The sequence below is a fragment of the Eumetopias jubatus genome, unplaced genomic scaffold (assembly GCF_037043125.1).
Source record: "Eumetopias jubatus isolate StellerSeaLion01/CBP00866 unplaced genomic scaffold, mEumJub1_p1.0 scaffold_15, whole genome shotgun sequence".
NCBI classification, from domain to species: Eukaryota; Metazoa; Chordata; class Mammalia; order Carnivora; family Otariidae; genus Eumetopias; species Eumetopias jubatus.
This window is the reverse complement of record NW_028274821.1, coordinates 61,251,627-61,495,419: the sequence shown is the minus strand read 5'-3', so window position 1 is coordinate 61,495,419 and position 243,793 is coordinate 61,251,627. Positions and strand designations below refer to the sequence as shown.

General features: G+C 45.2%; 4 protein-coding genes, 1 non-coding gene and 1 pseudogene across 12 annotated transcripts; 2 read left to right on the top strand and 4 right to left on the bottom strand.

Moving 5' to 3' along the window:
* Window positions 1–1,238: 1,238 nt before the first annotated feature.
* On the bottom strand, window positions 1,239–79,092 carry TDRD7 (tudor domain containing 7). Of its 5 annotated transcripts, none has more exons than XM_028108651.2 (17): window positions 79,012–79,092; window positions 65,358–65,567; window positions 62,913–63,054; window positions 61,729–61,942; window positions 53,522–53,595; window positions 51,027–51,244; window positions 38,743–39,329; window positions 35,103–35,289; window positions 30,732–30,843; window positions 28,982–29,184; window positions 27,841–27,975; window positions 25,989–26,075; window positions 15,166–15,300; window positions 11,391–11,501; window positions 9,026–9,528; window positions 4,954–5,114; window positions 1,239–1,702 (listed from the first exon to the last, which is right to left on the bottom strand). In XM_028108651.2, exons 2-17 carry the CDS (start codon window positions 65,559–65,561, stop codon window positions 1,482–1,484), a joined length of 3,294 nt encoding a protein of 1,097 aa, XP_027964452.1. In that variant the 5' UTR covers window positions 65,562–65,567; window positions 79,012–79,092; the 3' UTR covers window positions 1,239–1,481. The 5 variants fall into 5 exon arrangements, with proteins under 5 accessions (XP_027964452.1, XP_027964453.1, XP_027964455.1 ...); XM_028108652.2 differs by having other exon boundaries at window positions 78,978–79,050; XM_028108654.2 differs by lacking the exon at window positions 79,012–79,092 and adding an exon at window positions 63,620–63,780 and having other exon boundaries at window positions 65,358–65,445.
* A 3,349-nt stretch (window positions 79,093–82,441) lies between these two features.
* Window positions 82,442–82,871, bottom strand: LOC114213570 (large ribosomal subunit protein uL29 pseudogene; annotated as a pseudogene).
* Window positions 82,872–94,403: 11,532 nt separating this feature from the next.
* Window positions 94,404–156,495, bottom strand: CCDC180 (coiled-coil domain containing 180). 4 transcript variants are annotated; one of them, XM_088019248.1, is made up of 38 exons: window positions 156,412–156,495; window positions 155,039–155,229; window positions 152,205–152,293; window positions 150,924–151,036; window positions 149,978–150,106; window positions 149,768–149,878; window positions 149,556–149,651; window positions 147,440–147,603; window positions 145,808–145,927; window positions 141,052–141,131; window positions 138,704–138,792; window positions 137,023–137,145; window positions 135,749–135,922; window positions 134,788–134,903; window positions 133,068–133,194; window positions 131,394–131,433; window positions 130,893–131,266; window positions 130,740–130,799; window positions 129,279–129,508; window positions 124,579–124,754; window positions 123,182–123,362; window positions 122,112–122,258; window positions 121,310–121,454; window positions 121,020–121,136; window positions 116,270–116,368; window positions 114,145–114,264; window positions 112,415–112,587; window positions 112,074–112,129; window positions 111,873–111,951; window positions 109,079–109,189; window positions 103,854–103,920; window positions 102,903–103,044; window positions 99,592–99,752; window positions 98,912–99,049; window positions 98,278–98,389; window positions 96,543–96,648; window positions 95,397–95,532; window positions 94,404–94,570 (listed from the first exon to the last, which is right to left on the bottom strand). In XM_088019248.1, the coding sequence occupies exons 1-38, from the start codon at window positions 156,478–156,480 to the stop codon at window positions 94,439–94,441; spliced, it is 4,893 nt and encodes a 1,630-aa protein (XP_087875374.1). In that variant the 5' UTR covers window positions 156,481–156,495; the 3' UTR covers window positions 94,404–94,438. The 4 variants fall into 4 exon arrangements, with proteins under 4 accessions (XP_087875374.1, XP_087875373.1, XP_087875372.1 ...); XM_088019247.1 differs by having other exon boundaries at window positions 109,079–109,156; window positions 130,740–130,823; window positions 156,412–156,480; XM_088019246.1 differs by having other exon boundaries at window positions 112,068–112,129; window positions 130,740–131,266; window positions 156,412–156,480.
* An 11,605-nt stretch (window positions 156,496–168,100) lies between these two features.
* On the bottom strand, window positions 168,101–207,385 carry LOC114213592 (stimulated by retinoic acid gene 6 protein-like). The gene is made up of 19 exons (XM_088018815.1): window positions 207,320–207,385; window positions 204,024–204,112; window positions 203,353–203,428; window positions 201,494–201,594; window positions 198,701–198,831; window positions 193,473–193,593; window positions 191,860–191,905; window positions 188,866–188,994; window positions 188,477–188,547; window positions 187,001–187,112; window positions 181,709–181,862; window positions 176,864–176,939; window positions 173,345–173,426; window positions 172,984–173,032; window positions 172,409–172,526; window positions 171,222–171,341; window positions 169,827–169,990; window positions 168,930–169,076; window positions 168,101–168,255 (listed from the first exon to the last, which is right to left on the bottom strand). Exons 1-19 carry the CDS (start codon window positions 207,383–207,385, stop codon window positions 168,101–168,103), a joined length of 2,007 nt encoding a protein of 668 aa, XP_087874941.1.
* A 20,265-nt stretch (window positions 207,386–227,650) lies between these two features.
* IGFBPL1 (insulin like growth factor binding protein like 1) lies at window positions 227,651–239,464 on the top strand. Its single transcript, XM_028108831.2, has 4 exons — window positions 227,651–228,101; window positions 236,664–236,773; window positions 237,444–237,560; window positions 239,315–239,464. The coding sequence occupies exons 1-4, from the start codon at window positions 227,651–227,653 to the stop codon at window positions 239,462–239,464; spliced, it is 828 nt and encodes a 275-aa protein (XP_027964632.1).
* On the top strand, window positions 238,172–238,244 carry TRNAR-CCU (transfer RNA arginine (anticodon CCU)). The gene has a single exon. It is a non-coding gene; the product is annotated as a tRNA-Arg (tRNA).
* Window positions 239,465–243,793: the final 4,329 nt, after the last annotated feature.

Genomic DNA, 243,793 nt, shown 5'->3' with positions numbered 1-243,793 from the left:
TCATTTTTGGACCATTGCTTAGGAAGACCTCCAAACCGTCAGTCCACCCTGCTCATCAATTAGCAAGCACATAATGGGTGCCTGATGTGTTCAAGATATCATTCTGTCTGTTGTGGAAGACACAGACAGGGGTGTGTTCTGGAGTCCGTGCACAGGCTCATAAGACCTGCTTGGGGGGGCACCTGGGTGGCTCAGATGGTTAAGCGTCTGCCTTTGGCTCGGGTCATGATCCCAGGGTCCTGGGATCGAGCCCCACATCGGGCTCCCTGCTCAGCGGGGAGCCTGCTTCTCCCTCTCCCTCTACTGTTCCCCCTGCTTGTGCTCTCTCACTCTGTCAAATAAACAAATAAAATCTTTAAAAAAAAAAAAAAAAGACCTGCTTGGGTATGTCTTTTCCCAGCTCTATATTCAGTGATGTCACGTTAGCAGGAACTCAACAATGGTGGGAGTATTTACAACATGGGAATCATCAGATACTGGGAATCAAGGCTTACTCCCTGCCCACCCCCACCAGAACCAACTGTCAAACATTTACCAGTACACCATTAGAGAGATGACTAAGACCCCTCCCTCCTTCAAGGAGCTCACAATCTAGTTGGGGTGACTGGTGCACAGACAACTAGTTATACACTATTAAGCTCAGTGAAAGCTGGGCACCAGGAGAGGCATACTCAAAATGTAATAGAGTAGGAGGGGTGCCAGGGAAGGCTTCATGGTCAGCCTGGGATGTCAGGGAGGATCCTGGCAAACAAAAATGGTGGAGGGGGGAGAATGAGCAGCAGGCTGAAGAAACAGAATAAGCATGGTTTGGAGGGGAGCAAGGCTTGCTGTAGAATGTAGTCCTGGGTGCACATGCATGGGGTTCAGGACCCAGATAAAGGTCCAGTGTGGCTGGTTAGGGAGCGGTGGGCAATGGGGTTGGGTAGGGAGACTGTGGAAGGCGTAGGCTCTCGGGGCAATGAGGTGCCACTCAAGATTTGGGGTGAGGGGCATGCTTTGAGGTTCACCTGGGCGGCTTCTCTATAGCACCACCAGCAATGCTAATGTGCTAACAACTCAAGATAGTCCTCACACTGTTTGGTGACCACTTGCTTTGGGACGTACCACTACACCAGGGTTAAGTCATGAAGTTCTCACAATCTAACTGTAAAGGAACCCAGCACCACAAAGAAGACATGAATAGAAAGGGAAACCCTTTGTCTTAAGATCATAAAGCTCCAAAATGATAAGGCAGTCAGTTTTTACATTGATAAACATTTTTATTCTAATATTATAGTAATAATTCAAGTGCAATTTTCTTTGAAAAGTCAACTCTGTTAAAACAAAACTTGTTAAATATCTTTCATCAAACAGAAGCGTATTCTTTTCAATCCCCACAGCAGTCAGAGCTCTGTAGCAGAGATGAGGTTTCTTTTTTTAAAGCCTACATTTTGTTATTGCTAAAAAATCTGAATTATTTGTCACTATCTCAGAAGCAGTGATTAATTAACTTTTGAAAGCTCTACCAGATACTCTGACATAAAATCATGAATCCAGATATCTGTGTCTGGCAACGACGTGTCCACTAAATAGACCACTACTTTCCGGTCCCAAGGGTTAGCATTTTCTATAACCGTCTGCACCAATGCCACCAGAGGTTTCTTCTCCACATGATTTCGAAATACCATCGAAGCCTCCTCAGACCACTGGTTGCACTTCACCCCTAGGAGCAAGACAGGGAGTAAAAGGGTCAGTGAGGGGTCGGGTGAGCCTTTCTTCGATCCATAATAATGGAAAACTATTCAGTCAATTCCAAAGTAGCTGAAACACACCAGGTTAGACTTTCTAATTAAAGAAAAACCAACAACAAAAGAGCTGCTCAACAATCTTAAAACAGTCCAGCTTATAATAGTTTCCGTATTCTGAATGGGGTTACTTCTGTAAACCTTTACCTACAGACAGAAGTTTCACTGAGATTTATTGCTGTGTTATAAAATGAAGTTATAATAACTACTGCCCATTTCCCTATATAAAGTATATGCAGATTTAAACTGATAATGGGGATAACCAAGGGGAATAAAATATCAATAATATCTGTAACATTGTGTGTCAACTATACTCAACTAAAATAAAATATCAGTGATCTCAATGGCATGTCTCTTATTTATAGACTTTTTTTCCTGATGAACCAGATATAAGAAGGAGGAGAAAGAGAAGTCATATACTTAGAGCATACTACTTTTTCAAAATTATATACAATATCATGGCAAAAGCACTGGATTGAAAGTCTGGAGACCCAGTTACCATTCTCAGCTCTTCTATCATGTGGTATGATCTTGGGCAAATCAACTGGCTTCTCAGGCCTCAGTTTATTTATCATAAAATAAACCGGCTGGACCAGATTAATTGTAAACCCCATGTATTTCTAAATCCTTATGACTTTTAAGCTTGAGGACTCACGTTAGAGAATTCTAAGTTAGAATTCTAAATTAGGTTTTAAAACAAAATCCAGGTAAGAATATGTGCTTTTCAAAAAATATTAGTAAACGAACATGAATTAAGTCCACATATACTAGATTGCAGAAACTATAAATGACGTCCCATGGTGAGGAAGGCCTGGGAGTTTCACACATAATTTAACAGACCTGCTATCCATGTAGTGAGTGGTCTACGTTCTTTGAGAACAGAAGAAGCCTAGAGCAGCCTCTAAGCTGTTGTTTCCTGACCCGGGTAATAGCGATAAGAACAGTAGGTAACCCTCCTCGTGTGGGGGAGAAGTCAGTGAAACGGAGCGGCTGGTAGAGGCCTGGTGCACACAGTAAGTCCTGGTGACTGTTAGCCATGGTGCTGGCGATGGGGATGATGGTGCCCTGCACTTGTTCCTCACAGAGATGCCCTCTCTGGACAGTTGACTATCATGCTTAACAACACGTGTTGTTAGCAAAACCTAACATTCAAAACTCAAAATAAAAAAATGTGATCATTAAATCTGGAGAAACCCTTTAGAGGCCTGAATTCAAAGCAGGTCAGTGGTAGCCATGCTCATCTGCAAGATGCCACTTTTCGTTCATATCTAACTACCATGGGCATTTCCTCTGAAATCTAGCAGGAAGGACACACAAAGAAACTGAAAAATACTTCAGAATAACACTATATATAGCTATCGATATCTCCAATAAAAGCTGGCCAAAAATTAAAAAGAAAAAATCTATATACGTAATTTCTTTCATTTCCGAGATCAAATCACTTCTGCTACTGGGCTAAATGTGTGGGATGAGCCAGGGTAAGGAATCAGGGTGGCACCATGTGGTCACAACCCACCATTTCCCAGCACAACAGGACACAGAGAGCCCCAGATGGCTGGAGGTCTGCATCCCTCAGCCCTTCGGCTCCACACTCTATGCTAACGTCGATGGACTTCTGGGTGAAACTTCACCGAACTGTGCATGCCCCCCACCGGTGGAATGCACACAGACCGGCCACCAGCATTTGTACTGCTGTCACAAAAAACTAACTGGACAATTTAATTTAATTTTTTTTAAAGATTTTATTTATTTGACAGCGAGAGACACTGAGAGAGGAAACACAAGCAGGGGCAGTGGGAGAGGGAGAAGCAGGCTTCCCGTGGAGCAGGGAGCCCGATGCGGGGCTCGATCCCAGGACCCTCGGATCATGACCTGAGCTGAAGGCAGACGCTTAACAACTGAGTCACCCAGGCGCCCCATGGACAATATTTTAAATAAGTACCCCTGTACACCTACTAACTTACATCCTCAGATTTTTTATTTTTTAAAGATTTATTTATTTGAGAGAGACAGGGCATGCAAGCACAAGTGAGGGAGGGGCAGAAGGAGAGAATCTCAAGCAGACTCTCCGCTGAGTACGGAGCCCGAGTCAGGGCTTGATCTCACAACCCATGATCTGAGTCGAAATCACCAGTTGGACGCTCAACTGACTGAGCCACTCATGTGCCCCAACACCCTCAGATTTTAATAATAATAGTCAATATGCCATATGAATGTGGTGAAATTACATACTTGCATGCTGTTAATGGCAATGCAACTGGAGACTCACTTGGCCATAAAGATGGTCATATTCTGGGCGCCTGGGTGGCTCAGTTGGTTAAGCAACTGCCTTCGGCTCAGGTCATGATCCTGGAGTCCCTGGATTGAGTCCCGCATCAGGCTCCCTGCTCAGCAGGGAGTCTGCTTCTCCCTCTGACCCTCCCCCCTCTCATGTGCTCTAATTCTGTCTCAAATAAATAAATAAAATCTTTTAAAAAAAAAAGATGGCCATATTCTATGACCTAGGAATCTTTTCTAATTGTGGAAGCCTATTATGTATTTGTATTATAATTTATAAAACGTTATCACCTATGAAGTGAGCACTGTGCTCCTCTATTGGTTATTGAGGTTGTTTCGTTGTTTCTGTATTTGTTTTGGTTAGTATACTCAGGTGCAGGTGTTTTCATAATATTACAGTAAGAGTATAATGACCTAAAGGCTTAACAAAAGGGAAATACTGATTAGACAGAATCTTTTGCAGCTATTAAAAATCATTATCCAAACATAACAATAAAAAAATAAATAAAAATACTTCATGAAAAAAATCATTATCAAGACCATCAAACACACACTCAAAAAGTAGTTAGGACAAAAAAAAAAATGCTAAAAAAGAAGAAAGCAGCATGCAAGATCGTCCCTGTGCTAAGATGACAGCTTTACGAACACACCCTTATGTGAGACCACGGACAGAAAGGAATACGGAAGAACAGCAGATACGGTAGGAGGGTGTGACAGTGAGATGATTAAAAATTATTTCCAGTAGGGCCAGGAAGTTGTTTGCCAAAGGGAAAAAAAAGAAAAAGGAAAAGTTACGTCAATAGGGCCAGTAACTGTGTGCTCCCTGAGGGCCCAGGACGAAATGACACTATACGCCGTGTGGAGGCACAAGTTCGAATCCTGCAGAAATTACCTGCAAGTTGAGCTGTGACGGCTTGAAAAGGCAGCTTCCGGAACACGTCCACCAGGGGCTGCACCTTCCTTATGTTGACGAGTTCATGCTTGCCATAGTCCAGCTCATACACGGACACCAGCCCGTTGGTCAGGATTCCTTTTAAAAGCACCCGGTGCCACCTAGAGGTACATTGGATTAAAAAGGATGAAAAAATACACAAAGTCAACATCAGCTTTATGGGTAACAATGTATGATAAAAAGAAAAATTAATGTAAATGACGTTTATCGAACTATGGAACTGTACTGTCATCGAGGTTTTAAAAGAAATTGCTTCTTCTTACCCCAAAGGTTACTATTCTCTGCTTTGCCACTGGCTCATTTGATGGAGTCTGTTCACTCAACCCCTGTTTATAGGCATCGTGGAACTAGTGCAGGAGACCAAACACAGAAATCAGCAACCACCACTAAACAGACTCGAAACAGATGGAGGCTGATCGGGACAAGGCAGGGAGATCCCTCCTCTCTGACAGGGGGACAGAGATGGCCACAGGTCTGAGACAAGGGATGGACGTGTGTGGAAGACGGGCAGAGGGAGGTAAGCAGAACTGGCCAGGCTGAAGACACACATGAGAAGAAAAAGCACAGAAGATGCTACAGGGCATGGCAACTGGGAGTGGAGCAAATACCCCCGGAGAGCAAGGAGGAGGAACGTGCGAAGGAAGAGGAAATCAGAGCGTGTGGGAAGAGATTACAAAACATTCCGAATGTGAAGATGACAATTTTAGTCATGCCAAGTGAGGACACTGGAAAACAAAATAAAACAAAACACAAAGTCCAACCCACTGCCCAGAATAAAGAACCTGGACAGGATAGGGGAGTATGGGGGAAGAAGAACATGGTTTCAGATCTGCAGTTCGAGGCACCGGAAAGAAATTCACATGAACGTATTTTTCTCCTCTGGGCCTACATTCATCGTCATTACAATTAGAAAAGCTTAGACTTCAAAGTTAAAATATGAAGGGCCATCTTAAAGTCCTGTAGTCTTGAGTACATGATTGAAGAGTATTACTAAACTAAGGGAAGGAAGATTGTTTGTAACATCTAAAAGGTAAGCGTCTATGGAGGCAGCCTCCACTCCTGCATGGTGTGAGTTGGGCTCCGCCTTGGATGGCAGACCCAGCCACCCTCTGAAACAGGTTCATTAGTCATAAGCCCCAAGCCCAGGGCAACAGCAGGCCCTTCCCTGCAACACACTGTTGGGCTAGGGCTGGGGCTGGCCAGACTGGACTGATTCTCCAGCACCCTGGTGGAGAATGGGTCCAGGAAACCCCCAGAGCCGCTATAGGGTGAACTCTAGTAAGAAAACTACAAAGAGGCCAGTTTTGGACACTAGTGATTGGGGGCTTTGGGAGGAAACTCCAGAAACCTTCAGATAAGCCCACAGTGCAGCAAGCAATAATCCATGAGTCATAGAAAGTTGTCATAATAAGTATATGAACTTTGGGGGCCAACAGACTTGGGCTGGAGTCCCCCCGGGACCATGTTCCAACTGTGTCATCTTAGGCTCCTATTTAACCTTTCTGAGCCTCAGTTATCTCATGTGCAATATTTAATTTTAAGTCACTTGCAGGAGCCATATATATCAAGTGCCTAGCACATGACTAGGCACATCACCGGTGCTTGGCAAATGGTCGCCATCATCATCGTTATTATAATTATTACTAAAATGAAGATAAGCTGTGTAAATATAAGTACATCAGACTGTGTAAGTGCAAAAGGAGAAAAAAATATTTGGTTTCTACCTCTAGCATTGTCTTTAAATTGTACAAGGCAAATGCTGGTGGTCTGTACTTTTAGTGTGTAAATAAGAGGGACAGAGCAGCAAGGGGAGAGCGAGCGGAGGACTTATGTGTCGTGCTTCTCTGTAGCTTTTAATTTTCAACACTAATAGCTTAACTAAAGGCTTCTGTTTGCACTAGATTACTAATTTCAGTACAAGGCCCCTTGTGAATCATCTGAAGAGTTTGTGAAAAACACTGATTCTGGGGTTCCACCCCCCAGAGATTCTGATTTAGGATGTCTGGGGTGAGGAAGGAGAATTCTGGCTCTTCTTAGCCAAGGTGGATTTGGAAACCACTGCAATCAACAGTGTATCTGAAATTCCTAAGCCTTAATTTACCACAGTTGGGAACAGGGCTTAGTAAATAGTCCTGGGGTATAGGCAAGATAGAAACTCTTTATACTTTACACTGATGCACTTCATGAAGTTTAAGAAAATATCGGATAATCTGTTCTCATATATAAGATATCCTTGATGATCTAGATACAGATTAGCTGGTTAAAGTCCCAGAGCCTTGGAACAGGACTGTTGGACCCCTGTGGGAGGGGGTCGAGTCTGAAGCACTGCACTACGGGTCTCTGGTTTAGGGGTTCTCCTGCCCCACACGACCCTTGCCCCCAAGTAGGACCTCCCCACTGCTAATCACCATTAATCTGCCCCTCAGATAACAGTTAACATTAGTTTCGTTTTAACTGTGGTTAAATTATTCTGTGAGGAGTTCTGATGTAGGCAAATTGACACAAATGATGTTCCCGGGGGGGGGGGGGGATTAAACCCATGCACACTTACAGTTGTAAATAACATGACATCGTAAAAATGTTTTTTTTGAAGATGAAAAGCTTGTGACATAGAAGCTGAATGTTTTTAAAATGAGAGCTATGATACTTTTCACTCTTAAGAGTTAAAAATTGTTCTTTTTTTCCTCTCATGAAAATAACAAAACTTTTACAAATGCCTATGCTTGATGTCTTAGGAATGAACAAAAGCATTCTATAAAAAAAATAAAATAAAAGCAGTTTGAACTTCTAAACTGAGTTCTGGTGTGTGTGTGTGTGTGTGTGTGTGTGTGTGTGTGTGTGTGTGTGTGTGTGTGTGTGTGTGTGTGTACAGTTCTTTGTGTGTGGCATCATCAAATAAGTGTGTGTGTGTGTGTGTGTGTGTGTGTGTGTGTGTGTACAGTTCTTTGTGTGTGGCATCATCAAATAAGCTCGGTCAGTTCTCCTGAGAAAGTGGCAAAGGAGACAGGACATGGGTAGGTTGTTCCTTTGGCCAGGGCTTTTGTGACCTTGTAGTGCAGAGAGTGTAGCACTTGGGCTTCCCTGGGTTGGAACCCACACTTACTGGAGGGCTTCAGGAAAGGAGGATGTGGATCCGAATGTGAATTGTGAGAAAATGGACTATAGCGCTCTACAAATGAGGAACTGTGGTTCTCACTGTCCGAAGGCTGGAGCAGTGAACTACGCACTGTTGCACCTTATAAAAGGTGGTAAGCTCTCTAGGAGCAATGGACAACATTTATCAAGAATCATGTAATCTTTAAACAAGTGATTTCTCTTCTAGGAATCTACCCCAGAAATAAATAATCTGAGATGTGAACAAAGATTTATGTTCATTGTTATTTATAATAGTGAAACACCTGGGAGAAAAAAAGAACCTACATAAGAGAACGGTAAGTAAATTATGATTTCTCTAGACGACGGACTATTAAACATGTTTATGGAGAAATTTTATCGCGTGGAAAAATGTTCCCAGGATTATGTGAAGTGAAAAAAGTAGGTGTGGAATTATATACAGTATTACTTTGCCAATTGTATGAATATGTATAGAAAAGAACTAGAAGAAATAAATAAGTAGTTTAAAAAAGGTTATTATGTGTGGCTGATTTTCTTATACTTTTTTGTATTTTCTAAATTTTCTACAATAAGCATTTAGTTTTTAAAATGTAAAAGTCATTCTATTAAAAAAGTTATTTTCTGAATAAACAATATTTTGTCTAATAGAAAAGTAGAAAAAACATTTAAACCTTCATTTTAGATATAATTAGGTTTTAACAGGAATTTCATACATGGTCACTAGATTTTTAGATAAATGACATCATTTCAAATATTAAAAAAGGGCATAATTCATTAGTCTCATTTCACATTCAAAATTTCCATTTGTGCAGTTCAAAGTCCCTGTGCAGGGATTAAGGACTCTTGGTATCACTCTACACATTTTTCTTAGAATAAAATGCTTTGTCCAGGGACCTACTTATTTTCCACTTTTGCAGCATACACTTGGTCTTTTTCCACAGCTACGTGGCGCTCCTCAGACATACTGTAGTACAGAATCATCTCCTCCATCAGAACTTCCAGCTTGTGTATCTCCTGCCAGGGCTGGATGACAAAGTAGCCTGGGTGACAGGCCACTGGCACGTACACATCCATGTGCTCCCCTGGCTTCGACAGGTGGACAGGAGGTGGCAGTTCCACTGTGGAGAAGGAGCTGCTGTGGTCCACCACGGACTTCTTGATGGCATCTGTGAGGCTCTTTCTGAAATTCTCTCCAGTGTTGCCCGGAACGGGGGTGCCACCACTTTTGCTGTTGGGAGAGCTAGCTCCACTGGATACAGCACTCAAAAACACATCCTTCTGATGCTTCCACAAGTCTGCGTTCGTAATCTGCCGATTGATACTGCGGTGAGGATCGGGGAAGTTCTTGGGGGTAAATAAATAAACATGTGCAATGCCTCTGGTTTCGTCCACTTTTGTAACCTATGGAAAACACACAAGACATTTCTACAAGTCCAAGTTCACACTAAATTCCAAGAGGCAGTTATAATATTAACATTAAATATAAAACAGTATTTTGCACAAAACCCCAACTTGCTAAAATTAATTTTATTTAAGGTAAGATAAATTATCTATCACGGCTGTAGTAGTAAATAGGCTCATAAGTCCAAACAGTCTAGATGCCAGCAGCTGGCTTATGGAAATGAAAACCTCATTAACCTCTAAAAACTGAGGATCCCTTGTAAACCCACTAGAGGTCATTATCACTGAGATGGAGTCTACATATCATGATTAAAAGCTTTTTTTATTAATGACATTTAAAAACACTCACAGTAAAAAAAACAGTATGATGAACCCTCATGTGCTCATCTCCCAGCTTCAACAATAAAAACTAATCACAAGAATGGCAAGATGTTCCATGTGCTTTCCGCCTAGGCTGGCGCACCCTCAGACTGGGGAGCAAGGGATAAAGCTTTGACATTCACTATACCCTTGGGGACCTCTGGTCCAAATGCCTTGTTTGGTCTTAATATCTGCCCTCACCCTTTCTTTGCCCCCTTCCCCAGTAACATGAAGGGAGGGAACCTTTCATGGGAGGGAGAAAAAGAGGGAAAAAGCTACACTGAATAGGTCAAAATTACAGCTTTGCCCCCTTTGCCCAGGAGACCTTTGTCTACCCGGCTACTTCTTTCTGCCAGAGGGGTGAGTGTTGTACAGGAATCCTATAGACTGACAACTGGGATTGTACAGCTGTGTGTCCCAAAGGGCTGGGTGCCTGGTAATTTTTACCAGCTCCTCTGGCTTACCCTGGGAATGACAAAAATAAGATGCTTCCAGCCACATCGATCTCGTACCAAATAGGGCTGGGATTGAAAGGCAGGAACAGAGGTCTGAGACAGGGAGACAAAGCAAGCCATCTATAGTAATTTACTTAAAAATATTTCTCCTAGCAAAATGAATCTATTTAAATTAATTAGCACTTCAAGGTGGTATGAATGAATGACTGCTAATTTATTTTGACATTTATGATAGAGAAGTACCATTTCAAAAATCAATCATTAAAAAACATTTTTATTGAGTACCAAATACTCTGGCTTTAAGATCTTAAACCATAGCTGAGAAAACAATATTCCTTATCATGTGGCAATTGAAGAATATAAAATGGTAATTAAGTGTATAATTGCATAAACATAAGAAAATCCACGTGAGCTAGAAGAATTTAGAGATTTTCATGAAGATATTTCTCAAAGATATTTCATTGTTAAATGCTTATATAAAATAACATTGTTTTCATTAGTTAAAACAGAGAAATATCTTACATTTCTATTCTTGGAAATAAGAGCAATGTTTTTGATACAAAAGTGCAAAAGTACAAAAAAAGAAATAAGGGCTTTTAAATAAAACAGTTTAAACTTTTAAAGGCAGAAAACAGGATTATAAGCAAATGATTTGCTTATAAGCCATTCTACTTTAGAAAAAAAAAGAAATAGAAGACGATTTAAATGATCTTTAGAAACATTTATCAAGAGATAGATGGTCCCTCTGTTGGGAACTTAATTCTTTATCATGGAGCAAAATAGGAGCAGAGAACTATCTCTGATACCTTATTAATAGTGGAAAAATTATATAAAGGGTTTAAAAATAATATTGGAGATACAGGATAAATTCTTAAATAAAAATCAAACCATGAAATATCTTAGCACGCATGTAACCAATCTCTTAACCATGAAAATGTGTCAGATCTGAAAGCATCAGTTTATGGTAAGATAAAATTCTTTCACAGAGAAACAAATAAGCCCTTCTGGCTGACAGCTCTCTTTCCAAATGTTATCAAGAGAACTAACCTTAATGCTACAGTCGGAGCAATTCAAAACAGAATCTCTCAGCCAAAGCACAGCATCTGGTGTCCACATGCCAATAGACTGTGGAAGATCTGCTAAACAGCACTTGATAGCCTGGAAAGAAAGCATGATGGAAAAGCAAACACACCATCTTAAAATAGGTACCGATAAGAAACGTCAATGTTATTTTCCTATAAGTCAGATGTTGCTAAGATAGAAAGCAAGCACCAGCGATAGCTACTAATGATGATTGAACTCTTGGGCTGGACTGTCTGCTATGTTCCTGGCTCTGCTTATTTTTCCACTGCTGTCTTTACTCCTGTTGCTAGCCAGAGCTCACACCAGGCACTTCGCAGACTTATCCTACGATACTTCTGCATGATGGGTCAATGTTGTGACCCCACTTTACAGATGGTGAAATGGAATCAGAGAGTAACTTGCATCGGATCACAAAGTTGTGAAGACAGGTTTGGGACTTATATTTAGGTCTTCCCTCTAAGGACAACTGAAAAAATGAAGTGTCATTTGAATGAAATGACTCTGGTTGCAAAAATCTTTTCAGAGGCTGACATGCTTCGTTCAGCAGTTCCTGAGTGCCTGTGGATGCCAGGTCATGTTTGGAAGGAGGTTGTAATGAGAGTTAAGGAGGGTAAGAAAAACTGAAATTCATAGATACCTAGATGCCTCATTTTCCTCAATGCCTTTTACCTCCCACCACCACTGCACAAACTTCTGTAGAATGACTGCAGCGGGGAGTAAAAGGTGACCTTAGGGACTCCCTTCTGTCTCATGGAAGCCTTGAATTGTTTGAGGCAATTTTGTGAAGGGAAGAAACCTACTTCCAGGATTCCTGGATTCCTTATTTCCTCTCTGAGTCCCATTCTTCTTCGGGGGCTCCAGGTCTCTCACTGTATCCCCTGGATGAGGGATGTTTCTTGGTGGGGAGGAGGTCACTTAGAGCAGAGAGAGCACTCTCTTCATGCCTGCAGGGGCCAGGGGGCAAGATGGGCCAGATGGAACCAGCACACTGGAGAGCAGGGGCCGTGCAAAGCAGAATGCCACTTCCTAAGCTCCCACAGAGCACTGTCCCATTAAGGACAGTGTTCAATATAGCCGGATTTTCTAGTTTGTCAGGAGAAGCTGGAAGTCAGGATTTTTGTGTGAAATTTTCTAAGTTTTAAATCTTGGTAACCAATTCACAGTTTAAAACCCTATAACAGGGGCGCCTGGGTGGCTCAGTGGTTAAGCGTCTGCCTTTGGCTCAGGTCATGATCCCAGGGTCCTGGGATCGAGGCCTGGATCGGGCTCCCTGCTCAGCGGGAGGCCCGCTTCTCCCTCTCCCTCTCCCCCTGCTTGTGTTCCCTCTCTCGCTGTGTTCTCTCTCTGTCAAATAAATAAATGAAATCTTTAAAAAAATTAAAAAAAAAAATAAAACCCTATAACAGCCAAGAGCCCAAACCCAATATTTATAGATCAGCCTGGGCCAACAGGCCATCAGTTTGCTGTTCTGACTTAGACCTCCTGGGGAGATGCTGTCAGCCAGAGGCTTGGCCCCACAGGCTCTTAAGGTTCCCCCAATTTCATATCTATGAAATAACAAATCTAGGCAGGATTAATAGAAAAAATTTGGAGTGGCTTTTAACACTCTCGACAGTCGGAGGCAGAGGGACGGATGCCCTTTCCTCTCCAGCTGGGGAGACTTTTCCAGGTAAGGCTGGCCCCAGGTGGATGTTCCAACAAGGGGAACAGAGGCCAGAGCTGTTACCAAGTGAAAGTGGCATTTAACAAGTTTTAGTATTGTGGCTGAGCAGCAATAAAAGTGATTTTAAAAATTGGCTTCAACACAAGCTCAACAGCTTTTCTGTAAGAGTCATTTTAGAAAAGGCAGTGGTGACAGGAGAGAAGGTACAAAAGCCACGCTAATTGTGGTCAAGCACTTTTTATCCACGGAATTTTGATGGTATAAGGTATCTTCTGGCAAATATAAGTCAAGCAGTCTTTTGAAATGATAGAATGTTGGATAACTTTGTTCAAAAAACTACTAATTTCTGTACAAAATCCTCTATTTCTCCTAAGGGTAGGAAATAGTTCTTAATTTTAATGCAAAATAAAGCAAAATTCTTATTACCTGAATTTTTATTAATAGAGGAAGATTAGGCAGAAATTAATCTTTTTACTCAAATCTATGGGGGAAAGTCATATAAGAAAATGTTGAATATAGATTGCTTTTTTTTTTAAAGATTTTATTTATTTATTTGACAGAGAGAGACACACAGAGAGAGGGAACACAAGCAGGGGGAGTGGGAGAGGGAGAAACGGGCTTCCCGCGGAGCAGGGAGCCCGATGCGGGGCTTGATCCCAGCACCCTGGGATCATGACCTGAGCCGAAGGCTGACGCTTAACAACTGAGCCACCCAGGTGCCCCTGAATATAGATTTCTTAAGAGAATGGCCACTTAATTAAGCTAAGAACTCTGGAAGTAAGAATTTACTTATAAGATCTTTTTTTTTTTTTGAATGTGTACCAGTTTTTATTTATTTGTATCTGTAACATGTACCTGAGGAGTGTGTAGAGAGTCTCAGTGCCCGTGACATTTCCATATTTAAAGCTGATAGACTGTTTTTATTTGTGTACATGTGCATGCTGAATCACAGGTCTTATCCAATATCAAGTTTTCCCCATAATTTCTAGAACAGTTCCCATACACAAAGCTGGGGAAGTCCTGAAGCCATGGAACAATTTCCCAGACTCCTTCTGGATCTCACATTCTCTTTTAAAAAGGTTCCACTGTTGAAAAGTCACATAAGGCAGAATTTTGGTAAAAGAAAAACGTTGTTTTGTCCTCCAATTCCAAGAAACCCAGTATCACGGCCTGTGGAGCCAGGTAACTAGCTACTGTAGATTTCAAAATTCAGATGGGAACTCTGTAGGTGCCAGTAGCCAAGTGGAAAAGACACAGAAATGTTCATACAGATTTTATAAAAAGTTATTTAGAGATGTCATTTAAAATGCAAGAGCGGTGTGGCCCCGGTGCTCGGCCAGTGAGGAGGTGGCTTTATTAAACCCTCTAGCTAAATTTGGAGCCACAAATCCAAATTCATAAAAAGCCAAAACCTTTAACAAATTTTCAATATCTTGCAGCAGTAAAGGTAAAACTTCTTATCCTTTGTCCTCTGTCTCCCAGGCTGGTGCTTCCTGAACGATGATGCCAAGCTGCCTCTTTGCCTGATGGTCTTTCCACTGGATAGGCAGCCCGTTCTTTTTACAGCTTCCAGTAAGTGGACGCTTACTCTGTTCAGAGAGTCGTTGCTATTCTTTTCTTTGATCTCCTGTTGAGTTCGTAGGTGTTCAGAATGGTTTGATCCCTATTCAGCTGAATTCCTGAGACCAGACGAAATCCAGGTCTCCTACTCCTCCACCATCTTGCTCCGCCCCCAGAATTTACTTATAAGATCTTGAAGCTGTATAGAAGTCAGCACTGACATCCCATTAGTAAAATGGAATCTCTAACTGCACAACTTAGCCTAATGATGAGACATACTTGAAAACAAACATTTATCAAATGATATTCTGTAAGTTTGACTGGTCTTCTTGTCTAAGTCGGCTAAATTTTACATCTGAAAACCAGTGAACAACCACATCTGGACCATTTCCAATTTTGTTACCAACTTGGACTTCACTCATTATCAAGATCAAAACTGAGAGGGCATCTCACAACACAACTACAAATACAGCCAAATCTCTTCCAGCAAATCTCCCAGCTTGTAACATATAGTACCTGAGGTGGGATCACAATTATTTCTTGTAGAAACCGTGGCGGGATTTCCCTGAGTTCGGACACTTTCACAGATGTCACAGTACCAGAGTCCAGGAACTGAACATCAAGAGCTCGGCTGCTGTGAACGTTCGTGATCTGCAATGAGATAAATGTTGGTTAATTTATAAGCATATCCAAAAGGCCAAAACACTTCTGTGCAATTACATTTTGTATAACTCTAAAATGCATATAAGAAGCAACAAAGACTATCAGTGTTAAGTTTTCTTATTTTTTATTTTTAAATTTAAATTCAACTAATTAACATATAGTGTATTAGTGGTTTCAGAGGTAGAGGTCAGGGATTCATCAGTCTTATATAATACCCAGTGCTCATTATATCACCTGTCCTCCTTAATGTCCATCGCTCAGCCACCCCATCTTCCCACACCCCTCCCGTCCGGGGCGTTTCCTCTGATTAAGAGTCTCTTAACGGTTTGTCTCCCTCTCTGGTTTCATCTTGTTTTATTTTTTCCTCTCTTCCCCTATGATCCTCTGCCTTGTTTCTTAAATTCCACATATGAGTGAGATCATGTAATAACTTTCTCTGATTGTAAATTTTCTTATTTTAAAATGTACCTATTTACCTAATAGGTATTCTTTTAGAATATATTTGATTTTAACATTGAATTGTTAAATAATTTAATCAGTAGTAATCACTAAACTAATAATAAAATGCACAAATATGGTAATATTTACAATGTTTACAATTCTAGGACACTATTGATTATAAAACAACTTGATACATCATTATATATTGATTAAAGATGCAGTCTGTTCTCCAAAATATTAAAATATGAGAAAAAAAACTGTTGTGTCTTAGCAATGAGGAAATAAAGAATAGAGAGAACTCAGAGAAGTTTTCTTGTAATAGGTAAATACTATACATTTTTAAATAATAACAGATTTTGGCATTTTATAGCTTTGTCAAAAAGCCCATTGACAATTTTTATCATTTGTCCTAAGAAACTGAAACTCAGAAAGTCATAGAGAGGTAAAATAAGTCCAAATTAATAATTCAAAAATGGGAAAATTACATACTGAGTCAAAGCAATAATTACCTGTGATCAAATGGCAACATTACAATATAAGATTCTGGGTATACCTTTAAATGTCCAAACTTCCCTTAAAAAGCCTATGTGATATCCGCCATCATTGGATATATAGTTCGCATTTGCCAAATACAGCCCCATCAGGATGGTTATATGGGCAAGGACTTCGTACCTACAACTGCTCTCACTGCCACCTTAAGAATGGTGGTGCTTTCAGTATGTGAGTGTCACGAGCTGGACCACTCTTGGCATGGAAGTCAGACATACCAAAAGTAAAGCCTTTTTCTACTGCTCCAACAAAAATGCTTTATTAATATAATAGCATAACTTTTTAATCTCTTAAGATGATGATAAACACAAACAATATTAAAACAATATCTTAAAATGTATTTTTTATTCAAACATATATCCTGAACACATGTATTGGTATGGCTGGTGTATAATGAATGCTTCTTATATCCAGGCATAACTGGTCAGAGACATACACTTCCACATCTCAAAGAGTTGCTAGTCTCATGAGAGACGATGAAACAAATATATAATTAGAATATAATGGAGCAGGACAATAATAAAGCTAGGTACAAGGTGCTATGAGAACATAGAGAATGGGTACCTGACCCAGCGAGGAGGTAGATTTTAGGGCTAGTTTTCAGGAGGAGGGGATGCCTAGAATTGGTACCCTCCTTTACAATGTACTTTTTACTTCTTATATTAGTAAAATGCCTTTATCATAGAAAATTTAGATACTTAAAAGAATGATATGAAAATCACTTATAATCTGTGACAGATTACAATGATCCTCCTAGTCTTTTATCCATACATGTATAAAGAATTAGATTTATTAAAATTAGAACGTATTTGCATATACTATTTCATAATTGGCTACTTTTCACTAAATGTCTCAAAAATACTTCATGTCATTATCTTCTATATCATTTTAATATTACATAAGTCTCTCATACAGGTACATTGTGACTTGTCAAACAAACCTTTTGGCTGGATAACTTAAATTGTGTAAATTTTTGCTCTTTTGAGAAATAATCATACTAGACATTTGTATTTCCTTTTTCACAAATTAAAATTTCATAAATATCACAACTTCAGCTGGACTTTACATGAGGAATGGGAGTAAACTAGGTTGGTAAGAGTCTAGTTAGGGGCTAATCTGAACATTTCAAACACAGGGAAAAGGATGGGCAAGACATACATATTTCTTACGTGTGGGGGCTACAAGCATTTTGGTTATGCTGGAACGTAAAGTGAGAGGCAAGGCAAGGCAGGGAATGAGGCTGAGAGAAAGGTAAAGGCAAGGTCCTGGAGAGCCAGACATTATGTCTTAAAGAACCAGACTTTACCCCGTGGATGAGAAGAAGCCAATGCCATGTCTTTTTTTTTTTTTTTTTAAGATTTTATTTATTCATTTGAGAGAGAGAGAGAATGAGAGAGAGAGCATGAGAGGGGGGAGGGTCAGAGGGAGAAGCAGACTCGCCGCCGAACAGGGAGTCCGATGCGGGACTCGATCCCAGGACTTCAGGATCATGACCTGAGCCGAAGGCAGTGGCCTAACCGACTGAGCCACCCAGGCACCCCCAATGCCATGTCTTAAGGAGAAGAATGAGATGGTCGTCTTTATAAGAAGCCGCATATTGTTGGTGATAACACTGGGGGAGGGCTTTGGAATCTGATAGATTTGGTTTTAATCTCAGCTTGTACTTTCTAGCTGAATGACTTCCCTCATTAGTAAGAAGGGGATCATAGGGCTTTATGAAGATTAAGTGAAATCAGTCATATTTTAAAAAAAATTCTGTGTCTGGGAAATAACAAGTCTCATTAAAAGTTGGACGTATTATTATTTGCTATTATTTACATTTTGGGTGACTCACTCTAGTGGCATAGAGCTTGAATGGAGGAAGGTAAGAGTAAAGACAGAGTAAAGACATGGTATTCCAGCGATCTAGGCAAGAAATGACAAAGCTGTGAAAATGGCAGGGTTTGGTGATTAGTTACACTGGGGGCGGAGGAAAATGCAGGAATCCAAGATAACTCTTCCAGAGCAGGCTGAATGGTTGCATGAATGGAGGTACCACCAAAACACAGACATAGGAGGAAAAAAAGGATGGGAAAAGATAATTTTGGTTTTGGACATTCAGAGCTTGAGGAGTCTGCAAGATGGACAATTCGGCTGGCTTTTGCCTAAATCTAAAGCTCATCAAGGGCTGGAAAACAAACTGGGGAGTCATGAGGACCAAGACAGTAACTGAAGCAACGAGATGGCATTGCCTAGAAGGATGCAGAGGCTGAGAAGAACCGTGAGGCGGGACAGGAGTTGGGGGCACAACACTGACACTGCAGAGCGCAGGTGGGGGGCAGGTTTGAGTGAAAAATAGGAGAAGCAATCAGTTGAACATCCTCTGGAAAATTAGGAGGATTTGATACCATGATAGCCTAGTGAGGAGGGAATTACAAGTCTCAATACTATTAGTGCAGCCCAGAGGCCTGGTAAGAGAAGCCCTGAAAGACACTGGTTGAATTATGCAGCTAAGCTGCTGCTGCAAGAACAGGCTGTTGGAGAGCAGGCAGAAGTCAAGCAGCAGTGGCTGAGAGGTGGCCAGAAGGCGGCACAGGAAGTGAATGCAGACCACTTGGGATGGGTTTGGAGGAAAGAGGAAGAAGTGACGGCCACTGAATAGCATTGGCTGGATGACCAGAGTAAGTTCAGAAGGTGCAGGCACTAAATAAAGCTTAGGCAAGTTACAATGTCAAGAACAATTACATCATTTAAACACAGGATCTGCTTTTCATTAACCATTCTCCCTTCCCTAACTTTCTATGCATCACTAAGAGAATGAACACTTTTGCTACCTCCAAGGCAGATATTGCACAATTTGAGAGAAAAACAAAAATAATACTAGATATTTATCCAAAGTATTTGACATACACCCAAAAGGTATTTTGCCAAAAAGGCAGAACCTGATGCTACACGGGAAGAAACTCAAGCTGTCAGATGCTCTACAAAACGCTGCTACTCTAAAAAGAGAACTACTCTATGACACAGGATTGTATTACTTAGTATTTATTCAAAGGATACAAACATAGTGATCTGAAGGGGCACATGCACCCCAATGTTCATAGCAGCCATGTCCACAATAGCCAAAAAACAGAAAGAGCCCAGATGTCCATCGACAGATGAATGGATAAACAAGTTGTGGTATATATACAAAACGGAATATTACTCAGCCATCAAAAAGAATGAAATCTTGCCATTTGCAATGATGTGGATGAAACTAGAGTATAATACACTAAATGAATTAAGTCAGTCAGAGAAAGACAAATACCATATAATTTTACTCCTATGTGGAATTTAAGAAACAAAACAAACGAACATAGGGGAAGGGAAAGACAAATAAGATGAAAATTGAGAGGGAGGAAAACCATAAGAGACCCTGAATTCTAGGAAACAAACTGAGGGTTGCTGGAGGGGAAGAGTTTGGGGGGATGGGGTAACTGGTGTGATGGGTATTAAGGAGGACATCTGATGTGATCACTGGGTATTATATGCAACTGATGAATCACTAAATTCCACCTCTGAAACTCTTCAGAGTGTAGGGATAGAGGGTACATACCTCAATATCATAAAAGTCATCTATGAAAAACCCACAGCGAATATCATTCTCAATAGGGAGAAACTGAGAGTTTTCCCCCTAAGGTCAGGAACATGGCAGGGATGTCTACTATCACCACTGCTGTTCAACATAGTACTAGAAGTCCTAGCCACAGCAATCAGACAACAAAAAGAAATAAAAGGCATCTGAATCAGCAAAGAAGTCAAACTCTCACTCTTTGCAGATGATACAATACTTTATGTGGAAAACCCAAAAGGCTCCACCCCAAAACTGCTAGAACTCATACAGGAATTCAGTAAAGTGGCAGGCTATAAAATCAATGCACAGAAATCAGTGGCATTCCTATACACCAACAACAAGACAGAAGAAAGGGAAATTAAGGAGTCGATCCCATTTACAATTGCACCCAAAACCGTAAGATACCTAGGAATAAATCTAACCAAAGAGGCAAAGAATCTGTACTCAGAAAACTAGAAAATACTCATGAAAGAAATTGAGGAAGACACAAAGAAATGGAAAAATGTTCCATGCTCATGGATTGGAAGAACAAATATTGTGAAGATGTCAATGCTACCTAGAGCAATCTACACATTCAATGCAATCCCTATCAAAATACCATCAACTTTCTTCAAAGAAATGGAACAAATAATCCTAAAATTTGTATGGAACCAGAAAAGACCCCGAATAGCCCGAAGAATGTTGAAAAAGAAAAGCAAAGCTGGCGGCATCACAATTCCGGACTTCCAGCTCTATTACAAAGCTGTCATCATCAAGACAGTATGGTACTGGCAAAAAAACAGACACATAGATCAATGGAACAGAAGAGAGAGCCCAGAAATGGACCCTCAACTCTATGGTCAACTAAGCAGGAAACAATGTCGAATGGAAAAAAGTCTCTTCAACAAATGGTGTTGGGAAAATTGGACAGCCACATGCAGAAGAATGAAACTGGACCATTTCCTTACACCACACACAAAAATAGACTCCAAATGGTTGAAAGACCTAAACGTGAGACAGGAGTCCATCAAAATCCTAAAGAAGAACACAGGCAGCAGCCTCTTCGACCTCAGCCGCAGCAACTTCTTCCTAGACACATCACCAAAGGCAAGGGAAGCAAGGGCAAAAATGAACTATTGGGACTGCATCAAGATAAAAGGCTTTTGCACAGCAAAAGAAACAGTCCACAAAACCAGAAGATAACCGACAGAATGGGAGAAGATATTTGCAAATGACATATCAGATAAAGGGCTAGTATCCAAAATCTATAAAGAACTTATCAAACCCAACACCCAAAGAACAATGATCCAACCAAGAAATGGGCAGAAGACATGAACAGACATTTTTCCAAAGAAGACATCCAAATGGCCAACAGACACATGAAAAAGTGCTCAACATCGCTCAGCATCAGGGAAATCCAAATCAAAACCTCAATGAGATACCACCTCACACCAGTCAGAATGGCTAAAATTAACAAGTCAGGGAACGAAAGATGTTGGCGGGGATGTGGAGAATGGGGAACCCTTCTACACTGTTGGTGGGACTGCAAGCTGGTGCAACCACTCTGGGAAACAGTATGGAGGTTCCTCAAACAGTTGAAAATAGAGCTACCATACGACCCAGCAATTGCACTACTGGGTATTTACCCCAAAGATACAAATGTAGGAATCCAAAGGGGTATGTGCACCCCGATGTTTATAGCAGCAATGTCCACAATAGCCAAACTGTGGAAAGAGCCAAGATAAGATGTCCATCGACAAATGAATGGATAAAGAAGATGTGGTATATATACACAATGGAATATTATGCAGCCATCAAAAGGAATGAGATCTTGCGATTTGCAACAACGTGGATGGAACTGGAGGGTGTTAATGCTGAGTGAAATAAGTCAATCAGAGAAAGACATGTATCATATGATCTCACTGATATGAGGAATTCTTAATCTCAGGAAACAAACTGAGGGTTGCTGGAGTGGGGGTGGGGTGGGAGGGATGGGGTGGCTGGGTGATAGACATTGGGGAGGGTATGTGCTATAGTGAATTTTGCAAGAATGTTGAATCACAGTTCTGTACCTCTGAAACAAAGAATGCAATATATGTTAAGAAAAAAAAAAAGAAGATAGCAGGAGGGGAAGAATAAAGGGGGGGAAATCGGAGGGGGAGACGAACCATGAGAGACGATGGACTCTGAAAAACAAACTGAGGGTTCTAGAGGGGAGGGGAGTTGGGGGATGGGTTAGCCTGGTGATGGGTATTAAGGAGGGCACGTTCTGCGTGGAGCACTGGGTGTTATACACAAACAATGAATCATGGAACACTACATAAAAACTAATGATGTAATGTATGGTGATTAACATAACAATTAAAAAATTTAAAGAAAAAAAAACCTCAATGAGATACCACCTCACACCAGTCAGAATGGCTAAAATTAACAAGTCAGGAAATGACAGATATTGGTGGGGATGTGGAGAAAGGGGAACCCTCCTACACTGTTGGTGGGAATGCAAGCTGGTGCAATCACTCTGGAAAACAGTATGGAGGTCCCTCAAACAGTTGAAAATAGAGCTACCATATGATCCAGCAATTGCACTACTGGGTATTTACCACAAAGATACAAATGTAGGGATCCGAAGGGGTATGTGCACCCCAATGTTTATAGCACCAATGTCCACAATAGCCAAACTGTGGAAAGAGCCAAGATGTCCATCGACAGATGAATGGATAAAGAAGATGTGGTGTGTGTGTGTGTGTGTACACACACACACACACACACACACACACACACACACAGGAATATTATGCAGCCATCAAAAGGAATGAAATCTTGCCATTTGCAATGACGTGGATGGAACTGGAGGGTATTGTGCTGAGTGAAATAAGTCAATCAGATAAAGACGTATCATATGACCTCACTGACATGAGGAATTCTTAATCTCAGGAAACAAATTGAGGGTTGCTGGAGTGGTGGGGGGTGGGAGGGATTGGGCGGCTGAGTGATGGACATTGGGGAGGGTATGGGCTATGGTGAGTGCTGTGAATTGTGTAAGACTGTTGAATCACAGACCTGTACCTCTGAAACAAATAATGCAATATATGTTAAAAAAAAAAAAAGAAGATAGTAGGAAGGGAAAAATGAAGAGGGGGAAATTGGAGGGGGAGATGAACCATGAGAGACTATGGACTCTGAGAAACAAACTGAGGGTTCTAGAAGGGAGGGGGATGGGGGGATGGGTTAGCCTGGTGATGGGTATTAAAGAGAGCACGTATTGAATGGAGCACTGGGTGTTATACGCAAACAATGAACAATGGACCACTACATCAAAAACTAATGATGTAATGTATGGTGATTAACTTAACATGATAAAATAAAAAAAATGGAAAAAAAGAAAAAAAAGAACCTCTGTAACAAAGACAAAAAAGGAAAAAAGAATCAAACCCAAGTTTGCAATTTTAGCAATTGAACAAACCAGACAAAAATAGAAGGAAAGTTTCCAGCTCTATTACAAAGCTGTCATCATCAAGACAGTATGGTACTGGCACAAAAACAGACAAATAGATCAGTGGAACAGAATAGAGAGCCCAGAAATGGACCCTCAACTCTATGGTCAACTAATCTTTGACAAAGCAGGAAAGAATGTCCAATGGAAAAAAGACAGTCTCTTCAACAAATGGTGTTGGGAAAATTGGACAGCCACATGCAGAAGAAAGAAACTGGACCATTTCCTTACACCACACACAAAAATAGACTCCAAATGGTTGAAAGACCTAAATGTGAGACAGGAGTCCATCAAAATCCTAAAGAAGAACACAGGTAGCAACCTCTTCGATCTCAGCCGCAGCAACTTCTTCCTAGACACATCGCCAAAGGCAAGGGAAGCAAGGGCAGAAATGAACTATTGGGATTTCATCAAGATAAAAGGCTTTTGCACAGCAAAAGAAACAGTCCACAAAACCAAAAGACAACCGACAGAATGGGAGAATATATTTGCAAATGACATATCAGATAAAGGGCTAGTATCCAAAATCTATAAAGAACTTATCAAACTCAACACCCAAAGAATAATCCAATCAAGAAATGGGCAGAAGACATGAACAGACATTTTTCCAAAGAAGACATCCAAATGGCCAACAGACACATGAAAAAAGTGCTCAACATCACTTGGCATCAGGGAAATCCAAATCAAAACCTCAATGAGATACCACCTCACACCAGTCAGAATGGCTAAAATTAACAAGTCAGGAAACGACAGATGTTGGCGGGGATGCGGAGAAAGGGGAACCCTCCTACACTGTTGGTGGGACTGCAAGCTGGTGCAACCCCTCTGGAAAACAGTATGGAGGTTCCTCAAACAGTTGAAAATAGAGCTACCATACGATCCAGCAATTGCACTACTGGGTATTTACTCCAAAGATACAAATGTAGGGATCCGAAGGGGTACGTGCACCCCAATGTGTATAGCAGCAATGTCCACAATAGCCAAACTGTGGAAAGAGCCAAGATGTCCATCGACAAATGAATGGGTAAAGAAGATGTGGTATATATACACAATGGAATATTATGCAGCCATCAAAAGGAATGAGATCTTGCCATTTGCAACGACGTGGATGGAACTGGAGGGTGTTAATGCTGAGTGAAATAAGTCAATCAGAGAAAGACATGTATCATATGACCTCACTGATATGAGGAATTCTTAATCTCAGGAAACAAACTGAGGGTTGCTGGAGTGGTAGGGGGCGGGAGGGATGGGGTGGCTGGGTGATAGACATTGGGGAGGGTATGTGCTATGGTGAGCGCTGTGAATTGTACAAGACTGATGAATCACAGATCTGTACTTCTGAAACAAATAATGCAAGATATGTTAAGAAAAAAAAAGAAGAAGATAGCAGGAGGGGAAGAATGAAGGGGAGTAAGTCGGAAGGGGAGATGAACCATGAGAGACGATGGACTCTGAAAAACAAACTGAGGGTTCTAGAGGGGAGCGGGGTGGGGGGATGGGTTAGCCTGGTGATGGGTATTAAAGAGGGCACATTCTGCGTGGAGCACTGGGTGTTATGCACAAACAATGAATCATGGAACACTACATCAAAAACTAATGATGTAATGTATGGTGATTAACATAACAATAAAAAATTACTAAACAAAATAGAAGAAAGAAAAGAAATAGCAGCCACAAAAATCTAAAACCTGCCTTTGAAAAACATATAGAAATATGTGATAAAATATAACAGTCCTCTTTTCAAATTCATAACTGTGCTTGCAAGAAACTAAGACAATTATGAGGGACTAGAAATAGTAGAGGAGTATGTGAACACTGAAGCCAAAGCCATCCTGGGCAGGATGGAAGGAGGATCTGAGACCCCCTCCTCAGGAAGCCAGAACTCTCAAAGGGCTACGCCCCACCCCCAGTTAAAGGGTGACTCTAGAGAGCATTAGGCAATATCTCATGAAACTGAAGACATGCACTCTCTCTACCCAGAAGCTCGGTTCCTTCCTGGGTACCCTGGGAGACCTGCACGGGAAGGCTCCTGGCAGTGCCGTCCATAACAAAACTTTAGAAACAATCTGAATATCCATTGTCAGGAGAATGGGAGTAATCACATTGGCATCTTCATAGACTATTATTAATCAAACCGCGCAAAAACAAATGAACAAGAGCTGCACACACCAACATGGATGAATCTCACATATAATGAAGGAGCATGTGTCAGAAGAATCAATACGTTCTACTATTTACATGCATTTTATAAATGTTTATCTGTTCAGTTATATTTTATTAAGTCTTACTATAAATATTCTATACACATTTTCATTTCTGTATTTCCACTGTATCTATATAAAATATATAGATAGCAAAAATTTGTATGTATAAATACAAATATAGTGAATGTATAAAGAAATGAATGGGAATGAGAAACACCCCATTTGGCTGGCAGCTCCCCCAGGGTGGGAGTAGAAGAAGGGGATGCAGACACGGAGCCTCAACCATAATGGGCATGTTTTCTTTCTCCCATGGTGATGAGTACGTGGGTGCTTATTTCATTTTTCACAAAACTTGTTTGTATGTCTAAAATATTTCATAATAAGCTTAAAAAAGAAGTCAAGTAACTGATTTTACCTCTACTCGTAACCATTTTCCTTTGCAATGGAAGAGGCAGACTTTCCCACAGAAGGGTAACGAAACGAAGTACTGGGAGGTCATGTGCTACAAAACAGAAATGCAGGACACTTTTATTACTCTTAGTAAAGAGCGGATTGCTACACCGTTAGAAAAACATCGCTGTGGCTCAGGCCAACCAGCGCACGGGTACTTAGCCAGGCTCCCCGTGAGGAGTGCGCGGTGGTGCGTGTTTGAGGGTGATGGTCTGTCCTGTTTCTCAGACATTTGTTGATGGCACCGTCTACTCTCCCTCCTCACACACAGCTCATAAATCAGCCCTGTTAAAATGTCTACAAACGTTAGTGTGCAGGTCAGTATGATTCATCCAGGTACTAATGCCATCAGTCAAACATGAAGAGGGAGGATGAATCTGCCAAAAAGGAGAAGAGCCTGGATGAAAGTGAGGTTGGGCTAGCCATCCAGAAGGCTTCTTCTTTTCAACTTTTAAAACATTTAGATTCAAAGATGAGATTTTACTTCCAAAACAAATGTTATCCACACAAATAGGGATATCAGTGCCAGTGAAATGTCAACACATCACAGCCGTGGACCTCTGCACCCTCGTCTTTTGCTGTAGTTTGAAGCTGGGGACCTGCCATGGTCTCTCTTGTTCAGGGTGAATGTTTCTACTCTCCCCAGAGGCAATGTTTGCACTCAGGCTACCAGTGCACTAGGGACTATCAAGAGAGCTTTTCACCACCATAGGTAAGAAGCACATGCATGCAAATGAGTCACTGGAGTCAGCTTCTGGGGATGTCTCCGATTTCTCCAAGACAGATTAGCAAACTAAACTTCAGTAATGACCCTGAGATACAGCTGAGACATCTGGAATGCAGAGAGAGGTAAAGTTACAGATCTAATGCCTACGTTCTAGGCTGTTGTCTGAATACAAGTTTAACCTGATTCAGCAAATATTTTGGAATACCTATTCTGTGCATGACAGTAGATTAGATACTGTAGTACCTAAGTGAATTAGGTACTTAGCAGTACCTGGTAAAGCTCTGCCTCTGCCCTCCAGAAGCCTATACTTTGGGTAAGGCAAACAAATACCCAAATAGCTAAACTACCATGCTGCAGATGATGCCAAGAGGCACGTTCAGAGGTTAGAGGGAAGGGTTCACTTCTAGGGGCAAGGGGGTCAAGATTGAGGTGGTATTAGGGTTTACTCACTCAAAACCACAGCATATTCTGGATTACAACTATAAAGCCCTAATGGAGGTAAGAACATCACCTTAGAACCTTAAAACAAAACCTCTACAGACCCTGATTCAGAAAAGAATACTAGAATCAAAGGGTAAGGAGCTTATTAATAAATTTAAACACAGAACCACATTTACCAAGGTGGTAGGTTCTCAGGGACCAAAAAGAGCTTGGAGAGTGATGCCTAGAAGTTTTATTCTCCTCCTAAACTCCACGGTTTTGTCTTTGCCCGAGGAAGAGGACCCTGCTGGCTCTAGCAGACAAAGTCACAAGCAGCTGCACTGTAGCATCATCAGCTCTACCTTGTAAATCACAAGTCTGTCAGTTGCTGAGCACTTACTCTGTGCCAGGCACTGTGTTAAGCAGTCTTGCCACTAGTCTTCACATCAGTCCTACGGATGGATATACACTCTACTATTGTCCTCATTTCACAATGCAGAAACCAGTGGGGGTTTTTTTTCTTTTCAGTTCCGCAGTCTGGGCTCTTACCCACTATTCTACAGCTTCTACCTCAAACTATTCAAAAGTTACACACAATTATACTAGTTAGTGACCCCTCTTGTTTGCAATTTTAGGATTAATTTTAGAGGTGGATGATGCTCTGCCGTACCTTACAATGGAAGTAGTCCTCTATCTTATGCAGAAGATCGTTGAGCTTGTTCAGACCTTTACAAGGCACCTGGCAGTAGAGTGTGCCATCAGAGCAAATATTAGTCACTCTGACATTTGTGTACATAGCATCAATCTGGAACAAAGGACACACCAAGGATACTTGAGAATAGAGCGTAGCTCCTATCTACTTAAGGGGTATCTACCTCAATCATCTCATTTGTCTTTGCATTTTAAAACCTTTTAAGTAAGCTGGAGAGCAGATTCGATGACAGAATAATGTGAAAAACTCATTTGGATACCTCTCTTTCCAAAAGGAATATCTGATATCATTGGGTCAGGCACAAAGTAGACAGTTTGCATACATTAACTTATTACCGCATTTCATTACCTGAAAGGCTAAGAACATCTTAGCCTTTTGGTTTTGGTTTATTTTCTCCCCATTAATTTGGAGAAATCATTATTACATAAAACATATTTTTGCAACATTAACGGAAATGAAAATAAAAAACTCTCACAAAATCAATCCCATTATCAGCCTACTTTCTAACCTATGTTTATCGGCCACATGAGTTTTAGTAATTTTTAAGTTATAATCATAGTAAAGCCTTAATTTTGGCCATTTTTTAAGTCAAACCATAATATAAAGACAATTCACTGTTGTTCTACCTATTAAACAAATGTTTTCCCAGTGTTGCCACAAAGTCTTTACAATGACCATTTTTAACATCCTGTTCTTCAGAGTGGCTGTTCTATAATTTATTTAAAGACTTCCTTCTTTGAAGAAATTTGTGTTTTTCACAGTTTAAAACTGTAAAAGCTAACAGTTTAAAAAATATCTTCATGGATCTAATTTTCCCTTCTTTTGTATTATCCGCCCCTATTACCTTTGCAAAATAATTTCATATAAAATACAATTTTAGTGTAGAAACTGGAATATAAAATGAAAACCCAATTCTTAATAATGACTGCTTGTGTTTTGGCCTTATTTTCCCCCCTTCAACCACCCCCCTACCTTTTTTCCCTCCATACACAGGTGATCTGTTCCTATCTATTGCTAGCCTAAAATTTGTAACATTCTTTTCCAAAAACTTTCTTCCCCGCGTATGTGTAACAGATGACTACAGCAGTCACCATGCTACCTGAAGGTGAGCCTCCAGAGACTTGTCGCAGATCGCCTTTAAGCAGGTGGCATTAATATTGATGTCATCTTCTCCTGAGGTGTCGTATAGGACAACAAGCGGGATATCCGCTTTTTCAAGTATTTCCACTGCAAAGATCTTTCCACAAGTTAAAGATTCAACCACCTTTACTAAATCAGGATCATCACTTAAAACTTCCAACCCTAAAAAAGATGGAATATTTTAATTTCTACTTAATTAGCAGAATCATTTTAAGATGGAATGGGTTTGTTCTGGCCACTTATTATAATTGTGATGCTACTACAAAATTCTTAGAAAATTTTCTAGGGAAGTGTTGTTTTACAATCTTCTTCACATTACCCATCCTTAGGTCTTAAAATACATATTATAGTGTGAATGCCCTTTTAAATGATTACACAAAGGCAGGCAATCTTAAAACAAAAAGAAAAGTTGATGACCTATCAGAATTTGTACCTCAGGAGAATGGCCTTCACTTATTATATATAAACACATATTCAAACCAAAAAGACTAGTACATATAAGAAGCTATCAATCAGTTATGTCTGCCAGTCATGTATTTGTAATGTTTTTCCTAAAAATTTACCCTTGACCTTTTTCATTTTTTCTAATTAACTAGACAATTATTCATATAAAATGAACATGCATGCATTAGAAATTTATAAAATCACTTTTTTCCTTATTTTTTCTTAAGTACACCATGATGATTCTGAGTATACCGAAGAACTTTGTGATTTATCAAAGAAGGATTAAATCGTATTTAATATTTAACATAATATGGGTATTAGGTGAGTTTTACTGTAGTCTCATTACTCCTTAAATTCTTTGAAAATTGTAATTCTATGTAGCATATACATGATAACTCTAAGTTATTCTATTAAACTAATTAAAACTAGCTCATCATTTCCCCAATGGTGCTATAAGGTCCATTTCTGTATTCTTCCCCTTGAAATCCACAGCACAAGTTCACAGACTCCCTCTGGGCTACCTTTCTCTTGTTCTCATTCTGTTCTCTAGACACGTAACATTACAGCTTTTACCAAACCTCTCATTTCAGCATCCTAAATCTTGGCCTATGTTCTTGATATATTCTTTCAAAACTACCTCCCAGGGGTTTGTAACAGGCTCCTAACATTACTTCAGATTTATCTCACAGAGCCATACCCAGCTCGTCTGATAGATGCATCCTTGCTGAGAAGGAGGTATTTCTCTGTGGGCTAATTTTCATGAAAGAATGGCGGTCATTTGCTGAATCTAGCTCAGGCTCTCCTGGCATGATGCTTACACACTCCCATGTCTTTCCTCGTATGAACGTGGCCACCGCATCCTCCATGGTTGGAGGTTATCCCTACCATGTCACTTGCATACATGTGCCGGAGACGCACAAGGTGTGTTATTTGCTAATTAGCAGCACCCAGAGCCCACCTCAGTGGGAAAGAAGTGGAGAGTCCAGGTCAAACAACAGGATTCAGACTGATCAAACCCCATGATCCAGGGCCTCTAGCATTGTTGCTAGGGCAGTTAGAACAACAACAAAACCTTTAAGATGGCCAATACACATTTTTATAATAAAATATATATAATATAAAATAAAATAAAACATTATAACATATTTACAATGATCACATCTTATAAAGAGGACATTAAGGACATTTTAGGATTTAACTACCCAAAAGTACAGTGGTAATAATGTATCAAAGTGGAGAGAGCTTTAAAAAAAAGTTCCTCTTACCTGCTAGCTTACACTTTGTAGCTTGGAATGAGAGTGAACAGAACTTTGGGTTCAATTTGTATGCTTTGCTCTTTTCAATATTTTCACTAAAACCATAGTCAACATAGCATACCTGATGATAACAGAAACATCATTTAGGTTCAAATAAAAAAAAATTTTTTTAAAGATTTTGTTTATTTATTTGACAGAGACCATAGCAAGAGAGGGAACACAAGCAGGGGTACTGGCAGAGGGAGAAGCAGGCTTCCCGCGGAGCAGGGAGCCCGATGTGGGGCTCGATCCCAGGACCCTGGGATCATGACCTGAGCCGAAGGCAGATGCCCAATGACTGAGCCATCCAGGTGCCCCCAAATAAAATTTTTTTATCCTCACTTCTTAAAAAGCATCTGACACATTTAACTAGTTGCATTTATTTCATAATCAGCATGTTAAGTGGCACCAGACTACCTGGAAAATGCCAAGGGTGGTGCCCCTGACTTAGCCCAGAAGAGAAAGGCTAGGGCTGGGAGCAGGGAAGCCAGGCCTCCTGACTCCAGGCCCCACTCTGCCTGGCCAGTGGGAAGAACGAGGGAAGACTGCTGAACTCAGATTCCTTCATGCCAGCTTCTCAGCAGCACCACCGTCTGGTTCTGCCAGCCCTCACTGCCCCCGTCCTTTCGTTATAACATAAGGGGATGCCCGCCTCACCGTATTCTTTCTCGATTTACATACTTCCACTAAGGATGCGCATCCTTAGACAGCAGTACTTGTTTCTAGAGAGGGCATCACCCATAGAAGGGTACTGATCAGATTCGAAATCCCCAAAACAGCACTTGCGGTGGTCTACCCCCAGCAACCAAGCTTCAGGGGACCAAACTGCTTTCTGTCAATGACAACAGTGATGCCATGGCTAGATGACAGGGAATGTGACACTGTAAAAATAGGTACTTCTTGTTCGTTTCTTTTCAGTGCTGCAAAGCTGGGTTAGGCCTTCGGCTAGCTCAGCAAAAGACCCAAATCTGCTGGACAGAGTTCTGTGTTTGCAGAAACCTGCAGGACTCTTCCTTACCATTGGCACAGATCATTTACAGCCTGGATGTTACTTCTGGAGTATTAATAACACCTTAAATTGGAAAGGACTATATAAACAAAGCCTCTTTTTTTCGAGAAAAATAAAATCTAGAAACACAGAGCTGTGGTTTAAATGATAACTATAGGATGATAACTAAGAATCTGAGGGAAGGAGTTGAAAACCTAGTATGCTTCTCTAATTCAAACAGACATTATTAAAACAAAGCAACAACCGAAACCAGAGCAAAGGCATGCCTAAGAAATACTGAGTAGCACAGAGCCAGGTGCTTTCATGTCGTGTAGAAAAATGAAGTCCAGAGGCCAGCTTCTTAATACCTAGATTACGGTACTAAACATACAAAACAGAAATTCTCCCCAGCAGGGAATCAAAGGGAAAAAAGAAGAGATGCAAAGAAGGCGAACACCCTTCCAGACCACCTGATAACTGGGTGTGTGGGGCCTGTATGTCCCATGCTGGAGACAATCACCTCCCAGAATCTCTATCCTGATTCAATGCTCCCATAGGCTGAGATCTCTGGCGGGGCTCCCATAGCAGGTGGCCAGCCATTTAAATGTAGGGGCTCATTTCTCCAGTCCCTGATCAGCACCTCTGCTTTCTCCCCAGAGGCCTCAGGAGTCAGGAGCAGTCCTTTCCTTTAATAGCTATCACCACCTACAACTTGGACTCTGTTCTTCCCGGACCTAGAATGGAGATAACATGGTCTAACAACAGGACATAATATGTGAAATCATCATTCCTGGGAAATTCAGAATGTATTCCTAGCATCAAGAGACTAAAGAAAAAGTGCTCCAAAATCTTCAAAAGGTTTCTGTAATGTTTGGAGCTTGTTCTCTTGTCTTTCTTTCTTTCTGAATCAAATATCGTCTATTTATATGGTAGCTGCAGTTTACAAAACATCTGTTCAGGGACTGAGAGTTTGACACGCACCACACTCTGCCCTGTGTCCTTTGCTCTGTGAGGACTGAGTGGGATTTCTCTCCCCAGTGCCCTGGGATCAGCACAAGGAGGCTCACAGTCCTGGCATCCAGCCCCAGGCGATTCCTGGTGCTCTGGCACCATCAAGTGGCCGCAGATCTCCCCATGCCCCGTGAGAGAGAAGTGGCAGACCGTACCCACTTCAGGGCATGACTTCATCCTCCTGTTTTCCATTCTCACCAGGGATCTGACAAGTGGAAAGCAAGGAGGGAATTGTACTCGCTGTCGGGCATAGCACAGTTCGAGAGGAGTTAAGACTTGCTAAGTAGCTGGGGTTTCTCCAGATAAGGGGGGAACTGCATGTCTGTCTGCTTCACGGGGCTGTGGGGAGCCAGCTCAGGCCAGAATTGCTCCAACCACTGCTGTGTGAGAGCTTAGGACTGTACAGCATACTGAGGCACCCCTGTACCCCCAACACTCTCAGCAGCCACGCCACAGCGAGCACTCCCTCCCCATCAGACACTTGCTCCTTCTGGCTTTTACGACCCTGCCCTCCTGGTTTTTACTTTTTCTTTAGCCATTCTTAAGATTGTGTGAAAGGTTTTCTTTCCCAGAGGAGGTTCCAGTGAAGACAGGGTCTCTCGACTGGAGTGTTTTCACCCAGGGAAGGGCATCTGAGACACAGAGAAGGGAATGGAAGGACTTGAGCAAGGGCACAGGACATTCACAGGCAGAAATAGGACTAGGGCCCAAGCTGCTAATCACACTGTGGTCCCCACTGGTTCAGTTCCCTGCTTGGTCCTTAGCTTTTTCCAGATTTTTTTTTCAATTTTATCCACATATAATTTATATTGAATGAAAAATGCCCATTTAAAGTATACAGTTTGATGGATTTTGACAAATGTATGTACGTATATAATGACCACCCTAATCAAGATACAGATCACATTCACCACTCCAAAAAGCTCCCCCTTACCCCTTTCCAATTAAGCCCCCTCCACCTCCTGTCCCAGGCAACCACTGATCTGATTCCTATCACTACAGATGAATTTTACCTGTTCTTAGACATCATTTATTTAGAATCATACAGGATAACTCTTTTGTATCTGGCTTCTCTAACTTGCACAGTCTGTGGGTTTTATCCACGTGACTGTTTTCAGTAATTCATTCCTTTTTATTGTTGAATAGTATTCCATTATATGAATAAACTACAATTTGCTTATACATTCACCAACTGGTAAACATTTGGGTTGTTTCCAGTTGGGACTCTTAATAATAAAGCTGCTACAAACATGTGTACAAGCTTTTTGTGGACCTATGTTTTCACTTCTCTTGTGAAATACTTAGGGTCATGTGGTAAGTTTAACTTTATAAGAAACTGCCAAACTTCCAATTTTCAGATTTTTAAAGTCAGGTCAATTGCTCAAAAGTTGGAGGTTTGTAGATTTAGTTAAGGGATTTCCTAAATCTCTCTGTGAATGGCCAAGGATGGCTAGGTGGTTAGGGTGAGCTTGCCCCTGGAGAGGGTCAGGGCCTCTACTATGGAACCATCTGGGGAGGAACAGCAAGCATCCCTTTCTGACCCTCCTGACACTGATCTTGGGGCCAGGGGTTTCAGGGGAGAGTATCTGATGGACACAAAAAGGGTTATTTGCCAGGGACTGACATCACCACAATAAATACGTTTCAAATTATGGGACAGAGGCTGCAGAGATAGAAGTGTATTTCCCTGCTTGCAGAACCTAGACAAAATTGCGCCTTGAGAGTGAGCGAGTTCTCCTTCTCAGTTTGCACTGAGGGAAAGAAGAGGTCATGCGGCAGAGTCTGACCGCCATGAACATGGCCAAGCCTGGAAGTCTTGGAGCCTGCTGATGGAAGAGACTGGAGAAAGAATCCTCTGACCTCCCCAAGAGGACCATGAGGGCAACACTTGGACAGCTCTTGGGGCACGACCCGAGCCCTGTTCACGGTTCTCCTCCACTGGCTGCAGAAGAGGGGAGAGGAAGAATGTCATGTCCTCTGATCTGTATGCTTCCCTGACTCCAGAGTGCTGACCTGGATAGGAAGCCCATGAAGCTCTGATCACTGTTTATTATATATCTCCTGGGAATGGAAATAAAGGCCTTTTCCCGATTACATCACGGATTCTGAATACTACCATGGAGAAGACTTTTTTTTTTTTTTTTTTTTTACTAAAACTCTGAGATAATATGACTACCACTGACTTAAAACCTGACAGGGTTAATCTTTTACAGATATTATCTTGTCAACTTCTGGAAAAAACTAAATGCAGTTAGGAAGGACACAATATTAGAAGTAACACTTACATTTGAAAAATAATGTGTTTGCCTTCATAATGCTATGACAAAGTAAACAGTGCTTGCCTTTATTTTGTTCTCTTCCGTTGAGATGATTTGTGCCCGTAACCAAGCGTCCTCCTCTGCATTTACAGCCAGTAACTGCCCGACATGCACAGTCTGGACTGGAGTGACCTTAGGGTTCTTACTGTAATACTCCTTCATCTCATCTTCCATTAATTCCTGAGCAGCAGAATAGTCTTTGCCCACATACCTGAATTAATTAAAGGAAGAGAACACAGATGAAGCAACCCAGGAGGAGGGAAACCATAGGAGTTCATTCACGTTACTCTGTTTTTTTTTTTCCCATGGCCATCTTTGGTTCCAGTCTCAGACTTGGCTTATACCAACAGGTAAGAGAACATATATTTAGTAAACATTTCCGTCTTGATAAAGGAAAATGTAATATTGTGGAGCTCATGCAAAATAAGACCAGGTCAAACCCAGCAGAGCAAATGCTTGGCAACAGTCCAGACAGCTGGAGGATGTCACAGTAAGCAGTCAGGGAACTACAGGGGGGACGCGGCTGAGAAAAAATTCAAGGGAAGGGAAGAAAGGAGATACGGTGGAAAATGGAGATGCCAGTGCAGGCCAGATTAGCAAGAGTGGACTTAAGGTTTTGACTAAGGCTGCTGGAAGTCTTTGTAGATTACTGAGAAGAGAATCTAGTTGACAGGTTTGCCCTGAGGCTGGGTTTGAACAAGATTCAAGCTCTGAAAACAAATGAAATTTTAATAGAGAAAAACAAAGCCTTAAAAACACTAAACACGACTATGTGACAACCCATCCTCCCAGCTTACTGAACAAATTTGAACGAATTACCACAAAATGTTGAGTTTTGATACCCTTAAAGAGATGATATCTTCTAGTTAAATCTCTCTTAAATTATATGCTTTCCGAGAAGTCTTTTTCAGGATACGGCCTATCCCCTTCTACAATTTTCTGCTGTTGAAACTGGAGTCATCTTGTTCTAGTTTATGTTATCAAAACACACTATTTCCCTTTCTCCCACAAATAGGCTTTGTTTTTTTTTGCCCATCAGTGCTCAGGGACAATTCCATCAAAGCCCTCCTTCCAGGATGTAAACTCCAGCAAAACCAAGTTGGGCGCCTATAGCAGGAGCTGTCCAGGCCACAGGATGCAGCCTTTTTGGCTGGAAGCTATGCTGACCACGGAGATGGGGACGTGCCACAAACACACTGCCCTTTGCATTGTTCCAGCTTTTACCCAGGGCCCACGTGGTCCCATAGAGCTTTAAGAAACTATTCCTTTGGGAACGTTCTCATGCATTCTTAGTAACTATCAGCAGGACAGAACATACCCTATTCAACCTATTTGTTACTCGAGGAAAAAAGGCTTTAAAAAGTCCTACACAATACAGAAAGAATGCCTCTTTTGAGGCAATGGCTATTTTAAAACCAAATATGACATGGACATCATTTACTCTAGAAGCCGAAGAAGCCTTGTCACACTCTATGGGTTCCGCTGACTGAGCTCCACAAATGTGAAGGGTCCACCTGCAGTACAGCTGCACACTCGGCTCCGAAGTCCCCCGGGGGGGTCTGCAGCTCCACCTAAGGGCCCATTTCCTGTGACCTGGACTCTCCCAGGCCTCCTTTTAGTGCTGCTACAGCCCTCGGAGCCCGACGGGCCGAGGCCTGCTCAGCATGGGCCTCTGCTAGGGAGGAGGAGGAGAGGGGAGAGAAGCAGCATGAAATCTGCTCTCTATGGCAAGCAGTAGAGAAGAGTGGCCACACGGCTTTGGTGGGGATGATATTACGGTTGGTCTGATGGTGGGTGGTGGCAAGAATGAGCTCCTGCCTTGTCCCCAAATTGCCTGAGCAAGTGGGCAAAGAATGACATGTAGGCCAATTTGAGTATGCCATTAGTACAAAGCTTTTACAAAGTCAATTTCTGAAACCAGAGACAAGGGATTCCCATACTTGATCGGAGGATTCTGCTACGACACGTCCTCAGACCCTTTATGAGTCACCTGCCAGTTTCTAGAGCCTACTGCCTGCCTCGGTGAAGATGTAAACATAAGATAGGGCTCAGCCCAGCTGGAATCTACCAAGTCTCTGGGACTGGGTGGCGGGGTGGAAGGGGGAGAGGATGCCAATGACCTAGGGTCAACCTAACAGCACACATTACCCCTTGTGCTTGCTGGCTGCCAGCCACCGTGCTGAACAGGTAGAATACTGACTCTAGGGTTCAAATTTGTGCTGGAGAAAGGGATCTAAACAATCTGAGGGCCTGGATCTAATCATCCTGAAGTAGATTAGAACCTTTTTACTAAAGTCCTGGACCTGATCCAGATTCCTACCAATGCTTGGTAAGAACACCAGAAATCACATGATCTGTCTAGCCCAGTGCCGGGTGCTTGGTCTGACAACAGAACCAACAACTAATAGTAACAGACACCAAAAGATCCTGCCAAGGAAGCAGATTTAGATTCCTTTCTAATGCTAAATGGTAGAAGTCAGCAATGTGCTCCTCAGCATTCTTCCTCTACCTCAATTTATTAGTGAACCACAGTGGGATCCCTAACCCTCAACAACCCATTTACCTCTTCAGGCCATACCACATGTTAGAATAAAAGCTTTATTCATTTCCTCCCTCTGTACCAAACAAGACCTGTCCAAAGCTTCTGTATGTCCAAATGGAAGAACTTGATGTTTCTTGTCTGTTCTTTCACCGAAGGAATTTGATAATTTTTTGTGGTCTTTCTTTAGGCATCCCCAGTTTAGCTATGATTCTCTGGAGAAATAAGAGCCCAAACAATATGGATGTTTTGGTTGAAGAAGCCAGATACTATTCTGATTCAGCCTTTTTCTTTTCTGTCCACAAGCACACTCTAGGCAGATACCTCCAGAGATCCAACTATACTGCTTCCCATTCTTGATCCTGAGTCAGAAACTACAAATTATAGTCTTTTAATATCTTCTATGTATTCTATATTTTCTCCAAAAGTCCACAACAAGTGCCTGGACCTGGACCATTTTTTGTAATTCCAGGTATCACCAGCCACTTTGGCAATGACTGTTATCAAAAGGACCAAGTAACCAGAGTACTTTTGGCTCCAAGGGCTAATCTGTTGTATTATACTAGGTAAGCAGTGCTCAGCTATTCTGACTTTTATGAAATGCTACATTGTCCCACATTAAATAGTGTTACCTCCCTAGTGAGTGACTTACTTTTTCTATGGATTAGGTATTGCTTTTGACATAGTTATCATTATGCTTTCAACACAGATTTTGTTTCACATTCAGACCATACTATCATTCCAATTTTTAAAACAATTGGTTATCTTTTCTCACAAGAACAAATGTATAATTAAAAAATCTAACAAATATTAAGAATACATGCAGAGATTGATTTTTTAAGTACTTTGATTACAAGATGCTCACTCTCTACTGGGAGAGACAAATGTACATATACAATTATAATGTGGAAGAAATAAAAATTAATCTAAGAGATACAAACACAAAAAGTTCTGGCAGTTGAGAGAAATGTGCAAGATATGAAAACAAGAATTATTATTATACTTCATTACAATTCCACAGAACTAAGAATATACTATTCTTCCTCAACTCCCAACACCCGTGGGAAGAATAGACAAGTGACAACAGTACACCAGGGTCCTAAAGAATTAGAAAATAAAACCCACCTGATAACCACTTCATTTGTGTTGCTCAGTTCAACCACCAATACTGATGGGGACGCCTCAGTTGGAATGATTAACGGAGGAACAGTTGTATTCTCCACAAAGGTATCAGCACTTTTGGCAACGTTTTCTTCTATCTGCAGATACTCTTGTTCAATCATAGACTTGATATCAAAATCACCATGTGCTTGCCCTGCATCCTTCAGGATTTTGTCAGTGGGCAATGGAAGTTTAGCATAGAGAATGGCCTTCTGGGGATTTCCAGAAATGTAGTCTATGGTGCATACATCAGAAAGCGAGGCAAGATTTTTTAAGGCATCCTCAGGGAATTTCACTTTGTACGTGTCCTCAAAGGCTTTGGGGAGTGCACTGGCCCAAAGACCACTTGAGTATTTCGCCAGCAGCTCTGAAACTTTCTCTTTAAAGTCTCCTGGCATAACTGCTGGACACCCTTTTAATGGTGGTATTTGCTTTGGAGCAGGTAGTGGGGATGGAGGCACTTTTTCACCATCCAGTTCACTTCTCAAAAGCTGCTTTCTCTTAGCTGGATAAAGAAGTAAATCTTGACCACCACTGCAAGGTTTTTCCACCTGAAATTTTTAAATAAAGCAAATGACAGATATCTCAATGGCTATAAACAATCTGAAAACACATTAATGCATTTTTAAATGAGAACAACACTGTTTTCAAATTAATCAAGAGAACAAAAAAGTGTACATTTTACTCTTCTCAACTACTAAGACTTAATGCATTTCCTTCAACTACAAATAACATCATGAGCCACATTTCAGAAATAAACAGGGAAATAAAACAGCATTAATTTCCCTTATGGGGCATCTGGCCTCCAACAACCTTATGAAATCATGAGAGTTCCTGCCCTGTAAACCACACATCTCATTCGGTTCTGTCAAATCCAAAGCAACAGCTTACAAAAATCGACTGAATACAAAGTGGGATGAAGCTGTGAAAAGGTATCAGAACTGTCAGGAATAAACCACTGGGAAGAAAGCTAGGAAATATTTAGACAAAACTGAAGCCCTAGCTGTTCTTCTTCTTGCAGTATCCTGAGAAAACCCTTAACTTTCCATTACTTAGGAAAAGACCCTCCAGGGATAAGGTGCAGTTTTTACAACCACTAAAGTAGAAAGCTAAAAACTGCCCCTCCAAAGAACAAGGGATAAAAATGCAGAGGGGGAGACGAACCAGGAGAGATGATGGACTCTGAAAAACAAACTGAGGTTTCTGGAGGGGAGGAGGGTGGGGGGATGGGTTAGCCTGGTGATGGGTATTGAGGAGGGCACATTCTGCGTGGAGCACTGGGTGTTATGAACAAACAATGAATCATGGAACACTACACCAAAACAAATTATGTAATATATGGTGATTAACATAATAAAAAAATTTAAAAAAATGCCTGGCATTTGAATGTCATTCCAATCTCTAATTTTTATCTGTATAACATTTCTGAGAGGCATGGCTTGATGGCATCTCTTTGTGTAAGAGAAGAAAGAGAAATTGAGGTATGGCACCATTTTTTCCAAGTTTTAAGTCTTTATATTATTAGACCAGGGGTTAGCAAACTACAAGCTGCAGCCCAATGCAGCTCACCACCTGCTTTTGCCTTGCCTGTGAGCTAATATGACTTTTATATTTTTAAATGATTGAAAAAAATCAGAAGAATTATTTTGTGAGGTGAAGATGATATGAAATGCAGTGTACATGAAGATTTGTTGGGACACAGCCATGCCCATTTGTTTAGGCGTTGCGTTTGCCTGCTTTTGCCCTTCGAGAACAGAGTCAAGCAGTTGTGCCAGACGGTGGGTAACAATGACAGAGCTGTTGGCCCACAAAACCGAAAATATTTACTACCTGGCCCTTTATTTTAAAAAAAGTTTCTCAACTTTTGATTAGACTGAAGTTAGCATTCCCAACCCTCTAAAATGTTCCTTATTTGTAAGATCCTATTCAGCTATCCCTCAGTTGCAATTTAAGCCCTTGGAAGAGCATTCCAGACCACTAAGGTAATAATACTAGCTTGTAAGAAGTCCTCCCTCTCCTAAGAAGAATAGAATATTAAAGTACGCTTCAGTTTTGTCTAAAAATTTCCTAGCTTTCTTCCCAATGGTTTATTCCTGACAGCTCAGCTTTTTAGTAAAGAACATTGACTTCATTTATTCATTTTCTATATAGTGCTTAGGAAGAAAGAATCTAAATATGTATACATAAAGAAGATATTGTCTTGTTACCCAAGGAGAGCTTTAAAAAGTGAAGAGACATAGTCAATTTAATATTAAAATAGATCGCTGTTAATCTGACTATATATTCTAGATGATACATGAGGAAGATGAATATTAACACAAGTATAAAACATTAGGTTTTCCTCCTCACATTCTTCTGCCAAGGTGTATTTAAGTTTTGAGGACTGGGGGAAAAGTCCATGACAGAAAAACCTCAAGCATCAATGAAAGTAGAGGCAACCGAGTTCATGGTTAGCATCTGCTGGATTCCTAATCATCCTTGGTAAACTCCTGCTGACACCTTGTGACCCTCTGGATGGCACATTATATGATAGCCACAATTTATGTCCCTAATTTTAAACCATAGGGATATAAATATTTGGACAACTCCTCATCCTGCTCTCAGTGGTCTCGAGATTCATGTTTTTAAATCTGGAATCTTAAAATGCCAATCTTCACTGTGCTTTAAGACAATAAGATAAAAGAACACAGTATCCAGAGAAGGTTTAAGAAACATACGTTTGGAGTAAAGGGAGAAATAAAAGAGAATTCTATGTGAATTATTCACTTGTCATATAGAATCCCAATTCAGGTAATCTTAGATTTAGGCATGACTGTCCTCCACACCAAAAGCCAGCTGAGCCTTCTGGGCCCACCTTCATTCTTCGCCTATAGACCTCTTCTCAACCTTTTGCAACACCTTCTCTGAAGTGGGTGGTAGAAACTAATTGCAGTGGAATTTCTTATTTATCTAAAACAACTCTCACAAGCCCCATGCCCCAAATGTCCACAAGGCTTCTTCTAACTCAAAAGAGGGTAAGATGGATTCTTCAGCTTTATGATTATCTTCTATCCAGTGAGTGAACTGGAACATGAGATACGTCAATGTTTGTTTAACAGTCTCCCCCACTCCCAGCCCTGAAGCTTCCATTCCCACCTGTGCTTTAGATGTGATCAGGACCAATTACCTAACAATGCACTTTAACAAACCTCTAGACATGATCTCTAAATATGGCCAGCACATTGAATTCTTCTAACTAGGAATTACTATCTTAACAGAAGTTTATGAATATTAGGGCCACTTAGGGGAAACAGAATTCCCTTTCTTTTCTGATCTTTATTTCAGACTAATGCTAAGAGATCATCTGGAATTAGTAAGTTTCCAGGACTGTGTCTACAATAGTTAAGTCAAGCTTTTCCAGTCAGCCTATAGATTTTTGACCAATAAGTTTATCCAAATTCTAAACAACAGTCAAATAACTGGACAGATTTCTTTCCCCAGCAGTTTCATTTATTTTTTAAAGGTTTAAAAAGATTTTATTTGACAGCGAGTGAGTGAGAGAGAGAGAGAGAGAGCATGAGCAGGGTAAGGGGCAGAAGGAGAAGCAGACTCCCCACTGAGCAGGGAGCTCAATGTGGGGCTTGACCCTGGGACTCCGGGATCATGACCTGAGCTGAAGGGAATGCTCAACCGAATGAGCCACCCAGGTGCCCTAGCAGCAGTTTCATTTTACTGTTATTGTTTAAAGTAGATAGCCACCCCCTAACCCCAAATGACTAGTTCCTTGAACTGTAGGCACTTTCCAATGTGCTTCTTCCTTAATCTCAAGAGGGTTGGTTATAAATCTAAACTCCATTTTGTTCTCCAGTAATTTGGCCTCTTTAAATTCAAATCAGTATTTACTAAGATTAAACACAGGCCTGACTTTAGGAACTGAATCTGACACTAACCAGAGCTGAATGAGATGTCCTTCAACATGTAAGACAAATATTCATGGATATGCTTAGTGATATGGATAATGTCTGGTCCATATACTTTCTAAGCAATCTTTGGATACTGGCTGAAGGGTTACTGAATTCAAAGGGAAAAATAATGAAACTCATATTTTTCAAGTTAAAAAAACAGAAAACAAATTTTTTTCAACTGAAACTTTGTTTTAAAATTTTCACGAAAATTTGTTTTTCTCAGACATTCTACAGTGATTGCTACCTATCCTCCACAAAATGTGTCTTTGTCTCTCTTTAATTATCTGGTAAATAGGCTTACAAAAGATACCTACCACTCTATCCCCAGCTTACAACAATCTCCCCAAAGATAAGGAATTGCTATAATGTGGGTTACAGTGTGGTGTCCATTATTCACTGTGCCCTGGTGCATCTAACCAGATTGTCATGTGATCACCTGTTGCATCCCCCAAGTAGAAAGTTTTCTTCTAGCCTTCACAAATGACCAAGGTAAGTCAACAGCCACTTGAAATGTGGCTTTTGTTATATACTTAGTATGATAATCAGCAGCTCATCATTTCAGTTATCTCTTATAAGGGCGCTTTTCACCTTCTCTAGTCTACCTGATCCAGATACATACCTGAGGAGGGAGTCATGGGCCTTCTGTTCTGTAGGAGAAGATTCCAGATCATAATCCTACCCTTTCCCTCCATGTTTTCTTTGTTTTGTGGCTCTACATTTTTTTTTTTTTTTGGCTTCGAATATCCACTCAAAAAACTACCAGTCCAATGACCAGGAAGTGGCATGACCTGGAACTCCACATCTTCACTCACTCCTCTCACCCTCACCCCCAACAGGAAAGACAGGTAGGTGACATAGAAAATTAACTCCCTACACCATGGAGTTTAAACCACCACCTTTGGTACTCATCAGAAAATTCCGGTATCTAATATGCCTTAGACTTTTTATCCCAATAAGTTTATTATATTTAGTTTGATTTCTGCCTCATTTGGAATTACAGTGAAATACTTCTCTCTCACACCCCTCTGGGATTTCATAAGTTTAGAGTAGACATATTAGGTTTGGTATATGTGAGGCCCAAGGATTTCAAACATCAATTTTTTCAGAAGCCCAGTTTGTTCACACAAATGTCTTTATCCTACGCACCTACAAACTTTCTTCTTAATTCTAGAGGTCTTTACTTTTTCCTTTCTAATTTTACCTGTAAACTTAGATTCCTGAAGCCCAAATCCTTTGAGTCTATGGAAGGCTCATCCGCTAACTCCGCAGCATGAGCTACTGAGGTAAACTTATTGTCTCTCGTGGAATCAGAATTTTCTTTGGGATTCTCTAATAGAATTGGTATTGTCCAATTAAATTAAAAAGTTTTCTAAAACAGTTGTATAGGTCTCATCCAGTCACAGTTTTGTTTCCATTGTGGTTCCTTGTGTTGAAGCTTTAAGTTCTTCTTCTTCTGCTTTTTTCAGATTTCATTCATTTATTTGTGAGAGACAGAGAATGCAAGAGAGCACAAGCAATAGAGAGGGAGAAGCAGGCTTCCCGCTGAGCAGGGATCCTGACGTGGGGCTCGATCCCAGGACCCTGAGATCATGACCTGAGCCGAAGGCAGCCACTTGACCGACTGAACCACCCAGGTGCCCCTGAAGCTTTAAGTTCTAAATTTCATTTTATGTGGTCACCATCCAATACAAACCGGAGACAGTACAGTAAAATCACATTTACCTGGAGGCCTGCTTCTGAGCAATCCAAGCATTAGCAAGGTTTTGAACTCAAAAAGAAACCAATTTAAAAACTCAATTTCAGCAGTGAATAAAAGACCCCTAAGTACCTTGCAACAGTGAAAACATCAAAGAGTTACTGACCAGAAGCTAGTACTCTATGGTTAGCCAGTTCACAGAAAGAAAGATTGACTGGTTGATGACCTCCTTAAGAGCTCAGTCTTTTTGTACTAAAATTGAGAAGTGCTGGAAAAGTCAGACCACGGAGAGAGATGAGAAAATGGTGCCCAATGGCACCATTGGGCCACAGTGAAGACAAACTGATAGGTTGAGAGCTGAAGTCCATAAGGGCAGTGGGTGGGGCATATACTGCATGCAGGGAAATACAGAGATGAGCTAACCCACACACCTCAATGTTCCACACCACCTACAACTGCCACCCTATCGGCAGCAGTTTACCAATACTAGTGATGCTGAGCCCAAGATATTCAGAAACAGTTACAATTTTTAGTTGCTTCTGTTTAAGAAGTACAAATGTTTGTGGCATATTCCGCAGAGATTTAATCAAAGATAAAGGTAAAAAGTGCCTGTAGAGGGTAACCCCTGAGTGTTTACAAACCATCTGCCCAGAAGAACTCTCCACCATCTTGGATGAGCAGTTTTATAGACTGTATACAATTTAAGGCTCATACTCTCTTTTACCTCTCACCCCTTTATCCTAGTAAGGACTTTTTACTGATGCTGACTGCAACTATTTATATGAGGATAGACTTCAAGTCATTTTGCTTCAGTGTGTCCAAGGTCAGGCTCTTGCTCAGTTTCGTTCAGGAAGATGATGGCATCTGCTGGTTAAATGTGTGCACAGCTTTTGGGGATGATCTTCGCTGGTGGCTGTGGCTTTCACTGTGCCTTCTAGGCTAAGTAGGTACTCTAGGCATGCCCTCATTACCTTTGGTGGGGGCGGGGTGTGTGCCCCTAAGATAACAGAAACTCACCTCATCTTGGAGTTTCGATTCCTTTGACTTCAGTCATCTACTGCTCCTTATCTTTTTTCAATTTAAATTTTTATTCTTCCGTTAGCTTTTCCTCTATCTTCACTGAGATAAGTTCCTTTGTAGAGCTTGCTGGGCATGTCTCTGGTTTGCTGGTGGTTATAACCTGCTTTAATTTAAGCTGGGCTGCCCCTCAAAAAATAATGGCCTTTTTCCTAAATAGCTGCTATGTGTCTGATACTGCATGGCAGCTGCTTTTTATAGTTTGTCCCACTTCACTCAGCAACCCTATGTGATGGATAGAGCCACATTTTAGAACAGAGTGGGGGCCCTGAGAGGATGATTTGTACACTGAAAGTAATCTAGCTAAGAGATGGCAAGGCAAACACGGAACTCCAAAGCCCAAACTCTTCCCATCCTACTCGAGCGCCCTGTGGGCAGTTGCTCTGTTTCACGTCCCAGCACAGCAACATCATACACATCAACATCGCTGTTCTCATTTCGCCACAGTGCTAGTCTTTCTTCTATTCAGATGTTCACTGAAATTAAATTTAAAAACCATTTCAATGTGTTCACCACACATTATTTTTATTGGTGAATGATTAGAAAAGAAATTGGATTCCAATTAGATATTATGGCTATACTTTGACGCCCTTGGTTTATCTTTTCACTGCTGCTTCTGCTGGCGCTGCTATGTAGATGGTGGCCATCCTATTAAATCCGAGGACGCATCACTGCTGTTTGATTTATGTTCATTTCCTTAGAAATTCAAGTTGTTCGGTTTTAGCCCAGAAATAGCCAGGCTTTAAAAAAGGGAAGTTCAGAGTGTTACTGGAGTGGTTGGGGGGTGGGAGGGATGGGGTGGCTGGGTGATAGACATTGGGGAGGGTATGTGCTATGGTGAGCGCCGTGAATTGTGCAAGACTGTTGAATCACAGATCTGTACTTCTGAAACAAATAACGCAACATATTTTAAGAAAAAAGAAAAAGAAGAAGATAACAGGAGAGGAAGATGAAGGGGAGTAAGTCAGAGGGGGAGACGGACCATGAGAGATGATGGACTCTGAAAAACAAACTGAGGGTTCTAGAGGGGAGGAGGGTAGGGGGATGGGTTAGCCTGGTGATGGGTATTAAAGAGGGCACATTCTGCATGGAGCACTGGGTGTTATGAACAAACAATGAATCATGGAACACTACATCAAAAACTAATGATGTAATATATGGTGATTAACATAACAATAAAAAATTTTTTTAAAAAGGGCAGTTCATGTTGCATGGGCTAACAGGTGGCTTTATTATCTTATACAATTATTTACCACAATTAAAGAAAAATTCCTGAACACCCAAAAATAGAAAAACATATCTTTGTAAGTGGCAGAACTGCCGTCACCTCCTACGATATTATGGAGATTACTGTACTGATGCAATTCAGAACTTTAAGATTTTTTAGAGTCTGAGGTATTAGGGTACTCAACAATGTAAAGTGCGGTGATTTCTAAGGGGTAGGGAAATGACATTTAACAAAAATACAGATTAATAGTAAACAACTTTTTGTAAAAGCATGAATAATTAGTACAATGGGGCAGTTTTATCATCGCTCACATTTTATGTTCTAGAATTTCATGCCCTCATTCACAAAATGTTATATTCATAATTAAGGCCTGGTATGTCTCCAGCACAACTCAGAACATTGCCCCAGCTATCCCGAGGTGGCCCTGTGTTCTTCCTCTAGGTCTCTGAGGCGGGGCGGAAATTCTTCTCAGCTGAGCTCCTGTCCGGCTCTAAGATGAGCCCCGCAGCTCTCTGTGCAGCATCAGGTAAGGCATTAAATCAAGATACATATTCTGACTCACGTGGGAATGAGAGGTTTCTCCCTCTACCCATATTGCAGAGAGTGGGAAATGTCGACAAAATCTCTGGTATTCAACAGTCATTGTTATGAGATTTGGAATTTTACTAGAAATCAAAGTCTGCCAGAAGCTCTGGATCCTGGGTGACCTCCTGGTGTGGGGTACACGCTAAGTTCCCACCAGATGATGACTCTTTCATGAAGTGACCTCTAGCTTCTGTTTGCCTCTTGAGTTTCTTCTTGAGCCACTCTCTCCTTACCGAAATTCTTTCAGTTTCCTGAAAAAGTGTGCTTTTCTTTCCATCTCAGGGCTGTTACAGGCTGCCTCCTTTGCCTGCTTACTTCAGCTCACCTGTCAGGTTTCAGTGAGCAGCCACCTCCTCCAGGAAGTTTTTCTTGACTCATCATCCTAAGTTGTTTACACATTTCCTTAACACCGTGCACTTCTTCAGCACAGTCACAGGCTTATCATTACTTGTTCAATGTTTATTTTCTCCATTGGACAGTAAGTGCCATAAGGGCAAGGACCATGTCTGTCTTGTTTACAGTTATCCTTAGCACCCAGGGCAGTGTCTGGCTCACAGAAGCATTTTTTTAAAAATGTATTTATTTGACAGAGACCGAGCACAGGCAGGGGGAGCAGCGGCAGAGGGAGAAGCAGGCTCCCCACCGAGCAGGGAGCCTGATGTGGGACTTGATCCCGGGATTCCAGGATCATGACCCATGCCGAAGGCAGGCGCTTTAATGACTGGGCCACCCAGGCGCCCTCATAGAAGCATTTTATAAATCCTAGCTAAACACAGCAGTTAAGAAGAACATTAATAAGACCAGCATTCTAGAACAGCTAAGAGGTGTTACTGTCCTCCTCCTGGGACTAAGTGGGAATTCTTAGGCTCCAGTATCCTTGGGCTAGAGACCTACCATCTCAGGCTCTTTGCCTTTTCACGACAGCTTCTGCACTATTTCCACTTCCCTCACAAGTTGCCTAGGAACCCAATGCAATGGGTTCATCACTGTGAACATGACTATATGCTCTTTAGCTTTCAAAACTCAGTCCACACTTTGTTGTTGGAGAGATCCAAAGGTTAAGAACAACAGAGTCAAAGCATCCTTCCGCCTGCATCAAAAAGTAATCCAACACCCTTGTGAAGTGGCTTATAGCACAGAGCTGATTAGAACCTCTATGAAAGTAAAATTTCAGAGCTGCTCTTTGGCCCCAGAAGCTTATGTTGCCCATTCTGATATTCAAATGGAAATACCTGCAGGTGGCTATCTCTGAGTCTGTCAAGTACATATGATGTATCCATTGTATATAGGTATAAATGGGTGATTTTGCTTTCATAACTCTATTTTTCAATCTTTTTTATATAGAATGTTTTATATGACTGGGAGAGAGAGAGCATTTAAAAAAAAATAGGGAAATACGCCATACTTGGGTTTCTTCTTCAGTTTCACAACGAGCTGTATAGAGAGATACACACTACCAAATCTTCCTTACTTGGAATTTTCTATGCTGCATTTGAGAGTGTCCTCGCCTGTAATAGCATTGGCCCTGGGCATGCTATCAGCAGTTCTGCTTTTCAGTAAGGCGAAAAGCAAGAAGTCAGAAGAAAGGGAAAACAACTACGGTATAACTGTTTAAAACTGTCTAAAAATAACCATGGTGTAATTGTTTAAAACTGCATACCAGCAGGCTATTAAAAATATTCAGAGATTATAAGAAAACAGTTTTGAAAGATTAATAGACATCAATAAGACTGGCAGTTTTTGGCATCCTAGACACAAGGCTTTAACACTAAGCAAATTCTCATCCCTAATAATTTATAGTGATTGCATCTGAAACAGTCCTACTCAAAGCTGAGAGACACAGAATATAGATAAGAAAGGTATATTCTATGTCTGTTTCACGTTCTACCCTCACTGCCTGAACATTATTATGCAACAAAGATGAATTTGAACAACCAAAAAATAAAAAGTCAGTTGTTTCAACACCTGAAATTTAGTAAGAAACCCTTCATTTTAGGTAAAGTTTTAACATCAAAGATATACTCTCTCACTTACAATCCTAGCAAGAGAAATTTTGGAGTTTTGCAGACATATAGTTAGGAAAGATGAAAATTTCTCCCCAAAAGCCATAAATTAAGCTACACAGACACTAGTAGTTATCATGGAGTATAAAATAAAAACAACCAGAAACAATAATACATTAGGATCTGTGGAGTTAATTTTTAAAAATTTACTCCAAAGACAACTTTTTTTAATCAAAGCTTTAAAGTGAGTTATATGTGTATCCTGACAAAAAAGGGCTCTTAGTTCATTGAAGATATGTTATTAGTTTATGACTGTCTATAGATTTAAAAAATAAAAGAACCATAAGCATTCAGAAAGGGGCTCTAGGCCCTGCATCTCTAAATTGAGCAGCCTGGTGAAACATCCAAAGTCCCCTCAAGATGAGGGAAACCTGAGGGGGCACATCAATGCTGCTAAACCTGCAGCCAAGGAGAAAACTCTCCCTAGGAAGGAGTAAAAATGGAATGAAATGAACGGCAACCAACAGGAATTCCCATTATAAGAGCAAACCCTATATTCCACATAAATCAGGGGTAACATAGTCTGTAAACATTCCTGACTTTATAAATAAGGCAACAGCCTATTTCCAGAGTTTACTATGTCTCCCTGTTTTCCCACTTTCCACTGTGTAATCTGACACGTGACATGGCCCTAAGGCGTTCTTGGGATCTACAGCAGTGATCGGTACCTGCAGGTACATGGTAAATCGTGTATGAACAAATGGTCTGGATGAATGAAGGAATGACACTTGCCGGGAAAGTGGCTGGGACTCGAGTGGGTGTCAGTGACCTGAAGGAGAAAGTGGTTACAAAACTACATGCTGTCTTCAGGTCAGGTGTTCAGAAAAAGAGAGTGGCCTGTGCTTTACCCAACAAGGTCGGGGGCCAAAATATATATCAAATTAGATAAATGAAAGCCCTCTATCAAACAAAAAAAATACATACATAATTCTGCAAGCTTAGAAGCCCCAAGTAGCTGCTAATGCTGCCATTTAAAATAGTTACATCGTTGAATATATACTATGTAAAGGAAAACATTAAGACACATCTAATAGTTACTTTAGTTTAAGAATCTAATTGTCTCTAATGCTGGCTGAACTAGGACTTCTAATAAACTATTCTGATCCATCATTTTAGTATAATAATAGACTCTCAAGTAAAAACAGGTATAGAAATTGATGTCAGTTCACTTGTCAATTTTTTTCCTCCAAAGAAGTTTGTAAACATTTTAAATCACAACCCTGTATTAATTTAAAAATTAAAATAAGGTACTCTATAAATAGCCAAAATAATAAGCATGTAAAATTTGAAGCTAATAAAGTTTTATTACCAGTAAGTTCAACTTATGAAAACGGCAAAGTTAGCAGTATCTACTGGAAGCAGTTCAATACAAAATGATATACATATTATCACATATTAAATGCACATAAAAATAAAACAAAATATATAAAAACAGCAATCACAACGCACATAGGCCTCAATCTTGACATACTTCTATAAATAAGAACTGATATCTCTAAGGTTAATTGATGTTAACCTTAGAGATAAATATTAATGAAGCAATATTATGTCAAGTGCTTCATGCTCCCGGGGTAAAGGTGATATGACTAACAACTCAAAATCTGAAAGTGGGGCAGGGAGGAGGCATCAGAAGGAAGGAATAAGGAGAAACGTACCGTGCAAATATGAGGCCAGTGTTCAAATTGTTGTAAAATTCCTTGATTAAGTTCTTCTTTATATAACTCTTTGTAAAAATGTGGAAGCTTAGATATCCAAATGCCATTGTTATGCTTGTTTAGTATTTCCTTTATGCGGTTTTGAACCTCATCCATTTTATAAGTGTAAGAGGCAGGAGGCGTGACATTTGGTTTTTCAACAGTCTGATTTAAATTATCTTTAAATTAAAAAAATGATAGAATTAGCCAGAAGGCTTAACATTTAAGATTATCCCCATTACCTAGTATTTGTGTCATTAGGCTTTGTTATACTTCAGGCTTATGGGGGTCAAGGGACTTAGAAGCAAGCAGGATTAGGCCAAGCAGGACTATGGCAACTTCATTCTAAATTTTAACTCTGAAATAACCAGTAGGCTCAACAGTCACCCACAGAGGGAACCTGCTCCCTTTATGTTACGAGAATGATTCCTAATTTAATTTAAACATCAGGAGGATCTTGCCTCGTAAAGAATAATGAAATTTATTATTTAACCAATCATTTCCTAAGTAAAACTAAGAAAGGTTAAATTTTAGACAATACTGGTTTATATGAAATGCTTAAAGTTATATTCCACAAAGCATTAGGATAATGCCTTAATTGTAAGATCAAAGAATGTTTTATAGAAAATAAAAAATTGTCTAGGTTTTAAAATATAATTTTTTGCTTTATTAATGAGAAAAATAATTTAGCAATACACAGAAGTTCAAAAATTGATCCACCTACAGTAATCATCCTAGCCTCAGTTTATAAACTAAATAAAAGCTCTGGTACCCACAGATATCTACTAATTGCTTTTATTTCCTCAATCCAAATCATTTATCTTTTATAAGTGAATTTTTATAAAGTTGTAGCTAGCTCTCTTTACTCACACTTATTTTTTATTTAAAACTTAGAATGCCTGAGCCAACATCCTAAGACAATAAAGAAATTCGAGTGTCCACTATAGCTGATAGTTCTGGTATTTTAAAAACAACGAAATTCATTCCAAACCTCTTCTAAGTTTCCCTGGGACACAGATTAGAGTGTATTAAAGATTACCATCTACAAGCAAAATATGTTCATATTTTAATCAGACAGTATTTCTACTGGGATTCAGCAAATTTTGTTCTATTTTAAACTGGCAGGTAGAGAGATACACAGACTAGTTTGGGAACGCTGGCCTCTGAGGATGCCAGGAAGCCAAAGGGTGAGCGGTTCAAGGATGGCTAGATGCTGACTTTGCTTTATCAACCACAGGGCACAAGACTTAATTTGGCTCAGCAAACAAATGAGTCCACGATGTCCATATAAAGGCATTACTAATTTAGTTAGGTTCTTCCCAGATAATGATACAAAAGGACCAGGAATAAGGAAAAGATGAGCTTCTGAGAACTGGCCAGACCTCCCTTAAAGAGAGAATGTCAGAACTGATGCAAGATTGGAGTCTCTGCTAAATGCACCTCTTCTGTGGGGCCACTGGGAGTCCCCTAAACCTGTGTGCCTTTTGTTAAACAAATCAAGGAAGTAATCTGTTTTATAACAGGTAGGAGAGACTGTGTATAAGTGTGTACATATCAGCTGCCAGGTGAACTGCAGTCCTCCTGAAATAAGTCCTCATGGTTCTATAGAAAAAAGCTCATTCTAATTGAAAAGGATTTACAATCTCTAAAGGGTATACAACTTTACTGAGTAGCCATGTTTCAGAAAATGCCTGTGTAACAGTAATTGATATAAACAGAAATCATATTATTCAATTAATTTCCATAAGAAATACCAGAGATGTGTTCTTACGGAAAAAATTATTTTGACTCAGTAAGAATCACACTTAAAGCAGCAAATCATTTAAAATCACACTTAAATTTCTTGCAACATAAATACTGATTTTGAAACACTGTGTCCCTCAGGTGGGTCTATGAGCAGGGAATTTACACTTTGGTTGGAGAAGACAAGATAACAAGTGTGTGCATTTTTAATCTGCAGATTCTTTGACTTTATTATATTTCTTACAGTTTTAACAGCCCTTTTGGATTTTATAACCCAAGGAATCATTTATATTCATACTTAGATGTTCAGAGGTCCTTGCACACGGTTTAGGGTCCCAGGCTTTTAAATGGTGGAATATCTGAAACCACTTTATGAGTTGAAGTCCCATATTTTTATGTACCCTCTAATGAGTGAGAGCGTGACAAGTGACACAAGTATCTCTGCAGGTGACACACGGAAGTGAAACAGAATTGGTCTGATGTGAGGAAGGCCTATGTCAGAATAATGATATCTCTGGAGGTATTATTTTCTCTTTAGATCACCTCATGTCATGATTTAAAGAAATGAGGAAAGAGGGGAAGAGAAGAGAGATATATTCCAAGTAGGGTAAGGTGAGAGCAAATGTGAAAAACCACCGTCAGATATTTTTCTTAGGGGCTCTGAGGCTCCAGAAGCCAAAAAGTATCATGAAGATAATGTTTAGAAAACATACCACTCATTTCCTTAGCACAGGTTCTTGAGAGATGCATCTGAAAAGGTGGTGGAAGGGATGCCTTTGGGCTAAACCTAAGGTGTTAAAAAAAAAAAGGTAAATTAAAATTCTAATAGCAAAATCTACGCCAAGTTTTAAACACCACTTTTCATTTAAAGTCTCTGCAGCACTGAACAGCAAAACAAGTCAGAATATTTGAAAATGAGCAAAAATGAAAATGATACCTGGTATTAGCTTTCATGTTTCATATTCACCCAGGGAAAAATGTGTTAAAAGCTAAATTTATTTTTTAAAATTTTAATGTAGTTATGTTTACTAGTCTTTTTATTATGGTTTTACTTTTAGCATTTTTCTTTTTTTTAATCATGTTCAATTAGCCAACATATAATACATCAGTAGTTTTTGATGCAGTGTTCAACGATTCATTCGTTGTGTATAATACCCAGTGCTCATCACCACATGTGCCCTCCTTAATACCGGGTGATGGGTATTAAAAGCTAAATTTAAACTAGAACTTTAAAAGAACTTGGAAGTTAGATTTCCAAGTAATCACCTTTAAGGGACAGCTGTACAAAGTAAAAAAAAAAAAAATCATGCAGGGAATAAGCAGTTGAACATAAAGAAATATTTTGGAATGTTACTAAAAAATGAAGGACTTCCATCACCAGATACTGTAATGAGTTATAAAGTTACAACATTTATAATCTTCGAACAGATAAGTAAAATGATAGAGAGCTTAGAAACACTCAATTTACATTGTATCTGAGCATATGAGAAAAATGGCATTCCAAACCACAGAGGGGATTGTTCAAATAACAAGTTAGGAAAAAAGAAACATAGATTCCCCACATCTCATACCCTCCCCCAAATAATTTTTATATAAATTATATTGGATATATGTAGGAAGATTTTTCCAAATAGGAGGACAAAGAAACCACACACACACATACACACACACACACACACACACACACACACACCATTTGTGTTCATGTCAGTCTCCCTCACTAGACTCCAAGTGTCTTAATGACCTGTTTCCAGTGCCTAGGGCAGTGCTTGGTACAGGCAAGGGAGAGTGAATGTTCTAAGAGTGAATAAGATGACTGAATGAATCAATGGCTGCAAGTTGCCCAACAGTGGGTATGGGACTAGAGTGGGTGACAATGACACAGTACACGTATTTTCCAATTTTTGGATGGTATGGAATACTCTAAAAATTAGACCAATTCTTTGGAATGAAGCACATCTCATAATATTTTAATTCTATAATAAATTATTAAATGGTAGACTACCAATACAACTTACTTAATATATGATGGTATGCAACTATAAGAGCATCATATTTACGTATTAATGCATCTGTGTAATAACAGAAGATGCCAAAACATATCCAACTCCTACTTATGCAGAACTGGTAGGGAGACAGCACTCTTTTCCCTTGCACCAGAGCCATAAAAATGTAAATTGGAACCTTCCCCTGCTCTGAGTCTACTTTGAGGGCTCTAGTAGCAGGCAGAGATGTATGAGCAAAGAGAGAGCATAGAGAGATTATGGCAAGGAGAGCAATGGTTCAAGCATGCGTAGGTCTGATGGACAGGAAAGAAAACAGTTGACATAGCAAAAGAAAGTTTTCAAGGGAAACTGCAGGGACATACGAAAAACAAACATAATAAGATGAAAGAGGTCCAATCAATTTTATAACAGTAAGTATAAAACATTTATCATTTTGTTTCTTAAAAGACAAATAGTGGGGTGCCTGGGTGGCTCAGTGGGGTGGGCGTCCAACTCTTGACTTTGGCTCAGGTCATGATCTCAGGGTCATCAGATGAACCCTGAGGTTGGGCTCTGCACTGGGTGTGGAGCCTGCTTGGGATTCTCTCTCTCCCTCTCCCCCCACCCCACTCGCACTCAAAAGAAAAAAAAAAAAAGACAAATACTTAGACTGATCCAAAAAAAATCCCCCATCAAATCTAAACATATGCCACATATTAGAGACACATTCTTACCCCACAAACACTTGCTTAAGGACCTACTATGTGGGGGCATGGGGAGACAGTAATGATCTATGATTAAGCAAGAGAAACACACCCCTATCTCATGGACTATACATATAGTTGAGAAAACAGACTGTGGGAAGCAGTTATGACATGGCCCCCAGTGATTCTTGCCTTGGTATCCACAACTTTGTGCAATCTATTCCCCTTGAGTCACTTGCTTCTAACCAACAGAATATTTCAAGGTTGAGGGGATTACAAATGATTAGGTTACAAAAGATTCTAATTTCCCCCCCCCCACTAGCATAATCTCTCCCTTGCTGGCTTTGATGAAGCAAATGGACATATTGGGGAGGTCTATGTGGAAAGAAATTGAAGGTGGTCTTTGGCCAACAGCTAGGAACTCGGGCACTGAGAAAAAAAGGAAATGATTATGCCAACAACCATGTGCATCAGCCCAAAGGCAGATTCTTGCTCAGTTCACCCCAGCCATGGCCAGTACCTTCACTGCAGCCTCATAAGAGACTGAAGCAGAGGACCTAGCTAAGCAGTGTCAGATACCTGACCCACAGAAACTAGGAGATAATAAACATGCGTTATAAACTGCTAGATTTGTATAATCTCTTACATGAAAATAGATAATAATGCACTGACAAAATATATTTATAAAAACAAAACCTACTAAGTGCTATGATAGTGGCAATAGGTATCGTGAAAGCACATGATAGAAGCAAGAAGCCAAATCAGGAGGAGAGAAAGGAGGAAGTGGAGAGTAAAGGTTATTGACACATTATAGAGTTATAATAATTTGAATAGTTTGGCACAGCAAAAGAATAGGCAGATAATTAATGATTCTGAATGGAAAGCCCAGAAACTGAGTCATATATTTATAATAATTTATTATTAGTGAATACAACATTCGAAACCAGCATGGAAAGAAAAGATTATGCAATGACTGGTATTAGGACATCTGGCTTACAGGACTGCTAACGCTTATGCTATACAACCACATAAATTCTGGATTAAAGATTTAATGAGATCATAACATTCTAAAAGAAAACAGAAGACCTATTACATAATGTTGGAGTAGAAATGCTTTTCTAAGCCTAACACCTAAAGACAGCAGCCACAAGGAAACAGATTAATAGATGTAACTCTAGAAAATTTTAAAAGTTTTTGTATAATGAAAGTACCAAAATTAAATAAACTGAGGAAACATTGCCAACATATTACAAAGGGTCGATATCCTTAATTTATAAATTATTTTTACAAATGAGAAAAGAAAAAAACAGAAAAGTCGTGCAAAGGGCAAAGACATGTAATTCATAGAAGATCTACAAATGGTCGAATAAACATATGACAAAATTATAACCTCCTTAAGAATCAAAGTCAAAGAAATAGACATTAAAACACAGGTACATTTTTTCACCTTTTAAAGTATCAACTAAAAAAGTGATGCCTAGTGTTGACAGGGGTACAAAGAAACAATCACATCCACATGCTTCTAGAATATAATTGGTATAATCTGTGTAGAGCATAAATTAGTCATAGCCTTAGTATGTATACCCTCCGACCCAATTTTACCAATTTATTCTAAGGTACTAGTTATGAATATATGCAAGGACTGTTCTACAGAGATGTTCAGTAAGAATTGCTTACAATAATGGAAATCATTTACATTCAACAATAGGTGGTTGGACAACGGACTTCCCTGACATGAAAATGATAATGTAGGGGCACCTGGCTGGCTCAGTCAGAAGAGTATGAAACTCTTGATCTTGGGGTCATGAGTTCTACCCCACATTGGGTAGAGAGATTACTTTAAATAAACAAATAAACAAACAAACTTAAAAAAATTGGCAACGTAGAAGTATTCTTTTTTCCCCTCATTCATAAATACATGATTTTATTTGCTGTTTTCAGGGGAAACTTAGGCATTAAGATGTAAGCTGATAAAATACAGATACCTAAAAAAGTATAAAAGTACAAAAACCCCTTAGAATAAATTTTCGTGAACTAAATCTTAATATCTTTAAATTAAAAAACCACAAGCCTATCTATTATGTCAAGGTCATAAGTCAAAAGACACTACATGGCCAGCAGCACCCACAGGTATACCCCAAGGCCAACAAGGTATTTACCTTTTAAAACAGGTTATAAAACAGTAATACACAGCACAATCCCACTGGTATTTTTAAAAACATATACAAATAAATAAAATACATATATTTTTTTTAAGACTTATTTATTTTAGAGAGGGGGGAGGGAGAAGCAAAGGGAGAGGGAGAAAGAATCTCAAGCTGACTCCAAGATAAGCACAGAGCCTGATGTGGGGCCCAATCTCATGACCACAAGATCATGACCTGAGCTGAAAGCGAGAGTCAGGTGCTTAACCAACCAGGCGTCCCTAAAATAGATATATTTTTTAAAGATTTACTTATTTGAGGGGGGGAGGGGCAGGAGGAGAGGGCAAGAGAGAATCCTCAAGCAGACTTCCCACTGAGGGCAGAGCCCCATGCAGGGCTCTATCCTAGGATCCTGAGATCATGACCTGAGCCGAAATCAAGTCAGACGCTTAATCAACTGAGTTACCCAGGTGCCCCCAATAGACATTTTTTAAATGTTTACATTTATGTTTGGATTAGAGGCAATTTTTTTATTCCTTTTACTTCCTTATGCTTTGCAAATCTTCTATACCATACACATAGTGCTTTTGCAATCAGAACAAAGCAATAAAGGTATCTTAGAAAATGTTTCCTACAAATATTTAGGATGTACTAAACATACAATAGTCAAACATACAAAGACTCAGAAACTAACAATAAATTTATATTCACTTAGCTTAATTCTTGAAAGATGCCTTTATGATCATGGTGTCTGTTGGCTAATGCCAGACAGCCATTTATTCCTATCCAAAGTCCATGATCTTACTCACTATAAATATACACATAGCTATTTCTTCTCTCTTTCTGGGCCTAATGGGAACCTCGACCTTCAGCACTGTATTTATCTATGTTTTATGGATAAATATATTAAATACCTAATTTAGTAATTTTATCACCTTAATAAAAATACAATGGTCATGAATTACATTATTTTAGAGATAAACATTTCCTTCCCTCATATAAACCAGAGAAATCACAAATCAATCAGATATCCTTACACCTGACCCCTTTCTATTTTACTGGTGACACATGGTAAACTTACCTTGATACCTACAATGTCAGAAAATATCTGTCATGTTATTTTTCTAGAACCTTCCAGTTTGTTAACTGGTTAAGAACTGAGTTCTTAACCACAGATCCTGAAAAAGGGCTTCTGGGGGCCACGAATCTCCTGAATTAATATGCAAAGATGTGTGTATATGTGTACGCATTTATTTTTCTGGGAAGATCATTTATGCCTTTTATTAGCTTCTCAAAAGATTTGGTGAGTCCTCAGATTTTAAGTTAATAGTTTTTACTATTTAATATTACTCTCTCTTTAAAATAAATAAATAAATAAATCTTAAAAAACAAAACAAAACAAAACAAAACTGGTATGCCCCTATAGATGATGTGTCATTTCTCTCTCGCTGTTTTCAAGATTTTTTTCTTTGTCTTTAGTTTTTAGAAGTTTAATTATCATGTGTCTTCCATGTGAGTTTCAATGAATTTATCCTATTTAGGACTCTCCGAACTCTTGAATCTGTAGGTTTACGTCCTTAGCCAAATTTAAGAAGTTTTCAGCCATTATGCCTTCAAATACTCTTTCAGCCCCACTCTTTGTCTTCTCCTGAGTCTCTTCTGAGACTCTGATAATACACATGTTAGACCTTTTCTTATTATCCCCACAGGTCCCTAAGGCTCTTCTAGGTGTTTTATTTCCATAGGCCCCTCAGGCTCTACTAGGTGTTTTTTGTTTGTTTGTTTGTTTGTTTGTTTTACTTTGTTTTTGAAGGAAGTCTACTCTGTTTTTCATCTTGGGCCATTTCTATTGCTCTATCTTCAAGTTCACTGATTCTCTTCTCTGTCATATTCATCCTGTCATTGAGCTTACCCGGTGATTTTTTTATTCTGGTATTCCATTTTTTAATACTATAGTTTCCATTTGGTTCTTTTTTTTATATGTTCTATTTCTTTGGTGAATTTCCTATTTTTCCACTTTTTTCAAATTATTTGCAATTGTTCATTGAAGCATTTTTAGGAGAGCTGCTTTAAAATTCTTGTCAGATAATTTCAACATCTGATTCATCTTGGTGTTGGCATCTGTCAACTGTCTTTTCTCATTCAAGCTGTCATTATCCTGGTTCTTAATATAACAAATGATTTTTTTTATTGTATCCTGGACATTTGGACATATGTTAGGAGACTCTGAATTCTACCTAAAAGTCATATTTTAGACTACTTAGGTTTAGCACATAGCTCCTGGCCCACTTCTGTAGGTTGTAGTTCCAATGATAACTCATTTTTCAGTGCCCTTATGGTGCTATTCTGGTCTGGTACATTTATTTGTTGCTGTTGGGGCTCCTTCTTGATCTCTGCAGGTGCCACCCATCAGAGCAGAATGTACATCCCTGGGCCTAATGCTGCTAGGTGGAAGGGTGACAACACATTAGGCTGTAGGTCAGAAAGGACCATCATGGGCCTGCTCTTTGGGCTGCTTGGTGCTGGCACAGCCGCCACTCAATTACTGCTGGTACTACCTGGAGGAAGGGAAGGCACTTGCTTAGGTTGCCTATTGACACTAAGAGACAGGTAGGAGACACCAGACCATAGGATAGAGAATGCCCGCCTGAGACCACAATCCAGAATGTCTTGGTTTTGCTGTCATTTTATAGATTCAATTCAAAATGGATCTTGAAATTTAGACACACAACTAGAGGAGACGATGGTACCTTAATCACATATGGGACCCAACCTGTGCTTTGGGTAAAGATCCAAGTTTTAACTATGTATTTCCTAGACCTCATCAAAATTGTAATAACTAGCCATAACTAGCATTAAATATATACCACTATGAAAAATTTCACCTAACTTATTAAAAATAATTAATTCTTTCTAAATATTCTAGTATGGGGGACAGTGCTGGGATTTCTGAACACTGATTTAAGAGGATATGATACAACAAAATTTATTTTATAAAGACACAAAAAGAATGAAAGAATGTGATACTGATTCATCTATATCAGGAGTTGGTAAACTTTTTCTGTAAAGGGTCCACTAGTACACATTTTAGATTTTGCAGGCCATACTATCTCTGTACAACTACTCAACTCTGTGGTTGTGCAAAAGCAACCACAGACAATATATAAACAAAGGGATGTGGCTTTGTTTCAATAAAACTTTATTTACAAAAAAAACAGGCAATGGGCCAGGTTTGGCCCATGGGTCGTAGTTTGCTGACCTGAATTACATTATAAGATTTAAAGCCATGGGTGCCTGAGTGGCTCAGTTGGTTAAGCGACTGCCTTCGGCTCAGGTCATGATCCTGGAGTCCCTGGATCGAGTCCCACATCGGGCTCCCTGCTCAGCAGGGAGTCTGCCTCTCCCTCTGACCCTCCCCACCTCATGTGCTTTCTCTCTCTCATTCTCTCTCTCTCAAATAAATAAAATCTTAAAAAAAAAAAATTTAGAACCAGAAAGGAACTTTGAGATCACCTAGTTTAACCTTTTCATTAAATGAATGAGAAAACCACAGCCCAAAAGATGAAAGAATTTCACTTATTCACCTGGCTAGTAAATGGCAGCACCCAAACTATGACTTTAAGCTTGCCCTTATTCTGTCCAATATTCTGATACACGGATGTATGATGCTACTGTATAATTATAGATATGATTATTAGAGCATAGTGGAATGCACAAATCAGTAAGATTTTACCAAAAATTTACAAAAGTAATTATAAGAAAGGTTTTCAGAAAAAATTGTAAGTTATGCTGAAACAGCATCTTAGAATAACTCGTTAAGAGTTTTTTTTTCCTGTGAGAGCTTTCAATGTGAATTTTATAAGGAGAGATTACCAAAAACGCAGAGAAAATATAAAGATATTCAGACAATGACATTTAGGTAGCAGGGAAAGTGGCCTTGTAGTAATGATGCATTTCCCTTCCACATGTGAACTTACATTAGATATAACAGAGAGTATTTCCTTCTTATCCTGAACAAACATTTTTAACATTTATTATCCTACGTTCACCATACTTTTCTCCTTTTAGCCAGATAAAGCCCAAATACCTGTTGTTGGTAGACATGGTCACATGCCTCTGCACTGGAACGTCTTTGAATACTTCACTTCCAATAGTTGTGTGTAATGTGTAAGGCGGCATTTCAGCATCAGACTTAACTCCAAGAGAGTTTCCTCTGTCTCTTAACAGTGTTGGGTTAGGTTTTTTGCTGATAGAAAAATCTGAAGAAATTCCTGGTTGTCTGAGGGTTGCTTTTGGTTTTCCTAAGAAGTTAGGCATACATAATAAAATCAATTAGCTTCCCAAAAGTCTAGTTTTCACTCTGCCATTCCCCTGTCCAGATGTTTTCTGTGGGTCTCTAGTCTCAGAACAGTTTGAAAGAACACGAGGAAGTTGCCACTACAGGGTTTGTCAGTGGGGGAAGAATAGATTGGCATTTAGCAGGTGAGATTCTTTAAAATGTGGCTTCATATGTTAAACGAGCCAGTTATCATCTCTCTACTCAGCACTCAACCCTTCAGTGGCAGCCACCTCATGCTGCTACAAATGCAAAATACTCAGTCCTCCTATCTCTTCTCCATCAGTTTAAACTCTTCCCATCGTCTAAGGTCTGGGTCAAGTCCCCCTTCACTGTGAAGCCCTCCATTGCCAGTCTCACCTCAATTGCTCCCTTGTTGAAAATGCTCACTATGGCATTTAGGCATCTACTCTTTTCTATTACCATTGAACTATATCTTGAGAATTTAGTTTTAGAATGATTATAAGTTCTTTGAGATAAGTGTTCAGTAAACTCTGGCTGAGTTGCCTACAACACCTTTGTGTATTATATAATTCATGGTTTTTTTCCCTGAAAATAGAGGATTTTAGTATAAAAGTATAAAGACATGATTTGCTAAATAAGGCATTAAATCCCAGGTTCTTGGTTCATCCAACATTTTGGATTAGGCTTTACCCCAAATAACTTAAAAGAATAAAGCAATACTTGGCCACAATAAGCTTAATTAAAATCTATTCTGAGTTATTTCACGCTGTATAATAATTTAGTAAGTTATGCTCATCATCTGGTGATGGAAGTCAATTTCAAATGGAAATACTAACTTTAGGATTCCCCCCTTGACATGTGAATGTAACAAACAGAGGTGTTTATCATGAATACAAGCAATGCTTCCATAACTCCATAGGACAATGTATTCATACACAGGCTTAAAATTTTAGCATATGAAAAGAACTTACCTTCTAGAAAAAATGGCATGGTTTTCTTTACTCTCATCTGACAATTAACTTGCCGTCCGGTTTTCCTTTTAGAACTCCTCTGACGAGCCACAAGCTGAGCAATTCTTGCAGTTTCTGTGCAGGCCATGGCATAGCAGGTAATCTATTCACGAGAGGCAAGGTGAGAGGAGAAACATTTCTCAGATTCACTGGTGCCTAGAGGCTCATTTTTTAAAAGTGGATCTTAGCGAGTTTACACATCCCAAATCAAACTATATGCAAATATTCACGTCTCTCTCCTTGATACTGTAGAGCAGAATTACATATTCTACAAGAGAAACCATGAATAGTCTAGCACATTGAATAATCTTTCCTCAAATTGAAAATTGTATTTATTCCTTAAATAGGTATTCATTAAGCATCTACAATGTGCTAGGTACTATGGGATTAACAAATGAACCAGAAGAAATCTGTGTTCCAAATATTATCTCATATAACCCTCGAGATATATTTTATTTCCATTTTATACATGGGCAATGGAGGCTCAGGAAAGTTAAGCAAACTTCCTGTCACACAGCGAGGCTATCTCTCTGAATCCTAAGTACATACTCATAATTGCTATTCGTATTACCTCTCAAAGACCACCCAATCCTAATCTTGTCACTGAAGTGAATTAACTGGGTGACTTGGGAAAAATCAGTTTACCTCCCACATCTTAGTATTCTCACCTGTAAAGAGGGAGTGGGCTTAGATCTGGGGTTTTCAAGCTGTTCAATGGCAGCTCTGGGGCCTCACAGTGGCAGTGGCAGAGGGGTGAGGGCAAGGCAGGGCAAGCTGAGGCCCTGGACCCAGTGGCATCTGCTTAAAACACAGCAGCTCAGCTTTTCATCTTTTGAAAAAAAACGGTGTGATATATAGGAGATTTTTTTCAAGTATGTAGGTCTCTAAAAGCCCCATCATAGTGTTAAAAAGTCTCTGATTCTAAGCTGAAATCAAGAACAGGAAAGCAATGAGGCTTTACATAAGCCAAGGCATACTCTATTCTTTGGCCCAGTATTTCTATTCCTGAAAATATATTACAAGAATATGATTGAAAGGAAGAAAATTTTACATACCGAAAATGTGCAACAGGGGTTATTTTAATAATCAAAATTTGGAAATATTAAAAATGTTCATAATAGGACCACAGGGTTGAGTAAATCATAGCCTAGTAACCATATGAGGCATTATTAATATATTAATTAATTCATGAAGACATTTGATCATTCACACATTCAAACACATATTTATTAAGCACCAACTATTAGGGGTGAAAAAACAATCATTCATCCTCAAGAAACTTACCAAAAAAAAAAGACACAAAGAGACTAAATAGAAAACACTGTGTCAAGTGCTATCTTGGATGTATTACAGAGTGCCAAGTAGACAGAAGGGGGGCTTAAAGCTGTGTGGGAGAATCAGGGATGTTGAAACAAGTTTTATTATTAATATAATAGTTAATTAATTTATACATGCTCCTTATAAAAACTATTACAGATCAGGTGAGTCTTCCCTTTGATCACTCTCCTAATCCTGGTTCCCTTTTCTCTCCTCCACCGCCTTCCCTATGCCACCAAACAGAACAACAACTATTACAAGTTTTGGGGAGAAATAGCCCAGATCTCTTTTATCTATTTACACATGCAGAAATGTACCCAGAAGAATGTGCTGTTTGGGGAGGTGGGTGCTTTTTGTCTTTTGGACAATGGTTTGTCTATATCTTTCACACTGTGCATTGGGCAGACACCAAGAGGTGAAACTGCTGGGCCACAGGGTATGTGCAATAAAACATTTCATTACTACACCAAATTGCTATGTTATACATAAAATATTCTTCCAGAGAAACTAAAAAATTTAAATAACATGATCATAATGATGTGAAGGCCAGAACAGTCTAGAGAAAGAAGGGATTCAAGACAAGGAGAATGGTAGGGATAACCCTGTAATAATCAAAGTGCTGAATGATCCATTAGGGATTGAACGAGGGTCCAGAAAATAGGAACAGATAGGAATGAGGTAAAACAATGAGAATTTATAAGTATCTATTGGCTTTGGTAACTAGGAGGTCATTATGACCTGGGCAAAAACAGCTGTAGCAGGTTTATAATGCATGGGGTATGACACCTGGCAGTTAGGTCTCCAGTACACTTATTTTGCTTGAGCGCTGAAGACTGGGTAAACTTTAACTTTAAAATGTTTTATTTAATGTGATTAGAGTCTTATCTTTACAATGAAAAGAATTTGAGGGAAAAAGTAAGAGACCTCAGAATCTAGGTTGTGCTTTGGATGCTGTTCTATCACTACCAGTCTCAAACCACGTAGCTAGTACTTTTCACTTTGACTTCTATTCTAGTTAGGAGATGAGAAGTGCCAGGTAGGCAATTAAGATTGGTTTGACTCTTGTGACATGCACAATTACCTTCTTACCTCTCCAGATCTAGTCTCTATCCTCACAACTGCTGGCACACTTCTCAGATAGGCTTCTAGTGTAGGGTAACCTAACTGCTTAAAGGGGATCCAGTCTCCAGTCAAGGATCTGTACTCTCCTTGGAGCCGGGGTAATGCTATTCCGTTCTTATGAGACTGTAGGACAGCTCGTAGCATTTTTGAAACCAGATCTGCTTCCAGCATCTTCACCTATAAGAACATAATAGAAGGTTACTATAATAGGATTCATTAGTCTGTGGATTCAAATAGATTTTCAGAGTGTACACGTGTTAGATTATCCCATCAACTATTACAGAATATTTTCTGTGCTATTACAATACAGAGAAATAACTGCTATGGTAGAGAAAAGCACAGAATACTATGAGAAGACAGGGAAGTCAGATGGGCAAAAAGACTAGTCTGGGGAAGGAAGGGAATTCTTCCCAGATAAGGGGAGGCCTGAATGGAATCCTGAAGGACATGAAGGAATCAGCCAGGCAAGGAGGAAAAGGGTGTGTGGGGTAAAGATGGAGAGAGGTATCAACCTCAAGTAAAGGGAACAGGAAGTTCAAAAGGCACAGAGTTCAGAGAGAAGTACATGGTTGATTCTGAGGAATTCCAGGCAGTTAAGTGGCTGGACATAACTGAACAAAGACTCTAAAGTTATAAGCTGAGGACTGAAAGACGTGGAAAGAGGCAGATCCAGATGAGACCCCTATATTATGTTAATATGTGCATTTTGGCAAATATAATGTGGGACCTTAGAGATATTTTAAACAGGGGAATAAAGTGATCAACTCTGCATTTTAGAAAAGGTAACTATTCAGTAGTGGGGATGATAAATGAAAAGGAGAAAAACTAATGAGTTGTAAAGATACTTGGAAATGTGGAGGACTTGAAAACAGCACCCTGGGAATAAACAAAAACTCAATTTAAGAGGTGATTAGAAGGTAGAATCAACAGAAATTGATTAACTGGTTTGCATAATGAAGGAATTTCCCAAGTTTCTAGCTTAGAAACATGGTGGGAAGTAATGACCCACACTGAGATGAGGTAGAACAGGTTTGTAAGAGAGGAAGAGAATGAATTCCTTTGGGACATATGGAGGCTGGGATGCTTGTAGGTCAGCCGCACAGATATATTAACTAGGAATTCACGTTAGAGATCTGAGGTGGATTTAGAGTTGCTGGCCTTCAACATATATGTGGTACTTGGTATCCAGGGAGTCAAAAATAAGGTTAAGGATGGACCTCTATGGAAGTCTGTCATTAAAGCATGGGCAGAGAAAGAAGAACCTATAAAAGGCTGAGAAAAATTAACCAGAGAGACAGAAGTAGAAAAGGCAGAGCTGGTGTCATATAAACACAAAGAGGAAAGAACCAAGAAGAATGGTATGTTCAAAAGTGTCATACACAGCAGACAGGTCAAGCAAGAGAAAAAATGAATTTTCATTGGTCAGTAACTGGCATTTTTCAAGATTAACCACTCACATTCTCTTTGGACTAATAGTAAATGGAATGGTGATACAAGGACAGAATGACATTCAAGAAGCCAGGAGAAGTGGACTTAGGAAGGCAAGCCGTGGACAACTTGTTAAAAAGTGCTTCCTTCCACAGTGCTACCCAACAGAACTTTCTGCGCTGATGGAAATGTTTTATATCTGTGCTGTCCAATACATGTGGTGACTGAGCACTTGAAATGTGGCCAGCATGACTGAGGGACTGAATTTTTAATTTAATTGGAATTAAATGTGGCTAGTGGATACTATATTGGACAGCACAGAATTCTAGACAGTCTTATTCTTTCTCTGGTTTAGAAAACAAAAAGGAGGCATAGTATACAATGCTAGCATTTCCCTCCTTTGTCCATTTTGAAAAGGAGATATGATATCAGCTTATTTGTGAGTGCTCTTAATTATAAATATGATACTCAAATGAGAGCAAGGTTTACATGGCAAATAACCTAAATACTCATTATATACTTCCCTCTGCTAAACATTAACTCTGTTCAAATAGTCACCACCAGCACCAACATTTAATTAATACTATGTGTATATACACAATGTGTAGTATAATATTATTTGAAAGGGGAATGTGATAAAGACATATATTGTAAACCTTATGGCAACCACTAAAAATTTTTAAAGAAGCATAATTAATAAGCCAGTAGTAAAGATAAAGCAGGATAAAAAGTTAAACCAAAAAGCAATTAGATGTAGACCTGAAACTATATACTACTGTATGTAAACTATCCTGGAATTAAAAAAAAAAAATTAGGCAAAAAAGGGGGAGCAGAAACAACCACCACCACAAAGAACAGATAACACAAATAGAAGACATGTGGCAAAATGGTAGATTTAAAGCCAACCACAGCAATAATTACATCAAATGTAAATGTTGAAAATATCTCAATAAAAATTTAGGATTGGTGGAGCAGATATAAAAGACTTACCTACACACTATATACGAGAAACAACCTATACACTATATACGAGAAACAACATAGGTTCAGAGTAAAAAGATAGAAAAAGATATGCCATATTAATTAATACCAAAACAAGGAATATCACCCAGGATAAGGACAGACATTACATAATTAAGGAGTTAATTCATCAGAAAGATATAACAATCCCAATGTGACTGCACCAAATATCAGTGCTTCAAAACACACGAAGCAGAAACCAATAACTGAAAGGATAAATATCTTCACAATTATTTGGAAATTCAACACTTCTTTCTCAGTAATTGGCAGAACCAGTAAACAAAAAATCAGTAAGGATATAGAAGAGCTGATTAACAACATCAACCAAACTGACCTACTTGATATTTATAGAAGACTCTACCCCAATAATAGCAGAATACACATTCTTTTCAAGAGCCCGTGGGGCATTCACCAAAACAGAATATATTCTGGGACTTAAGACAATTCTTGACCAATTTAGAATAGCTGAAATTATACAAAGAGTATCCCATGACCAGAAAAAAATTAAATTAGGTATCAGTAACAGAAAGATATGTGGACAATCCCTATGTATTTGCAATTTAATGATGTTTCTAAAACACCAAGGGTCAGAAAGAAAGCCTCCTTCAGAACAAAAACATCAGAAAATATTTTTAAATAAATGAAAACACAATGTACAGAGATATTTGCTGGATGCCGTTGAAACAATATTTAAAGGGAATTTTGTAGCATTATATGCTTATGTTAGAAAAGAAGAAAGGTCCCAATTCAGTGATCTAATCTACTATCTTGAGAAAAGAGAGCAAATTATACCAAATATAAGTAAAAGGAAGGAAGTAATGAAAATGAGAGCAAAATTAATGTTGAACTGATGAAACACATCAGTAATGACATAGAAAAGTTAAAGAAAAAATCAAGAAACCAAAACTAGTTTTTTAAAAAAATCAATAAAGTTGATAAAGAAAAAAAGAGAGAAGACACAAATTATTAATGGGATTAAAGAACCCATCAATACAGGTCCTATAGACATTAAAAAGCAAATATAATGAACAACTTATGCCAATAAATTGGTCAGTTAGATGAAATGGAGTAAATTCATTGAAAGACACAAATTCTAAAGCTTATTCAAGAAGATAAAAATAACCTTAATATCCCTGTATCTGTTAGAGAAGTTGAATTTGTAGTTAAAAACTTTCACACAAGGAAAACTCAAACCCAGATGGTTTTATTGTCAATTCTACCAAAACTTCAAGAAAAAATAATACTACTTCTACACAAACTCTTCCAAAAAACACAGGGGAAGGGAAAACTTCTAAACTCATTTTATGAGGCCAGCATTATGCTGATACTGAAACCAGAAAAAAACATTATAAGAAAAGCACAAACTAACATCCCTCATTAACATAATTGCAAAAATTCCTAACAAAATATTAACAAACCAAATCTAACAATATGTAAGAAGGATAACACATTATGATCAACTATGGTTTACTCTAGAAATGGAAGACTGGTTCAACATTCATAAATCAACCAATGTAACTATATCAACAGACTAAAGGATAAAAACTACATGATATCAATAGGTGAAGAAAAGACATTTGACAAAGTTCAAAATCATTTACGATAAGGACTCTCAGAAAATAAGAATAGAAGGGGACCTCCTCAACCTGATAAAGAATATCTGTGAAAAACCCACAGCTAACATAATATGTAACAAAAGAATGAATGCTTTCTCCCTAAGATTGGTAAAAGGACAAGAATGTTCACTCTTCATTCCTATTCATTATCACAATGGAGGTCCTAGACAGTGCAAAAAGACTGATTTCAAGACTTACTATAAAAGTATATTAATCAAAGTAATGTATTGTCAAAAGGACTGTCACATCAATGGAACAGAATACATAATCCAGAAATAGACCAACATATATATAGTCAACTGATTTTTGACAGTTACCCAAAAAATTCAATGGACAAAGTTCAAGAGTGCTGTTTAGCTTGAAAAAGCTAAAACTGTAAAATGTCTAGAAAAAAAACAAAGGAGTAAATCTTTGCAATCTTGGGTTTGGCAAAGATTTTATTTTAGAACACAGAAGAAAAAATTGACAAATTGGATCTCATCAAAATTTTAAATTTCTGCTCTTTTAAATTTAAATTTCTGTTAGGAAAATTAAAAGACAAGCCACAGACTGAAAGAATATATTTTTATAACACAACTGATAAAAGACTGGTAACCAGTATATAAAAACAGCACTCAAAACTCAATAAGAAAACAAAAAGCCCAATTTAAAATGTGCAAAATATTTGAACACATACTAAAGTTTACTAAAGTAGAGATGTAGATGGCCAAAAAACACATTATTCTTTAGGGAAATGAAAAATTAAATCCGCAATGAGGCATCACTACCCATCCACTAGAATAGCTTAAACTTTAAAAAAACCAACAATATGAAGTGCTGATAAGAATGCAGAGCTACTAGAATTCTTGTACATGTCTGGTGGGCTTGCGAAACAGTACTTTGAAAAAAACAGCTTGGCAGTTTCTTATGAAGTAAGAAGCATATACTTATACAATCCAAAAATCTTACATGTATGTCATTACCCAAGAGAAACAATTACATATGTTAATACAAAAACCTGTAATTAAATGTTTATAGTAGCTTTATTCATAATTACCACCAAATTAGAAACAATCCAAATGTCTATCAGCAGGTCAATGAATCAACAAATATGGCACATCCATGTGGTGAAGTACTATTCAGTAATTAAAAGGAACAAACTATTGATACATAAAACTATATGGATGACTCTCACATGATGCTAAGTGGAAGAAGACAGACACAAAAGACTATATGCTATATGATTCTATTTATGTAACATTCTGGAAAAGGCAAAACTATATGCATAGAAATTAGATCAGTGGTTGCCAAGGGATGGAAGTTTAAGGAGGGGATGGACTACAGAGAAGGCACAGGGCAATCTGGGGGAGTGATGGAGATATTCTATATCTTGATTGACAAACTATGTAAGTTTGTCAAAATCCATAGTACTATAAACCAAAAAAAGGTGACTTTTATTATATGTGAAGTATGTATCAATAAGTCTGAGAGAAAGAAATTCTTTCAAGTTGTGCCACTTTGCAGGCAACTCTCACCTTCTCATATACACTGTCCTGGCTCCCGGCAACCACTAATCTGCTTTCTGTCAGGATAGATCACTTTTGCCTGGTGTTCTTGAGTTTCACCCATGTGTCCCCATTTATCAGCAAATACTTCTTATACTATGATAAGCAGTATTTCACTGTGTAGACATGCCACAATTTATTTATCCATCTCAATGTTGATAGACATTTGGGTTGCTTCCAATTTGGGGGTATTATAAATAAGGCTGCTTTGAATAGTATAAATCTTCGGGTAGACATATGTTTTTCTTTCTCTTGTGAGAATCCAAATTCTGAGATTTGGATTTTCTAAAAGTTTAATATACATAATAATTCTGGGAGGAAAGTATTCTTCATTCTATAGATGAGAAAACCAAAGCTCAGGGAAGTTAAATAACCAAGATATGACAAGGTATATGGAAGCCACTCACAGGGATGGTACAGATTCCAAGTCAGTGAGACAGACAGGCACTCTAAAGAGTAAACAGAAAATTCATGGCAGCAAAAGATGACAGCTGCAGAGTCTCAGAACCTCCATTCCCTTTGGAGGGACACTTCAAGTGTGTTGGGTAGCAGCTCAGAGAGGATGGCTTTGGGACCTATATTTCAAGGTTGCCGGAAGTTAAATCTAAACTGTAAATTCTGGCTCTTATATAGTACACTCCCAATGTAAGAGACTTTGATTTGTAATGGTTCCTGACTCAACAGTCAAAGATCACTGAACCTTTACCGCACAGTTATTTCTTCAAGTAGGAAAAACTATAATGGAGGCTGGCCAGGTTCTAATATGCAAGAGGAAAAACCAAAGGATAACCTACTAACCTCTCAGAGCAAAGCCTCCCCCACTTTTTACCCCCACCTTTCCCACCTTCTTTCCTTCAAAACTCTGTCCCTCCCACCTGTTCATCTAGAGCTCTTCTGAGTAAAGTTGGACTTTGCATCTCTGTGTATCTGCAAATGGGCCTTGACTATGAATTATGAACATGTGATGTGTAGATATGATGCCAGGTGGTCAGCACACATGTAGGCATACACCCACTTGGGTGTAAGCAGTATACCTGGATCTGTTTAGACTAGATGGTTTAGGACATTTGGCTCTTCTCCAGTCAAAAGTACTATAAATTCCTGCTGAGAGTTTCAGTATGAAGGACTTATCCTTCACCTTGAGAAGGAGTTTCTACTGCCTCCTCCTTCCCTTCTTTCTGGAAAGAGCATCTGTTCCATTACCACCTCTTCACTGTGGTCTACTTTTCCCCGGCTACATTAGTGGGTGGGCAGAAATCACTAATTTGTGGGAGTAAAAAAAAAAATTCTCATAAATGCATTCTACTCACTAATGGACATCCTATGACTAAAATATAATGGAACTCCAATATGATGCTGGCTTGAAAGGACAAGTCTAATCCCATCTTAGAAGCTAACCAGAGAGTGGTTCTATAGGCTGCCCTATATGAAAGCCTTCCACTCCTCCCACCCTTGGGAGAATCACTTCAGACCACTTTCTCTGAGAAATGTCCCCTCTACCTTCCTAAGTTCTGCTCTGAAAGAACTGCCTGCCAGCAAGGATCTCCCAAACATTAACAATTTGGGGGTGCTGCTAACTAGTAGTTGATATATTGATTTTGATTTGATTGTTGGGAGAGACGAGGGATTGTGTAAGGCTGTGCCCACGCCTCCTCTTGCTGGTGTCTCCAAGTTCAATATCACTGTGCAAAGAGCACTTATTTTCCTGGGACAAATCCTTTCTCCTGGGGCTCTGATCCCCTTCTCTGTAAAATGAAGCAACTCAGTATTAGTGGTTCTCAGTTCCTTACCACCATCACCACATGATACAAGAAGACGGATAGGCTGACATTCACAATTCCCCCACTCCTATCTCTGTAGTGATCACTCTAGTCCATGCCAACAACACCTCTTGCCTGGATTGGGGCAACTGCCTCCTAGCTGGTCTTAGCTTCCACTTCATCTCTTAGAATCTATTCTTCACACAGGAGCCACACCGCTCCCTGCCTCAGCTCCTTTGGGTATTTGCTCAAAAATTACCTTCTCAGCAAGGCCTTCCCTGGCCACCCTATCCAAAATCAGAACTGTTATGCTGGCTGTCCAGTGTTCCCTACACCCCTTCCCTTAACTTATTCCACTCCTTCGCACTTACCACCACACAGTACTCCTTATTTAATTATACCATCTGTTTCCCCAACTTGATTATGAGCTCCATGAAAGCTGGAATTTGTGAGGTTTTGTTCACTACTGAATCCCTAGTGCCTAGCCCACAACAAGAGCTCAATAAATACTGGATGAATGAATGAGAAATCCTCCATCTATCTAATACTCCTTTTCTACTTACTAAAATAGAGCATAATGCATGTGAGCTATTAAAGGAATCATCTTTAATTTACTTTATTTAAAAACGACTTCCAGGGGCGCCTGGGTGGCTCAGTCGTTAAGCGTCTGCCTTTGGCTCAGGTCATGATCCCAGGATCCTGGGATCGAGCCCCACATCGAGCTCCCTGCTCTGCGGGAAGCCTGCTTCTCCCTCTTCTACTCCCCGTTTGTGTTCCCTCTCTCTGTGTGTCTCTCTCTGTCAAATAAATAAAATCTTTAAAAAAAAAAGACTTCCAAATTTTAATGATTGTTATTAACTAACTGAGACAGCCACTTATGTCACCAATCTTTGGTTGAGAACCATCAGGTAGATTATTTCAAGGCCCTTTCACTCTGAGCTAGTGTTCTCAACGAGTAGGCCCAGGTCAGGGACACAGTGTTACCATAAGTTCACACATCCCGATGAGCTGTAGGCACTGCCTGTATACCGGTAAGCATCTCACACTTACATGTATTCCTGTTTTTCAAACAGTGTGCATATACTGTTGTGATTCACAAACAAATTGATACTGAATTCACAAGAGCTTTTAGTTGCCGTAAGTTTTTGGAGGGAAAGGTGGTCCCTTGGACTATGAGACTGAAGATCTCAAAGCTGGGGAGAAGCAGTTAAGCACAGTAAAGCCTGGGAGGGAAAATGTGACTATACATCTTGTTCAGATGTAGGCAGTATTCTCATGCTTGTCAATTTCTTCCAGTTGGATCTGTGATTCCTACATTAACATTATTACTTTGGGCAATGAACAAAAAGAAAGTTACAGCTAGAGCTTTAAAAAAATCATTATTTTCTAATTTATATTGCTTTAAAATGCTCTAAATTTTAATTCCTTGATTGTCATGGCATTTTTTGAGATTTTCTGAAGATGGCTATTACACTCAATAACTTTTGGAAAAAGCAGACAATACTTTCCTCTAACTATAAAAATGAAGTTTATTATGTTGGATGTCATCCATTAGAAGCACAAGAGAAAGTTTATGGGAACTGCAACTGTGTGTCTCAATGGCAAACCGTTAGCCATCCTCCCCCAAAAAATTAAGTTTGGAAGCTTCTCTAAAGTGGCTCCCCAAATCTTTAAAGTTGCCCTTTTGACCTTTCAACTCTCTTTCTCCTTTATTTCTACTTTCTGAAAGTGTTGTGAGAAATATTAATTCTGAATTTAAGAAAACTCAAATTACTTTTATTTTGAGAATGTTATGCAAGTCCTGGTGACCATAAGTTAGGCTAGGTTGAGAGAAATAAGGCTGGCTAGCTCTGTTTTAGACCACAGCTTCTCAGGTTAAAATTCTTAAGGGTTTCCTTAGACAATATAAGGTCTGCTTGAGCTGAATAAGAATCCTAAACAGCAAAGTAAAGTGGAAGGGGGTCTGGGGAATTATTTAATCAGAGTACTTTGACCTCAAAAACTGACCTTAGGGAGGAAGAAAATGGCCACAGCAAATTACACTTGACTTTCACTTCCTTTGTCTTGCTCTTTTTCCTCCTCCTTTCCTTGCCTCTCTTCTGAATGACAAGCATCAACAGTTATATGAGCTTAATAGGGTACTTGGCATTCAGTAGTTACTTGCATTTCCTGGAAGCCTGGTGTGGATGGGAAACTACCTATGAATATATGCATTAAATGTCTAAGAGCACAGTGAGGCATTGGTATACTGGAGACACATAGTACAGCATTAAATTTGAAGTATCAGAATTTTCCCAGATTTTCTTATTTGCCTCATTAATATACTTACGAACTGGAAAGCTTGGTAAGAAAGCCACTGGATCTCCTCCAAGATTTCTCACTTAATTAGTAGACAAAAAGTCACTTACTGCTTTGGCAAAGGCTCCGGGAGCCGAGATTCCATGCTAGACCACAATCCCACAATGTTCCTGCATCCTGCCCAGCTTAGGAGAATAGCACAGGATGGTGGGCCCAACCTCAGAGTAGAGAGCGGAGAGAAGCATGGAATACTGGTGGGCACCTTCAGTCCGTCTCCTCCAAGCCCTTCAGTTTAATAATGAGGAAACTGAGGCCCAGAGCAATTACTCAGGACTCATGTATTTTTACGGCCAGAACCGCAAGATCCCAGATCTTCTGGTTCCCAAACTTAGGACTTCCTTTTAGACAGCTGCTCCAAATGTCTAGAATTGGCTTCTGCAAGTAATTTGGACTTAGGGAACACTGACTTAGTGATCAGCCCTTAAAGTGGCATGAAACAGGGATCAACCACGTTCTGATTTAAGGGTATGTGCACCCAAATCCAAAAGAATCTTTAACTGTTGCAAATATTCAGTGGCGGCAACTGACATTTCCTTTTATCCTTTCACTGTCCTTTTTCTTTTTACTACACAATAAATCACAGAGCACTCCAAAGTGCTAATAATGTACAACAAGTGGGACAAGGAGTAGGGGAAAGTAATAACTTTTAAAAAAAGTGATATTTAAATGATTTAAATAGCCTAAAATAATTCTCACACTCAAAACTGTATTTTGGAAATTCACAGCTTTTCTCCTTAATATACCTGATAATCATCTTGAAAAAGTCTTATTCTGAAGAATGTGGTTTCATGTCCTCTAGGTACAGTCTTTACCACTGACTAAGCCTCCCTGACTCAGTCATTTACATGTTATGTGCTTCCCAGAGCCTGAGATTCCTATCAGCTAGCCCAGCTGGTCCAGCTCTCACCTGTGCTTTCTCTTCTCTACATTTCTCTTTTCTCACCTATTTCCAACTGTACTAGTTGGCTCATCTTCCTCAATGTCATAAATTTGAGTTGCAGAGTGGCACTAAACCCCAGAATAAATCTGAATAATTGTTAGGGTAAATTGAAATCACCGAGTAATCTCTCTTACCTTCTTTAGTCAGCTACACAATTTTTAGTACCTCCTTAGGGCAAATACTTGTGGTAATTGGCTGCCCTTTTACTTGAAGACACCATTTTAGCAACAAGCCAGGCCCTCAAAGTTCAGAATGTCTGTGCCAAAAAGACTTTAGATATTATCTAGTTTATCCCAAACCCCTCATTTTACAAATCAATAAACTGAGCCTAAGAGAGGGAAGGTTTTGGTCTAAGACCCTTCCAGGATGATTTCTCATCTTGCAACAGTTTAATATGTTCTTTTTTCCTTCCAATTACAGTATAGTCTACTTGTTACCACCTGAATTACTCCTTTACCAAATCTTTTTAAAAAGAAAGATAATAATTAACACCTTCAGGTGATGATATATTTCCATAGGGTATCTTTAGGGAGCATTTATTGTTGTTGTTGTTGTTGTTATTATTATTGTAATTTCAAGCTCTAAACTGTACATGCATTACTAACTACATACTATGAATAAGTAAGAGCTTTCCATAAATCTGCATATTAGAGAAAAAACTCTCAAGATAATAAAGTGGCTTAGTTAGGATTTGGGATATTAATCCTAGTTTTGCTACTAATTAGCTATGACTCTTTGAGCGAGGCACTTCGGGTCTCTTTTTTTCATATGGAAGATAGGAGGATGGACAAGGTCTGTGATTCTAAACTTTCCTCAGAGTCCTACAAGTCCTGAAGTGGGATCCAAAGATCTAATGGAAACCACAGGTTGGCTTCCTCCTGACAAAGCTACACAGCTATAATATTGAGTTTGCTTTGGAGTCATTACCTATCTTGTGCTGACCAGCAGTTCTAACTGGCATATATACACATCACAGCTAAAAATGACAAAATCGATTCCTTTTAAATAGTTTGAATGAAAAAATTAAAAAAAAAAAAACACATTTGGCCAAAGAATGAATCTTTCAAAAGTACAAAGACAGGAGTAGAGGGCAGAGAAAATAAGTTTTGCATAAAGAAAAACCAATTCACGTAAGTATGAAATTACATTTCACGCGAGTACCAAGGAACTTGGGTCCTTAACTGTATTCATCTGCTGATCCTGAAAGTGCCCAGATGCAAAGCACTCTGTCGAATCTCGGTTCTTGAAAACAGCACTTGATCGAACACAGAATAGGCACTTAGAGTTGGATTATAAAGTATTTTCCTTTAAATTCATATTAAGTCTCCAACTAGATTACCTTTCACAGAGAATTTAAAGAGAAGTCCTTCAAGAAGTTTAAATCTCTTGGTACAAAACACAGTTCATTCAGCCACATTCAACCAATACACTTAAAAGGGCATTAGCGGGGATTATGTTCCATCTCCAGTCTACAGGGACTGAAGTCCCAAGGCACTGTCAACTGCTGCCTCACAGTCTCACTGTGTTTAACTAGCAAAGAGGAAATCTGTATGCCACCAAAGGGCCCTGGGCTGGGGCACAGGAGATGTAGATTCTAATGCAGCTGGCTCAGGAGCAACCCAGCACAGTACTTTGCATGTAACCGATGCTCTGAAATGTCAATCAAGTGGAAATGGCAAAATCCCCACCACGTGCCACTTAATGTTATATTAGAGGACTCCAAGAAACGGAAATCCAATTATGTAAAATATGGGAAGCTTGGGGAAAGGAAAAGAGTTAACACTTCTTGGCCATTATAATAAACCAAAGGATTTACAGTAGTTACCTCACAAAAGCTGTGTGGAATTATGTTAAACATTTCCATCGGATACACAGAAAACCAGGCTCAAAAAAAGTAATTTATTCACGATCCACAATTAGTAAGAGGAGAAACCCAGATTTCCAACCCAGGTCTGCCAAGCCCACACTATTTGCAGTATGCAACACCCACACATCGAGGCAGCCGAGGATGACTTAGAAATTTGAGTCTAAGTTTCGCTTCTGCCATTAGGTTGTTGCATATCACTAGGCAGAACGCTTTACTGCAATTTTTCCACCTGCACGATGGGGGGTGGGTGGGGTTCACCCAGATCAGCAGTTTGTTTTGTTTTGTAGGGCGATTATCAGAATCCTTTTGGGCCAGGACTTTTTCTAATACAGGTATTTCCCTTTCTTGCTCTCTGAAACTATTTGGGACTGGTACTCTTTGGTTATAACAGGAAATATATTATACCCTGCAAGCGGAACGGAGCAGAAAAGTTGTGCGGGCTCCAAGCCCCCTTCCATTAACCTGAGGCTGAGCACCCGACCCTCTTAGATCTTGATCAAAGTTAAGAGACAACTCATTCATGAATTCATGTTTCCTTCCTAGCTGTGTACCCGCCTGGGGCTCACGGTTCGAGAGCCATGTATAGTATTTGTGCCCTGCATTACCTGAGCGGCCTGCATTGGCTGGTCCGCAGAGAGGCAGTGCCTTTGAGGGACTGAAAGCTCACAGTGTAAAATACCGAGCTCAGACAGCCGAGGGCTCTGATATGCCCTGCTCCGGGCGGGCGGCTGTGGAACCACTTCCTGGTCAGCCTCTCCCGCCCCTCGTCCACACCCCCACCGCTGCATTTCCCCCGTTGCACTGAGTGTCCCGGCGGCGGGAGGGTTTGTCAGGCTCCCCGGCGGACGCCCAGCCTGTCACCCAGCGGCCGGGGGAGGGGTCCCATCAGAGATTTAAAACACAACGCTCTGGAACTCCAACTCCCCCCGGGGCATCCCCTGCGGCTGCAGGGAAGAGGCCCCAGGCCCGTTCGAGTCCCGCCCGGGCCACTGTCCCCGCTAGTGATCCAGGTGCGCCGCGCCCGCCCGAAACCTCGTCCGACGTCGCCCCGCACCTGTCGCGCCCGCAGCAGCAAGACCTGCGCTCACCTCGTCCCGGGGGCCCACGGCCCGTCCCCGCGCCTCTGGGCCCAGCTCCCGTCGCCGTCTCAGCCAGGGCCACAACCGCGGCCACCGCCCACTTTCGGTTTCCCCGCACGGCCGGAGCAGCCGCCGCGGCTCGGGAATCACCTCAAGCCCCCGCCCCGCCCCGCTCCGCCCCGCCCCGCTCTGCCCCGCCCCGAGGGCACCCCGTCCTCGGCTCTGCGCACGCGCGGGCTCCCCGGCCGCGTCGGCCCACGCCGGCGTCCGCGCGTGGGAAAGGAAACCGACGCCGCCTAGCGGTTTCTGCGCGTGCCCACGCACGGGCCGACGGCGGAAGACGACTGCGGGGCGGGCTCAGGCGCGCCTCCTCGTGGACAACGCAAGTACGGGCGGGCTGCGAGGGCCCGAGACCCAGCGGGACCCCGCAAGACCTCGCCAGCACTTGTGCGCTCATATAGCCGCCTTCATTCGCTCGTCAGACATTTCATTCAACTCTTGCTCGTTCCTTTCGACAATTGCGGGGTAGTTACTTTTCGCTCTTCCAGACATCGACCTGGTCCGCTGTTTCCCTTAGGTTTTTTCGCAAGCGTCACCTTTTCAAGGAGGGTGCCACTTTCAAAAGTGTCAGTCCCCGATATTTTCTCTCTCCGCAGCTCTCTCTCTTAGCACCTATTGGGCACACTATATGTATTTTACAAATCTTTTTCATTGTCTACTGTCCTCAAATTAAAGTTCTATGAGCACAGGGATCTTTGTCATGCTCTCCAGTCTATTCCCAGAGCCTAGGATTTTGCCTGGCACATAAGGGTGACATAAATTTTGTCAAATTCATTCCTTCATTAATTATAAAATTTGAACACCTAATATTCACTTATTCCTTCTACACATTAATTCAACCAACATATATTTGGCATAGTGGTTTGTATTCCTTAAACCAACAGTGAACACTTCCCCACGTTTATTCTACATGCATTACTGGGGTCTGCTGTTTTTTCAAGCAGTATTTTTTTTACAGCTTTTTTGAGTGTAATTGGCATACTGTAAACTGCGCATTTAGAATGTATAATTTGATATTTTCACTATGTGTACAGCTGTGAAACTATCACTGCCATAAAAATAACGAACACATCCATCACCCCCAAAGAGTTTCCTCAAGTCACTTCTAATCCTCACTTCTTGTGCCTCTCTGTCCCTTGCCCCCTCAACTGCTGATCTGCTTTCTGTCACTATAGTTTCCTTTTTTTCCCAAGGATTTTATTTATCTATATTTACTTAGAGAGAGCAAGCGCGTGGGTGGGAGGAGGGTCAGAGGGAGAGGAAGAGAGAATCCTGAAGCAGACTCCACACGTTGAGCACAGAGCCCGAGGCAGGACTTGATTCCAGGACCCTGAGATCACAACCTGAACTGAAACCAAGACTCAGATACCGAGCCAACTGAGCCACCCCAGTGCCCCTGGTTTGCTTTTTCTAGAGTTTTATATAAATAGAATCATACAGTATATGTTGTCTTTTGGTGTGTGTTGGGGGGGTGTCCAGCTTTTTTCACTCAACATAAATATGCTGAGATTCATCCATGTTGTTGTGTGTACCAATAGCTCATATCTTTTTATTGCTGAGTAGTATCCCAGTGTATGGGTGTAATAAACTAACCATATGATCCAGCCATTCCATTCCCAGGATTTACCCAAGAGAAATGAGAGCAATGTCCACAGAAAGACGTGGAGGGGAATATTCATAGCAGCCTTGTTTATAATAGCCAAAAATAGAAACAACACAAATGCCTATCATTAGGTGAATGGACAATCAACTAGTACATATTGAACACCCACTATTATGTAACTTTTATGGAATGCCTACTATATTAAGGCATAAGCCTATGCTTGAGGAGCTTTTTTTTTTTAATTTTTAGTTTTTTTTTAAGTTAACTCTACATCCAACGTGGGGCTCAAACTTATGACCCCAAGATCAAGAGTCATGTGCTGTACCATCTGAGCCGGCCAGGCGCCCCTTGAGGGACTTTTGGTTCACTGAAAACAGATAGCAGGCAATGAAAAGGTAGACTGGAAGTAGACCACGGAATGCTAAGAGCCCACGCATGGGAGTTTGGGCTTCTCCCCAGAGGTGGTGAGGAACTATTCAAAATCTCCTTTGGATGCTGTTCTCTTTGATACTCCCACATCTAGTCTCTAACTAGATCTGCCCAAATGTCTCTCCTTGGCGCTTCTCTCCATCCCTGCTGCTGTATTTCAGTCTGTTTAGGATCTCTCTCCCTTCCAATCTGCTCCAAACACTGCAGTGGATGTAATAGACCTAAAATATAGCCAGACCCAGTTTGGACTCTCCAGTGCTAATAACCTCCTCTGGCTCTATCTTTAATATGGGAAAGATGTAAAAAGCATCTCTCCACTGAAAGAGTGCCAGTTAGAATAGAAAACTAGGAAAAACTCCAGAGTCCAATATACAAGGTAAATCATAAAAGCAATGTAATTTGACCTCAAGTCTGAGATTATTTATCTTTGCAAAGGAATTCTCTGTTTGGACTGTCCTATATCTAAAGAAAAATGATGCTAGTTTTTTTTTTTAAATCGGCTTTTTCAATGAATATTTTACATATATTTTAAATGTACAGTTTAATGAATTTTGACAACTGTATTCAATCACGTGTCCACCCCCACCGTCAAGATGTAGAACTATTTCATCATTCCAAAAAGATCCCCTGTGTCTCTTGGGGTGTCTGGGTGACTCAGTGGGTCTGACTCTTGATTTCAGCTCAGGCCATGATCTCAGAGTTGTGGGATGGAGCCCTGCGGCGGGCTCTGTGCTCAGCAGGGAGTCTGCTTCTCTCTCTCTCTCTCTCTCTCATTCCCTCTCCCTTTGTCCCACCCCCTGCTAGCGCTCTCTCTCTCAAATAAATAAATCTTTAAAAAAATTTCCCCTGTGCCTCTTTATAGTTAATTTCTTCCCCCTATCTCCAGCCCCAGGCAGGCATTGATCTGCTTTCTGTCACTCTACCTTTGCCTTCTCCAGAATATATATATATATATATATATATATATATATATGGAATCATACAGTATGTAGACAGTATGTAGTCTTTTGTGTCTGGCTTCCTTCACTCAGCATAATGTTTTTGAGAGTCACCCATGTTGTCACATATATCAGCAGTCTGTTCCTTCTTATTGCGTAGTAGCATACCATCACAGGTATGGATATGTCATGATTTGTTTATCCATTCACATTTGATACACATTTGTGTTATTTCCAGTTTGGGACTATTATGACCAAACTGCTATAAACAATCACACACAGGTCTTTGTGTGGTCACACATTTTTCTTGCATAAAGACTTCGGAGTCGAATTGCTGGTTGTAGAATAAGTGTATGTCTAACTCTATAAGAAAATGACAAACTGTTTTCTTTTTTTTCTTTTTTTTTTTTTTGCCAGTTTGTCTGCGTTTTATTGACGCCAGTGCTCAGGCTTTGACCGCGTACTTCCGCAGCGGGTACAGCCGCTCCTTCCCCTGCTGCTTCTTGGTCTTCAGGTTCTCCTCGTGCTTGTTCAGCCGGCGGCGCATGGCACGTGTCTTTTTGGGTCGCGGATCCAGGGGCTTGTACTTCTTACCCTTGTAGAATTTCCTGAGGTTCTCTTTCTGCGTCTGGTTGATGACTGTGAGAACACGGGCGATGGATTTGCGAAAAACTCGGATCTTGGAGAGCTTGAAAGCCGCTCCACCTGTCACTTTGGCGACACGCAGCTGGGACAGCTCCACCTTCAGGTCTTCCAGCTGTTTAAGCAGCTCCTCTTTCTTCTTGCTGCGAAGGTCTCGAGCCTTAATCTTGGCCATGTCTGCACAATCTGCTGCTGCCGCCGCCGGAAAGAAGCCAAGGAAAGAGCTGACAAATTGTTTTCTAAAGTAGCTGCATCATTTTGTTCTCCCTTCCTCCCACCTGCCAGCAATGTATGAGAGTTCCGGTTGCTCCAAATCTTTCCAGTCCTTGGAATTGTCAGTCACTTTAAGTTTAGCCATTTCAGTGGATGTATACAGATATCACATTGAGGTTTTTATTTTTTTATTAAAGATTTTATTTATTTATTTGAGAGAGAGAATGAGATAGAGAGAGAGAGCATGAGAGGGGGAGGGTCAGAGGGAGAAGCAGACTCCCTGCTGAGCAGGGAGCCCGATGCGGGACTCGATCCTGGGACTCCAGGATCATGACCTGAGCCGAAGGCAGTCGCTTAACCAACTGGGCCACCCAGGCGCCCACATTGAGGTTTTTAATTTGCATTTTCCCATGACTAACGATATTGAGCATCTTTTCATGTGTTCATTGGCCCTTCATATATGTTCCTGGATAGTGTCCATTCTGCAGGCAGATTTTTGGCTAAGACATATCAGGAGGTTCTCAGAAGTCCGTGGATAGCTAACATAGCAAGGAAAGGTTAGGAAGTTTGTTTACTTTCTTTGGAAATGGTCCAAGGCTCAGAGAGTTCAAGAATTAACTCCTAACTCTGATTTCAGGGGAATCAGAGATGACACAAACTGGTTGTTTTTCAGACACAGTGGTTCTTACCTTTTGTGGGAGAAGGAGGTCAGAATATGTGAAAGCAACACATGGATACAAAATTTGGCATATGATCTCAAAAATGGTTTGGGGGCACCTGAAGTCCCACTAGGAACCTGTGTTAAAAACTGTCTTATATGAAGGCGTATATCCTGAGGCCAAAAAGCAGAGTTTTCAGAATGAACGAGACTGAGGTGGAAGGTATTCTCTCTCAGCAAAAGCCTAAGCTCATCTTTGGATGACAGGAGTGGGGGCCAGGAGCATCTGTGGCTCTCCTTCGGGAGAGTCATGCACACCTCCCATCCCCAAGGGCTGTTGAGGGGTTGTGATCTGCTCAGGTGGCATTTGGATATAGGCGAGGTGGATAGGAGGGAGATCGGGAGCAGCGGGCCAGTGGGCGGCAGCCTGGCAGGTAATCTGTGCCCATCCAAATACCTCACAGAGAGAGAAAGAGGTTGTCATGGAAACAGAGTGCAAATCAAGGTCCAGGTGTGAGGAAGGAAGAAGGATTTGTGGCCGCCTTTTCCTAGGCTGAGAAAGGTGGGAATATTTTAAGTGTGAAATGTCTACCTAAAGCCCTTCATGCATTTTTGTCTACACCTGGGAAGCCCGCTTGTTTGGAGAGAGCCACGTTGGACACAAACACTGAAGTACCTGTACAAGGCAGACAAGACCAAAGCCATTGACTGAGGCGCATCTCTGTCCTTCCCTCCTTCCCTTCTCTCAGTCCTGCAAGCCACCATGTAGAAAGAAGGGGAGACAGCAACCATGCTCCAAGACCATGTCTATGGCTCACTTCATTTTTATCTCACCTGATGGAGTGTGTGGTGTGTGCGATACACTCTAAGGAAGAGACCCTCGTAACCCTCTTCTGAGTCTCTCTGACTTTACTCTGCCTAAGGCAGCTGAGCTCTTCCACTCTCCAAAATTTAGAGTTGCAATTTTAGAGACCTCTAGTTATTCTCATCTTACTTCCCATCTGAGCTCATCTGTTTCTTCTCTATATTGTCTCCAAAGGGAAAACCGAAACCAAAACTCTCATGTCTATCACCTTGCATACCACAAAATGAGCTATAGGGTTAATTCCTCTCCTGGGAAATCTTCCTTGTAGCCCCATCTGAAGGTGACTGCTCCATTGGTTGAGCTCAGAGAGCACCTTATTTGTGCCGCAAAAATGTTTCAGTAGGGGAGGATGTTCTATGTCTCACTATGTCTCATCTCCCTTATGAACAACTCGAAAAGACTTTAGATTGTATTCATCTTTTTTTTCTCTGAGTGATTAAATTGCAAATAATTTTAACAATAATAAAGTCCTTCTTAAAGTTAAACAACAACATATTCAACGTTATATATGTAGATTAATTAAGCCCAGCCTCACTGGTATTTTTTGCTTACATAAGGTCAGGAAAAATAGATTCATAACAAAAGGAATCTTTGGACAGATCTATGTTATTTCGATGAATCATTAACATCATGATCGCATCCTCTCCGGTCAGCTGTTGCCTCACAAACAAGTGCAGAGGAATTTCTAGACAATTGCATTTGTTTTAACTGAGTAAGGAGAAACAAAACAAAACACTGAAGGGAGAGATTGCTGGGGCCCTGGTAAACCTCAGCATGTGCTGATCAAGCGAAACTCCCTAATCTGCCCACAAAGGCCTCCAAGGTGAGTCAGCTGAAAGGGGCTAATCCCCAGAAGGGACTGATCCCTAAAGCTGTAAGAGGCCACACAGCCACCGAACACTGGAAAACAGGGGATAACAAGAGCTTAAAGCCATATTGTGTGGAGCAAGGTCATAGGACCCATGGGGGAGGGTCTTGGCTGTCTAAGAGATGGCTTCTGCCCTTCTGGAGCTGTGGCTCATTCACACAGCCCAGCCTTGGACATGGCCCAGGGAGAAGGAAGACCCCAAGGATGCAGATGTTAAGTTGTCATCAGGTTAAGGGCCCACATGGAGGTGGGGTAACTAATACTCTAAACAAGGCCAGCAACTATAGTGTTATGGATTCTGTAACAGTCAATAAACAGACTGGTACAAAAATTATGCTGCAGTAGATGCTAGGGATGAGGAAGGCAGGAGGCAATGAGAAGGAACCATGTAAGTATATAGGAGACACTCAGTATCGGTTAGCTGACTCTGAAATCAAAGCTGCAGACGGTATTAAAAAATGTGGGTTCGGGGGCAACCAACTGACTCAGTCAGTAGAACACGTGCCTCTTGATCTCGGGGTCATGAGTTAGAGTCCCATGCTGGGGGGAGAGATTACATAAAAATAAAATCCTTAAAAAAAATGTGGTTTCAGATTCAAAGTGTACTATTCTGGGAACATCATTGGCCCACTTAAATGTTTGACCTTAAACAAATCAAAGTCTTTTGTTGGATTAGGAGCCCTTTGGGCTCATTTTAGCCTCAGATTTGCATAAGTGGCAATGTTAACCCAGTAAGTAGCAAAAGGAGCCTTCATGAGGGACTGTTTGGTCAATTCCCATTCATCGATGGTTCTCCATGGGAGCAACATCTCCCCCCGCCTCCCCAGGGGCACTTTGGACATTCATGAGGTTATTTTAGGTTGTCCCGACGATGGGGGCTACCTCCTGGGATTTAGTGGTCTAGGCCGGATACTTGTTGTCCTGCTGCATAGGGAAGAGCTCCCCCATATCCGAGAAGTTCCCTTTGTCCCAACCAACATCTGAATGTCTTGCCAGTCATTCATGTAGATGAAAAACCTCTGCTTTATTTATAAACACAAATAACTTTTTCATGGTTTTACTATACAATGAATTTTAGATGTTATTTTATCTGTGGATTTCATTTCAGGAGAGTAAAAGGAGGGATTACAAAATATTCATTATAGAAGAGGGTGCTGGGTCAGATAGGGATTGAGTGCTGCTTCTAGAAATCCCCCAACAGCCAGTCCTACCCAAAGAGAAGCTGAACAAGATATTCTTGTTTACTCCAACAGACTTAGGGATGAATGCATGTATTTAGCTTTATTAGAGTTCTGCATCACCCCACTCCCAAATTACCTAATTCTCCCTAGCACTTACAACCAGCTGAGGAGATTAAAACACTGTTTTGAGGGTACTTCCTGGAGTTCATTTAGCCCATAAGTAGAAGAGATGGTCTTCCAATTCTCTCTTCATCCTTTTGCACTTAATCTTTTCCATTTAAAACTGGAGCCCCTGCTCTCAGCAGCAACTTCCTTAAAACAGGGTGTTTTATATTTGCAACTAGAAAATTATGACACTTGGAGGCTAGCTATTGGCTAAGAAAGGAGCTAGCAAGCTGTTGGCCAGAGTAAGCCACTAAAGGAGATTTTTCTCTAGGTAAGTGGTTCTTAATCTGAGAGCAACACAGTTTGTCAGCACTGACAGAGCATTTCAACCTCTTTTTGTGCAGTACATGTCCCCAAAAAGGGGTTTGAAGGTTGATGATAGATGATAGATAGATAGATGATAGATAGATAGATAGATAGATAGATAGATAGATAGATAGATATATTCCCTAATCATGGTGATTGCAGTGTTCTAGTGCTTGGCACATACAGGTTTACAATAAATATTTATTCAATGTATGAATAAATAGGGAAGGATTTAAGTCCATCCTCTTTCTATAATGCTATGCTGCCTCTATGTGTACCTGATGAATGAAATAAGGGACTGTAGAAGTAAGCAAAGGAAAATGCATAAAAAGTATAAGGACAAAGTAAACTTTTTTCCCTTAAAATCTCTAAGGGAAGCCATAGACCTGTATAATAGAGGTTAACAAATAGCTTGCACCAAATCCAGGTATCACTTTATGGGCTGACAATTGTTCAGAAAAAGACTTGATCTTTACTTTGCCATTCTAGATCTACAGAATTTTTCTTTTCATGTCTCCAAACGGTTCCAATCATTTCTTCCGATTTTCTTCTCTACACCCTTTTCCTTCCTGGGAAGGCACTATGTTCACCTCCAAGCCAGCCTGGTGGATCCTGGATGGCAAAGTGGAGAACAGGTTGGAGGAGCATAACCTGATACTTCTCCAGATGCTTGTTGACATCAATGTGACTGTCAACTAGACAGACTGCCCTAATGAACCATTTCAAAACATTGTTCCTCTGCATGGACCACTTCTATATCAGTGGGGAACTTCCCCTTGTGTATGAGCCCTGTCTTTATTGGGCAGGCGGCTCTGGAGGTCAAAATGCCATTTTAATCTAAAAACTCTCTCTATAGAGTGTCCACTCATGAGCTTTAGTGTTACCTATTGGCCAAAGAGAAAGAATGGAATCCTCCCTACAGAGGGGAGCTTGTTTGATATTTGGAGAAGGCTATCACAACCTTCCTAATGTCTTCTCTTGGTTAAATGTCACACTTACCTCCTCTAAGCAAGCTTCACTTAATCCGATTTCTTGAAAGTGGTACCCAGAACAAAGTCCTAAATTCCAGTTGGTCATTTCCTTGCAAATAAGCAAGACCCATTTAGAAGGTATTTATAACTCAGATAATGACCAGATGTTCTCAATAGCAGAATTTGTAACTGTTTTGTCAGAATTTTTCCTTGGGTTATTTGGAGCCTATACTGCTAACGTTGAGAAAAGCATTGCTCTGGATGATTCCAAGTCTCAATTGTGATCTTGTAATTTGTCTGGGAAGGTCAAGTGGTCTTTGTTTGAAATTCCAAGACTTGTGGCTAGGGATTATGACATGTTGCATAAATCCTATTGCTGGAAAGCTGATTTTATAACTTGTGTGCAATGTTTGCAACATCATCAGCAACCTATTTAGGACTGTGGTGCTGACAAGATAGAAGTGGAGTCTAGGCCAATGTTGTGTAAACTTGTGTCCTTGGACTTATTCTTGGGGGTCTGAGAGTTCTCAATAAGAATGTAAAATATTTGCATTTTCACTTGAATGATTATCTAAATAAATACAACCACATTTTGCATCTTCTTGATGACTAGAACAAAGCATTGCCGTGCTTAGAGATATGTATAAGATCTTTACAGGAAAACTATAACTCTGATGAAAGGGACCAAAGAATTGCTAAGTGGAGAGATAGTCCATGTTCATGGATAGGAAGACCCAATATTGTCAAGATGTCAGTTTTTCCCAACTTGATCTATAGAGACAATGTAATCCCAATCAAAATCCCAGCAAGTCATTTTATGGACATTGACAAATTGATTCTACAATTTACATGGAAAGGTTAAAAAAAAATAGGACAGCTAACACAGTATTGAAAGAAAAGAACAAAATTGGAGGACTGGCACTACCAGACTTCAAGACTTATTATAAAATAAAGCTACAATAATCAAGATATGTGGTAAAGGGGTGTCTGGGTGGTTCAGTTGGTTAAGTGTCCAACTAAGTTTGGCTCAATATCTCGGGGTCTTGATATTAAGGTCAATATCTCGGTCAATATCTCGGGGTCTTGATATTAAGCACCTGCATCTGGCTCCCTGCTCAGTGGGGAGTCTGCTTCCCCTCTCCCTCTTCCCCTCCCCTCTGCCCACACATGCACTCTCTCTCTCTAAATTAAATAAATCTCGAAAAAAAATAGTGTGGTATGGATGAAAAAACAGATTAGTAGAACAGAATAAAGAACCCAGAAATAGACCCACACAAATATAGTCAACTGGTCTTTCACAAGGGATGAAAAGCAATTCAATGGAGAAATGATAGTTTTTACAACAAATGGTTTTGGAACAACTGGACATCCACATGCAAAAAAAAAATGAACCTTGATAACTGTCACAAAAATTAACTCAGAATGTTCTGATGTAGATTATAAAACTCCTAGAAGATAACATAGGAGTAAATCTAGGTGACCTTGGATTTGTCAATAACTTTTTAGATAAAATACCAAAAGTTTGATCCATGAAACAAAACATTGATAAGTTGACCTTCATTGAAATTAAAACTTCTACTCTGCAAAAGACATTGCTAAGAGAATAAAAAGGCCACAGACCAGGAGAAAATATTTATAAAACACATTATCTGATAAAGGACTGATATCCAAAATGCATAAAGAACTTTTCAAACTCAACAGGAAGAAAACAAACAATTATCTAATTTAAAGATGGGCAAACGATCTGAACAGACACCTCAGCAAAGAAGATATAAAGATGGCAAATAGGCATGTCCAAAATACACAAGGAACTTCTAAAACTCAACAATATCTCAACTTGTAAACAAAATCTCAGAAACAAACAAACTCATTAACTCAAGAAAAAATACCTCAAACCATTAAAAAAATGGGCAATAAAAAAAAGTATGGGCAATAGATCTGAACAGATATCTCATCAAAGAATTTAAGCAGATGGAAATAAGCATATAGAAAGATGTTCAACATCATATATCATTAGGGAGCTGCAAATTAAAGCCACAATGAGATACTACCAAACACCCATTAGAAGGGCTAAATGCAAAACACCCCTGATCATATCAAATGCTGACAATAGTGTGGAACAACATTCCTGGAGGGAATGCAAAATAGTACAAGCACTTGGGAAGACAATTTGGCAGTTTCTTAAAAAACTAAACATAGTCCTACCATATGATCCAGCAATCACGCTCCTAGATATTTACCCAACAAGAGCTGAAAACATGTCTACACAAAAACCTGCACACAAATATTGAACAATTACCAATAACTGCCCCAAACTGGAAGGAACTGAGAGGTCCTTCAATAGGTAAATGGATAAACACTGTGGTACATCCAGATGATGGGTATTATTCAGCAGTATAAAGAAAAGTTCTATCCAGCCGCAAAAAGACATGGAGGAACTCTAAATACATATTGCTAAATGAAAGAAGCCAGTCTAAAAGGCTACATATTTTTGATTCCAACTCTTTGACATTTTGGAAAGGGCAAAACTATAGAGAGGGCAAAAAGATCAGTAGTTGTCAGTATTTGGGGGAGGAAGAGAGGAAAAGAAGAGGTGGAACATGGGATCTGAGCCTTGTACAACTATTCTGCTTGATACTATAACGGTGGATACATGGCACTCTGCATTTGTCAACACTCATAAATTGTATAACAGAAAGAGTGAGACCTACTATAAACTATGGACTTTAGTTGTTAATAATGTACCAGTATCGGTCCATAAACTTTAACAAATGAACCACACTATCACAAGATGTTAAAAATAGAGTAAACTATGGGAGAAGGGGGTGAGATATACAGTATTTGGTGCTACTTGCTCAATTTTTCAATAAACCTAAAACTGCTCTAAAATATGAGGTCTAGTAAATATTAAAAAGTGAGACAACATTTGAGAAAAAACATACAGTACAGAAAGTCAATTGTAGCTTATCTACTTTTATCATTACTTCACTGCAACTATTTATATCAGGATCCATTATTTTTTTTATGTATATTGGTTTTTGGCCCAGATCATAATTTACTGACTACAGATTCTGCTATTATAAATTTTAGGGATTATTATTTTTACCAGTCATTTTTCTGGGGTGAAATTATGCATATCAAAATGTTTTTCAAATATATTTTTTCCTCCATTAATTTTTAGTCAGTGATAATTAATCTTCACCATGAGGAGTTTTAAACCACTATTTAGTTTTATTCTGTGTGTATTATTTTTACTAGTATATTCACCATGAGGGTCAAACATGGTGGGGTCAACAGATTCTAGTCTTTGATTTACAGAGATATAATTTTGACTCAGCTTTTTAGGTACATGTTTCTTGCTTAAAAGACTTCACCAGCCCACCTCTACCCACCCCATTTATGAAATAGGAAAGGTTTTTCTCAGATCTTGTAAGGGACAAGCAGATGAACACCAACACAGTGGTTCCCATCATTCTGCTGGAACCCAAAGCAGAGGTCCCACTCACACACTGTGGCTTAGAACCGAGACTCTGTTCTCTCTGTGAACGAGTGAACATCAAGGAAGGAGAGGCTGCGGATGCCCTATGCACCTGAAAATAATCGCCTCTCCTCCTCTTCATCTTGGAGTTCAGGGTAGCAAAGAGCACTGGTAGTTTCCACAGTTTTCATTCTTCCTTTGCTTAAAAACAGACAGTTTTAATTTAGGCAGCAATTCAACAAATGAAGAGACTAAAGTGCCTAACCTCTGTGGCAGCTAAGCGTGACCAGACAAAGTTCAGGCCAATGACGTATGATCGGAGTTTGGTGTGGGACTTCAAGGAGGCTGGCCAGATGGCACAGACACAGCTGGGAGGCACAGACACCTCTTTTGCCCTCCTCCTCTCTCTTGCCTGCTGTCTCAAGTGCAGATGGGGTGGCTGGTCCAGGCTGGAGCTCCAGCAGCCACCCTGGACCAGGGACAGACTTGATGAGGGAAACCACATGCTAAGATGCTGGAGAAGGACAGATGAGCTGGAGTCCTCCATGATGAGCAGTCCAGGATCAGTAAGGATTGCCTGCCTCCAGAGTTTTGGGGGGGCTTGGGCATTTGTTTTGGTTTTTGTTTTGTTGGCAAATGTCCTCTACCACAGGGGATGTGGGCAAGTTTTATGAATACAGAAAAGGGCAGGTTGGCGAGGACAGCCCATCTCCCTGAACATAGGCCATGTTCTCTGCTTATTGTCAGTAAGTTACAAATAAGTCAGTGCCCATTGTCCATCTGCTGGGGGTGGGGGTGGGTCACTGGAGTTGTCCCACAAGAGAAAAAGACTTCTTTTATATGAGAAAGATATAAATCTCTTTCTTGTTTATGCCATATTATTTTGGGTTTTATACTATATATAGGCAAATCCAAGCCTAACCAAAATATGAGCTTTGCCACTGAATCACTGTGTGATCTTGGACAAGACAGGTCCCTTCTCTGGGGACAGCCCCTTGTAGTGGCAGAGACAGGTCAGAGGCAGCTTGCATGATTCTGAGACTTGGGGTGCTTTTGCCTGGCTGACACCCATGTCCTCTTCCGTTGGGAACAGTACATCAGTATTTCTTTGGGGAACTGCCCCTTCCCCACCCTCCGTCCTGGTTAAGTGAGGCTGACACCCCTCCCTTGGGTCCAGTGGAGCACATGTGACCCAGGCCCCAGCAGCTGTGGGATGCACAGAACTGGCTGAAGGAGACCAACCTCATGTGTGGATCCACTGTTGCAATGCCCAGGTGTACACATCAATTTGAGGGCTCGCGTGTATGCACTCTTCTCGGGTCTTCCCCAGGGCCCCTTGTGTGTGCCTGGCTATGGACACAAAGCCTGGCTGCCGTGTACTGCGTTCCTTTCTGTACCCATGCTACTCCACCTTCACACCCCAACCAGCTTTGATGGGGCCTGACCTCACTGAGCATCCATGTATGTGGCTCTGTATCTGGTCTCTCATTGCACAATTAGGAAACTGAGGCCCAGAGTGAGTCAGGGACTGGTCTGGGGCTCAGGAGGTGGGCAGAGTCTAAAGGAAAAGGAAGAGCTTTAGGCCAGGGCTCAAAACCTCCCGAAGGGGTTTACTTGATGTTAAGAGCCTCTAAGATCCTAGGGGGACCCCTGTCTATCCCCTTGCCATACAGGGCCATTTTCTTCTCCACATCCTCACATGTGCACAGACATACTCACTCACATTGACTTCTCAGGTGGGGACCATGGAGGTGTGGTCAAGAAAGAGCAGACACAGGGGAACTTACAAGAGGGAGAGTTAGAAAGAGGTTGGAGGCAGCTCTGTCATGAGGCAGGGACATCCATTTTCCTAACGACCTGCTCAATAGGGGAATACCTAAGGTCCCAAGGATAGCTTTGAGGGGACAGGACTGGGGTTTTGCAGTCCACCTCTGTGGGCACCTGGAACCACAATGAGCCCACAGCCCCTAGTGTGGACAGTAGCTACAGAAGAACAGGTCAGGAGACAGATCCGCAGCAGACCAGGGGACAGGCGATGCAGGGTGGGGGACAGGTGAGGAGGACAGGATGTGCCTGGTGTGGGGGGTGGAAGGAGCTGGGAGCAAGGCCAAGGCTCCCTCCAGGCTCCCCTTCCCCAGGACCTCACTTGTGCTTCTTGGGATCATCTCCAAAACAAATGACTTGTCCCCAAGTCCTTGTCCACATTTGGGGAACCAAAAACTATGCTGAGATTCTCTACAGGCTGTGTGCCTTTGAGCAGGTTGTCTCAGCCTTTTGGACTTGAGCTTCCACACCTGTAAAACAGGGACAAAATCCTACCTCATCAAGACATTAGAAGAGGTTAAAGCATGGGAAAACCCAAACTGATGCAAAATCAAAATGCAAACCAGGTAAAAGAAATAGGAGTTGATGAAGTCAGGGAAGGAAGGTACGCAGGCCGTCCAGGTGCCACAGAAAGCTACTGGTCAATGAGACTCGGCATGGTTAGGCCACCTAATCCAGGAAGATGAACTCAACAAGGAAGATGGCACAATGGAGCTTTCCAGAGAGAAGGATCTGAGTCTCACAAGATTAAAGAGGCCCGCAGGAAAACTAAGGAGGCCTGGAAAATTTTCCTCAAAATGCTTTAATTTGGTCAGGCAAATTGCCAAATACCCAGTCAAGACTGGATTAATTCTCTGTTGGTTGCATGGTTGCAATTATTTTACACTGTTAAATGTAAAATGTATTCATGCCCATACATTTTAATCATTTCGTTTTCCAAGACGAAGGGTCAAGTGTGCCTATTGGAATCATGTCCTCTGAAGTACTGGTCTTTATTTTAAGTGGCCCACTCCTGTGACCCACCATTGCTGCTAACCACGTGGAACTCCCCTTTTCACCTCCACGCTCCTCATTGGAAGTGATCTCCACATGGGCAGAGACCACACCATGTCCTGGTCACCGATGAGGCTACAGCGCTGGGTATAGAGCAGGGATGGATGGGTGGACAGATGGACAGAAGGAGAGAGAAGGGTGTCCATTAAAAATGAGCCTTTATGTGGGGTGGGGTGAGGGTGTCACAAGTACAGGCCCTGGATCGTATGCACGGAGCGCTTCCAGCTGTCCTTCCAGCTCTGAGCCTCCTTCACCTGCACCATGTTGTCATTCTGGATCTTCTTCAACTCCTCTTCAAATAGTGCTAGATATTTCTGGGAGCAAAGCAGCAGGGGGAGGCCAGATGAGGAGGGACTTCTGGACTCTGGGCCCTAACGGAATGTTGTAACCCACTGGCAGGTAGCTTTTAACCTACTCCAGGCACTGGCAAGAACTCCACAAATCATCCCGCATGTAATCTGCCCAACCACCCATCAGGCAGGTCCGGTTGTTCCCTCATTTTATAGATGTGGAAACTGAGGCTCAAAACCTTGCCTGGGGTCACCCAGCTAGAAAGAACACTTGTTCCTAACTGCCATCCAGCGTGGTGGCCTCCCTGGAGCTCAGGGCTCTCAGCTTCCTTGGAAGGCTGATCCCTCCAGACCTTGAGCACTTACTGAACTCAGCAGAGTGGTCCCCTTCTCCCTGGAGCTTGGCGTGGTGGCCAGGGAAGGGCCTGGGCTCTCCCAGCATGGGGATCAGCCTATCTTGTCCATGTCCACCCAGTGCCGCCTACTGCTACCGGGGCTTCTGTGCCTCTGACTAGTCTGGCCCCTCGCTCTAACTCAACCGTTCCTCTGGAAGGTCCTCCTTCATCCTCCAGTCTGGGTGGGGTGTCCCTCAGCACTGGGGCTCATATGCCACAAGAGCCACACTATCACTGGGATTGGACATGACCTGCAGATCTCATCCTTGGGCCTGAGAACATTAACTGTCTTGAGTGTTGACACCACCTCTGGGGCACCCTGATGTGGGTCATCTGCTCCACGGGCCAAACCCCAGGGCTCCCTGTGATGGGAAGCTCCCTTCTTCCCAAGGCAGCCAAACAGCTGCCCTGCGCTCCCTGGGGCCTGCCCAGCACCCCCTGGTCTCTCCACTCACCAGGTAGACGGCATCTCGGGCTTCCACGGCTGCCAGGTGGCCCAGGGTCGTTTTGGTGGTGGTGATGGATGATGTTTTCCGGAGGAGAATCTTATTTTGGATGGTGACTTCAGTGGGTTTGATTCCTGGCCACTTCCTACAAATAAATATGCATGTCAAAGGCGGACAGGCTTGTCATCATCATCGGTCACAGCGCACCTTCCAATCCCGGTGGAAGAGTTTAGCAGATCTTTTTTTTTTAAAAAAAAAAAAAAAGATCACATCTGAAACATCTTCATTAAAAGGAAAACCCTACTGAGCATTTAACATTAAGCTTCTTCAAGTTCTTTTTTGTACTTTCACGCTGTTTAAATCCGTGTGCGTAGACGGTCTTGGCTTCTGCGTGGGGCGGGGGGTGCGGGGGGAGGAATGCCACACCTCTGGTTGTCTCCCTTTGCCAGGCCTGTTTCCTCAGCAGGGGGCCGGCCAGGAGGCAGGCACCCATTCCTAGCCCATTTTTCCTACTGGGCTGGGCAAATCACTACCTTACTTCTTCCAGAGCCACATTCTTGGAGCCCACGGAACAAGCACTTTGACAGCTCACATGCAGTGGTTCACAGTGCCACTGGCAACTCGAGAATGTGCCCCATACTGGGATGGGCCTCCCTTTCTTTGCAGGCCCACCTTTGTGGGTCCTTAGCAAGGGAACTAATAGCTGCTGAGCCCTTGTTATGTGCCAGGAGCACTCTAAGGAAGACCTCGTTAAACTTTCTCTTTATAATACCATGGAAGTTGGGCTGCCATGCCCATTTCACAGGTGAGGAAACTGAGGCTTAGAACATAATGCCTTTCCGGGATACCTGGGTGGCTCAGCCATTAAGTGTCTGCCTTCGGCTCAGGTCATGATCCCAGCGTCCTGGGATCAAGCCCCGCATCGGGCTCCCTGCCTCGTGGGAGGCCTGCTTCTCCCTCTCCCACTCCCCCTGCTTTTGTTCCCTCTCTCACTGTCTCTCTTTCTGCCAAATAAATAAATAAATAAAATCTTAAAAAAAAAAAAAAACAACATAATGCCTTTCCAAGGCTTCCAGGTGCCCCTAACCATTCCACTGCCCTGTGCTCCAGGAAACACGGCCATGGATGATACCCCTCAGTGCTCTCGGCTCTTACCTGCTCCCCCGTTCAATCAGGGGCTTTTCACTTTCTTCCTTCAGGGAAAGTCTAGCGAGTTTCCTCCGTATGAGGATTGATGTTTTCTGTTTGGGGGACTCCATCCCTGACAGGCAAAAGATAGGTTATCACCATGGCCTCACGCACAGTCTAAGATTGAGGGGATTTCCCCCTGACCTTACGTTTGGAGGGATGAGGACTTGCTCCCCTCCTCCCCACTTGGGAGTCTCCAGAGGGACACGGAGCCCAGTCCCACAGAGAAGCTGAAAGCACCAGATCTGTAGGCCTGGGATGGAGGGGTGGCGGCCAGTGGCGGCGGGCAGGGGGCCTGGCTGAGCGATGGGAGGTATGGTTTAGGTGTTCTTCCCAGCTCCAAAGCCCAGGGCATGATGCTTTGACCTTCGCACAGCTTCCATGAGCCTCCAGATAAGCTTTGGTGTAGACTAGCCCAGATGGGTTCTGAACGAAGAACTACCCCTGGGGCAAACACATTCAAAGTCCCTCTGATGTCTGGCTCACTGACCTGTCCTTTGATGTGCTTTCCTATGGGGTGAAAGCCAGCAGGGAAGGGCAGCCCTGATCTGCCAGGGAGGGCAGGGCCAGGCCACTTGGCTCCGAAGCCTGAGTTACAGCAGGAAAGGCCTCCTTGGGGGCTGATAGAGGGGGCCTCCCCAGCTCCACGGTTCCTTCCAAGGTACCAGGAGTACCTTCCCTGCTGGCTGCTCTGCCCATTCTCCCTAATCTCTAGCCCCGCTTCCCAAACAAGGCTCACACTGGCTGGAGAGACCTCCAGTACGGGAAAATAACCAGTGCCTCAACATCCATATACATGTTGACCCAAAAAGTCCACTTCTAGGAACCTATAGCCCCAGAATAGAGATATAAGGACGCAGATGCTCCCTTCAGCACAAGCACAGGAGTGAAAAACTGAAAATGGCCTAATGTTCAACAGCAGGAGACTAATTAATAAAGTATGACACATAGCAAGAGAAAATGCTCAAGAAGATGACTGACTTGGCCAACGTCCACCTGAGGGTGAATTAAGTTATAAAAGAGCACACACCCTATAACACCCCCCCGACACACATACTCAGGCCTGTGCCCAAAAGGAAAGGACTGGAAGGATGAACAGCAAATAGTAAGGGCACTCTATTCTGGGTGGAAAGACTGTGTTCTTTACTTCCTTTGTAACTGATAGTGAGTTTTTAATTTTATTATAAAAAAATGTAGTGTCCTTGTAATGAAAGCTTTTTAAAATAAAAATATTTTAATTATTCACTAAGTTAGTGATAAATTGATAACATTTAATACATGATTCACATCTTTATATAGTAGCTTGTTAGGAATATCTGTCCAGTTTGTGGTTTGTCTTTCAATTTTTCGACATTTTTCTTTGTTTTTATTTTGGCCACAGAGGAGTGTCAGCCATTTCCTTAATGGCTTCTGGCTCTCATCTCATACTTAGGAAAGCTGCCTTTACCAAGATTATGAAAATATTTACTATTAGGGTTTTATTTTTTTACATATAATTTTTGACCCATTTGGGGATTTGCTTTTTTAATTAAAAAAAAAAAAAACACCTTATTTTTAATGAAAACAAAAATCCATCAGTCCTGTCAGTGGAGAATCTATTTTCATTCTGGTGGAATTGGGGGAAAAGCAGATGCCCGTGGCCCATCACCCTCCACCTCACCGACCCCTGGGGCCCAGGCAGAAGGCCGGTGGTACGACTTACTTGCAACCTGGACATCGTCGATGGTGACCACTTCATCCAACTGCAGCAGGAACTTCTCGGTGAAGGTGGCCAAGCTGGCTATGAAAAACCGGCCGTACTTCCTGGTGAATTCCTGGGGGAAACATGGGCAACCTGGTGTTGCAGGGAGAGGAGTCTGCCTCCAAAGGCAGGCTGAGGGAGGACTTGGGGAGCTAGTAGGTGAGATGAGACCAAAGTCACGTGTCGGCTATGTATGTCCAAGGTAAGTGGCATCTGGTCCTCAGCCAAGAGGCCTCTCCCAAGAGCTGACTGGGCTTGAAGATAGGAAATGATTCAGAAGTGGCAAAGGGATGCCCACAAACAATTCACTAAAGAGAAATAAATAGACATGGATCTCGAAAAAAGAAGTTCGCATTAGTAATTTTAGAGTAATTCATTTAGAAATCAAAAGATGCATGTTAAACCAGCCAATAATGATGAACCAACCCTATAACACCTGCCGACTTTCATGCCCCTCTTCGGCCAGGGCGCCAGGTAGGGGCCATGCTCAGCACTGTTGCTGGACTGTCAGTCGGGGGTGGGGGCGAAGGAGAGGCCTCTCTGGGGGCAGTGCAGCCCTCAGCACCCAGACCTGGGAGTCCATGGCACCACTGACCTCGAGCTTCTCTTTGTTTGCCACAATCACAGTGTCTAAATCATCCTGCCTTTTCTCTTCCACTTGACACAGAGACTCCATTTCTTGGAAATGTGTGGGATGTCCAAGATTCAGATGGAGCTTCTGGGCATTTTCATCCTTCAATCGAACAATCCAGAAATCAGTGGGGGTTTTGACCTGGTCTCTAGGTCAGGACCAAAATGTCATTGGCCCATGCCCTCTGCTAATAAAGGCCAGGGCCAGAATGATGTGTGCTCTGACCCAGGTGTGTGAAGGGCCATGGATGGGCAGAGGAGAGGCAGAGGAGACAAGATAGGGGCAAGGCTGGAGCTGACGCTGAGAGCTAGGGAATGGGAGAGCCAAGCAGCTGCCTCAGCACAACCAGGGCCTTAGTCCAATAAAATTGATGGCATCCATGTCCCATGCCTCCAAGGACCAGGTAGACCATCATTGTTGATGTCAATGACCACACTCGCACAGAAACAGCAAACCCACCAAGTAAATCCAAAAAGAAACTTATTGAACACCTTCTATGAAGAAGGTATTTCTCCAACGCCCCATGCCCCTCGGACCCTGTCCAACAGTCCCAACCTGGCCAGTTCTGCCTATGCCTTGCCTCCATTTCTGAGCTCCCAGGGCCCTTGGTCCTGGAGAGGAAGGGCTAGTCTTGGGGCTCCCACCTTCCTTTCCTCCAGCTTCTCCTGATAATTCCGGAACCGTCCCCGGATCTCTTCGGCAGAGGCACAGAATCTTTTCCAGTGGTTTTCCTTGAAGTTCTCCATCACCAGCCAGCACACCTGGGGCAGCAGCTCCTCAAATCTCCTCAGCTGGGCCCGTAATTCTATAGGAATTGGAGGTGGGGGAGCCAGGGGAGGGGACAGAACAAAGCCAAGGTGCTGCAGTGATCGCTCCCACAAAGTCCCAAAGCAGTGTCCCAAAGAGAAAGACCTGGTCTACAACGTGGCAACAGCTATCTCATCAGAAGGGGTCGGGCAGTCAGAGCAGTATAGAAAATACTGGATTAAGCAAATTCAAAGTCAAAGGGCTTCCCTTGAACACTCTGCAGGACTTCCCAGCTCATGAAAAGTTCAGTGAGTCTTGAAGAGTCTGTCCCATCTGTTACCCCTTCAAAGACTGCCTTGATTCTAGTCCCCTTCTGTCCCTCCGGACCCCTAAGTAGCTCTATGTTAGGCTTACCTTCTCATCCATATCCCTTTACCTCTCTCCCAGATTGTCATCGCTTTGTTTTCATGCTTTGTATTTTGGATATTTTCTTGATAGTAAAGCCATTCATAATTTTAAATCTTCAACTATTTATTTTTCCAATTTAGAAGTTCTATGTGGTTCTCTTTCCTACCTACTTGGTCATTTTAATAGCCTCTCACTCCTTACTCATGTTTCCAGTATCCTTTTCTAATTAATTCTATTAAATACATGATTTTATATTCTGTGTCTGATATGTTCAATATCCAAAGTCTTTACTGATCTCATTCTGCTGTCTCACGCTTAAGGGGCCCATTTCCCTTGAGTATGTGTGTGTGTGTGTGTGTTGTTTGTCCGTTTTTTACTGTGAGCTTTTATTTTGGGCATTTGATTTGTGAGAATCCTTAGAGGTCTGAACTGAAGGCGGGTTTTTTGTAGAGAGGATTTATAGTGTCTCCATTGATAAGCAGCTGGGCACCACTAACTCAAGATCATTTTAAGCTAAATTATCAGCTGGAAGTCTTTTGGATGATCCACAAAAACAAAGTCAAATTCAAGCGCAAAGCCTGTTTTATAGTTATGGATTCTTTTATTTTTTAAGATAAATTTTATGTATTTATTTGCCAGAGAGAGAGAGAGTGCACAAGCAGGGGTGAAGGGCAGAGGGAGACCCTGGACTCAATCCCGGAACCCTGGGATCACGACCTGAACCAGAGGCAGCTGCTTAACCAACTGAGCCACCCAGGTGTTCCAATAGTTGTGGATTCCTGTTGGAGTTTTCCTTCTGCTTTCCCTAGTAGCAGGGTTTTTAATAAGACCATTTCCTTCTAGTCGCTGGTGGTGGTAGTGGTGCAGGAGCAGGGAGAGGGACTTGGTTGCTGTCCCATTCGTCCTACTCTGCAGCTGGAGCCCTGTGGGGTCCCAGTTTTCTGTGGCTGTGTCCTTCCAGACTTTCTACCTTGGGTGGTCTGGGGCTTTGTCTCCTGTTCCCAAGGCCCTGGAGGCCATGAAAAGAAAGGCTCACCTGGGAGTCAGCAAAGGCCTTGGGGCAATGTGTTACTGTTCAGTTTCTCTCTTGGAGTTCCTATTTTCACCCAATTTGGGGCCTTTGTGTGTTTCTTACTTTACAGCTAGCTCATCAATACATTCAAAAGACTTTATCACAAAAATATTATATCCGATACTTTTAAATGTTTTCAGTGGGAAGGTTGGTCAGGATACTGGACTCCCACACTGTAGGAAATGGAAGTCTCCATTTAATGGGAGCTGTGACTCTTACGGAGAAGAACATAATCTGCAGCATTTCCCAAACCCATGTGACCACAGAACATTTCTTTTGAGGAAGGTCATAAAGGATGGGATCCCAGAGTTCATGTGGGGAAATTCTGAGCTAGAGAAACAGTTTGAAGTCCAGTCGCTCTACTGTAACAGCAGTGAGACCCACTATGGGTGATTTTCCCTGGATGTGGCAGGTCTCTGTGACTGGCTGAATCCTCAGAAAAGCCTTATATGGTGAGTGTTGTCTTAATCTCCAGTGTACACACAAGGAAACTGAGGCTCACAGAAGTGAGGTGACTTGGTCAAGGTCATAAGGTGGGGAGATGGCAGCGCTGGGTCTTGACCCTAGGTCTGGGTGTCCCCTGATCCTCTCCCTCTTCTACCCATGCTTCCCCTCAACCAACAAACAGGACTGTGATGGGCCCTCAGGCGTCCTGCCTTAGAAGCAGGAATAATTAGGACTTACAACTGCATACAACATGCATGGCTATAAACAAAGATGCAGAGGAATGTGGAGAGATGGGCAAAGGTGGGAGCTGGGTGTGTTTTCACAGCTTCTTTAAGGTCATTACAATAAGTGTGAATGGCACAATGTATCCTACCTGCCTGTTTTCGTGTCCCTACTTTCCAGGAGGCTGTGCCTATCGGGGTCATCAGAGGCCAGCACAGGCCAGGCATACAGTAGGCACTTAACAAATACCCATGGAAAGTTTTCTTCAAACGGTCAAATACAGAGTTACCACATGACCCACTCCTAGTTATGTACATCCAAGAGAAATGAAAGTGTACATCCACAACAAAACTCGTGTGTGAATGTGTGTAGCAGCACTATTCACAGTAGCCAAAGGTGGAAACCACCGAAGGAATGGATAGACAAACTGTGGTACGTGCACACAATGGAATGAGAATCGGCCATAAAGAGGAATGAAACAGGTGTCACCTGATACAACATGGATGAACCATGAAAACATTATGCAAAATGAAAGAAGCCAGTCACAAAAGACGACACGGTACATGGTTCCATTCATATGCAAGCCTGGAATAGGAAAATCTACAGAGGGAGAAAGTAGCTGAGTGGTGCTGAGGGCTGGGGCAGTGACAGAGGGACAGGGGTTCCACACCTGACAGTGGTGATCATTGCCCAGGTCCGCGAGTATACTAAAATCCACTGAATTGTACACTTTACATGGGCAAATAGTATGGCATGTGAGTGTCTCGATAAAGCTCTCAAAAGTCATCTGGGCAATGAACAAAACATTCTTAATGATGCATATCACCAGATTTCTCAAGAAAAGTGATCTTTTTCAGCATTGTTATTTCTCCCAGTTAAATCCGATCAATGCTTTTACCTCATGCTAAGATGTCCGCTTTTCACAGGGAGGCTCCTGTGCCTCCCCTGGTGACCTCCAGGTCAGGAAGGCGTCCTCTGGGCTTTGAGGTCCAGGCTCTGCTCAGGTGGTGGCACGTGCCATGCCCCTGACCTGCCCGCCCGCCTGCCGCCCGCACCCACCTATGAGGCAGGAGTTATGGTACTCGTCTGTCTGCATGTGGTACTCCAGGATCTTCTTGCAGATGTTCTCGGCACACTGGTCAAAGTTTTCGTACATGCAGTCAGGCCTGGTGATGGTGCGCTTCTCTCTGTGGTAGAACTCCTGCAGGAGAGGCTGACCATCACCACGGGGCTCTGGAGCATCACCATGGTCCTACAACCTCCACCCTGTTCTCCACGCTGCCTAGCCCTTTCTCCTGATGGCCCCTCTGCCAGCCACACTCTTCCTACCCAACTGCCCTTTTCACCACTGTCATTATCCCAGTCACGAGGCATATGTGACCAAATGGCAAAACTCTATTGGTCCTTCAAGACCCAAATGGAATCTTATTTCAATGACGGGGTTGAGAACTTTCTATGATGCTTTCTATTAAGTGCCAAGCCAGGTACTAGGTAGGCCAAGGGCCACAGATATGGAAGACTTAGAGCCCCTGTTCTGAAGGATTTGCAGCCCAGTGGGAGGCTGACAGGAACATGCACAGACAGCCCTGTGTGGGGTGTGCTGGAACTGGGCACTGGGTAGCTCCCATTGGAGGCCCCCCAGGTGCCTGCTCCAGCAGCCTCACCCAGCTCCCTGTGGGGCCACCATGTCTGTTGCCCGTCTGCAGGATGCTGGCCTCCCAGCGACAGAGACTGGGCTTGTTGCTCTTGGCTCACCCAGTATCTGACCCACAGTGTCCAAGAGATGTGTGGTGGCTCAATAAATGGATAAATGAATGAATGAGGTTTAATTTTTAGGAAAACAGCACATGAGGTGACAGAAGCTAGGTAGCCGTGTTCGTGGGAGCTGGAATTCCTCAATTTCACCCATAAGGCCATTATCAGCAGAACATAAGAGGCAGAGGCAGCTGCCGATGTGTGGCCAGCAGCCGGTCAAGGGACAGGCAGAGGTCTGTGGCTAGCGGCCCTCACCTCTACAACGTTCAACAGATGCTCATTGCTCTCCCAGAGGAGGGTCAGGATGATCCCTTTAAAATCCCTGCAACACACAAAAGACAGATCCCTAAGGGGCCTTATCTAATCACATGAAATGGTGTGGACAAAACCAAATGGACAGAACATTCTGAGTGCACAGTGGCCCAGCCAGAATTGGACAGTTCCTGTGATGCCCAGGTGTATTCTCATCCGATATTTCTATTTGTCTAGTTTAATGCCTCTCCTATGTGACAATCTGGGTTTGGCCCCTTCCAAGAGTCTATTCTTTCTTGGCCTCATCACTCCTTGTAGCTACTTGCTCCTGCCCCAGGACCTTTGCACATACTGATTCCTCCCCCCAAGAACACTGCTAACTTTCCTGTTGGTCACATTTTCTACTGCTCTTCCTCAGATCCCAGCTTGGTGGCAATTCTCGACCATCCCATTCCCATGCTTTCAGAGTGGTTCTCAGCCCTACAACACTCCCCACAGGGGGATTTGGGATTGACTTGTGTGACTGGCTGATTAACCTCTATCTCTCCCAGAAAAAAATGGTAAAGTTCACCTGGACACAGACTGTTGTATCTATTTTTGCTTACCATGGAACCACCAGTCCCACTGCAGCATCTGCACTTGTCAGTGCCTCGGGATCAGTTGAAAGAAGAAAGAACAATTTCTTATAAATGTTAATCAGATGAGCAAGCAGACTTCCTGTAGGACCAAACATCCTCCTTCTGGCACCTCTGGCCAGTAGGCTGACTGTGTGCACACCAGGGCTCTATTGAACAAATCTGCACAGATGCACTGGCTATTCCTGTCCAGCTAGGTCAACCTTCTCTATAGTAGGAATGAAATAAGGGACAGGTGTCTTAGAACTGCATGTAGCTGTGGGACACTTAATTTTGCACAATTTCTGTTAAGTGATGCAGCGACTGCTGTACACACACGTTGTTGGCCAATTTCTAAGATATATGCATATCGGTCACTTGATGTTTCATTTGAAAATGCACTCATCATAATTAAAGAAAATTAGAAATAGACTGAAGAGCAAAGGAAAAAAATGAAGGCTAACATTTTATGATATTTCCTTCTGCTGCTTTTAAAATCAGTTTGGAATTAGGTTCATGTATATTTTACATTCTGTTCACTTGCTAAGTGTTCCCCCACATTAAGATATCTTTTTAAATGGCTGTGTAACATCACTGACTATATAAGCACCATGGTTTGCAATCTCCTATTTTTGGAATGTTAGGTTTTCCCATTTTTAACCAGGATAAAAAGTATTGCATGGCGTAGCTTTGTGCGAGTTCTCTCTTCTCGATAGGATGGTTTCCTCGGGAGAAACACCTAAGGTGGTGCACGACAGGCATAATTGTATGCCCTTTACTACCTTCCCAAACTGCTTTCTGGAAAGATCTTTTGCTGTTGGCCATGACAAAAACTCTTTTTGGCCAGCATTAGACAGACTCCTTTGTATGTTTTCACTATCCCTTCCTAAACAGTCCGCTGTGTGATTCATGCCACTGGCATGATTTGACTAAGGATAATGTGGAACCTCAGTGGCTTCTCTGGGAAACTTCACGTCTCCCCAGACTGGCCCATCTAAGTCCTCTGCCTTCCCCTCACCTCTGCTCCTTGACTTCCTCCTCTCCCCACCTCCATCTCCCCTTCAATTTCCTGGTACCCTTCGACACAACCCCCTGCAAAGCCCCACCTCTGTCCACCCTGCAGGACATTTCTCTTCCCATTCCCGCCCTCACCTCCCACAATCCCTTGAACTCTAGGCCTCCCATCCCTCTCGGGGCTCTCAGGGGACCGGGGAACCCTAAAAACAAATGCCTGAGACTGAAAAGGAAAAAGGGCTAGTTGGAAATAGGTTGAGCATTTTAGCCACTCATATACACCCCAGAATTCAAAAACTCTTATCGAGTATACCTGTTTTCATGGCAATACAACTATTCACAGGAGTTCAGTAAGAATCCATCTTCCTTATAATGGGACATAACTGGAAGTGCTGCTACATAAGCAAGGCTTTGACTGGAATATCATATGGAGAAGGACACATAGAATCAGATGTGACCAGACAATTTTAAGGAACTAAGGTCAACTGCATGGAGTCAATGCTTTTTACAAAGCCCTCTTGGAAAAAGCAGCCTGTACTTGGCTTACAGTGTTCCCAGCCTTACGGATGAGGAAGGAAGACCCCTTTCTGGCAAGCCCAGGAGCCTAGGATACTGTGGGGCCCTCAAGAAGAGAGGGTTTCACCTAAATCTAGAGGGAGTGCAGGTGAACTCTGGCCTGGCTTCCTAGCCTCAAGGGGCTTTTGAAAGTCTAATCTGAAATTCTTTATGAGGAGTTCCAGCAACACAAACTTAAAGAGATCTTTGCGGTCAATTACCATTCTTACTGCACCTACATAAAGAATCAGGTCAAATCTAAAGAGATCAGGCTTGTTTTGTAGCAAGCATCAGAAAGAGGGGTGATAGAAGTTTTATGCCTCAGTGGAAAACCACAACACACTCTTGTGGGTTAGAAGATTCTAGTCCTGTTCACTGTCTTTGAGATTTCATTACCTACCTGTAAACTGGACTGGGATCTTGCCATCTTGCACAGTTTGTCAGTCCTTACCAAACTCTCAGTTCTTCTAGTTTCCTTCAATATCTGGCTACAACTCCCCCAGTTAATGTTTCCAAATTCTCTCCCACCCTGCTGACTCGAAGCCACTGAGAACTAAGCCTGGCTGCCTGGATCCTTATTGGGACTTTCTGTTGTTTATAGCTGGCTTTCCCTCCAAAATCTAATGAAGTCCAGCAAGCTGATGCTGGACAAAGGGCCACCATAATGCCTGGAGCTGCTCCTATGTGGGCCACTCAGGATGCTTCAAGTCCAACATCTAGAAAGCTTGACCAGCTACCCTACTACTGAGTCTCAACGGATGGTTCAGCTGGTCTTTAAGGAACAAAAGTTGACTGAATGAGAAATGAACTTATACTGGTCAAAGGAAAGAAGAATGTCTCTTCTTTCCTTGAATAAGAGGAGGGACTGACCATGACTCTCTGCTTGACCAAACTTTAGAGAGGCTCTTCTGAGCCTACTTCTTGACTGGGCCTCATCCTTGGGCACGGTCTTTGGCCTGCTGGGTCCTACATGAACAAGATACTGTTAATTCAGTTTAGACACAACCTTCCACCCTCATGTTGGATCACCTTCACAATCCGATCACCATGGCCTGCCTGCAGCAAAAATCCTGCTAAGTAGGTTTAGCAAGAATCCTACTACCCTTGAATTTTCCATCCACTGACTTCCTCACTCTGCACATTAGCTATAGATCTTCTCTTGTCCTGAATGTATTCTGAGTTGAGTCCCACCCCTCCCCAGCTGGAACAGTCTTGACACCTATTGCAATGGTCCTGCATGAAGTCCTCCTCACTGTTTTAACAAGGATCAGAATAATTTTTCCCTTAACACCTCATACTGGCAGTGCTGGGAGGGACCATCTGCACCCTCCCATGATAAACTGGGAACTTCCTCTAAAGTCTATTTACATATTGGTTAATCTCAGGCAAAATATGTAATGGATTTCTTCCCCTTTCATTTGTTTGCATTCTAGTGAGAATTCGTGTTTTCTCCAAATGTTTGTTCCTAATTTTATTTCCTCCTTGCGTGTGGTCTCTTCCAATTCTCCCCTTACCCTAATGAGTGCTGGAAAGTTCCTTAACAATTTGCTGGGGGAAGGCGGGGAGGGAGAGGAGCCAAATTTTGCTTTGTTGGCCTTATTTACCACTATTGTGTCTTTGCTGATTGTTACTAACTTTTAATTGCAGTTTATCTCAGAGGAGTTTAAAAATTTATTTGCCAAAATTTTCCATCTTTTTCCTTGTGATTTCATCTAGTGTTTCTTGGGGTGACAATCCTGTATACTCAAGGGAGGCCTGTGGGTTTCTTGCTGGCTCCTCCCCACAGCTCCAAGAAGAGGATCCTCTTCTCCCCACAGTGCACAGAGAAGATGAAGGCTTGAGGGGAAGTCACTTAGCCAGAGTCCCATCGTGGGGGGCAAAACATCATCAGTCTGATTCCATTTTCTGACCAATTCACCACTGAGGTAGGCCAGGAAAGTCTCTCCCCTTTCAGAGATTTCATAAATGCTCGATCTATTTATTATTTTTTCTGTTAAGCCTGTGATTTTTTTTCACCACAAAAATACCATGATGCATCCATATGGTGGCTAACTATTTAGCAGTACAAAGGGATGAACTATTGATACGTGCAACAACTGGGGTGGATCTCAAGGGCATTATGTTGAGTGCAAAACGCCATTCTGAAAAGGTCATACACTGTAAAAGACCATTTATATGACATTCTTGAAGTGACAGAATGTTAGAGATGGAAAATGGATTAGTGGCTGCTCAGGGTTAGGGATGGTGAGGGAGGCGGGTAGGTATGGCTATGAAAGGATAGCATGAGTGACTGAACGGTTGGTGGTGATGGCACAGTTCTGTTTCTTGATTAGGGTGATGGTTATGTGAATATACACATGTGATAAAATGACAGAACTATACCAAATGAAAGAGACAGTCAAGGTTTTAATGATAAGGAATGTCTTTTTGTGTGGGGGACAAGGGAGCATCTAGCTGCTGACTTAGACCCAACTTCTAGGCGACCTGAAGTAAAAGCCACCCTTTTTTTGCAAAGTTCACAAAACCCCAGAGATAAGACCAGTGGAGCAAAAAAGACTGATAAGTAGGGGTGCTGTGATGGTGAGTTCCCTGATTAAGGGGGGGTGTGTGCATCCATTGTAGATTTTGACTTTCTCTGAGGGCCCCCAATTTTCTGAAGTTGAAATCTTGCTTGTTTGCTTGAAATGTAGCCATATTAAGTGGAACAGAGTTTGTTTGAATCAATGAAATAAAGGAAAAGCGGAATGGGGGAGATGAAGCATTAAAAAATTGAAAAAAAATACCAACACCCACAGAAAAAAACCCCCAACCTAAAAGGGGTATGCTGCCCAACTACCCCAAAAAGCTTAGCTTGGAAAATGAGAAATTTTGGTGAAAATGTCTTGCAGTGAATTTAGGTGAACTGGGATGAGACACATTGACCTTGACCCTTACCTATTCCCCAAACCCACCTCTCCTTATTTTCCCTCCAGCTGTGTCTGGTTCAGGCACCTGCTAACTGAGACAGTGGGTTAAAATAGAGTTAAAGGATAAGGTACCACTTACTCAGCTGGAGGCGGTGGCTTCTCCCCGAGCACCTGGTACTTTCTGTCCATTCGGTTGGGCTTGGAGTATCGTGTGATGCTGTGAGACACAGGCAAGTCAGTGCTCTGGAGGCTGGGGTGAGCGCACAGCTCTCCTGTGGCTGGAGGCTCCAGGCCTGCCTGTGGGACACTGTGACTCCCGTGTCTGGGGCAGAATCCTTCAAGATACTTCCCTACTCCCCATCTGCTATGGAGACAACCTTATTGTGGGGGTGAAGTCCTTATCCCTAAAACCCACCCCAGGACCCTGAGAGGGAGGGAAGGGCCAGAAATTGTGCATCCTTGCTTCCCTGTGGTGAGGACCCAAAGAAAAACAGGTTGAGGTGCTTTTCAAATAAAAGGACACTATGCCCACACCCAAAGAACAAATAATCCAATCAAGAAATGGGCAGAAAACATGAACAGACATTTTTCCAAAGAAGACATCCAAATGGCCAACAGGCACATGAAAAAGTGCTCAACATCGCTCGGCATCAGGGAAATCCAAATCAAAACCTCAGTGAGATACCACCTCACACCAGTCAGAATGGCTAATATTAACAAGTCAGGGAACGACAGATGTTGGTGGGGATGTGGAGAAAGGGGAACCCTCCTACACTGTTGGTGGGAATGCAAGCTGGTGCAACCACTCTGGAAAACAGTATGGAGGTTCCTCAAACAGTTGAAATTAGAGCTACCATTCGATCCAGCAATTGCACTACTGGGTATTTACCCCAAAGATACAAATGTAGGGACCCGAAGGGGTACATGCACCCCAATGTTTATAGCAGCAATGTCCACAATAGCCAAACTGTGGAAAGAGCCAAGATGTCCATCGACAGATGAATGGATAAAGAAGATGTGGTATATATACACAATGGAATATTATGCAGCCATCAAAAGGAATGAGATCTTACCATTTGCAACGACGTGGATGGAACTGGAGGGTGTTATGCTTAGTGAAATAAGTCAATCAGAGAAAGACATGTATCATATGACCTCAGTGATATGAGGAATTCTTAATCTCAGGAACAAACTGAGTGTTACTGGAGTGGTTGGGGGTGGGAGGGATGGGGTGGCTGGGTGATAGACATTGGGGAGGGTATGTGTTACGGTGAGTGCTGTGAATTGTGCAAGACTGTTGAATCACAGATCTGTACTTCTGAAACAAATAACGCAACATATTTTAAGAAAAAAGAAAAAGAAGAAGATAGCAGGAGAGGAAGAATGAAGGGGAGTAAGTCAGAGGGGGAGACGAACCAGGAGAGATGATAGACTCTGAAAAACAAACTGAGGGTTCTAGAGGGGAGGAGGGTAGGGGGATGGGTTAGCCTGGTGATGGGTATTAAAGAGGGCACATTCTGCATGGAGCACTGGGTGTTATGAACAAACAATTAATCGTGGAACACTACACCAAAACAAATGATGTAATATATGGTGATTAACATAACAATAAAAAATTTTAAAAAAAGGACACTATGCCCAGTTAAACTTGAATTTCATCAAGCAGTGAATAATGTTTAGTGTAAGCATGTCCCATGCAACATCAGACAACCCTAAGCAACATCGACTACATTTTGTAACCACTGAGAGACTGACTATACAAATGGACAAGAGCTGGACTCTACATAAAAAAAGAACTCTGACCCAGACCCTGCAGCAACCTGCCCAGGAAACCAACTCCTCATCTACCGTAAACAATTCAGGAAGCCAGCGTCATACAGGTCAGACTTGCAGGAAGCCATATTGTTACCTCTTGTGGCAATCCAAAATGCTAAACAATAACTCCTGTAACAATAACTCCAGCTCCACAAGGCTAGAACTTGATTACTAACTGACAGCTTCCCTAAATTTTATCCCTGCTTCCAACTTAGGACCAACCAGAGAAAGCCAAATACACAGCCCTAAGTGATCACATCGAATGCCTGCCGCTAGCTGGTCTACCTCCAGCTTCCCCATGTCAACAGCTTCCGTAAAGCCACATCTAAAGCCCTCCCTTTCTCCACCATACAGCCTTTTCACTCCCTTGCCTGACTTTGAGTCTCTGCTAAAACCTAAGTGATGATGGCTGACCCCCTTCCTGTACCACGCTCCGAATAAATAGGCTTTGCTTTTCTCATTTGGTTGGTCTTAGGTTTATTTCCACATTGCAGATGGCATTCATGTTCAAAAGGACCTCTCAGAGGTATGCAAAGCAGGAATTTCCTCACTACCACTTCCTCAGAACCAGGAATTAAACCATATAAATGACGGCTCACAGAGAATCCAGAAGTCAGTTTAGCCACTGGCTCTGTTACCCACCTTCTATAAAGTCAGTGTCAGGGGAAGTGGGGCCCACACTCACTGAGCCATGAGTCTAATGACCCCAATGGGAGCATGGTGGACAGAGTGCATGGCCAGGATGCAGAGGTCTAGGATTCCTCCTGCAAGGGAAGCCATCTCCAATGTCCCTCTATTTTTACCAGGATGATGGGTATGGGAGGAGGCCTGAGATCCAGCAGCTGTCACCATGGAAAGCCACAGAACATCCAGATGGGTTCTCAAGTTGGGAGGCCCATGTGAGCCGCGTCACTCAGCAGGAAAGTGCGCAGACCTGACTAAAGCCAGCTTTAGAACCAACCTCTCACTGGATCCCTTGGGGTCTCAGAGCTGTGAGCACAGGTGGTACATTCTGAGGACAGTGTGGTGAAGCAACAGGGTGGTCTCTGGCCTAATGTCTGGGGGGGTGAGGGAAGGCATCTGGGAAGGGGAGATCCTGGGCAGCCCGGCCTCCCTACCTTCCTGTTGAAGTGGCACTGGCACTGGACAAGGCTTTCCTCATGAAATGTTCCCCCCGGTTCTGGTGTCGCTTCAGGCCTTTGGGTGATGAGTGAATGCCCAGGACAAGAACAGAGGATCCGAGGTGAGGATGGGCCAGGTGGTAACACCAGCGCCCCCACCACCAGTGCCCTGAGACCCACAGGCTGCTGTGCCTCTACCTGTCTGGGAGCGGTCTTTGTCACACTGCTGGGTTGAGCATTTTTCGTCAGGAAGCCTGAAACCAAAGGAAAGGAGATGAGCTTTCCCCCCGTGACCATGAGGACAGCTCAGGCCAGGCACTGGGTACCATCCCAGTTAGCCCACAATACCATGTGTATCAGTCCCATTAGAGCCCCATCGCAGAGGAGGAAACTGAGGCTCAAGAGGAAAAGCCCCTATACAAAGTCACAGGCTGTCAGGGGTGGGAACCTCATGTGTGGGACCCCACACATGGTCCCTGAAGGCTCAGGGCCATAAACTATGGTGGCAGGGCCCTGTTGTACACCCCATGGCCACTCACTTCAGGATCTTCTTGACCACTTCCACAGCTGGGTCTTCAATCATGGGCTTCCCCATGCGGCTTGGCTGGGCGAAGGACTCGGGGGTGACCAAGTCTATCTTGGCCTCCTCTTCAAGGGCTTCTGAAGACATCATGATGTCACTCTCTACCTCTAGGTCGGTCATGACATTGTCCTACAGGCCCAAGAGAAGGACCTGAGTGGGTGGGCCCAGCCTCAGTGCCAGGGATGCAGGCAGCCTGGGTTCATGTTCCCAGGGCCTGCTGCTGGAGGCCAGCTGCCTGATTCTCTGAGCCTCGATTTTCCTTTTAAAAAATGGTAATGGTCATATCTCCTTCAAAGTGTCATTCATGCATGCATGCATGCATTTTAGTGTGCATGTTGGCTTTCAAAATGTTTCCCGAGTACCTGCATTCAGCAAGGCGCTGGGACACAGTGTAGAGAGGTAACATGTGACCCTTGTCTTTACGGGGTGTACAGTCTGGTCAGAGAGACAAACATTTAATATGCGTTTCTACAAATAAATATTTGGTCAAGACAGGGACCAGTGCTGTGAAGAAATTCCAGAGTCATGGACTTATAAGGCCATGTAGATATGTCCAGGCACTGTTCTTGAAAGGGAGGAGTGAATGAAAGTGCCCACAAGTGAGTGGCCCAACAACCCCCACAAGTTGGATCTTAGAGAAAGGGTAGGAGCGGTGGCCCACAGTGAGTGCTTAGTTAGGCTGATTCCTGTCTTACTGAGTCTCGTCTCAGCAGGGGGCTGTAAGAGGGCAGGACCCCAGCTGGACTCCCGACTTCTGTCTGGAAGGGCGCAGTACCGGTGGTGTGATGGAGGCTTAGTATTGGTGGCGAAGAGACTCCCCGTAGAAGGAAGCACTGGTGGCAGTAAGGTGGCCAGAACAGAACTTGCGGGGGGTCCACTTATGCCCACACTGGGTCTATGACACTCCCCCCGTGGAAGTTGGTTGGGTGCCTCAGGCATTCAAAGCCTGGTGTGAGAGGCTGAGTATGGGGTGAGGGTGACACAAGCTCTGCCCTTTTGGGGCACAGAGTCCAGAGGGACAGCCCCTACAATGGAGACCTCACTCTGGGGTCTGTGAGAGAAGGCTCAGGGGTAAGCCATGTCTTTGGGGTGGGAGTGAGGGTGAGAAATGAAGAGGCCATGGAGGGCAGACTGAGGAGGCTGCTGTAAAGGCCCAGTCTAAGGGTCTGGATTTCACCCTGAAGGCAGAAGAGTGACACAGTCAGACTGACCTTCTCCAATGTTTGGTCTGGCTGCAGCTCAGGGAGTAGATCATGAGGGGCAGTGAGAGGGAAAGGGCCCACAGGTGGGCAAGGAGAGGGGGTGAGGGTGGGGTGGGGAGAAGCCAGTGGTTGCTCATGGGTGTGGGTAGGAAGGAAGAGGCTGGAAGGTAAGGTTGCCTGAGAGCCAGCTGGTGGGGTAAGCTGAAGGTCCTGGTGGAGATGAGGAGGTGGTGTCAAGAAGTGAGGGGTCTTCTAAAGAGACCAAGGTGAGGAAGTGGCCTATCTGGGATTTGAACCCAGATCTGACTGCATAGCCTATAGTCTTTCCAAAGCATCCTAGTAGGCCTGGTGTCTAATAGGAGCCTGGGAGTCTCCTATTCCCTTAGGCTCTGCTGAGCCCTGTGGGTCTCCTAGGAGCTTAGACCTGATGGCTCCCCCACCGTCCCCCACTGCCCAGTCCCTTCCTTTACTGTCCGTTACTTACAGTAAAGACCACTTGAGTCACAGACACTGTGTCCAGCCTACAATTGAGGTAGTGAATCCTCTGGCCCAGTTTTTCTTTCCACGTCTGGACGAAGCCAAGGAGGTCTTCCGAGGTCACCGTCTAGGGGAAGAAAGCCACAGGAAATAGGCTGAAGGACGGCCAGTTGCCTCCATCTGAACTGCAGACCTCTTGGTTCTGTGGAGGCCCCTCACTTTCACGGAGGGCTCTGAGAGAGTGGGAGATGCTGGCCAGCTCTTCTGGGCAGTTGCACTGGGGCAGCAAATCCTTCAATGATGGGGCATCAGGAATTCTAGTCCTGGTTTTATGGGTTCCTTCTGGGCAAATGATTTAAATTTGCTCAACTTGGTTTCCTCATCTGTATGGTGGGGACCCAGAATGCTCCCTGGGATCTCTTGTAGCTCTGACACTCTTAGAAGGAAATGTTTGGCCCAAGATGGCCAGGTTGTGTCGGAGTGAAATGACCACAGCCTTTCTGGAAGATGACCTAATAAGGTCAGATACACATCCCCCTCTAGCAGCAATCCCCCACCCATGCCCTGAGGTGTGCAGGGAAGCACCTGTAAGGATGTTCAGCTTCACCGTGCATCCCACATATCACTTGGCAGTCCTCACACTTGGTCCCCTGAATCGTTCACTGACCTACGTAGACAACCCAGGCCAGGAGGTGCCTTGGCCTCTTCTGCTTCCTTCACTTCCAGTGCACTCTGAGTCCTAACCATTCCCCTGCCACTCAACTCTGGAATCAGATGTCTCTGCTGGCAACCTGGCCAGGCCACTATTCTCTCTGCCTCAGTCATGACACCCTGCCTCGCTCCTCCTTCCTTCCCTGCCTTTCTGCACACAGCAGCCAGGAGGCCCTCTTCGTGCGTGGCAGTGAGCATGTGACCCTAGCCACAACCATCCCTGGTCCCCACTGCCTTCACCACGCATCCCATTGTTCCTGTCTCCTGATCACTGCTTTGCAGAAATAGCCAACCAGTCTCCTCCATCAACCCACGATTGCCTGCCCAGCCAAGTTCATGCTCCCCTGCCCTGGCCAGGAGGTTCTGCAAGCCCCAGGCACCCTGTCCAACACCCTGACACCACCAGGAGGGGACAGTGAGGGGGTTGGGGAGGTGAGGAAATGTGGAAGGGCAAATGTTTCTGCTCTGGAAGAGGCAGAGCTGTCCCTAGAGGGTCTGTTGAAGGGGTCACTTCAGATTAACCTACTTTCCCCGTGTTCCCCAGGGATGTGCTGAAATTACTGCAAGAAAATACAGAGGTCACTGGGGGCCCTGCAAAAAATGAGAATAAGATGAGGGACATGTATTCACTCTGTGCTTTGTGGATGTTTGAACTTTCTTCAAGAAGCATGTGTTACTATGCAAGAAAAAGTAATAAAGATAGAAACTAAATGTCCTCTCAGTGTTGACAAAAATAAAACCTCAACTCAGTCACTGAAATGGAAGAGAAAAGACTTGGTGAGGAAGGAACATCCCACTCAAGAAACCTCCAGCTGAGACATCTGGTTCTCAAGTGCCTGGTTGAGCTGCTGAGAAAACACTGCTCAGAGAGGCCAGGACAAATGTTGAACAGGACACAGAGAAGTGTGCTCATGGGGGAAAACAAGCAAGGAAACAACATAAACATGCAGAGACCTGCTATGCTGATCCACATTGCTTTCATTTGGACTCTTCACAGTTTATACGTAGAAAACAGAAGTCACCAGTGTATGTGCAATGATCAAAACACCAAACAAATGAAAAATCAAACAAAAAAGTGGTTGTTCAGAGGGTAGAGTCCCACTTCTATTTTTCATCTAGGGCTGAGTTCCAATTACAGGGAAGGATGCCTGGTGACATCAGAAGGGGAATGAGGTCAGACGGAAACCCCACACTCACTGCACTCTACAAGCCTGCCTAGGAGGGGCTGGGGGCTGGAGGAGGTGGCTGTGTTTTCTTTTCTTCCTTAATTTCATTGAATAAAGCAGGGGTTAAGTGGGAAGGCTCAGAGGCCTCTCTGGAGCTGGAGAAATCTTGATGAAAAATGTAAGTTTACTTCCAGTTTATAATTCTTGTGTAATGCACCTTTACTATTCATAGCTTAGTAAATACCAAATACTTACTTTTTTATCTCCCTTTGAGTTTCGACACATTTCTACTTTCCTTTGGAGCTGTTCCAGAGAAGAATTTAATCCATCTGTTTGCAAATTGGATTTTGCGACCTAGAAAAACCAGAGGTTCCATGATTTGTTTCTAGTTTCTATTTTGATCAGGAAAATGTTCAGCAAAATATATTATCTGACAGATGAAGTCAGTATTGAAAAAATGAAATGGGGGGGAATGCACAATGTTATCAGAAACTAGATCAATGCAAATGTAAAAGCATTTTTTGTTTTGTTTTGTTTTTTACTCTCAAACAGATAAGGTTTAAAAACAAAATCAACAGGGCGCCTGGGTGGCTCAGTCGTTAAGCGTCTGCCTTCGGCTCAGGTCATGATCCCAGGGTCCTGGGATCGAGTCCCGCATCGGGCTCCCTGCTCAGCAGGAAGCCTGCTTCTCCCTCTCCCACTCCCCCTGCTTGTGTTCCTGCTCTCGCTGTCTCTCTCTGTCCAATAAAAAATAAAATCTTTAAAAAAAAACAAAAAACAAAATCAACAACCCACAGTAGTGGTTGAGAGCACTGTCCCACTGGTGAGTGTTGTCTGCATAAGCCACCTGGAAAACATGAGAAGCCCTAAAACATTCATGCTCTGCCCTAGTAATTTCAGCTCTGGGAGATACCCTATGGACATAATCAGAGTTTCCTGTGCAAGGGTGTTTGGTATAATAATAAGTGAAATCCACCAAATTTTCCTCCAAAAAGGAATGGCTAAGTAAAAATAGCAACACATTCAGGAGAGAGAAGCAATCATAGTAGTGTTTTTGAAAGAATCTTTAAAGATTTTATAACTCAAAAAATTGTATAAATAGCAAGAAGCCAGTTTTGTTCTTTGTGCATATATACATATATGTATTATATATTATATATGCACACATATATACTATATATGAACTCTTTCCATATGTGGAAAAAAGGCTTAAAAATAAGTCAGAATCATTCCTGGCTTTATTGAGATATTATTGACATATAACATTATGTAAGTTTAAGGTATACAAATGTGTTGATTTGATACACTTATATATTGCAAAATAATTATCACCATAACGTTAACTGATACCTCCACCACATCAAATAATTACCATTTTTTTTGGTGATGAAAACATTTAAGATCTACTCTCTTTGCAGATTTCAAGCATATAACGTAGTATTATTAACTATAATGCCATGCTGCACATTAGATCCCCAGAACATATTTGTCTTATAACTGAGTTTTTACCCACTGACCCTCAGCTCCGCATTTCCCATACCCCTCAGTCCGCATTTCCCATAACCCTCAGTCACCATTCTACTCTCTGTTTCTATGAGTTTGGCTTTTTTAGATTCCACAAAAAAGTGAGATCGTACAGTATTTGTCTTTCTCTCTCTGACTTATTTCACTATGCATAATGCCCTCAGGGTCCATACATGTTGTCACAAATGGTAGGATTTCCTTCCTTTTCATGGTCAAATAGTGTTCCATTGTGTGTGTGTGTGTATATATATATATATATACACGTCTTCTTTATCCATTTGTTGGTTTAGAGACACTCTGCCTGTTTCCACACCTCAGCTATTGTGAATAATGCTGCAATGAACATGGAAGTGCAGATATCTCTTCAAGTCCATATTTTCCTTTCCTTTGGATATATACCCCACAAAATGGGATTGATGGATCATATGGTGGTTCCATCTTTAGTTTTTTGAGGAAACTCCATACTGTTTTCCACAGTGGCTGCACCAGTTTGCATTCCCCCAAACAGTGCACAAGGGTTCTTTTTTCTCCACACCCTTGCCATCAGTTATTATCTCTTGTCTTTTTGATGATAGCCATTCTAACAAGTGTGAGTTGATACCTCATTGTCATTGGGATTTGTCTTTCCCTGATGATGAGTGATTTTGAGCACCTTTTCACTTACCTGTTGGCCATTCGTATGTCTTTTTTTGGAAAATGTCTATTCAGTTCCTCTGACCATTTTTAAATCATATTGTTTGCTTCTTTTGCTATTGAGTTATATGAGTTCTTTATATATTTTGGATATTAACCTCTTATCAGATATATTATTTGCAAATATTTTCTCCTATTCCATAGGTTATCTTTTCATTTTGTTCTTTCTTTTTTTTAAAGATTTTATTTATTTATTTGACAGAGAGAGACATGGCGAGAGAGGGAACACAAGCAGGGGGAGTGGGAGAGGGAGAAGCAGGCTTCCCGCCAAGCAGGGAGCCCAATGCGGGGCTTGATCTGAGGACCCTGAGATCATGACCTGAGCTGAAGGCAAATGCTGGATGACAGAGCCACCCAGGTGCCCTTATTTTTGTTCTTTCTTTTGCTGTGCAGAAGCTATTCAGTGTGATGCAGCCCCACTAGTTAATTTTTGCTTTTGTTGCTTGTGGTTTTGGTGTCACATCCACAAAATCATTGCCAAGACTAATTAATATCAAGCAGTTTTTCCCCATGTTTTCTTCCCAGAGTTTTAAGGTTTTGGGCCTTACGTTTAGGACTTTAATCCATCTTGAGTTAATTTTTGTGTGTGGTTTAAGACAGGGGTTCAATTTCATTCTTCTGCATGTGGTGATGCAGTTTTCCCAACACCATTTATTCAAGAGACTATCCTTTCTCCCATTGAGTACTCTTAACTTCCTTGTCAAATATTAGTTGACTGTATATGTGAGAGTTTATTTCTGAACTTTTGATTTTGTTTCATTGGTCTAGATGTCTATTTTTATACCTGTACCATACATTTTGGTTATTATAGCTTTGTAGTATTGTTTGAAATAAGGAATTGTGATGCTTTGCTCTTCGTTTTCAGGATTGCTTTGGCTATTCATAATCTATTGCAGTTCCATAGAAGTTTTAGGATGGATTTTCCTATTCCTGTGAAAAATTCCAATGGGATTTTGATAGGGATTGCACTGAATCTATAGATAGACTTGGGTAGTATGGACATTTTAACAATATTAATTCTTCTGATCCATGAACATGGGATATCTTTCCTTTTGTTTGTGTCTTCTTCAATTTCTTTCAACAGATTCTCATAGTTTTCAGTGTATAGAACTTTCATCCCCTTTGTTAAATTTATTCCTAAGTGTTTTATTGTTTTTGATGCTAATGTGAATGAGATTGTTTTATTTCTTTTTTAGATGTTTTGCTGTTAGTATATGCAAATACAACTAATTTCTTGATGTTGATTTTGTATCCTACAACTTTACTGAATTTGTTGATCAGTTCGACCAGTTTTTTTGATGGATTTTCTATATATAAGATCATATGTTCTGTAAACAAAGATGATCTTACTTATTCCTTTTCTTTTGAATGCCTTTTATTTCTTTTTCTTGCCTGATCATTCAGGCTAGGATTTCCAGTACTATGTTGAATAGGTGTGGTGAGAGGGGGCACCCTTGTCTTGTTCCTGATCTTAGATAAAACACTTCCAAACATTCATTGTTGAGTATGATATTAGCTGTGGGCTTGTCACATATGGCCTTTATTATACTTATGTATGTTCCTCCTTTATGTACTTTATTTAACAAATTTATCAAGAAAAGATGTTGTACATCGTCAAATGCTTTTTTTGCATCACTTGTGATGATTAAATGATTTTTATCTTTTATTCTATTAATATGGTGTGACATTGATTGATTTGTATATATAGAACCATCCTTGCATCCCAGAGATAAATGACACTTGATCATAGTATATAACGTGCTGTTGAATTTGGTGTGCTAATATTTTGTTGAGGATTTTTGCATCTATATCCATCAGGGATATTGGTCTGTAGTTTTCTTATAGTGTTCTTATCTGTCTTTGGTATCAGGGTGATGCTGACTTTGTAAAATGAATTTGGGAGTATTCCCTCCTATACTATTTTTTTGGAAGAGTTTGAGAAGAATTGGTGCTAAATTTTCTTTAAATGTTTGGTAGAATTCACCCATGAAATCATAAGGTCCTGAGTTTTCTTTTTTGGGAGGTTTTTGATTACTGATTCAATCTCCTTATTCATTATTGGTCTCTTCAGATTTCCCATTTGTTCATGATTCAGTCTTGGTAGCTTTGTTTCTAGAACTTCTTCCATTTCTTCTAGGTTATCCAATTTGTTGGCATATAATTAGTCATAGTAGTCCTAAGATTCTTGTATTTCCGCAGTATCGGTTGCACTGTCTTCTCTTTCATTTCTGATTTTATTCGAGTCTTGTCTCTTTTTTCTTAGTCTAGCTAAAGGTTAGTTGATTTTGTTTATCGTTGAAAACCATCTCTAGTTTTACTGATCCTTTCTATTGTTTTCTGATCTCTATTTCATTTATTTCTGATCTGATTTTTGTGATTTCCTTCATTCTGCTAACTTTGGGTAATTTTTTTTCCTAGTTCCTTGAGGTATACAGTTAGGTTATTTATTTAAGATCATTGACTTCAGTTCACATTTTGGTTTCACATTCAAGAGTTCTGTGCTCTTGTCTAAGTCACTTAATTACTCTCTGCCTCAGTTTCTTTTCTCTAAAACAGGGGAAAAAACAATACTTGCTTCATACAGTTCTTGGGAGGACTAACACAGCTGATCAAAATAAGTCAGTTAGCAGGATATATGGTGCATAATAACACAATGAATCCTAGAGGCTATTATGTTAATATCTGTCTCCCTGGCTGGAGTTCAAGTCCCATGGGGCAGAGCCCACAGTCGTATCCCCAGCACTTGGGACAGTGTCTAGCATGCAGGTGAGGAATGAATCTGTCCCACCTCACACTTGATGTTCACTTGCAGATTTGTCAGCAACCGCTGGATTTTCTCTATGAAAATAAGGTCCACAGACAGGTTATGGAATTTGCTTTCAAACTTGTTGATGACATCATTGGCCTGTAAAGATATATAAAAAGTAAAGGAGGGGGGTTTAATTTGGAACTTACAGACTTTGGAAGCAGAGGGGGACAGGCTCAATTTTTTGGAAAAGGGGGCTTGGCAGACCCATCAGGCAATGAGCAAGGGTGACCTGGGAGCCTGGCTGGAGGTCAGGGGCAGGACTCCCTGACCTGGTCCAGGTATTCACTCTCCATCTTCTCCATGTTGATCATGATTAAACTTTCAACAAACTCTATTCGGGAAGCTTCCTTCTCCAGTCGATGACACAGTAAGTCAATTTCTTCAGAAGAAAAGTTGCCTCCCTCAGAAAACAATCTGAAAATAGTTTGAGAGAAATACAAACCACTGATCAGACCTGAAACTTCCCACTCATTCCAAAACCTGTGGTTGACAAAGCTTTAGAAACTATAAGATCACAGAAAAATGAATACAGGTGATTCAAAGATGGAAGCAGTGAAATAACCCAAATGTCCTTCAAGGGAGGAACAGAGAAACAATATGTGGTGTTTACACACAATGGAGTAGTACCCAGCCTTAAGGAGGAATGACATTCTGACATATGCCAAATGATGACTCTTGAAGATACTATGTTAAGTGAAATAAGCCAGACACACAAAAGGACAAACACTGTATGATTTCACTTATATAAAGCACCTATGGTAGTCAAATTCACAGATACAAAAAATGGAATTACAACTGTCAGGGGCGGGGGGAGGAGAGTGGGAGTTAGTATTTAATGCATTCAGAGTTTCAGTTTATGAAGATGAAAAATTTTGGAGATGGATAGTGGTGATGGTTGCACAACAATGTGAATGTACTTAATGCTACTGAACTAACTGTCCACCTGAAAAATGGTTAAAATGCAGAGTTTTATGTCATATATTTTGTCACAATAAAAAAGTAAGGAAAACAAGACCACTTCTCGAGAGAGAAAGCCCAGTGCCCACAGAGGCCCTGGATGTGGGCTCCCACCTGCAGTGCTTGATGAACTCAATGTTGGTTAAGCGAAGCTTGCCCAGGCTCTCCTCCAAGTACTGGCGGAAGCTGCGCAGGGACACCTGGATGACATCAACATAGCTAAGCAGCTCCCGGTGCAGCGTGCTGCTGAGACTAACCAGCCTGTGGGACACAGGAGGGCAGGGTGGTGACCCGGGTATGGAAGGGCAGCCTGGGGGCTGCTTGAGCTCCACTGCTGTGCCCAGCTGTGGGGTCACAGAACCACAGCCATGTTCCTCTGGGTAGAAAAAGAGGCTAAAAGGAAATTCAAAATGCCAGTGTGTGCAGGACAGTGTGGAACTCTCCATGTGCTGTAGCAGAGGACATCCCTCTCCTCTCTCTAGCCCTCGCCATCAAATTACTAAAGGAATCCCCAGGTCCCACTGGATCTTCAGCCTCCCTGCAGTGATCTGTCTTTCTCTAACTCCCAGCAATGTGGCTCCTGGGGCTGGTGCTCCCCTGAAGGAGCACCCTGCAAGTTTCCTCTTTACCTTTAAGTCCACCCTAACCAGCAGCCTCTTGTGTACCAGACGCCTGTGAGGGCTCCTCACCTGTTACCTGAATGAGGACTCCATGAGCACGTAAGAGCCTCCATCTCAAATCCCTGAATGGCCTCCTTGGAAGCGCTCACTCTGACGTGAGCACATCCTCACCTCAAGCTGGGCCAGTGCTGCTTCCTAAGGGGAAAATTCTGTCTCCTCTTTATCTTCCTCCAGCCCAGGCCGGGGGGCGGGGGGGGGTTCCTGCAGGAAGCTCTTCCTGATTCCCCTTGATGGAAGTGGGCTTACCCCGCATGGACATTTCAGGGCAGGTTGGTAGCATCCCTGCATCCTGACCATGTGTGACCTTTTTTCTCTCCCTGGCTGCTCACCCAGCCCCCAGCCCCCAGCCCCCCACCAGACAGTTCACACAGTTAGACTCTGACTTGTGTGAAGAGGTGAGCTGAAAAGAGAAGGTTGCTGTGGGGCCTGGAAAACTGACTCGTGTCCACCAGGATAGAGCAGCCAAAGGCTGGCATCTCTTGTCTGGGATTCCAGGCACCTCACCTCTGGCTCTTTGTGGCATTCAAGAAGATGTGCTCCATGTCGTAAATCTTGCGGCGGAAGTTTTTGCTCTTTATGTTTTGCTCTTCTTGGAACTGGCAGAACATCAGCCTCTGCTTCCTTAGCGTCTCGGTCACCCCAGCACAGTGGCTGTCCAGCCGCTCTTGATGAAGCAAGAGCTCAGCTGAAAAAGGACGAGGGGGAGCTGAGACCCTCTGGGATCCTCTCCTGGATGTGACAGCCACCCTCACCAGGGCCTGGCTTGGGAATGGGTGCAGATCTGAGAGAGGCCAATCTGAGAGACTGCCCCAGGGTCTCTATGGAGAGGAGGCTGTCCAGGCTGTGAGCGGGGGGGGGGGGGGGGGGGGGGGGGGCTTCTAGGGTGGAGTAAACGGAATGAGGATTTGGCTTCAAGGGCTCCATCAGAGGCCTTTAGAGCTGGCAGATAGCCCCATCTTCCTACTGCCTGTAGGTGAAAGTGCAGTCATCCCAGCTCTGCCAAAATGAGTGCAGGGACTCTGGGACCTTGTTTCTCTGACCTCAATCTCCCCATCGTGCACTGGGGCGGGGAGCCAGGGAAGGGGCAGGAAATCAGCCTTCATAGAGCATCTCAATTTATATTTACATTTAATGCACACATTTTCCAGATGAACACAATGAGGTTCCAAACCCAAGCAGGGTTCCCCAGGCCGCAAGCACAGGGACTCCAGGCCAGGCTGTCTGATTCCATAATTCCGTCACTGTTCCAGGCAGGGGGAGTTTGGTTGGGACCATGTGGGGTCACTCGGGGAGCTCAAAAGGTCTATAAAAATGTTTGAAGTGTGACCCAACTGAAAACTCAACAGGGTCATCGAGGATCCAAGTAAAAGTACGCCACCTTCTAATGGAGCCCTCTGCCTAAGAGAGAAATGGCACCTCTTTTTAAGTTATAAATTGTAAGCTTAAATTAATGGGTACCACTTGTTCATGATTCCCACTGTACCCTTTCAGGGAGAGTTAATTACCACCAACAATATCCCCTTCTGCAAGTAAGGGAGGGATCAGAGAGGTCAGGTAACATGTCCAGAGTCACACAGCCAGAGAGGCTGATCCTAATAGCTCTGATTCCTGAACTACAAGCTTGCCTCTAGAACACCTGCTATGCAGGTATGTATCTGATAGGTGTGTGAGCAGATCTGGCATTCACACAGCTAAAACAGGACAATACTCTTCATTCTAGTATCTAAAGTCCTGTTTAAAAAAAATTTTTTTTTAATTTCAAATGTGGGTTCTGAGTACTGCCTTGTCTGCCAGCCTGAGGGGTGGAACCCTCACACAGGGGCACCTAATGAATGTAGAACCTCGGTGGCACAGACTCCAGCTGTGTGGGGCAGGGCGGCCTTCTCAAGCGGGGTCTGTACCTGCCCTGACATTATGGATGTCCTTTTCAATGCGCTTGGCTCTTGGCTCATGCAGATGCTGACGCAGCTCCAATTCTGAATCCAGCTCATCAATCTTGGTGGTCACCATGACCCGGGTTTTGAGGACACATTGGTCAAACCACTTCTCTAGGTGGTCAAAAAAGCCAGCTCGAAGTCTGAGGGAGAGACCAATGAGGGTCAGCTCTGCCAGCGGCAGTGACCAGGGAGAGAGCTTTCCATATCGATACAGAAAGTTCTTCCCCCTTTCACTTCTTCCTTATTTTATTTCCCAACTATATTATATTCCTTTGTCTGGATGGACCACCATGAATTTAACCAGACTCCTGCTGGAGGACACTGGATGGTTTCCAACCATTTGTTCTTCAAAAAAGCCTGCAACGTCAAGTGTAAAATTTCTATAGGATACATTTCCTGAACTGGAATTGTTGAATCAAAGGCTAGAATACATGTGTGGATCTTGAAGATATGACTTATCTCCTTTCATGGCAAGGCAACCGGAACTGCCATCTGCAATAACAGTTCCCATTTCTCCACAGCCTCAGAGCAGATTGCCAAGCTTTTGAATTTATCAATTTCATCATGGTTTGACTGAAACTGAGCATACTGGCATGTGTTTAAGACTATTTAATTTCTTTTTCTACATACAATCCATTAATATCTTTTGCCCATTTCTCCATTGTGTAGATGCTGTTTTTCTTATCAATTTCTTTATATGGGCACTCCTTATATATTGGGAACATAAGGTCACTTGATTGTGATGTGAGCTGCAAATAGTTTTCCCAACTCATCACTTCTTCCTTATCAAAATTTATGTATTGTTAAGATGGCTATGTATTGTGAAAGTGTTGGTTTTCCCCCAAATTTATTGATAGATTCAATTCAATAAAATTTATCTATAGATTCAATGCAATCAGGACACCTGGGTGGCTCAATTGGTAGAATCTGACTCTTGGTTTTGGCTCAGATCATGACCTCATGGGTCATGAGATCAAACCCCACGTCGGGCTCCAAGCTCAGTGGGGAGTCTACTTGAAAATTCTCTCCCTCTGCCCCTCCCCACCTTGCGTGCACACACACTGTCTAAAATAAATGAGTAAATCATTTTTAAAAAAATAAATAAAAATAAAAAGCTCAGCAGATGTCTTCTTCCAGAAACTGATAAGCTGATCTCAAGTTTATGCAGAAATGCAAATGGCCAAGGATAGTTAAGGAGAAGGCTGAAGTTGGAGAAGTTACACTACCAGTTATTAAGATTTACTATAAAGCTACAGTAATCAGGCAGGGTGAGGTAGTAATGCAAGGATAGAGACACAGAGAAACAGAAAGGAAGTGCGGCAGAGCGGTGGGGAGAGGAGAGTCTTCTGGGGTCAAGTGGTTATCCATTTAGAAAGAAATGAATCTGACTCCTATCTCACACATAAACAAAATTAATTCCAGGTGGATTTTACATCTATATGTGGAAATTTAAAACAATAACATTTGTAGCAAATACCATAGGAGGATACTTTCATGACCTTAGGGCAAGCAAAGATTTCTTAGATAAGACAGAAAGCACCCTAACCCTAATGAAAAAATGTTGATGAATAGGACCTTATTACAAATAAGAATTTCTTTTCATCAGAAGATGCCTTCAGGTGAGTTAAAAAAAAAAAAAAAGGCAAGCACAGAGAGGGATAAACATTTGCCACGTATTTACCTAACAACAACCTCATATCTAGGATAGGTAACTTACTCACATAAATTAATAAGAAAAAAGACTGACAATCCACCAGGAAAAAATGAGCAAAAGATTTGACTAGGCATTTCAGAAAAGATAACCAAATGGTCAACAAGTATATGAAAAGGTACACATCATTACTCTTCAGGAAAATGCAAATTAAAATCACAATGAAAGACCACTACACGTACACTGGAATGGCTAAAACAAAACTGTTGGCCATACCAAGTGCTGATGAAGATGTGGAACAAATGGAACTCTCACACACTGTTGGAAACTGTTAAAACAAAATCACTTTTGAAAACTCTTTGGTAGTATCTTTTGGTTGTATCTTCTCAAGAGGGAGATACATATAACCCTAAGTCCCAACAATTCCACTCTCAGTTATATATCTAACAGAAATGGAGACATATGTTCACCAAAAGACTTGTACAAGAATATTTAACCCATGGAATGGGAGAAGATATTTGCAAATGACATATCAGATAAAGGGCTGGTATCCAAGATCTATAAAGAACTCATCAAATTCAACACCCAAAAAACAAATAAACCAGTCAAGAAATGGGCAGAAGATATGAACAGACAAGTTCTCCAAAGACAACATAAAAATGGCTAACAGACGCATGAAAAAATACTCATTACTAGCCACCAGGGAAATACAAATCAAAACCACAATGAAATACCACCTTACACCAGTAAGAATGGCTAAAATTAACAAGACAGGGAACAACAAATGTTGGCGAGGATGTGGAGAAAAGGGAACCCTCTTGCACTGTTGGTGGGCATGCAAACTGGTACAGCCACTCTGGAAAACAGTATAGAGGTTCCTCAAGACATTAAAAATAGAGCTACCCTATGACCCAGCAATTGCACTACTGGGTATTTACCCCAAAGATACAGATGTAGTGAAAAGAAGGGGCACATGCATCCCAATGTTCATAGCAGCAATATTCACAATAGCCAAACTGGAAGGAGCCAACATGTGCTTCATCTGATGAATGGATAAAGAAGATGTGGTTCATATATACAATGGAATATTACTCAGCCAACAGAAAGGATGGATACCTATCATTTGCATTGACATGGATGGAACTGGAGCGTATTATGCTAAGTGAAATAAGTCAAGCAGAGAAAGACAATTATCATATGGTTTCACTCACATGTGGAACATAAGAAATAGCACAGAGGACTATAGGGGAAGGGAGGGAAAACTGAATGGGAAGAAATCAGTGAGGGAAACAAACCACGGGAGACTCTGGACTCCAGTTAACAACTGAGGGTTGCAGAAGGGAAGGGGGTTGGGGGAATGGGGTAACCAAGTGATGGGTATTAAGAAGGGCACATGATGTGATGAGCACTGGGTGTAACACACAACTTATGAATCACTGAACACTACATCAGAAACTAATGACATATTATACGTTGGCCGATTGAACTTAAAAAAAAGAAGAAGAAGAATGTTCAGGGTGGCATTGTTCCATTCCCGAATAAAAAACAACCCAAATGTGCCTCAGTAGTAGAATCGATAAAGAAAATGGGTTATGTATTTTTATAATGGAATACCATACAGAAATAAAAATGAGCTGAAACCACATTCAAAAATACATACGAATCTCACAAACATAATGAAAGAATTCCAACATAAAAGACTACATTTTCTATGATTCCATTTAAATAAAGTTCAAAAACAAGCAAAAGAAGTTAGAATATTTGCTATCCTTAAGGAAGAGAGGGCGGTGCCTGGAGATGAATACACGAAGGGGCTCCTGGAGAGTTGGTCATGTTCTATTTGGGGGAGGGGTACTGGTTACCAGATGTGTTCCCTTTGGATGATTCATTCATTCATGATTTCTGTACTTTTCAGTATTGTATGCTTCAACATGCAAATCCAATTAGTTTAACACAGAACTTATTCTGGTTAATTCCAAGGCCAGATGGCATAGTGTTTGGTTCAAGACTCTGGAATCACATGGTCTAGATTCATATCCTAGATCCAACTACTTCCTAGCTCAGAGACCTTATCCAAATTAGTAACTCCCTGAGCTTCAGTTTCTTTGTAACATAGGCTAATTATAGTACCTCTTTCATAGTTATTGAGAGCATTAAATCTCAATAAATATTAGCTCTTGTGGCGGTCCTTGCTTTTCTTCTTTAAGGAGAAGACAGACAATGGCCTGTGACAGGGGAAGGAGAAAGGATGAGTTTCAAGTCAAGAGACATTTTCAAGGTAAGATGATGCTGAGGTCAAAGAGAAGAGTCCAAAAGCCTGACTTAACTCCTTCTACTCCCTGTGCCTGTCTGCACATAGGAGGTAGACTAATCAGGTGATCTCTAGCTGGTTAGTCCTGGCTATGACATTGTAATGTCAGGAGTGCAGTGGAAATGCTATCCTAAAGCCAATTGTAAATTTCCACACTGGGTCCAAATTCAAACACAGAGGCCCAGAAACTTGGGAGTTAGGGGAGATAAATTCTCAGTGGTAGAATTATGGGTCATTTTTATATTCTTCGTTGTACTTTTTTCCATTTTCCAATTTTTGGCAATTAATGTGTCATATAACCAGAGCCAAACACTATGCTGATATAAACTCATACCTAGGGTCTATAGCTACATAATTTAAAAAAAAAAAAGGAAGGAAGGAAAGAAGAAAGGGAAACTGCAAGATTCCACATGTGCCAGGGGTTCTAAAATCTTGCAGGGAAAACACTATTTCTTACGTACAAGGTCCAGGCCAGCAAGGCATCCTGGGACAGGCGGAGGGGGTTACTCTCACAGAAGATATTTGTGACTACAAATAATTCCTGGAAATTTACTATTTTTGTTTATTGTTTCTCATCTCAACCCTCAGTTGCCTACACATTTTCTTTTTCCAGCCGAAACTAGTCCAATCTTTTGTTATAATACCTCACCTTGTTAATAAACTTAGGACAGGAGAATGAGAATAAAAGGGGTTTCTACTCACTGTTTCTTAATTTGTAAAACTAGTCTGGATGGAATGATCACTTGTTCTAGGAAGTTGGCACTGGAAATGTCATTGATGAGAATGGTAGAAAGGTTGGAATGGGGCTTCTTGCAACTCTTTTCTTGTTGTTCCAGGGTTAGGAAGACAAAATAAGTGTGTCCACTGGAGGTTGTGAAGGACTCCATGTCCTCGTCGGAGATCTCCCCCAGACTCTCTTCCTGGGCTTCAGCCTATGCAGAAGAAGAGACTTTAGACTTGACATCATCAGACAGACCTGGGGATCCAACCACAGGATCCTTGATATCAAGGTTGTAAACCTGTGGGCTGAATCTTGCCTGTAATTATTTTTTGCCCAACATAGTGCTTTCAAAATCGGGAAATTCTACAAAGAATTTGGATTTTGGATTTCTCTTAAAAATCAGAAAATCTGGCAATTCTGAGTCTCCATTCCCACATGGCATTATTGGCTGGAGCTGAGTAATGACTGCACAGGTGCCTTAGACTAAATGGTAGGTGCTCTCCAAAATTCATATCCCCAGTGTGTTGCTATTTGGAGGTGGGCTTTTAGGAGGTGATTAGGTCAGGAGGGAAGAGCCCTCATGAATGGCGTTAGTGCCCTTATAAAAGAGTTGGCTCTTTCCACCATATGAAGACACAGTGAGAATATGGCTGTCTATGAACCAGGAAGTGGGACCTCACCACACACCAAATCTGCCAGCACCCTGATCTTGGGCTTCCCAGCCTCCAGAACAGTGAGAAATAAATTTCTATTGTTTATAAGCTACCCAGTCTATGGTATTCTGTTATAGCAGCCCCAACAGACTAAGACAATCATCTTCACCACCTGTCACTATTTTACACTTGGTCTCCAGACCTCTTTTCTATTACATCGCTGTGGGCATTTGAATTTGGGATCCCTGCTCAAAGACAAGTCTCCTGAGCCAATTCTTCTAGAGCAATGTAGGAAGAGAGTCTTGCAATTTCATGATTACGGAATTCAAGTTACTGGTCTATGAGTTGGAATGTGTTTTGAGGACAAATTTATTAATATGAGAGTAAATTCCCTGCACTCCAAGGAGAGCTCTGTCTGCCAACTTGGATATGGGTCTTTTCTGCTACACAAGAGCATGGGAAGAGAGAGGGAATGGAGAGACTAGGTTGGTCTATACAGGAAAGAAGAGCTGGGAAAGAGATGACCAGGGAAGGACAAGGAAAGCCATACAGTTAAGGGGTGACTTCAGAGTAAGTTGCAGTATAAGATGTTAGGAGAAAAAAGTGAATTTTAAAAAGCATTGTTGTGAGATAAGAATTGGATTCCTGTTGACAAAATAAAAGACGTGCATACATTTGTAAATCCCAATGGATACTGCACCACTGGGCACCCCAGCTTGTATTAGGGATACGCAGAGTGAGCCTAGCACGCTCTCCCCATACCCAAGAATGGATCCATTGCTGGCCTACCTCATCCATAAATAAACTCTCATGTTCCTCCTCCTCCCCTTGCTTCTCTTCCTCTTCGTGCTCCTCCGCTTCCTCCTCCTCCTCCTCCTCCTCCTCCTCCTCCTCCTCCTTCTTCTTCTTCTTCCTCTTCTCTTTCTCCTCACTCTCCTCCACCTTTGCCTTCTCTTCCTCCTCCTCCGCCTTTTTCTCCTCCTCCATCTCCTCTTCTTGAACCATCACATTTTCCCGGTTCAGGGATGATTTTAAGGAGCTGTCTCTCTCAACCTGCATTTTTTCTGATTCCTGAACAGATTCCTCACCGGACTCATCCATCTCGTCACTCAGTACAGACTGCTCCTGCTGGCTCACTGCCGTCTCCTCGGTTAAGGAAGACTCAGATTCGTGGTCATCTTCTTCTGCCTCTTCTGCCGGCCTGGAGGGACTTGTCCCGCTACTTTCACCTTCCTCACTTGTGCTCATTTCCACTTTAGCCCTCTGCTTGCTTCTCCATTTCCTCATACTCTCCTGGAAGTGCTTTTCGTGTGCTTCTGTTGATGACCAACCCCAAGGCACAAGGAAAAACAGGTTACCAAGGTAGCCTGGATTGGGCCCATCCAACCCACAAATATACAAGAGTGAAGTCAGAGAGGATTAGACTTGAATTATAATAGTTACCTGGTTCCCTGAATTTGAAAATGACTTCCCCATCCAAGGTCTACAAAGAAAAACCACAGGGCACTGAGTGAGCTGCACCGCCTTTCTCCAGAGTACCACGTCTAAGGGCATCTCTTCACATTTAAGTAGAAGCACCCACCCCTCCCCTTCAACATCTGATATGGGCCTTGACTACTTATTTTCCTGGGGTAATCAGAGTGTTCCCAAACCAGGGAATCAGTTTTCCTTAATCCCAAGCAGGCTAGCAAATCTTTCTATCACATAATAGGCATGAGTAAATAAACTCTCATCCTCACATTTTTGTAGTGATCCAGGGCAAAGAGCAAGAAAGTATAAATTGAAGGATGCAGACAAAGGGGCAGAAATCTGCTGCTCCAGTGCTGAATGTGAACATAGTGCCTGGGAGCCCCTTCATTAACCCTATAAATTCCCTGTTTCACAGACTCTAGATGTAGTCATGAATATACTGTGCCATGGATAACAGTGTGGGCTGTAGAGTTTGCAGGTCTGGATTTGAATCCCAGCTCCTTTCAAGCTGTGCGACCTTGGCCAAGCTCCTTAAGCCCTATGGGGCTCAATGTCCTCCCTTGTGCCATGGAGATCATAATAGCACCTCAACTTGAACCCAGGTAACCAGACTGATCTCAAAGTGCAGATGGTGAGCTCCCCCTCCTATAGCTTGAGCGCCACCTCAACTTAGGTGCCAGAGGAAAAATTACCAAAAATGAAACAGAGATCCCTCCTCTCTGGGGGGATTCTCTGAGGAGCTGGGGACCCCCATATACATGAGAAAGCCTCAGCGAGGTTCAGTGATAACTGCAAGCAGTGTCAGGTCTGGCCACGCAGGACCCTGGCTGGCTGTGTGGGAAAGAGACAAACTCTAGGAGGGTCAGACCAGGACATTCCAGGTAGTCGTGCATTTACCCAGGGAGCATTCACTGTGTCTGAACCACGTGCAAGACACTGTGTGAAGCTTAAGTGAAGCTGAATCAAAATTAGTGAGACAACCTGTCCTTCAGGAAACACCTACTCTGGATGTTCGGCACTCCTGTCTTTGCCGGTAAACCAACATACAAGCACACCCAGAGAGAGGAGAGTGGACAGGCGGTGAGGAACGTGAGTGGCTGGGACACTTGTCCCTGGTAGTGGAAGGGTGGCAGGCTCTGGGAGGTGTGGAGACAGAAGGCTGCCAGCAGAGGAGCAGGCTGAGGAAGGCCAGGGGCAAGGTGGGAACCAGACGTGGGGGCCGCTGTGGTCATCTAGGACTGTGAGTTGGATTTGGCAGGGGCGGCAGGGTTGGCGGGGCAGTGGGGGGTGGGGAGGGGCGGCTACTTCTGAGCCAGAGAGAAGGCAGGTCTGAGCGGTATTTTAGGAGGGTTATGTGGCAGTGGTGGGGAGGATGAACGGAACTCAGAGTCCTAGAAAAGAGTCTTTTCATCCTAATTCCATACAAGCCTGAGGCCTGAATTCGGAGCCCTTCAACCTCTTTTAATCTAAGAAGGAGATGGTCTCTTTTAGAAACGCCTTCAGCTTCTTACCCCTTGCTGTTCTGACAGAGTCTAACTCAGCAGGGGTTCGTGAAGGCTTATGAAGTGAAGGCAGATCAGAGCTAGAAGGTATCTTTTCCCCTTTGCTTCCCGGGGAGTGGCTGGGTGTTTGCACTGCTTTCCATACCTGTTCAAAGATCTCACGAACGTAGAAGTGTCGGCTGAGGGTGGAGCTGTAGGAGTTCAGTTCTTTCAGTATGATCACGGGGTACTCCATCACCTCCTTTGTCAGGAGCTTGTGGAAGCACTCATACCTGGGGGGGGTGGGTAGGCGAGACCACTGTCTAAGGGGGGGGCCACTCCACCGAGTGTGGGAGACCCCGACCAAGAGCCCTGCCCCAGGCCGCTGGGAGATGGGCTGGGGGCCACAGTTCTCTCCACACAGAGCCACTGTCTGTGTTTCCTTTCACTCTGGCAATCCTTGGTTTGTTTTGCTCTTTTTCGGATCCTACAAGGAATACACACTCTTTGTAGAATATTTGGAAAACATACACCAGGAGAGTTCTCTGTTGGAACATGGGTTCCCATTTCCTGTCCACAGTCTTAACCCTGTCCTTGAACTTTACCTACATCATCCCACCAAACACTCCAATGCCCCAGGGATCAGACCTTTATCTGTTTCCCAGGTAAGGAGACAAGCCTGGGTGGGGCGGGTAGGGGGTGACTTATTTGCCTCAAGATGCACTTCTGAAACTAAGTACTGAAGCTAAGTATTGCAATCATTTGGCAGCACAATTTCATTTCTATGAATGGTCCCTATGGAATTAGTTGTACAAAGGCACAAAGATACAAGACAGTTCACAGAGTACTGTTTTTAACATTGAGGAATTGGAACCAATCTTAAAAAGCTCATCAACTGGGAGATGGTTAGACCATTATGAAGCACCCATATTGATGAATTCTGCATGGTCATTAGAAAACGGACATCTATCTGCAGTTAGAGATCTACTTGCATTGCATTGTATGATCCAACCTTTATTTAAAAAACACTGTATATGTGTTTATATCCACATAAATAAAGGTACATGCCCATGAAAAGGAAGAGGTGGACAGGAGTGAGGGGGAAGTTTCTACATGTTTGGATTGGTTAACTTTTTTTTCTTTAACAAAGAGCACCTGTGTTTTAAAATCTGAAAAGGTAGTGGGAGGGCCCATGCTCTTGACCTTTAAACTACAAGGCCCTTGGGGAAGGTATGTGCAATGGTGAGTGCTGTGAATTGTGCAAGACTGTTGAATCACAGATCTGTACCTCTGAAACAAATAATGCAATATATGTTAAGGAAAAAAAAAAAGATAGCAGGAGGGGAAGAATGAAGGGCGGGAAATCGGAGGGGGAGACAAACCATGAGAGAGGATGGACTCTGAAAAACAAACTGAGGGTTCTAGAGGGGAGGGGCATGGGGGGATGGGTTAGCCTGGTGATGGGTATTAAAGAGGGCATGTTCTGCATGGAGCACCGGGTGTTATACACAAACAATGAATCATGGAACACTACATCAAAAACTAATGATGTAATATGTGGTGATTAACATAACAATAAAAAAATTTTTTAAGTCAATTAAAAAAAAAAAAGATAGAGGTACCTCCTCTCCTCCCCCAAAAATAAAATAAACTACAAGGCCTTGAAATCTCCCTCCATAAACTTTTTAGATCAAAGTTCTTCTGGAAGCTTCTGTGTTGGCTGAGAGCAGAGCTGCAAAGGATCACTAGGAATTCTCCAAAGCTACAGGAGACATTTTAATCTTGAGCTTGCTGAGCACACCTTGGGCTCCTAAGCAGGCAACCTCTGATCTTGAATATGAATTTCAGGCCATTCCCTTCTGTCTTTTGGGATCTGGTCTGCCTACCTGTATTTCATATTCTTCAGGAAATCTTTGGCCTTTTCCAGGTGAATCTTCAGTGTTTCCTCGTGGCTTTGCTGCCTCAGCTGGTCCAAGAGCTTATCAAGGTGGGCCTCCTGGGCCTGGCAGCCACACCCAAAATAGGAGGAAGCCGATGTGAGTTACCAAACTCAAAACTCGCAGAGTGCCTGTGAGTGACATGCAGAGACCCCACCACCAGAACGGAGGGGCAGGTACCTCAGAGCAAACGCAGGACTTTTTCCTACAAAAAGGGGCACCAAATGTGCCGCCACACTTACCCTCAATGCCCTGGGCTCTTCTCTCTGTTGATAATGTTCTTCTCTGTCTACTTTACATCCCTGGAGACCCAGCTCAGATGGGACTCCTCAGGGACATGTCCCTTATACCCACCCCACCTGGGCAGGCCCCAGCTACACCTGCCCAAGGCGCCTGTCCTTTGCTCTCCTTGACACCAGTTGTATTTAAAATCACATGCTGGGTGTGCCCCTCCACTCCCTAGACTGTGTGAAGGCAGGTGGGGTGGGGGCCCAGCTCATTTCCTGTGGGCACGGCTTGACTGCCATAAGTAGATGCTCTGCACCGCCCCTCCCCCCCACCTAGTCTGTCTGTCTCTCATGCACACTCTCTTACAGACACATTTGGGTCCAAGCACCCATCACTAGCCCAGACCTGACAGGCATATTTCTTCCACTCCCATCCACCCCATGACCAAGGTGAGCCTTGATTTCTCCATCTGTGTAAGTTTTATAGCTGGAGGTTTTACATTTCAGTCTAAGATAAGTTTGTCATTAATTTTTATTTATGATACCATAAATATGGTGGGATTTTTTTTTTTTTAATCTGCATGCCGGCTGAGGTTATAGGCCACCCCGCAGAGCAACTGACCATCTGGGCGTAGCCCTCTCTCCCGTCCCTGCAGGGGCTCCTTGGGGCCCTGGGGCCGCACCTGCTCCTCCGGGCTGTGCCTGTGCCGCTGTTGCTCCAGCCTCTTCTCCAGCCCCAGATCCTGCACCGACAGCAGGCTCTGATGTGTCTCCCACAGCTGCACGGCCTCTTGGAAGTAGCTGAAGAGATCCGAGCTCTGCCATTCTGTCTGCTTTGCCAGGCCCTCAAAGGATTTCTGCAGCAGCAGAACCCAGAGAAGGGGCTTTAAAGGCCAACTGGCCCAGGGTGAGGGGAAGGCCCCCCCCTCACAGGGCTCCCTCACCAGCCAGTAGAGGGCCCACCTCTCCAAGGACTGGCCGTCGCTGCCTGGGCACCATCCCTCGGGGTCATCTTCCTGGGTCACACTTTGGCTCATGGCCCTCCCTCCTCTGGGACAGCTTCTGGTCTGCCCAAAGCTACGCCCTCAGTCTGGCTGACCCCGAAGGCCCATCTCTAGACCTGTCCCATATCCACTGAAGTCACTCGTGGGAGGAAGGAGAAGTGTGGAGCCTCAAAGAAAGCAGGAGCCACCAGACACCAGTTCCAAAGAACTCCTTCTTTGGAGTTCCCTGATTCTTAGCATCTGAGCCAAACACCACACTCTGCTGTTAAATCCTCACCTCTCCCCATTTTATGGATGTATTTTATGCTCTCATTGGGGCCAGGGGTCAACAAACTTAGCCTAGGAACTAAATTTGGCCCTCTACCTTTTTTTGTGGCCTGAGAGCTAAGCAGAGATTTTACATGTCTTAACGGCTGAAAAAAAAAAAAAATCCACGAAGGTACTGAATTATATGAAATACAAATTTCAGTGTTCACAAATAAAATTGTCTTGAAGTGCAGCCACACCCATTTGTTCCGGCGTTGCCCACCGTGGCTTTTGTGTGACAAGAGCAGAGCGCGAAGTCGCTACAGAGACCTGACGGCCCACAGAGGAATGCAACATTTACTCTCTGGCGCCTAGCAGAAAATGTTTCTCCACCCAGCTCCAGATTCTAAGCGTCTTGGGGCAGGGGCTGATTGCTCCTTGCGGCCCTTGGACGCACAGGCTCAGCAAGGACTCCGAGGAGCACCGCTACCCCAGCCCCAGGGAGGCATGGCCATTGGCGGGCAGCTGGGGGGTTGCGGGGCAGCCCGGGGCACTCAGTGCGGAGAACCGCCCCAGGGGGGCGGCCAGGACCAGGGAAATGGACTCACTGGTGACAGGAAAGCTGGGGGCCCCCAGACTCCAGTCTTCTCATAGCCTGGCACTCTAGGTGGCCCCCCACCCGGCTGCGCAGGTCCCCAGCTACGCACATCCCAGAGCTCCAGCTTCTCCTCCACCTCGCTCTGCAGCACTCCCACCATCTGGAAGAAGTACGGGCTCACCAGGCTCTCAGCCTCCTCCTCGGTGAAGGCTTTCCAGTCCAGCAGCTGCTTCTGGAGGGGAACAGGGCAGAGACTGGCTTAGGACCGGGGAGCGCTTCACCTCGGGGCCCGGCCCTGCCTCCCTGAGGTCTGCCTCTCACCCAGCCTCAGGGGAAACCCTCACAGCGGTGGAGATGGTCCATCTTTTCGGTCCGCCCACTGAGTCCAGGCACTGTGTACTATCCCTGCTGTCTCACTGAATCCCCTGAAGGCATTCTCATTAGCCCCATTTGACAGATGAGGAAACCAAGGCTCAGAGAAGTGGAGGAACTTGCTGGAGGCCACACATTTGGCAAGTGGGGGTGCTGGGATCTGAACTCAGAACTGTCGTCCTGCAGACCCCAGAGACATAATCAGCCATGCTATGGCCTCAGTGTGGCTGCAAGTCAGACGGTGCTCCTACTTCCTATAACTGAATTCCTATTATGCCAACTGGAAAGCAGGCTCTTCATATTAATAAAGCCTTGGTTTATGCACAAACTCTAGTATCTCCCACAAATAAAAAGTGTCTATAGTTGTGTACTTCCAATGCTGCTAAATAGGAATACCAAGCGCCCTTCCTCTGTCAGGCCTAAGATGCTCTTGGGGCATGTGCTGACTTCAACTTATTCCACTGCTGTGCCTGGCAAAGGGAAGTGAGAATGGGCACGAGGGTCAGCACTGAGGGCCCCTGGCTCTCGGGAGGTCTTAGGCTGCCCCCCTGGATGAGGGGAGGAAACTGTCAGGGGCATGGTGCTGGAAAGGCTCTCCTCGGGCAAAGGTTTCCCTCCCACCTCTCCCTCCAGGCTTTAGTTCTGAGGCTTGACACCCTGAAACAGCTGACTGAGAGGCACGTGGCTGGCCCGAAGGCCACAGGGCAAACGGGCAGCCCCTGGGCCTTTTGCAAACTTGGTCTTCTCATCGTCAGACAGGGCTGGTGACACCCACCCTGCAGGACCTCATGGATTCAAGGTGAGCCTGTGCAAGCAGGTGGCGCAGCCCCCAGGGACGCAGCACTGGACCCTGCACGGCACCGTGAAGCACTCTGCTCCCCGTGAATTCTGCTCACCTCACAGTCTCGGTGGCAGAACAAAAGCTCTACAGACTCATGAGGGGGAGGAGGAGCAGGAACTTGTTGGAGCCCGGAGGCAGGGAGAGGGCATTTTGATCAAATATCTCCTTGTACCCCAGAAAAGCAGGCACTGTCATTGAAGTGCTTTGTGAGGGACCCACGGTCTCACCGTCTGACAGGGGCCAGCGGGGTGGACAGAAGGGCTGGGTGTGACAGCAGTGGCCGCACTACCTTACAAAAGCGAAGCCCTGGAAATAATCCCCCTGATCCGATCTGCCCTGGATCAATAATGTCAAGTGCTATAAGGGGTACAGACAGTCAAGGCTGAAGCCTGACGTGATCAGAGAGTGTATCACTTCATCTTGGGGTCAGGGAAGTCTTCCTGGAGAAGGTCAGGCTGGGCTCCACCTTGAGTGACAGGTGGGAAGAGCTGGGGAGGAGGGGTCTGGGCGGAGTGAGGAAGGAAAGTGGGGGATCCAGGCTGGAGGGGGGCAGGGGTGGGCCAGGAGGGGTGCCCACCTTGCACTTCTGCACATGGGCCAGGCACTCCTGCCACGTCTTCTCGTACTGCAGGCGGATCCGCATCATGCAGTCCATGTGGTAGGTATCTCCGTGGGCAGAAAGAAAACATGTCAGCTGCTCTTCCAGAAGGAAGAGAGATTAGTAAGAGTTTCCCGTCCACAAGGGAGGCAGCTTCTCTCTTTAGCGAAGATAACTGAGGTGAGATCCATGGTCCTGATTCCAAGCAAGGGCTGGGATCTCCTTCCTCACAAAGTCCCCAAACACCCCAAGGTAAGGGCCTTGAATGAGGAGTTGCCTTTATCTGTTCTGAATCTATTCTAACCCTGATTCTTGACTCCATTTCAAGACTAATGGAATTCCAGATGGTTGCACCGAATCATAAAACAATAACAAGGGTGCAAATTAACGAGAGTTTACTGATCAGTCTGTGCTTAGTTCCTTAAGAAGTGAACAGGCCAGCAGAACACTCAGAAGCTGGCCGATTGGTTTTCTCTCCTCCCCGTCTACTGTTTCCCACTTTCTAATAAACTCAGTGTGACTCTTGGTGTCTAGGACAAGCAGCTGAAGTTTAATGTCCCTGGCAGTTCTAGAAACTGAAAGACAGCACGAAGATTCTGCGACAGTCGTTTCTGGGTGAGGCCTGAGGAGGAAGGCAGGGTGCATGGAAGCTGGGTAGATGGAGGACATGGGCGGGGGGGCGCGGGGAAGATAATGCGGTGGAACTGATGAGCAGCAGCTCTGAAGCTGGTTTCTCCAGCCCCAGGGCGGCTTCCTAGGCCAGCACATCCCCACCCATCCCATGAAGTCACTGTGATCTGGGCTTCCACTCCTGTACCCCTCTGATCGCTTCCCACTCTGACCTCCTCACTCCCTGCTCAGAACTTTGCCCTGGGTTCCCGCTCCCACCGGAGAAAGCCCAGCCTCCTGCATATGGCCACACGGCCAGCACAGTCTGGCTCCCCGGCATCTTCCAGCCTCCCCCACCATGTTTTCCTTTCCCCAAAGGCCCCAGCTCTGTCTTGCCCCTGAGCCTCCTCACATGCTATTCTTCCTGCCAGAAAAGCTCCCGTCAGCCCTGGGTTTGGCTAACTCTTGCCTTGCAGTTCTTGACTGGATGAACACTTCCTTGGCAAGGTCTCATATGACCCTTAACCAAGTTGTGTCCCCAGAAACATGCTGGTCACCTGTCTGCTCTTTGCTGTAACATCCTGCATGGCCTGACTTTTGCCCTGGATGGGAAATACCCAAGGAACAATCACCCTGCTGGGTACCAGGGCCCTGCCCCGCACCCGTCCCCAAGAGGTGCCTGGTAAATGGCAGTTATTGCTATTATTTAGGGTCTTGGAGCTCTTACCCTTGGTATTATAATTATAATACCTTTGTGGTTTTAAACCTGAGAGCCCTGGGAGCAATGATGGATACTCTTAACCAAAGTACCCAGGTCAAGTGCAGGTGTGACTTCATTAGCTGTGTGACCATGGGCGTATAGGATACCTCTCCTCTCTATGCCTCTGAGTCCTTCTCTATCACAGGGGGACAATGACACTACTGACCTTAGCAGGTTGCTGTAAGCCTCAAAGGAGATGGAAATATCCTGTATCTTCTAGAGCAAGGCTTGGTAAACATTTTCTATAAAAAGCTAGACAGTAGATATTGCCAGCTTTGCCAGCCATAAAGTCTCTGTTGCAACTACTCTTTTAAAAAAAATTATTTATTTGAGAGAGAGAACAAGAGCATAAGCAGGGGAGGGGCAGAAGCAGGCTCCCCGCTGGGCAGAGAGTCGCCGTGGGGCTCGATCCCAGGACCCTGGGATCAGCCAAAGGCAGACACTTAACAACTGAGCCTCCTTTATTATTCCTCTTAGGATCCCTATTTTATTGAGGAGCAGTTTGAGGCCAAGAGAAGTCATGCCTTCCCCAAGGCCACACAGTTCGGACAGCACAGAGCTGGGGGTCAAACCCACATCTCTCTGACTATAAGACCACCTGCTTGGCATCTCCTACGCCCAGTACCTGGCCCCCAACCTGTCCCCACAGGAGTTCATCAGAGCCATCCCTCTGGCTCCTTGCTGGGGTCAAGGTTCAGAGATCAGAGTATGTGGCTGGCATGGCTGCCAGCTGGGCAGTGACCAGGAAGCTGTGGGAGGGAGGAAAAGGGCTCTACCAGGCAAGGTATGGGGAGATCCTATATGAACCCTCAGAGCTCACTCTTCCATCTGCATTCCCTCCCTCCTCCAGGGGGACATGCCCCACTCCTAAGTTTATAACAGACTCACATAAATGACTGGCTACTACATGAACAGGGTACTGAAGAGACCTGAGTGGCATCCCATAAACCTCACTTACCAAGGTGCTTATTTAGGGAGTTGAGAGAAGACTGCCATTCAGTCAGCTGAGCTTTGCTGTAATTGGGGGGCAGAAGGTCACTGGGGAAGGAAAATATGACAAGTAAGCCATGCTTGAATAAAATATTCACTTACCAGAACAGGCAGTATCTTTAAGGCACATAGCCCCAGAGTATAGTATCTATGTAAATATCAAAGAAACGGTTGACTTGCTGGGGATTTCCTGGTGCCAAAAATATAACTCATAAGAGGTCTATTACCCAAAGATACAAATGTAGGGATCCAAAGGGGTACGTGCACCCCGATGTTTATAGCAGCAATGTCCACAATAGCCAAACTGTGGAAAGAGCCAAGATGTCCATCGACAGATGAATGGATAAAGAAGATGTGGTGTATACACACACACACACACACACACACACACACACACACACACACACACACACAATGGAATATTATGCAGCCATCAAAAGGAATGAAATCTTGCCATTTGCAATGACGTGGATGGAACTGGAGGGTGTTATGCTGAGCAAAATAAGTCAATCAGAGAAAGACATGTATCATATGACCTCACTGATATGAGGAATTCTTAATCTCAGGAAACAAACTGAGGGTTGCTGGAGTGGTGGGGGGTGGAAGGGACGGGGTGGCTGGGTGATAGACATTGGGGAGGGTATGTGCTATGGTGAGTGCTGTGAATTGTGCAAGACTGTTGAATCACAGATCTGTACCTCTGAAACAATACCTTATATGTTAAAAAGAAGAAGAAGAAGAAGGAGAAGGAGAAGGAGAAGATAGCAGGAGGGGAAGAATGAAGGGGGAAAATTGGAGGGGAGATGAACCATGAGAGAGGATGGACTCTGAAAAACAAACTGAGGGTTCTAGAGGGGAGGGGGGGTGGGGGGATGGGTTAGCCTGGTGATATGGGTATTAAAGAGGGCACGTTCTGCGTGGAGCACTGGGTGTTATATGCAAATAATGCATCATGGAACACTACATCAAAAACTAATGATGTAATGTATGGTGATTAACATAACATAATAATTTAAAAAAAAGGTCTATTAATATTAACAAGCCTGTTACTTAGAAAATAATACCGAGAACACCTGGGTGGCTCAGTCGGTTAAGTCTCTAACTCTTGATTTCACCTCAGGTCATGGTCTCAGGGTGGTGAGATGGAGCTGGCCTGGAGTGGGCTTACTATTCTCTCTCTTCCTCTCCCCCCCTCCACTCCCCGGCCTTACATGCATGTGCTCTCTTTCTCTCTAAAAAAAGAAAAAGAAAAAAAGAAAAGAAAACTGAATTTCCGTAATGGAAAAAAACAAATGGTTCATATCACTTGACAAAGGAAGACTACTTGCCTCCTTCTAGGAACCGAATCTGAGATAATAATATAAATGGATACAAAGTTTACGCATTAAGACAGATGCTTAATAGTAGTGTTTATAAGCACTCAAAAAATCATAAACAAACTTCATATCCAACTATAGGGTTCTGTCTAAATAAAGTACAGTGAATTCTCTTCTGAAGTCACTACAGATAGTGCCACAGATTGAAAAACCGGCCAATGTCCTTAGGGGCTCCCCTCAGTCTATCTCTCCACCCCTGAGCTGGGCCGGGCCACGTGATTTGCTTTAGCCAATGAGACGTTAGCAAACGAGACCGTGTGTTGGAAAGGCTTGTGTGCCCTCCTTGTCCGCCCTTGGTGCTGGGAGCTTTGCCTACCCACCAGAGAAGCCCCAGCTGTCCCAGCCCAGGCTCCAGGCATGGGAGTGAGGCCAATCTAGACCATCTAGCCTCAGCCTGACCAGCCCAGACCAAGGGAAACACCCTGTGGGAAACAACCCACAGAATCCTGAGAAACAAGAAATGCTTGTTGTTTTAAGCCACTAAATTTTGGGTGGTGTTTAATGGTTTGGAAAGATGCATATGGTGAGGAGGACCATATAACTTATTGTCCAAACCAGGACATTTTTGACAATGAAGAGAGGGATTCTATTAATGATTATACCAGGACAAGAGTTGTAACCCAGGATGGTCTTGGGCAGCCTACTTATGGTGGGGCCGTAAATAGCAAAAGATAACTACAAGACTGCGCACAGCATAATCTCCAGTCTAAACATTATACTAAGTGCAATATTGTGTCCTGGATTGGGTCCTGGGACAGAAAAAGGGCAATGTAGAAAAACTGGTGAAATCTGAAAATGTCTGGTGTCTAGGTAATGGGAATGCATGAAAGTTAAATTTCTTCGTTTTGTATGTAAGATAACGATATTAGGGGAAAGTGGGTAAGGGGTGTACAGGAATTCTGTGTGCTATCGTAAGTTTTCTGTAAATCTAACGTTACTCCAAAATAAAAATTGAATTTAAAAATTATTTTAAAATCATATGCATATATGTTTATTGGATCCAAGAAAATCCATGGGAATTCTCCCAGGACTTTGGAAAACTCTCTCTTGGGGGCCTTAGGAATCTTTTCTTTTTTTTTTTTAAGATTGTATTTATTTGGGAAAGAGAGAACAACAGTACGCAGGGGAGGGGCAGAAGCAGGCTCTCCGCTGAGCAGGAAGTCCAACACAGGGCTGGATCCCCGGACCCTGGGATCATGACCTGAGCCGAAGGCAGGCACTTAACCCACTGAACTACCCGGGTGCCCTGCAACTTCCTCGTTTCTGCTGCTGTAGAGCAGAAGCAGCCTTAGACAATATGTGAACAAATGAGCACAGCTGTGTTCCAATGAAACTTACTTGCAAACAAGCCGGGGCCCAAGGGTGGGAGTTTGAGGACCCTTGATATCTCTATATGAGAGACAGAGAAGCAAAGTCCGGGGCTCTGGGGTTTCAGGAGTAAGGCCTGGAGCTCTGGGTCAGGTTGGGGTATGGAACCCCATGTGAGGCAGTTCCCTGGGACAGCTCGTTGGGCTTGATTATAAGGCTCCCTGGCTCCTTCACAGGTTAAGAAGACACAGGTGGGTGTCTACACCGTGTGCTCTGTGAGTGCTGCCAAGACAAACCACAAACGCAAACCTTCACTCTTGATGTTCACTGGAATTCTATGCTCAAGGCTTTGCAACTTTAAGTTGCACATTCAAACTTGTGTTTGCAGTACACACTTCAGACACAGATCATGTCCTGGCTTCCCCTCTTTCTATGCTCTCACTGCAAAGGAGCTGCTGGGTCCTGTACCCGCACACTCTTGCCTCTGATTTCAGAGTTGCCCCCAACTTCCTCAGCTCAGGTCAAGTCACCCACCAGCTCCATGCTCTGCCCGCAGACAATCTGCCATTACATAGTGTTTCCCAGCAAGGGCCACAAGCGCCAGGGAATGCACTTTCCTGTCTTTGGCCGTGTCACTCCCCTTTACTCAGGCAGGTAGCGAGCCAGCGCAGTGTTCACAGCTGGTGTGAGGGATGTGGCAGGGTAGAAAAGAGAGCAGCCTAGAAATCTGGATTTTGTTCTCAAAATCTAAGTTTTCAGGAGAGCCTAGAGCACTGGGGAGGGGAAGCCTTGGCGGGAGTGGGCCAGGAGCCCGGGGGAGGGGAGCTGGGCTGGCAGCTGAGAGTGGAGGACCAGGGCTCTCTCCTCACCCAACAGAAGGGAGCTGGGGGCAGGGGCGGACAGAGAGGACTGCGGTCGCCTGGCAGTGGCAGCCTGGGTCCTCCTTGCTGGTCGAAGGCCCGGAGTGGGGTGGGGGTGCAGGTGTAAGACCCAGGTACCCAGAGCAAAACAGCTGCCTGGGTGTGAGGCCACAGGGGTGCAGAGTAGCCTCCTCAAGATTCCTGCAGCAGCTGCCCCAGGGCATGTGGGTGGATCAAATACAGAGGAACAGACCCCTTCAAGGGGCCTGTGATGGATGGGGATTCACGGCTTCACCTCAATGGATACAACCCCAAGAAAGACCGAGTTTGGCCCAGTTTAGTAAACAGGGACTCAGTCGGAAAAAGTGGAGTTATAGAAAACAAGAAAAGCACTTTACCTTATGCCGAGATTTTTATCCACCTTGTTAATTTTGCACCTGCATGAAAAAGTGCCTGCCCTGGGGGAGACTGTGTGGGGTTCTAATTGTCATTGATATCCTAGGAGAACTTAGGCTCTGTGGTGGGGAGACAAGCAGGTAAGCCTGGGTTACCAGGGTTAGGGGTGGGAGGAACCAAGGTACACCGGAAAAGGTGGAGCATCTCCCAGCCTGTGAACCTTCTCCACTTTCAGGACCACGCAGGCTCCGTCCTGCTGCTCAGAGTGGATGCTATAGGATCCCCAGGCAGTGGGCTTCCAGGGTCTAGGATATTCACTGTACGCCTCACCAAACAGCTTACTATGGTATCAGAGCTGGGTGAGCCCAGGGCTGAGGGGAGCGTGCACAGCCTCTAACAGGTTCCCTGATGGCAGCAGCCCCCTCACTGACCTCCAGGCTCCAGCCTCCGACCCTCCAGCTCGCCTTCCAAACTGCAAGGCTGATGGAGCCACTCTGCTCCCCACCAGCTCTCAGGAAAAAGTCCAACCCCTGAACCCGGCCCCTCCTCCCCTGCTCACCCTGCCCCCCTTTGCCAATGCCTCCTTCCAAGTTTTTTGGCACAGTTATGTTCTTTGTTGTCACTGGGGCTGGAATGCCCCAGAACATGGGCCTAGGTGGATGGCACAGGACTAGGGAACAAGGAGCTGGCCTGGCCTGGAGGATGCCCCAGGAGAATGGTCAATGCTGAGGACTGTGCCTGCCTCCCCCATAGCATCCCTCGCTGGAGCCCCCTCCCAGCATACCAGATGGTACAGAGATGCTCAAGCCGCTTTTGCTGCAGGGCTTTCTGGTTCTTCAGCATGCTCTCCATCTCCTTCTTCACAGCTGGAGGAGTCCGGATCCTCTCACTGGCCATGAACTCACTGGGTATCCAGATGCGTTGGCACCACGGAGAGGAGAGGAGGGGCAGGGCAGGTGGGAGAGAGGGGATGAGACTCGTGGTAAGAACATTCAGAACCTAAGTACCCTTACACCACTCCAGCTGCTTCCTCCCCATCGGGGGCCACTGGGACAATGATGAGAGGAGGGAGGGTGGGAGGCGGGAGAGAAGAACCAGAGGGCTGCCAGTGAGGCTCTGGCACTAAGAGCATGGGACCAACAGGCACAGATCTAGGTGTGGGTCCCGACTCCTGCCTGCCAACTCTATGACCTTGGGCAAGTCACTCCCCTTCTGTGAATCTGTTTCCTTGTCTGTAATTGAGCTAATGAAGAGTACCTTCCTTACCTGGTACCTATAAGGACCCAGTAAGATACTGCAAGCAAAGCCCCTAGCACCAAGGCTGGCTCAGGGGACATGCCCCGTAAGTGTCAGCTCCTGACGTCACTGTTGGTGATTATTGACATTTGTAACAACCTCCAGGCCCAGGCCCTGACCTGTCACTTTCCATATAGCATCTTGATCATCACTGAAACCCTAATGCTGGCCCATCATCGTGCCTGCTTTGCATAAGGAAAGAAAAGCTCTACTACGTTCAAGTGCTTGATCAAGGTCACAGGGAAAGTACAGGTGGAGCCAGATCTCAGTACACTTCTCTTCTATCCCTGGTGTCAGACTCTGGTGTTCTCCATCTGGAAATTCAGGTGTACAGATGGGCCTCCCATCCACAGACCCATAGCACAGACGGACAGACCTTCTTTGGCATCCTCAGACATCATCCCCATCATCCCCATCATCTAGCACTACTGCACTGCACATGGTAAGCTGAGACAGGGCCCAGGCGTGCTCGTAAAATACATCAGTGCTCAAACCAGGGACGCTGTGCTGGTTTGGTTTATGACCTGTGGTACAGGCAGAGATGTCTTGTGTCAGTATTAACCAAAGGGCCACCTGGCGGAGGCAGCACGGAGATGGGCCCTCTCCCTCCCTCCCTGAGGTGAACCTCGATACCAGAGGGCAGGAGGTATCAAAGCCTGAGGGACTCCCATTCTCCTTGGTCCAGTGACACAAGGTTATGTGTAGCAGTAGAGTGGAAACTGGGCAGATAATCAGCCTGATGTTTTCAAACAATTTGTACTGGGCTCAGAAAATGCTTATGTGATAATGTTTATGAAGAAAATTAAGATACAAAGCGACATATGCAGTGTGGGTCTAAAAAAGCTTGGGAGGAAATATACCAAAATATCAGCTGTGCTTCTCCCTGTGGCGAGAGATTAGTGGTGATTTTAAATTTCTTCTTTATACTTTGATCTACTGCAACTTGAAAAAAAAAAAAAAAGAAGAAGAAGTAGAAGAAGAAGCATGTATTTTTACCCCTAGAAGAAGAGCAGCACTCCGGAGTCCCGACAAAAAGGGAGGGCGGGGCCCACCAGCCTGCTGAGCCAGCCTCCCAGGTGGGGCTGGGGAAGAGCTGCGGGCAGAGCGGGCAGCCACGGACCTGAAACTCTGCACCAGGGCCTGCTTCTTGAGAGCCTTCCAGGCGTCCACCAGGCCTTGCCAATGGCGGTGGCTCTCCAGCTCCTGCTGCAGCGTGGCCTCCATGAGGTTGGTGAACAGCTGGGCGATGGCCCTCCGGTTGCCCAGTAGGGCTTGGTTTATGACCTGTGGTACAGGCAGGCAGGCTCTACACGAGGCGGGGGCTCTCCAAGCTCAGAAGAAGGCTCAGCTGGAGAGGGATAGTGGGAAGGGGGGCCAGATGAGGTGCAGGCAGAGGGCCTGGGGCCCAGCGGGGCCGAGTAGGGCAGTGGCAGCATCTGAGGGGCTCTGAGGGGTCACTGGGCACTCAACGAAGTTGCCTGGGGCTGAGCGGGCATGGACAGTGACAGGGGTCTTTCCTGAAGGCTTACCTATGACCCCTGACTTAACCATGGACCTTCAACCCAGTCCCAAGACCATATCAGATCGTTAAAGTAGCTGATTTTAATTCACTGGAGATAAGCACTCTCGTGGGCTCTCACTGTTTAACTGTTTTTTTGTTTTTTTTTTTTAATAAATTTGCTCCAAAAGCAAAGTGCTCATGCCATCAGGGATCAGTTACATATGGTTGTGATGAGAAGACCCAATTACCAAATGAGGCCAGCGCTAGAACATTCTTCCTCGGTCCTCCCAGTGACCCTCCCCTGGGCATCCTTGGCAGGGCAGTAGGGACAATTCTTCATTGTGTGGCACTGTTCTGCTACTTGGTAGCCTGCCCCCTTTATGACAGCAGTCTCTCCCATGCCCCCGAGGCGTGCAACAGCCAAACATCTCCATAGCTGCCCAAAGCCCTTGAGGCGCCACCCTGGAGCAAGGGTGAGAACAAAGCTCAACTAGTAGAAATTCCAGTAACAATTTTCACTGGAACCTGAGGTGTGTCGCCAGCTATACTTCCTAGCTGGGGGGGCACCGGCAGGTTTTTCCTAAACCTCCAATTCTGCAGCCATAATACGAAGATAATGTTATTGGCAGCCTAGGGATTTTGTGAAATTAAATGAGATAAATGCACATGGAGTAAGGAGCAAGTGCCAATTGTTATAATGAGTATAATAAGGGTGTGGAAGTCAAACAATGAAATATCCCCAGGTCGCTGCTATCTCTGACCCCTCCGCCCCCAATAGAGCAAATGGATAAAAGTTAGGGACTCTTGCTTGTCTCAAACAACTGCGGGCACTGCTGAGCCGTCTTTTACCCCACTCCCCCCAATAAGTATTGGTGTTTAAGGATCGTGATCCCCATTTTATGGACAAGGAGTTCCAGGTGCCGGAGCGGAGTGATGTCGGGAGCTTGTGTGTCTGGGCAGTGGAGGGGGAGGTCTGTGTCCGCTCCCTGCCTGTGCTTTGTCCAGGACTCCAAGGGGCAGAACCTTGAATTTCTTGTTTCCTACACCCAAAGAAAGCAGCTGGGCAGGGGTGGGGTGTGGACAGGGAAGCAGTGGGGAAGAGCCAGGAGAAAGGGCGTGCTTTAACAACAGACACTGGCAGCCAGCAGGAAGGCAGACAAGAACCACTAGAAAAACAGAGCAGGCTGGGGTCACTTAGGAGGGTACAAAGCACCCTGAGAGCAGGACAGCCCCATCATCTAGCACTACTGCACTGCACATGGTAAGCTGAGACAGGGCCCAGGCGTGCTCGTAAAATACATCAGTGCTCAAACCAGGGACGGTGTGCTGGTTTGGCTTATGACCTGTGGTACAGGCAGGCAGGCTCTACACAAGGCGGGGGCTCTCCAAGCTCAGAACAAGGCTCAGCTGGAGAGGAATAGTGGGAAGGGGGGCCAGGTGAGGTGCAGGCAGAGGGCCTGGGGCCCAGCGGGGCCGAGTAGGGCAGTGGCAGCATCTGAGGGGCTCTGACCAGGTCACTGGGATTAAGACAGCAGGGATGGGTGCCATGTAATTTAGAAAGATTTCTATTGAAAATACTTAACAAAAACTCTGGTTCAGAACCCAAGTGACCAACCTGAGTTACCTGGAAATGTGACCCATGAGAAAACATTGGTTCCTGAGACACCAGGCTCTGGGGCATCCTCAGGTCCTGCTCTACCTGTAGGCTGATCCCCTGCACATGCAAACGACTCACCATGGCTTCCTTATTTATCAGCCTGTACACTTCGGGCTGCATGAGGTAGGAAGTTTTCTCTATGATTTCCACATATTTCTTCAACACGCCTTTGAGCTAGAAACAAGTTGCCATTGTTAGCGACTCTTTTCCTGGAGACCTAAAAGGACAGACGATGCCTCACAAATCCCACAGGTGAAAATCACCACAAGCCCACATGCAGGCCAACTCACTTTATCTGCCCGGGAGAACTCAGCCTCGTACAGGGCCTCATCCAGCTCCTTGATCCCCTGCTTCTGAAACTGGAACTTCTCAGCCACCTGATCCCACAGCTCCAGCAGGGTCTATGCCAAGAAGCTTGGGTCAGGCTGGAAGGACAGATGGGCTGCGAGGGAAGGAGCAGGACCCAGGTGGGGCAGGCCTGGTCACAAGGGAACCCCTACTTGGATGGTGTAGTCTTTGAGGTTGGTGTCGCTTTCCACCTTTTTGAAGAGCCGGTCGATGTCTTCATCCGACTCAGCCAGCTTTTTTAAAAGAAGAGTTCCTGGCTCCAAGATAAAAGGTTCCATTTCCTAAAACGGGCCAGTAGGGCAACAGCCATGGTATCAACACCACCAGAGCGCCTGGCCCTTCCTCCCACCCCGGGCCTGTGATGGGGAAGTGCCTGCTGTCGTCCTGCCTTGAAACTGATCATCATTCCCTAGAACTAAGGAGCTAGGAGTCACGAATTCGTTCACAGCCAGAGCACAAGGGCAGGCACCATTCCATCGGTCACGGGCCACGTCCTGGGCTCTGCGCTCCGGGCTGAGCCCTCGTCCTCAGACTCTCTTGGTCTGGAGTAGGTGCTGACCTCGGGCCTGGTCCCTGGTTGGGGCTCAGCAAATATTCATTAAAGAAGTGCCCAGTGAAAGAATTCCAAGTTTACTTCCGATGAGGAAACTGAGGCTCAGTTATGCTGCATGACCAAAGCCACAGAGCCATGGGCGAAAGTAGAGCTCATGTACACATGGGACAGATGAGTGAGGTGACGACTGGCAGGGGGTGGGAAGACCAGCACCCCCAGCAGGACTGAGCAGGGAGCTCAAGGTCTGGGCTTTGGCATCAGCCCTGGAGTCTGGTTCCCACCTGGCCCCTTACGTGCCAAGTCAGGCAAGACTTTCTGGGCCTCACCTGCAGAGTAGGAGTAATAATGGTGCCCGACTTAGACAGCTGTGCCCATCTCGAGCACTCATAGTGAGACACTCAAACATGGCTACTCTGATTCCATCTACACCACTGGTGAGCCACTCAGGACCTCTGAGCCGGGGTGGGGGGGTGGGGGTGGGTGCAGTGACAAGCCCGGCTTGGGAATGGCCCAGGAACAGAAGGGGAGAGAGGGAGGACTCTCACCATCCCAATCTGAGCAATCTCCTCCTTAAAGCTCCCCAGAGCACTCTCGTAGCCCCGCCTCTTGGAGTCCATTCCCGTGGTGCCCAGGGTGGCGGTGCAGGGCCTCTGGGGAACTGAGGGAGAACAACAGAGGTGGGGAGGCTGTCCTCAGAGCTTCGAAGCAAGGGGAGAGCACCCAGAAAAAGTCAGCAAGGCAGAAAGTGCCTTGGCTCAGGAGATGGACCCCAAAACCAGGCCACAGTGTCAGAGACTTAAGGAAAAAGAGAAAAGACAGAGGTGACCCCTAAGTGCTATAAGGAATGAAGTCTTGCATCTACAGTTAAATGCCAGAAAGTATCCAAATGGGACATATAGAATGGGACCAGTTATGTTTTTAAAAAAGTTTTTTTTAAAGATTTTATTTATTTATTTGAGAGAGAGAGAATGAGAGTACGAGAAGGAAGAGGGTCAGAGGGGGAAGCAGACTCCCCGCTGAGCAGGGAGCCCGATGTGGGACTCGATCCCGGGACTCCAGGATCATGACCCGAGCCGAAGGCAGTCACCCAACCAACTGAGCCACCCAGGTGCCCCTAAAATAGAAGCACATATATATACAAATAAGAATAACCAACACGTATATAGCGCTTACCATGTACCAGGCATTGTTCTAACTCAATCACCACTCCTGAAGAGGCCGAGAGGCAGGTTCTATTCGATCAGCCCCATTTTACAAGTGAGGACGCTCAGGCATGGGCTGAGCAGGGGTTTGGATGTGGGCCGTCTGCTCTAGGGTCCGCGTTCCTGCCCTGTGCTCTGCTGTCCCCTAAATCTATGTGGGAACCTAGGTATCGTATGCCCCATGTGGTTTCGTGTTGGGGGCCATTCTCGGGAGGAGGCAGTGCTATTGTGAAGGGATACTTTTTACTTTCTGCTTATCTCCTTCGTTTTTCCACAGTAAGTGTATATTGGGGGTGCCTGTTGTAAGTTTGAACCCCATGTTCGTGTAGGGATTACTTAGAGTGAGCATGTATTATTTTTTTAATCATGAAGAAAAAGAGCCTTCCTCCACGGTATGAAGGAAGACAATGTAGATTGAAATCCTCTTGTGAAACTGCAGTAAAAAAACATCTGTTCCCAACTGATTTTCATCAGTAAATGCCGAGTGTACAGAGCCCCTTGCCTCCCACCCAGCTCCCTGTATTGAGGAGAAGGCCCAGGGGAGGAGGCTCAGGGGAGGAGGCTGAGGGAAGGAGGCCAAGGGGAGAGAGCCAGGCCTGCCCTCACGGTTGAACAGAGGCTCACCGATGGTGTCCATGAGGCCCCGGACCTCTCGGGCGGCAATGGTGCTCTCACTTTCTTGAGATTTTTTCTTCTTGATTATTTCCTTTTCCCTGAGGCACAAGCAGAAGAAACAGTAAACCCCCAGCCCCCTCCCCCACACGAAGGCAGCTCTGGCACACAAGGGAGTCCTCAGCGGGACCCTGGGTATTGTTGATAACCCAGGCCCACCCCATCCCAGACTGCCCCAAGGCCATGCCAGTCTCCCAACAGCCATCCGCTGCCGGCAGGCACCATGGTCCCTAGACAAGGAATCAGAGTCTGCTTCTGCTCTGGCTGCAAACCACATGTGGGTAGCAGGCAAGAGCCACTTCCACATGGGGACACTGAGGACCAGAAGGGGCATTACCAGCCTGGGAAAGCCAGGCCAGTGCTAAGCACTCAGCATTTACTCCTTCAGCAACCTATCCTGTGAGGCATTTGGGGTAACCCCACTGTCCAGGAAGGGGGAAGGGGCCTACAGAAGTCACTGTACAAAGCAGAGCTGAGACTCCCAGACCCACATGTGTGAGGCCAAGGTCCATGGTCCATGGAGTTTGGGGGTGGGAGGAGAAAGCTGAAACCCCAGGACAAACTATCTCAGCAGGAGGAGCAGGGTGGGTGAGCATGACCTTAGCTTTGGAATAAAAATCCCTGAATGCACTGTCCACAGGACAAAGCAGCACAGAAATGCAACAGGTCTCAATGACACCTGCCATTCCTCAGGGCCCCCACACGTGAGGTGCTTTCTAGTCATTTCTCATGCAATCCTCACTGCAGCCTTACCAGCCTGGGCTGACCCTCCAGAGGTGGGTCTTTCAACCTTGTCAATCAGATGCCCATGGGAGTCCGGGTGTTCTGACTACAGGAATGCCGACGGCTTGGCCACTTGACCCAAGGACTTGGTTTACACTGGTGCTGATCTATCCCTACCTTGGGCTCCTCTTCCACTCACCCAGAGGCCCTGCCCTGGCTGAAGGAACACACAAATTGACTGGCTTTGGCTGGCTGAATTTTCAAGAAGGGGACAAGGCCCTCTAGAGAGACGCCAATGCTGAGTTAGTGACCCTAGTCATCTGAGGGTGGCAGAGCTTAGCAGGTTGTCCTCTGGATCTCTGTCCAGGGCAGACCTGGCTTTGTCTGTCTGTCCCAGGAAGCAAGCACAGCACAAGGCCAGCACCCTCCATGAGAAGTGCCTTTCCTAAAACACTGTCCTGTAGGGGCTAAGAGCTCCTGACTGATCTGGTTATCGAGATAGTGGGTGGTCCTAGGCTAAACCCTGGGGAAGAGGGGACCCTTGGGAGGCACAAGTGACTCTCAGGTCAGCTGAGAGGGGGCTTAGACCCTGCTGCAGGACCATCCTCCTGGGAAGTGGGGGTAGCATCGACCGGCCCCTGCCATCTGTGCCTCTGGACCCCTGCACTGGGCATCAGCACAGGGGCTAGAGAACACTGACCTCCAGTCTGGGCTTGGGTGGCCAGTGGCTTTACCCCTCTGGAGGCAGTTAAGGGTGCTGAGGGTCAGAAGCCTCAGGGGAGGGGTGCCTGAGTGGCTCGGTCGGTTTGGCTTCTGTCTTCGGCTCAGGTCATGATCCCGGGTCCTGGGATCAAGCCCCGCGTTGGGCTCCCTGCTCCGCGGGAAGCCTGTTTTCCCTCTCCCTCTGTTGTTCCCCCTGCTCGTGCGCCCTCTCTCTCTCTTTCTCTCAAATAAAATCGAAAGAAAGAAAGAAAGAAAGAAAGAAAGAAAGAAAGAAAGAAAGAAAGAAAGAAAGAAAGAAAGAAAGAAAGAAAGAAAGAAAGAAAGAAAGAAAGAAAGAAAGAAAGAAAGAAAAGAAAAGAAAAGAAAAGAAAAGAAAAGAAAAGAAAAGAAAAGAAAAGAAAAGAAAAGAAAAGAAAAGAAAAGAAAAGAAAAGAAAAGAAAAGAAAAAAGAGAAAAGAAAAGAAAAGCCTCAGGGGAGATTTCCCTTGGAAAAGTCAAAGGTAGGTTGGGGCGGAGCCTTTACCCAGCATTGGGTCAATCTCTGCCCGAAAGCAGGTGAAAGGGAAAACAAACCTTTAGAGTCCCAGCCCAGAGAAGGGTTTGTGGCTCCTGTTGAGCTTGCAGAGCCAAGGGGGACGCTCAGCTCCTGCTACGCTCTCCCCAGCGCCCCGGTGAGGTAGATGCAGCCTCTCTTTGTCCCTTTCTTTCCTTTTTCCCTGCCTGAGGAGTCTGAGCTCAGGGAGCTGAAATGGCATACTCCCCACATTCCGCACACAGCAGCCAGAAGGCCTTCAAAAGGCAAATCAGTTGCTCACTTCAGTAGTCCAAAATCCTGACTGTGGTCAGCAGGCCTCTCCTAGCCTCATCTCCTGCCCCTCTCCCCCAGGCCCACTGACTTCTTCGGCCTTCTGGAGGGGACCAAGCCCTTCCTGCCTCAGAGCCTTGCCCCATGCCCCCCTCCCCTCATCCTCTGGGCTCAGCTGCGGCCCCTCCTCTGGGGCTTTCCTGACCTCTGCACCACTGCTCATTCTCTGGGTCAGAGTCTTCCCACCTTTGGGGGGACTTGCTTATTTATTTACTCTCAAGGCTTCAAGTTCTGGGAGGGTGGGATCCCAAACCCAGTACCTGGCCCTAGGCACTCAATCAATCATTACTGGGGGAGTGGGGGGGAAGGAAGGGAGGGAGCAGCACAGAGTCCTGCAAAGTACCTCTTTCAGAGGAGGTACCTGGGACTTCATTCCTACCTGGCACTCATTTTGTGTGAGATCTGTCTGAGTTTTTGAAGACTCCGACATACCATGCCCAGTCTGTGGCGGTGTGGTGGGGACCGCAAGACCTACCTGTAGAGAACAGGGTTTTCTGTGACCCAGTCATTGGGTAGGCTGTGTGCCCACTTCTGCTGCCGGGCAGACATCATCTCTCCTTCAGGAATATCCGTCTTCTTCATCAAGGGCTTCCTGCCATTCTTGGGGGTCATAGACCTGTCCAAGGCACGCTGCCTGGAGGCTGCCAGAGAGCGGACCAGCTGTGCCTGAATCCACAAAAGATCCCAGTGGGGTGTCAGAGCTGCAGGCTCCCCAGCACCCTGGCCTGACCCTGCAGTCTTATAAGGTCACAGGGGAACTTGCCAGCAGGAAGGCACGTTGCAGGGAGGCCTTAAACTCCAGGGTACGAACCGTGCACTCCCCCAAAATATTCAGCCATCTAGAAACTATCTCTTAAGAAATTTTGATGAGGGCCAAGATGCTTATCCCAGCATCTTTTGTAATCACAAGGAATTAGAAAAATGGGCCTGTCCAATTATAGAGGACTGGTTGAGTAAATTCGGCATGTCCCTTCAATGGAATGTTAGGCACTTATTAAGAATGAGACTTACAAAGGATTTTTTATGACACGGGGAAATGCTTATGATAGACCATAAACATATCAATTAAAAGCATAAATTAAAAATTACAACCAAAATTATACAATAGGATCTCAAAATTTTAAACTCATAGAAAAATGACCCGGAGAAAGTGTGCTAACTGTTGAGAATGGTGTGTTGCTTCCAGGCAGCCGGATCATGTGAGTCATTTGTTTCTTTGGTTTCCTTCTACTTGTATAATTTCCAAGACTTCTACAGAGAGCATTATTCAGAGCTCAAAGTAGGAATGAAAATCCCTTTTAAATAAGCAGTACAGTAAGATATTGTTCTTGTCTGTGCAGTTTTTTATAGACATCAAGGCAATTCCAGCAACTTATATGGTTGTCAAGAGGGTATTACTTCAATACATGATGGGAAGTCCGAGATTAACAACTAGGCAGTACATGAATGCCCCTTGACATGGGGAAGGTCCGTGTGATACCATTAACAGGGAAAAAGCAGGTTTCAAGACACTGGTATAGAATCAAGCCCATTTTTAAATTGAAAATATTAGAAATCCCTTTGCGCATAGAAAAAGGTCCCAAGACATCCATTGGTTAATTCTGGCTATTTCTGAATAATTTAAGTTTAAATTAAATTTAATTAAATTAAAATATTAATGTAAAATTTTTATTTTTTAAGAATAGACATTCCCATTTTGTATTCCTATGTTTTAAGAACCAATAAGAATTATTTTTAAAATCGAAGGAGTTTCAAAGCCTTATTTCATTGGATTCCCAGCAAAAAAGCCTTCAGAGGGAGGGAAGTTTGGGGAGGAGAGGGAAGGGGGTGACAGAGGGACAGACCTACCTCAGCGTCGAAGATCTGCTGGTAGAGTTTCCCGCTGGGAACCTGGGTCACCTTCCCCACTGAGGACATCTTGGCTTGACCGCTGGCTGAATGACCCTGTTGGGAATTCACTGTCCAGGAATCCTGTCTGGGGTTTGGTCTCCATTCCCACCGAGGTTGAGAAACTGACGCCTGCACCCCCAGGACAAGTCCTCCGCCTAGGACAAGGCCCACCCAGGCAACCCCCACCCCCACCCTACTGCTCTGAGAGAAAGCATGGGGCTCCTTTGTTTTCATTTTAAACAAAAAAGAGGAGAGGGGCAAAGAAGCAAGAAGGAAACAAACCTCAGGCGAGAACAGAACTCACGGAGAAGGCTGGCTCTTCCAGCCAAGCAGAGTGCAAATCCAAAAGGGACTTGAGGGGGTAAAGAATAATAATAAATGGTTATTGTTTTGTGTTTCACGCTCCCAAGCTCTCCTGGGAAAGTCAACGTGCCCAAGGTGTCAGTTTGGATTTCAAGCTGGCCTTGAACCCCCAAACTGGAGCTGAACATGGTTCAAGGACCCCTGACTCCCCACTCCGCTACTCCCCGCCACGAGTGGACAGAGAGGGGGTAGTGGAGGGAGGGAGCAGGCTGACTCTGGCCATGCTAATTAGGCACCCACTGTATGCTGAGAAGGCCCAGCAGGCTCCTCTCGTGCCACCGGCCCCGCCAGCCAACAGAGGAGAGGGTGGTGGGGGCGGTCCCCGGCCCTCCCCTCTAAGCCCGGGCGATGGAGGGAGGCCCAGCGCCCCACCTGCAAGAAGGCACCACCACTCAAGTCAGCGAGGGCCCTTCCAGGCTCAACTGCAGCGGGACGCACTTGGTCTCCAGGGCAACGCGGAGGGGCGGGAGCCCCGCTAGCCCCGCCCTCACTTCCTTTCGGAGGTGGGAGGAGATGGCCCCTAGCAACCGGAGCGCCCCACCCGCAGCAGTGAAACTGTTAGGAACCCACTCCTTCCCTGCCCTTGCAAGGGGGCGCCTCAGGGCTGTCGGGCTGTCAGGAGCGTCCAGAGCAGCGCATTAACTGTTCCGAAAACTGAAGGAGACAGATGTAACTCCGAGCCATGGTAGTCGAGAAAATCCATCCCCTCTGCTTGGTTAAAACCATCCTCTGCGGGCAATATCTACACAGTGCTTGGCTCTAAGTAGGAAGTTGAACGCGTCTCTAAACAAGACCATCTCTTTCTCAGATTACATGGTTGAAGGGCTCCGAATTCAGGCCTCAGGCTTGTATGGAATTAGGATGAAAAGACTATTTTCTAGGACTCTGAGTTCCATTCATCCTCCCCACCACTGCCACATAACCCTTCTAAAATACCGCTCAGACCTGCCCTCTCTCCGGCTTAGAAGTACCCCCAGCCCCCAACTCTGCCGCCCCTGCCAAATCCCAACTCACAGTCCTAGATGACCACAGAGGCCCCCACGTCTGATTCCCACCTTACCCCTCCCTGCTTCAGCAAGCTCTCCACTCTTCCTGCCTATGCCCCCTGCCCCCTCAGCCTGCTCCTCTGTCTTCACACCTCCCAGAGCCTGCCACCCTTCCACTACCAGGGACAAGTGTCCCAGCCACTCACGTTCCTCACCGCCTGTCCACTCTCCTCTCTCTGGGTGTGCTTGTATGTTGGTTTACCGGCAAAGACAGGAGTGCCGAACATCCAGAGTAGGTGTTTCCTGAAGGACAGGTATGTCTCACTAATTTTGATTCAGCTTCACTTGACCTTCACACAGTGTCTTGCACGTGGTTCAGACACAGTGAATGCTCCCTGGGTAAATGCACGACTACCTGGAATGTCCTGGTCTGACCCTCCTAGAGTTTGTCTCTTTCCCACACTGCCAGCCAGGGTCCTGCCTGGCCAGACCTGTGACTGAGGTTATCACTGAACCTGACTTGAGGGTTTCCTATATTTTGTGAGGTACCCAACTCCCCAGAAAATCCCTCCCCTCCACAGAGATCTCTGTTCCAATTGCTAGTAAATGCACCCTAGGACAACTTCCTACAACAAGTGATCATTCCATTCAGACTAGTTTCAGAAGTTAAGAAACAGAGAATAGAAAACCCTTTTATTCCCCCCTTCTTTGGCACTGGGTTTTATTAACAAGGTGAAATATTGTAACAGAAGGTTGGACTAATTTTAGCAGGAAAGAGAAAAAAGTATAGATAACCGAGGGAAGGGGTGAAAAACACAGTAAAAACTAGGAAATGTGGGAGCATCTGCGTGGCTCAGTCAGTTAAGCATCCGACTCTTGATTTCGGCTGGGGTCATGATCTCAGGGTCATGGAATGGAGCCCCGTGTTGGGCTCCGAGATGGGCATGGAGCCTGCTTAGGATTCTCTCTCTCCCTCTCCCCCCCCACCCACCCCTCCCTAAAATAGGAAATGTGCAGGAATGATTTGCAGTCATCTATACTCTGTCTTGTCCCAGGACCCCCTGCTGGCTTGGCCTTTGCACATCAGAAGCAGTGTTTTCCCTGTCCAGATGTTGTCTAGATTCTAGTTTCTGGCACATCTATAATCTGGGGGTTCATTTTTTTACATATATGGATATAAATATGTAGGCATGGATATATCATGTACAGTATTTTGTTCTGAGTAAACAACACACTTGTTGTAGAAAATAGAAAAATATTCCAGGGAGAACATAAAAATAACCCATAGTATTACCACTGAGAATTTGCCTCCCTTAACTCCCGAGTCTGGGGCTTTCAGTTTGAGTTTGGATTAAACATGGGAATTTGTGTTTGGCTTTTGGATGCCATTTGCATTGCCCTTCCAACTCTGCAATGTGATATCCAGAAGATTAACCAGCCAGAGGTCACCTGGTTAGTCCCTGTCCCATGTTAGAGGTGGGCAGGAGGCGAGAGACAGGGAATGGTCCTTAGTGGAGCCAAGTCTTTGGACTCTATTTCTGTACCTCACCATCATATCTTCCTCCTCGGTCTTCACCTTGAAAATATCTTTCTTTTTTTTTAAGATTGTATTTTTAAACAATCTCTATACCCAACATGGGGCTCAAACTCACAACCCTGAGATCAAGAGTCACACACTCTACCGACTGATTCAGCCATGCACCCCGAAAATGTCTCTTGAGTAGAGTCTCATCTTTTTCTTCCTCTTCCACGGCTCATTGTCCATCTTCTCCACAGTCCACAGAATGAAGACCAACAAGGACCAACAAGAGCTAATATTTATGGAGAGGATTTAATTCCCTTAATAACTATACTCAGGGTAGCATAATAAGCCTATTTTACAGATGAAGAAACTGAAGCTCAGAGAGTGAATAACTTGGCCAAGATCTCCAAGATAGGAAGTGGCTAGATCCAGGATATGAATAGAGATCATGTAATTCCAGAGTCTTGAATCAAATGCTATGCCACCTGGCCTTGGTACTAACCAGAAAAAATTCTGGATCAAACTGATTGGATTTGCATGTGGAAGCATAGCATACATACCAAAAAGTATAAGGGTATACAGTTTAATAAATTACCCAAAGGAACACACCTGGTAACCAGTACCCCCAAGAAATAGAACATTACCAACTCTCCAGGAGCCCCTTCATCTACCCATCCCAAGTCACTGCCCTCTCTTCCCCAAGGATAACAAATATTCTAAATTCTGAATTAGTTTTGCCTGTTTTTGAACTTCATTTAAATGGAATCATACAGAACATACTCTTTTATGTCAGACTTCTTTCATTATGTTTGTAAAGTTTCAAACATTTTTGGATGTGGCTGTAAGTTCATTTTTATTTCTGTATAGCATCCTGTCATTTAAAAAATGCCCCATTTTATTTATCTTTTCTATTATTGATGCACATTTGGGTTGTTTCTAGTTTAGAAAATTACAAATCAGGATGCACTGACCATTCTTTAGCATGGTGAACATATGTAGGCATTTCTACTGGGTATTTACCAGACAGTGGAATTTTGGGTCAAAGAATATGTGTAAGTCCATCTTTAGCAGACACTACCACAGTTTTTGAAAGTGGTTGTGTGCGTTTACACCTCAGCAGTGTATAAAGTTCCAGTTGCTCCACATCCTCATTGACATTTGGCCTTGTCAGTGTTTTTTATTTTAGCCATTCTGGTGTACGTGTGGCAGTGTTTCATTGTGGTTTTAATTTGAATTTTCCTGGTGAGTAATGATGTCGTGTAACCTTTTATATAATTTTTGGCCATTTGGTTGTATTTCTGTGAAATATCTGGTCAAATCTTCTGCCCATTTTTTCTGGTGGATTTTGTCTTCTTAATTCATAGGAGTCAATTCATATCCTATCTGATGCTTTTTCCCAGATAAATATATGACAAGTGCTTATTCCCATTCTGTTCTAGCCTTCTAACTCTCTGGAAGGTAAAGAGAAATTCTTAATCAGGTCCAATTTATTAATTTTTGTCTTTATAGTTAGTGTAGTTTATGTCCTAAGAAATCTTTGCCTGCCCCCAGGTCATGACAATATTCTCCTAAATTATCTACTACAAATGTTATTGTTTTAAGCTTATACATTCAGATTTAAAACCCACCTGGAATTGGTTTTGTTTATGATGGGGGGAGGGTAGGAGTCAAGATTAATTTTGCTCCCATATGGATAACCAGTGACCCTGGGCCATTTACTGAGAAGACCATCTTCTCTCCATTGTTCTGTGTGTTTCTTTTGTCATACACAAAATGTTCTAAGTACGGGTCTCGCCGGACTCTGTCTATTGTTCCTTGCACTATTAGAGTGCACTGCCCTGATTACTGTTGCTGTATACTAAGGCTTACCATCTGGTAGTGTAAGCCCTCCAAGTTGGATCTTCTTTAAGACTGTCTAGACTATTCTTGGCCACTTGTATTTCTATGGAAAATTGGAAAGCATATAGTTAATGTCCACCAGATATCTGCTGACATACCTTTACTGTGGCTGTATGAATCTATACATCAGTTTGGGGAGAAATGACATCTTAACCAACTGAGCCACCCAGGCACCCGGGGAGAAATGACATCTTAATGATATGTAGCAAAACAAGCAAACACACACCAAAAAAACAAAAACAAAAACAAAAACAAAAACAAAAACACCACCAAACTGACCAAAAAAATCCTAATGAAAGAGAAAGAAATGATAAACTGGGAATAAATATTTGCAATTCATATTACAAAGGGGCTCACATCCCTCATACCTAAAGAGTTCCTAGAAATCGATAAGAAAAAGAACAGACACACTATGGGAAATTTGGCAAAAGACATGAATCCACAGTTTATAGAAAAAGAAATATAAACAGCCTTAAATATATGAAAATAGGCTCAGGCTTAGTCAAAATTGTGAAGTTTAAAAATTTGACAATACATTCTAAAGCTAAAGGGGGAAAATAGAAAAGTAATTCTTTCCTCCCCAGGGTCTCCAGGCCCACAAGGTCCAGCACACTGTGGACCCACCTGATTGCATAGGGGGCGCCCATGGGGCCCCAGAGGACTTGGGGAGCTCAGAGGGGGCAGGTGGAGGGATTACAAAGAACTCACCTGAGCAGAGCTATTGGTCCAGTGAGCAGGTGTGCACAGTGAGGCAGACTCAGCTAGAGAAAGCAGAGCTTCCCCTCACAGCTCATTCTCCCCGCTTTTGCAGGAGAGCTGGATCCTCAGGAACTTCTCACTGCATGCCATTCGCTGTCTGAAGAAGACATGGGGAGAAGTTTCCAGGTGGGGGGCCTCTCTCCATAGGAGCAGGGTGGATGAGGACTCTCCCACAGAGCTGGCATTGCCCCTTCTTTCAACTGGGACCTTCTGGGAGGCAGCCAACCTTGGGGACAGGGATTGAGCTGGAGTGGAGCCTCTAAGCCTCCCTGGAAACTTAGGCCACCAGTTCTGCTTCAGGAATCTGTTCCGTTCAATGTCAGAGATTGGGCTGAGCCAAACTGGACATTTTCGAGTGTTCACTTTATAGCAACAAAGTCTATGTCCAATTGGAACCAAAACCAGTCAAAAATAATGCTGCTCGGAAGAAATGAGAATGGAGTCCCAGCATGAAGACCAGTATGAAGGCTCCCCTCCCCAGGCCCATGGAGCCTTTTGAGCTCAGGGGAAACCAGTTTTGGTGTTTTGGGTTCTCAAATAAAAATCATTGACACTCACACCCTTGCCATCTTTCCCCCAATTTTCCCTTCTTTTCTTTCTCTTCCCCTCAGGAAGAGCTCCCAAAAATTTCAAAAGCTTTGTGGCAAAGACAACTCACTGGGCAGGTGGAGTGGAGGCTGGAGGTCTGGAATGAGAGAAGGTGGTGGGGAGGGGGACCAGGCAGGGTGTGGTTTTATTTCTCACTTAAAGTATCTGAAAAATTCCAGTCTTGTCTACATTAACAGAAAGAAGGAGCTATTTGGTCTAGAGCAGGTGGGAGGCACTCTGCAGGGCAGAAGGCCCTGGTCATGGGACAGAGTGGGGGCAGCTGAGCTGTTCCAGGAGGGGTTGCTGAGCTGGCAGAATTAGCAGGTGTGTCTGGCGTCCATGCTGGTCCATCCTGCTGGCACTTGGCTTCCTCCAGGCTGTTGGGGATCGGTGGGGTTTCTTTCTTCCCTAAATAAGCCCAGCCTGTCCTCAGGGAGCCAGGCCCCTGTTGCTCCTCCAGGATTCACTCCCTCTCCAAGAGGAGGGCACCCTACCTGTGCCAGGGTGGGAGCTGCTGGGGAATGCCATGGGCCAGGTGCTCAAATGGCTGCCTAGGCTTGGGTGCAGATGGCCGGACCAGGGACAGAGAGGTGTGCATTCTGTGACTTCCTACTTTGCCCCTCAAGCATCACTGCCAATCAGTCACAGTCAGGAGTCTCATCTGGGTGTCCAGTTGACCATGACATATGTCCCTGATACCTTCGAAGAGTCTGGGGGGACTGACGGCTTCTTAGTGGATCCTTCCTGAATGGAAGTCAGAAGCTTCAAAAAGAGGAAGCAAGGTGTTCCGACCCTGTGCCCTGGTCACCCCCTCCTCTGTCAGTCAGAGATGGCACCTCAGCAGGCCCCTCCTGAGTGGATGAAGGAAGACTGCTGTGCAGGACAATGTCCTGAGGGGTACCCTGGAGAGGTGAAGACTTTGGCATGGCCACAGGCCCAGCCTGGGTGGCAGAAACTCTGGTGGGCTGGGGCAGGCAGGGGCCACTCAGCCAGGCTCCCAAGACCCCTGTCCCTCTTCATCCATGGCTCGGCCAGGCTGGGGGCCTGGACTCACATTGAGAGCCCAGAAGACAGGACTCTGGTCAGTGGTGGGGCCGGGCTGGGGTAAGGGCAGCTAGGGCGCGGCCTCTTCTCTGTAGGCCTCTGAGCAAATCACTGCCTCTCTTTGGGGCTCTGTCTCCTCATCTGGAAAATGGAAGGTGATGATCCTATGGGGCAGGCCTCACAGGCCAGGGTGGTGATAAGGTTGAAGGGAGGAAAGGAATGTGCTAGGGTGTGAGAGGAGAACAATGATGATAGTAATATGATACTGAGTCCTCGGAGACCCTGTGAGGTAGGTGGAGTTCTCCTCACATTCTTCAGATGAGGAAACAGGCCCAGGGAGGCCAGGCCACAGACCCAAGGACACATACTGGGTGAGTATTGGAGCCAGGATTGTTCTAGAATCAGAGCACGCTAGAAGACCGAATAGCACTGGTAGCAACGGACTTAGGTCAGTTGTCCAGGGTGTGAGGTTAGGGAACCTTGGGAGAAATGGGGTGAGGGGACAATGGCCTCACTGACCTTGTCCTTGACCCTGGCAGGAGAGGATCTCCAAGTTGGCCACCTTGGAGATGACCCCCCAGGAAGTCCAGAAGAGGCAGCGGCAGGTGAGGATGCCTGTGGGGAAGGGGCCCCAGGGTCAGCGGAGAGGGGGCTCTTCCCTCCTAAACAAAGGTCTCCACACCAAGCGGGGAGGGGCTTTCCCCCTGCAGCTCTGCCCCCCGTTGCCACAGTGCCAGAAATCCCCCATTAGAAGTGACCGGGACCTGGGGCCACATACCCTGGGACTGTCAGAAGCAGGCGCTGGGAGGTGATTAGCAGGAGTCTGGTGTTCTTGGAGGGCGACAGGAGAAGAACTGAGGGAAATGCACATGGGCACCCTGGGGTGGAGGCTGAGGGTGAGGAGTTTTCAGGGGACGGCCCCTGAAGGCACCTGAGAGCCAGAGCTCATCCCCACTCCCACCCCAATGGCACAGGGTGTGTTCTTCGCCTTCCTTGGCATGTTCCTCAACTGCCCTGGGGATGCCGGACCCTGCGATGCAGGATTATCTGGAGGTAAGAGAAACCTGGGGCAGGGCAGTAGGGTTTGGGAGAAGAGAGCCTCTTACTGAGTCCTGAGGTCACGGCACCTGGCAGGCCTCTCCGGAGTTGGGGTGTCATGCTCCTCTTAGGGATGACTGAATGGAGGCACCACATAAGCTGCATGTCCTGGTTCCCCAAGCTGCATGACTACAAAGCGGCAGGAGTGGGACTCAGCCTGTCCTTCAGGAGATGCCCAAGGAGGGGAGAGAGATGTCGGGTTCCTCCAAGTCAGGCAACACAGAAGTGGCTGGGCAGTCACTTCCTGCCTGAGACCTTAGTCTCCCTGTCTGTCATCAGAGCGGGTTGTGCTAGCCTGTCCCTGAGCTTTAGCTCTCGAGTCCCCCGTTCTCTGGAGCCCAGAGCCTGGCCTGGGTCCCAGTCCTGTTTTCTGTGCATGCTCTGCCCCCTGGAGGGTCTCGGCGGTAGTACAACAGGAGAAGGGGTGGAGAAGGGAGGCTAGTTATGGGCTGGGGGCCTCTTTCTGATGGACCCTGGCTGTCTGCCTCCCAGGGGAATCCCAGATCAACCTCCGGAAAAGGAATGGGGTGAACATCTGTGGCACTCACTGCAGGAGGAGCATTGCGGGGGGTGGGGAATCAGAGCCCCCCTGCCCCAGGCAGGACACACCCGGGAGTTAAATAACAGAGAAGTGGGAGACCCATCAATTTGGTGGGTGGGATAAGTCCAACTTTCTGAGGAGGAGCTATTTACACCCATCTCTGAGAATAGGCAGGACCTGGAGGGAATTGGAGGGTTTCCATGTGTACAAAGACCCAGGACCGGCCTCCTAGCTCTCCCCCCCCCCCCCAATGCCCTACTCAGGCCCTGTCTGCATCTGTCCTTCCCTCTGGCCCCAGGAATACAAAGTAATGAGGGGGGATCCAGCTGCTCCACATGGCTGCAAATCATCACGACCTTGAGCCCGAGGAGCAGGCTGAGGCCGGGTTCCAGGATACGGAGTGGCTCAGGGAGGATGAGAGGCGAGCCCAGGGAGTAGTTGAGCAAGACCGGATATAGACTCTCCCTGGTGGCTGGTCCAGAGAGTCTTTGGACATGACTGTCCAGCTAACCCCAACCTCATTGCATGGTGACCGCTGGGACAACTGGACCCCAGCTGCTGGGCAGGCACTGGGAGGGACACCGGAGGTGTGGCTCCTGATGGGCTCCTGGGTGCCACTCCATCCTGTAGCTATGCTTTGTCCTGCCGTGGGAGCTCCAGTCCTGTTTGGCCAGCAGAACATTCAAGGCCAAAAAGAACTGACCATCAAGAAGCTCAGGGCTGAGTGCGTGTCCAGGCTTGGCAGTAGCTGAACCCTCGGGCCTGACTAAGCATGGTCCTGGGGAGTGAAATTCCAGCTCCGCCACTGACCAGTCCTGCATCTGGGACTTGCAGTTGCATCAGCACTAAGTAAAGGAATAAATGTCAAGAGATCAAACCTTGCACGTGGGAAGGACAAGACCAGAGGAAGATAATTTGCAAATGGACGAAGTCCCAGGACTTTCCAGCCGCAGTCTCCTTCTAGGGGCTCTGTGTGTCCTCTTGACCTACATTAGAATCCTCCTGGGAGCCTTGCCCATGACCTCCGTGCTCCTTTTCCTACTTGCTTCTTGTGCAGGGCAAAGATTTGTGAGGTCCCTTTCAAGATGACAGCTGGGCCTCGTTCCAAAAACATTTACGCTACCTATGCGCTAGGATCTCCAGCATTCCTGCATCGCATTATCCAATTCTTTTTAAGACAGACATTCCCTAGAGGCCCCAGCCTGATAGATCACAGATGGCTTCTGCTTTGCCAGGCTTAGGGTCCATACACTTAGCCATGGGCAGACCCCTACACTCTCCCCTGCTGGCCAAGATGACTTCTGGGGCAGAGTCTACTAGTAGGTCTAGAAGCAAATAGGGCCGGTGAGTGTAGGTCCTGAGGAAAATCAGCCATTATTTGCGAGGCAACTAGCTGAGGGGAGACCATCCTTGGCTCCTTTCTCCCAGCTGAGAGCATCCTGAGAGGTAAACAGACATTAATCACATCACCACAAAGTATCAACATTGCAAATAACAATAACTGATATTTATTGAGTGTAGGATGTAGCAGGCACTAGCTTAGGAGTGTGTGTGTATTAAATGCTCATTTTATCCTCAAAATAATTTGGGGTGTTGTAGGCATTACCCTTTTTATTTGTAAGGAAAAAAACAGCACAGAAAGACAGAGTCATTTAGCTGGTGTCACAGAGCTGAAAGTGGTAGTGCGGGGATCCCAACACTCTATCCAGTTGTCTCGGTTTCTGAAGGCCGAATGACAAAGCTTGGAGGTTGCAAAGGTTAAATTAAAAGAGATAAGTCTGGCAAACATATCCAGCCACAGGACTAGGTTTACAGTAGATGCTCAATAATGATTACTGAATTTCAGTGGCTCTGGGATTTGTGAAGTGGATGGGGAATTTCCTCACCCTGTGGGTAGGTCCTCCTGGCACTGCACAGGTTTCACGAGTGACTCTGGTCACTTTGCACGAGTCCCGGGCCATCAGGGACCTTATGCGTGGGTGTGAAGACTCTGGGTAAGTACTGGGCTCTCCGCACAAAGAGAAATGTCCAGGCTTCCCAGCCTGGCATCTGGGCCTCCGTGGGTGGTCTAACCAGCCCCCAATACCCTGCCCCGCAAATACCAGAGGCCTCCCCTCCTCAAACATGCCTGAGGCTCTCCTGCTCCCACACCTTTGCTCTTGGCCCCCAACTAGAATGCCTGCCCACTCCCATCTCTGCCTCCACAGACAGGCAGCCTTCCCAGGGGATACCCTCCTTGTCAGATCTGTAGATCTTCTTTGTGACCAAGGCCCAGGTCAGTTCTGATCTGCCCCTCATCCCAGTGGCTATGGTAGGGACAGCCCAACCAGTAGGGTGTGCCTGCTCACCCTACTAGATTAGAGGCTGGGGACATGGATTTCCTTCTCTCCCACCACCAGAAGGCCTGGAAAGGGAGAAGCAACAAGGATCCTGTTGGATTAAAGCCATACTTTCTTCCAGAGAAAAACTGTGTCTAACAATTAAGCTCTTCTGGTGTACATTTTACCACCTTCTTCAGTGACATGAAGTTCTATCCTGTGGTCAAACTAAGTGCTTGTCCACACGGAACTCCCCAGTGCTACCTCCTAAACATGGATAGTGGAAATCATTGTTGAGAAAAGACTGTTCAACAGAAATTCTCTTTAGTTCTTGATCTTTTTACCAAGGGAGTGGATTATTAGACCTGAGACTTCATGGTTCAGCCCAAGTGCCATCCCACGAGCGCCCGGTGCTGTGTGCAGTAGACAGGGACTGCATCCCCTCACACTGCAGGGGACAGCAGCCGGGTAGCCTGGGTCTTGTCACAGGGGCAGTAGTCCTGGAATGGCCTTGCAGCTGTGTTGGAGGTTACCGTCCGCTGTCTGAGCATGCCAACAGGATCTGGGTAAAGTCCCGGGAGCCATGACCTGATCTTGATTTTCTGAGCATGGCTAGTCTGGGATTGTTGACCAGGGTCTGTAACAGGCGCCACCTCGTCCTGGACCTGGTTGAGATTCGGGGACCTAGAAGTGAACCAGAGCAGACAGACTTGGGGGATGGGGCAGCTTGTCTCTAACCTCAGAAGCTCTAGGAGAAGCCGACTGGTAGGTGTGAGGTGCAGGAGAAGGAGCTGAACCAGGACTTCTGGGGACATGAGGGCGGCTGGAGGGATGTGAGTCTGTCCCAGAGCCAGATGTCTGCAGTTGGGAACAGTGGTGAACATAGTCCAGACTGGTGCTCACAAGACATGGCTAATTGGTGGGCTTCCCAGCAGAAGGCAGAGCAGAGTCATAAGGGTGGGAGGGGTGGAGTAGACAGTACAGATCCTTGAGGGGGCAGAAGATGGTAGCCAGAGGAGCTTGTGGTAAGCAAAACCAAGCCCCATCTGGCCTGAAGCCTGGGATATGGGTGGGGTCTCAAACAAAGGGACTGGAGGACTTAGATAGCAGAACTAGAGCTCATTTCTGGGAACACGGGGGGAGCCCATTTGGAAGGACAAGGACACCACGCCTCAGGGGTCCCCTGGCCAGGTTGGCTGTGGGCTAAGCCTCCTGCTTTCCTTGGTAGAAGGTTCCCCAGGGCACAGAATATGGAGGAAGGGGGGCAGGGAAGGGGGAAGCTGGGACATCTCGGGGCTCCCAGAGAAGTTAGGGTCCTTGTTGTCCAAGCCCAGCATAGGTTCAGACAGGAGGCTTACCTGCTGACTGATTTAGGCACCAGTATTTGATGGCCCGCTGCAGCCTCCTCTCCCTGTGCCCTGTGATCAGGATGTTACAAAAGCTGACGAGCACAGGGTTGGTATGATAATGATCCACATAGAGCATGCCAATCCAGGCACTGAACCCTGAAATGCAGAAGGCAAGTCAGGCCAGGCAGCATGCCCTCCGTCCCATGACGCTTGAGCCTGTGCTTTTGATGACGTAACTGTTGTGCCACTTTGTTCCTAAATGGTGCCCCTGTTTTCACTGGGAATCTAGAAAATTGGGTATGAAGAGCAAGAAGGTTCTCAAGATGGCGCTCTCATCCATCCCTTTTGCGGAGAGCTTGAAGCTGAAAGCGGGAGGAGCGGGGTGCTCAGACAGAGGCTGCCAGGCATACAAGGAATGGCTGAGTGAATGAATGGACACAGGTCAGAAAGAAAACCAAAACGATTTTTGCTCTACAGAAACGGCTTGATTTGGGAGTCTTTCTTAACTGAACAGACCATTTTCTTAACTAAGTTTCCAGCTAATGACACCACTAATTCTGAGACGTGTTCTTTCTCAACATTTTCAGAGCTGTGCATTCATAAATTAATTACCTTCTAACTGTTCAGATGGAATTCTAGTACTTCTTACTGCTCTCCACGATACCTCAAAGGTCTGTCAAATATGCAGCCATTTACTAGCCTGAATTCTCTTCTGACCACTAGGCTGAATGTTTTTTTTCTGCTCAGCGTTATAGCCTCCATGAGAAGCTGAGCTCTGAGCAGAAGGAGGAGTGTGAAGTCCAAGCCTCTGGTACTCGACCGGCAGGCAGCTTCCCGAAAGCTGCCAGACCAGCCCCAGCCCCCACCCCCGACTCAAAGCGCAGCCACCGGGGACCAGCCACTCACCCATGTCCGCCCCCTCATAGCCATTCTGCATGATGGTCCTGTCGATGCGCGCGATCAGCCACGTGCCCAGGATGCAGCTGATGAGCAGCCTGGAGAGACAGGCGCCCAGGCCCAGCAGCACGTTGTAGAAGAACAGAAAGTAGTTGAAGTTGTGGAACACTTTCCTGCAAACAGAAGCAGGCAGAGGGCCAGCACCCTTTCAGGAGGAGGAGGTGGCTAGGCAGGGTGGCTCAGGGCCCCATCCTGCAGCTCCCATCTCCTAGCCCTGTGACCTTGACGGTCCCCACCACACAGCAGCAGTATGGGGACCGGCTCAGATACAGCGCAGAAGGTGCTGAACCCAGCGCAGCGGGATTGTCTGCGGTGGCTGTGATGTTTCATGGGATCCCTGGGTTTTGAGGTTTCCTGTACAAGAAATCTCATGTGGCTACAGCTGGCTTTGGGGTTATAGCAGAGGTTGTGGCTTTCCCACTGTCTGTTGTCACAGTGACCTGCCCCCCGCTGGAACTGCTCCAAGTCTCCCAAAGGAAACTTCTCAGATGGCCACTGGATTGTGTGGTTTCCTGTTGCCTATGGGTGGGATGAGGCCCAAACTCAGCATCCTGGATTTCTGGGCCATCCTTGAGAGGGGCCTTTCTGGGGCCGTCACTCTGTGCCCCCTCCCTGCCCCTCACCATCCAAGGCCACTGCATGGCCACCATATTGGATTCTCACTGTTCTCTCAAGACATCTTGCCCTTTCGCCACTGCCTGCCTCCATCTGTGCCCTGAGGGCTGACAACCACACTGTCTCCTCAGCAAGACCTGCAGGAACTCACCAGCCTACCGAGCTCAGCTCAAACGTCCCACCTGCCGCTGAATGAACCATTCCTGCCTCTTTCTCCATTACCTGCGTTGCTCTTGTGAGGCTGTTACCCCCTCTGGAGTTGACTGTCGCCATGTGTCTACTGGCCCCTGTGGACCGTGAGCTGCCGCAAGCAGGTCACGTAGGGATAGCTGTGTATCCTTAATGCCCGCGTTGTTGCCTCCCTGAGTGAAGGGCTTTGAGTGAGTGAACTACAAAAGAAAACCTTGGACCAGGCACTATTGTTCTAAGTTCATATTTTAACACATTTTATGCTCCGAATACCTCTCTGAGGTGCGCAATTATTTGTAAAATGAGGAAACTGCAGTTCGTGGGTGTTCAGGAATGTCACATATGGTCCCATAGCCCACAAGGGGTGGAGCCAGGATCTGGACCCAGGCAGTTCGGTTCCAGAGCCCACTCCTGGACCACGGCCCCTCTCCCTCTCAGGGAGGGTATGGTCCTCCCAGGAACCTGCCAAGGGGGAAGAGGAAGGGACAAGGGGCTGCTGAAGCCAAAGCCTCTAATCCCCATTCTCTTCATTACCCTCACCTGTTGTTGAGAGCCAAGGGTTTCTGCCTGTCAGCCGCACTCATCTTTGGCTGTAGGAAGAAGGTGGCAGCGATCCACACCTGCAGGATCACGAGACCCAGGACGATGGATATGGTGAGGCTGAAACACAGGGCGAGACGGTCCTGAGGTGGCCTTGTCCAGGCCCTTCTCCAATGCCCAGTGACAGAGAGGACAGAGACGGGACAGCCCGCTGGGGCAACAGTAGCTCTGGCTCTGTGCTTTATGCCTCCAGAGTATTCTCACACCCGCTGTTTGATGAGAAAATGGAGGCTCACGAAGGGCAGATGACTTTCTCAAAGCCACACAATCAAGTTTTTTGACTCCAGACCAGAACTCCAGGATTTAATTATATGTGGCAGCTGGGCTGCGTGTTTAACAGCATGGAAATCAAAGAAAAGCATGGAGTTTTTCAAGAGTTCATGAAGGCCCTGAGAGTGGACGGGCAGGCTCCACCCAGCCTCCCACGTGGCTCTAGGGGAGGATGGAACCAAGGAGCTCAGAGCAGGGAGTTCCCAGAGAGGGCCACATGCTGGGTTTGCATCCCCCGAGCGGCCATGTGGGGCGGCATTTAAATGGGGCCTTGGCTTCCGATTGCTAGCTCCCAACCCTGCCTCTTCCCCTCCTTGGACAAACTGGTGAGCCCTCGGGTGCCTCTGTTTCCTTGTCTGAAAAACGGACCTTAATATGAGACCCAACCTTCCAAGGGTTCGCAAGAGAAAAGATGCATAGTGAATTCTCAGTAATGTCGGCCTTCACTTTTATCTTCCATATGGGTAAACTGAGGCTCCGAGAAGCTATTTACCCAAGGTCACACAGCTTCTCTAGAACCCAAGCTCAGATTTCCTTTCTCCTTCTACTATACTGCCCTGACTCCCATGTCACCTCCCCAGACTTCAATCTTCCCAGCTATAAAATGGACACATGTGTATCCCCCACAGACACAACTGTGAGCACCCCACTGAACAGCAAGAATGGAAACATTTTGTGAACTGTAAGGTTCCCACTGTGGTGAGTTGCTCTTTTGGCCCATCCTTGGGTCAGAACTGAGAGCGTGGGTCCAGGAATTAGTGAGATCCCAACAGGAAAGGGGCATTTTGAACAGCAGCTTTGAGGGTCTGCCAGCTCCTAGGCCCCGGGCAATGACAGGGAGCCCACCCAGCACTTACATCCCGATGCCCAGTCCTTGGAGCATCTCCAGGCCCTGGTTGTGGATGACAGGCAGCACCAGACTGTACATGATCCCCATGCCACACAGGCTCTGCACCACGTGGATGATGAGGTAGCCTGTGGGCCAAGGGAACCCAGGGTCAGTCGAGGCCCTTCATGACCCGGTCATACATGTCCCTCCCTGAAGTCCCCCCTCTAACCTCCTCCCACCAAAGGTCCTGGCATTTTTGCTTGTCCTGTTTCTTCTGCCTGGCATGACCATCCGCCTGCTGCCTTCTGCTCGCCCTGCCAGATACGGCTCAAACGTCAACTCCACTAGAAAGCATTCGTGTCCTGCCCTGGGTGTGGAGAGTCACTTCCTCTTCTCCGTCACCACTGCCTTTAGCATTTCCAGCCCACGGGCTTAGGACAGGAAGTAACGATAGCTATGTGAGTGTGGGATTCTCCCTCTCTCCTGAAGGAGAGAGAACAAGGGCTGCTTTGCCTCGCCTCTCATCTCTCTACACACAGCCAGGACTCCGCGGGCGCCCGAGGAATGGGTGTTGAATTGAATAGGTCACGTGAGGACACTTACCCCACAGAATATAGGCTATCTGCCAGCCAGAGTACCTTGCAATGGCCACCTGAGATTTAAAAATAAAAAGGGGTCTCAGAGGGGAGAAAACACCGATCACCTCTAACACATGGGTCCAGCATCCCTGCCTCATCTGAGGTTCACCCAACACACCAAGGGGGGGGTTATGATTGTCATCATTTCACAGATGAGGAAACCAAGGGCCAGATGGGTCACCCAGCAGCAGAGCATACTAGAAGTGAGGCCTATGGACTCCCCATCCAAGGCTCTTCCCCAGGCTGCTACCCTGTCCCAGCTGCAAGAGAGCAGGATTCGGCCAATCACTTAGTCTCAGAGCAGAGAGAGGTCTCAGAGGACTTACCACACTCTCTGCCGACGAAGGATTATGGAACTTCAAAGGGAGAAAGTGTTTATTTCCCGCCCACAACCTCTTCATGTGCTTTCTAGAGAAAAAGTGGGAAATTAGGAATGTTCATAACCACAGCTCCTTATGTACTTAGAGCTCAATAGATATAGACAGAAAAGCCTGTGGAGGGAGATGGTGGCTGGCTCGGCTTCCCTATATTGACCACAGCTCGTGGGATGGTTCTCATTAGTCTTAAAAATATTTTCAAAATACTTTTAAATTGAGATATAATTGACACATAACATTATGTTAGTTTCAGGCATACAACATAATGATTTGATATATATGTATATTGCAAAAACAGTCACCACAATGAGTCTGGTTAACATCCATCATCTTGCACAGTTACAAGCTTTTTTTTTCTTGTGATGAGAGCTTTTAAGATCTACACTCCCCAACTTTTAAATATGCAGTTTGGTTCTATTGCAAGATTCACCATGCTATATATTACATCCCCATGACATTTATTTTATAACTGGAAGCTTATGCCTTTTGACTCTCTTCACCCACACCTGCCTCCGACAACCTCAAATCTGTTCTTTGTATCCATTAGCTTGTTTTTTTTGTTTTTAGATTCCACATATAAGTGAGATCATACAGTATTTGTCTTTCTCTGTTGGACTTACTTCACTAAGCATAACACCTTTTAAGGTCCATCCATGTTCTGCAAATGGCAAGATTTCATTTGTTTTTATGGCTGAATAGTATTTCACTGTGTGTGTGTGTGTTTGTGTGTGTGTGTGTGTGTGTGTGTGTGTGTGTGTGTGTGTGTATGTGTATCACATCTTCTTTGCCCCTTCATCCATCAATGGACTCGTAGGTTATTTTCTTATCTTGAATATCGTAAATAACATGGCAATAAACATGGGGGTGCAAATATTTTTTTGAAATAGTGTTTTTGTTTTCTTCTCATAAATACCCAGAAATGAAGTTGCTGGATCATAGGATAGTCCTATTTTTACTTTTTTGAGTAAGTTCCATACTGTTTTCCACAGTGGCTGCACAATTTACAGCCCCAGCAACAGTGCATGAAGGTTTCTTCTTCTCCACATCCTCGCCCACACTGGTTACTTCTTGTGGTTTGGGTACTACTAGTCATTCAAACAGATGTGAGGTGATGCCTCATTGTGGCATGGTCATACATTTAACATGGTCATACATTTCCCTGATGATTTAAAAATCTTAATATAGTTTGAAAAAGTAATATGTAGTTACCTAGTCTTGATGGGTGAATGTGATAGTTGAGACTCTGCATGTGGCTTTTATTTTCTTCAGTTTGCTTTATTTTCTTATTTGTTCTGTGATGAATATGTATTACTTATGTAATATTTCAAAACAGGTAATAATGGAAACCCATTTTTAATGATAGATCCACCTTATTACAACATAAACGAAACTGAAAAAGGGACCACAGCCCCTCATGCTCCCAGCACCTGCACAAACCTCTGCATGCCTTCCCCATGTGCTGGTCTCGGCCTGGCCCTTTGCATAAACATTAGGTCAGCGATGGTTATGTTCGTGGTCCACATTCACATGTGTCTTGCTTTTCCCCCCACATCCTATCTCCAGCATTTTCCAGGATGTTTTGCAATTTTATGACCACTAAATTGGGAAGACTTAGTATGAAATAAAGAATGTAAATATCCCACTGATAGCTTATATATTTATTATATGATGAAATGATGGTTTGAGGTTATGTTGGGCTAAATAAAATATATTATTAAATTATTCTCACCTCCTTCTTTAACTTTTTACTAGTGTCTATTAGAAAATGCAAAATTGCGTCTGTGATTTTCACTGTTTCAGCTCGGCAGCACTGGAATAGAGCATGTGCCACCAGGAATACAAACACACAAACACACATATATGTGCACGAGGCATAGATAATTTCTGGGAGGACACAGGAAGTGAATAATGTTTAGCTCTGGGGCAACAAGCAGGGATCTGAATGGCAGAAAGACTTTACACCTAATATTTTTATAACTTTTTTTTTAAAAGAGGCTGCATACAGATAGGAATAATTCTAAGAAAAATAAAAACACTAGCACAGTGCTAGCGCTATCCAGTTGTAGGGGTTTCTTATCCACTATTTCCTTCGCCCCATGGTCCTGTAAAGCAGACAGGGCAGGGATCATCAGTCCTCAGCCACAGGGATGGGAGGGAGGAGCCAGCCTGGACAAGAATAAGGCCTCCCTGCCACAGGTGCCTTCCCTTCCCTGTGCCCTCCACCCATGTCAGTGCAGCCACCTCTGAAAGGTGGTTGTTACTGGTTGTGGTCCAATGTCTCACTGATCATCTCCCAGGCACTTGCAGTCCACTGAAGGAAGGAGCAGGTATATCCCCACATCAAGGGGGGGCAGGGGAGAGCAGTGGTGTCTAGTCCACCCAGAGGGTCCAGGGACAAGAAAGCAGAGAGAAGGAGCAAGCTAGGTCTGTGAAGGAGAGCTGGGGCCTCTTTGTGCCAGGAGAGTCCTTACTTGGATGCCCTCTGCAAGAGACCCACCCTTTGCGCAGCCAGATGGGGAGGGGGTAAAGGCAGGATGCTTCGGAGGGGTAGGAGGTGGCCCTGGGCCTCCTGTGACTGCATGTGAGTTAGAGACTGAGGTGGGGGGAAGGAAGAGCTGAGAGACAGAGAGAGACTGAGAGACAGACAGAGAGAGGAGGGAGGGCAGACACCTAAAATTCAACTGCTATCTGCAGGGAAATGCTCACTACATATTGAAGGCCATCCCTTCCTCCTGCTCTGCTCTTCTAGAGACTGATGCACCCGGTGCCCTTGACCCGGTCTCTTTTGATAACCCCTAGAGCCGGATGTACCTGCTGGGAACCCAGTGTGGTTAGTCCTGGGGAGCAGGGCAGGTCTGACCCCTAACAGAGATGCTGAGCGTACGAGAAGCAATAAGGCCTCTTGGGGTAGAAGACATGGCCAACTGCTAATGGCGTGGGTGAGTTATTTTGTTAAGTCTCAGCCTTCTCAGCTGTAAAAACAGAGATGAAAGTGCCTCTCAGGGTTGTGGTGAAAATCAAAAGATTCTTTTTTAAAAAATATTTATTTATTTATTTATTTATTTATTTATTTATTTATTTATTTGAGAGAGAGAGAGAGCATGCGTGCCAGGGGAGGGGCAGAGGGAGAGGGAGGAGGAGAGAAGCAGACTGCCCGCTGAGCAGGGCTCAATCCCAGGACCCTGAGATCATGACCTGGGCCAAAACCAAGAGGTGGCTCCTTAATCAACTGAGATCCCCAGGCTCCCCTAAAAATCAAAAGATTCTAAGCATAATGGTAAGCTTATAGTAGAAGCTCAAATCAATTAGTTTTTTGGTTTGGGGTTTTCTGTTTTACAACCAATAGATGTGGCTGTTCCTGGATAGCATACACATTCACGGTTCCAATCTGGGCACTGCTGTCACCACTCAGGAATTTTTAGAAAATCCTGGCTGAAGACAAACAAATGGCTCCCAGAGCTCTCTTACCTGTAACAGGCCAATATGTGGAACAGATAGCTCACACACGTGAGGGAGGCGGGCAAGATGGTCACCAGCCAGACTCCTGAAATAGAAGAAGTCACAGGAGAGGCCTGAGAAGATGAGCCAGAAACAGTATTTTCAAATTGCGGATGCTCACATCAGAAAGGGCTGGGCAAACACATTTTACTTCCTTTAACATATTTCTTGTGTACATAAAGTTTTGCTTCTATTTCTGTCTCATTTCAGACACACACATCCTTGCTATACTTTACTTCTTGCACAAGCCTCTCCCTGGACATTAAGATTTTCCATTTACAGTGAGTAAGGGAAGAGAAAATGAGGGAGTATACACAGGTAGTTACCTTCCATCCTCGTAAAACGATTACTTTGCCACCCCCAGTAAAGAACAACCATGCGCAAGGATAACTGGAATCAAGACGTCTTGACTATTCTTTCATCCCTCTTTTGGCAAGTTTTTAATATGTTGTGTCTAATCTGCTTTCACGTGATCCTGTGTGCTTGTGAGAAAGGAAGGGAGAAACAGGAAGGGGTATGATGTGTACGTATAAAAGCTTCTGGACAAGCTGTTTATCAGTTGGTCCACAAAAACCATTTAAAAAAATCCAACACCTCTTCATAATTAAAAACACTCCATAGTGTAGAAACAGAAGAAAACTTCCTCCACCTGGTAAAAAGCATCTGCAAAAAACCCACAGCTAACATCATGCTTAACAGCAAAAGACTGAATGCTTTCCCCCTAAATTCAGGAATAAGGAAATCAAGGTCCACTCTTGCCAATTCTATCCAACATTGTACTGGAGGGTCTAGCCAGGGAAATTAGGCAAGAAAATGCAGCCTGGCTGCAAAGGAAGAAATAAAACTACCTCTGTTCATCAGTGACATGTTCTTATATTTAAAAATTTCTAAGGAACGACAACAACAAAAAAGAAACAAACAAACAAAAAGATTCAAACTCATTAATAAATGAGTTCAGCAAGCTTGCAGGATACAAGACAAATATATAAAAATTAACTGTATTTCTGGACACTGGCAATGAACAATCTGAAAATGAAGAAAACAACTGCGTTTGCATTAGTATAAAAAAGAATAAAATACTTAAGAATAAACGGAAGAAGTATGCAACTCGTACACTGAAAACTACAAAAGATTGTTGAAAGAAAGTTAAAGATTTAGATTAATGGAAAGACATGCTATATTCATGTATAGGATGTTCTTTGTTAACATGGCAATACTCCCTAAATTGATCTAAAAATTCAACCCAATCCCGATCAAAATTCCAATGCCATTTTTGCATAAATTGACAAGCTAATCCTAAAAGTCATATGAAAATGAAGGGACCTAGAACAGACAATACAATCTTGAAAAGGAAGAAGAAAATTGCAGGACTCACATTTCTTGATTTCCAATTTACTACAAAGCTACAGTAATGAAGATAGTGTGGTACTGCCATAAGGATAGATAAATAGATCAATGTAATAAATTGAGAATCCAGAAGTAAATCCTCATCATCAGTGTATTTTCAACAAGGATTAAAAAGACAATTCGATGGGGAAAGAATATGCTTTCAACAAATGGCACTGGGGTAACTGATATTCACATGCAAAACAATGAAGTTAGAACCTTACCTCACAGCATGTACAAAAATTGACTCAGAAAGGGATCATAGATTTAAATGTAAAAGCTAAAATTATAGAAGTCTCAGAAGGAAATATGAGAATAAATCTTTGTGACCTCAAGTTAGGCAATGTTTTCTTAGACACACATGTGATAAAAGAAAAATTAATATGCTGGACTCCAACAAAGTTAAAAACATCTGTGTTTCAAAGGACACCATCAAAAAAGTGAAAAACCAACCAACAGAATGGGAGAAAATATTTGCAAATTATCTCTCTTGAGGGATTTATATTAATTAATATAAAGAATTCTTACAGCTCAATAATTTAAAAATAGGCAAAGAATCTCCATGGACATTATTCACAGGAGATGTACAAATAGCCAATAAGGACATGAAAAGATTCTCAACATCATTAGACATCAGGGAAATGAAAATCAAAACCACAATAAGCTGCCATTTCACACTTACTAGATAGCTATTATTAAAAAACAAAAAACATACCAACATGTGTTGGTGAAGATATGGAGAAATTGGACCCCTGATACATTGCTGGTGGGAATACACAGTGATGCAGTTGCTTTTGAAAACAGTCTGGCAACTCCTTGACAGGTTAAATATAGTTACCATATGATACCGAATTCCACTCCTAGGTATACGCCCAAGATATATGAAAATATATGAAAAACTTGGAGATGAATGTTCATAGCAGTATTACTCATAATAGCCAGAAAGTTGAAACAACCCAGATTTCCATCAACTGATGAGTGGATAAATACAATGTGGTATATTCATACAACGGAATAAATTCCAGCAATAAAAAATAATGAAGTTCAGTCACATGCTATGACATAGATAAACTTTGTAAACATTTGCTACGTGAGAGAAGCCAATCAAAAAAGACCGCGTATTGTGTGATTCCATTTATATAAGGAGTCCAGAAGAGCCAAATCCATACTGCCAGAAAACAGTGGTAATCTAGGGCTGGAAATGTTGAGGGGAAATGGGGATTGACTGCAAATGATTATGATTTCTTTTAAAGGTAATGAAAATGTTCCAAATTTGATTGTGGTGATGGTGATTGTTGAGAATATACTAAAACCACTGAATTGTTCTTTAAGTGGATGAATTTTAAGGTATGTGAATTGTATCTTTGAAAAGTTGTCTCAGGGGCGCCTGGGTGGCTCAGTCGTTAAACGTCTGCCTTCGGCTCAGGTCATGGTCCCAAGGTCCTGGGATCAAGCCCCGCATCGGGCTCCCTGCTCGGCGGGAAGCCTGCTTCTCCCTCTCCCACTCCCCCTGCTTGTGTTCCCTCTCTCACTATGTCTCTATACGTCAAATAAATAAAATCTTTAAAAAAAAAAAAAAGAAAAAAGTTGTTTTAACGAGAAGGAAAAAGAAAAGTGATCTCCATTCCTTCCAAATTTTGTATGTGTCTCTGTCCCAGCATCAACAGGATTAGGCAATTACTATATCCCAAACCTCAACCATCACAAAGGATGCAGGTAAACCACCATAAATCTCACCCCTGGGGGCACGGGGAGCCTTGAAAGAAAGGAGGGGAGGAGTCTGGCCACAAGCAGAGTGAGCGCAGACTGACACCAGCCAGTAGCAAGAGCATGACTGACTGCACACTTTTAATTTAATGCCTTTATCTTCCCAAAGATGAAGCATGTTCAGCTTAAAAGTCTCTCTTGGCCAGAGGGCAGCCGTGTTAAAGCTGAAAAAGATCAAGATGGAGTGAAAATTTTATGTTTTGACTCTCAAAATATCTAAACATGCGAGAAATACATGGAAGAGGGGTTAAAACATAAGTGAATACAGTGACATATTTACTCCGGTTCACCCAGAGCAAGTAACTGAGGTTGGCATTAAAAACTTGCCTAGAAGAGGGGGGAAATGTAAACTTTAAAAACTATGGCTTAAAATTAGTATGATTGAACTTAAAGATCAGACTATGCTTGCTGAGTGTTGTACTCAGGGACTTGTCGGGCTAAGCATAAACCTACATTAGAGATGAATACGAATGTTCAAGGGCAACAATAAAGTATGTTTGTATGGAGGCGGTGCCCCAGTGCTCACATAAGAGTAACTTTCCATGTCATGTGTATGAAAGAGAATTTCCCTCAAATAATTCACAGGAGATCTATTTCCTTCTGGTTGCAGTACTCTACCAGATTATGAGTCTTAAGTAAAAATATCATTTGCAACACCTGTTTCATGACTTATGGACCATTTGGTAATTTATGGCCATTAAATGTTGGTGCTACAAAGGCTGTTGGAAACCACTTCACACCCCATTCCAAGCCCTCATTTAAAGATGAGGAAGCCGAGAACAAGAAAGAGGAAGGACCTGACTTGTCTGACGACAGAGTTTACCTGACATCTAGTCCACGGCTTTTCGAAGCAGGAAAGAGGGAAGAACTCTCCTCCTTCCATGGGCAATAGACACAGAATTAGAATGTCGTTTTCAAAGAAAGCTGGTATCTTAAGGTAAAGTGACTGCTATGGACAGATTCATATGTCGAAACCCTAACCCCCAGCATGATGGTATTTAGAGATGTGGCTTTTGGGATTAGTGCCATTATAAGAAGAGACAGGAGACAGACAGCCTGCTTCCTCTCCCTACTCTCTAGCACTGAGGATACAAAGAAATGACCGTCTGGAAATCAGGAAGCGGGATCTCACCAGACACCAGATCTGCCCGCACCTTGAACTCCCCAGTCTCCAGAACTGGGGAATAAGTAAGTGTTCGTTGTTTCTACTACCCAGTCTATGGCAATTTGTTATAGCAGCCCGAACTAAGCAGAAATTAAATTTGAACAGCATAAAAAATTTTTCCATAAACCTAAAGAAAAGCCATGACTTGCTGTTTTATTTTTTCCAAAGTGGCAAAGAGATGATGATTTTAGTTGTTTCCACTGGCATCAAAACAAAATAGGCTATTTAAAATGAGAGAATTCTCAGGGCATGTTCAATTCAGCCCCAAACGGATTTTAACAAAATGGCCCGGATCCCGACCCCATTGGCCTTCTAGTCACCCAGGGAGGCATATATCAGTTGTAACCCACTTGTCTCCCAAACCAGGTACCTCATGCAGATAATGGCAATGCTACAGCAATAATTATCCCAGGTGTGTACCTGTCACCAGTTATAAATTATAAGTCCTTCTCCCAGTTTCCCACGCTTTCCCAACAAAGGTGGAGGAATGGTTGTACCTTTGGTGACACTCATCAGCTCTTTCACCTGCAGGATGACTGGAGTCAGGGTTCCTGTCTGGTTCACGGAGGTGATGTAGCTCTCCAGCTCCCCTTCAAACACATCCAGCTCGTCTCTCACATACACGAACACGCAGAACTCAATGATAATGAACTGATACAAAGAGCAAACATTTCAACGTCACACCTGAGTCCAGCCTAGTAGGTGAATAGCATACGGATCACTCTTTGGTTTTGAGATCAAAACTCTTTGAAGTTCCAAACAAATCTGAAATAGACTCTGGACAGTGGCTATCACAAGATGAGTGGGATTGTGACTTCTTTGAAGACTTTTTTGGAGTCACTTCAAACTCTTTTCTTCACCCAATAGCATACAAGACTAGGTCCTACGAGGGCTCAAGGAACTCTTCATTAATTACATCTAAGTGAAATGACTGCCTAACTATGACTAAGGAGTGCCCTTGGGGACAATTCCAGCCGTATCTCTCACCGCTGTCCATCTGGCGTCTTGGTTTTAACCACGTTAGAGAAGGTGCTGTTTCCTGTATGCATGTCACATGTGCTCACTCCCATCATCCTGTCATCATGGCTCCATGCCTCCCAGCATCACGCCAAAGCTTCTAGAGTTCCTATTACCATTTTACTTCATCAACCAAATTTTGTTTGTCTTTGAATGTGCAGCTCCAAATGTCACCATCTTCAGGCAGTGTCTCAATCTAGGATAATCACTAAACTTTCAGAGCACTTTCACCTTTTTTCTCTCTTTACACAGCAGGTACTTCATACCACATCATATCCCCTTCTCTTAGGCCATGGGTCTCTTCCAGGCCAAGACTCTGCTGAACCAGCTGTCTTCTCTCTTCCATGTCTTAGCATGGTGCTTGGCATTCAGTAGATAACCACCCAAGACTTAAGGAACACAATAACTCCAAGTCAGTTATTTATATTGCAGAGAACTCCAGTTGTCCATTAAAATCCATTCTCCCCTTCTTTGGGCACAAACCTGGACTACCTTTCCCAGCCTCCCTTGAGTTAGATGTGGCCACATGACATGGTTCTTGCCCATGGAAGAGGAGTGGAAGGAATGTGTGCTATTCCACACGGGCCTTTGAAAACCTTCCACATGCATTTCTCCATGCACCTCCCCCTTCTGCTGACTGGATGCAGAGGGTGAGGGTTCTTAGAGATAATGAGGCACATGATGAAAGAATCTGGGTTATGGAGTAACACGCAGAGGACTGCTGCCCCCAAAACCTGAACACCCACTCGAAATTGTTACATGGCAAAAATATATACAGTGTTAAGTCACTGAAATTTAGGGGTTTATTCAGCATTACTTAACTAATACATTCGTTTAAAACAATCACGGGATTAATTTACATAGGTATCATCCAGAAGACAATTTGGTCTTACCATTTCTATCTCTCCATGTTGACCCCACTTTTGACTCAGACATTTTACCCCAGGAAACTTTGACCACATGAAATGTTTTGATCCCATGCTTAATAAAATATTAAAGTCAGAATTATGCCAACAGTAAAATTTTTTTTTTGTTGAGAAAACAAACTTAAATAATGCACCTATGCTGAAACATGATTATCACCCAAAACTCCATAGATCCCACTAGGGTACACTCTTGGTGTTGCACATTCTATGGATTTGGACAAACATATAATGACATGTATCTACCATAAGAGTATCATACAAAGTATTTTCACTGCCCCAGAAATCTTCTGTGTTCTGCCTATTCATCCCTCCCTCTTCCTAACCCCTGGAAACCACTGATCTTTTACTGTCTCCATAATTTTGCCTTTCAAAATATCACACAGTTGGAATCATACATTGTGTGACCTTTTCAAATTGGCATCTCTCACTTACTAATATGCATCTAAGTTTCTTCCATGTCTTTTCATGGCTTGATAGTTCATTTCATTTTAGTGCTGAGTTGTATCCCATTGTCTGTATGTACCAGATTATTTATCCATTCACCTACTGAAGGGCTCTTGGTCACTTCCATATTTTAGCAATTATGTATAAAGCTGCTATAAACATCCACGTGCAGGTTTTTATGTGGACATAGTTTTTAGGGCATGTGGGTAAATACCAAGGAAGGTGATTGCTGGATCACATGGTAAGAGTACATTTAGTTTTGTCAGAACCCACCCAAGTATCTTGCAAAGTGGCCGTACCATTTCCATTTCCACCAGCAATGAATGAGAGTTCCTGTTGCTCCACATCCTTATCTGCATTTGATGTTCTCAGTGTCCTGAATTTTGGCATTCTAACAGGTGTGTAGTGGTATCTCATTTTTGTTTTAACTTGCATTTTCCTGATGACATATGCTGTAGAGCATGTTTTTGGGTTTTATTTTATTTTATTATGTTATGTTAATCACCAGATATTACATCATTAGTTTTTGATGTAGTGTTCCATAATTCATTGCTTGCGTATAACACCCAGTGCTCCATGTAATACGTGCCCTCCTTGATAGCCATCACTGGGCTAACCCATCCCCCCACCACCTCCCCTCTAAAACACTCAGTTTGTTTCTCAGAATCCACAGTCTCTGATGGTTCGTCTCCCCCTCCGATTTCCCCCCTTCATTTTTCCCTTCCTACTATCTTTTTTTTTAACATATAATGTATTATTTGTTTCAGAGGTACAGGTCTGTGATTTATCAGTCTCACACAATTCACAGCGCTCACCATAGCACATGCCCTTCCCAATGTCCATCACCCAGCCACCCCATCCCTCCCACCCCCCACCACTCCAGCAATCCTCAGTTTGTTTCCTGAGATTAAGAGTCTCTTATGATTTATCTCCCTCTCTGGTTTCATTTTTCTGTAGAGCATGTTTTTAAAAGCTTATTTGCCATCTATCTTCTCTGTGAGGTGACTATTAAGGTCTTTGGTCCATTTTTCAATCCGGTTATTTATTTTCTTCTTATTGAATTTTAAGCACTCTTTGTATATTTTGAATAACAGACTTTATCAGATGTGTCTTTTGCAAATATTTTCTCCCAACGTGGCTTGTCTTTTTGTTCCCTTGACATGGTCTTTTGCAGAAGAAAATGTTTTATTTTAATATGAAGCCCAGCTTATCAGTCTTTCATGGATTGTGTCTTTGGTGTCATATCTAAAAAATCATCACCACTTCAATGTAGAGAACAAACTGATGGTTACCAGAGGGGAGGCAGGTGGAGGGATGGGTGAAGTAGGTGAAGGGGAATAAGGAGTGCACTTGTTGTGATGAGCACTGGGTGATGTATAGAATAGGTGAATCACTATACCGTACACCTGAAATAATATGTTAACTATACTGGAATTAATAAAAACACATACATAAATACATAAATTATTCACACTTACCAGCCCCTTAAATAAACGCTTGATAATGCCAAAAACAGTAACAATAATAAATTTAATTTAATTAAAAAAAATTAAAAGTCATCACCAAACCCCCAAAGTCACTTAAATTTTCACCTATTTTACCTTCTAGGAGTTTTATAGTTTTGCATTTGATGTTTAGGTCTGTGATCCATTTTAAGTTAATATTTATGAAGGTCTGTGTCCAGATTAATTTTTTTTTGCATGTGGCTGTCCAGTTGCTCCAGCATCATTTATTAAAAAGAAAATCTTAACTCCATTGTATTGCCTTTGCCCTTTTGTGAAAGATAAGCTGACTATATTTATGTTGGTCTATTTCTTAGATCTCTATTCTGTCCATTGATTCATTTGTCTATTCTTTTGCCAACACCACACTGTCATGATTAGTGCAGCTTTGCAGTAAGTCTTGAAATCGAGTAGTGTCAGTCCTTCAACTTTCTTCTTCTCCTTTAAAATTGTGTTGTCTATTATGAGTCTTTTGCCTCTCCCTGAAAACTTTAGAACCAGTTTGTCAATATCCACAAAGTAACTCCCTGGGATTTTGATTGAGATTTCATTGAATTCCAATATAGATTCAATCCCAATATATGTAAATCAAGTTGGGCAGTACTGATATCTTGACAATATTGAGTCTTTCCATCCACGAATATAGGATATTTCTCCATGTATTTAGTTGATTTGATTCCTCTCAACACAGGTTTGTAATTTTCCCCATATAGATCTTATACATATTTTATTAGATTTACACTTAAGTATTCCTTTTGGGGGGATGCTAATGTAAATGATATTATATTTTTAATTTCAAATTCCCCTTGTTCAATGCTAATATATAAAAGAGCAATCGACTTTTGTATGCTAACCTTGTACCCTGCAACCTTGCTATAACTGCTTATTAGTTCCAGAAGTCGGGGTTTTTTTAAGACTTTAAGTAATCTCTGCACCCAACATGGGGCTCGAACTTACAACCCTGAGATCAAGAGTCTACTGACTGAGCCAACCAGGCACCCCTTCAGGAGTTTTTTCATTGATTCTTTTGGATTTTCTACATACACAATCCTGTCATCTGTGAACGAAGACATTTTTACTTCTTCCTTCTCAATCAGTATACCTTTTATTTCCTTTTCTTATTACTTAGCTAGGATTTCCTAAGTAAATGTTGAGCGGTGAGAGGGAACAGTCTTGCCTTCTTCCTGATCTTAGTGGGAAAGCTTCTAATTTCTCACCATAAAGGATGATGTTAGCTGTAGATTTTTTTGTTGATATTCTTTATCAGATTGAAAAAGTTCCCCTCTATGCCTCGGTTGCTGAAAAATTTTTTCATGAACTCGTGTTGGATTTTGTTAAATGTTTTTCCTGCATCTACTGATATGATCATGTGATTTTTCTTCTTTCAGTTACTGATGTGATTGATTACATTAATTTTTTAATATTGTACCAGGCTTGCATATCTGAGATAAATTCCACTTGGTTGTGGTGTATAATTCCTTTCATATATTGCTAGATTTTATTTGTTCCATTCCATTATAGTTCTCCTAACCACCTGTCTGTCTCCAATTTTAGGGGCAATAGTTTGCACCATGACTTCTCTTTTCTTATGCATCTAAGAAGAACTGTTGATTTTTCAGTTTGTTTGGATTTTTACTAGTTGTTAGGATGGAGTAGCTTCTTGCAAGCTGTTTACATAGAATTGATTTAACTGGAAGTCTCCATAAATAATCCAATTTTATTTACTAGTAATACTCGCCATGTGGGTGAAAGTGTCCTTGGAGTAAAAATGATAGGGGTCAAAAAATTGTACTTCTTTGATTTACAGAGATTCAGTTTTGACCTAGCTTTTAAAGAACAAGCCCTGTCTTAACCCCACCCCATTTATGAAATAGAAAAGGATTTGTTCCAATCTACTTACAAGGTACAGGCATATGAAAGCCAACACAGTGGTTCCAATCATTCTGCTTGGGAACTGAAAGCAGGGATCCCACTCATAGATTCTGGTTTGGAACCAGGACTTTTTAATCTCCCTGTGAATGAATAAACAACAAGAAAAGAGAGGCTGTGGTTGGTAAACAAATGTCTGATTCTTCTGAAAATAAACTCATTGCCTCTGCTTCATCTTAGAATGCAGTGAAGAGAAAGAATACTGGTAGATTCGTTTTCATTTTCCCCTCATTCTTAAGAACAGAGACTCAGTTTTACTCAATACAGCAATTCAGCAAACTAAAGGGCTATCACTCCTTTCTGACAGCTAAGAGTGAAAGACTAAGCACAGGCCAGTCAGATGTAACCACAGCGTGGTACGGCACTTTGGGGGAAGGAGCTGAGGTAGAATTGACACAGCTGGGAGGTCCACTGCCCTTCCTTCTTTTCTCCTGCCCGCTGTCTAAAATGACGACACGGTGGCTGGTCCAACTTGGAGCCCACTCAGCATCTATCTTGGACGTGGACAGCCTTCATGATGACACTCACTAAGAATGGCAGCAGAAAGATGATCAGCAAATTTCCATGGTGGGCAGTCCAGGGTCAGTATGAACTGCCTGCCTCCAGAATTCTTCTACATGAGAAAGGAAGAAATCTCCCTCTTGGTGTGTCCCACTGTCATTTTGCCTTTTCAGCTACACGTAAGCAAATGTAGTTCTAACCAAAGTATGAGTTTTGCCTCTGTATGACCTTGGACTAGCCACGTCCCTTCTCTGGGGCATATTCCCTTCGTACACCGTGGCAGTGGCAGGAATAGGTCACTGAAGACCAGTGCTTTTGTTTGGCCATGAGCTATGCCCTCTTGTATTGGTAACAGCACAACAGTCTTTCTCTGGGAACCTGCTCCCTCTCATCAGTCCTAGCGGTTAAGTGAGGCTGAACTACTTCCTAGTTCCAACGGCGAATATGTGACAGGCTTAATAATCCATTTACTCTAATCGTCTCGCCACAGTAATTGGCTTTGGGAAGACATGTGGTCCAATGTGATCCAATGAATCACAATGGGAGTTTGGTTTGAATTATTAGAAAAGAAAATTTCTTTTTCCTGTGAGCTTAAACCAGGAGGGTATAAGCTTAGAGATTCCGGGGGCCACCACAGGGAGGAAGCCCACCTCACTACAAGGCTAACACACATCAAAGCAGAGCTAAGAGAAAATGAGGGAACTCGCCCTGATTCTGTTATCATATCAGTGAAGCCCCCAGATCCATCTGCTTCTGAGCTGACCACCTCTGGACTTTCTAGTTAAGGAAGGCCAACACATTTCCTTGTTCTCTTTATTCTAGTTTGAGTTGAGTTTCTGTCATTAGCCAACAAGAGTCCTGACTACTCTGCGCCTTTCCAGTTGTCTCAGGGCTCGTCCACATGGGTGCAAACACGGAGGGGTGAACGAGGCACCCCGGGGCTTACTGCAAGGGGGGCTTCCTCAGGAGCCGTTTGACATGCTGTGCCTGGTGAACTTCCAGGAAAGGCTTTTCTTCCTGTGAGAAAAGAGACAGGTGTATGCTGGGGCTCACAAATCCTTGTGACAGGCTCTTGTCACAGAGGCCAGGAATTTGGGGAAAGCCGCTCTTCTGGATGGGGCAGAGGTTAAGAGAGAGCCTCAACAACCGAGCTCTCTGGTTGCAGTTCCCACTCTGCTCCAGACCAGCGACGTGACCTTAGGCGATACAACCCACCTCCCCGGGGCCATGTTTCCTCACGTGGAATGGGAGCAGTAAATGTAGTGCCTCCCTCCCAGGGCGGCTGCGCAGACCAGCCCCGCGGGGCCTCGCACAGGGCTCCCACTCGGGACTCACCATCTGCAGCTCCCAGCCCAGGTGGACCCTCAGAGCCTTGACAAACATATGCAGGAAGCGGCCCAGCAGGAAGGCCAGGCACAGCAGTGAGGGCCAGTAGAACAGGACCGTCTCGTACCTCCCCAGAAACTGCAACCGAAGCAGAGCATGGGGTGCGGGCTGTTGCTGGGCCAGGGCTGGGCCACCGGTGAAGCTGTGGATGTGGATCAGCCTGCCCCGGCCCACTCCCAGAGCTGGGCGGCCAGGGGTCCATCTCAGCTCCCCCAGCCCCACACCATGGGACGGGCCGTGGCCCACGGTCCAGCAGCCCTGGGTGTGAATCCTAGCACCCCCATTTTATTTTATACAAAGGGCTTTCATGGCTTCATCTGATCAGGGATTAAATACTGCTACTTTTGGAAAATACACACAACAGAGAGGGAGACAGAAAGAGGGGTAAGGAGAGGAAACAGGGAGGGGAGCACCGGAGAGGAGAAAGAGGGAGAGAGGAGAGAGAGAAGGAAGAAAAAAAGAAGGAAAGAAGGAAGAAGGGGGGGAGGGGAGGTTGGCAGCAACACGTGTCCAAAAGCACAAGTCTCTTGAGATGGTGCTCATAGTTTTTCTGTGATTTTAGTTTCATATTAATGAAAAAAAAAAAACCACATACACACACAAAGAACTTTTGTCACTGTTTTAGGACAAATAATATTGTGACTTATCTTTCATAATTTAGTGGTGTGGTTGGTTTTGTGGGATTTATTTTTTTAAGATTTATTTATTTATTAAAAACTAATGATGTAATGTATGGTGATTAACATAACAGAATTTAAACAAAGATTTATTTATTTATTTCAGAGACAGAGAGAGTGTGTGTGTGAGCAGGGGGAGGGGCAGAGAGAGAGGGAGAGAATCCCAAGCAGACTCCCTGCCCAGTGCAGAGCCAGACGCGGGGCTCCATCCCACGACCCCAAGATCACGACCTGAGCCAAAATCAAGAGTCAGACGCTCAACCGACTGAACCACCCAGGTGCCCCGATTTCATGTTTTTTTTTATTTCCAGAGCAATTGCCCCCATGGGGAGTCGGGTTTTGATGTTGTGCTGTTCCAGTGCAGGACAGAAGCAAGCTGAGATGCAGGGGCTCGTCTCCCCTTCATCCTCCTCTCCGATGTCTACTCACCACTTAGACATCAGACATCACCACTGCCAATATTCCAGTGTCTTTCCTCTCTATCTATCCTTACATGTATATCTATTATAGATTTTTAGATATTATACCAAACACATAGGTCTGTACACATCATAATCAACTCCCCACATGCTTACAAATTTTTTAAATGTTTATTTATTCATGAAAGTCAGAGAGAGAGAGAGAGAGAGAGAGAGGCAGAGGCAGAGGGGGAAGCAGGCTCCCAAGGAGCAGGGAGCCCGATGTGGGACTCGATCCCAGGACTCTGGGATCATGACCTGAGCCGAAGGCAGACGCTTAACCATCTGAGCCACCCGGGCGCCCCCCGACATGCTTACAAATTATGTGCATATGTCACTCTTAATGCTGAATAGTACATTGTTTAGATGAACCAATTGTGGGCGCCTGGGTGGCTCAGTCAGTTAAGTGACTGCCTTCGGCTCAGGTCATGATCCTGGAGTCCCTGGATCGAGTCCCGCGTCAGGCTCCCTGCTCGGCGGGGAGTCTGCTTCTCCCTCTGACCCTCCCCCCCTCATGTGCTTTCTCTCTCTCTTTCTCTCTCTCTCAAATAAATAAATAAAATCTTTAAAAAATATATTAAAAAATATAGATGAACCAATTTTATTTCAAGTTTCTCCAATACTTGACATTTTAGACTCTTCCAATGTCTCATTTTTATGTTTCCATGAACACATTTGAGAACATGAGATGAAATCTTTATAATTACCTTAGTCTGAATTTCAGTCCCTTGGTTTTTAACTTATAAGTCCCATTAGTCCCTGAGCCTCACTTTCTTGTCAGTGAACTGGGGACAGCACTAACAGCCTTCAAAGGGCCTTGAAGCACCCTGAACTATGCAATGGTTAATCTGGGGGGCTGAGCCTCAAACAACACCTAGTACATAGCAGTTCTTAACGTTAGTGATTCTGAGCATAGAGGTGAGACCCTGCCCTCTTCCTTAATTAACCATGAATATTTCAAATTTCAGAAGAACCTCAGGAAGACTGGAAGCTCTCCAAGGTACCAAAGAAAACGCCTGTGAGCTGGAATCTCCGGCACTATGAGCAGAGTGGAGGGCATCTTTCTGGGCAGAGGTATGCTAGAATGTTCTTAATCTCAGCATAGAGATGCAGAGGGAAAGCCCAGCCCCCAAACTCATTTTCCAATCCAGCTCCCCCAGACTCTCTTCATCACACCCTATAGTCTCCACAGTGAGTGAAACCCAGGGGAGACTTTGGCAAGGCTCCCATCAGCTCCTAACCCCAGTGGCCCGCTGGTGCTCCCCCCACCTGCCTAGTAACTCTTCTAGATGCAGTGTGACATGCTCTTTCATCTTGCTCCTTTTCCTCACGTACAAGGCCAAAGAGATGAACCAACCCCCCAGTTCCAAGAAGGACAATGCACGGCAAACCTGGAGGGTTCATCCAGCCCTAGTCTCCCATTGTATAGACAGAGAAAGTAAGGCTACGTGAAGGAATGGGAAGAAATGAGCTTTGGAGTCAGCCAGACCTGGTCTCAACTCTCGAATCTGCTACTTCTGAAGAGTTAATACACTTGGCCTCCATTTCCTCACCTGTGAAATAGGTCTGCTGAGAGGCTCCCCACCTTGAGGGACTGCTGTGAACAGCAGCTGAGGGAACATATGTCTGTGAATGAGCACCTTGATGAACACAAGGTGCTGTACAAATGGAATCATGAATGGCTCCAACTCTCCTTCTGTTCACAGAACTGAGGCCCAGAGAGTGGCAGGGGCTTGTCCAATGTCACACAGCAAATTGGTCATGGTGACAGGACTGAATACTCTACACATAGATCAGCGGGGACTCACCTGCCCATGGGGACACTCTGTGATGTAAAGGACGGTGACAGCAAACCTGCAGGACAAAAACAGGGTTTGGGGTACTGTGGCCGCTCCTAGCATGGTCCCTGAAAAGAAGCCCAGATCCCATCAGCCTGGAGCTACCTCCCCTTTCCTTCCTCCTCCGGAGGGCTGGTGCCCAGGACTCCATGTACGTACGTCCCTCCCAGATCAGACACCCTGCTTATGCTAAAGTACATGCACCAAATTCATCTCACATGCCCTCAGATAGGACACAAACCCGGGATCCACACAGCAGAGCACAAGTCCGTGAGGGAGCTCCTTCTCCCTGCCAGGGGCACAAGCTGAAGCCTGCAGAGGTAAAGGAATCTGTCCAGAGTCACACCTGGAGCCAGGACCGAGGCCCAGGTCTCCCAACTCTGGTGTCCATGCTCCTTCTGCCCAGCCTGGCCTTGTCTGGAAACGGTGCCCCGAGGAACAAGTCTCAAGGCTTTAGCCTCCCAACACACGGTCCTGGTCACCTTCCAGCCCGATTCATCTCCCAGGGAGTGCGAGCCGCTGAGTGAGTCCCCCCACCCTCTCCTCCCCAGGGCAAAGGTTTGTCAGAGGCCAACAAGATGGTACTATTACTCCACGTCTAACCCTGGACACACTCTCTTTTCATTTTATAAAGCGAGCCATCTACAGACTTAGGAATTGTAGTCACTGGGGCGTCAGCTGCTTATGAGCCCCTGCAGTGGCCTGCACACGGGCCTAAGGACCCCCTGCGTCACAGAAGTGCTGCAGGGGGGAAGCCGGCTCAGTGAGGGGGACAGAGGCGCGAAAGCAGAATGCCCGTGGGATTATTCAGGCAGCAAAGACTCCTGGGGCCAGTCCTGTGCCAGTGCTGAGGGCACAGAAATCAACAGGAGGGTCAAGAAGTTCTCCATCTGTGGGGTCGACAATCTATGAAGGATGAGCCTGTATCTACCACCGGATCGAGTTGGGGAAGATAATCCACAGGGGAAACAGCAAAATATAGACAAAGAGACCAGAAAGCATGACCCACAGGGGTTATCTTGTTATCTAGCGTGTTCCCTGGCTCAGAGTGAGGAGATAATAGCATGTTTGCCGAGTAAGTGGGTGGATGAAGGAACGCAGGAGTCTGGTGTGACCGGAGGGTGTGTGCTGGACACTGTGGGAGATAGAGAGATAGGAGATGCCAGACTGCAGTGGCCCTGAACGTCAAGCTGAGGTGCATGGACTTCCCCTGGGCTCCTGGGGGAGACATGCCAGCACAGAAGAGAAGCATCCAAATGGGACTCCTGCATCCCCCCACTGGGACCCTGGGCAGTTTACAGAAATGAAGTTTGCTACATCGCTGACTTCGGGGAATATTCTAATCACAAGTGGGCTGTGAAGCAGAAAGCATGCTGGCCTGACCTTCTGCAGCCTAAAGTGCGGTCCCACAGAGAGGCCACAGTGGAACCCGGGACCAGTCACCCCACCTGCCCATCATGAGCCTCAGGTCTGGGCAAAGAAGCCCTCCCCAGGGAGCTGAGAGGTCACCCCAAGCCCTTTGTCCAGAGGTCAGCCACGGCCAAAGGAGTCACAGGAAGGCAGGCAGGCAGCGTCCGTCTTACCAGATCAGAGAGTAGCCGAAGCCGAGGATGGAGCTGAGCAGCCGGAACTCCGACGAGAGGCAGGCAAAGAAGGGGAAGTGGGACAGGCCGACTTCCATGCCTCCGATCAGCAGCACAAAGGCTGGGAGAGACAGGGCCAGAGATGCCATGAATCTTTTTCCACGGGCTCCGGGCATCCCAAGGAAGCTATGGGGCTTTACACCGACTTCCAGTCGCAGGCCTCAGGACCCAAGGAGATGAGAGGACAAGCCCCAGCTCAGCAAGGAGGAATGCGGGAATGCCTTTTACTCTTGCAACGGACCCTTCCTGGGACCTCTTCCATGCCAGGCACTGGCTAAGTATTGGGATGAAGAAGACCTGGTCCCTGCCTTTGGGCAGCTCACACTATGAGGTGCAGGCAAACCACATACCTGAACAAACAGCAACCACCAAGAGTACAGCACGGCGAGAGCACCATGGCAACACAAAGTGTAGTGATGTGTGTGCACAAAACCTCCTGTCCTTTCTACACAAGCAAATGATAATAGTCATTCTGCCACTGACTAGCTCTTAGAGAATCTAACAGGCTCCAGGAAAATCTAATCGTGCAAGACGACCTTCACAAAGTATCTGCTTTGAGCTGGCTCCAGAGCCAGACACTAAGGCTACAGGAAGAATGAGCAAGCTTCTTGCTTTGAGATGCTTGCAGTCCAATAGAGAAGACAGGGAGGAAGGTGAGTGGTGTGTTAACGGAGGCACAGTCGATCTGCTATGGGGACAAGAAGGGGAAGCCACCGGCTTCACCTAGGGTCTGGATCAGGGAAGGCTTTCTGGAGGTGGTGACATTTAGCAAGGCCAGGAAATACAAGCAGGGGTTTGTAAGAGGGAGAGAAGGGAAGGAAGGGCATTCCTCCCTCAGATGGGAGGTGGTCAGCTGCGGCTGGTCCGTATTTACATGCATGTGAACGGCAGGCGGCCGGCAGGACAGGGCCCTCCATACAAGGAAGAATTTCTGTGAGGATAGAAGCCACAAGAGCATAATTTTGCAATCTCCCTGTCATAGAAGCAGACAGAGTAACTAAGATGGCAAAACCAAACCCACAGACAACATCTACCAGAAATCTAGGTCTCGAGACCATTTGGTTTCGACATCTGATTAAGAGGAAGCAGAGGAAGGCAGCGGGATGTCCGAAGGCCTGAGAAAAGAAGAACCTCAACCTGCCAGCAGACACAAGACACTGAAGCTGAAATCCCAGCTGAAAGTGGGCAAGGTGCTGAAGACCGTGAGTCACGGGTGAGAAAAAGCCGGCGGCCGTGACCTCAGCCTGCTGACTACCTCAGGCCCCTCCCACGACACAGCCCCCCACGGAGGCGGCCTGCAGACCCGTCAGACTCCAAAGTGAGAGGGAAAGGAACATCAGGAGCTGGGAAACAGTGGGTCCAGATGCCAGTGGGGGGAAGAGGCTGACTGGGAAAGGCTGAGGGTGTTAGGGGGATACACCTCTATAATCACGTTGTGAAAACAGAAGAGAGGAATTTCGAGCCACAAAGCAAGAAATGATGTTCTGACCCTGCCAGGTGCCCCACAGCGCTGGTCTTCAGGGACCTGCAAATCCAGACAGCAATTAGATACTACTTCACACGTGCTCAGATGGCTGCCATTGTTTTAAAAATAGAAAATACTATTGGGGAGGATGTGGAGAGATTGGAGCCCTCGTAGGCTGCAGATCAATGGAACAGAGCAGAGTCCAGAAACAGACCCATACATATATAGCCAATTGTTGCTGACAAAGGTCCAAAGGCAATTTTGTGGGCAAAGGACAGGTTTTTGAAATACAAAGTATTGGAAAAAATGGATCACCAAAGGCAAAAAAAAAAAAATGAACTTCAATCTGTACCTTACACTATATGCAAAACATTAACTCAAAATGTATCATAGACCTAAATGCGAAATATCATGACTATAAAGCTTCCAGAAAAAACACAGGAGAAAGTCTAAATGACCTTAGATTAGGTAAAGATCCCTTTTCTGACACCATAAGCATGATCCATAAAAGAAAATGAATATATTAGATTTCATCAAAATTTTAAGACAGCTTTTCAAAAGAAATTGTTGGTAGAATGAAAACAAAAGCCACAGACTAGGAGCAAATGTAATTCAGACATCTGATAAAGGACTTATATACAGAACTAGATATAGAACTATCAAAACTCAATATGAAGAACACAAAAACCCTAATTTTTATAAATAAGGAAAGCGATTTGGACCCTTCACCAAAGAAGCTATAGGGATAGTAAATAAGCACATGAAAATATGCTCAACATCATCAGTCATTATGAAAATGCAAATTAAAACCACAATAAGACAGCATTACATGCTTAGAATGGCTAAAATTAAAAAGACTTTGTTTATTCATTTGTTTTTTAGATTCTACATATGAGTAAAATCATATGGTATTTATCTCAGTCTGACTTGCTTCACTTAGCATTATACCCCCTAGATCCATCCATGTTGTTGCAAATGGCAAAGATCTCATCCTTTTTATGGCTGAGTAATATTCCTCTGTGTGTGTGTGTGTGTATGTGTGTGTACCACATCTTCTTTATTCATTTATCGATGGGCACTTAGGTTGCTTCCATATCTTGGCTATTGTAAATAATGCTGCAATAAACATAGGGTGCTTATATCCTTTCAACTTAGTGTTGTCATTTTCTTTGGGTAAATACCCAGTAGTGGAATTACTGGATCATAGAGTAATTCTATTTTTAATTTTCTAGGACTCTCCATACTGTTTTCCACAGTAGCTGTACCAATTTACATTCCCACCAACAGTGCGTGAAGGTTCTTTTTTCTCTACATCCTCACCAACACTTGTTATTTCATAAACAAACAAACAAAAAGCAGAATCAGATCTATATTTATGGAGAACAAACTGATGGTTGCCAGAGAGGGGGTGCAAAATGGGTGAAGGGGACTTAGAGGTTGCCAGTTATGAAATGAGTAAGTCACAGGAAGAAAAGCAGCCAAGGGAATACAGTCAATGATATTATAATAGTGTTGTATGGTGACAGATGGTAGCTGTATTTGCAGTGAGCAGAGTATAACATACAGAGATGTTGAATCATTATGTTGTACACCTGAAACTAACGCAATTAAATTAAAAATTTTTTTGAGAGAGACAGTGCATGCATGAATGGGGGTGGGAGAGAGGGGCAGAGGAGGGAGAGAGAGAATCTTTTTTTTTAAGATTTATTTATTTATTTGAGAGAGAGAGTAGGGTGGTATGGTGGGGAGGGGCAGAGAAAGATTCTTTTTAAGATTTAATTTTTTATATTTGTCAAAGAGAAAGAGAGACAGAGATAGCGAGGGAGAGCACAAACGGGGAGTGGCAGAGGGAGAAGCAGGCTCCCTGCTGAGCAGGAGCCCAATGAGGGACTCGATTCCAGGACCCTGGGATCATGACCTGAGCTAAAATCAAGAGTCAGGCACTTAGCCGACTGAGCCACCTAGGTGCCCCCAAAATTATTTTAAAAAGAGATTGACTCCAGGAAACAAACTGAGGGTTACAGAAGGGAGCAGGGTGGGGGGTTGGGGTAACCGAGTGATGGGTATTAAGGAGGGCACGACTGGTGATGAGCACTGGGTGTTATACACAACTAATGAATCACCGAACACTACATCAAAAACTAATGATGTACTATATGTTGGCTAGTTGAACATAATAAATTAAAAAATAAAATAAAATAAAATAAAATAAAAACTGAGAAAGAAGGGGAAAAATAAAAAGAGACTGACAAGAACAGTATAAATAAAAAACAAAAAGACTGACCATGTGCTGCCAAGGATATAGAGAAACTGGAAGTCTCACATACTGATGGTGGTAATCTAAAATGGAACAATCACTTTGAAAAACAGTTTGACAATTTCTTTAAAAAGTATGATCTACTACAGGAAGTGTATGATCCAGCCATTCCACTCACAGGTATTTACCTAGGAAAAATGGAAGCAGAGGTACACACAAAGATCTGTACACAAATGTTCATAGCGGCCTGATTTGTAATAGCTAAAGATGCAAATAAATCAAATGTCCATCAAGAGGTGAATGGGCGGGCACCTGGGTGGTGTGGCGGGTTACAAGGCTGACTTTCGGTTTCGGTTCAGGTCATGGTCTCAGGGTCATGGAACTGAGCCCCAGGTTGGGTTCCACACTTAGCGCGGAGGCAGCTTGAGCGTCTCCCCCCTCTCCTTCTCCCACCGCTACCCCACCCCCACCCCAGGGGCACGCTCACTCTCTCTCATGAATAAATAAATCTTGTAAAGAAAAAAAAAAAAGGTGAGTGGGTACACAAACTGTTTTCTCCATATAATGGAACACCACCTGGCAATAATAAGGAATGAATTTCTGGCACATGTTAAATGTATATGAATCTCAAAATAACTATGCTATGTGAAAGAAGCCACACCAAAAATAAAAAGTACATTCTGTATAATTCCATTTATATAAAATTCTGGAAAAAGATCAGTGATGAGGGAGGTGACGGAATAAGGTGGGAAGGAGAGATTACAAAAGGCGACAAGGAAATTATGGAATTCATTGTCTTGATTGTGGTCATGATTTCATGGACGTAAACATTTGTCAAAACTTATCAGACTGTACACCTCAAAGAGATGTGTGGTGGTATATCATGTCAGTTTTAATTTGCATTTCCCTAAAGACTAATGAGATGCCGGTGGGCATTTGCTCTTACAGGCCTGGAGGCCCTGAGAGAGAACTGGGCTGGACAGAGAGGTTTGGAGTCATTGTATTGGAATGGCTGAATACGTAAATTAGAGTTGATCCTTCAGGGAGAACGTGAGGCATGGGGAAAGAAGAGGCCTCAGACCAATGGCCAAAGAAATAAGCATTGCTCTGTGAGGAGGAATCCCAGGGCTTGCTGATATCAAGAAGGCAGAGATGGCTAGGACTCAGGACTCAAATTTTTGGGGTAGGTGATGGTGAACCTACTTTTTGAGCCTTTGTTCTATGTCTATAGGAGCTCAGAATCTCCCTGAGAGAAAGCCCCACAAACAAGCTTTGACCTGGCAGGCAAGGCATTTTTCTTGGGCAAGTTACAGGCAGCGAAGAAGCGGACTACTCATATAACATTTATTTTTTTTATCCCCTGATCCCAGGGAACCCCTGCCACGCAATCTCTGAGAGCAAGACTTGCCATCGCAAAATTCCCAGCGGGTACGAGGCAGTCCTTACCTTGGGCCCACTGCGGGATCTGCAAGGGCTGGTAGCCTTCCGAGAACAAGAACATGACCTTATTGGCTGTGGCCCCAAAGGCGATTCCATAGGACCATCGGTTACTAAAGGTGCCCACCAAGTCCAGAGGTCTGTGAACAAGAGAAACAGCTCATGAGGCCAGACCGTGGCTCATTCCCACAGTTCACCTCCAAAGTATCAATCCTACCCTGAGGAGGGATTATGGGGTGGTGAATTATTCACTTCAACTGACATTTTCTGAGGCCCTCAGGGCTAATTCTGGGGGTAAGCATGGATTCAGGGTACTGAAGTGAGGAAGACCAAAATCTTTGCCCTTGAGGAGCTCCAAGGCTTGGGGGAGGGGAGTGGGGGGAGGGACACAAGCAAGGACACTAATAACCATGACAACAAACAAAAATGGATGAGTTTCATCTATGAGAGACACAGGCAGTATGACTCAGGAGACCGTAACAAGGAGCATGTACTCGACAGGCTTGGGGGAGGCTGCCCTGTGCCCAGCCACTAGGAGAGCCCCAACATCCCTGGGAGGGTCTGGGTAGCATTTGGCCATGCTGGTTCCACGCCAGCATACCTTCCCAGCCACAGCTGATTGGACCAGGGGGTGACCACTTGACTCTGGATGGGCCAATCAGATGCCTGGTCTTGGATTTTGGCTTTCTGACCTGAGGACATGAGGCAGTCAGCTGTTAAAATTCTCTTCTGGAAAGTCATGCCAAGTTGGGATCAGAGTTGGTGCTAGAGGCAAGTGGAAGTTTTAGGGAAGCAAAGATCCTAAATCAGATGATAAAGTCAGACAGCAGAGAGGACACTAGTAAAATGGTGCTGAGGGGCTCCTGTGATGCAGGGAGGCAGGAATAGAATTAGTCTCCCAACAATGCCCATCTCAAGAGACCCAGTGGCCATGAGGCCAGCCTTGCCAGTTCCTGTGAAATCTCTGTAACTTTATAAAAATCCTTTCTTTTCCTTTTACAAAAACAAGCTTTACAGGATATCTGTTTCTTCTAACCAAAATGGCTCTGTCTAGATCAAAGTAAAAAACCACATCTGGAAAAAAGAGAAGACTTTCCCATCAAAGTGGCATCTGAAGCGACTTTGGTGAAAACTCTGGGGGCAAGGGGAGCAATGCATGGAGGCAGGGACCTGGGGCCAGGATCTGGATCTCACCTCCTGCCCCCTTAGTCTTTCTCAGCTTCCCCTTCAAGTCTCAGCTCAAGGAGCACCTCTTCCAGGAAGCCACCATCACCCCGACCACTCCCTGCAGGCCCACCCAGTTGCTGCCTTGTCTGTGTCCCCTCAGCCCTAAGGGCATGTCCGTGTCGCAGCACACCTCTCTGCATTATTGTTTGTCTAGGAAACGATACACTCCAAGGAGTGAGTACCTAGCACAGGATCTTGAAAAGAGTAGGTGCTCACTGCACATTCACCAACACGCATTTTGTGGACATGAACCGAATTCAGTCAGTCCCACCCATGGTACCTCAGAGATATGTGAGACTGTTTGCATATCTTTCAGACAGATGGCAGCCCCCACTCTGCTCATGTCAGAGACACCATGGGCGGCAAATGAAGAACTGCTTGACAAACTGTGGTGTGCCACGCACATGTGAGGGGCTTCTGATGCGTGAAGATGGTGGGCCAGAGCTCCTCAGAAAAGCAGGGGTTTTGATGGGAAAGTGGCCAGGGAGCAAGCAAGGTGTGCTGTTACCAATCAAATTCAAAGCAGTTCCACATGACCCATACAGAGCTCCTACTTCTTAAAAAGTCCCGCACGAGGCCCTGCATGTCAGATGCCCAGAGCAGAGTCTGCCTCTGCGCCCCAACCAGCGTAGCTCAGGCCTGGCAGTTTGGGAGTGGCTGACCCTTCCAATGGGGGCTATCCAGAATGAGTCTGCTCCTCAGAACTGGTACAGGGGCTCCCTTTGTCACCCTGAATCCCTAGGTCACCGCTAGTCTTGGTCTCGACACCCTGGCTTCCTCTCCCTTCTCCAGAATCCAAGGTGGAGACCTTAGCATGTTTACATACTTGAGACTGCTTAGGCTATGATGTCGGGGGGAATCAGAGCAAATATCAACCAGACCTCGGTGAAAGCTCTTGTCACTTGTTAGCTGTGTGGACTTGGGCAAGTCACTTAACCTCTCTGAGCCTGAGTTTACTCATCCATTACATGAGGATAAGAACCTCCAGCATGCTAGGCCAGCAAGAGGGTTAGTCCAAGTAATGTTAGGCAAAGCAAATGGTTCAGTGCCTGGGTCACGGTCACTGTGCAGTAACTGTTATCTGCTTCATTATCATTATTATGAATTATTAAAGGGTGATGCGGCAGAGATATAAACGATTAGAGCTTAAGGAAAAACGTGCTAAGGGGTGCAGAGACTCAGAATGGCAGAGCCAGCAAAGGCTCTCCTGGTGCGTGACTCATGGCGCCTCCCAGCATAGATGCTTGCTGCTGCCTGTGGCCGACTGAGAACCCTCTTCCTCCTGCTTCCCGAAGCTGCCATAGTGCTGGGTGTGGGAAGGCTTTTCCCATAGTGAGCGGAGTCTCCTTGAGACGTTTTCATCACACCTGGGCAGCCCTGGGTGCTGAGGCCGCCCTGGCTTGGAGGCCAATTCTGAACTCCCGGAGCTGGGCTGGGGTGGGGCAGGGAGGGGAAGGGGGTTGGTGAGGAGGCAAGGCTGGAGAGCTAATGGGGAGTTGTCCTGGCCTTACAGCAGGTATTGACCCCAAACACAGGCTTCCCCAAGCTGTAGCGATCAGCCCTAGCTCCACTCACATGATGATTTCAAAGTGGTTCCCCAGGAGGTGAGAAGTATCATCTCTCTGTTTACGGCGCTCTCGCCTTTGGAGAACGGACAAGACCAAAATGATGAAAAGCTACGGGAAGAGAAGATGAGAGTGTCAGTGGGAACATTCATCCCCAGTGTGGCCCTGGAGCCTTCCCTGGAAGAGAAGGTGAGGGTGAGCAGAGGGCGCAGAGTGTCTGTGACCCCACCCCCAAGTCCGGGAGATGGGGCATGCACCCTTGAGATTCCAGAAAGCTCAGTTTTGTACCGAGCTTTCCTCTCTGTTGCCCTGAACAGGTTCAAATCTCGTCTCCCCCACAGACTGACAGGAAGAGAGACCTAACTTCCCTGAATCTCCATTTCCTCAGCTGTAAAAAGGGGATAATACCTGTCAGGTTGCAAATCCTTCTTTGCTCGCTCCCCACCCCCACCCCTCACCCCCGCCACTGTGGATTCAATCATATTCCCAATCCTTGATGCCCTTTGTCTCTCCCCTGTTACTAGAAACCTCTTGACAACTATCTACTCTCACAGTCTTCATTTCCTCACCTCCCACTTGCTCTTCAACCCCCTAACCTGGCTTGACCCCCATCCATGGAAAGAGCTCTGGCCAAAGTCGCAAATTACCAAATTACCAAATCCAGTGGAAACTTGAGGCCCAAATCTGGCTTGATCTGTCAGCTGCGTTCCACAGTGTTGACCACTTCCTCCTCTTAGAAACACCCTCTTCCCTAGGCTTCCATCAGCTGTGCTTTTCAGGGTGTTCATTACCTCTCAGCTTCCTCTGCTGGATTATTCTTTCCTCAACCACTAAAGTCGGGAGCTCCTCATAGTTCAGTCCAAGGACCCCTCCTCTTATTACTGGATTCTCTCACCCACATCCATGCTGTCAATGGCCACCAACACCCAGAAGACTCACACACTTGACTCTTCAGCCCAGACCTTATCCATGAGCTCCATAACTGTTCACTGAACTACAGAGTTGGCATTTCTTTTTGACGTATTGAAAGCTTCTTAAATTCAGTATGTCTTCAACGAAATTCATGATTTGCCTCCCTGCCCTGTTCCTTCAACCACCCCAAACCCTGATCTCTTCTGATTCTCCTTAACCAGTGAATGGCAGATACCACCATTCTTCTGGCTGTGCAAGCTACGAAAACCATGTCACCCTCAAATCTTCCTCTCCTTAACTTCTCTATCCTACGCATTACCCAGTCCTACTGCCTTACCTCCCAAACATCTTGAGCTGACCACCACGATCCAGGATGAGCTAAAATCTGCAACCATCTCCTCTCGGGCCCACCTTCAACCTGATCCCCACAATGTGACCAGAAAGTTCATTTCAAAACAGAAATCTGATCACACCAGCCTCGCACTGGAAACACTCCAGTTACTTCCCACTGCACTTAGAATGCGGACACCACTCCTTCACACAGAGCTCCGCAGGGCTCCGCCTGACCCAGGCCCAGATACCTCCACCTCAGCTCCCCACTCCAGTCATACCAGCCCTCTCAGCTCCTCACACTCTCCATTCCCCTCCTCCACAGGGCCTTTGCATGTGCTCTCCCCCCTGCTTGAGAGGCTCTTTACCACATCTTCCAACAGACCTCGGCTGTCACTGCTTCCTTAGAAGAGCCTTTTTTAATTCCCCTAAAAACCAGTGTCCTTGACTCATTGACCCTTAAAAGCCTTCTTCTGCCTGCTTTTTTAGTGCATAATGCAAGAGAGCAAGTCGAGGAAATTCAGCTGATATCTCTGCTGACCTATTCAGACCTTTTTGGGAGTCTGTGTATGGGAGTGACCCAATTCCCCTCCCCTCTGCTCCATGCTTTCCCCTGCCTTTACTTACTGATGGGATGAGGGAGTAATGGAGAAAGAGCTCCAAGTCCACCGAGCTGACACAGGTGTCATTCAGCTGCCTGGTTCTGAAAAACAGCCAAAACCACATTCACACCATCAGTCACTACTGTAATCACTGACCCGTTAGCCTTGAGCATCACTGGCAGGAGCTTGGCTTGTACCCCACTAAGATCATCTGATCTTTTTTAACTTTGCTTCCTCAGGGCCAGTGCTGCCTACCTGCAATGTATCTTCCCTACATGAATTCATCTTCATCCATATTTCTTTCTCCAGCCTGATTATCTACCCAACTGTCCTGCTAACTCCAGATCTAACTCTTTCCTTCCTTTTTTTTAAATTAATTAATTTATTTTTTAAGTAATCTCTACACCCAGCATGGGGCTTAAACTCACGACCCCAAGACGAGGAGTTGTACGCTCCACTGAGCTAGCCAGGTGCCCCTAGCTCCTTCCTTTCTTGATGACGCAGCTGGAGACAGACTCAGGCTCTGTGAGGCCCAAAGCTTATCTAATTTGGACATCCTTTTCAAATAAAACTATGAAATCCTCTTACTTTTCATATTTTCAGGAAAACATACTGCCATGTGAACACTAAGGTGCCCACCCCTCCCCGCTGAGCCTTGGAAGGGCCTCCCTGCAGGGAGGTTGGAGCCTCACTAACTTCGCAGGAATGCCACGGGCATCTGGACCACCGGCGGTGGACCATGTCCTCTCCCCAGGCTGCAGGAGCGGGATGCTGGCACCTCGAGTCTAAAACATAACACGACAGTTCCACGGCTTCTCTTGACAGAGACCCTCTCCATTCTGGGCTCCCGCATACTTTGCTCTTGCTGCTCGGACTTCACTCCACGCCCTCTGTGCCCTCATGGCCACTCGCAGATCTGCATGGACTCTGTCTCCCCCCACCTCGACTCCAGGCTTCCTTCCCCCCCAACTCCTGCCCTTCCCTCAGAAGTCTCAGGAGAGACCACTCCTCGGGGAAACCCGTGAGCAGGGCGCCTTCCCCTGTAGTTCTTGAAAACCCCGATGTTCCACAGGTATGTGTAGCCACAGGTCTGAAAGATCCTAGAAGTGGTGGGGAAGGTGCGGGAACCCAGGAATGTGATAGAACCGTAAAGATCACACTTCTGCTCTCAGGAAGGCACACAGAGCATGTACATCAGTCTGCCCATCCCACACGAAACCCTCAAAATGACAAAGATGTCATTTTTTTAAAAAAAGAAAGAAAGAAAACGGATATTTGAAAGCAAGAAGGAGATCAGGGACAGAAACTACTAGAAGACCCTGAATGATAGAGAGGAATTAGGATTATAGCAAAGATGGCTGCCTGGGTGGTTCAGTCAGTCAGTTAAGTGTCTGCTTTCAGCTCAGGTCATGATCCCAGGGTCCTGGGATTGAGCCCCATGTCAAGCTCCCTGCTCCACAGGAAGCCTGCTTCTCCCCCTCTCCCTCTGCCACTCCCCCTGCTTGTGCGCGTGCGCTCTCGCTCTCTCTCTCTCTCTCTCTCTCTCTCTCTGTCAAATCAATAATAGCGAAGAGAAAAAGCATGAGCCAACAAGGCTACACACTGTGGGGCCACACAAAGGGCTCTACGCCCATAGTGCAAGAGGGCAAGCGGGACAGGGTTGCCAGCAGCCCACCGAATGGTGAACTGGGGTCTCACAGAGGCCCAGCTGTCCTCCTCTCTCTGCCGACAGCCAGGGGCAAGGGGGGTGGTCCCTGGGAGTAGTGTGTCTGGGTCACGGAGAGAAAGAGATGCAGTGCTCTGGGTCACAGGGACCAGGAGCTTCACCTCGGGGTGAATGGCCAGCCCCGGAGGTACTCCACCTAGCAGTGCCCCCCCCCACTAGCCACCTTCCAGAAAGCGGGCACCCCAGTGGCCACTCAGTCACAAAGACGAGCACACAATCAAGAGCCATCAAACATGTGAGGGAAGATCACACCACAAAAGGGAGCCAAAAACTTAAGAAGGGGCAACTTGCTCTTAAGGAGACAAAGTTAAGTCAGAATCTCTCTGAGCTCATTACTACAGGAAATCCTTTATAAGAAGCATAAATCTAGGAGGAAGTAGAGGGGCTCAAAGAGGAACAGCAGGCAAAAAAAAAAAAAAAAAATTGGCAGAATTTACTGTTAACCTCCAGCATAGGATTTTAAGAAAATATACATTTAAATAAATAAATATATAATATATATAAGATATTTATAAAGATATCTCTATCAAGACCTGTCTGTGGATATATCTTTACATATAGATAACATTCTTAGAAACACAAGGTTGCAAAAACAGTCTGGAAAAAAAAGTGGAAGAAATTCTCAAGAAATAAGAAAGAGGATTCTAGGAAGAAGCAACACCTAACAGAGAAATGAGTAAAATATATTGTTAAATATCAGGGCTCCTGGGTGGCTCAGTCGGTTAAGCATCCAACTCTTGATTTTGGCTCAGGTCATGATCTCAGGGTTGTAGGATCGAGTCCCATGTCCAGCTCTGAGCTCAGCACAGTCTGTTGGGGATTGTCTCCCTCTCCCTCTGCTGCCTAACCCCCCACCCCCCGCTCATGCTTTCTCTAAATAAATAAATATCTCGGTGAGTAGTTACTGTGACACATAATGCGTGAAATGCCGAATTGGAGGTAAAATACCAGGTGATATCCCACAGGGGGTAGGGGCGGGGTGGGAACAAGTGTGGACACAGAGGGGAGAACAGCACCATCACATTCTCTTGCTTAGCAGAATGATGGAGAAAACTGTTTTCTCTTTCTGGGCATTATAAGAAAAATGAAGTTCTAAGTAAGTTGTTAAAAATTCATAGATAATGGCCAGAAGAATACAAATACAGTGTAAACCTGTATATTAAAAAATATCTATGGAAGAAAGAAAATTCAATCACTCCAACAAACTACAGGAAAAGAAAAAAATCAAATCAAGATTAGAAGAGAAATTAAGATAAAATCCTATCTTACCTATTAAATTGGGAATTATTGAAAATACTACCCAGTATTACTGAAGGTTAAGACAAGTTAGTATCCATTTACTGGTAGTAAGAGTGTTAACTGGTATAAACATTCTGTGAATTAATTTTGCAATATATACACCAAGAACCTTCCAAATACAGCAATTCCACTTCTAGGAATTCTACTTCTGAAAAATATAAGCTAAGGAAATACTCAAAAAGGTGCCTAAAGATAGGCTCAGATTCTCTCTCTGTCTCTCTATCCCTCACTCTGTCAATCTCTCTCTCTCGCATGTATGTAACATTTGAAATGTAATATATGCTCATTGCAAAACACTCAAAATATGTACAAATGTATAAAGTAATAAATAAAAGTCCTTTCTCCTTCCATAACTATGCATATTTATAACCTCTATAGCGTTAAGCAAAAAATGGGATCTGACGAAACTTGATTTCTTCATTTAACCAGGAAAGAAAATACATTTACTAAGGAAAGGAAATTTCTCGTGTCAATATATACAGACCCATCAGACTCTTCTGGATGGGTGGCTGCCCACACAGATTCACCAGCAGGCCTGTCTCCTGCTCGAGGGGCTGAGCTGAGAGCTGGTCTGGCAGTAGCTGGAAACAGGTGAGCTCAGGGAGGGTGGACAGAGCAGCTGTCTAGCTAACGGGTCCACAGCTGTGGCGTCTGGTCCCCCTGGGCTCCATACCCTCTCTAGCAGCCACCGCCATGAACATGTGATGCCTACTGCAGGCAACCCAAGCTCAAAAGCCGCTGAGACCTCTTCCCGGCAGGCCCAGGGCTGGTGGGGCAGGTGTGCTGAAGGCCGACCGTCCACAGGGCCACAGCAAAACAACAGCCCCAAATGTAGAAGACCCACTCTCCACAGATGATGCCTTGGAAATGTGTGGATGATAGACTGTTAAGTGAAAGAAAATTCCTGCTTGATCCCAAGTTGTGAAGAGTGGTCATCTCTGGGTAGTGGGATTTGAGGTCATTCTACTGCCTTCTTGTGACTTTTTTCCGAATTGCGGTACCCAGAGATACGCCGCTTGACAGCTGTGTCCATCTATCCGAGTGCTAAGCACAGTGTCTGCACAAAGCAGAGGCAATAAACACGTGTTGAATGAAGGAATGGGTTGCTCTGTGATCAGGGAAAAAACTAACGGTTGTCCCTAAGCCATACAACATCATTCTGAAGTGAAGATGTGTGTGAAATCAGCATAAAGGCAAAACATGCAAGGTTTGTGGTGGCACAAATTACAAATCTTTCATTAACTAAACAATTCTTAATAAAATGCCATGAGGGCCACTATGAGGCGTGCTATATAGCTGGTGCATCTAGAGCATGGGTCATCCCAATGCCCAGCTCCTTTCTCCAACACCCCCACCCCTGTTGATCCCCTGTCAGTGGGAGGTGGGGTCTCTGTGCTCCCATAGTCCTTGGCCCTAACATTATCACAATAGAAATAAGTTACGGTATGATATATAACAACTTTCCTTAATGGATGTGTCACTTAATTATGTGTCACTATGGCCTCGGCATTCTGCTATTTTGGATTATCTAATCTTTGCAGGAATCTTGGTGGGGGCAGGCTGTGTTATCTCCTTTTAAAAGTGAGGAACTGAAGCCAGGAGAGGCTTCACACCCCACCCAGAAGGCTGGGTGGGGCTGGGTGAGGCTGCACGTCACCATCCTCCCAGCCCCAGCTGCCAGCTCATGGGGCTCCTTGGAGCTGCTAGAGGTGCCTGGCCTCCCAGCCTGTGGCAGACTCAGCCCTGATTCCCGCGGTCAGCCCAGCTCCCGGCACAGAGAGGCTCAGCAATGTCTGTTAACTTTAAGAAACAAAACAGAGGGGGCGCCTGGGTGGCTCAGATGGTTGAGCGTCTGCCTTCGGCTCAGGTCATGATCCCAGGGTCCTGGGATCGAGTCCCGCATCGGGCTCCCTGCTCCTTGGGATCCTGCTTCTCCCTCTGCTTCTCCCTCTCTCTCTCTCTCCTCCTCTGTCTCTCATGAATAAATAAAAAAAGAAAAAAAAAGAAACAAAACAGAGGATCATAGGGGAAGGGAGGGAAAAATAAAACAAGATGAAATCAGAGAGGGAGACAAACCATAAGAGACTCTTAACCACAGGAAACAAACCGAGGGTTGCTGGAGTGGAGGGGGGTGGGGGGGTAGCTGGTGGACATTAAAGAGGGCACGTGATGTAATGAGCACTGGGTACAAGACTGATGAATCTCTACCTCTGAAACCAATAATATACTATATGCTAATTGAATTTAAATTAAAAAAATAAAATAAATATGAAGAAAAAAAAGAACTGTCACGGGGGAATGCTGGGTCTATGCATTTGGTTGAGGTCAACTCGCTCTGAGCTGGTTAAGCAGAAGAGTGCCTTCTTCATGTTCCAACTATCAAGTTTTCAAGAATAAGTAAATACTTTAGAGAAAAAAAAGAATCCAAGGGAACTTCTCTCGGGAATCTGAGGCCCAGAACGGGCCAGTGAGCAGACAAAGCCAGGATGCCCAGGACTATCTGAGGCATACTCAGTGAGTTCCGGCACTGGCCTCCTCGTGGGTGGGCAGCAGCAGATCTGCTCAGTGCAGAGAAGGATTAGGGAAGGAGAAAGACGTGTGTGTGTGTGTGTGTGTGTGTGTGTGTGTGTGTGTGTGTGCAAGCACGTGTGCATGTATCTATGTGTGCGCAGGTGCCTGCCTGTCCACGTGATGCCTCCAGCAATGTAGCAGTCTGTGTGTTGGGGTGTCTGATTCTGGGCCAGCCCCGACCCACCTCCGTGAACCCATCAATCCCCTCACGCACAGCCTCCCTGCGATCCTGCCAGAGTTCGCGGCAGATGTAATAGTGTGCTCAGGCTGGCTTGTACCAGCTTGGGACGCTCACATTATCAGGAATTTTGCCAACCAGTTGTTCAACACCACCACTGTTAAAAAATAAATTATATAAACTTATCATTAAATAAGTTGTATTAAAAAGAAAGGTAAGACTCAAAACCCATCGCTTTCTAATTATGTTACTGTCATCTATGTTGTTGAGGTTATTTACATCTATTGTATCCGCATGATGGAAACTATGTGATGGCGAGCCACTGATCATCTCTTCCCACGCTCAAAGTTCACCAACATCAAGTTGGGAATACTTATATCATGTTGGGAATATTTATACCATGGAAATTGGCAAACCTACAAATCAGGGCTTGCTTTACTGTCTTGTAGAGTGTCTATAAAGCGTCAGAGAAATGTTAATAATGCAGATTACATTTAAACATGTTTGTAGGCATGACACTGTGAATAGCAAAAAAAAAAAAAAAAAAAGAGGAAATATTCTTCCAGAATTCAAAAACTCTTATCCTATTCATCTTAGAGAAATAGTTTCCATCAATTGATGAACAAGTGAAGTTCTGACCTAACCCTTGTCTTCACGGTTTCACAGTTGTCTCACTCATTAATGTAAATAAAACGATCAAATAACATTCATGTCGAAACGACGCTTATTCATCAATTGCAGGTTGGCTACAAATAAAAGAGTTCAGCAAAAATCAATGAAAGCATTCCATGAGAATTAATTGGCTGTATGGAATCTGTAATAAAAAGCATTATATATTTCATTATTTGTAAGTTGTTTGATACATCTGTTATGTCAGTACAACTTATGTTAAACATATCTATTTTTCTTCCAGAGAGCCAGTTGTTACACATTCCCTGGCCCACCACTGGGCAGATGGGGCCCTGGCTCTGGCCATGGGCAAGAATAATGAGGATGTTCAGGGTGCCTGGGTGGCTCAGTCGTTGGGCGTCTGCCTTCAGCTTAGGTCATGATCCCATATCGGGCTCCCTGCTCAGTGGAAGCCTGCTTCTCCCTCCCCCACTCCCCCTGCTTGTGTTCCCTCTCTAGCTGTCTCTTTCTCTCTCTCTGTCAAATAAATAAACGAAATCTTAAAAAAAAAAAAAAGAATAATGAGGATGTTCGGGTTTGGAAACTGATGTCAATATAAATTATGCTTTGGGAGAAAGAGAAGTTTAGAGGAAAAAACACAGGAGGGGGCCAGAGCCCAAACCTAACTTCTTCTCCCATGAGGAGAAAATGAGGAGATTGGATCAGTTCAGTGTTTTTAAGTTTTTTGACTACAAGTCATAGTCGTGGTAAAGTACACACTATAGCCATGACCCAGTTCACACGTGTGTGTATGCATGTGTGCCCACGTGAAACAAATTTTCACAACACAATACCCTTCATATGCACAGTGTCCTCTAGTATTTTTAATCTGATTTAATTCTCTTCATTTTATTCTGGCCCATTCTATTTTGTAAAATGCGGGTTATAACCACTAAATTAATTTTACAGCCCATTAATGGTTCTCAATCAGTTGCTTGGAAAAAAAAAAACCCTGACCAGGAGGTGATCTCCAGGGCAGGGGGCCCCCCATCCCTGAAGGCCTCTGACTCATGGCACCCTCCACAAGCATTTGTCCTTGCACCGAGGGGTTCCCAAACACCAGGCCTTGCAGGTGAGATCATCTGGAAACTCTAGCTCAGGCCCTTATCAGCCTGCCCTTCGGGACACTGAACCAGCCTCCTGGCCCTGGCTCATCTCCCTGGTGCCAGAGTCCGTCCCTCAGCGCTCCCCTGGGAAGGACTCCCTGCAGGTCCTCAGCCACAGGGCTCCCTGGCACTCATTACCTCCTGTTGCAGGTGCCTTCTTCAGGCCTGAGCTCTCACTCTTAGCCCGGGCCTTTCCAAAGCAAGAAACGTTTCACTCAGCTTTAAACTCCAACTCTCTCCCATCTCAGCCCTACCTCTACCTAGCCTCTGACTTGGGACAGGTACATAACAAATCCAAGTGGGTGCTGAACGAATGAATGAAAAAGGAAGGAAGGAAGGGGTAGGAGGGGAGAGGGAGAATGAGAAACACGCAGCACTGGGTGTGGTGGGCTTGCATGTGGCACAGCTGTGTCCTGTCCACCCCAAGGGAAAATGCTCTCATCCACTCAGTCATGGAATCACAGACTCCTGCCCAGTCACCAGAAGGCTCTGGAATCCAACCCCTTCAGATGCTTGAATACCTTCTAGGACCCTCCCCGCCACACCCATACCCAGGCAGCCAAGATGTCTCCTTTGGGCACTTCCAGCGGGGGCATCCTCTCCCCCACAAAGCCCACCCTTCCATCTCACCGAGTCAGCAGGGTCTGGAGGGAACTGAAGCCAGACAGACCTGAGAGCCAGCCCAGCCCCACCGCTCAGCCGCCGTGTGACCATGGGTAAGCCATGCTTTCTCTGGGCCTTACTCCTCCTCATCCTGAAAGTGGGTCTAATGCCTTCCTTCCAGGCTATCCTGACGATTAGACACAGTGAGTCAAGTGCCCACCTCATGCTCAGTGAGAACTGATGTTCTTTTCCATCCTGTTCCCGCTTCTGCACAGCTCTGACCAAAGAAAAGGGATCTTCCTGCTGCTGGGCTGAAAAAGTCCTCTTGCTGGCTATGTTTCCACCTCCTCAGACCCCAGACCCTGTCTGCTCCTCTGTCCTTGGAGTGTCTGTCTTTGAGCCCTTCTCAATCCACTGCACGGCACAGCCTGGCATCCCTGGCCACCTGTTAGGCAGGGGTAGCAAAGAAGCCCCTGCCCTTGGCCCCCTGACCATGCAGTGGATTGAAGTCCTTCACCTGGTTAACCAGTAGCCACAGCGGCCGCCCACACTTGGCCCCGTGAACTGCCTCCCACTTCCATGCTGCTAGCAGGGGGGCCCAAGCACAGCACCTGGGCCCAGAAGAGCCCCACTGCCCTCCAGAGCCGCCAGCTTCTGAGACCCTCACATAAAGAGGACTGGCCAGAAATGACTGCTTCGAGGCCACCCAGCTCTGCTGCTGAGTGCCGTGGCTCCTCAGGCCCAGAGGACCCACACGTCTCAGTCTGGTCACTCGTGAATCGAGAAGGCTGAACTGTTTGGGGTACAGCCCACTGTCATCGAAGCCAGCCCACTGCTGGGAAGTGTCTCCTCCTGGGTCCGCATACCCGCTGGATGGGGAGCTCCCTGGGGGCTGAGACCTTTCATGTTTATTCATGTCTATGAGCCCGGCTCCTGGCCCAGCATGTGGCCCCAGTAGGCGCTCACTAACGTTCCCTCAGTGGGTGGAGGGACGGCTGACATTTCTCAAGGGCCCACTGTGCACCAAGCTATGCTTTTAGGGCTGTACATTTATTAGCGAACTTCGTCCTCATGACAGCCCTGTGACAGAGGCACCATTCACCCCATTTCTCAGATGAGGAAACAGAGGCACTGAAAGGTCCGGAAGCTTGTCCAAGCCTCCCCAGCTAGTAAGTGGTGGAGCCAGCAGGACTCAAACCCTGGCAATGTGGACCGTCACTTAAGAAGTTTCTGTCAGGCAGAAGACATGAACAGACATTTCTCCAAAGAAGACATCCAAATGGCCAACAGACACATGAAAAAATGCTCAACATCCCTCGGCATCAGGGAAATCCAAATCAAAACCTCAATGAGATAGCACCTCACACCAGTCAGAATGGCTAAAATTAACAAGTCAGGAAACGACACACGTTGGCGAGGATTCAGAGAAAGGGGAACCCTCCTACGCTGTTGGTAGGAATGCAAGCTGGTGTGACCACTCTGGAAAACAGTATGAAGGTTCCTCAAAAAGTTGAAAATAGAGCTACCCTACAACCCAGCAATTGCACTACTGGGTATTTACCCCAAAGATACAAATGTAGCGATCTGAAGGGGTATGTGCACCCCAATGTTTATAGCAGCAATGTCCACAATAGCCAAACTGTGGAAAGAGCCAAGATGTCCATCAACAGATGAATGGATAAAGAAGATGTGGTCCATATATACAATGGAATATTACGCAGCCATCAGAAAGGATGAATACTCAACTTTTACATCAACATGGATGGGACTGGAGGAGATGATGCTAAGTGAAATAAGTCAAGCAGAGAAAGTCAATTATCATATGGTTTCACTTATTTGTGGAACATAAGGAATGGCATGGAGGACATTAGGAGAAGGAAAGGAAAAATGAAGGTGGGGAAATCGGAGGGGGAGATGAACCATGAAAGACTATGGACTCTGAGAAACAAACTGAGGGTTTTAGAGGGGAGGGAGGTGGAGGGATGGGTTAGCCTGGTGATGGGTATTAAGGAGGGCATGTGCTGCATGGAGCACTGGGTGTTATCTGCAAACAATGAATCGTGGAACACTACATCAAAATCTAATGATGTAATGTATGGTGACTAATATAACATAATAAAAACTTTTAAAAAAAAGAACTTTCTGTCACATTTTAGGACTCCTCAATGTCATATTCCGCGCCTGTGGCCATGGCAGTCTGAAACCTCTCGGACGAAGACTGGAGACACACAGGGGCTTGTGAATCTTTGACCTTGTGTGCCAGGTCATTCCTGCACAGCTTTAAGAGTTCCATGGGGGGAAGCAAACTTCCTTCACACCTGAGATGCATGACGAAATGATAGGCTGTCTGGAGCGGGGGAGGAGGTGGGGGTGCCCACGAAACCAGACTGGCTGTGGGATTCGGTGATGGGAATAAGCAGGTTCGATATACTATTCCCTCTTCTTCTGTATAAATGTGTACACTTCCAATTTTAAGACTTTAAATTGTTTAAGCAAAATAAAATTAAATCCATGACTATCATAAAACCCACATAGGTAGCCCCAGGGCTTCTATCTTCTCTGTGTCCAAATCCATTTCCTTCTCTTTTGCCTTGACTACTCCCATTCATTTTGCCCTTGCTTTTCAGCTAGAAATGGTCAGCTCTGATCGGTAACCTCCCTTAGAGCGCGTGTATGGAGTGTTTTCATGCTCATGTAGGACCTCAGATATGTCTGGAGGGAAGAGTCTGGGATATGGAGTCAAACAGCTTGCAACCTGGGGTCAATCATTGCTCCTCCTGCAGCCTCGGTTGCCTGTCTGTGGAATGGGTTGAATGCCAGCAATTGGCTAGAGCGTTAAAGAATGGGTCTGGATGCTTTGTTAACTGAGGCCTGCGTCCCCCTTCCCTACAGCTGCCTCCCTCAGATGCTGTTCCATGAGCTGCAGATGGATTCCAAGCTGCAGCCTGGCCCCCAGGGGGCCCTGGGGGTGCTCTCCTGGGGTGGCACCAGCATTATCGAGAGACACAGGACCCATTGTTACCAACAAGCTGGACATCCTGGTTAGGTGCCCCGGCTGCATCAGTGTCTCAGAGAAACATCTAGACTCAGCTCAGCCAGGTGGGGAACAGAGCTCTCCACTGGGGCACAGGAAGCACGGGATCTTCACTGCGTGCCCAGCTACGGGGGCCCTGGGAAAGAACGGTGCTTTACAGCTCACACAGCATTCCCACCCCCAGGGTCTCGCTGGGTCCTTAGCGAGGTTCAGAGAGAGGCTGTCACTTGTCCACAGGGGGACTCTGACACAGGCACGAACCTTAAGGTCTGAGGATCAGAGATGAGGTGTTAATAGGCCTTTCATGTCTTTATTCCATTTTCTCCCCTCCACGTGTCTAGGTCTTTACTCTCTTTATTCTCCTCTGCTTTCTACCTCACCCATTCCTTTGAGCTTTCTGCACAGCTAGGAATGGCCAGCCCGGATGGGTATGTATGGGGGTGTTTTCACCCATGTCTGGAAAGTTCAGAGAGGGTTACCACGAAAAAAATTGGTGACTGAAGAAGACAGAAGCCCGTTTTTCTACTCCCAACCATTCCTAACTGTCCAATAAAGCAATGTACATTTTCATTTCTTCTCACCTAATAAAACAACAATAATAATAGGTAGCATTTGTTGAAGGTTTGTCATGTGCTAGACTTCGGGCTGCAGGCTTTAAAGTTATTATCTTACTGAATCTTTCATAACCTGTGCGGCATGGACTCCTGTTCCCACTTCATGGATGGGAAAACTGAGGCTTTGGAGAGATGAAGTAAATGCCCAAAGCCACTCAGCTAGTGAGCGGTAGAGCTGGAATGGGAACCCTTCTTCTATTTTCTAAACAGGAAACAGACTCACACATTAAAATTACACTAAGGGGACGCCTGGGTGGCTCAGTCATAAGCATCTGCCTTCAGCTCAGGTCATGATCCCAGGGTCCTGGGGTCGAGCCCCATGTCGGGCTCCCTGCTCAGCAGAGAGCCTGCTTTCTCCCTCTGCCTGCTACTCCCCCTGCTTGTGCTCTCTCTCTCTCTCTCTCTCTCTGACAAATAAATAAATAAAATCTTTAAAATTACACTAAGACATTGATAATGGCTACGCATCAGGGGTCCTCAGAGAAAACAGTGACCCCCATTCTTCACTGTCAGGGAAATCTGAACAACACGCTCAGGCCTGAGCCCTGCCCTGTGCGAAGGGCCTGACTAGCCAGCCTGGGTGTGGGCCATGACCACGATAAAGAGGAGGTCCTGGGAGGGGCACCTGGAGGCCATGGGGGGCACGGGGCTGACTTCAAAAGAATGTCAGGGGCCCAGAGGGCACAAAAGCCTCATGGGGAGAGTCACGTTCTCTGGGTGCAGTCCAGACTTTTATTCTGAGTCCAGACCATACAGCCAATTGCCTCAGCCTCCTGGTCATCTCATTTTGGATATCCCACAACACTCCAATCCTGCGTGTCCCGACCGAACACTCCCGCCAACCTGCTCCTCCTCAGGGGTCCTCATGTCAGGAATGGCAGCGCCGTCCCTGCATTCGGCCAAGCCAGAGATCCAGAGGCACGCTCCCCAATACACCCCCGGATCAAGCCCAGTCAGGTGGACTCTCCAATCCCTGCTGAATCCAGACACGTCTCTGCGCCCCCAGCCTCAGTCTACGCTACCCTCTCCCTCACCCTCACGGGGATTCAGGGTAGAATTCCCACCACATCTCACGCCTCCTGCACTGCCCCCCACCCCGTCCGTCCTCTACCCTGTGACCAGGGGGACCTTCCTGGAGTCCACCTCCAACCACACCCCCCTGCTCCCTCTCAGCCCAAGGAGCCCAGCAGGAGAGAGGAGAAAGAGACGGGCGCCCTCCGGCTTCCTGGTTCCCGTCCCCCAGCACTCCGCTGACTCCCCTGTCTGTGCCCCTGTCCTCCAGGCCACCCTCTAGTCTGTTTCCTGCCCCACGTCCTTCCCCACCCCCTGCCCTCAGGCTCCCGCCCTCACTCCCCATGCCTGGGGCTCCAGGGACAGCTACGCCCCCGCTTTTCCAAAGGTCACCTTACACCACTTCCCTTTTACAGAAGCCCTACATGAGTCCCTGGTTCCAACAGCCAAAAGAAATCCACAGGGGAGTTTCCCCTTTACGAAAAAAGGCCAAAAGCAAAAATGGTGTCCAGCGTTTGTTTCACAGCAAGCCGGGAGAGAAGCAGCAGGGACCCCGGGAGTGAGAGGGACCCCCGCCACGCCCCTTCCCCAGGAGACACCCCAGGAGACACATCTCCATCAAGCCACCAGCGCTTCAAACTGCGTCCATGAGCCCTGGTGCTTTATCTCCATTTAGTTTGTGCATCTGTTAGCAAGATGTGTCTTAGGGTAACAGAAAAGCCTAAGAGCAGTTATTTTTGGGTCTGGGAGCATTCAAAAGTTCTTCCACATAATGGCTTTACAGCATTCTGGCTTCTGAAAGGTTTCACAGCGGACAGCGGGGAAACCTGTATGTGCTTTCCCAAGTGACCCCCGGCATGTCTGTCTGTCCACGACTCCTCTCCTGCCTCTCACCCTCCACAGCACTCTCTCGACAACCTAACCAAACACACTAGGACACCAGAAAGTAACAGTTCTACTTTCTGTCATATTTTGGGCTAGTCTTTTCCATTCTTAGATCATTTAAAATGAAATATTTAAGTTCCAATGATTTTGAGTGAGAATTCTTAATGGCTGGCATTTGGACCGGACTGTCAGATCTCAAAGTCCCTTCACATTCTCTCCTCGTGTGATCTTCCCGAAGCTGGGGGTTAGGTGGGTCAGGGTTATTACACCTGATTTATAAATGAGGAAACTGAGGCACTCAGATTTTCCAGAAACTAAAGGGCCAGGGGTCCAACCCAGCTCCTCCAACACATACCTGGGCTCTTCCAATTCCACTCTGGCTCCGAACTGGAGATAAACAGAAATCTGTTCACTGACCCAGGAACCCATCCATGGTTCCTGTCCACCTGCCAGCCTACCTACAAGTCAGCTAACCCGATGCCTTTCTGCCAGTTTCCACGAGTCGCCACATCAAAGAAGACAGTTGCCAAGAACATGCGGTTGTCCAGCAGGCCTGTCTTCAGTCTGACCCCAATAACTCACCTTGAGGTTGTGGAAAGCATCTCAGCGGGGAAGCGGTGCATGCCGCCCAGTGCACAATCTGCTTCTCTGGGCTGTGCTTCGAGCTTCTCCAGCCTCTTGGTTATTGACTGCTTCTGATATTCTGGTGTTCTGCCCAGTTCTCTTCACAGCACCCAAAAACCCCAGAGAAAAGGCAAACATCCAGTCAAATATTTACCAGAGAATCAAAAGCGGGCAGGTAGCCATGTTCCTTGTTTCAGAAGACAACTGGCTATTTTTCTGCTCTCCTTCCCGTTCTGCTTTCTCATTTGCAAAGCAGGAACTCCCTCCTCGTTCCTCTCTCCTCGATACTTGCTATCTCTGTTAGCCCCCTTGGGGTACGCACGGGGCCCCCTGAGCTATCAGAACTTTGCCCGGCAGCTAAGCCCTCTTGGGCTAGCTCTAAAAATTATTATAGGCAATAAAGTAGGACTCTGCCTCGAGGCAATAAACTAGGAAACTAAGACCACTGGCCTCAAGATTCTTTTTGGAGAAGGCCACCCATTGCCAGGAGAAGAGCTGGAGACAAGTTCCAAAACTGAACTCCACCCACGGAGCAGAACCGGCTAGCTATCCACCAGGATTCCTGATCCCTTTCCATAAAGTGAGGATACTGCTCAGAAAGACCAGGCGCTGGCCTCTAGGAACAGACTTGGGGCTGAGGCTCACCAATGAATGTGAGCAGAGGTGACAGTGGTTACTTCTGGGCCAAGACAGTTAAGAAGCAAGTGTGTCTTTTCCACCTTCCCCTTCCCCATCTGCTGGCTTAGGACTCCAAGGCCCTAAAGAAATGGGATGGGAGGAGCCTGGGTCCCTGAATCACTCTGTAGGGGAATCTATTCTCTGCACCAACTGTCCTCTCACACACTAGTCTGTGAGCAAGAAATAAAGTTCTGTCCTAACCCAGTCAAGTGCGGGCCTCTTGTTACAGAGAATGTTGCCCCAGCGGACCAAATGCCTGGCCCAAGACAGCCGGTCCTAAACTACGTCAACCCATTATCTGGATGGACACTCTGCCCCGCAGACCACCTATCTCGGAAGTCTGGCCTCGAGACACAGAGCAAGAGCCAAGCGCTCGTCAGCGGAGAACCAAATAACACACAGACACAGGGACCAGAGGAGTGGTCGCGTCCTGATCAGGCCCGAACATTCCTCTCTTGCTGCTGAGAACCAGTTAAGATTTCCCGGGCACCACCGTGGCCACGGATTCCAAATGGTCTTCCGGGCCAAACGGGAACGAGACTCCAGGCGTCCCTGTCGGGTCACCGCCCGCCTCAGCAGCTTGGCGGGTCGAAGGCAGCACCACGCTCCCCTCCCCCGCTCTCACTCCATTTGCTCTGCCACCGGCCCTTCTCACGCACCCCTTCACCTGTGTGTGGGGGCTCTCGCTTCCTGCTTTCCCTCCCGCCAGCCTGGGGGCGGCATCACAGTGGTGCAGCCACAACAGGGAAGGAGCCCCGGACCCTGCAGCAACACTGGGAGACAGATGGGAAACAGCTGCTTCCGGGCTCCTCTGGATCTTCAGGGAGCAAGGAACGAACAGGCATGCACTCCAAGTGCCTGGGGTTAACGGGGTTTCCTATTACTCCCCCACAGGGGCTGGGGCCCAACCTGTGAAGGCGCTGGAAACACAAACTGCTCTTGGGAATGGTTCCTCCATCCCTGTGGCCGAGGGCTTGCTCATTCTCTTGTCTCTCTCTCTTTGGGTATTCTTTTGCTTCAGTCTCTCGATGGTGCGGTCCCTTTGCCTTTTTATAGTTTCTGCTCTCTCGTGGCTTCGACTCAGCACTGTGCTGACGAGTAACCTTTCAGCTTCTCCCCCCACAGTTCACCCCCTCCTTTGCAGGGTTCCCGCAGTTCTAACTGCTAAGAGCAAAGCTCTGTCCCGGTTTATCTTTACAGGTGCATAGGTCATAGGTCAGTCTTCATTCTTCTGTCTTGGGCTCAGTCATACAGCCCTTGTCTTACTTTGCTAAGGCAGCCATACCAAATACCAAATACCACATACAGCGGGGGCTTAAACAACAGAATTAATTCTTTCGCAGTTCTGGAAGTTGGAAGTCCAAGATCAAGGTGTGAGCAGGGCTGGTTTCTACTGAGGCCTCTCCCTTGGGCTTGCAGAGCAGTGCCTCCTCACTGTCCCCACGCGGCCTCCCCACTGCGCATGTGCATCCCTGGTGTCTCTCTCTCTCTCTGTCTTAATCTCCCCTTCTTAGGAGGACACAAATCAGATTGGATTGGAGCTCACCCTGATGGCCTCATTTTAACTTAACTATTTCTTTAGAAGGCCCGTCTCCAAATACAGTCACAGCCTAAAACACTGGCGGTTAGGGCTTCAAGGTATGAGTTTGTGGGGGGACATAATTCAGTCCGTAACACCCCTGGTCCAATCAGCTCTGGTGGAGCAGGAGAGGGCCCCACAGGCAGCGAACAGAACCATAACTGACAGATTCAGGCCATTTGTGTTTGACCCCTTTACGCCTACAAAGAACACCTTCTCCCCCTTCTGCATATCACTACTGTTCTTGTTCAGCAAGTCCTACCTCAAGCATAATATCTGGCATGAAGTGTCTCCGGGCCACTACGGTGTAATCTTGCTTCTCCTGGCATGGTCTGAATCTCTTATGGCATGTATTAGGCCTTCTTTATGTGCTACGTGACACATAGGTATGGAGAAGCAGTCTGGGGCAGTGGTTCAGTGTGTGGACTTTGGGGCCTACTCCACTGTGAACTACCTGTCTAATTTTGACCAAATCACTGCTACCCTCTGTGATCTTTGGTTTAACCTGAGATAAGGTATACGTGCTACATGGTCACCTGAGGTTGAAATGAGCCAACATGCACAAAGTGTTGTAGGAGGGTGTCCAACACACAGGAAGCACTCGAACATCACCCATTTGGGGGTGCCCACTCTCTGCCGGGTACTGATGGAGTAGACAGTCACATCCCAGTTCATCGTGTCTAAGTCCCAGCTCCCCTCGTAGATCACCGTGACTTGGAAGCCACAACCAGATCTGGTTCAACTCAACGCCTGGAATACAGGGGAAGCCTTGAAAACGCTTATTCTCAAAACTGAAAATGATGAAAGGAAAACGAAAAAGAGACATAGGAGGATCAGGTCCAACATAACTCTGTTACTGGCTGTCTGGAAACAAAGAAACACTAAATATGTTTCCTCCAAAACCAGGCCCTCTCCTTCCCTGGAAGAAGAAGTTCTTGGTGCATCCAGGCCATACAGTTCAGAGAAAAGCTGCAAAGCTCTTCTCCCTCCAGACACGTGGAGAAGCTATCTCTTCCGGGAACTTCCATCTGCCAGGTGCTTTCTGACTCCATTGCCCAGGCTTCAAACGGCTATTTTAAATTCTTGGATTATAATGGTGGTTTCCCTCAATTCTACAATTCCTCTCTTCACACCATTAAGGAAAGGTCATTGTTGAATTGCCACCGACTGCCTTGGGGAGGCTGGGAAGGTAGCCACCTTAAAGTGGGAAGAAAGCTAAATCGCCTGACCTAAAATGCTCGAGTTCAGCAAAATTTCATCCACAGTAATAAGGACCCGTTCCTGAGACGTTTGAATACTTGTGCTGAGTTCATCCACATAACCAATAAAAGCACTGAATAGAGCCCTATAGCACTCCGCTAGAGACCTCTTTCCAGGAGCCGTGCAATGAGAGAGTGAGGAAAGAGATGAATAACTACACCAGAACCCAGGCGAGGCAGGCTTACTGTCTTGCAGGTGTGTATTTAGCAGGGTTCAGAGTTTGGTGACAGGCCAGAAGGGAATTCACCAGTGCATCACAAAGACTGTGCTTCTTTCCTGAGCGTTGGGAGCTTATCACAGGACAGCCTCTGTTCATTCCAAAGACATACGGCTGGCTTAATTATTAAATTTAGAAACAAAAGAACCCAGATATCCAGATGATCTAGTGCAATTTCTTTATCAGGTAGCAATGACAGCTTTCTGGAGCCGGTATGCCCCTTGACTAGAGACAATTTTTCTCACTTCGAGAAAGAATGAAACGAATCTATATTCCAATCCTGCTCCTTCTCCATCGGAAACAGGCCTGGCTCCCCCTGCTGGCAGAATGAAGACAAACTCCTCAACAGGGCCCCGCCCCCGTTTATCTTCCCAGACTAGACTCAACTCTGGAGAAGTCAGCGGGAGATCTGGACTCACCTCTCAGGCGCCATCCACTTCCCCTGCCCTCACCCGTTCATTCTTGTCACAAATATTTACAAAGTACCTGTATGCCAAGAAGTATGCCAGTCCCCGAGGACAGGTACTCTAGGGACACACTTTGGGCCCTCGTCCCATGTTGGGCCAAGATCCTGGCTTAGGCACCGTGTCCTCCCTGGGGAAGGTTTTGGTGCTTTGCAATTGCTTACAGATGGAATGCAAAGAATGAGATTACTGCACCAGAAGGCAGACCGGGACAAATTGCTGGGTTGGGGTTGCGCAGGGACAGACCGGAGCAACAGATCGGACCCTGCAAAGGCCATTTCTGGAGCACCAGGAGGGGGACCCATTTAAGCCGAAGGCCAACCATGTACTGGAAAAGGAGGTCTGTGCTGGGACACCTAGAGGCCTGGGTTCTTCCCTCAGCTGTGCCCTGCAGGGCTCTGCACCTTTGAGCAGGTTTCTTCCCATTCTTCCCATTCTCCCCCTCTGTAAAGTGAGGATGTTGGAGGTGGTCTCTAAAGACCCTTTCTCCTTACCTGACCCCACTTGGATGTCACCTCTGTGAAGCCTTCCCTGATTTCCTTCAAGAACCCCATTGCTTCAGACAGACTCATACCTCTGAGCACACAGTGATTATCTGTACCCACTTCTGTTCTCATCTCCTAACCGGGAGTGCCTTATGCCAGCACGTTGGTTCATTGGAATTATCAGGAATGATTGATGAACGAGGAATAAGGTCATTTCTAGGTCTGTAATCCCTACATTGTCCACAAGGTGGCAGTGTGCACAGGTGGCCGCCACACAAACCTTGCGTTTGGTGGAGGCACCGGGAAAGATGCTGAAGGGAAAAACGGAGAACCAGGAACTTTCCTCAAAGACTTATCCTCTGGTTCCCCCGTGGGTATGTACTATCCCTTTCCTCCCCACCTTTAAGGTGTCAGTCTGTCAGACAGCAACACAGACCCGAGCTATGGGGCTCAGGCCTGGATTCCATGTTTCCAAGCACCTACTGGTACCTCAAGGCTCAGTTTAGAGAGCACTTTTTCCAGGAGGTGGACTCTTTTTCCCCCAGCACTTTTCTGTAGTCACGTTTATTGCACTGAAATTGCTTCCAATCTTCCTTCCTGAGGCCACCCTCTTGAGCACACAGCGCCCGGCTCACTCATCTAACCCCCTGGTGCCCTGCAGAGGCCCGGTAAGCAGTATCAGGCCCTCCGAGAGCTTTGCTGAATGAAGAATGCATCAATGAATCTACAAATTAGGGACGTGATGGAGCAAGATGAACAGAGAACCATCTCCCCTCCAACAGAGAGACACCTGAGAATAAGAAAAAAACAACTACAGTTGACCCTTGAACAATGTGGAAGGGGGTAGCACTGACCACCTGCATCGCTGAAAATCTGCACATAACTTTTGACTCCTCGAAACGTACTGCTAATAGCATGCTGTTACCGATAACGCAATTGACCCACACATATTCTATATGTCCTATGTATTGAATCCTGAATTCTTACAATAAAATAAGCTAGAGAAAAGAAAATGTTATTAATGAAAATTAATAATTAAGAAAAATCACAAGGAAAACACATTTACGGGACTGTACTATAAAAGAAATCTGCAGGGCGCCTGGGTGGCTCACTTGGTTAAGCTTCTGCCTTCGGCTCAGGTCATGATCTCGGGGTCCTGGAATCGAGTCCCACATGGGGCTCCCTGCTCTGCCCGGAGTCTGCCTCTCCTTCTCCCTCTGCTGCTCCCCCCTGCTTGTGCTCTCTCTCACGCTCTCTCTCAAATAAATAAAATCTTTTTTAAAAAAAGAAATCTGTATATAAGTGGATCTGCACAGCTGAAATCTGCATTGAGGGTCAACTGTACACATTTATGTTTACACCGGCTCGGGAAGAGACCAAATACTCCTTAGCACAATAATGACACTGTTACTTTGAAAGGAGTAGAGCCAAGGGCATGTTAAAAGGAGGCAAATGCTTTCCTCAAGTGAGACCAGGCTGTGCTGCCTTCTAAGAAAATGAATCCTACCCATGGCAAGGTGACTTCTCTTTCAATTATTTACGAGGAAACTGATGGCAGCTGATAACTCTCCTGGTAAAAAAGGAAAGTTTCAGGGGCTTCCATGTGACCCTGCCTCTTATAATAGCCCTTCCTCCATGTGTCACAGAACTGATGTTGGGATTCTGCCAGTTGCCAAATGTGTATATTCACTGTGAATTTTTTTAATAAAGATTTATTTATTTATTTATTTGAGAGAGAGAGCAGGGGGAAGGGCAGAGGGAGAACGACAGAGAGAATCCCAAGCTGACTCCCTGCTAAATGCACAGCCTGACACGGGACTCGATCTCACAACCCCAAGATCATGACCTGAGCCATCAAGAGTTGGATGCTTAACTGACGGCACCACCCAGGGGCCCCATGGTTCACTGTGATCTGATCGTGGGCCCTGAGCGCTGCAAGCCCCCCTTTAACTGTGGGCTACAGTGAGCCACTCCAGTAAAGGGTCAAAGGTACTTCTGGGAAGGCCTTAGAGGAGGATTTATAGAATTTGTATAACATCCTTCTTTAAGGGGACCTGGCCTCTCCTTCTAATTAAGTCTGAAAATTGGATAAGAGAACCTGGTGATTCAAATCAGCTTTTGGACACCAGACCTGGAGTTTTTCTCCATTGTACACAGCAAGTAACATTTTAGTAGGATGCTCACTATTTCATTCCTAGGGACATTAGGACAACCAGACAATGCCAAAGACCCCTGTGAGTCAAAACTAGGAGGTCCACTCCATCCTACTGTCTATCATGGTAACGACACCCTGCTACGTCTTTGGCAGTTAAGTGCTACCACTTGGCCTCTGGTCTTCTGCAATTTCACCATCCCCAGAGGACTCAGGGCGCTCCTTTCAGTGGGGGCAGCTCTCATCATCATATGTGGCCAACACAGGAGAGCACTCACAGAGCTTTTCAGGGATAGCAGTGCCCCCCCCCCCGCTAATGAATTTCCCAATGTCACAGGGAAGGAGATATCCTCTGGACCCCCGTGGGGAATGTAGTGGGTGCTTGGTTGTGCAGGCTGTCCATAATAAATCTATTTCAACATCTCCCCTAAGCCTTTTTTTTAGATTTTATTTATTTGGCAGAGAGAGAGAGAGCACAAGCAGGGGGAGCGGCAGGCAGAGGGAGAGGGAGAAGCAGTCTTCCCGCGGAGCAGGGAGCCCTGATGCGGGGCTCGATCCCAGGACCTTGGGATCATGACCTGAGCTGAAGGCAGACACTTAACCGACTGGACTCCTAAGCTTTTTTATGTCTTCCTTTGCAACACACTAGGGAAGTACTGGCATCTCAAATTAACTAAATGCGGATAATCATTAAGCCTCAGTTTCACTTAAACAGCTAAGTAAACTACAGGCACTTCCAGCTACACAAACCAACACATTGAAACCAGAATCTCAGGTAAGTACACTCATATCAACTCAATAAAAAGTTATATTCTGTTCTCTTTGGTCTTCCATCCTTATAATCCATTCTTGCATGTACTCCCCAAGTTGCTGCAATGTAGTTTAGCAAAATCTTGACATTCTTGTGGTATAGAAGCTATATTTTCTCAGAGTAGACTCTGTACTTGCCCTGCTCAAGTATATGGAACTCTAAGGCCAGTTGTGAGTCTAGTGGCCACAAGAGGCAGGTGGGGTAGGTCTTGAAGAGAAAAGGTATGCCTTGCAAGGTAACAGCCCTTAGCAGGGTCCTTAAACAAGGTAAAGTGAATCCTCTCAGACATAATCTGTGAACTGCTTCCACTGGGGCTGGGGGAAGCTCAGACTAACTCAGAGGCTCAAGATTCTCAACTTCATCTGCTTCACCTGAGTCCACCCAGATATTCCCCATTCGAAGTCCAGTACCTACACACGGTTGTTGTATCAATTTGTGTGGGTTTTATAGTTGTTTACAGCAAGAGGGCAAACCGTCTATCATATCTTGGCTGCTCAACATCTAAATTTCCATCTTTACAGAGCTCCCTATCTTGCAATGTTCCCTCTTATGCAGTATTTAATTGAAGTCTGTCCCTCCATAACTACCACCCCTCATGCATGAAAACCCACCCCTCTCTCTACTCTGGAACGTCCCACCAAGAGACCTGGAGTCAGGGATTTTGTTTTCTCTCAGCCTGGATTAGGGTCTTCTATGAATGGCCTGACTGTTAAGCTTGAGATTCAAGACTATGGCCCGTTTATGGAGAAACCTCTCCTCACCTTACCTCCTCAGACTGGGACATTCATTCTCACTTCAACAGCTGCTGAGTGTGCATGCGCCCACCCTAAGCGCTGTATAAGCTAGCTTCCCATGTGTGCCAGCAGTGAGCGGGGAAGGTAGAACATCATGGGAACTCACTACCTATCAGACAACAGAGGTGCCTCATCCCCCTTCCCTGCCAGGAGAACTCCTCTTTTTTGTTTTTTCCCCTATAATCTTTAGGAGCCAACAGATGTTGCCCACAGTGTTAACTGGCACTCTGGAAACCAGAGTTCCCTGGGCTACTTCTGTTAAAGGAAATGGAAACCAATCCAAGAAGCTTCTCCATCTCTAAGGAATCAGAAAAGGAAGAAAACTCCACAGGGCAAGTGAGAGTTAAGGGGTGAGCAGAAAAAGCCATCCATACAGCTGGGTCAGCAAGTCCCTCCCTCCAGCCCATGCCTTCACTTGGCCACACATCCAACTCCAGCAATCAGGAACCCCTGGAGGTTCCTGTGTGGGTCCCCTGCCAGGGCTGGGCCAGGGATAGGATGCACAGAGCCTGACGGCTGGCAGGGGCCACATGCATAAATAACTGACTACATGCTACCATGTCTTTCAAACACCCACTCCCCACTAACCGCAGATGTGCATCAGGACATTCATCACAGCGCTACTTGTACTAACAAAAGGACTCAAAACAACTGGCTAAATGATTGCAGTTTTTGTGCAATTAAACGCTGTGCAAAGTTTAAAAGTCTGAGGCCAATCCAAAATAGATCGCCAGATCTCATCACAACCAAAGTCACTTTTGACTGAGAAATAAACCATGGCTTCAGTAGCATTCAGGGGAGAAAAACAATGCTCCATTGTTTGTACAAGCCCGATTTCAGAAATGATAAGAGGTAGGGAAACTATGGAAAATACCATAGATGGGAAAACCAAGGGTCGAGTAATGTGCAGGGCACACTACCGTGTGTGTGTGTGTGTGTGTGTGTGTGTGTGTGTGTGTGTGTGTTAAAGAGAGGAGCTATACAATCATACGTGCTTTAATGGACATACAAAATTTCTGCAAAGACACAAGACTGATAATGAGCGGCCTCTTGAGGCTGGGTTGGGACACTGGGTCACAGGGTGGAAGGGAAACTCTTTTCATCATTACATCCATTTGTAACCTCTGAAATTTTAAACCATATATTCTCTTTTTAAAATAAAACTTTGAAAACTACTAAACGCAAAATAAAATTACAAAGCGCATCCCTCTGGGAGGATCAAGGCACATAATATTTGGAGCTAGCCTTGGATCTGAAGACCGTACAGCCCGTCACGGCGCTACCACAGCGACCTTGGGCAAGTTCCCGCCCCGAGTGGGTCTGTTTCCCCAAGAGCCCACTGGGTCTAGGAGAGCAGGTCTCGGGACATCCCTCCAGCTCGGAACCGGGGCGGCCGGGAGCCCACCCCGCCGCACGGGTCGCGGACCCCGGCAGCCGGCTGCGGCGCCCCGCGGCGGAGGCCCGGCCAATCAGCGGCCGCGAGGCGGGCGGGGTGGGGTGGCGGCGCGGCGCGCGCGAAGCACAGCGCGAAGCAGAGGCGCCACTGCCGTCCCGAAGCAGACCATGCCACGCTCACCCTCGCTCTGCCCGCTGCTGCTGCTCCTGCTGCTGCCGCCGCTGACTCCAGGCCTCGGGCTCCGCGCCACCGGCGGCCGGCACCCCGAGTGCGGTCCGTGCCGGCCCGAGCGCTGCCCGGCGCCCTCGCGCTGCCCTGCGCCCGGGATCGCGGCGCGCGACGAGTGCGGCTGCTGCGTGCGCTGCCTGGGCGCCGAGGGCGCGAGCTGCGGGGGGCGGGCGGGCGCGCGCTGCGGCCCCGGCCTGGTGTGCGCCAGCCGCGCCGCGGGGGTAGCGCCCGAGGGCACCGGGCTCTGTGTGTGCGCGCAGCGCGGCGCCGTCTGCGGCTCCGACGGCCGCTCCTACCCCAGCATCTGCGCGCTGCGCCTGCGCGCCCGGCACGCGCCCCGCCCGCACCCCGGCCACCTGCACAAGGCGCGCGATGGCCCCTGCGAATTTGGTGAGTCCGGCTTCTGCCCCGCGGTGCTGGGGCAGGAGGAGAAAGAGGGACCCCAGCCCTCTGGAATGTGGGGCAGAGGATCCCTGCATGCACCGTGATCCACAGCCTCAGTTTTCCCTTCAGAAGCAGTTTTTCTTACCTGGCCAGGTACTCAAGGAGACTGGGACAGGAATCCATATCCTTCACCCTTCCTTACCAAGCTCGTGGAGATACAAGCCCTTGAGCTGGTCAGTGTTTTGGTGAGCCTACTGTCTCTTTTGGTACTTAACTACCAAAAGGCCTTAAGTTACGTGCAGGCCTGCCATGTAGGCCTCCACCAGACTGGGAGCTGGGGGGGGGGCTGGGTTGTCCTACTGAGTTTAAGTCCCCTGGGACCAGCAGTGGGCCAGGCCAGGTGGGGTTTTTGAATGGAGAGGGAGGGAAGGTGAAGATGCTGGAGGAGGAGGAGCTCCAGACAGGGACTCAGGAATCACTGGGCGAGAACCCCAGGGTTGGGAACCTGCTGGGATTCCCACCCAGGAGAGGGATCTCCCACCCAGGACAGGTTAAGACATTTGAGGACCTAAGTTCTGAAAAGATGATGGTGCCATCAGGGCCAGACCTGGGTTTTGCGGGTCTAAGGCTCATATGATTCCACGGGTAAAGGAATGGAAATGTATTGATTGCTGGGTACATAGAAACTTAAGGTTCATTAACATCCCAGGAAGGTCATGTTTGGATGCCTTGTTTGCCCACCTCTATGTGTAATTTTTTAAACTCAAACAAAAACAGACCAAAAACATTGGTAAGGGATGCCCAGCGGAGCACCCTGATGGCCCATTAGGTTTTGGAGAGCTGCCCCCATCCACACTGCCTGGAGGGAGCAGTGGAGAGTTGAGGGTGAGTGAACTTATGGCCGGCAAGTTCCAAGGAGCCTGGCTTGGGGTTCTGGCCTAGGCCTGGAGACCCAAGTCTAGACCTAAATGCCTACATCGGTGTAATGAATTTAGCTCCAACAGGGAAGCCTTGGGGTGGGGGACAACCTTTTCCAGGCCTTGGGTAATTTCTCATATTATTTCCCCCCAAGCATTCCACGTATGTGCAGCAGACCCAGCGGGTTGTTGGGGATGGGGCAGGAAGTCTCCTGTCCCGGGCAACACAAAACCAATATGCTGCCCATTGAGGGGGCTGAAGCAGTTCCATTGCACGGGAAGGTCACCATTGGCTATTCCTGGCTGGGGCTTCCAATGGAAGAAAGAGCTGGTGGGTGCTTCTTAAGCTGCTACTGGTCCCCTGAGTGACCTTGGGCAGGTCCCTGCCCTTCTCTGGGCCCCGTCAGCCCTGTGGAGCCACAGTTGAGGTCCCTTCCATTTTGAACCTTTGTTTCTGCCCTGTGGCATTTCAACAGTCCTGCCTCCTTCCTTCTAGTTCCTATCACTCCTTTTTACAATCTGCTTTCTTTAGCCGTTAATTCACAGGCAGTTCTCTTTGTCTCCAGACAAGTCACACTTTCACTCCACATGGTGGAGACGCCAAGAAATGCTGACCAAGTCCCCAGAATCTAACCGGTGCAGATAGTCTCAGACGATTTTTCCCTGGAGTGATATTCTGTTCCTAAGACTGAGCCACCTTGAAGACACATGGAGCAAATCTGCCATTGTGCAGAGGAGACTGAGACCCAGGGGGGCAGGAGACACAGGCAGGGTGATCAGTAAAGCCTGACCAGCACCCAGGACCCCGACGCCTTCGGTAGTGCTCTTTCAGAATAGGACTTGAGAGTGTTAAGTCAGGCAGGTGGTGGTTGCCATGGTTACCAGAGTGCGGCCAGATGGCAGACGGCAACCCCATATCCCTAATTCACTGAAAATTACCAAATGACAAGTAAACGTGACAGCTCCTCCACTCTGATCTATGGGCTCTGAGGCCCACTCCAGGCACAGGCCCCTTGAGTAAAGATGTTCAAGGGGCCAAAAGGAAGGAAAGTCAGAAACTGCTTTTAATGATCCCGTTAGTGACAGGCAGCAGGCCTCCCTACGATTTAGCTCTCCTTCCCCACCCACAATTGTGTCATCTGCAGTAGCCCGAGGCACTGTGGTCCCCTGTCTTTGTGTCCTGAAATGTTTGGGTGGCCCCTGCGCTGGTGTCCTGGTGAAGCACAGAGGTGTGGACAGGGGCATCTTTCCTAGCCCAGGTGGCACCTCATTCTGTGCTGCCCCAAAGCCATCCTTTATTCAGAGGACGAAGCAGGGGTACTTTTTAACAATGCCCCCAGGGACCCTGGTGGGAAGGAAACGGCTGAGTCCTAGCAGCAGCTGTTCTGTTTCAATATTGTTAATAAAATCACCCCTCGCCGGCTCTCACCTACCCTTCAGTAAGCAAGCACCTGACTTAGACTGAATGAGACCTCAGTAACTATTTATCAGCTTCCACACAGGGTGCGAAGTGTTCTCTGAAACCATTTTCAGGCTTAAATTCTGGCCTTTTCCTATGCTCTGAAATTCCCCCCAAATGCCTAATAATGAGTGCAATCCTTTGATTAACACATTGAATGAAGACTCGACCTGTTTCCACGTATGAATCATTTTTATACTGTTGGAAATAGCCCTTGCATCCCATCTTCTTACTCAATTTTCACAACTACCCCGGCCAGATCTCACTCCGATTTAACAGAAGGGAAAACTGAGGCATACAGAAGGGAACTCCCTGGAGCTGCGTGCCTAGCTCCTAGCTGAGATGGGGCCCCAGCCTGGGTTTGCCTGGCCCTTTTTAGATGGAGCCATGCACCTCTAGCCCGATGGCCACCTGATTAGGAAGAGGCTGCAAATTAGCCACCCTTGAATCTTGAGGGGTTTCTCCGTCCGGATTCACCTTCCTGATTTCCCCCCAAGGCTTGTTGCTGGCCCTCCTGCTTGGCACTGGGGGACGGCTCCTGAGAGGAACGGGGATGGCTTCATAGAAGGGAAAATATCTGAGCGGAACCTTGAAGGACTTGTAGAAAATTCTTGGGGAGAAAGGGGGAGGGGGAGGTAAGAGCAGGTAGGGGAGACCCTGTGGTGGGTGTGACCCTGGGCTGCTGGGCAGCTCCACAGGCGGATGGTTGGGGAAAGGGGCGAGGCCCAGAGCGGCTTGGGGCAGGGCCAGGGCCAGCCTCGAGCGCCAGGCTGAGGGATGCAGCTTCGCTCCGTACTAAGTTATTGGTTTCCTTTCTTTGCTATAAGGTGGCATGGCGTTCTTGTTGCTGCTGTCATTATTTTAAAAGGCTGTGTTGTTCCGTGCGTGCCCCCTGACCGGTGGCTGACATGGGGAGGGGGCTGGGATCCTGCAGGCAGCAGGTTGAGAGCATGTTTTGAATGCTAGATTAGGTAGGAACAGGGTCCCGGGCCAATACCCACCAGGACCCCGGCTCCCCCCAAAGCTTCAGTGAGCTCTTGAGATCCTGAATCTTAGAAAATTCACCTCCCTCCGTTGACATCCCAGCTCCACCGCAGTCTGTGCGAGGCGTGTGTTACCAGGTAACCAGGAGAGGCTGCGAGTGCCACTTTGTGAGAGGGACAAAGAAGGGGGGGGGGCCTCTGCTCAAAAGCCTTTCATGCCGAGGGAGGGGCTGTGAGGCACAGGCTGCAGGGAGCCGTATTAAGCTGTTTCTCCTTCCACATCGGAACATGACTATTAGCATAAATTATCAGGGCTGCTCAATGCGTTGGTGATTAAACTCTTTGGTTGTGCACTTCTTTGTACAAGCAGATGGGATCCTGGGGGATGACTTTTGATATTCTTTCTTTCCTGGGCACCATTAACTTGAAAGAAACCTCAGAGGCATTTGGGAAGATCTTTCATTCTGGGCGTCAAGGACATATCTAGTTGACAGTGGGGGGGGGGAACAGGTCAGCACACACTATAATAATGCTGTCGGCCCCTCTCACTCGTACAGACCCGCACGGTCAGTAATTCAGTCACATTCATCCTCTCCCTTCACCCCAGAGGATGTGGGGGCGGGGGGGCGCAGAGACCCGGAGGAAATGGTTAATGGCTTGCCCAAGCTCCCGTGGTTGGCACCGGGACCCCAGCGCTACCTCCGTGGGTGCACATGTGGGTGACTGTTCTGTTACCTGCTGGGTGGATCGGTGCCCTCCCAGCTTTTCTAGAGCTGTTGCTGGCATGGACAGAAGGAAACAAAGTATTTAGCAAGGAAGAGCTAGAGAGACCACAGACTGGGCCCACCAGGCACCATCCTCCCTCTTGAGATCCACGTTGCTCATGTCACACGTAGGTAGAAAAGAAAGTGTGGCAGTTCTGGCACTAGGGAGGCAACAGGCTGTGCCCCGGGCTCACCAGAATGAGGGCTGCAGGTGTCGCCTTTGGAGCCTCCGGGCAGGGCCCACCCAGAGGCCGGCTCCCCGGAGGCCAGTAGGGGCTCTGGAGCAGGCCCAGCACTTCGAGGAGATTCCCCATGGGGTAGCACAGCCTGCCAGGTCCTCGGGTCTCTGTGGAAGCCTCTTTCAGTTTGCAAGGGGTCTTGTAGCTCTTCCTCCCAATAGCCTATGGAGAGGGGAGGAGAGAGGAGGGGCCAGGAAAGAGAACTGATGCCCGTGCCCATTTTAAAGAAGAAGAAACTAAGACCGCGTCACAGCATTGGTGTGGCAGAGACAGGATTTGAACCTGGATCCCGTCCTGCCTGTGGCAGTCATGACGTTGAGTACCCCAGCACCACATTCAAATGAGCCCTTGGGGACAGTAGGGTTGGGAATGTCCTGTGAGTATAAACAATGTATCACCCATTTAATAGTGTCTTCAGGAGAACCGCTCCTTGGGGGGTGATGTCTGGAGGGTTTTTTCCTGTGTAGACGAGTAAACAGAGCAGGCCTGAGACTGTCCTTAGAAGGGCCTGCTGGCCAGATTGACCCTTGGCTGGCATCTGGGAACTTGGATTTGGGGACAGTTCCCGCCGTCCCCTCAATGATAAGAGTGACTCTTGGCCTGAGCCGTTTGGGCCAACACCACGGTTTATGCTGCACGCCTGCTTTCCTTCCGGGACCCAGGAATTTTGGTACGTGCTGAGCAGAGGGGGCCCAGGTGACCTGGCCCCAACAAAAATCCCGGGCTCGAAGTCTCCAGTGAGCCTCCCTCAGATGGCGTCTCACATGTGTTGTCACCAGGCACTGCTGGGACATTCAGGGTGTCCCGTGTGATCGCTGGGAGAGGCACGTGGAAGCCCCCGCCTGGTTTTCCCTGTCTTTACCCCATGAGCCACTTTTCCCTTTGCTGTTTGCTTTGTCTCCTGTCACTGTAATAAATCACAGCTGTGAGTCAGACTGCTGAGGCCTGTGAGTCCTCCTAGCAAATCACTGAACCTGGGGATTGTCTTGGGGCTCCCCAACACAGTCCCTAAAGAACTCTTTCTTGTTCTGGAATGGAGTCCATACAGATAACAAATATTTCACTTTAAAACTCAGTGAAGTGTTGATGGAATCAGGGTCCCTGGGTTTGAGTCCCTGCTCCTCCACGCACTTCACCTTTCCGAGTCTTGGTTTTCTCGTCTGTAAAATGGGGATAAAAGCACCTGCTCAGCAGGGTAGGTATAGGGACGAAAGGAGCAGTGTACATGGAAGTGTCATCTAAGTAAAAGACAAGACTCTTTGGGACAAACAAAGCTCAGAGCCAGAGCTTGGGCTCAAAGCCTTGCCCAACCATCTAAACCCGAGTAACCCTACCTAGCTGCACCGCTGGTGAAATTGCTGGAAAGATGGAATGGGTTGATCCCTGTGAGCAGACTAGAGCGCCTAGCACACAGCGAGCTCTCAGAATCAGGTGGTGGCATTTATTACCATTATTACCGTGATGATGATGATGGCTGATTATGAAGAGCTATTATGGATAAAAATATTTTAAATTTAAAAGCAGATGTGTTAACATTAAAACCAGATTACTATGACAAAGAGAAGCATGAAGAAATTTTTTGAGTTGAACTGGACTCTTCTAGGTGGCTACATGACTGTAGGCATTTGTCAAAACTCAAGAGCTGCACTCCACAAGGAGTAAATGTGCTGTATGTCAATTTTAAAATAAATAAAAATTTGAATGTTACTTTATCATCGAAAGCTGGGGGCTCTTTTGTCAAAGAAAGTAATATTTTCTGCCACAAGATCAGTAGCAAAGACAGCATTTCCAAGACAGTCTTTAAAAGAGGGAGAGGGAAATTCTAGGAGAGAGAATGTTGAAATGTGATTTACTGGTTTATTCATTTAGGCCTGAAAGGGATTGATGAAATCTCATTTAAAATTTATGACTTTACATGAATGAAAGTAAAACATGTTGATTGAGTGTTCCTCTGGAATCCACTGAGGGCTTTGGAATAAGATACAGTTCTGATTGTTCCCCCAGCGAGCCATTTGAGGACTGTTGGGCTCCGGGGGAGGGGGTGTTGGCAGGAGGGTGTGGATAAATTAGACTTTTTGTCATGTTGCAGATGGGGCCCCTGCTGGAGAGCAGGGGTGTTGTGGTTCTTTGTGGCAGTTTGCAGGTGTCTGGGATGCTTTGGGCAATGTTAGGAGCCTTAGGACTTTGGTTCAATAGAGGACTTTGGCTACACTCAGTGTTGTGGGTAGAGCCATGTGCTTGGGGGGCAATCAAATGGGCACAACTGAAGGAGTGGGCTGATCAGGCTAAGGGCGAAGAGAGCAGCCTGGGGGTAGGGAGCATAGTGTCTGTATTCAGTGGAGGCCAATGGGGCACCCAGGGAGCTGTAGGGTTCCAGTGGCGTAGCCCTGGGATCCAACATGTGGGGGTTACAGGGAGGTAAGTTTTAGCTCCAGATGAAGGAAGACAAGCTTCCTTACCAGCAGAGCTCTCCTAGGATGGAAAGGCCTGGCTCTGTAGGTAGTGAGCTCTCTGTCGGTGGAGGCATGCAAGTGGATGCTAGCTGAACACATCAGATGATCAGGCACAGGATCTTGGGGAGTAGGGCCCCTCCGGTTTGAGACTCTGTGGTTCTAAGACAATTTTCCAGAGATCTTTTTTGGCACCAGCTTGACAAGTTCTGTCTGGAGGGGCCAGACCAGTCTTATTTCTGTGCCCTTTCACTCCTGTCTCTATCCCTCCTCCTGCAGCCTTCTCCCTCCCTCCCTTTGCTCTCTTTTTTTATGGCAGCTGGACCCGGGCAGGCAAAGGCCCCTTCCCTCTCCAGGACCATCCATGAGTCACCCAGCAAAGTCCCAAGAGCGTAGACCCTGCAGTTTGATGGCTGGAGAAGGAATGTGTTTGCTCTTTATTTGCCATGTGTTTCTTCATCTAGTCATCTGTTTAGCAGACGTGCTTCTGGGGCCCACTTACATGTCCTGTTAACTTAAACCATTGCACTCACACTCATCACATGGTAAGATCAGCTCAACAGCCCAGGGAGCCGGGGGTATTATCCCCCTCTTACAGATGAGCAAACCCAAGCAGGGAAGACCCTCCCCCCGCCGAGGCCTCCCCACTGCATCTTGTCCAAGACACTGCTGGACTAGATGCAGGGACAGGCCCTGCTGCTGTCTGGTCCAGCGGAGGCCGGCGGGCACACCTGGACTGCCAGCAAGCTGTCCTCCAGCAGCTCACACAGGTGCAGACGCCCTGGTCCTGGACTAGGACACATACCCTAACCCTCTAGGGCCTGCAGGAGGGGGAGCATCCCCTGTGGGGTTGGGGTGTGCCTTCCATGTTGGTGCAGGCAGGTCCACTGAGGGACCGGGTGCAGGGCCTGAACGCTGAGGTGGCCTGACTTGATTCTTGGAGCGCCAGTGTGAGCAGAGCAAGTGGGGGGCACCGGCAGGAGGGCGGTGTGGGGTGTCAGCTAAGCACTTCTCAGATGCCTGCAAGGCCGCCGTCCCAGCCAGCCCACACCCTCCCTCGCCTTTCTGTAATGTGCTGGCAGCCTAGAGCCGCCCTGCCTGGGGACGGCCATCCAGGGAGCGACCCCTCTCTCCTGTGTCCCCAGACCTAGTGCTGGCTTGGGAGGGGTGGCGGGGAGGCCGCGCAGAGCCTGTGGGTCTGCGATATGCAAACGAGCGTCTGGCCTGGCCCACGGCGGGGGGGGGGGGGGGGGGGTGGTGTCTGGGCGGTGCACTGGCAGCTGTTCTGCGGGGCCTGTTCTTTGAACTGCGCCGTGTGCAAGGAGGAAAGCCCATCTGTTCGAAGACTTGGCGTTGGTGAGGTGACACCAGCCCCTCCTGAGCCACTCCGTGTCTCAAGGAGCTGAGCTGCAAGCAGATGGCCCCCGGGGTCCTGGGCGGGAGTGTGACGAGACCCAGGCTCTGCCACAGACGTGGCGGGCGGTTTGGGAAGCCGCCTTGCCCCTCCAGATCCCAGCTTTCCTGTTGGTAGAACAAAGGCGATGGATGAGGAAGCATGGAGGCATCCCCCCAGGTCTGAGGGAAACATGATTCTCGGCCTCCGAGTGTGCTCTTTGTGCGTGAAGAGCTTTCCTCTGCTGCGGCCCCCCTCACGGGGGACCGTCCCCGCGGGCTCTCTGCAGGCCGGGGATTTTAGACGTGGGGTGCTTGGGACCTGGCAGGGTAAAGGTTGTGATCCCTTGTCTTCTTCCACCAGCTCCTCTGGTCGTCACGCCACCCCGGAGTGTTCACAACGTCCCCGGGGCCCAGGTGAACCTGTCCTGTGAGGTGAGGGCTGTGCCCACCCCTGTCATCACGTGGAGGAAGGTATTTACGTCCAAGAATTCCGTGTGCGTGCGTGCGTGAGTGTGTGAGAGAGAGGTGTTTCTTGTGTGTTTATGTGTATGTTATTCTATGTGGAGCAGAGGGTTTTAAAAAGAGATCTTACAAGTCACTCTTCTGCCTTCAGGTTTATGCCTCAAAACTTTTACCCCAAAGCTCTGCCCAGAGCAGGGGAGTCGCCATCCTTCCTTGTGCCATTTGCTCCCTCAGCCACTTAGCTGTCCAGAAAGTTCATCTATTTATCTAGCCTGGATCCACTGGAACGAAGTTAGAGCCTACTTCACAGGATCTGGGTTTTAGAAAGACTATCCAAATCCCATTCCAAAACTAGATCTTCCCGCAGATCAATTTTTGAAAGACTGGCGTGGATCACAGCATATCTTGTCCACCTATGTCCACAGCCCCCAGAAGGGCGGGGAAGCTCTGACCCTCCTCTGAGATGGTGGTGGTGTCTGCATCGCTACTGTCCAGCAGGGGGTGCTGTCTGCACAGACATTGAGGTTTATGAAGCCACTGACGTTTTAATAGGAATAAGAGGTGCCAGGGTTTGGCCTTTGAGTCAGTAGGAAGATGAAGACAGCAAGGATGTGTGTGGTGTGGTTCTTACCCAGAGATGCTTTTTCTAAACCACTCCTGGTTGTTCTGTCCTCTGTAGGTCACACAGTCTCCTGAGGGTACCCAGGTGCTGGAGGACCTGCCTGGTGACCACGTCAATATCGCTGTCCAGGTGCGAGGGGGCCCTTCTGACCACGAGGCCGCAGCCTGGATTTTGGTGGGTATCTCACTTGTTTAGGATTAGTGGCTGTTATTGACTGGCCGTTACAAAGCACCCTTTATATTTCTATAGCACGTTACACATTTCAAAGCTGTTCTTACCCCTTTTTGGTTGGACCCTACACTAACTGTGAGGGAAGTTTAACCCCCGAGAGTATAACTGATCTTCAGTGGTGGTCGGAATTATGGCCCCAGAAAGATGTCCGTGCCCTAATCCCTGGAGTCTTTGGATCTGTTATATGCAAGAGGGGATTAAGGTTGCAGATGGAGCTAAGGGTGCTCATCAGCTGACTTCAATAAGGAAGTTATCTTGGATTACCTGGGTGGGCCCAGTAGAATCACAAGAGCCCTTTAAATGCTGAAGCGGGAGGCAGGAGGGAAGGAGCCAGAGAGATGGCAGCATGGGAAGGACACGAGCCACCATCTCCGGCTTTGAAGATGAAAGAAGAGGACCGCAAGCCCAAGAATGCCGGCAGCCTCTAGAATGGGAAAGGCAAGAAATGGATTTTCCCCTGGGGCCCCTAGGAAGAAGGCAGCTCTGCCGATAGCTTCATTTGAGCCCCCTGTTTCCCACTGGGACTTCTGACCTCGAGAACTAAATATAGGGGCGCCTGGCTGGCTCAGTCGGTAGAGCGTGTGACTCCTGATCTCGGGGTTGTGAGTTCGAGCCTCACGTTGGGCATAGAGATTGCTTAAAAATAAAATATTTAATAATTTTTTTTAAAAAAGGCACCAAATGTAATAAATGTGTGTTGTTTTTAAGCCATGAAGTGTGTGGTAATTAGTTATAGCAGCCATAGGAGACTACTACACTCGGCCCAAGAACACGGGGCTGAGAAAGAGGGAAGACGGCCGGCACATTGGTGTCCCCACTCGGGGTTCTGCTGCACCACTTGCTTCAGCTTAACTAAGTCATGGGAATGCCATGTGTTTGAAAGAGTGAGGGAGGGACAGGGACCCACGTTGGGCTAGTCACTCTGCCCCTTGAGCTTCAGTGTCCACAGTCGGAGGAGGAGGGCCTTGGACTGCACATGGTCCGAGGGCCCTGTGACCCAACAGTCTGTGACTCACTGCCAGTCTCCTGTAATATCAGGGTAACAGCGCTCCCCTGTGCCCCGCAATCGGCGTGAGTTCAACACGAGATCGTGTGCATACCCCCTGCCCAGGCCGCACGGTGGACAGGGGTTGTTGTGCCGAGAGAGGAGGGAGCTGGTGTGGGTGTGCTCTGCGGGGGCATGAGAACAGGCTGCTTGAGGAGGGCCGGTGGGTGTCCGCCTCGCTTCACTCCCGTCTGTGCCAGGGTTGGTGACTTCTCTGCCCAGCTCAGAGACTCGGAATGCAGCCAGGTCCGTGTGGCTTTTTGAAATCAAGCACCTTCCCCTCTTGATTACAAGAAGGCGTAGGGGGAAATGTTCTCTCTGGTGTTGTTTCGTAAGGCTGTCTCCATTGGGAGCACTTGTGGGCCATTCCTTGGTCAGTCGATTTTTGTTTAACTTGCGAGGTATACCTGTCACCTTCAATAAAAGGACCAGGTAGCTCACAGTAAAAGGTAGGAATGCAAAGGAAACATTGAAATGAGAGCCGCCATAGAGAGGGTACAGAGAAGAAAATTTAACTCTTTCTTGGCAACCAAGGCAAGAAGAGGAATAGTGAGCCCTATCTTATTTTGAAAAATAAGTGTTCAGATATATCTTAGGAACTAAATAAGGAAGTGATTTTGCCGTGCCATAAACTTGCCTGTTTTATTTCTAGATCAACCCTCTGAGAAAGGAAGATGAGGGAGTGTACCTGTGCCATTCCGCCAACGCGGTTGGGGAGGCCCAGTCCCACGGCACCGTGACAGTTCTAGATCTGAGTAAATACACAGCCCCCCACCTCCCAGCTCCAGATGACCGCATGTGATGGAGTCAGGTACATATCATATATTTATACACCTGTGTCACAAGAGATTGAGATGGCTTATAAGATGTATAGTAACAAAGAAAAAAAATACATAAATCGAAACCAGAGGAATACCAAACAGGAGTTAGGAACATACTACAGTTAGCAGGTAGAATCTCTAGTATGTTCAACACTCGTACCACTCTGGGCCTCCCACCTGGCGTGCAAACACAGGAGCTGTGAACGTTGCGGGTGTCCATAGGTGGTAAAGACCAGTTGTCTCTTTCTGTTTCTGAAGCTGAACAGAATGTTTCCTTCAAGTCCTAGAGGGGGCAGAGAGAGAGCAGATGTCACGGTGACAGCACCCGTGTGCAAAGGAGACAGTCTGAGCTCCATTTGCTGTCCGCAGGTTTGTCCTCGTTGGCAGCTCTGCTATGTCCAGGCCTCACCTCCCTGTCCTCAGCACCGCACGTGCTGAGCAGCGTGTCCGGAAGAATCTGCATCTCCCCGGGCCCCTCGGCTCCTCGTCCTTATAGCCGCCCCCCGGGTGAGAGCTGGGATTGCATCTGTCCCCTGCCGACAGGTTGGCCATGAACCTAGGAAATGAGCCCCTTAATTAGCCAGCTTGGGCTGCGTGACAACCCCTGGAGCTGGCTGATGCACAGCCACCAGCATTTCTGTCTTGCTCACATTCCTTGTCATTTGGCCGGTCGGCTGGCTGTGGCTCTGCTCCATGTGTCTTGTCACACTGGGACCCAGCCAGAGGAGCAATCCCAGTGTGCAGAAGGTCCATTCTCATGGCCGAGGGGATGAGCGAGCCACTGAGCCAGGCACACAATCGCATTTAAAGATTCTGCTCCAGGGGCACCTGGGTGGCTCAGTTGGTTAGGTGGCCAACTCTTGATTTCGGCTCAGGTCATGATCCCAAGGTCGTGGGATCAAGTCATGTGACATATCGGGCTTCCTGCTCAGCGGGAAGTCTGCTTCTCCCTCTGCCCCCTACCCCCGCTCGTGCTCACATGCACTCGCTCTCGCAAAAATAAATAAATCTTAAAAAAAAAATACAAGAAGTACAGTGTTAAGGAAGCGAGGGGAGTGTGCGAGTTTGAGGCGAGAGAAGTGGCTTAGAACTGGGGAAAGCAAGGGAGATGTCGCTGAGGAAGTGGCATGGTGGATGAAGTAGTTAGAGCTCCTGGAGACAGGCACGGAAATAGAAGGTGGGAAATCCTCAAGTAGGAGTGCAGGTAGGAGACGGTTCTTTAAGTTGCCTTCCTGATACTCTTTGCTTTTTATAGTTGTTATATCATGTATCAGGACTTCTGTCTTGCACACTTGTATGCATATATATGTGTGTACCTATGTGTGTGTGTCTGTATACATATTTGTTTTAAGTATGTATATAATTTTTAAGTATACATATTTTTTAAACACACACACACACAATGATACCAGGCTATAAATGTAGTCTGTTATAGAGGAGTTTTCAAAAGAGAGCCACAAAGAACCATGGAATTTTAAGACCATTGCCACACAGGTCTTCAGTTCCCCCTACAACATGCAGTACTGGCCAGCTCTTGCTTGCTTACCTCCAGTGTTGGGGAGCTCACTACCACCAGACATCCATCTTTGGGTTTTCCAGTAGTTGAAAGTTCTTCCTTGTATTAAGCTGGATGCTGCCTCCTTGAACTGTGCACCCAGTGGTCCCACATGAACTTCGTGGACACCCCAGGGCCCCTCTGCTCCTCACCAGCACCACCCCTGGCCAGGAAGATTTAGGGTTAAGGATCATTTCCCCCACCTTCACCACATAGTTGTGGTGACAGAGCAGGCTTCTTGCCTCTCATCCATTTCTCTCTTTCCTTCTAGGGTCTTAGAAACATTGATGACAGGATGTTGGAAGAGTCAAGTCATGCATCGTTTTCCTTGTGAAGAGTTGGAGAAACTGTGTTTGTAGATGACCGCTTTTGTATGTTTTTACAAATTAGATGCAAACTAGATTCCTATGCAGATGTAGTTTTTAGCAGGGCAAGCATTGGGAAACCAGACTGCACGTGGCTTTTTTATACTTTTGAAAGGAATTGCTCTGTGAGAATTCTTTTTTAATCTAACCTCTCCCAGGGAAGGTCACCTGGTGGTATGTTTGTAATTCTGAAGGGCTGGAACAAGAAGGCCTGTGTCAGCCATGAGTCTTTACCTCATTTCTCTGTGACTGATTAGTGTGTGTTGTAGGAGGAGGGAGTAGGGTCACGCTGTCCTCTGCCTGCTCTCTGACTTGCTGTGTGTCCCCTCTCTGGGCCTTTGTCTTCTCACCTGGGAATGTGGCGTTGAACCAGAGGTTACCCGTGTCCCGTTGAGCCCTGCCATCCTAGAGTAAGATGGCCCTGTGGGAAAAATAGGGGAGGTATAGTCTTAGCATCCCTTTTAAGTTCCCTCAAAAACAGTTGCCGTGGCTTCATGCTAGGCTGTGGAGCTGGCCATAACTCTTCCTTCCCTGCCATTTTCCCACCTTGAAGAGATGGAGTCCTTGGCTGGGTGTTTGGGGACCAAGATGTCCCCTTGTCAGCAAGCCCAGCATTCTCTAACCAGGTGGGCAGTGGACCCCTGGCTCCTGGGCATCAAACTGAGGAAAGGGGGTCAGAGGCTTCTTTCTCTGGGCTGTGGGATTAGAGTGTAGTAGAATACCTTTTACTTGGAGAGGTTCTGACCTTACCCAGGAATAAGGCTTTCTTTTCTTTTCTTTCTTTCTTTCTCTCTTTCAAGAAGAGTACTTAATATCTGGGTGAAAAAATAGATACCCTAGGGGATTCAAATTTGTTTTTAAGTCAGAATTGGGATCTCATTTGTGTCTCGTCCTTCAAGTTCATGAAGTGCTTTTCCATCTGTGGTCACTCCAACTCCAGGACGGCAGGCAGGGCGAGCATAGATGTCCCTCCCCCTTTGCAGAGGAAGAAACCAGGCGCTGAGAGGGAGGCGCCGAGAAGGACCGGAACTCAGGGCACCTGGCCCTAGTTGGCACCCTTCCCACGCTGCTGCTCAGGTAATCTCCTAGCTGCAGAAAGGAAGGTGCTGCCAGTTTCAGGGGCCCCAGGGAATCTTACCAAGGTCCTGCTCAGCTTTACAGCACACTCCCAGGCTACTCCCGCTGAGCATTACATTCTGGAGTCCTTTTTGAAATTAAATTTTCTGCCTTTGAGCCTGGCCATTACATATCTGACATAGTGGGGTAGTATCACCTTCATGTACTACATGGCAGGAGCATGGCCTGGGAATCTGGAAACATGAGGTCCATTTGGGAATTCATCCCTGGCTTGCTGCCTGACTCCAAGCAAATCCCCTTCACCTTCCGGACCACAGTTTTCCTCATCTGAATAAGAAGGGAATGAAACTAGATGGGTGGTTTGCAAACTTTAAAACATCCGGTCCCCTTTCTTTGAATAAGATCAGAGCTGAAACTGGTTAACTGGAAGCTGTGCTTGTCTGTTGGAGGTTGAGGCTGCAGGGGACCCGCTCACAACCCCCCTAACTCAGCACCACCGACGCCCTCCCCACTCTGCCCCCTGCCCCACCACAGGGTTTCGGTATCCAAGGTCTGCAGCTAAGTCTTCTGGGGTGTGAATAGTTAGAAGAAGACTTGCTTGGTAAGGCACTTAGTGAAACCGTCAGGAGAAGCAGGGATGTAACGGCCCTAGAGAAGGTACTAGAACAATCCTGCATCTGCTGATAGGCACATTCAGTGAAAATCACTTGACCCACCTCACATGAGCCCAGTCACAGTTGGAGAGCTGGGTCTAGACGCAGAGAGCAGGGCAGATGGAGCACTTGGGTGACAGAGCTGAACATCGAAACCACAGGAGGCTGGGTTCACAGTGTAAGGATGTGCAAATCATCATCATCATTGTCATGAGCACTCTCCGAAATTTTCACCAAAACCAAAAAGGCAGAAAAACAGGATTGTTCCAACCTCATGACTTTTCAACCAGGAGAGCCCCAGACCCCTCCAGGGGCTGAGAGCACTGTGCTATGGTTCTTGCCCTTCAGAAACATGGTGCCCCCAGAGCCTGTGTTTTCTGCCCTGTTGTCATAAATGTGATGATGTCACATGACCCCTGCGCCTGAAAATAAATGTTTTGAAAGACAGTCTTCGTGGTTTCGTGGTCTCTCTGTCCTTGGAACACTGCTGTGGGTGAGAGCAAGGCCCACCAATATGTCTCCACCAGCCCTGACACATCTTGCCCTTTTCTTGCCCACCTCAGCTACTTCAGCCTGAACGCTCCTTCCCCCCTCACGCCTGAGTTCTGGTCACAGCCCCACCTGGACACCTGACTCACAATTTTTAACTAGCCCTTATAG

Excerpts from the sequence above, each read along its gene's own strand:
- TDRD7 (XM_028108651.2), bottom strand. The coding sequence starts at position 65,561 with ATGCTGGAAGCAGATCTGGTTTCAAAAATGCTACGAGCTGTCCTACAG. Across the intron at positions 26,076-27,840 it reads AGGACTACTTCCATTGTAAG|CACATGACCTCCCAGTACTT; the intron begins GTACGGCAGAGC and ends TCTGTTTTGTAG. Across the intron at positions 15,301-25,988 it reads GAAAATGGTTACGAGTAGAG|ATCACGAACGTTCACAGCAG; the intron begins GTAAAATCAGTT and ends ATCTCATTGCAG.
- CCDC180 (XM_088019246.1), bottom strand. The coding sequence starts at position 156,480 with ATGTCCTCAGTGGGGAAGGTGACCCAGGTTCCCAGCGGGAAACTCTAC. Across the intron at positions 111,952-112,067 it reads CCGCTCCCAGACAGGTAGAG|GCCTGAAGCGACACCAGAAC; the intron begins GCACAGCAGCCT and ends CATCACCCAAAG. Across the intron at positions 94,571-95,396 it reads CCCGAGATGCCGTCTACCTG|AAATATCTAGCACTATTTGA; the intron begins GTGAGTGGAGAG and ends CTTTGCTCCCAG.
- LOC114213592 (XM_088018815.1), bottom strand. The coding sequence starts at position 207,385 with ATGGACACAGCTGTCAAGCGGCGTATCTCTGGGTACCGCAATTCGGAA. Across the intron at positions 191,906-193,472 it reads TTCGGCTACTCTCTGATCTG|GTTTGCTGTCACCGTCCTTT; the intron begins GTAAGACGGACG and ends TTTGTCCTGCAG. Across the intron at positions 173,033-173,344 it reads CTTCGTCGGCAGAGAGTGTG|GTGGCCATTGCAAGGTACTC; the intron begins GTAAGTCCTCTG and ends TTTAAATCTCAG.
- IGFBPL1 (XM_028108831.2), top strand. The coding sequence starts at position 227,651 with ATGCCACGCTCACCCTCGCTCTGCCCGCTGCTGCTGCTCCTGCTGCTG. Across the intron at positions 228,102-236,663 it reads CGATGGCCCCTGCGAATTTG|CTCCTCTGGTCGTCACGCCA; the intron begins GTGAGTCCGGCT and ends TTCTTCCACCAG. Across the intron at positions 236,774-237,443 it reads CTGTCATCACGTGGAGGAAG|GTCACACAGTCTCCTGAGGG; the intron begins GTATTTACGTCC and ends TGTCCTCTGTAG.